General features: G+C 32.9%; 16 protein-coding genes and 4 long non-coding RNA genes across 45 annotated transcripts; 10 read left to right on the top strand and 10 right to left on the bottom strand.

Moving 5' to 3' along the window:
* Positions 1-10618: 10618 nt before the first annotated feature.
* LOC136275244 (uncharacterized) lies at positions 10619-21402 on the bottom strand. The gene is made up of 3 exons (XR_010713768.1): positions 21288-21402; positions 11983-12043; positions 10619-11080 (listed from the first exon to the last, which is right to left on the bottom strand). It is a non-coding gene; the product is annotated as an uncharacterized lncRNA (long non-coding RNA).
* On the bottom strand, positions 14259-17747 carry LOC117688081 (uncharacterized). 2 transcript variants are annotated; one of them, XR_010714239.1, is made up of 3 exons: positions 17083-17747; positions 15804-16085; positions 14259-15092 (listed from the first exon to the last, which is right to left on the bottom strand). It is a non-coding gene; the product is annotated as an uncharacterized lncRNA (long non-coding RNA). The 2 variants fall into 2 exon arrangements; XR_004600854.2 differs by having other exon boundaries at positions 15804-17747.
* Positions 21403-35440: 14038 nt separating the features above from the next.
* Positions 35441-40647, top strand: LOC105330214 (tribbles homolog 2). The gene is made up of 3 exons (XM_066083897.1): positions 35441-36350; positions 37164-37456; positions 39262-40647. Exons 1-3 carry the CDS (start codon positions 36093-36095, stop codon positions 39734-39736), a joined length of 1026 nt encoding a protein of 341 aa, XP_065939969.1. The 5' UTR covers positions 35441-36092; the 3' UTR covers positions 39737-40647.
* Positions 40648-50515: 9868 nt separating this feature from the next.
* Positions 50516-62128, top strand: LOC105330585 (peroxisomal acyl-coenzyme A oxidase 1). Its single transcript, XM_034444974.2, has 14 exons — positions 50516-50708; positions 52583-52745; positions 53228-53388; positions 53751-53858; positions 54051-54170; positions 54365-54480; positions 54693-54862; positions 55141-55303; positions 55594-55784; positions 56043-56195; positions 56582-56687; positions 59053-59199; positions 59573-59779; positions 59894-62128. The coding sequence occupies exons 1-14, from the start codon at positions 50582-50584 to the stop codon at positions 59963-59965; spliced, it is 2004 nt and encodes a 667-aa protein (XP_034300865.2). The 5' UTR covers positions 50516-50581; the 3' UTR covers positions 59966-62128.
* Positions 61740-65453, bottom strand: LOC105330574 (protein LKAAEAR1). The gene is made up of 7 exons (XM_011432333.4): positions 65302-65453; positions 64709-64828; positions 64205-64287; positions 63674-63745; positions 63392-63449; positions 63075-63197; positions 61740-62983 (listed from the first exon to the last, which is right to left on the bottom strand). Exons 1-7 carry the CDS (start codon positions 65305-65307, stop codon positions 62921-62923), a joined length of 525 nt encoding a protein of 174 aa, XP_011430635.2. The 5' UTR covers positions 65308-65453; the 3' UTR covers positions 61740-62920.
* On the top strand, positions 65453-69743 carry LOC105330575 (receptor-binding cancer antigen expressed on SiSo cells). Its single transcript, XM_020068222.3, has 5 exons — positions 65453-65553; positions 66510-66694; positions 67102-67260; positions 67557-67637; positions 67886-69743. The coding sequence occupies exons 2-5, from the start codon at positions 66518-66520 to the stop codon at positions 68096-68098; spliced, it is 630 nt and encodes a 209-aa protein (XP_019923781.3). The 5' UTR covers positions 65453-65553; positions 66510-66517; the 3' UTR covers positions 68099-69743.
* Positions 69255-74576, bottom strand: LOC105330577 (exosome complex component MTR3). The gene is made up of 9 exons (XM_011432335.4): positions 74407-74576; positions 73936-73996; positions 73147-73225; positions 72591-72765; positions 72419-72479; positions 72128-72213; positions 71456-71515; positions 70829-70939; positions 69255-70463 (listed from the first exon to the last, which is right to left on the bottom strand). The coding sequence occupies exons 1-9, from the start codon at positions 74488-74490 to the stop codon at positions 70359-70361; spliced, it is 822 nt and encodes a 273-aa protein (XP_011430637.2). The 5' UTR covers positions 74491-74576; the 3' UTR covers positions 69255-70358.
* A 2725-nt stretch (positions 74577-77301) lies between these two features.
* On the bottom strand, positions 77302-83545 carry LOC105330578 (uncharacterized). Its single transcript, XM_011432336.4, has 3 exons — positions 82984-83545; positions 80433-80582; positions 77302-77771 (listed from the first exon to the last, which is right to left on the bottom strand). Exons 1-3 carry the CDS (start codon positions 83168-83170, stop codon positions 77443-77445), a joined length of 666 nt encoding a protein of 221 aa, XP_011430638.1. The 5' UTR covers positions 83171-83545; the 3' UTR covers positions 77302-77442.
* A 2227-nt stretch (positions 83546-85772) lies between these two features.
* LOC105330579 (epidermal retinol dehydrogenase 2) lies at positions 85773-94255 on the bottom strand. Of its 4 annotated transcripts, XM_020068224.3 has the most exons (8): positions 94051-94255; positions 93101-93285; positions 91672-91803; positions 91126-91370; positions 90874-90897; positions 89814-89939; positions 88271-88392; positions 85882-86252 (listed from the first exon to the last, which is right to left on the bottom strand). In XM_020068224.3, the coding sequence occupies exons 1-7, from the start codon at positions 94187-94189 to the stop codon at positions 88302-88304; spliced, it is 942 nt and encodes a 313-aa protein (XP_019923783.3). In that variant the 5' UTR covers positions 94190-94255; the 3' UTR covers positions 85882-86252; positions 88271-88301. The 4 variants fall into 4 exon arrangements, with proteins under 4 accessions (XP_019923782.3, XP_011430639.3, XP_019923783.3 ...); XM_020068223.3 differs by lacking the exon at positions 88271-88392 and having other exon boundaries at positions 85773-86252; positions 94051-94254; XM_011432338.4 differs by lacking the exon at positions 90874-90897 and having other exon boundaries at positions 85893-86252; positions 94051-94254.
* Positions 94256-94379: 124 nt separating this feature from the next.
* LOC105319588 (uncharacterized) lies at positions 94380-106540 on the top strand. 4 transcript variants are annotated; one of them, XM_034444926.2, is made up of 13 exons: positions 94380-94503; positions 98635-98749; positions 99669-99761; positions 100087-100173; positions 100500-100554; positions 101395-101545; positions 101657-101794; positions 102477-102612; positions 102979-103134; positions 103351-103568; positions 104330-104453; positions 104712-104785; positions 104906-106540. In XM_034444926.2, the coding sequence occupies exons 2-13, from the start codon at positions 98665-98667 to the stop codon at positions 105026-105028; spliced, it is 1440 nt and encodes a 479-aa protein (XP_034300817.2). In that variant the 5' UTR covers positions 94380-94503; positions 98635-98664; the 3' UTR covers positions 105029-106540. The 4 variants fall into 4 exon arrangements, with proteins under 4 accessions (XP_034300817.2, XP_034300823.2, XP_065941386.1 ...); XM_034444932.2 differs by having other exon boundaries at positions 94490-94508; XM_066085314.1 differs by lacking the exon at positions 94380-94503 and adding an exon at positions 96585-96603.
* A 1630-nt stretch (positions 106541-108170) lies between these two features.
* On the bottom strand, positions 108171-126340 carry LOC105319589 (calmodulin). Of its 4 annotated transcripts, none has more exons than XM_011417185.4 (5): positions 125835-126340; positions 112808-112862; positions 112513-112653; positions 110595-110834; positions 108171-109834 (listed from the first exon to the last, which is right to left on the bottom strand). In XM_011417185.4, exons 1-5 carry the CDS (start codon positions 125931-125933, stop codon positions 109800-109802), a joined length of 570 nt encoding a protein of 189 aa, XP_011415487.1. In that variant the 5' UTR covers positions 125934-126340; the 3' UTR covers positions 108171-109799. The 4 variants fall into 4 exon arrangements, with proteins under 4 accessions (XP_011415487.1, XP_011415486.3, XP_034300811.2 ...); XM_011417184.4 differs by lacking the exon at positions 125835-126340 and adding an exon at positions 119828-120284; XM_034444920.2 differs by lacking the exon at positions 125835-126340 and adding an exon at positions 117671-117736.
* Positions 126341-129282: 2942 nt separating this feature from the next.
* On the top strand, positions 129283-132527 carry LOC105319590 (spermine oxidase). The gene is made up of 4 exons (XM_034444892.2): positions 129283-129636; positions 129888-130032; positions 130364-130522; positions 131391-132527. Exons 2-4 carry the CDS (start codon positions 129914-129916, stop codon positions 132523-132525), a joined length of 1413 nt encoding a protein of 470 aa, XP_034300783.2. The 5' UTR covers positions 129283-129636; positions 129888-129913; the 3' UTR covers positions 132526-132527.
* Positions 132341-138643, bottom strand: LOC136275240 (uncharacterized). Its single transcript, XR_010713762.1, has 2 exons — positions 138513-138643; positions 132341-132500 (listed from the first exon to the last, which is right to left on the bottom strand). It is a non-coding gene; the product is annotated as an uncharacterized lncRNA (long non-coding RNA).
* Positions 134011-143926, top strand: LOC117681267 (spermine oxidase). 4 transcript variants are annotated; one of them, XM_034444880.2, is made up of 5 exons: positions 134075-134115; positions 140154-140210; positions 140325-140469; positions 140804-140962; positions 141853-143926. In XM_034444880.2, the coding sequence occupies exons 3-5, from the start codon at positions 140351-140353 to the stop codon at positions 142985-142987; spliced, it is 1413 nt and encodes a 470-aa protein (XP_034300771.2). In that variant the 5' UTR covers positions 134075-134115; positions 140154-140210; positions 140325-140350; the 3' UTR covers positions 142988-143926. The 4 variants fall into 4 exon arrangements, with proteins under 4 accessions (XP_034300775.2, XP_034300771.2, XP_034300767.2 ...); XM_034444876.2 differs by lacking the exon at positions 134075-134115 and adding an exon at positions 139537-139769; XM_034444884.2 differs by lacking the exon at positions 140154-140210 and having other exon boundaries at positions 134011-134115; positions 141853-143925.
* Positions 143927-145630: 1704 nt separating this feature from the next.
* On the top strand, positions 145631-163050 carry LOC105337617 (splicing factor 3A subunit 2). Its single transcript, XM_034444869.2, has 9 exons — positions 145631-145745; positions 147971-148152; positions 148391-148462; positions 148608-148654; positions 149117-149226; positions 151717-151766; positions 152573-152713; positions 156342-156410; positions 162529-163050. The coding sequence occupies exons 2-9, from the start codon at positions 148027-148029 to the stop codon at positions 162931-162933; spliced, it is 1020 nt and encodes a 339-aa protein (XP_034300760.1). The 5' UTR covers positions 145631-145745; positions 147971-148026; the 3' UTR covers positions 162934-163050.
* Positions 163051-177783: 14733 nt separating this feature from the next.
* Positions 177784-206600, bottom strand: LOC105325515 (transcription factor ETV7). 10 transcript variants are annotated; one of them, XM_011425121.4, is made up of 11 exons: positions 206583-206600; positions 205282-205343; positions 195138-195225; positions 187214-187321; positions 185418-185522; positions 185098-185193; positions 183097-183252; positions 182259-182333; positions 181118-181240; positions 180155-180398; positions 177784-179415 (listed from the first exon to the last, which is right to left on the bottom strand). In XM_011425121.4, the coding sequence occupies exons 2-11, from the start codon at positions 205291-205293 to the stop codon at positions 178971-178973; spliced, it is 1452 nt and encodes a 483-aa protein (XP_011423423.3). In that variant the 5' UTR covers positions 205294-205343; positions 206583-206600; the 3' UTR covers positions 177784-178970. The 10 variants fall into 10 exon arrangements, with proteins under 10 accessions (XP_011423423.3, XP_011423425.3, XP_011423424.3 ...); XM_011425123.4 differs by lacking the exon at positions 206583-206600 and adding an exon at positions 205646-205846; XM_011425122.4 differs by lacking the exon at positions 206583-206600 and adding an exon at positions 205458-205607.
* Positions 198274-220497, top strand: LOC105325514 (uncharacterized). The gene is made up of 3 exons (XR_899723.4): positions 198274-198562; positions 215198-215417; positions 219843-220497. It is a non-coding gene; the product is annotated as an uncharacterized lncRNA (long non-coding RNA).
* Positions 220498-243749: 23252 nt separating this feature from the next.
* LOC105325518 (proton channel OtopLc) lies at positions 243750-252837 on the top strand. The gene is made up of 9 exons (XM_011425134.4): positions 243750-244050; positions 246798-247405; positions 247890-248010; positions 248505-248619; positions 249007-249271; positions 249615-249778; positions 250467-250677; positions 250928-251086; positions 251469-252837. The coding sequence occupies exons 2-9, from the start codon at positions 246856-246858 to the stop codon at positions 252257-252259; spliced, it is 2376 nt and encodes a 791-aa protein (XP_011423436.3). The 5' UTR covers positions 243750-244050; positions 246798-246855; the 3' UTR covers positions 252260-252837.
* Positions 252838-254458: 1621 nt separating this feature from the next.
* LOC105325519 (uncharacterized) lies at positions 254459-258099 on the bottom strand. The gene is made up of 3 exons (XM_011425135.4): positions 257603-258099; positions 256586-256735; positions 254459-254858 (listed from the first exon to the last, which is right to left on the bottom strand). The coding sequence occupies exons 1-3, from the start codon at positions 257826-257828 to the stop codon at positions 254659-254661; spliced, it is 576 nt and encodes a 191-aa protein (XP_011423437.1). The 5' UTR covers positions 257829-258099; the 3' UTR covers positions 254459-254658.
* A 5240-nt stretch (positions 258100-263339) lies between these two features.
* LOC105325527 (uncharacterized) lies at positions 263340-276024 on the top strand. 4 transcript variants are annotated; one of them, XM_066086078.1, is made up of 8 exons: positions 263340-263486; positions 263996-264249; positions 265719-265888; positions 266937-267042; positions 271958-272123; positions 273777-273842; positions 274544-274692; positions 274856-276024. In XM_066086078.1, the coding sequence occupies exons 3-8, from the start codon at positions 265782-265784 to the stop codon at positions 274859-274861; spliced, it is 600 nt and encodes a 199-aa protein (XP_065942150.1). In that variant the 5' UTR covers positions 263340-263486; positions 263996-264249; positions 265719-265781; the 3' UTR covers positions 274862-276024. The 4 variants fall into 4 exon arrangements, with proteins under 4 accessions (XP_065942150.1, XP_034300639.2, XP_019921615.3 ...); XM_034444748.2 differs by having other exon boundaries at positions 265714-265888; XM_020066056.3 differs by having other exon boundaries at positions 263996-264368; positions 265714-265888.
* The last annotated feature ends 1796 nt before the right edge of the window (positions 276025-277820 follow it).

Genomic DNA, 277820 nt, shown 5'->3' with positions numbered 1-277820 from the left:
TATAATAAACAGGTAGTGTTTGTCTTCCCTTTACCGAGAAAAAGTAATTGAACTGGAAAATCGGGATTTTCATAAATCAATTGATTGTATCATTCAATGAGCTAAAACATGTTAGGAATACAGAATAGGGTTTCCGATCCGCCCCGCTACTCACAAAGTAGTGAGTAGCAGGGAGAATTGCCGAACATATCTATATTGAGAAAAAGTTGAAATCTATTGCAAATTTTGCTTCATATGCTAGATCACATTTAACCAGATAATAGTATATGGCTCAAGAAAGCATATACTAAGAATTATAAAAATAATTTAAAGATAAATCTGATGGGTAGTTGTCCGGAATATATGCGTAGTTCAGGCGTCCTTAACCTTCTTGTTAACATTAGCGCATCTGATTATCCTTGAAACTATTTGTCAATCAAAGGTTTCTTTTTCCGCATTCAAGTTCCCAAGAAAAAGAGCGTTAATTAAACAAGGATTTATTTTAGTACAAGTATTTTCACAACAACATGACAATGAACCAAAAGACATCTGAATTCCCTCATTAGCTTTACATCGGAGTCACGATCCGGGATATTGCAATGAGAAACAATCTCACGTATTTTGCAAGACAATTATCTTACTCAAGGGACATTTTACCATGCATGTTATGTTGCAACTTGCTGTATACAGAGTTATTTTCGCCCCATGTTATTTTCGCCCTTCTTCTCTAGTGAACGGTTTCGGCCCGTCTTAAATTCGCTCAGACACTGTTTTTGCAAATGAGATAACTCTGTCTTGTTACAAATCTTCCAGTCTTAAATTCACCCGCTAGGGAAAAACAAGGACAAAAAGAGGCGAAAATAAAACGGCGCGAAAATATGCCTGTATACAGTACCCTCCCTCAAAACATAAAAGAGAAAATACAAAATTACAAATAAGACTTCATATTTGGACAAGTTGCAACAATATTGTTTCTGACTAACACAAACTTGGGTCGGGGGGGGGGGGGGGGGGTATGGCAATTATTGCATTCTATCGTCCAACCCCCAACCACATCTTGTGTATGTCGATTTTATCAGTTATCAGATACTTGTAATTCGTTTTGTACAACGAACTCATTACAACTCACACATATCAAAACGATATCTTTATTTGTCAAATAAAGATTTAGCTATTTATATAAAAGCAACTTAGACATGTTTCAAATTTCTCCACTACTAGTTTATACAGACTGAATGCCAGTCTAAACATTCATGTTATTACGCACGTTTGTAAGATTAAGATTAAAACACATTCAAAACCATCGTATTTGTGAAGTTCTGTGTGCGATGATTGCGAGTTTTTTTGCATCTTGATTTTGTTACAGTAATTTTAACATGATTGTAAATAATCAAATCACTTGAATGGATAAAAATATCGATAACCCCTCTTACGCCATTAAAAAGAGGCTTTTACTGCAATTAGAGGCAACTTTAAAGTAACTTCTAAAGTAAAATTAGTCTTGTAAATTCCTACAGACGAGTTGATTAATTCATGACAACACCGCAAAGTGATTGAAAAAACGGTTCTGGAAACATCGCACAGCCCTACCCTTTTATTGTTCTAACTACATGTATTGATTTCTGTTGCAACGTTAACTTCCAATTCCAAAATCAAGAAAATCTTTAGTTTCGACAAAAATTCATAACTGGATATTTCATTATGCTTCATTAAATCATAATTGGATTTCATGATTTTCTCACGCCCCCCCCACCCCCCCCCCCACACCCCACCCCCCAAAAAATTATTTCACATTCGATTACATTCCGATTCTATGCATGAACACAGATTAATCATATGTTTTAAATATAGATCATTATTTAAAATACTACCTACGAACATGTTTGTTTATGATATAAAAAACTCTTGAGTGTCATATTTGAAAATAAAATAAATAATCAATAGCCGTAATGAGCACACATCTTTAAGAATTCTCCGTTTTAACAAGTTTCATGTGAGTAATAAAGATTTTGGTTTTGCCTTAGAAACCTACTGCTATGATATTTGAAAATAAAATCAAAAATCAGTCTTTAAGAATTCCCCGTTATTAACAAGTTTCCATGTAAGTAATAAAGATTTTCGTTTTGTTTTAGAGACCTACTGTTATGATAAGGAGTTTTGAAAACTTCTGTTTATTTTTACTCTTTGTTCGATATTTAAATCTCTGTTCAAATAGATTAATTCTTTAATAAGTCGTATTTAATTACTGGAACTCCAACGCATGATTTCTCTTTTGAATTTAATGACTTAATATAAAGGTCAGATAGCTGACATACCCCGCATGAATGTCCTAGATAATACTAACATGTATTTAGTTTAAGGACAATATCTGGTTTAATTTTAAGCTAGATTGGATTTCATTTTTAGGACAAAGAATAGAAATTTCTTGTAATTGTGTCAAACAGCCAACTTGTGTTGTTAGGGTTGCTAGCCAATACTTATCCCACGCATGAACTAGTGATTCAATTTCTATATATAGCAGTGACTTAGCGCAAGCGGACCAGTTAAGCTATTTTTAAAATATTTCAGCTCCATATATTTTTTAAAAAAGCTTGACTTCTACATAACAGTCAGGTTTATATTACATTGAAAGTTTGGGCCATTCCGTATTTTTCTATTTATTTTGGAAGACGTTCCATTAAAACTTCGTAACAAGAGACAAGATTTGGTGAAAAATGTAGATATTCTATGATTTGACAGAAATAAATGTTTGGTATATATTTCCAATTTTAAATTGGCCATGCAACTGCAGGATATTATTTGGACATCCTTATATAAATTCCTACTTCGGTGATGTTCTGGGTTACATGAACACAAAACATAATAAAACGCAATTCGACCTTTGAATATGTATCTCTATATCTACTAAGTATCTTTATCCACTAACATCTGTAACATTTCATGTGTTCAAAATAATATATAAAATACACTTGTTCAATCACTAAAATGTAGCTATACTGAATGCTAAAAAAACCCATCTCACTATGCGGTCTTTTGAGTTTAGTATTTATTGTGCGTTCCTGGGGCTGGCCTTGTGCTCATCAGTTTCTTATGCTGCAACATACAAGGAAGATAATGCATTGATAAAAAACATCTCGGACCTTCATTTCCAACTGTTTTCGTCCATTCAGAAGAAAACAAAAATGATAAAGGTAAGTCAAATCTTTTTTTTTTTTTTATAAATGATGATATTTTATTCAGAGTCTTTATTCGAATTTTACATTACATTGAACTGCAATTTTGTTTATTACATTTATTGAATCATTACATTACATTAAAATATTTCGACAGACAGCTGTCTTTGAGACCCAGTGCAGTGGGACATGCTGTACGTTCAATGGTCGCGAGTCTAGCGGATCCGAAACCTGTGACGGACAGATGTTGACAAATTTGAATAGGATTCAATCAAGTATCAACGATGTCTAGAGAAGAAAACCAAAAACCATTGGTTGGTACATGAGCATATTTTACCCTTAACTAAAAATTGACCATCCACTAAGTGTTTTCCCCTCTTATTATTTAGATGTTACTGATACCTACAAATCTGAGCAGTGTAAGGTGGTATGGGGAATCTGTCGATAATAATGTTAATTAAAATACATTATAATTAAAATACTTTAACCGGTTTCAAATTTTTAAATCTTACAATATTTGGCCAAAAGACTTTTTTGGAAATGTTGTTTTAAAAAGTCCACCGGATTTCAAACTCATAACCTACAGATTCCAAGCGAAACCGCTAACCCACTGCGATACACTGTTATTGTTCTATTTCGGAGAAGAATCTGTTTATAAAATTACACTCGATTTTATTGCACGTCACTATTTGGAAGTGTCACATACCACCTTAATTAATTGAAGCAATCACGAACCGCGAAAATTATTATTGAAGTGCACTTGAAATTACTATCCAATTTATCATTTAGCAGAATTTAGTGCATCTAAAAGTATACCGTATATATCGAATTCTCAGTACTTCATTAACGATATTTACATCGTTTATTGGTGGTAATAAAAGGACGAAACGCACAGTATGCAGACAAACTTTTTTTTTTATAGAAATAAATCATTTTAATGGAATAATTTGCTTTCATTTTATGTAATATACTGATCAATTATAGTACATGTACATTATTTAAATGCTGTAACTCTTTTTCTGAATGATTTAAGAGCATATGAGGTTTATATTTCCCTGATTCATATATATTCATGGTTGTATTTCATTTTTTTTTTCAAAACAGATTTTCTGCAGAGATCAGGGAACAACCCTGCTTCAGATCAACGATGATGATGAAAACAAATGGTTTACAAAGAATTTTCCAAATGGTAGGTGAACACGATTTGCAAATGATATTCTTACACTGTATGAATCTGAAAACTATACAAAACTATCAACAACGATCTTTGGTCAGTATTAGAGTGATGTTCATAATCAACTAACTCTTGGACTGATCCAGATCTGTAATATTAATAATATTCACTTTGACTTGAGTTCGTAACACATAGCTTTAATCTTTAACAAGTTAATGCTTTTCTATGTCATCATTGAAATGATAAACGTGTTCAAACAGTTCCATATTGGATTGACTTTACTGACAATGGCACAGAGGGGAAATGGATAACACTTTCAACAGGGAAAACCGCATACTCAAGGGCAATCGGTTTTTAGAACGCAGTTCGCAATTGAATAGTGAACTGCGTTCTATCTAGAACGCAGTTCGCAATTCAAAATTTAGAATTCATATTCACAGTTCGCAATTGAATAGTGAACTGCGTTCTATCTAGAACGCAGTTCGCAATTCAAAATTAAGAATTCATATTTGGGGCCCGATTGCCTTATATGCAATTGAATAGTGAACTGCGTTCTATCTAGAACGCAGTTCGCAATTCAAAATTTAGAATTCATATTTGGGGCCCGATTGCCTTATATGCAATTGAATAGTGAACTGCGTTCTATCTAGAACGCAGTTCGCAATTCAAATTGAATAGTGAACTGCGTTCTATCTAGAACGCAGTTCGCAATTCAAAATTTAGAATTCATATTCGCAGTTTGCAATTGAATAGTGAACTGCGTTCTATCTAGAACGCAGTTCGCAATTCAAAATTTAGAATTCATATTTGGGGCCCGATTGCCTTATATGCAATTGAATAGTGAACTGCGTTCTATCTAGAACGCAGTTCGCAATTCAAAATTTAGAATTCATATTTAGGGCCCGATTGCCTTATATGCATTTGAAAAGTGAACTGCGTTCTATCTAGAACGCAGTTCGCAATTCAAAATTTAGAATTCATATTCGCAGTTTGCAATTGAATAGTAAACTGCGTTCTATCTAGAACGCAGTTCACAATTCAAATTGTTGAATAGTGAACTGCGTTCTATCTAGAACGCAGTTCGCAATTCAAAATTTAGAATTCATATTTGGGGCCCGATTGCCCTATATGCAATTGAATAGTGAACTGCGTTCTATCTAGAACGCAGTTCGCAATTCAAATTGTTGAATAGTGAACTGCGTTCTATCTAGAACGCAGTTCGCAATTCAAAATTTAGAATTCAAATTTGCGGTTTGATTGCCTTATATGCAATTGAATAGTGAACTGCGTTCTATTTAGAACGCAGTTCGCAATTCAAATTTTGGAATTCATATTTGGGCCCGATTGCCTTATATGCAATTGAATAGTGAACTGCGTTCTATCTAGAACGCAGTTCGCAATTCAAAATTTAGAATTCATATTTGGGGCCCGATTGCCTTATATGCATTTGAATAGTGAATTGCGTTCTATCTAGAACGCAGTTTGCAATTCAAAATTTGGAATTCATATTTGGGCCTGATTGCCTTATATGAAATTGAATAGTGAACTGCGTTCTATCTAGAACGCAGTTCGCAATTCAAAATTTAGAATTCATATTTGGGGCCCGATTGCCCTATATGCAATTGAATAGTGAACTGCGTTCTATCTAGAATGCAGTTCGCAATTCAAAATCTAGAATTCATATATGGGGCCTGATTGCCTTATATGCATTTGAATAGTGAACTGCGTTCTATCTAGAAGGCAGTTCGCAATTCAAAATCTAGAATTTATATTAGGGTAGTTTTTAAGAATCGGGCTTATATGCAATTGAATAGTGAACTGCGTTCTATCTAGAACGCAGTTCGCAATTCAAAATCTAGAATTTATATTTGGGTAGTTTTTAAGAATCGGGCTTATATGCAATTGAATAGTGAACTGCGTTCTATCTAGAATGCAGTTCGCAATTCAAATTTAGAATTCATATTTAGGTAGTTTTTAGCTCACCGAGTTTTTGTTGCAGGTCCTGTATCTAATTATTACTTGTCCTATCTTCACCAAACTTGCATGGGTGATGCATCTTGACCTACTCATGGACTTGAAAGACTTGAATGCTGAATCAGGGCCATGAGTTTCAGCTGCTGGAGGAGGTTAAGGTTTTTGGAGCAAGTTAAAGTTTTTTTGTGCAGGTGCCCTTTGATAGCCATTTCTAGGTTACTACGGGTCTTAACTTTACCAAGCTTGCATGGATGGTGCATCTTATGATACTGATGCATCAGACATGCTTGAATGCTGAATCGGAGCCATAGGTTTCAGATGCTGGATGAGGTTTAGGTTTTTAGAGCTGGTTAAAGTTTTTGGAGCAGGTGCCCTTTGATGATTATATCTTAGTTATTACTGGTCCTAACTTCACCAAACTTGCATAGATGGTGTGTCTTATGATACTGATGCCTCTGACAGGCAGGAATGCTGAATCTGAGCAATAGGTTTCGGATGCTGGATGAGGTTAAGGTTTATAGAGCTGGTTAAAGTTTTTGGAGCAGGTGCCCTTTGATGATTATAACTTAGTTATCACTGGTCCTAACTTCACCAAACTTATATGGATGGTGCGTCTTATAATACTGATGCACCTGACAGGCATGAATGCTGAATCTGAGCCATAGGTTTCGGATGCTGAAGGAGGTTAAGGTTTTAAGAGCTTGTTAAAGTTTTTGGAGCAGGTGCCCTCTGATGATTATATCTTAGTTATTACTGGTCCTAACTTCATAAAACTTGCATGGATGATACGTCTTATTATACTGAGGCTTGAATGCTGAATCTGAGCCAAAGGTTTCGGATGCTGGATTAGGTTAATTTTTTGGAACAGGTCACATGTTTAATAAATATTAGTACTATTTCAAACTTGCATAGTTAATTGAACTATAATATATATGAATCGCAGAGGTAGCTTCAGATGCAGAGCCTGATCTTCATTATCAAGGATGCTAAAAAATATATCTTAGTTATCATTGGTCCTAACTTTACTAAACTTGCATGGATGGTGCGTCTTATAATACTGATGCACTTGACAGGCATGAATGCTGAATTTGACCCATAGGTTTCGGATGCTGGAGAGAGGCTTAGGTTTTAAGAGCTGGTGTTTTTGGAGCAGGTGCTCTCTTATGATTATATCATAGTTATTACTGGTCCGTACTTCACCAAACTTGCATGGATGATGCATCATATGATACTGATGCACCTGGCAGGCTTGAATGCTGAATCTGAGGCGTAGGTTTCGGATGCTGGATGAGATTTGTTTTTCTGGAACAGGTCACATATTATATAGATAATAGCTTGCATAGTTGATTTAACTATAATATCAATGAACTGCAGAGGTAGCTTCAGATGCAGATCTCCATTATCAAGGATGCTAAAAAAATATCCTATCTAAAACCTGCTTGATAGATGTGTTCGTTTTTAAATGATATAATATGATTCCTATGATAAAGTATTGTATGATATGATTCACTATTGTTTTATATGATACAATATTATATCATATATTATATTGTGAAAAGTTATATGATACGATATGATATTGTATCATTTTTTTGTACATTATGATATGATATTGTATTATGATATTGTTATGTATAGTATTGTTTATTATGATACAATATTGTATAATATGATATTGTATAATATCACATATATTATATTTTATCACATGCTATTTCATATGATATTGCAACATATAATATTGTATCATATGATATGATATTGTATAATATATATCATATCATATGATGCGATATTGAATAATATGATATTGGTTTATAAAATATATTATTATATCATATGAAAATGTATTAATGATATTGTATAATGTGATATTGTATCATATAATACAATAAAGTATACTATGATATTGTATGATATAATATAGTACTATATCACATGATATTGTATCAATTGATATGATATATCACATGATATTGTATCAATTGATATGATACAATCTTGTATCTAATTTTATTGTATCATATGATACAATATCCTATCATGTATCAAATATGATACAATATCATACAATACAATATCATGTTATAATATTATACAGTATAATATCATATGTTACAATATTGTGATGCATTATGTGATATGATATTGTATCATATATTATTATATTGTATCATATAATATCAATATCATAATATTTTATTATATTGAATTATGTGATCAAATACAATAATGTATAACAATATACAATGTCATATCATATGTTACAATATCATATTTCATCATTATTTATTACAGTATTTTATTGTAATATATGATATATATTGTACTGGTATCATAGGATGCAATATCGTATTTTATATTATTGTATTGATTAACATTGTATCATATAATACCCTATGAAATGAACATATGATTATTATACACTTTTTATTATATGATATTGTTATACGATATTGTGTCAAAACAGTATCCATGTATATCCAAGATCATTATTAACTATGATTTTCAAATAATATGATAAAGGTGGTCTCATAAAGGTGATTCCTCATAAAGGTGATACCTCGTCTCGGTGAGCATTGTAATCTGTGATTACCTATGTTTAAGAATCGGGCTTATATGTAAATGAATAGTGAACTGCGTTCTATCTAGAACGCAGTTCGCAATTCAAAATTTAGAATTCATTCTTGGGACCTGAATTCTTCAGGGGCATCTACTAGTGGTATTTCGGGAATTTTGGGATTTAGGTTTTTTCTCTCAATATTTCTGGTGATCAGTCTAGCCCCCCCCCCCCCCCCCCCCCCCCCACTTTCAATTTGCTTCCGACGCCAGTGTGACATGTTATATACCTGTAATTTTACATTTTAAAATTTCTTTGCTTTGGTAATATACAGAGCACCTAATATGAATGTGTGACATGTACATGTTATAAATATATCATTGCTGAATTAATTAATTATATCAAATATTTGAGGTAAATTTATCAATTTGTAGATTTATTAAAAATTTATATGCACTCTAGCATATCCTTATACAATGACATACTAGTAACTATATTTTTATTCATATGTATTGATAATAATTGAAAATAATATATGTATTTCAAAGTACATTTTATTTATTTTTCATCCATGCTTCCAGGCCTACAAATTTCAGCATGCGCAGTCTTATATTTCCGGACACGACTTCCTACTAGACCGTGAAACTTGCAAAGTTGCGTTAGCGCGACGGCGTGTTGTGCAAAGTTGTGTTAGCGCGACGGCGTGTTGTGCAAAGTTGTGTTAGCGCAACGGCGTGTTGTGCAAAGTTGTGTTAGCGCAACGGCGTGTTTTGTGTTAGCGCGATAGTGTGTTGTGTGTTAGCGCGATGGCATGTTGTGCAAAGTTGTGTTTGCGCGATGGCGTGTTGTGTGTTCGCGCGACGGCGTGTTGTGTGTTAGCGCGACGGCGTGTTGTGCGTTAGCGCGACGGTGTGTTGTGTACATGTGTTAGCGCGATGTCTCGTTTATCTGAACGCGATGTCGCGCTAACGCAAATGGCCCTATCCGGACACCATACAAATCTCAAAAACTATAGATAACTGCATCAACATATTTTCACAGTGGTAGTGAAATACCACTAGTAGATGCCCCTGAAAATTTCGGGCCCCAAATATGAATTGCGAACTGCGTTCTAGAACGCAGTTCACTGTTCAATTGCAGATAAGGCAATCGGGCCCCAAATATGAATTCTAGATTTTGAATTGCGAACTGCGTTCTAGATAGAACGCAGTTCACTATTCAATTGCAAACTGCGAATATGAATTGTAAATTTTGAATTGCGAACTGCGTTCTAGATAGAACGCAGGTCACTATTCAGTTGCATATAAGGCAATCAAGCCGCAAATATGAATTCTAAATTTTGAATTGCGAACTGCGTTCTAGATAGAACGCAATTCACTATTCAACAATTTGAATTGCGAACTGCGTTCTAGATAGAACGCAGTTCACTATTCAATTGCATATAAGGCAATCGGGCCCCAAATATGAATTCTTAATTTTGAATTGCGAACTGCGTTCTAGATAGAACGCAGTTCACTATTCAATTGCGAACTGCGAATATGAATTCTAAATTTTGAATTGCGAACTGCGTTCTAGATAGAACGCAGTTCACTATTCAATTGCGAACTGCGAACTGCGTTCTAAAAACCGATTGCCATACTCAAGTTGGGATAAGGGACAACCAGACAATTGGGGGGAAAAAGCAGCACTGTGCCTTCACCAATTTTCAAAGTCGACTTGGACGGTGGGACGATGTACAATGTGACGCTTCAATCCAAGTCATGTGTGAAGAATCAGGTAAAGGAATTGTCATACCGGTACCTTTTCGATATTCATTATGGGACGTCTTTGATTTATATGAGGCGGGTGGATGGTCATCAAATTTACCAATAAGATCTCCCTTAAATCTAAACATACGAGTTTTATAGCTGTAGTCTATTTAGCAAAAAAGTTAAAATATGTTGGTTTAATTTTTTTTAAAATTCATTTTTATGTTTATACCGAGCCCCTTAAAGGGGTTAAAATGTTAAAAGATCTACACAATTACAACGCCCTTGTTTCTTTAGATGGGTCTTTTCGTGTCAGCATCTGCCTCTACTAAAAGAGAGAATTTTGTTTGAAAGGGCCTCTTCATATTGCGTCTTTATGCGTTTTTCTTGATGTTGAACGCAATAAAAGTTAAAGCCACAGCTACTGATCAGGACGTCATAGGTTGGAAACCCGCTGGCCTTTTGTCGAGCTCTGTATCAAAATATAGAAAAAAACCCAAGTTATAAAAGTAAAATATATGGATTGTTTCTTTACTAAATTATAGTTTATAGCTAAACAAATCATATCTTTAAGTTTTACGACATCTAATGGTAAATATTTTGACCATCCAGCCTCCTTAATTGAAAATAGTGATGAATATGTGAAAAAGATCTGAAAAATGTCTGCTTTTTTTAATCAAGGTTCTGAATTCTGACCATGGAGAGATGGAACTCATTGATGATGTTTGAGCACTATGAAAAGATGAATAAATTACATGCAAATTGAAATCAAACAATTACTTCATCATATTTCGTGAAGAATTATGTTGAGTTTGATACAATTACATTTCTTATCAAAAAGGATCATTTGAAAAATTGTTTAATACATGATTTATTGGAGGGGGCAAACATAATATACATGCATGTACATATAACTTTAATAAAAAATATTTATATCGAAAGCTTGAAAATATACATGTACTTGAGTTGTAAACATTTTTATAATGTAAGTATTTGTTATTTTCAGCTTTTGTATGAATTAGAATCAATGTAACTATAAAAAAACAAGGACAATCAAATATGTAAGTTGTGGGTGTTTAATTAATAAGTTAAAAGACAGACACAGAAGGAAACAATAAAAACAGAACTTAACAACAAAATACCTGAACTTTCTTTCGAAAGTGCGAGTATAAAATCAAACTAATATTCCAAAAGGTATAACTGACAATGAGCAATAAATAAACAACGTTGTTAATCAACAAAGTCTGGCTTTGTTATTGTCTGAAACACAGCAGCATCTACCGGCGAAGCATATCTATCTATCATTTCAGTCATCTATTTTATTCCCTCTGAACACAATGTTAACTACAATTGCGCATCACAAATAAATCTAACCTTGCACTTTGTTGTAATCATTAGTATTTGTCTGATTTAATTTCCTCAGGATCTGGGATATCTGTAATATAAGACAAAGGTCCATGGAAATTAAACCTCAACCTTGCCCTATATTTTTCATGGTTCATGGTCGGTAGTGTTTTCGTCTGATTAAAAGTACCTAAGGATATAGAATTTGCGTGTTTGGTAGATTATCTAAACTAAGAAACGTTAATTTTCTTATTTTATTTGAACTGTATCCACATGTAGCAAAAAATAAAAATAATTCATGAATTTTTGTAAACAATATATTTAATACGTTTCTGTATATATTAATTTTCTATACATGTTGTTATTATTCATTTTAAAGATTAACCATAGCTGAGCTATGAGTTTTATACAAGAGTTGTGGCAATATTGGTGAAGTCTGCATATTATAAATCAAATTACATGCACCTTCTAGAGTTCATATTATCTTTTCTTTTTAAAACAAACGTAAACGTTATATGCACCAGGAAAGCTTTTTAAAGATAAAATCATATATTGATCTGGTAATAAAACAGAATGAAATAACAAACCAACATTCATCGGCAATCTTCATGTACAGGGGAAACAGTTTTCTTTATAAGTAGCAAACTATTTAGTACTTAGTTTAGATTTTTTTTACCTGTTTTTATTTTATTTGTAATAATAGTAATACGAGATACGCTTTTTGTTGAATATGTGTACTTTCATAGAGGTGGTTTTGAAGATGACGTAACTTTTAATAGAAAGGGGTCCGTTTTTAAAAGGACTGTTATCATCGATATTTATAGAGGACCCTTATCATTGATATTTATAGTATCAGGGTCCTTACTGAGGTGCTGACTCTACAAAATAGCGAGCTTGCACAGAACGAGATCCTTATAGAGGTTTGCTCCCCAAACTAGCAAACATGCGTAGAAACAGAATTTGAATTTAGAGGTCTCATATATCATCGTTATTTATAGAAACGGGATTCTTGTCGAGTAGGATAAACATATTAGCTTAATTTATAGAAAAGGATCATTTAATGAATATAGTACAAAGTGAAAATTATAGCATGAAATGCATTGAAAAAGGCCCATGGATACTGAATGAGAGTCTTTGTATGGTTTAACAATAAGAAAGCCTGTAAAAAGATTCTAAAGAAGTGACTCGAAACGGCTACGATTTCGCTGGGGACCTTTAAAATTTTCATTAAAACGTAGATGTCCCAGTGAGCGCCAAATATGAAACAAGTTGAATAAAAAAAGACAAAGTTATCAACGAAGAAAGTTAAGTTTGACAATATAATGTTCAAACTCTGTTAGTTACATACGAAGATAGTTAACTTATTAATTAAAGAGCAAATGAACGTAGATGGTGAAAAAATGTCAAACTAGAGAATTTTAAAAAATAACTAAAAGTACGATACTGACAGGGTTACAAAACAAAATATTGTTTACACGATGAAAGTAAATATTGCGCATAGATAGTGAAAGTATGAATTAAATCAAAGTACTAAAGTAGCGACGTTAGGGAGTTGATTTTATTGATTATTATTTAATTCAAAATCAGCGATATGTAATTTCGCATACAAGTTGTTTCTTAGCTGTGTTTGAATAATTCCGCATATTTTTTCTATTATGAATTCTTGGACTTATATAGGAAGGATTCCGAGCTATAGACGGAAAAACCCATATAAATTATCTTGTGTAATATTTAAAGATATAGAAATAACGCCATGAAACTCTGCCATGCATTATGCATCAGTAATCAAATACTTCTGGAAAATATCTATGCAATTTTTTATGGTCAAGATCTAGTAAATGAAAGGTGCCAACAGGTTTATAAAATTCAAGATATAAATTCTTTTAATGATGCTTTATAACAATAACTTTGTTTGAAAGGGGTACCGGGGCTAAATTTTTTTGGAAACAGAATAAATCAAAGTACTGAAAGTACTGATAGGCGGAAGCATGATTGCAAGTTGTCAATGTCATAGTGTTATAACTATTTTCTTTTTAAGAATTAGTTTGATAATACAAAACACTATTCTAATATGTCTATTAAGGTATATACATGTAGTAAACGTGGAAATACTCAGTTACTGCACCAGATTAGTCTGGACCGTGCCTTAAATAAAGATTATATGAGAAAAGCAATTTAAACATCAAAAAATTTATTTTGTGAAGTACATTTGTATAACAGTTGATACTTAAATGCAAGCTGAAATTACAGGAATACATTTTCATTTATCATGATTTTTTAAAAATAGTCATTTTGATATCAAAATGATGAAAGAATATTATAGTATTAAAATTTAGTAAACTGAACTTCTGAATCTGCAGTATTTTATTCCTTACAATAATGTTTCACCAAAATACAGAAGTTACATTTGTACATAACTTGATTACGGTATTTTACACAATCAAGTAATCTGTGTGTCACTTTGCTTTCCTGAGAAGCAATAGCCATTGAGAAATCAGCTTTATAGAATAATACACAAAATATCTGGACAATGTGTAGTAAAAAAGGTAATCAATAAAGAGATTTTGAAGTTTTCTTAATTTATTCTCAAGTTTAACAGTAACAGGGTGAATTCAAAGTCATTTTATATGTGGAGAATTGCAGACCTCTAAATGACCCTCAGACTGCAGTTCATACATTTTGTTGACAAATGTTTAAAACTTTGAAAGAATGTATTTACTTACTGTACTGTACACCAAACATATTTTACAAAGATCAGACATATATGCAAATGTTGAGAATTACAATACAATGTAAAAGCCAAGTAATTTGTAGATAACTATAGATTGATATTCAATAATGTACAAATTATGTTTCCTTTACATTTGCTCCATGTTGTACTGTCAAATCACAGGTCTCTAGTACTGAAGACTTTTGAACTTTTAAGTTTTTATTTTAATACTAATGGAATCTTCAAGAGAACTTCCCCCATTACAGAACATAGACTTCCAAAGAATCCCTTTATAGCTGCATGCCGTAATTGTGTTTTTGGAAAGCATGTAATCCTGGAGTGTGCCATTTGTGGTAACAACAATTTAAATTCACTAGTGTTGTCTTGCATCCATTATACCAATGGCAGCTATCTTTTTCAGCAGGATATTCTAAAATGTTTTAATGAAAATGAATAAATAAATAATAATAATAGATATCTTATCAAGCAATATTTCCTTACAATAAACTTGACCCCCAATAATGAAAAAATGGATTTAACAATAAAATTAATCTATGAAATAGTTTGAATTTATGTGTGTTTTACCTTATATAATTTTTTTTTCAAAAGTATACATGTATGAGATATAAGATCACACGATATGAATTATCAATATTTGTAAGGTTATTTTGGTATATCACATACAAGTAATGGAAAATATAGTGTTTGAAGTGTGAATGAAAGTTTAATTTTTTTCTCCAAAATACTTCAGTTTATAATTGCATTTAGAACAAGAATATTTACTGTATTATTAAAGATATGACAACAAGATATCTGTGAGTCAATGCACACTAGTGATACCCCTGCACTGATGTGTATACAAAAAAGCATAGTTAACATTACATGTAACAGGAAGTTGGCATCAAATATTTTGAAAAATGAATCCTACTGTATGGCATGCCTTAACAAAGACTGAGTTTAAATTTCAAGCATCTGCGATTGTTGCTGAGATATCTTTGACAAAATTTGTGTTATAGACAAACAGACACACAAGGGTAAAACAATATACCCCCTCTCCTTCCGAGCATAGGTATAATTTGTTCATACTTAAACAAGAAAACCACGGAGAATATCGTAATTAAATTTAGTTGTATTTACTAACCTTGAAAATGGTGTTAAGGCCATTAAGATGAGGATTCCAGCATATTTTAGATGCCCTGCTTCCACTTAGATGTTGCAAACGTGCAATGTTTGTCCCTCTTTAACAGTTCTGAACTGGGAAGCCAACACCGCATTTATCGCATCCGTCTTTTTCTTTGTTTTGCTTGAATTTTGCTGTGCGCCCAAATTTAGCAACTCTCCCCTTCACCAGAGATGAAGAATGATGTTGGGCTCTCATTGTCTCCTCTTGTCAGTTAATGTTAATCAGTTTCTTGACATTCATCTGAAAGAACATATTCATATAGAGCAAATAAATATATGTTAGGTTATTATCTATAATCATTGTCAGGTATATAATTAAGTCTTTTTGGAATTGCAATTAATCATGAACATGGTAGATCAAAGATATACCGGTATATAGTCCAAGTTTTCATGAATTGAAAATTTTAAAATTAAGAAAAAAAAGATGCAGTCATCAAAATTATCATATAAATTATGATGTAGAGAAATGTCCATAGGAAATTTTAGTCACTTTCATTATATAGTAATGACAACATAATTCTGAGATACAAGTAAATACAGTAGGTAAAAGGATAAAACATGTTTTGTTTTTTTCAAATGTTCAATTAAATATCTTTGTAATAGCCTATCTGGAATATCTATTTTATCAACCAATCAATTGCATCTTCTATGATTCTTAAAAGCTATATTTGAGATATTTTTAGAGAAAATCCATTTGCATTATTCATATTCATGAGTCATTTTAAAGCCAAGCTGAATATTGTAATTTTTTGTAAGCAAAATGAATGAACCCTATATCGTACAGTGCAGTTCGTAACGTATTATAAAATCACCATATAAACACAAAGATCAGCAATAGTGTCACAAAATATTAAAGGTTTAAAAAAAGGAAACGTTATATTCCGTTATATGCGATTCCATTGTACTAAATTTTAATCTTTAAAGAAATCCTATAGGTTCGCCTTGTACAGTATTCATAATTATAGACCGACATTTCAGAATTATCGATAAATTCTTTCATAAAATTTATGTACTTATCCGAGATTTCTCTGATTCTAACCCCCGCTTTTATATTGTGACATGTCTCCCCCGCACGTAACAATATACAAGCGGAGATTAGAGTCAGAGGAATTTCGGATTAAGAATGTACCAGCTCCTCGATCAAGAAAACGTTATCACCATTATTGTAACACGAATATCTAAAATGATGAGGCAAACGTTTATACAATGAGAAATAACACAGTAGTTACCTACGATACCTTACTATGTCGAAGATGGACAGCCACCAGTTGTTCTCAACGTGGGTTTGTTGACAAAAATTTTACACTGCATCTGAGATTACTACGCGAAACGTTGGTATGTTTACAAATAATTTACAGGCATGGTATCATTCTAATAATCTTTTTTAAATCGATTTATACACACCGTTGTTTTTTTAAAAAGCATTCATTACCTGTTTCCCTCTCAATTTTTTCTTCTGTATTCATAAACATGCAATTTCAAATTGAACTATTTTTTCCCTCGCAATTTTATCTACAGGCATCAGACTCCGTGCTTATCCTTTGTTTATGTAGCATACCATCGCAAGAGATATCGTTCGTTCCTGTACTATCAAAAACGTAAACTCATAGATCTACCACTTGCTATCTTTGCTGTAGGCATTTTCAATGGATAATTAAAAACGATATCGATGAAGTAAAAATTTAGAGACATACCACAGTTCTATTATTAAAAAACGATGTTTGAACGGGGGTCGAACAGTTGGGGTGAGGGGGGGGGGGGGGGGGAGGTTAGAGAGTTGTGTGCCCTTAGTTTAAAAAACATCCGATAGATTTACCACGAAATTGGGCAGGAATTTGACCTTTGACGTAGAAGGTCATAAAAGCAATTGCAATAGGCGCTTCCGCCTAAAAATCATGTTTTAAACTGTCATTTTCAATGAAATATGAAGGAAAAGAGAAAGAAATTTCGGAGTTTTGTCCATTTTGGACAAATAAAATATATCTAGGAATACCTACAGTCTCCCCAAAAATGGAATAAAAGAAGCTCTTGACCTCCTCTTTAAAACGATGTAAAATTGAATATAGGTATCGGGATTACTTTTCCCATGATTTAACATAGAATGTCAAGAAATGTTTTAATTTTTTAAAGCCGTACAGTATGGGGAAAAGATTCTTCAAATCAATTATGACGTCATAATGGTACTAGCACCAAAAAAGACACTCTGGAATCATTTACTAAATCTAGGTCGACCCCGGCCTTTAAACAAATAAAGATGAAGTGTGGTGTGCGCCAGTACTGGTTAATTCTTTAGATAGATTGATTCTATCTGAGCCATTGATTCCAAACGCTACCGATGTGAAAAAGGCGCTTTGGCAATCGAACTCTGACGTAGGAATACATATGACTACAAATAATATCTAAATTGTTCGTACCAGTAATAACTGATGTTGAAAAGATTCGAGATCTACTTAAAGAGGTTCAGTTCTATAAGGATTGCAAAAATCGCCAGAATCAGTAGGGCTTTTTGCAATGTCTGTGCGGCTATACGGGCTATATTAGAATGAAAACACTTCATTCATTTTTTCAGTAACTTACTTATTTAACTTTATAAAATTAAATATGGTTTTTGTATGCGGGCCAATGTTATTGTGTGAAATTAACTTTTCAAAATTTCATTAAGTTATAAGAAAGAAGTATTTATTTTATTAAAAAAACCCATTTTTTAACTTTTTTATTTCTTAATCTCATTGATCAAAATGGTACTGACTGGAACACAACGACGGTACTTGGAAAATACAAAGACCTACGTCAAACATGTTGCGTCCTTCACAGGTCCTTACAAATTATATCCAATTGTGAATTACCGAATATCATAATTAGTTCCTTTAAAGTTAAGATATTTTGAGAAACGACAAGGTCACTTGTATACCCTTTGGATATCTAGTTGTGGACATAAGTCCCAGTACTGAGGACGAGTATAAATTTTGCACGTGCATATTAAATAACATATCCAAATAAATTCCTTATCTTTTTTATTTTTCACTATTATTTAAAGTTGAATATATTTATCAATTGTTTTATTTGTCTGTTCATTAAAAAAAATATATTCAATGTATAGACTACTTTGGTCCTATTTGATTTCTATTATGTATACTTCAAATCTTACCAAAACTATTTTTTCATAAATCAATTTTTAGGAAAACTTATATCCGTGACATTATTTTTCGTTATGTATTTTTCTTAAAATTGTTTTTCTTATAAATCTATTAAAGTACAAAGTTGTACTTTCATATTGGTGTAACAGAGAAATATCTTTTCCAAAAATGTGATGAATGTTTTAACAACTGGTAATATTTTTTAAAAATAGTCGAAACTTAGTTCTTATTTTCTTCCTTCTTCTCTTTAAATATATGGATCAAAGTACACTCCATATTCCATTAAATAATACGCATTAGATTTAACAATCAAAACGTTTCACTGATAAAAGAGAAAGAAATGAAAGTTCACCGTCTAAGATATGTTGCCTTTTATGAACTTTTTATCTCTTTTAATATAGGTAACAAAATACTTTCTGTCTGTTGAATTCTTCTCCTAAAATGAGCTCTATCGATGGCATAAAAGTTATTGTCATACTGAACTGTTTTTATTTATTCTTGTTTCATATCAGGCGCTCACAAAGGCCTAACTCTACGATTTAATTCTTCAGTTCCCCAGCTGTCGGCGAAATCCTAGCCGTTTCAGGTTACTTCTACAAGTAATTTTATTGTCAAACCAACGGCTCTTATTCAACGCCCACGTCTTTCGGTTTTTCTCATATTTTTTTTAATGCACCCCAAGCCATAATTTTCGAATTTTACAGTATACTAGTTCATTTTATTTTAAATGTTCTGTAATGATTCCGTTTCTATATATAACGCTGATATGAGATCTCTATACTCTAATTTTTTTTTACGCATGTTTGCCATTTTGTAGAACCAGCGTCTCTATGAAAACCTTGATACTATAAATATCGATGATATGAGACCTCTTTATTTTTAACTTTGGTCTACGAAAGTTCGATATTTTGGATTAGAGTCAGCACCTCTGACCCTGATACTATAAATATCAATGATGAGAGTCCTCCTTGTAATAAAAATCGATGATAAAAGTCCTCTCTACGGGTCCCTATCTCTTTGGAGCCCCCGTACACCTTTATGAGTGGTTACGCCGTCATCCCAACCACTATATTTGAAGCTATATATGAATGCTGATTTGTTTCTAATTGTTTATTTATTTGACCAGAAAAACTACAAACCCATAATTTTGTTATTTACTCAAACACAGCAACCTCAACCGGCAATACATATATAACTATCATTTCAGTCATCAATATATTTTTTTTTCTCTGAACACAAAGTAAAATACTAATGCGCATCGCAAAACAAATTAACCTTGCACTATGTTTTAATCATCAACGATTTGATTTGTCTGATTTTTAATTTCCTGAGGATATGGGATACGTGCAATATAAAAGTCCATGAAAATTAAACCTTAACCTTGCTCTACATGTTTTATGAGTTTTTCCGTCTGGTTTAAAGTTCCTTAGGATATACCATTTGTGTTTGATAGATTATCTAAACTAAGGATTGTTAAGTTTTTTATCTTTTTTCTATTGTTTTCAAACGTAGAAAAAAAACTATGATGATTTAATACGTTTCTGACAATATTCTATACATTTTTTTATTATTCATTTTAAAGCTACTATAATACAAAGTTTAATTATGAGTTTTAAACAAATGTTGTGTTAACTTTGTTGAGTACTAGTAAATGCGTAAACCGAATAACACGCACATTCCAAAGTGCATGCTATCAATTTTTATGCAACAAAGGAAATAAGCTAAAGCAAAGCTTTTTCAAGATACAATCCTAAATTGATCTAAATATTGAATACTCGTAACATTGAAACAGAATGAAAAAACGGCACACATATCTTGATCATCCTCATTAGCAGTGAAAATTATTGGCATTACGAGTAACAAAACATTTACCATAGCTTAGAATAGTTTACCTGTTTAAGCAACTGTTAATAATAGTAACATGGGCTACAATTTTCATTCTAGATGTCGTTTTATTGTTTTATTTGGTTGACCGAAAAAAAAAAGTTTGAAGGTGTGATCATTACTTTATAATAGGTATTTCAGTTTGTGTATGAAAAGACAAATACACGGTCAAGTTAGAAATTTTTTTTACATAGATATCCTTTTGTACGAAGATAAAATACTTAAATTCATACGACACTGTTCAGAAAACTTTCTTTATCTCGAACTAGTTTAATGTTGATTTTAAAAAAAAATTATGAAGTTTGGCAAAATACCAACATTTGTTCAATAAAAGCCCTTAATTCATTGAAAAGATTTCAGTCACCTAAAATAATGACATAAAAAGAGTTTTTGCAATGAATAATAGTTTTAGACATGCTTACACGATATGATCCAGCTGGAGCATTACGCCGTTTACTTGTCATCGCATTATGTAATCTGGCTGGTCCGTGGGTGGATTAACTCAGGTGTTGCCTATTTTTCTCTCGCAAGATATACAACGGAGCATGGATTTTAAAGACAGGACATTGTTTTTGTCTCTAAAATTGATTCCAATAGCTTATACCTATCGGGGTTTTTAGGCATTAATTTGCAAAATGGATGGATGTGTTTAGTATTTCAATGCATTTCTTATAAAGTAATTGACAATCCATTGATTTCAAATAAGGATACCTAAGATGCACAAAAACGGTACACTTTTTGTTTTAAAAAATGGACCAAAATCCTGAATGTGTTTTACATGATAGAATATTATACTTATGGATATGAGTAGATAGTTATATTTATTGTATATCTAAAGAATTGTAATACATTATTAATTGAGCACCCATTTAAAAATGCTAGTATTACATCCTATTACATCCTTGTATCAGTTTTAATAGAAAACGCCTAAATTCGACGAGTTGTATTCCTGATAAACTTTTATAGACGGTCTCACCCAACTTTTCCCACAGTATCTGTTGAAGTATATTGTGTAAAACAAATTGAACTTTCAGACACTTAAAGGTTTTTTCCTGGGTTTTTTGTTTTCCTTGTCATTTTTTTTTCTTCGATGCCAAGTGGCAATAGGGTAATATAGTTTTTCTTTTCTTGTTTGTGTGTGTGTGTGTGTGTGTGTGTAATGATGTTTGTATATTGTTCTTTGTAAAATTTCATGCCACAATCTCCTAAGGGAGGAAATAAAGAAAGAATGAATGAATGAATGAATGTAACTCAACCAAACCCAACGAAGGTTGTTTGGTGCTGTTGCATCATACTCGAAATGTAGTTTCATCACCTCTGTATATAACAAAGATACCATTGCGTCATCTTTTTTCTTTTAGAATCTTGTCACATTTTATATATTGTTTTCTAGTATTGATGACAAATATTTCATATGACCACAAACACAAAATCAAGTAGCTGTAGACTTATCTATTCTGGTCCTGTCATAATATTTTGATAACTATTGGCAAAATATGACACAATACGAAATTTATTGATGTAAGAACATTCGGGATACCTCATATATGAGATGTTCAACTTATAAATTCACTAAAATAAACCAAATTTTGCTTAATATCAAGGACATATGATGTAACTGTAAGCCTAAAACCAAATTAATTTCGCGCTCATTTTTAAGAATACCGTTACTGGAAACGTTAATACTTTATCGGCACATCAACACACAAGACAAAACAATCTCTCATCTATGCAAAATTCAAGAAAGACAACTTTGACATTCATATTTATATGTTATCTGAACACGGTGCATTTAGGAGCCATGGTAAATTAAATATAAATTATGTATTAAAGATTAAAAAAAATAACAATTTTTGTTGTTTTTTTATTATTAGATTGACATTATTGACAACACAATAGAAACATATAAACAATGAAAATGCTCTTTTGTATAGTATTAAAATCAGCATACATAAGAAATCAGCCTTTTTGTTTCTTTTTCATATTCTATCTAATAAAGAATACAGTTTCAAGATAAAAAAAAAAATCTTCTATCAAATATAGATGCTTTACATCTGTGTAGTTGATGTATATATAATTGAGAGTCTTAACTTTTATATACTAAATTCCAATCTTCAATAACTTTGCCATGAATCTAAATCAAGTCATTTTCTTAATTTGTGAAAGATGATTATAACAGCATAATTCAAATCCACTGTCATTTTGTGAGTTGTATAAGAAACTTTCATCCTATTGCTTCTATAACTTGTCAAATTTGCTATGAATTTTGCAAATGTTTGGTCTGTATTAAAGGGAAAGTTATTCTGAAACAAAATAAAACGGAATCCACAGGACTTTAAATAACAATAAACTCGATTGTTGCTACCAATCAAACAAGAACCGTGAAACGTAATATAATTTATCTATAAATGAACCACAATCAAAATTATATGGATAGCATTTTCCAATTTTATTTGTTTGATTTGAATTAATTTAAGTCCTTAACTTTTTGTGGACGGAAAGACCATAAATGTTTCTTAGTTTGTTTTTGATTTGTTTTTTTTAATTGCATACAATTTCAAGTAGCCAGTGAAAAAAGTGGTTGAATTATAATCAGTTTTAGGAATTTTATCATTATCAGAAGAGATGCCTATCGATTCTACGGTATAGAACTTCCTCAATTATCCTAAAATTGTTCATTACTGTCACACAATTTTTCAAGGAAGAATATATAATGTACAATATATTTAACGATACATATTCTTATACTTCTATACAAAGTGCATTGTATTTCCAAGTGTGGATGTCCCTTAGTATGGACGTGCATGCAGAATTGTTGAAATCCTTATTTTAAATATTTAGATGCTAAAAAAATATAACATTTTTTTATCAGAATCCTTTAGCATATTGACTCTCAGTTTTACGTTTTAAAAAAGTGTAACAGTATTCAATTTGATTTTTTTTAACTTCAGACGATTCTGTTATGTTTATTTTTATCTTATCTGACAATTATATTACATCAAATTACTGAATTAAGTTAAGTGTGATTTTTATACGAGAGGATCGAGCATAAGTGCTCTGATTGAGTTCAAAAAACAAAGGATCGTTAATTAAAAGAGCACTTTTATCGCATATAGGGTGTCTAAAAACGTAAAACGATAATTGCGTTCTGCAATTTTACTTCCTAGAAATGTGTTAACAAGGTGACTTCCTCATTAAATTGTAGTCACGATCAGGGAAACTGCACGCAGGTACATAACAGGTGTTTTATACATAAACTATATTTTATGAATTTGCAATACATGTACGGTTACCTTTTTGCTGAATTTAGGATGGGGGTAGCACGTACATGGTTGTCGTTTTTTTCTTGCACTACACTACACTACAAACAAAAATGTTCTCCCCCGGTTTGAGTTAACAATGAAATTAGATTTGCTCTAATGATAATCAAAATTTTGGGCTTTAAAAATTCATACTTGTGTATAAATTTTATCAAACGAAGCATGCTTTTAAAAAAGTCAATATTTTATAAATGTGGGATTTCAGCTAAACCCGTGATGGAAAATCATTAGAATCGCCTAGACTATTTAAATGAAATATGATCGGTGTAACATCACTACTAAACATCATCAAATTACACGATTGGATAAACCTTTTAATAGTCTTAACATATGTTTCAAGTAACAATTTACTGTTATTGGAGGCAAATAAAAAAAAACCAAAAAACTTAATGAGAACAAAACAAACATTTTACAGAAATTAGGTAGCATATAAGATCAAACAACATAACCCTTATATGCTCTGATCATCAATTTCTGTTCACTTTTGGGTTGTTGTTTTGTGGGGTTTTTTTGTACATTCTGACATCATATAAATGAATTATTTTATCAAAAAGTTTTTTTTAAAAATATAACACTTTACTTTATTTAATTTTAAATCTCATTCCAGATTTCTTTGAATAAAAAAAATTATTTCTTTCCTTTACCTCCTTACATACAGGGACTCAAATTTACAAATTTAATTGTTTATTGAACTGCATTTGAAATACAACTCATCCTTATTGACATTTACTTACTTCCCACATTGTCATTAAATAGCTACTGTTTACTTTCATCTTAAAATCAAAAAATATTATAACAAACCGATGAAATTTCAAAACCTTTATAAATATTTACAAACCGATAAAAATTCTAAACGTTAATAATTTTTCGCATTAAGACTGTTTCTATAGCCAATTGGTTTTTTGGGGTTTTTTTAAAGATGAAACGAAAACAGCTCACAAACTTCCATATGTGTTAATGTATTCATTTCAAATAATTTCAAATGTCTTATATGTGTATACTACATGTAAACAGAGCAAGCTAATGAATAAATATGTTTGTTTTTAATGTCCTTCTGGTTGCTGAGACCAATAAGCACTGACCCGATTACAATGATTTTCAAGTCAAATGCGACGAGCACACATACTAAGCAATGTTATTTATCAAGAGTAATAAGACTTTTTTCTAAATATGATGCCCTTTATGATAAAGATATTTCGAAATCAATTGTTAATGATAATGTTGACCCCAAACAATTAAAGATCTTAACAGAATAAACAAGCGCGTTAAATAATTCCACAGCATGATTCGGCTAAATAATGATAATAATATGTAGGTCAGACAGTCTCCACAGATGTCCTAAAACAACACCTAAGTACATTTATTATATTCGTCAAAGTTCAGTTACGTTCTAGTTTCATTTCTGTTTCCTTTTCTAGGACATGGAGCATCTTGAAATTATTTATACCATGTGTTAATGCAATAATTTTTCCCATGACATTTTTTGCTGCAATAATACATTGTCGAGTCAGTCACTGCAACTTTTACACAATATTGTAATTTTATAACAAGTATTTAAGTAGATTTTAAAAAGTAGTTTAAGTAGTTTAAAGTGGTTTAAAACTGGTGTATACAGCCGTGTTTATTAAAATGATACAAAATGATGTTATTTATTCCTCGAATGCAGTTTAACACTGAATAAATGTATGAAGCTTCAACTGTTATCAAAGTAGTAACATAGTCATGTACCATACGCAAAGTGTATGGGATGATGCAGACTTAATGGTTGACATTGTCGTAAATCAGGTACCATTAATTACAGGTGAAGATGATACCGGATGAACCCTCCACTGAGCATCAATCATTCCTTTCGCTGGTGATTTAGACAGTAACTATTGTGGATTCATTAGATTTCGTGGTGGCTCAATTTTCGTGGAATTTGTGGGTACCACTCAATCTTGAATTAACATCCTCCACGAATTAATGAATTAGAGTTATAAAATCGTATTTCCTTTTGTAGGTATAAAAATATACAAAAAAGTCCCCCACGAACCTATAAAGTTGTAACAATCCACGAAAATTTGCCCCCACGAAAATTATTGATCCCGCAGTATATTGCATTGTTAACAAGCTTTTGATCTTTCAGTGCTTTGATTTACCTGTATCCATATCCGTACAGATGTAGATTCAAATGCGATTTATTGATCTTTCATTGAAAGTTTTTAAAACCAATTTGTTTGAATTTATTTTTCAAATTGTTAGGGTTTGCGGATGTTATGAATTGATTTCAGCTTATTGATATTACTTACATTACCAAAAGATGTTTTGTTGAATTTTTCTTTGTTTATTTTGATTTTATGAATTTAATATACCATTCAATCAATAAATAATATGCATATTGATATTAAGATAACTTTAATAGAAGATTTACCATGCAAGAGGTATAAAACTAAATAATCAGACCTTATATTCTGTTTAGAAGTGTTAGTAAATGCGCTATTTGTACAATAAACAAGGTCCCTTAAACTAGGGCGTCACATTTAAGACGTATATGATCTAATCTGGCTGGAACTAACCCAATTTTCTTTATACGCATATTATGTAATAATTTACCTGACTAAGGTTTTACCTTGAGAAAAATGTTGTTATGTCGGATATTGTCTTGCAAAAACAATTCTCAGAAAGGACGTTCGGAAATGTTCTTTTTTTTTTTAAATATTTATCTAATATTTTAAAGAGCGACTCCTCGATTTTCTCATATAACAAATTTTGGATACTGCACAAAGATTTTAGTGTCGCTGATTAACGGTAATTAAATACCTGTCAAGATGATCTGTTCTTTGTATTTTGATTCAATATTCAAATTTTAAAAAAATCATCGGCTCATATAAAAGGTTGGGAGGTGAAAGATGACAAAGGGGTGAGTGCAGAGTCTCTCGACAGGTAAACAGTACCTAGTTTCAAAATGAAATGAAATGAAAATGAATTTTGAAGATAATTTTTTTGTTTGCAATATACAAATTATTTCAAATACAAATGAAATATATTGTAAAGGTCTCTTTATTCGATGTCTGCAGTTTATGAATCGGGATGTATATTGCCTACTGGTTACACCTAGTTATGAAAAAAAATTGTTCTTGTATGACAAAATTATCATAAAAGAAAGGTCACCCATTTCATAACAAGGCGCAATATAGTTCAGTACTTAAAAACTGGGTATTGTAAATGCTTATCAATGTAGGAAAAATATAAATATAAACTCATTATGTGTGTCCTCACGTCAAATGGACAATGTATGAATATATATATAAGGTACCGGTATATAGTTAAGCTCAGTGCCTCCACAGTACCTGCACAGCTGTATGAACAAGATATACATACACACGAAATACAAATCTAAGACAATTTGTTTTTTAAAAGTTTATTCACAATGACAAAATAGAATAAAATATTTCATATATATCTGTCTTAGAAATAATTGAATTGGGCTTATTTTATTGAATATCATTGACATTACATGACATTTTAATCAGAAGGTGCTTTTATTTTGTAATATCTTAAACAATAAAAACAGATTTAGAATATTGTCACTGTTAATGATGTGGTAAAAAGTATGCCGTAAGCTACTCTGGATTATTGGAGATTAATCAGTTGATTAGTCTTGTAAATCATTTTAATTAGACCTGAGTAAGCTGATAAAAGAAAGAATCTGGAAAACACCGCCTTTTATTGTTTAATTCATCGATTTTTGTCGAAAGGTTTTTTGTTTTATTTTTGGACATTTTGACAACGAACAATAACATTAAATTAGATGTAGCACTTCAGTTGATTTAATCATTATCTGATTTCGTACTGCCATATCATATTTACTTTTAAACCAAGAAGTTGATTACTTTCCCTCTCCCACACAAATACAGGGACTCAAATTAATGGAATTAATAGCTGTTTATTGACCAGCCTTACTGAAACACTACACATCGTCATTCATTTGACATTTGCTTAAAATCTGATACATTGTCATTTTTTGATGAAATAAATAGTAACTGATTCGTATCAAAATTTATCTATCGAGAAATAGAATAATAAACCAACGAACTTATTAAGTTTTAACATTTTTATACAGATGTTTCCAGAGAATTTTTTTTTTTGTAGTTGTTGTTGCGAAAAGGTGCAACAAATTTGATAAGCATCACACAAGCTTCCATATGTGTTTTAAATGTATCTCAATACCATTAAAAAAAACAAAGAAGTAAATGATAATATTGTACATTTTAGTGATTCAGGTTAATTATGGCAATAATGTAATATAGGACTACTAACCTTGAGAAAACTGCATCGTAATTTCTAAAACTACAGCAGTTTCCAATATATGATTAAATCCGAGAAGAATTTGAACAATATTCTTTAATATTTATCGTGAAGACAACTTATTACATTTTTTTCTTTATTTTGACGACCGTTGTAATAATGGAACCTCGAAATCAATTGTTTATGTTGACAAAAACATACACGTTTAAAGAACTTTACAGGATAAATTCTTTATTCAATAGCATGATTTCTCCATTTAATACTCTATAGTTCAGAGCATTTCCATAGCCTGCATGTATGTCCTAAAAAATGACATTTTAATACTCATTATATTGGTCAAACTAGTATAGTTCTATAGTTCCTTTTGGTTTCAGTTTTTAGGACATGGGACATTTTAAATTCACTTAATATTGTGTGTCAAATTGACAATCTTTTACATGACTTTTGCCATATAATAATAAATATCAATGTTTAGTCACTTCTACGGCAAACTCTTAACTTAAATCGAAAGCGACATATCTTAAAATAGCTCTATTTTTTAATGACAGTTAAAACAGCTGTGCCCTTTGTTACGCAATTGTAGTTGAAAATGATTCCATTACATAAGAATGCATATAAAGTTTTATTTTTCATTACTAGTACCATAACATGTATGATAGGATGTGGGTACGGGGTGATACCTACATAAATGTAGACACTGTCATTAAATCATGCTTCTTGGAGACGAAGTCGAGTCCGGGATTAGAGTCCAACTGATCATTATTCCTTACGCAGTAACTATTTCGCAATCTAAACAGAATTTTCGTCTTTATTTGGTTTGATTTACCTGTATCCGTGTATCCAAAAAGATTGATAAGTAAATACCAAATGTCGATGGTTTATCTTACAATAAAAGATTATGAAAATAGAATTTGTTTAAAATTTCTTTTTTCGGAGTTCGGCAGGGTGTTGGTATTATTAATTTCAGGTTTAATTTGTTGATCTCTTTTCAGTGTTGCGTTTGCTTCAAATAAAGAGTTTTACATCATTTTGTTTAACAAACAATTTACAAGCACCCTGTATATTCAATTCTTCAACTAATTTCTAAGTAGAAAATTTAACTCATCAATTAAACATTCTAGCACTATTTATATTCAACCAAAATCGGGTAACGAAAATACCTTTTCATCAAATGGAATGAAACTTCGTATATCAATAAAATAAATATTGATGCATAAAATAATCTGTTAGTTATGACTTTACTGAAAAATATATGATAGCCAGTCACATTGTCATCTTATTTTTTGATTGACCCTCATATATGCCCGTAAGAAGATTTGAAGACTTTCGATGTATATCAACGGAAGAGCATAATTGCTTGCCAAAAAAAAAAAGACCAATAATTTCCCACCAAAATACCTTCCCCACTACCCACACATAATGTAAAAAATGACAAATGTGACTTCTGGCTGAGAACAATCACACACTATTTTTATATTTATAATCTAACGTGATATTTTGTGTACATTTGTATCAGGTATATGACGCTTCTGATAAGACTACTTCTATAGATAGAACAACGTTTACTTTAGAGTTCATTTGCGATCTGAAACAAAATCTGAATGGATTGCATGAATTGAAATCGTGAAATGGTCAGTCACGTGATTTGCCAACAGTTGTTGAAAAAAAAAGAACTACATCATGCACAAAACTAGTCATACAAATGGTTAAGGCATTTTATCAACAACAACAAAATTAATCGAAGCTTTTTCAATTTGTTGCAAATGAGCTTCGGAAACTGCGCTAATGTTATACTAAGAAAGGTCCCCCAAAACTAGGGCATTTAATAGTTTGCTCTAATCTGGCTGGAACTAACTCAAACCTCTTTATACAGATATTACGTCATTCTTTACCTGGCTGAAGTTTTACCTTGAGAAATATGTTGTTGTGTCTATTGATGTTCCATCCAAGAACTGAAGGCCGTTAGTAAAAACTATTCATTCGTAATGAAACATACCTTTAAGAATTTTTTTTAAATATTCAATGCCTTTGGTTTGGTTTATGAATTGAGTCGAGGTATTTTGGTGGGTATACTTAGGTAATACAAGAAGGCAGACCTATGTCATAATACGATAAAATACTTTTAATAAATAAGTATAAAAACTGGGTATTTTAAATTCTTACCTAAATAGGAAAAACGTAGGTCGCTGCATGCGCCAGATGGGAATAACATAAATGCAGAATATAATAGGGCTTTGTGTCTATATCTATGAAGTTGAAGTATAGCGATAAAAATTCATCAATATATTCAACACAATTGGACTCTTTCACGATCAAAACTTCAACACGGTCCACGAAAACTTGTTTGTAAAAAGCATATCATGTTGAATACCATTTACAATATACAATGTAGAGTGCAATTATTATCACACGATGCATAATAATTTTTTGACATATATACAAGGGCGGAGAAATTTGAACGACGCTTGAACTGCATACATATGTGTTCCATAAATCATAATCATCTAAACTAATTACCATGCAATGAAGAAATTTTGTGTACTCTGAAATTTCAAAGGTTCAAACAGACTTGGTCATTTAGATGCACAGTTCGCCAAATGACGGATATTATATAATTTGGCTGGAACTTATTGGATCAACCTGCGTTTATTATACCATGCCCACCTGAACTTATTGATCGTTTAATAAATGTGTTTCGGGGTTCATCTCTACCCATTTGTCAATGTTTTGAAATTCCGTCGTGAATAACTTATTTAATTGAAAAATTGCCATACGCTTATGAATGCACTTACACTACCGATGTACACGCATCTCTTCATACACTCACGATGGCTATTGTTCCCATTGTGCGTATAACTTATATGTTATGTCATATTAAACGTTATGTATTGAATTTAAAATTTTAAACTTTTGTTCAAGTAGGGAAAGGGTGGAGAATTAAAAAGGTTTAAAAATTAATTGGGAATTTTTAAAAACTTTTTCAAATATAATCTTATGTCGGAAGAATTTGTGCAAAGTTCACACGATACTTTGTCCCGAGGTCATGAATTGTGGTCTCTGGGCGTATCTATTAGTAATACCCACTTCCTCTTTTCGTGTAATATTGTTCAATACAGAAAAACTGGGTATTTTAAATGCTTATCTAAGAAGTAAAATCAACGACGAATAGAGAAAGGAGCTTTTTCCGAGAAAACCTGATATATAGGTCGTAAAATCTGTACAATATGCGTGTGTGTGTCATACGAGCTTAACTTGTATATATATGTTGTCGGATATATATTGTTGATATTTACGTATGTGTGTATACATAAGCAAATCGATCGTCACGCTTTGTGAACACAACATAAACAACGCGGCTTGCAGTGGCGTGGAGTTGCGTCATACATTTCTTGAAGTTTCATCATCCCTGTTTATTTCAAAGAGATCGTTGCATCATCTAGAGAAAAATCTTGCTAGATCTCGTGTTTCTGTAATTTATCGCTTTTTTCTATGATTTACCCAATGATCCTTTTTTTTTTTTTTACATTTATATCAATGATGACAATTATAAAGGAAATAATTAGAAGTGGTTACTTTTAAACATATCAAATATCCCAACAATAAAAAGATAGAAGAAATGATCATTTATTGAAGACAACCCCCACCACCCAAAAAAAAAAACAAAAACAGAACAAAAAGTTAATAATAAATAAAGAATTGTAGAAGCATGTCTTTAAGAAATACATTTATTTACATGTTAAAATGGAAACACGAATCTTTTATTACATATAGAATACTTGCAGGGATTTCTTTTGAAATCAAGAAAGATATAATCTGCCATATTCAAATTACTAGTATTCAGCGGTTGAAGATTTCGCAAGTTTGGTTCAAATTATCATTGTAATTGATTTTTAAAAATCATTATTATATTCTTATTTATTGTCGTTTTTTTGTAAAGTTGTTACATCTGTTTCCGGTGTATAATTTAAATTACATAGTTTAAAACATATTTTAAGATGATAAAACTTAAAATAACAATTTCAATAAACACAAACCCCACCAAAAAAAAAACATGTACAATTTTTAACAATTCTTTTTCATTTTCAAAAAGGCTCTGTTTGTTGTGAATAGCATGTTGCAGTACATGTACTTCTATAGTATATGACCATCGGCATTAAAAAGTTCTTCCAGCATTCTCCATTCAAGATAAAGCTGAATTAAAACACGTAATATGCTCTACATCATTACACATATGTAGGACAATTCAGTGGTCCGTAGTCTCGAGAATTGTCTGGACTGGATCCTTTCCCACATTTCCTGGCATGTACCTCTAATTTACACTTTCAATTTCCTTTTAATAATGAATGTATATAATGTAATTAATTAAGATGTATCCGTCTGTTTCCTCATCTTTTTCGATTATAGTTATCAACTTATAGATTTTAAAACATGTAGACGTGCATATGTACACTGCTATACATGTAAATTTAATTAACAGTTCGGCCTCAGCACTTTAACGCCGGAATGGGTAGGTGTGTGTGTATAATACAGGTGCATGAAAATTCCTTCATCAATCATATATAAGATCTTTATTCCATCAATATTCAACAGCCTTTGACTAGGTCCAGGTGCAAACGTCATATTTCGATCAATCGGTAAGCATAGCATATATACAAGGTAGACATTAACAGTTACAGGTATATTGAAATTAACAACATCAGGTGTATGTGTGGGTGGGTGGGTGGTTGGGGATGGGGAGGGTGTTGAAGGATATTGGGGTTGTGGAAGGCGGCTCACGAAATGTATCAACTTTGAAGGAAATGTGTTTATTAATATTCTTCATTCGATCACTTGTCGTAATATTTTCTCATATTTTTTTTTTGGCGTGGAGTAATTCAAATTAAATGAGGAAACACTTCGAATAAGTCATGTACTATAGTTTCCACAAAAACGTATGAAATACGTACTCTGAAATATAATCATTTTTATCAGTAAAATATATACATGTACATTGATATTATATATGTAGTAGATTGTTTATTCATATATATTTACGTGTATCCATATCTAACGTTATTACTGGCAATATTTATAAAATTTCATTATTAGGAGAAGATTATCTAAGTTATTTAGAACTTGTGTCTAATCCATTTGATTTAATCGATAAAATACGTTCAATTCATACATGTACATATTAATATTCTTCCCTTGTCTAGAAATATGACGACTGTCGATGTTTTTTTATGCTGTCCTTACAGAAATACATCGCGGTCAGTCAATATATTATCATCAAGTGAGGGCGTAAGGGGCATAAGAGTTTATTTATAGCAGTATAATTTGCTGATTGGGTGGAGAATTGTTTTTTTTTTCTTCATTTGATTACTTATTTTTTGTCTTTTAATTAATTTTTGCAACATTATAAAGGTGGTGCCTTGCTTGTCTGTCAAATTCAAAGAAATAGCAAAATATAACTTTTAAAATATGACAATTCATCTATATGATGTATATATATGATAAATGTGCATGTATAGTGTCATTCGTACGCGATGTCAGTTTATATATATATATATATATATATATATATATATATATATATATATATATATATATATATATATATATATAAAGGCACATGTACATATATACTGATGTGTTCTGTGTTAATGTAAGATGGACATATATATGTTTTGTAGATTTAGTTTTTTCTACAACATCAAATCCATCATTTTTTTTATTTATCAGTTTGCAATCTAGGTGTGCCCTTAAGTAGGTCAATATAAGTAATACGTACCTATCCAGTAACATGTAATACACACCCGTGTTTACCTGTGTACTCATAACTGACCAATGGATAGTCACGGGTCATGACCTCGATGACGAATACGAACTACGAAGCGGAACATACCAGAATTGTATCTACGCTGCAAATTTAGCCAAAGTTTTGGTGCGCACATTCTGTCCAAAAGGAAAACGCGCATTTCGTTAAATTATTTCTGAAGTTAACAAATACAATTCATGCATATATTTTTCTTCAATCGGCAATGTCCTGGTCAAAAGCAAAAGGTAAAAAGAATTTATATTATATATTAAACATGTTAATTCTGACCAAAAAAAAAATCATTTATCACATTACATATAATAAAATGAGAATACTTTAAGATATCTAGATATCTATAAGAATTTCTTTTAAAGTGTTAATTTACTTATACTAAAGTTCCTGGATCAAACAAGCATATTACGAATCACACAAATGTGCATAATTATGATAATCTCGCAAAAGATTAGAAACATCAGGAAAATTTCGTTTGAATATGGTATATGTAAGTGTTGAAACAAGAAGAATTAGAACTAATCGTCGCTGTTATCAGTGTATAAAAAAATATTGCATTTTATAATTCGAACACATACTTAATTACTATTACTATCATAGTTTAAAAAATGTGACGGAAGCGCATACATCAGCTATTTAATTACTTACGATGAATTTTAAAAATCGAACAAATTACAAACAAATTATATTTTATAATAATTCCTTAGAATGTATATTTTGTTTGGTAAACACATATTTAAATAGTCCTTTGTAACCTCTCATTATGTAAATCCTTTGTTCTTTTGATTGCTGACGTGTTTCAACGTCACGGATTTCGAACTACGACACCGTCCATATATGGAGTTCTTATAGGGATTCCCTCTAACTTATAAAAAGAAAAGCAATCTTCTAGCCAATCACATTTATACAACTTTCCGTTCAAGATTTATTTTTAGAAAGCTCAGAAGTACCGTTCTATAATTAGATCGGAAAGAATTTCATTAATAACACGTACCTTGCCGTAAAGAAAATAGTTCCAATATCATATTCGAAGCAAATCCTTATTAATCAAATTTTATGTAAAAAATGAAACAAAAGATAGTGAAAATATATATTTTTGAATAGCATAAAATTATCAAAGCTGAAATACAACAAATGCGCTAACTTTAAATCATACGCGTATGAATATCTGAACTAGCCCCGCTGTCTTTCTATTCTTGATACACGTTGCCAACAGCACAATGGAGAAAGCTAGACGCAGTATGTCCAGAATCCTCTAAACAGGAGGGGGAAAGTGTGCCCTTCCCAAGAGAAAGAAAATTAGTGGTAGGTTTCTCTAAAGAACAAGAAAGAACGGTGTGAAGAAGTTTTCAACTTTTTACTGACGGATTTAAAACGAGAATCGCAGTTTTCCGCTATATCGACCGACTCTAGTGTTTATTCCTTGTACGCAATTTCATCATAAAGTGAAACTTCTGTGATTGCAACGTTATTGCACACCTAAGATAGACTTTGGGTAAGGGCACAAAATAGATTTCCTCTCTAAGGACCAGACATTACAAAAGATTCCAGTTTTTGGACCATTTTGTTATTCTGTGATTAACGGAACACTTGCACGAGATTTCATTGTTCGTTAAACGTTACGTAACTGTGATACTGAAATTAACGATTTTTAATGTGATTCAACTATATTTTATTTAGCTTGTATAAAAGAACGTCGATCGTCAACATAGGTGATCTAACTTATTTGAAGGAAACTCAACCGAAGAAATCGGTAAGGAAGTTGGGGATTCCTGAACTCTTAACAACAAAGGAAGGAATCAACCTTCTTTATGAATATTACGCGGGTAAGGCCCAGGCTGCATATCTCAAAGCATGGGCGTCAAAAGAAAGAAGATTTATTTGACATTCAACAATCAAACCTAAACTCGACACTTAGTCCTGATGTGCAACTCTCAGTACCAGAATTTCCAAAGAAGTCTAGTGCACAAAATGCTTCGAAAATTGGAAGATACATTTTACTTGACCAGCAAGAGGGGGAGACGTTTAGGGCTGTTAACTGGCAAACCTATGAAGAATACATCTGCAAGGTGCGAATCTTTTTCATATCTTAGTTCGATATTTATTTATTTTTTTGTAAAAAAAATTACAATATCATTCCTAAAGATTTCACAGTAGGGATATAGATAAGATATTATGCTGTAATGTTTTGTAATTGGATGAAATGCAACAATACATCATTAGAAAAAAGAAATATTTTTAAAAATATTCAAATTTTGTGCGTAGGCCTTTTGGTGAGTCATAGCTTGCAGTTTGTCAAGCAAAGGGTTACCTGATAGCAGATCACAGTATCTGCTTTTCTTGTGCATGAACGTATGAACTTCACAAAACACAGTGCATTTAAAATAAACAGTTTTTGTAGTGATATTTGAAGAGTGTTACATAATGAAAGAAAATTGGCAAGAAGCCCACTAGTAGCGAAGTTGTTACTCATGTAGTTTGACACATTTTTATCTATCCTGTATAAGTGTATTGTATACTATAATTCTGAAACTATGAAGTCAGCTGCATCAACAGGAAATTACTCAGTCATGTTCATAGAATGTTTTATCATATGCTATCATGCTGTATCAATTGAAGTGGGTTTATTTATAGCATCTCTAATTCTTTCTCCCTGTGATCTACTTACATTAGGACTTCATTTGATCAAGCAAACATATAATTGCGCATAATTGTATAATACAGTTGTAGTATATGTAGATCTACCAGTATGAACATAAGAATATTTTAGGAATCTAGAAAGAATTGGTTAGTAAAATATAAGGAAATGGGTTAGATTAAAGATGAATATGTATATGTATATGAAAATGTCTTTTTTATCCATTTTTCTTCTGCGTTTGTAGGTTTTTCCTGTAAATACATACAGAGATAATCTTGCACCGTACTGGCAGGTTGATGATCATGATAACATCAGCTCCATTTCGGAGATCATTCTCGGAGAAACGAAAGCTTATGTCATTTTTGATCGTCATTACGGAGACCTGCATTCATATGTGAGACAGAAGAAAAAGTTACGAGAAGAGGAGTCTTCGCGGCTGATGGAGCAAATTGTGGCCGCTGTTTTACATTGTCATGAAAATGGAGTGGTTCTGCGAGATCTCAAGCTTCGAAAATTTGTCTTCAAAAATCAAGAAAGGTAAAAACACCTATTCTAATTAAAGTAAAGTCTGTGTTTGTTGCTTTGGAACTGAAGTATAAAATATGACAGGATTTCTTATTTTGTGAGATATGTATGGAAATTCCAATTATATTATTTGATGTATTACATATTTCTTCCCCTCTCTCCAATTCCAAAAACAAAATCCCAATTTGATTTGCGAATCCTTTATTGTTAAAATGTCGTCAAAACTTATTTGAATATTCATATCTCAAAGATCTTAATTTAGTAATTGTCTATGAATTTGATGGTTAATAGAATGTACATGAATATTCAATCTTTTCTAATTTTGAGTGATCGTGCACAACTTTTGGCATATCACTGTTTGTCTTCAAAAGTTAACACATCGGTACACACTACACAGTATAGGTGAATGTAGGTCATCTAATTGTAAATGTACAGCTCCACCTAGCATAGTCGTTAAATCAGCTCCGCCCAACAATTTAAGCAACGTCATAAAACGCAGACGCCCTTGTTAAATACCTATCTGGTGTATAGCCAAAGGCATCAAGAATTGAAGCATTAAGTTTTTATTTTACATTTGTATTATTCATGGAAATGAAAATAAACATCTTTCAAGAATGGTTAATTTGTTTAACACTGAGATCTCGTGCTGAGATTCATGGAATTCAAAATAGAGGAATTGATTTGCAAACTATGCTGCTAGCTTCATGCATCTTGCAGCTATTTTTTTAACTGGTTGCACTTGAAAAATAGCAGGGAAATCTATCTATTCGATAAGGCGTTCCTGAATATAGCAGCCAGGTTGAAGTGTTATCGACAGTGAGTTTGTTAATGTCTTATCTCATTATCGAAGGGTGTGGCGACTTTTTACCAAGGCTTGAGTTGTTTAAAGCGTAGTTTCTTGCGAGGGCCGTGATATTGAATTTCTATAACAGGGTTCTAGTCATCAGGAAATGGAGAAGGTGACAGGGTTCTGCTGTCATTGTAAAGACAAAGTAGAACTCTGTGTTGGTTAATTACCATATAGTGAATACACCTTTTTTTTCTGGCTAATAGTAAATTTATGCTGTCGAAGAGATTTTGTATGGAGAGAATAGTGTATATGCGCCGGCGTGATTTTTTATGATATACGTTGGCCGCAAAGGTGAAAAAGGAAATGGAAAAGGCCTGTCAATGGGTCGATCCTTGCACTTCGGGAGCCCCAGGCTGGTCTAAATATAGAACACAGTGTGCTGAATCTGTGCTCTACAGTCATGTAAAAGATAAAACATAAAATTCACTTTATAACAAAAGGGGGCAAGGAGTGGGCTAATTGTGAAGAAGTATTGAATAGGAATGTGTCGACAGCACGATATGCATTTGGCCTACTTTAGGAAAATCATTGATAAAGCAGTATAACGGCCTTGTATAACAGAAACTGACGTCAGTCATTTGGCTTCATGTCTCTTTGATAAATAGTTTTCTCCTGTCTGCGTTACCAGAATGACGCATGTGCTAGGTTTTCAGCAAGTAGGTTGATTCCTTGTAAGTTTAAATGCCCGCCAGTGCATTGACCCAGTAAAGAACATGAATTATTAAAAATGCTTGAAATTCTCAATGATGTAGGACTCCTTAAATAGAACATTTGAAGTGCACAACTAATGAATTGCCGGAATGTTTGTAATTTGCTGATGAATTCTTCCTTACAGGATATCAGCCTTCTATATTTAGTAACTTTCCTATCCCACGTATATATGATTGTCACTTATCAAAATAGTTGAATTAATCTGATTTGGATTGCATTCAATTTAGTCAATATTTGTTCTACTTTATCTTTGTAGGACAGAGCTTCGATTGGATGGCTTGGAGGATGCTTACATTCTGAACGACGACAGCGACGACCAACTTACAGACAAGCATGGCTGTCCTGCATATGTCAGCCCAGAAATTCTCAACCCAAATGAGACGTACTCGGGCCGATCCGCAGACGTCTGGAGTCTGGGTGTCATGTTATATACCATGTTGGTAGGAAGATACCCTTTCCATGATTGCGACCCAAGTGCGCTGTTTGGAAAAATCCGTCGAGGGCAATTCTCTGTCCCGCCTGGTCTGTCTCCAAAAGCTCGATGCTTGATCAAAAATCTGTTGAGGAGGGAACCCCAAGATCGCCTCTCTGCTGACCAAATTCTGAAACATCCCTGGTTTACCAATTGCTCTTCAACTTCCAGCTTTGTGACCATCATTGACCACAAAAACATGGACCAAATGGTCCCAAACATGGTTGTTCACGAAGCAGAAGACAATTTCTTTGTATAACTTGTTCCTGAGAAACTTTCCATAGAAAAGAACTGAGAAATCGGGCGTATGAAGCGGGTAGAGCACATTAATGCAACATTTTAGCATATTGTTATAAGGAACTTTGTGCAGTTATTTCTGTCACTGTTTATTGCTGCTGAAAAATGTGCTGGATTGTGAAACATTCAGGAGCAAAGCTGCTTTAGACTTAACAAATAATTTTTTGCAATGGACAACTTGTTGAAATTTTGATGAGATATGTGCCAAGTTCATGTCATGAGCAAATGCATTCTGTTGTAAATTGTACATGTGAATGGTATCACCTATCATAATCATATTAATATAAAACTAATGTGTGTTGAGTCGCAAGAGTAAGATCTCCATAAAGAACACCTAGGCCAGTTTCTGTGTTGGTTGAATGTCTGAAATTGTGTGCTGCTGTGTAAATGAGGTGATGCAAAATGTGGGTGTCATGTTGTTTTGCTTATATGTGTACATAAGTGGCCTTGTGTGTGTGTTAGAAATGAAACATTCCACAGGCAGCAAGTGTGACACAGTCATGTACAGTAAGGTGATGAGTGACAATTTATGAGTGGTCTAATTTATTTTGTCATGTAATGAAGGGAGGGGGGAGGGGAGGGGGTGCAATTGTAGAGGACTGCTAAATGTCGTTCATTTCTTTTAGAATTGGCAATTTTGTACCCTGCATTCATTGCTGTAAAAAAAAAAAAATTTGTTTTTTTGTTTGTTAACTATATCCCATACAGTAGTGTATTTTTGGGGACAAATTTCAATATCTCTATAGAACAGACGACGGTAGTCATTTGTGTGTGAACAAACTGTGAACGTGTGATGTTTTCTTGTGTAAGAAACAAAGGCTTTGTCCTCTGTATCTGTTGGTCACATAATAAAAATGTTAAGAATAAAAAAAATCGTTAATTATTTTTGTACATGGATAAATGAATGTTCCATTTGGACTGAAGGATATATGAGTTGGTTGTATGCGATCTAGGAATGCGTGAGATAACGAACCCACACAATTTCCAGGTAATACATGTACATGTATTTACTTAGGGCCCAGCATGTACAAGCACGAACTGTATTACGTTGGTCATTTTCTCCATATGTATGACGTTTCCGATCGGAAAACTTCGCATATGAACTGTAAACATGTTTATCCTTTTCCACGACTTGTTTACTACAGAGTCTGTTTTGATAATATATTGAAATCCGATTGTATTTAGAAACGGCTACGGATATTTCCAGTGGGGTGATGAACGTTTTAGTGATTTAGCCGTCACACCTCATGGATATTGCAAATAAATAAACTACGCCGTGGCTGTGATAGGTCACCGAGGTCAAATTTCTCTCTGTTGCGAAATATAAGGGAAGGTTCCTCTCGGACATGTACTATGCAGCTAATGGATTCTATACTCGAATGATTAAGGCTGAACAGGTCATGTTCTAGTACAACGATTGACCAAGCACGATTCGTCAGTAATTGTTATACATAAACATTACCGTAGAGCCGCGGGGTTTGATAAGTGATGAAAAGTGGGTAAAATTTGCTATATAACAGTGAAGTTTGCATAATCTGATCTGAATTACAAGGTTGTCTGTATTGTATTATTTTGTTTCTGTAGCAAAAATGATAAAAACTGGTCTAATGCTACATGCTCCTGGTATATGTTTTATTAGCAAAACAACCCAATACACAGCTAAACATTTGTGTGAAGTTGGGGGGGGGGGGGGGGGGGGAGACATACCCCAAATCTTGACAACCCCCTCCCCCTAAAAAAAATCCATTTTTCCATTTTTTCAAAGTACCGGTATGTACGTTTAAAAATTCTCATTTATTTATAAATTTAACACCGAAATAGTGTATGTGGGGGGGGGGGGGGGGCTATTCGTATCAAAAAGGGGGATATAGAAAACAAATATATTGCACAACTGAAAGATTTTCGCTATACAATAAACATAAGAATTTTTTCTTTAAAAAATCAATTTCCTAAATGGCATGGGGGAGGACGTATAATGTTATACAGAGAAAGGAAGTGTTGCTTAGTCGAAAAAAATTATATTTCTTACAATTTCTTGCATGTTATATGCATGGACACAAGAAAATAGTCCTTTCACATATTGAGGATGATGATGCTGTTGAGATAGTCAGCATATTTAATTGTCAGACAGCTGATGAGGAGAGATGCTAAAAATAATCGCGCCAGGTCAAAGTTACCTTGACCTCAAATTGTCCATGAGAGAGAGAGAGAGAGAGAGAGAGAGAGAGAGAGAGAGCACAAATTCATGTAATATGATATACTGATGTACTACTAAAGCAATATTAGCTTGGTTATCTGCATGACGTTTGCAAGAGAAGAAACGGTTGCGCAATTCTTCTTTGATTATAGTCCAAACTATAATGATCAAAAGATGACGTAAAATTGTTCGAGAAAGGAAGTAAGAAGTAGGTATAGGACACGCACACACCGTGCATTGTCGCTGTTTTACGGCCACTTGGTACAACACGAGCCGCCGTTTGGTCATTATGCACGCATGGATAGATACACAATCTACTTCGTGCTCCGAAATGCGCAGTGGATTTCTGAATGACGTGAAACCTTCAGCCTTCACATTATAGGTTGATGACTTCCATGGCATTGTGTTAAACTTCTTCAGGTTACTGACCTTACAAAGATAGAGGGGGGGGGGAATTCTATGAGCTACTACGCATTTTGGGTTTATTGAAGAATTAACTATATCAAGGCCATGAGAGACACGGAAATATATATTTCCCCTGGCGACTATCTTAAGCGATCAGTTTTTTAATATAAAATTTTTGACGAGGAAGTACCTCCAGTTTTTGACTGAGTATTTTCCCAGTCCACCGTATGTATTCTTTGGTGAATAACAAAGTTCGCCAAAAAATATTCTATTTCTCCAGGAAAACAATTGCACTAGAGAGAATTTCATGTTTCAAAAACCAATCTGCGTATAATTATGAACTTCGGTATGGATGAAATACGAGTAATACGTAGTAATAATTAAGGTTTTACCAGACACGTAACTAGCATCGATTTTTAAAGTGCGAGGGGAGGGGAAGGCTCATCCAAAAATCTTGCCAAGCATTTAGAAAAAAGGGGGGGGGGGTAGCAAATCGTTCAAAGCCTATTCCGGGGGGGGGGGGGGGGCTATACCTATAATTTCCTTATTTTTACTTCCGATTTTTTTTACGTGTTCTCAAATAGTGGGTGGCCAATTCCACAATAATTAAATTTTCTATCATGCAAATTTCAGAAAAAATGTTGCAAGAAAAAGGGAAGGGGGCAGCCCCTCCCCCCCCCCCTCCCCCGATGCTACGTGCCTGATTACTATCACGTGCATAACATCCTTATATACTATAAGATTATAGCATATAGGAAGGTTATGTGTTTACACGACATCGATTAACACATTCAACAAAAACAATACGCAGTACCTAATCGGCATTTGATATAACTTTTTAAGTTTTTGACATGTCGGGGCATTTTCTGAGAAGGTTGAGACCCTTAATATTGCCCCTATAAATTCCCCAGTTTTGGTTGTTGTTGTTTTTTTTTACTCATAATTTAAGTGTAAACCATATAAAGTTTAATGTTAACAACAGCTGGTCTCGGGATCATGAACTCATTTCAAAATAAAGTCAAATTTCAGTCGGTCACAAAATGATTTTTTTTATCATGCATAAAATAACAATTGAAATTTGTATTTAACAAGTGAACGTTATATATCTAGATACACCTTCAATAGCATTCCTTTTTTTTCCAGTGTTTTCAATCAAGAGACATTAAGGCAGTGTACAATTTTTGACTTACATGTATGTCTAAATTTGCTTTCTTATACTGGGGCCTAGTGCAACAGCTGATTTTTTTTTCAACAAAAAAACAACAACAAAAAACAAAGTTGTGGCTTGCTTCAGATGAAAATGAAAAAGAAGTTGCACAATACACAAAAACCCCAAAGAGCAAAGAAAGGTAACTCTTGCTACAACAATTTCAATGAGAATTTAAAAAAAAAGGGGGGGGGGGGGTTAAAGACACGAAAATAATAAAACGACCAGGTCGTCAAAATTCGAATGGAATTTTTTCAGACCGGGAGCTACTATTAAAACAATAATGACACGGTTCATTTGTACAACACAGTTAACCCTTTCCTTCATAAGAGTGTGCTTATTTGACATAGGTTTGCATAGGATTTTATGCAATTTTGAAAATTTTCATCATTTTTTAATGATCTGTACACCATTTTTCTAAAACAAACACTAGGGATGTAAATTTTGGAGGGGATATTAACTAGTATGAGACCTTTTATTCACTGGTAATGTTTTGAAACAAAACCCCAAATTTATGATTTCCATGGCAACAGACTTTGGTGTTTTTTTTTTTTTAAAGCATTTTCATCAAAAGATTTCTTAATATTTTTCGAGTTATCTTTGATTTATTTTCATTAAATACATAATGAAATTAAATTCTATTGCTTAATTGCTTTTTCATTTAAGAAACAGTGAGACACAGATATTTATTCATGCATCAATTTCTTAATCAATTTGATTTCATGCAATCGTTATTTTGCTCAAGTTTACTTATCGTCGGTTAATCAATTTACTTATGAAAATAAAAACACAGGTCATTCAAAGTGTGAAATGATTTAATTCAGAATAATTCAGAATATTTTTTACTTAAAATGTTATTTACTGATAATGATACATTAAAAATGCTGGTTTACAGTGCATCAACATTAAAATAAAATGCACATATATGCCCATTTAAAGATACAGTATATTCATGGAAGTTAAAAACATTTCTCATGCTAACATATCAAAGATTTATCCAATGTATTACGCTTGCAGCTCACTTTACTTAAATATATTTTCTCACATCAGCAGAAAATGACATATTTATGAGAGATATCATGGTGAATATGAAATATATAAGTAGTAAAAATATATGCAATTTGGAGAAAAGATTGTATCAAAAAAAGTTGCTTGGTAAATATAACAAAAACCTAAGACAGATTCTGACTTGTACGAAAGACGTTATTACGAGATCTTTTCTCGTAATAATGAGATAATTTACTCGTAATAACGAGATCTTTTCTCGTAATTACGAGATAATTGTCTCGTAATAACGAGATCTTTTCTCGTTATTACGAGATGTTTTCTTGTAATCACGAGATAATTAACACGTAATAACGAGATCTTTTTTCGCAATTACGAGATCTTTTCTCGCAATTACGACATAAAAGTATTTTTTTATGTGGCCCTATTCGTCTTTCGTAGACTTGTGACCTACAGTTCACAAAACCCAATACTACAACCACTGAGTAATGGTGATATTCAACAGAAACAACTGATACAAACAATTTAACAAACCATTTTCATTACCACCTTGTGAATGGTGTTTTCAGGTATAAATTTTGATGAAGTGAGCTACTTTTATATACATAAGAAATTGCATGAGACATGCCCAATGATAATACATATACATGTTTTAATTCTCAAATGGCAACGAATGATGACTGTGATAATTAACAAAACAATCATTTTTACATAAATGAATGGTACAACTATTGCATCCATATGCATACACTGTTTCTCTTCGAATCTGCTGTTTGGAGCATCACCTACACCTTCGTTTGGCTCCAACAGTTCGTACAAGTCGATGGCTCTGGTCAGGCTGCGGAACACAACTGTGCCTTTTCCTCCGGGAAAATTGACCAATTAACTCCTTCGTAACATCCACTCTAAAATCGAGGAGTGTATACCTTTTTAGCTCACCGAGACGAAGTCAGGGGGAGCTTATGCTATACCCTCGGCGTCGGTGTCGGCGTCGGCGTCGGCGTCCGGACCTGGTTAAAGTTTTTGTTGCAGGTCCTGTATCTAAGCTATTACTTGTCCTATCTTCACCAAACTTGCATGGATGATGCATCTGGACCTACTTATGGACTTCAAAGACTTGGATGCTGAATCTGAGTCCTAAATTTCAGATGCTGGAGGATGTTAAGGTTGTTGGACCAGGTTAAAGTTTTTGTTGCAGGTGCCCTTTGATAGCAATATCTAAGTTACTGCAGGTCCGTACTTCAACAAACTTGCATGGATGGTGTGTCTTATGATACTGATGCACGAGACAGGCTTGAGTGCTGAATCTGAGCTTAAGGTTTCGGATGCTGGAGGAGGTTAAGGTTTTTGGAGCAGGTTAAAGTTTTTGTTGCAGGTGCCCTTTGATAGCAATATCTAAGTTACTGCTGGTCCGTACTTCACCAAACTTGCATGGATGGTGCGTCTTATGATACTGATGCACCTGACAAGCTTGAGTGCTGAATCTGAGCTAAAGGTTTCGGATGCTGGAGGAGTTTAAGGTTTTTAGAGTTGGTTAAAGTTTTTGAAACAGGTGCCCTCTGATGATTATATTTTAGTTATTACTTGTCCTAACTTCACCAGACTTCCATGGATGGTGCGTCTTATGATACTGATGCACGTGACAGGCTTGAATGCTGAATCTGAGCCATAGGTTTCAGATGCTGGATATGGTTAAGTTTTTTGGAACAGGTCACATGTTTAATAGATAATAGTACTATTTCAAACTTGCATAGTTGATTAAACTGTAATATGAATGAATCACAGAGGAAGCTTCAGATGCAGAGCTTGATCTCCATTTATATCAAGGATGCTAAAAAATATATCTTTGTTATTACAGGTCCTAACTTCACCAAACTTGAATGGATGGTGTGTCTTATGATACAGATGCACCTGACAGGCATGGATGTTGAATCTGAGCCAAAGGTTGCGGATGCTGGAGCAGGTTAAGGTTTTAATTGCTAGTGCCCTCTGATGATGATATCTTAGTTATTACTGGTCTGAACTTCACCAAACTTGCATGGCGATGCGTCTTATGTATACTGATGCACCTGACAGGCTTGAATGCTGAATCTGAGCCATAGGTTTCGGATGCCGGATGAGGTTTAGGTTTTTTTTAACATGTCAAATGTTTTATAGATGATAGCTTGCATAGTTGATTTAACTATATTATAGATGAAACGCAGAGGTTGCTTCAGATGCAGAGCCTGATCTCCATTATCAAGGATGCTAAAGAAATCTCCTAAAGAAATCTCACTCAAACCTGCTCGATAGATAGATGTGTTTGTTGATAAATGATATAACATGATTCCTTTGATATAGTATTGTATGGTATGAAACAATATTGTTTAATATGATACAATATAATATCATATGTAATATTATAAAAAGTTATATGATACGATATGATATTGTATCAATTTTTTTGATATTTTATGTTATGATATTGTATCATGATATCGTAATGTATAGTTTTGTATACTATGATACAGTATTGTATAATATTATATTGTATTATTAATTTATTAATTTATCACATGATACTATTACATAAAATATTTCAAAATATAATATTGTATCCTATGATACAATATTGTATATTCTTTATTATTGTATCATACGATATTGTATGATATGATATTAGTTTCTGTAATATAGAATCATATCACATGAATTTGTATAATATGATACTGTAATATTATTTAATATCGTATCATACGATATTGTATAATATGATATTGGTTTATAATATGATATATTATCACATCACATGAAATTGTATTGTATGATATTGTAAAATATAATATTGTATTATATGATAAAATATGTATAATGTTTTATATAATATTTTACTTTATCACATAATATTGTATAATTTGATATGATACAATGTTGTATCAAATTTTATTGTATCATATGATACAATATCATATTATGTATAAAAAATTCTACAGTATCATACAATATCATACTATATTATACACTATAATATCATATGTTTCAATGTTATGATGTATTATGTAATAGGATATTGTAATATAATATTATATTGTTTTATATATTATGATATTGTATTATGTGATCAAATACAATAACGTATAACACAATACAATGTCATATCATATGTTACAATATCATATTTCATCATTGTTTATTGTGGTATTTTATTGTATTATATGATATATGTTGTAAATATGATAGGAAACAATATTTGATTTTATATTATTGTATTGATTAACGTATGAACATATGATTATCATACAATTTTTTAACAGATGATATACGATATTGTGTCAAAACAGAATCCATGAATATCCAAGATCATAAAGTATGATTTTCATTTAATATGATAAAGGTGGTCTCATAAAGGTGAAGTCTCATAAGGGTGATGTCTCGTCTCGGTGAGCTTTGTAATCTGTGATTACCTATGTTTCTTTCTTGGCCCCACAGACGTGCATGTTAACATAGTTATGTTGCATGTCGACATAACTATTTTGTATGCCATCATATTTATCTTGCATGTCGACATATTTGATAGAAAAATAACTTGTACACAAGGGGCATAGATATGTCACCATAATAAGCCATTTTACCAATATAAAAATCAAATTCTCTAATAGGATTTGTAATTTGCATGTCAACGTAATTATCGTGCATGTTGACATAATTTTCTCGCATGTTTACATAATTTATTTTGCATGGGGGGGGGGGGGGGCAGAAATATGCCACCATATAAGAGAGAGAGAGAGAGAGAGAGAGAGAGAGAGAGAGAGAGAGAGAGAGAGAGAGAGAGAGAGAGAGAGAGATGGGATTATGTTTAAGTTAAGGTAATATACGGGCATAATAGCTCTCTATAATGCAAAGTTATTTTTGTCAAAATACGTCGTCCAAATTCATGCTATACATATATATTGAAACATTTCTCATGTTAGAAACTGGTAACCATCCAGTATGCTCTAAATCACACTGTTTTCGATCGTTTCATTTTACAATATTTCATATCGATAGAAAAAAAATTGTGGTTGTAATGTCTCCATCATCATCATCTTCTTCTTCTTCTTCGTCGTCGTCGTCGTCATCGTCATCATCTCCCTGTAATGACATCAAAGATATTAGAATCTACATCATTTTTTTTACATTATTGCAAATACCGGGTAAGCGGTTGAGGAATTTGTTATGTCAACATGCAAGAAAATTATGTCAGCATGCAAGATGATTATTTCTACATGCAAGATAATTATGTTGACATGCAAGTTACAAATCAAATTAGGGAATCTGAGTTTTAAATGGGTAAAATCCCTTACTAACGCCCGTATCTGACATCACAGATTATTATGTTTTGCAATTTACAGGTACCCGATAAGAACTGTAAAAAATAATTAAATATTTTCCTCATGTGACTTTCAACATGCTATATGCTACTTATTTATAAAAGTTGCATGTCAACATAACTAAGTTACATGTTGACATAAATAAGTTGCATGTCAACATATAAATATTAGCTGCATGTCAATAAAAATATCAGTTGCATGTCAACATAAATAATTACATGTCAATCTACATGTATTTATCTCGCACTTCAACATAAAAAAAATTAGCATATATCTAGCATGTTGGAAGTCACAAGTGGGCGCGATTTGATTATTTTTTGATATTTTAAATAAAAAGCTGAACAAAGCAATATCCAGCTGCAGGTCTGTAGCTCCCGTCTGAAAAAAATGTGTACAGTGCCACCCATTGAAAAAATTGTGTATTTATTGCGCACTAAAACGTGCGTTAGCCTAGTTTTATATCAGTAGTAAATTTGATTATTTTTTTATATTTTAAATAATTTTAATCTAATTGCATGTCAGCAATTTAAGTTACGTTGCATGTTGACCAGGGACGTAGATACTTTATTATACTTTCATGTTAAATACTGAAATCTGATTGGTTTAGACGCAGTTGATAATCCGTTCTATTACCCTCAGCGTTAGCAACACACTTGGCAACGGGTAAATTATGCGCGTACGGTTCGCCGTAGAATTCACGTCATTTTTATATAAAAGCAATGTAAAAATTCTCTAAAATCAAGACATTCAGTATAATAAAATAAATAGTGCCTGTTTGGGAGGATAACAGTTGAAATTGACACCCCTCGAAAACCATTGTCAACCTCCGCTTCGCGTCGGTTGACAATGGTTTCATCGGGGTGTCAATTTGAAGTTACCCTCCCAAACAGGCACTATTTATATAATGTTATATATACATGTATGTCTCTGATGTTAACATAATTATATTGCATGTCAACATATTTATCTCGCACGTCGACATCAGGCACGTAGCAGGGGGGGGGGGGGGCTGGCATACAAAAAATTGAATTAACATGGAGTTGCCCCCCCCCCCCACTTTTCTGTGACAATGTAAAAATTGAATAGAAAATAAGGAAATAAACAGTGGAATTGAATTGAAAAGTATACGTGCTCCTCAACCCCCCCCCCCCCCTCCTCCCCCACGGATTAGGATTTTCAGGATTTTGGAAAGTAACCTTTTTCCTTTTTTTTTTTTTTTTTTTTTTTTTTTTTTTTATTGCTTGTCAAGATTTTTTTGGATGAGTCTGGCCCCCCACTTTCAAAAACGATGCTACGTGCCTGGACATTCATATTTGATGGAAAAATAACTTGCACTCAAGAGCAGAATTTCGCCACCATAGTAAAAGATGTTTTAGGCTAGAGGCACAATTGTCATGATTGAAAACTTTTCGGTTGATTTTTCCACCCAGTGATGTAAACTTTTTTAATATCCTAGAATTATTTTAAATATAAATGTACTTAATTTATATATCTTTTAACGTGAATAACAGTGATATTGAGATAATGTAAGATAAGGTAATAAAAACGGTCAAGTTTTTGAACCCGGGTAAGAGCTCGTGACTAGAAAGTCCCAGTAAAAGACCTCATCATTGTACAGTCTACTGAACACCGACCTCTCCAAAAATGGCGACCACAACGGGAGTAAATTCGGATCTTGCAAAAGAAAGGAATAAATCTACTTTTGACGTGGAAGAACTATCAAATTTTATTTACAGAGGACCAGAGAAGGTGAAAAGAAGAAGATATTTACGTGAGTTACCAATTTGCATTTTCTTTTATGAAAAAATTAATTGTTGGACTTTGAACTTTTCCTTTGCATGGTCTAATGTTGATGATGATACCGGTAAAAGCTGATCAAAGCAAGATCTAGCTGCAGGTCTGTAGCTCCCGGTCTGAAAAAAATTCGGATAGATGACCTGGGAGCTACAGTGCCACCCATTGAAAAAAAAATGTGTATTTATTATTATTTTTTTTTTTTATAAAACGTGCGTTTGCCTAGTTTTATATCAGTAGTAAATTGCAACAACTTGATCAGATGTTAATAGAATCAATAGACAGAAATTTCTAAGCTTGATGCCTATATGTTCACTACTTTTGAGCATGACACTGAATTACTGAAGTGACGAAATTTATTTAAATGACATTTGAAATTAATGAACTGATGCTAGAAGCTACAGAAATGACCTAGCTTTCAACTATATTATTAATGTATTTTGATTTTAATTCAAAATGGTTATATGTATTAATTTGACTATATTTTAATGTCTTTCAGCAGTATACTTTCTTTTAAACAAAAAACTTTAACAATCTGACCTTAATAATTGATTGATTGTTTTCATATTTATTAGCCAACGACCATATGGTTGACAAGGATTAGGTGCTGCCTCCATCAAATCAAAGTTTGATACAAGCTAACAGAAGACTAAAAAAACATTTTTAGCAAGTGTTTAGAGTTTCCATAGTTGTATCTGTATCTGTTATCAGTATCTGGACCACCACACAATTAAAGTCTCTCACGTTTAGTCTGGTCAGTAAGATATTAAGCTGTCATTTGTTACAGGAATAAAACAATAAGAATTGTTTTCCCTCGGACTGAAATGTCACATTTTCATTGGTTTAAACATAGCAGGTGATTGCCTCATATATCTCTATATTTGTTCTGTGAGAAATAATATTAGGGAATATGGCCGTCATTGGTTGACGCTTCGCATAATCATTTCGACATGCTGTAAGTTCTTAAGGTATTTGGAGTAGTTGCCCTTTGAAATACTTTAAAATTAGAGTAGTTGCCCTTAGAATATTGACTGTCTGGAGCAGAACAAAATGGCAGCGTCGAAATTTGCTGGAATCTCTGCAGAGTAAAGGGAGAACACATTTAAAATTGAATAGCAACAAAACATTGTAAGTAAACATGGGTGAAGCAAAGATTTTTAAAGAGTATTTGAAAGGTGAGATTGAAAATTTGGAAGAGTTTAAATGAGTTAAATTGGAAGAGATGTTAGGCATCTTGTACATGGCTTTGCGTAGATCATCGCTATTTGTGAATAAATAGCCTGAAATATGTTTCTTGATAGTCCTCTGGAAAACAAAACACTTATCAGGTTAGTTACTGACTCACTAAGGAAATATATCGGGTTGATCAATCTCATAGACAGCTCGGCTTCGCCTCGCCATCTATGAGATTGATCAACCCAATATATTTCCGTAGTGACTCACTTACTACTAGTGAGTCAGTAACTAACCTAATAAGTAATAGTAAGGAGCACATGTACCAGTAATTATACTTTTCCTTGCCTGAAATAAGTTGATCGTCATACACAGTAAATATTTTTATCACGAAAGAATTAAGATACACAATAGTTTTTAAAAATACAACTTATAACTCTGTAGATAAGTTTATCATCTTTGCTAGCTAAGGGTTTTCGGTCCACTCCGCTTCCGTAGGGTTTATAGGGAGCGGAGTGGACTGAAAACTCTTGGCTAGCGAAGATGTACTGTAAGTTTATATGTGAAATGTCTTTTTGCTTTGAAAGTCAGTTAGTAAGTCATCGTACCAAATGAATATATGTGTAAAGAAAAACAATGATTTTAACAAATATTACCAATATTCTATAAATATTACAGACAATTTGGCCACTAAAGACCCATTCTTCAGGAAATTCAAGCCTTGGGCTTTCCAGACAAGAGAAGAACAATATGAGATTTGTCTGCAGAAACATCTGTACATCAACAAGAAATGTAAGGAGCTGAACCTCACAGAACCTGTGGACAAGTTCTTCTATACAGAGTATGCAACTTTAAATAGTTATTTTCTATAAAGTTTTGGATGAATGTAAATTGCACTTTATTTGTAATTTTTAAGTCAAAAACAAGTTCTTCTAAACAGAGTAAGCAACTTTAAATAGTTATTTACAATAAAGTTAAAGTTTTAAGTGAATGTAGATTGCACTTTACTTTTAATATTTAAATTAAATTCTGCCAAAAAGTTATTGATAAAAACTAGGGAAAATATTAGGTTTACACTTTAAATAAAAAACCTCACTTTTCCAATGACTTATTTTTCACTACTAAAATTTACCACATTTAATAATTAAGTACATTTTGTCAGTGCTGTTTAAATAAACTATTCCTAATTTATATTTCCTTTCTGACAATGAAAATGAATTGGGCAATAATCATTTAGGAAACGAAATGACTGCGTATGCAGTTTTACCACACAGATCAAGAGTTCTTCTTCTGTTTGATTTTTGTGAGATTAATCTTATTCAGAGCTGCAGCCCCTCATGAGAACAGCCCTATTGGTTTACACACTGTGATGTTTATACCCACAATAGAGAAACAAGGAACGGAGGAGCAGAAGAAAAGATGGCTCCCACTGGCCGAGAGTCTGAAAATGATCGGAACGTATGCTCAAACAGAAATGGGGCATGGTAAGATAGCTAATGACTACAAAGGAACCCTTTTATCAGTATATGTGCAGGACTGCAGAATTCCATTCATTTGTTTTATTGTAAGAGAAATATTTAGGGAGAAAGAGACACCAGCATTGCAAGATAGCCTACAGAAAAGCTTGCACAGAGAGAGAGAGAGAGAGAGAGAGAGAGAGAGAGAGAGAGAGAGAGAGAGCGAGCGAGAGAGAGAGAGAGAGAGAGAGAGAGAGAGAGAGAGAGAGAGAGAGAGTATCTAATGTAGAAATAATAGAATTATCAAAGTATGTACAATTATAATTTACTTCATAATCTGTTTACATGTAAAATCGTGTTTTATCAATTGCTTGTTTGCATTTTTAAAGGAACATTCATAAGAGGACTGGAAACCACCGCTACATACGATCCAAGGACAAGAGAATTCATACTCAACTCCCCCACAATAACCTCCATGAAATACTGGCCGGGAAATCGTTAGTATAAATTCCTCTGTTGTCTTAGGCCTAAAGTATAATACAATAAAGTGTATACATGAACAATTTAAAGCCTTGATATTCCATTACAGTAGCTTATATGTCATTAAAATACAGAATGTTTCTAATATACTTGATGATCATTATATAAGATGGGATTGGTGATATATAGTAACACTCTTTTGATTGCAGTGGGAAAGACAACCAACCATTGTCTTGTCATGGCCCAGCTATACACACAAGGGAAAAACTGTGGCATCCATATGTTCATGGTTCAGATTCGTGACCTTGAGACACATATGCCCTTGGCTGGTTGGTGAAATTTTCTTTCACAATTCTAGAATTTAACTTAGAGCAGTGACATGATGACTTTCATTCTGCTTTTAGAATGCAGTCATTTTTTTGATTTCCTTGTCATATTCTATATTACTGTATCGGAATGATTTGATATCTTCGATTTCTAGCATCTGTCATTCAAAGTATATAAACTTCTTAATTGATTTTAGGCATTGAAGTTGGTGATATTGGACCCAAGTTTGGATATGGTACAAATGATAATGGTTTCTTAAGATTAAGCAATGTCAGAATTCCAAGAGAAAACATGCTCATGAGATACTCCAAGGTAGGCTTCATCCATAAAAAATCGTGTATTCTTATAAAACCTGGACATTCCTATTTGTACCATATACATGTACATTTCTTTCACATCTTACTGGAAGTTTACCATATACACACATGTACATGTATATGGTAAACTACAGGTAAAAAGTAGAAAAAAGTTTGTTTGTTTTTATAGATGATTACTTTACTTATGATTGTGTTTTGTTAACACAGGTCCTAGAGGACGGAACATATGTTAAACCACCCAATGCAAAGATAGCCTACGGTTCCATGGTGCTGGTACGGGCAGCCATTGTGACTGATGCAGCTCGGGCCCTTTCACAGGCCTGTGTCATTTCTATACGATACAGCGCAGTCCGGCGACAGACGGAGGTCTCTCCTGGGTATGTACAATTTTGTCTGTATTATGCCTCATTGATTTTTTGTTTTTCCTGTTTTTGTTTTTCCTTACCTGACCTCCAAGTTCAGTAAAATCTTGTTAGAAACATATAAAGTTTTAAAATTGAAAGATTGCACAGATAATGTTCCAGAAGATAATGTGCCATCATTCAGCTATAAGAAATCAGAATTTAAATGAGACATTCAGTATATTTGTGTATAGCAGATCAATTCTTGTTTTACCTGTAGATACTCTATACAAGTAACATTGTAATTTTTATAGGGGAGAGGAAGCACAAATCATCGACTATCAAACCCAGCAGTACAGGTTATTCCCCTTGCTTGCCACTTCTTATGCCATGTATTTTGCTGGGAGATTCATGTACGACTTTTACCTGAAAACCACAGCGGAAATAGAAGGAGGAAACTTAGACTCAATGCCCCAGGTACATGTATTTTCACATTAAAATTGCAGTTGTGGAATTTTGCGAAAAATGAAATGGCAAGAAGCAGTTAAAAAATAACTTCATTCTAAAATTTCGGAACTGTTTTGTTTCAAAAAGACAAGAAATTAACACATTTTTTTTATACATTTATCCCATCTAGAATTGCACATGAATTCAATTCGTCCTTTTGTTAATAGATCACTATAATACATGTATAGTGTACCTTGTAGATGATTTATATAGATAAATTGTATTTCAGCATACTTAAGAAGAATGTCATTTTTTTTTAGCTTCATGCCATATCAGCAGGCTTAAAAGCTTTTAGTTCCTGGATGTGCTCTGCAGGGGTGGAGACATGCCGTCTGTGTTGTGGGGGTCATGGCTACTCCCATGCCAGCGGTCTGCCAAAAATATACATTGATGTCGTGCCGGGTTGTACTTACGAAGGAGAGAACAATGTCATGATGCTGCAAGTTGCTAGGTAAATTGTTTCCATTTCTGTTAATGTTGAGTTTGTTTACCTTGATTATTTGTAAAATACGTGCACTAATACAGAGTGTATTTGTAGTTGAGTAAATATCACAAGTGTCATCATCTCAAACCATGGATAGAAAGAAATCTGTGATTGGCTTTCTTAATGAGAAAGAAAATATCTCATATTTTGGATCATGGTTTTATGATGGTGATTAAGTTTTTTTCTAACTATGTTTACCTAATTTTTTAAAATTTTTTATCATAGGTTTTTGATGAAAATGTATGGGAAATTGCAAAACGGAGAAGCTCTCCCAACCTTTATGCAATACATGTCGACTGATCTTAATAAGAAGTCTTGTATGACAGAGGATGTGGCTCTCAACTGTCTTGTCATGGCTTACGAACACAGAGCAGCAAGGTACATGTACATGCACTTCTTAATGATTTCTACCTAATCATGAGAAGATATGATTCTAAAGAAATAATTTGTAAAAAAAATCCAGTAATGTACTGGTACATGTATTTCTAATCACTGAACAATCAAATGATGAGTCAAGACAATTTTGGAATTTCGCATTCATGTGAATTTCTGTGGGTTTTTAATAGAGTGAAATTCTGTTCATTCTGAAACTCTAAGGATTGGTAAAAGACTTAAAGTGAATATCTGGAAATATTAAGAAGCGAATTTCTAATACAGAGTATTTTTTAAGTCAGTGAAAACTACATTAAATATTCTTTTCGGAAAATGTTCTTCAGTGATATTTGTTCCTAAACATTCTGTAAATGTCTATCTCTGACTTGTAGAATGATACGCGATGCTGCAGCCAGCATGGAGAAACTGGTGCAGTCTGGGAAATCTCCCATGGAAGCTTGGAATGGCTCCACTGTTATGTTGACCTGGGCAGCGATTGTAAGTCACTATTTTGATTACCGTTCTGTGCTCAAGAATACAATCATGAAATACTTGCACTATCTTTCACTGAGATAAGCAGTAGAAAGGAATTGCAGTTTAAAATTAGCCATTCTGATATACATTGTACTTGATGGTACATGTTCGGGTACTATTGCTGGAATATCAAAACAGCTGATTTGGTTCCTTGGAAATTGTGAGAACTAGAATATCACTCACAATTAAAAGATGTACTGTAAATACCAACTTATTGCACATAGTGCTCAAGGTAGGCTTCAATATTTTTGCCATTGGCAAATATTTTTGATAATTGGTCAAAAATAAAACAATCGTGGAGAAAAGTCTGTTTTCTGGAATACATTTTTTTTAGCTCACCTGAGCCAAAGGCTCAAGTGAGCTTTTCTGATCACAATTTGTCCGTTGTCTGTCGTTGTCGTCGTTGTCGTTGTCGTCGTTGTCGTTGTTAACTTTTCACATTTTCATCTTCTTCTCAAGAACCACTGGACAGATTTCAACCAAATTTGGCACAAAGCACCACTAGGTGAAGGGGATTCAAGTTTGTTCAAATGAAGTGCCACGCCCTTTTTAAAGGGGAGATAATTGAGAATTATTAAAAATTTTGTTGGTATTTTTCAAAAATCTTCTTCTCAAAAACTATTCAGCCGGAAAAGCTTAAACTTGTGTGGAGGCATCCTCAGGGAGTGTAGATTCACGTTTGTTCAAATCATGGTCCCCGGGGGTAGGGAGGGGCCACAAGAGGGGGATCAAGTTTTACATAGGAATATATAGAGAAAATCTTTAAAAATCTTCTTCTCAAAAACTATCAGGCCAGAAAAGCTCAAATTAAAATGGAAGCATGCTCAGGAAATGCAGATTTAAGTTTGTTCAAATCATGGTCCCCGGGGGTAGGATGGGGCCACAATTGGGGGATCAAGTTTTACATAGGAATATAAAGAGAAAATCTTTAAAAATCTTCTTCAAAAACTATTAGGCCAGAAAAGCTCAAATTTAAATGGAAGCATCCTCAGGAAGTGTAGATTCAAAATTGTTCAAATCATGGTCCCCGGGGATAGGGTGGGGCCACAATTGGGGGATCAAGTTTTACATAGGAATATAAAGAGAAAATCTTTAAAAATCCTCTTCTCAAAAACCATTTGGCCAGAAAAGCTCAAATTAAAATGGAAGCATCCTCAGGTAGTGTAGATTTAAGTCTGTTCAAATCATGATCCCCAGGGGTAGGGTGGGGCCACAATTGGGGGATCAGGTTTTACATAGGAATATATATAGAGAAAATCTTTAAAAATCTTATTCTCAAAATCTATTAAGCCAGATAAGCTCAAATTAAAATGGAAGCATCCTCAGGTAGTGTAGATTCACGTTTCTTCAAATCATAGTCCCCGGGGGTAGGGTGGGGCCACAATTGGGGGATCAATTTTTACATAAGAGTATACAGAGAAAATCTTTTAAAAAATTTCTTTTAATAACTATTTGGCCAAGAAATCTCAAATTTGCGTGTAACCATCCTCAGATAATGTAGATTCAACTTTGTTCAAATCATGGTCCCTGGGGGTAGGGCGGGCCACAATGGGGGATACATTTTTATATATAGAGAAAATCTTTAAAAGTCTTCTTCTCAAAATTATTAGGCCAGGAAAGCCCAAATTTGAGTGGAGGCATCCCCAGATCATATAGATTCAAGTTTGTTTAAATAATAGTCCAGGGGTAGGATGAGGCCACAATGGGGATGAAATTTTACTTAGGAATATATAGAGAAAATCTTTCAAAATCTTCTTTTTAAAGACTATTTGGCCAGAAAAGCTTAAACTTGTGTAGAGGCATCCTCGGGTAGTGTAAATTCAAGTTTGCAAAATCACTAGTGGTAGGGTGGGACCGTGATGGCGGTTTGAATTTTTACATAGGAATATATAGAGAAAATCTTTAAAAATATTCTGGGAAAGTTTTTGGTCCAAAACTCAGTACTTAGTGTGAAAGCACAGGTTATGAGATTAAAGGTAGATTTAAGTTTAATGAAACCATGATTCCCTAGAGAATAGTGGGGCCACGGAATGGGGGGGGGGGGGGGTATATAGGAATAGAGAAAAATCTTAGAGGTACAACAACAAAAGGGGCTTGGTATTTACCAAAAAATAAGAGGTAGATAAAAATTGGCAGATTTTCAATTTTTTTTAGCAAGATCTACTGTACTCAGTTGTCAAGATATTTTGATACTGTAATGCTAATTTGATCAGAATTAAGGCAATTGTTGCTCAGGTGAGCGATGTGGCCCCTGGGCCTCTTGTTGTAAAATACAATTGCATAGAAAATGATTTTTAGATTTTACATAACAATCCATTCTCTTTTGAAGGCCCATTGCCATGCATTTGTAACAAAACTCTTTGTGGAGACAGTTGTTAAATCCCGCATGGATTACAAAGTCCAGTCGGCACTCACTAGTCTGTGTAAACTGTATGCTGTCCACGGCATTGTGGAGAATCTGGGTGGATTCATTCAGGTTTGTTATCTCTGTGAGAAGTTTAACGTAAAGAACCGGTGTTTTTTTTCTCTCATGAAAACAATCTGCAATGATATGAACCTGTAATTTTTGTTGTGGCACATTGATATTATGACTATTGACCAAAGAAAATAAAGAAAAATAAAGTCTGCACAAAATAATGTATATAATGTACATGTACTTTTACATTCAAAAAGTGTTTTTAGGATCTTGATACATGTATTGTAAAACATGAAAAATGTACTAATATGTTTTGAAGGAAAAAACTGTGATATCAAACTTTAAATGTACATAAATGTTCATTTAAAAAAAAAATGTACATCTGTACAATACAGCTTGCAATCTGTGATACATTTGTAATTCTGTTTTTCAGGACCAGTTTTTTGACTCCAAACAAGTGAAGATTCTACAGAAGAAGCTGATGCAGCTGCTAGCAGAGGTCAGACCCAATGCCGTGGCGTTTGTGGATGCCTTCGATTATCCAGATGAAGTACTACAGAGTTGTTTAGGGCGATACGACGGACAAGTGTATCAGGCTTTGTACGATTACGCCAAGAGTTCACCAATGAATGAAAAAGAGGTATATGATATACCGGTACATGAAGTACATCATAATTGGGCTAATGGCTAATTTATCTTTAATTTTTATACCATTTTAACTTCATAATTTTTTTTTTTTTTTTTGACCTTTTAGGTGCTGGATTCATATTACAAATACATAAAACCTGCCCAGAATGGAAAATATCAGCAGTATTCCAAATTGTAGAGTAAAAATCGTCTATAAATAAAATGGAATCATACGGCCGTGACCAGAACTACAAACTGTAGAAATATTTACATGCAGATCATGGTAGAGTTTTAGCTGTGGTGTCTTAGTTAGCAGAGCTTAAGTTGATGTTCACAACCAATGTATTTGATTTCATCATCAATCAAAATGGAACTTTATTTGAATTACCCATTCCATTCAAGAGACATCTTATGTATACATATATCTGTACACATGATTGATTTTAAATTATTTAATGTTGTTTTTTGAAGAATTAAAGTCAATGGAAATAGAATTTTAAGATTTATCTGTGATATTTAAATTTAATAATCATATTGTTATATTAAGTATTGGACACAAGTATGTATTGTTTGAAGACTTGCATATGTTTCAGTTAAATGAGCAAGTTTCTGGTGTTGTTTGTTAGCTTTTGATGTATGTATTATACATTTACATTGTATAGTACCTTATTATAATTTATCAATACATGTATTGTGCAATAATGATGATAAAAATATCCTTTTCAAATAGGCTTGATTGATCAGAGTTTATTTATATAGAGCAATTGCTTCCATTATACACTATATGAAATATACAAGATCTTTGTACTCTGGTTTCGCATTATAAATGAAACTCATGAAAGCCTGAACGCGATTCTGTTGATATACCGATACAAACGTGGTTTGAATACCATTGATGAATACTGTATACACTGATGCAGAGGAGAGCTGTTCCGCCTTTTACCAGTACTGACCAGTTTTGTTATTTACCTCTCAGTTTTGAATGTAATTACATGTATGTTCATGTAATGGCTTTTCCCATTCCATAATGTTACACATGATTCTTTAAATCCAAATTATTGTTTAAACCAGTAATTTTTATCATCTGTGTCAATCATTAGTATCATTATATTGTTTACAGAGTCAATTAAAAAAAATCCTGATTTTAAGTAGGGAGTTTTTTTTTTTTTTAACTGCTTGAAATAATTTTATAGCTTTGGATAAGAAATGAGGTGCAGACATTTGCAGAGCTTTTACTGTAGATTCCTAATTTAACATGAGGAATTAATATCTGTGTAAAATTGCGAGAAGCACATCTCGCAGATTTTTAGATATCGCTTTTGTTGCCATATTTGGACTCTTGTAAATTAATAAAACTTTGCTAATGATTAATTTTGGTGTTTGCAATTTTATATTCTCACGATCTGATGCAAACCGGTTGAATTGCGGAATTGAATACTTGCGTAAACTAAGGAATCTACAGTACACAATTTAATCTCAATGTATACATTTTAGCCAAGGCTGTAATTGGTAATACAAATGTATAAACAAAATTTATTAATTTTGAAATTCCCATTTTGATTAATTTTTTTTTCAGAGCTAAACTATCGTTTGTCAATTTTTTACAATATTTTATTACAGTATTTAATACTTAAATCAGGCTATTTAACTTTACAAAACATGAAGATAAGTAATGATAAACACTTTTAACGGTTGTATACCCACCCAAATAAAACAAAAGTACATGATTGAATATGCTTTCAATACTTGTAAAGTTTTTGACGAGTCTTTATGGTGAAATGGGATGTTTCAAAATCATATATTATTAACCAAAGGCGAGTTCAACAGAGCGATCGTGAGCCAAGATTTGTGTTGCTGGTACAGGCTTCCGGTATCAGTACTGGGTAGGTTTGCAAGGGAAATAACTCAGTGTAAGAGAGAGCATTTCTGATTAATATCATACAGTTTAAATTCAAAAAGATTTTTTAGAGGCAGAAAATGTTAAAATTTATTTAACACATTTATAATGCATGAATAATTACAAAATACAAACAAAACATATGAACATTGAGAAGATGGTTTTAAAAAACCTTCCAATGTACAACTTACCATCAACAAAGGCAATCTACATGATGATCACAGATAATATAGGGACACACCCTCATAATCACAAACTATAGATTAATACCAGTCTTAATCTAGTGATGAAATAATATTCTAATGAAATTTCATTTCGCATCACTAAGCACTTAATATATCATAAGTTTGATAAAATACAAAACTTTAATGGTGAAATATCTTTATAGTTAATACGAGCTCTTGATACTTGAAGAAAAAAAAAAACAACAACAAACAAATAAAATATTAAGTGAGATGTTGGTATTTACTAAACATTAGATTCTTTGATGTAATTAAGAGACTTCTATCAATATCTATTCTGTCAGCCTACATGTCAATAAAAGCTAAATACATGTAGGACATCCATTGCCCACTTGCATATATTATATATATTCATACTGCATGTAAGCATGTTGTATATAGTTTACAAACACTTCTATATATACAAGCTTTGTCTATCTGCACATCTGGCCTGCAGTTGCACAAGCCCTAAAAATAGATAAAATATTGCAACCTTTCTTTCTATTTTTCACCTCATCACGCCCATAACCCCCCCCCCCCCCCCCCTTCTATAATTTAATTAATTCATTATTATTGATTGAAAGAAATATAAAGATATTTAATACAAATAATACAGGCAAGCTCTTCTTTTCAATTTACAAAATATCATGCACTTGTAAAAAAAAAAAAACCAAAAAACAAATTCACAAGATAAACAAAAATATAAAAATGCAAATTAGAATTCAGTGATGTTAACTTAAACATTATTACAAAATGGGTAAAACCTGCCAACAGATTTTCATTACATCAGCTTGAAATCTAATTGATTTTTTTAAAGATATTATTCTTTTGGAACAATCTTTAGGCACAATAAATCCACAACCTATATCCCTCTTTAACAGACTAGATTCACATGTGATTTTTTTTTTTATAAAAATCCTTTCATATATCTCTCTTATATAATATAATTGAAAGTTTTTGTTTTAATTTGGATCTTGTTACAAACATCGAGTGATATAAAATCAATGAAATATTCATGAAACAGAAACTCCTCAGTTCAGTGAACTCTGTTGGTCAGCAGACCTTGTGCATCCTCCAGTAGCCGCTCCACTCGTACTCTCTGTGGAATACCATAAATAAATCAGTATCTTCACACAGTTGAGAGAGAGAGGAGAGAGAGAGAGAGAGATTTTTGTAAGTGTACCAATTACCTCCAATTTATCCAATTTATCTTTCCTGTCTTCCCTCTCTGGGTACGATGGGACTAATGCCTGTAGGCGTACAGCTTTCAGTGCTGTGGGCTGACACGCAATAAGATGACTGATTTCCTGAGCCTGAAACAGACAAGTAAAATCACAATCAAGCATTTTGATCTAATAAAAGCAGTAGTCTAAACACATATACAGGTTTTAATCAAATCAGGGAAGAACGAGAAGTTGCTAAAATAAAATGAAGAAATTATTTTCATTGTGTATTAATTTCCCTACACAGGTATTTATTTATCATAAGGCAACTGGACAGTACTTACCCGATTAGCTTGATATCTCAATCTCATTATTCTCAACCTATTTCTTGCCTCTGCAGCTCTGAAAATTGAAATTATCCCAATATATTTCCCCAAAGCCATTCAAAATTAGTCACATGCACAGTTATTTTCAACTATACAGTAATTTTAACACCTCCAAATACTTAATGGGATTCAGAGCATACATGAACCTCTACCAGTACTTTAGATTTTGTGGGAACTTTATATGAAACAGGTTTTCATAGTATAATGATCAATGTACATTTACATTATAGCTACACTTACTTGAGCTGACCAATAAGTTTCGCATGTTTATCTCTCTCATCAATTTCTTCTTCTGGCAGATCCTGATTAATTCTATTGTGAAATGGAGCAATATTTTTAATTTTGGTATGTTTGCATTATTATTTCATATATCAAGTAAAATATACATTTATATACACGTAATAGCATGTCCACAACAACTATATAAAATATCCGGTGTCTCTCTCATTTGATCTTAAAAATGATTTTCAATAAACAACATGGTTTGAATTACTGTCCACACAATTTTCAAGATCTACAGCTACATGAATAAAATTTCAAGTTGTCTGTAAATTTAACATCTGGGTTTTTCATACTTCAATATCAGCTATAGTGCATTCATCATTATATAAAAAAAAGCTTCTATGTATAGGCTGTTTTGAAAATTAAGGTCCCCAGTATGCTGTTAAATTATGAATGTTGGCATGCATTTAACACCTGTTGGTTAATTTTGTTGATAGCAAAGTGTATTGGTCCTGTTATTAATTACCTGGTATATTGTATTAATGTTACCTCGTCATGACTCTTCTCTTCTCCAGGAGTCTCTTTTTTGTGGCTCCCATGGCATCTGATATTTCTTTTGGAGGATCTTCATACTAGTAATTAATCATAATATCTAGTGTAATTAAACAGTGCTTTTGATTTTGCAACAATTATACTGGTACATGTATATAACTATATTTGTCTAAAAAATTCCTCATTTTTTAAAAAACTATAATCTTACAGCAGAATCTAATTACTAATAAGCAAACCCTACCAATTATGTATATTAACATTAACTGAGACTAAGATAAAACAATGTTTCATTTAAATGATGGTTATTTGGGGGAAATACTTTAATAAACTGTTTTAAAAAATATTGTATTTATCATTTCTACCCTAGAACCATGCATTTTCCTGGGAGAAGAAATCCATCTTCATGTTCAGCTTAAGCCCCTCAATGTGAGGGGCAGGGATCATACTTTATAAAACCAGGCTGAGTATTTGTAACATAATTAAGAATGAGAATTTAATTACTGCAAGGTATCTGCTTCGTTGTACAGGTGCCATTTTCTTTAGGTCATGTTGGTCCACTTTTTTTCTGTTCTGTGGCTTAAACTTGCCTCCAGCCCCATTATCATCCAAGGGAGGTAAACTCTAAGTTATAGTATAGAGAGACTTATTTATAGGATGTATATCTATTGCAAAATGAACTTAATGAAAAATACATAAAAATTAAAATTTAAATTAATTGACTCTTGTAAATAAATTGAGAAGTCCTTTTCATTTTGCAATTTTGAATGTCACATATTAATAATTTTTGATAAACTGAAACTTATTAAAGATGTTTTAATTATCAATACATGAACAGTTGGACTGCACTGATGATGATGCATGTTGTCAGTTGTGCTATAACTAAAGAATGCATGTTTTCAGGTCCAATACAATCATTCAGCTTAGATACGTAGCTTAAATTATCTTTATACTTTAAAACACTTAAATTTAGTGACTGCACTGAAACTTGTTGTTTATGGGGAAAATGGAACTATTTTTTTTTATAATAATAAAGTTTATTTTTGCGGTAGGCCTATATAAATAAGAGGCGTGCTATATCTAAAAAGCTGAAATACCGGCATAATGGAATGGCTTGCTTTCGCTTCCTCCGAAAGTTATTTTCTACTTAAATTATCCACCAAATGCAGTGTTTTTGGGATATATCATTCCTTTTTACGCCATATTGTGTACAGTTGTCTAGCAACTTTAGCGACACCTAGCGGGAAAAGGAGATCATCAACATCAAACTCTCTCAAACGTTTAACTCAAAGAAAAAATAAGCGAATACGTTTTGAGGCAATCTGACTCGGAGTGAGGCTTTTTCACAGGTGTCTATATTCTTTTTATTTACATTTTGCTGTTGTTTTGTTGATATCTGTTGGCTTCCATTACAATGCTATTGATTATGTGCAATGAAAATCGTATTTATACAGTGTAGATATCGCTTGAATCGTTACCCAGCATGCTAAACAGATAAAGCTGTTAATATCTCATGGGCTAATTCTCCTTATTAAGAAAAATGCTGACGATGGACCCTCAACTTTGGAGGGTCCATAGTGGAGGGGGTGGAGCTTGGTGTGTCAGTCTTAATTCAGAGTCCGTTTGATCTGTCATTCCAATTATGTTATCAGAAACAGAATGGGGCACATTGTTTTATCTATATGATTTTTAAACACAAGCACATAAAACTTCTCTCCCCTAATTGACGATGACGAATGGTAATGTAATATTGTGGACAATTTGCCAAGAAAATACCTTATGCAGCTAGTTGCAAACCAGTACGCATGTATTTAGAATTAAAAGAACGTTTTAATCATCTTTATTGCATGACATTCTTAAAGACATATTTTTACCAGTTCTCACGAGAACATGACATTGGTAGCCATTTGCAAATTACAAGGAATTGTGGGTATGAATCTGACAACAGAGTTTTTAGTAAGTCTTTGGTAGCAATTGTTTGAACTTTCTCTTTCGAGTCTTCACTCAGGCATTGTCGTTAGAGCTCGCAGTGATTGCTGGCGCTATGCCGGTGAGCTGCGCTTGCTTTCCAAATTTCACTAAGATGAAGTCAGTCTGTATTAGCATTATTTTTTAATCGCATTTCATTGTACAATTCTGTAATAAATGTATCACTTTAATGGTATATACACTAACTGACATCATAACCGTAAAAATTGATTATGTAAAAAAAAAGAAAATTTCTAAAATGACATTTGCATGCATGCTTTCAAGTTTGCAATATGCGATGTCAAAATTCTAATATAATCAAAAATTCACATTCTAGAACTCAGAATGATTAAAGTGATTTGGAATGTCATAAAGAAGATTTTTGGAATTTTACTGACAATACTCTCCCCACTGAAAAGACTAATATGCAGAAGAAAGAGACGCACCTCAGACACGATTTTACCAATGTCAAACCATTACTCAATTCCGCAAGATTTCAACCAAATGCCTGCAAATACTGAAGTGAGTCATTTTTTTTTTCATGCAACATATTAAGTAAATTTTGAATGATCTCTTTATATTTTGATAGAAACTTACTGTTAATTACAGACATTTTGTGTATGTGTACATAATAATGTAAAATCACATATTATTACCCGTACGTATAATATGAATACACTCTGGAAGAATGAATGAATGAAAGTAAATAAGAGTTAACCTGCAGATTCGACAGACCCCCGTAGTACTTTCACAAATCTTATCTTTTTGGCATTGACATATTGTGATTATACAATATATTCTACTTTAATACATTTTATTATATTTAAGAGCAGAATTCATAATATTGAATTTCCATCTACTCATTCAGCCATAGTCATGTTGTATGGTCATTACATCCCATTTCTTAACCAAATTTTTACTTTCTGTAGGAAGAGTTTCAAGCCTGGGATGACTGGGACTCGGAATCAAAGAGAATAGCGTCCAATGGACTGGCGGGAAATTCCTGGACAAAGAAGGACTCCCTGGAAGAAGAGGATGATATTGATTTCTTTTCAGACATGACGCCAAGAATAAAAAAGCAAAAAAAGGTGTTTTCTTATGTATCAAACATACTCAGTATCTATCTGTCAGATCAAAATGCAATAAAATCTTTTCAAAAACATTTTGGACCACGAATCTGCAAAATCTTATTTCCATGAAAATTTCTCCTTCTTCAGTATTACTGATATCTGTGTTTATTATCTTTATTAGAAGTCATGATACTGGTAGTTTATTTTACTGTTGAACAAAATTAAAATGAATGAAAATTATCTCTATTAAAATTTTTTGAAGCAAATGAACTTACTTGTAATAACATGTAATTCTTTTTTCTTTTGTTCATTAGGTTTATATTGGAGGAAATACATCATCTTCTCAGTCCAATGCCAATAAATTTGCGCTTTCTGCAGATGTACCCATAAATCATGTATGTCTTGTACAACATCATGAAGAAATATAATATTTCAAGTATTACTATAATTCTAGAGCAAGCTCCAACTGCTTGCACAACAAAGTTAATGTAGAAATGTTATAATGAAAAGCTCAATTGCAGAAAACACAATTGATAGATAATTTATAAATTGTATACACAAATTAATGAAATTTTTACATATGCTGTTCATGTACAAGCACAAACAGGTCTTTCTATTGATGATGCATATTTTTGGTATTTAGGGTTCAGAGCTAGGGTCTTGGGAGGACACAGAGAATGCGTGGGGGGAGGAGTCTTTGGAGGATCTGTCATGGCAGGCTGACGAAGCCATCAAACAGAGCAGGAAGTCGGAGCAGCAGAGACGACTACAGGAACACGCGCGACGGAAAATGGAAAAAGAGCAGGGCCGCAGCAAAAAAGACAGTTCATTTGCTGCCGTCAGGCTAAGCTCTTGATGCTTTTTGATTGCAGTGAGTTCATCGTCAACCCATGTGTCAAACATTCTTGTGTGCAATGGTCATAATACCCCAAAAGAGAGGCAACGTTACAAATGATACATAGCATTTATTGTGTACATACATGTAACTTGAGGCTTTGAATTGGTTTGCTATTTGATATCCTGTTTAAATATTTTTTTTCAATTGTTTACAGGGCATATAGAATGAATTGTAAAACACAAACTACTGGTAAATTACTGATACAAAATTATTGATTTACATGTATGTTTTGATAATTTTAGCTGTACCGTCTTGCAAGGAATATCAACTTAATGTTACATATAATTATGTATACAATTATAAGTTAAGTTTTGCTCTGTTCATCTACACTTTAACCTATTAGTGAATAAGAATTAATATATGAAATGCAGAACACATCTGTGCAGCAATGTTAAATTACTTGTTAATGCAATAGAAAGAAGAAACTCTTGATAATATTCTGTAAATAGTTTTGAACAGGGTATATTTATTTACTGAATTCAAGAATAAGATTTTCGCTGGAAGGCAAAATTTTGTTCTGAAGTTTTATTTATCAAAAGTCAATGCTTATCTAACAGTTAACGTTAACCTAACAACATTGATAAACATTGGATAAAATGAAATCAGTGTATATTTAAGGTTTACAGAATGTCATTTACTGTATAAACTACATGTAAATAAAAATCATTGACTAGGGAATGAGTTTTTATTGCATATTTGATTTTAGACAATCCTGCTATAAGCATGGAATTCATGGATGGTGATTTAAATGTATGAAAAAAAGATTTAGGACTTTAAAATTTTTAGAATATTTTTAAAAATTTTTTAGGATACTTTCTAAAGTTACGTGTTCATGTAATTTATTAACATTGATCTGTATTGTGTGAAAGGATTTATTACTTAATATAAACACATACTACCATGGTTTCAACACTTCATATGAATCTGATCTCTTCCACAAGATGTACATGAATATTTCTTCACGATATTTATCTGATAGAAAACAAGTGACAAATATAATGGACAAATTGTATGATAAGGCCATGTTTAATGTGTTTATTGTGTTATTTCAAACATAAATTATAACCTATTCTTGTTCAGTAGAGGTTATCACTCTTTAAATCTCTAGTCAACCTTATATATATAGTAGAAATATTCTTACTTTGTATATTTATTTACCTTCCTCTACATGATCAATTGAAAAGACTGTCATTTAGAACTAGTACTTGCTGAAGAATTTCCTGGTAACCTTGAAGAAATTGAGTAAAAGCCATGAATCCCCCCCCCCTCCCCATTTTCCTCCATTTAATGTCAATTATTTGCTCTAAAATTCAATAGTTCATTTCTTCAAATAAATTCCCTCCCATTATATATTTATGAATCTCTGAATGAAAAGAAACTGTCATATATAAGTAAACATGTACTTGAATGATTTGTGTAAGTATGATGCAATGTATATTGGAATGAAGATTATATTATATTCTGGGTTTATACTGGTAATGTGGTTGCAATTTTATTTTCTTTAAATGGAAATTCCCAGTCTTGCTGATTTATAAATTGTGTACTGGTATATGTACATGTATCACTGGAATTTGTCATTAAAAATATTTTATTCATTGTTAAATACTGGTTTTTGTGCTTTTCTCTGTATATGCATTTGATAAAGTCCTTTAGCCATAGCTTGGTGAAAAGTGCCAATGATGAAGATTTTTATGTTTCCTGGTCTGTACAAGTTGTTATATTTATATTACAAATCTGTATACAAATTTGGATTCTAACATGACAAGCTTCATATAGATACTAAATGTACAACATATATGAACAAGATCAGAAATTTTGCTGAACAGATGATAATTTGCCACTGCATGTTAACAAGTGACACAACAATTAGTTTGTCAAAGAGCATATTTGGGTATTAAAATTTGAATGTTAATAGATACTTCTCATGGAATGTGATACACAATTTTTATTTTCAAAATATTAAATCAAAACTTTTCATTAACATGTTTATTTCAATCACAAAATGACACAACATAAATTTCAATACAGCAATGTCAAATGTCACAAATTGCATTAACCAGATATAAAGACTGTTCTGTATTGTTTAACAGTATATACAAGGGTATACAACTGCATCAGATCCTATCAGAGTTATGTGAATAATGGATATCACTGAACAAAGACTGTTACAGTAAATGAATGATCATAAAGTTGAATATAATGACTATGGAATTATGGGTCACGTCACATGATCACTTGACAACCTATCCTCCACTGCTTTAGCCACTGCCTGCTGGAGAACTGGGTACAGTTTCTGACAAACATCAACACATTGTTTGGTGCCCTGCAGAGAATGAAAGCCATTGTTAAGTTTTCATTTTTCTCTCAAAAATTTGAACTTATAGGTAAAATACAGGTACAGATATCAGGGTACTTAAGAACCATATGATAGCTGAAAATAAACATGCTGGATAAACCAAAATACTGTGTATTAGTATAAAGTTTTTTTCCCAAATGAATCAAGGCACAAGGCAAAATCAAGTATCATATGTTACTGGTTCCATGATTTTGACTTAATGGTAAATCTTTCACTTGATATGAAGAACTAGACTAAGTGGTATTTATCTGAGGAATCAATGTGTGAATTCCAGTGGAAGAAGGGTACCATCGATATTACCGGGGTAAAATTAGACACAATTACAAGTATACCTTATTCAGTAATTCAAATTCCACTTCGCCCTTGGAGGTGATGGCCGACACCTGATTGAGGGACGGCATCAGCCCCAGGGTCACGCTGCCATTCCCCGCCTCATTGTCATTCTGAATAAGAATCTCATACTATTAACAAGTGGATATGTGATGTATATTTACATGTATATGATCTCACATCATATCTTAGGAAATATGGTTATTTTCCTAATTTTTTTTTTCAATGTTCATACACAATGTCATTTAAATTACCCAATTTTTTATACAATGTTCATACACAATGTCATTTACCCAATTTTTTATACAATGTTCATACAAAATGTCAATACACTTTTTGTGACATAGTATATGTACCAAAATTATTAAAAAATGTATATATTTTTCCTACCACCTCATTAGACTGAATCAGATTTATTTCCCTTAGAAACACAAACCACTACAATGTGTATCAGTTGCTCACAGTACTGTTTTCTTTAAAGCTGCTTGGTCCAATTTTTTTTAGGTTTTTACAGTATCAAATAATTTTCCATACAAACCAATTATCTTAGAAAGTTATGGACTGATATTTGATATAAAATCGAACAAAGCAGCTTTTAGAATTTTCTCCAAACAAATTCCCACACTGACCTCTGCTTTGTAATCTTCTGATTCTGTGGGGTCTATGAACACTTCAGAGGGAGTAATTCTCTACAGAGGAAAAAGTATTATTTTCAAAGTTTGCTTAATGTTATGAAAATTATTTATCATTGCAGACACATGCAAATATATTTGATGGGCATAAAAGCATGTGTCATTTCAGTATTTTAGTGCCTGGTAAATTAAGAATATTTTAATTCATTTGTCTGTGTGTGTATGTGTCAGATACAGTTATATCCTAGCTTCAGGATTGTGTTTTTATCATTTTATCAAAAGTTATTATTTCCAAATACATGTACCGACAAATGGTATTTGTTCATCATACAAGAATGGTTGGAATAGTGCATTGTTTCACTTGTGTAGAAATATTATGGACATAGTTTAACCTTTATAAAATCATTGTTATTTACAGTGGAACTACTACATTTGTATTAATACCAGTGTACAAATGTGCAAAACTGTGGAGCAATGTTATGCCAAAAGCATATGTCTGAATGGGAGGCTAACCAGACCATTGCACTTTTAAGCTCTATACTGTATCATTTATATATTGTAAAAAAATAGTGATATTTTGACTGTAAATATCCGTACATACATGTAACTTTCTTTGTGCCGGAAGATAGATGTGTTTAAATATACACTGTTCGATGTATTTTGACTTACAGCTGAGCATCCCACCACCAGGTCATACATCTCTATCCCTGCATTAGCCAGAGCCACTGAGGCACAGGTCAAAGAGGCTGCTAAAGCTAAAAATAATGAAAAGACACGATTAATTCCTTATGCTGATATCAAGGCAAGCCATATGTCAAAAACATCTGACATGTATGTTTGCTACAAAACAGTCCAGTAAAGGGATAAAATAAGTTGGCATCAAGAATGTTTATATGCAAGAGTCATGTGTTCACTTTTTTAATAATTTTTTTTCCATCAACAACACAAACTTATACTTACGGGAGCCGTCATTTTGTAACACAGTCACATATACATTCACTTGAGCTTTGGGGAATTTATCCTGAAATAAGCAAATCAACAAAATCAAAGACAATGACAAATGTACCATTATACCTACAGTATTCAGCAAAATTATCAATAGAGTGTAAGCATGGTACTGACTGAGACTTACCATACGGACAGCGGGTTCCAGGGCATCCTGTAACTGACAGCTGTAATCTCTCTCCTCATTGTCCTGTTGATACTGGCGACGAACTCGACATGAGAAGGTCGCGAACTTAAACTCACAGGTCAGCTGACCCTTCATGCTGAATTCCTCCTTCTTTGTTACTTCTCTTGGTCCATATCTAATGTTGATAGAAAATCATCATATCATATTTTTTAAAATTTATATGCATAGAATGTACAATACAAGTACATCCTTACAACATACATAGTATATATGTTTACACAGCAAATACCTGTAAGTATTATACTATAGTTTTACTTAATCTATTTTTGTTTTGTGTGTCACAAAATGGGGGTAAATGGGGCTGATATGTAACCCTTTTTTCATATCTATCTGTCTTTTTCTTTTGCAGTTCAAAAAGTTGCTAAGTTAACAGTAAATTATATTTACTATGATGTAAAAGTAATCAGAAAAAATTAGACCAATTGAAAAAAACTGGATAGACAGTAAATGTACAAAAAATATGAATATTGTATGTTAATAGATTTAAAGGACTTACACAGCGCACATAACTTTTGTCTCATTCTGTTCAATGTAGGCTGATCCTCGGGCCTGACTTATGATCCCAGCCTTTAGAACTGTATAATGAAAACAAAGCAATTAACACCTGAAAACTGTTTTATTGTAGTCTGTCCCAAAATATTCATGCAGCACATTTGGATGATCTATTTATTCATTAAAAGTTATTTATTTATTTATTAAAAATACATACCTGTGAAAGAAGTGCAATTGAAATAATTTTATAAATGAAAGGGAATATATCCAAATTAACATTGTTCACACATCAATGATCATACATCGTTATCATAACATCATTGGAACCCATATTTCATTTGGAAAAATTCATAGGAATGAAAACAGATTACGGAGATTAATAATGGGAAATGTTGATGTCTTTTCTCAATTTTAAGTAAATCGTACAATTTTTCGATGTTATCATTTGGGTCTGCGCAAAACAAAATCCCAGTGGACGTACATAACATTTTTTTGCCATGTATTGAAACCTGATAAGTTATAGGATACGTTCCAAAGAAGAAATCTTAGAAATTTTCCATACTTTTAAATGAACATTGTTTTAATTCTGAAGTATTAATAAATATTGAGTAATGAAGCAAAACGTGAATCAATTTTAAGGATATCTTGGAACAGAGTATAAAACATGTCATATTATATATAGGTAGTAGTAGTAAGAGTATCATGAGTTACACTATGGTTTAACAAATTTCTTATACTTATCTTCATGAACATGAAATTCATTCTTATATTTTTTTAGTTTTGATGTACGTACATATAGGTCTGACTTGTTCTGGTTTTCTTCCGTCTTTTCTTTTTCCATCTCGAAGAATTTTCTATAATACAGAGAGTCAGTAATTGTAGAGCCACTTTTAATACTTGGTTAAACATATGTCAGACAATGAAATAATTTCCTACCTTTGCGAGCCATGTTTATCAACTTTGATCAGAAATTATAGCAAAGTGTTTTCATTCATACTCTACAACCCATAAGTTGAGTAGAGTCTGGATCAGGGACCTTTGGTTTTTGTAAAATACTGTAAAATGTGATAAACTGCTAGGTTATGTGCATCATATATTGTTTCTGTTTTTAAATGCGTTCATATGATAATGTTTTTGTTTGTTAGTGCAATATTCCTGTGTACAATTTCCCTGGGTTGACGTAAGCCACGGGTTTTGACACATACCTGTATCGTGCGACGAATAACATGAATAAGCAGATAAGTAGAATGAATAAGATATTTACCTCTCTCGTCTTTTTATCTACAAGTAAAACTGATGGATCAAATGAATCCTCTGGACCATTAATTCGCCTTGAGTCTGTTGGCATCTTTGTTTCAGAGTGTAGTTCTGTTTATGACGTTAAATCACACTATTTACAAAAGCTCACGATTTTATCATGGGCGCAGCCATGTTGGAATACTTCCAACAAAGGAAATACGAAATCCGAAAAGGTGTGGGAGCTATAAAAATTACCGCAAGAATATAATGTCTTAAAGGGACTTGGACACGATTTGTGATCAAAAATTTTATTTTGATTTTTTATGTATAAAATGGTTTATTGGTGCATTTTAAATGATTGACCAAAATATTAAATGTTAAAGTCAAGTTACAAGCGAGATACAGAGGTAAGAATTGATTGTTATGTAAACAAAGCTCGAGTCTTATAGTTGTTTACAAAAAAGTAATGTAGAGAATTACCATTTCTTAGACAAAATGGCATGTCAATAACAATTTAAACTAATTCAATATCCTCTTAAATAATATTTTCAACAAAAGAAAGTTACATTGGATTGAAATTTACACCAATACAAGGAATATGTAAAAAATGACAATATTCGAGTTTTGTATACAAACAAAGAATTATAAACTCTGTATCTTGCTTATAAATTGATATTTGAGTTTCAAATTTTGACATGGCATTATAAACTTCTATATTTATCAGTATAAACATTGAAAATGGAAAAATAAAATTTGAAAATTTTAAGTCAAATCGTGTCCAAGTCCCTTTAAATCTTAAACAAAAAAAAGTAGATTAAGAATACTAGATCCATAGATAAGTAGTTCCAGAAAATTTTAAAAGGTTAGTGGGAAAGATCCGATCCGAGTTCTATAAAGTTTCCCCGGGGGGGGGGGGGTCTAGTAAAATAATGGTTTTTTACCAAGATACTCGAAGATGTTAGAAATGAAAAATTATAATAAATTTGGAAGTGGTTCGACTGCTCGAATTATTGGTTAAACAACAACTAAAAAAAAAAAAGAATATTGATTAAGGAATCATTCTTTGAATATTACGACTGAGGTAATCAAATACGATCGAAATTCAATAAACATGATAAAGCTCGAAGAGCTTTATGATAGATTTGATCACACAAATAATATTTGATCACCTTATAATATTCAAAGAATGATTCCTAATCATTACTTATATCTATATAAGTTTCAACAATGACTGAACTATTTCTATCGTTATATAGTTTGAGAAACATTAAAAATAACGCCGGGAAAGCAAGGCTCGAGACATTTACATAGGTATTCCCATTTTGGCTCCTCCGTCTATATACAAATGTAACTTTTTCAACGCCACTGCATCTTTTTAAAGTATTTACCAATGAATTTGCAGAAAAGAAATATTAACCACTAAAAAGCATTTCATTGTTTAAAAGATTCATACTTTTACAAGCAAGGGAGTTGTAGAACTTGACTGTTTTATGCTAACATACTTTAAAACTTTCTCAGAAAAAAAAAAGAAATGATTTGACTTGAAATTCTATATACCACTTCATCTAAGAAGAATGTTTTCTATCCGAAAACAAACTTTTAAACTACTTAAAAAACCTCATTTATGAATTTATAAATGAATGTAATTTCTGGAAAGAAGCTCTGTAAAATATGTTTGGTTATACCCCCAAAAAATAATATTATATAAATATGTTTATTACAAAACAAAATAAGTAAAGGAAAACAGTTGACGTTTATTTTCAATTTTATTCTTGTCGTGCAAAAACCCCTGCATCCGTCTAGTGTTGACTAGATCGGAGATACATATCCTGACAATCGTGTACACCAGTGACAAACGATGTATAGACTTCCAAACAAAACAAATCAACATTCCGGAAAACGACGAATTCCATACCAAAAAGTGGCGTCAATTTCCCTTGTTATCAATTGCTAATTATGAAATAATTCTGTGTACCTGGTTTTCATGAGTTAAAGAATGATTTTTTTTTCATTTAGACGTAACGTTAACATTCCAAGGACTACTTCATACGGTCAAAACTGGATCTATCGAAGACATCTATTATATGCTTAGGAACAATTTAATATAGAAACTCGAAATCACATTGGCATTATATAAACTTGTAGATAGTTACAAAGCCGAAAGAGGATAGTCCTTGAAACTGCAATACTTATTTGTCCTTTTTTAACGCTTTTTTAAACGCTTTTTTAAACGCTCTACTGTCCATTAGCACCGTGTACATTATTTACATTTTTGTTCGAATCATGCACCATCATTGCCTGTGAGTACAAATTCGGATACACAACGAAAACAATTAACGAAAAAAGGACATGTCTTACTGACCGATAGCGGACAATAAATAAATCGCTTTGTTGACAATGATAAACATTCATCTTTTTTCACAATTTTTTAAAATAGCGACATCTCTTGTTACGCATTTATTATTATTTTTCAAAATTTAGGCAATTCAGAATTCAATTTATTTTTATTTAAAAATAAGCGAAAATATCCTAAGTACGAATAGTCCTGATTTCTTTCCTCATCAACAGATTGAGAACACAATTATACTTCTTGAGCTAAGCTTAAAACAATAGATTTGAAAAGTTCCATATCATTTCTATTTGATTTTTGACCTGGCGTCGAGTGTTTGAATAAGGGCGTGTTAAATTAAAAGCATTTATAAAAGTAAATTTGTCTGTAATATCACAGACACATTCCGAAATTTTACGATGACTTAAAACGGAATGTGTTGCCCTATGCAAGAACGTATAGATAATTTTTTGGTCATTGATCTGTGGTTTAACTATTGAATAAATTACACTGTACATGTATACGGAAACTACACATACTAACAGCATTGACAATAATGACTGTTTCAGAACAGTCCATAAATAACAATTAAAACATTACATCAGTCATTATATACATCAACAACACAGTCTTGTAACAAATATGTAACCAAAATAAATAAGCACCATTTGAAGTCTTGGAAAAGCTTGTTTCCGACCCGAATATTTTTGTCTCTCCTATATTCAGAAGAATCTAAAACCGGAACTTCCGTCCCAGTTGTGGACTGGCCTTTGGATTAAAGAGTTTGCCGGAACTTTTATTAGATCCTTTTTGATTGGCGGCTTGTATTCTCTGCTCCAGCCGCGGGTCAAGACGCGAGGATTTGATTGGTGGAAATAGTTCTCTCTTCCGTTGAACTTTCTGCGCTTCCTCCCACTGCTGGCCGCCGATGTAGATGCAAATTCCGGCAGCAATGTCCACAATGAGGCCGATTATCACAAAAGCACACGACCAGTTTAGGCTGTACTGTAGTGACGTCATGGCTGAACCAAACATGATGACACTGATAAATCCGAACAAAGCTGAAATACAGAAAAAATATATCAAATAGATGTGTAATGCATATAAAATATGTCTAGCGTCATTTTTGTTATTCTATAGTAAGCGCAGGCACTAGTACTCTATTGAGAAAGCAATTTTTCAAAACAGACATAGAATTCATGACAATAATTTGCATACTAACACGTATTGTTTTTTGAACATGGGAAACATGCACATGTTGTAACAGTCTGATTGAATGCCCTCACCCTCCGAATTCATTTGTCAGTGCATGAAAGGAGAAGGTGGTGGTGGTTTTTATCAGACTGATGTTGGAAAAGCATTGGATATAAGAATTTAACGTTCATGATTTCCAAATAATGGGGGGGGGGGGGTGTGATAATTTCATTGAATACATATTATAATTATATATTTCCTCGCCTGATAACGTTTTGAGTAATTTACCCGCCCCTTTTAGATTGTGAAGTAAATAGGATTAGACTACTGTTTTTTTTATGACTAAGAAGTTGAAATATACATTTAAATTTCATTGTAATTCTTAATGAAGCTTAGTAAACCTGGTAAATTTTATCCGGGTCCTTTCAACAAGTAACAATCGCTAGCCATTGTTATAAAAAGTAATCATCTTTGGGTATTTCTTAGGATAATAACTTTCTTTACATTAAAATAAAAACTGGGAGAATATCCAGTCCCTTTCCTTTACCCCCTAGACGGTTAATAGCATTGGACTCGAGCGAGTAATTGGGTCTACATTTCTATATCTTTATCAACATGAGTAGGCCTAGTTGAGTGTAATATATAGGCGAAGATCTAGCGGTGTTTTAAAACGCCGTGAATGTGGATTGTTTCGCATACACAATTCCGGTTTTATTTGTCGAACCTTAGTCCGCAATATCAGAACATAGAAGAAAATCACTCCCAAATATCTTCAAAACAACGTTTTATGCAGTAAACGGCGGTGCCATGTATAGGTCGAACAAAAAACTGGCAGATTATTCATTTGTAGATTATCGTCGTTTACGGTAATCCTTTGACACCCGGGCGTAGCGTCATTATCGGAGGGCGCCCATCTTCATACATATTTCTACACCATTCATATGTCTGAATGACCCGTTGTTTAAAGGCATCTGTCAACTAGCCATCTAATTTAAGATCTAAATTAAGCAAGTTCATTTAGTTCACAGCTCTGTGATCGAAGTTCAGTTCTAGACCAATCACTATCTCGCGACTGTTACATAATAAAGGGGGAAAAAACTTTAATTAAATCAAAGCAATAAACATATACCGCAAAAACCATAATATGTCAACGTAATAAGCCATGCATGAACTTTGATCAGTTGGCAAATTATTGGTTTGATTTTTTTTTCAAGGACACTTAAGGTATTCAAACTTAATTATACCTGTACCTAACCAAACACTGATGCATTGATTAAGGAATTTTCCTTAACTGTTCGGGTTTTTTTCCGCACTAGATATTTTATAAATATTTAATTGTATAGACACATGGTGTTTTGAATAAGTTAAGATTAAATTATTCAATTTAATCAAAGGTCAGGAATATTTGTGAAATAAATTATTTTTTTATGAAACAAAATTTATGTATATTATACATTATTAAACACTCCTTCGCATTTCATTTAAATCTATAAATTAACTTTATTAGCTAAAGAATTGTGTCCAAGTTAAAAAATAAAGAATAAAAGGAACAATTAAATTTAAGGATTTCCCGTTTAAAAAAATCCCTCATTATTGCTTTACTTTTCTCTTGATATTATTCTCTATTTCAAAACTCCATTCTCAGTAATTGTTTAAAATTTACTTTAAAAAAATGAGAGCAGATTATCAGATTTATATATTAAAATAAAAAGATTATGGAATGATTGCAACTTATATATATATGCTTATTTCGTTACCAGTATTGGTGGGCGCATATTGCAGATAACAAATTTTTGGGTAATTTGGGGGAAAATAAACTAAAAATCAACGTTTTTGTTAAAATAAATTATCAGAATGAAAACAAATATGCTCATATCGTGCTGTTTCAACGTGTTATCATATTTATAAATGATTATGCTGTTATATACAGTACATAATGGGCATCGATGGATCTGCCAAACAATGAATTTTATTTAGTGAATATGATTTGAGATATTAAATATGCATCGCATTCATCAAACACATTATAAAATTGATGAAATGAACACGACCGGGTCGTAAAGATACTTGTTAATTAGGTTGATGATGTTAAAGAGATGAGAATATGTACCTCTGTTCTCAAAGTTATCAGAAATTTATCTGTGAAAAACTGTTGCAATCGGATTTTGGGGTATTGATCGTATTTTATACTGCCACCCGATAATTTTTTTAATTCATTGTAACTGTTTTTAGTTTGCGGGGCAGGAAAGGGGGAGTGGATTGTCTGTAAATTCAAAAATCATACAACCGGAAATCATTTTCTTGTAATTTTTGTATTTACTGTTAAATCATTTTTTTCGACGATGTGCATGTATGTAGTAAACCCACATCCCACGATTTCACCTAAAATTTTATAAATAATTGTTTTACCCGTAAAATAACGTAAAGGTATAATAGGAGTATATGACTTTAAATACAATCTATCATCCACCCCTACCACGCCCCATCCTCAAGACACATGCTTCTATCGTTTATCATAAAGTACCTACCTGTCGCAAAAGCGGTAAATGCCGCACCCCTGGACACTGATCGCTCGTTGAACAGACCACACATGTAAAGCAGCATCAGTAGAAGTACGAGGTAGAGACCACATAACGTGAAGATCTGGAGCACCGCCGCCCCCATAATGGCCCCCTTCTCTGCAACAGAAATTTCATTCATATTTATATATCGAAAACAACAGTTTTAAGACAACTGTAGTATCAGGTAACTTTTCAGCTGTAGCTGCAGTGGTATACATGTACACTAAAATTTGAAATGTATAATTTTCAATACAAGTTTCCAAACCCACCCAAACGGATTTAGGTTTGGCAAAGTTAATGTTATAAATTTTTTCGTTTTTTTTCATTTTTATTTTTTAATTTTTTTTCCTGTCAATGTGTTCCAGTCGCCCTTTTGTAAACAGTGGTAAATATGTATGTGTACGATATCATCTACAGAAAAGACCATTATGGCAAAACGTGTGGTCATTATTTCAGAATATCATAGTGATATTTTATGAGCATACTCTCATGGTATCCAACAGACAAAGGGTGTGGTCATTTTTTCATCGTGTCCAATTGTTTGAGTTAATTATCTTTTTTTTTCTTTTTTTTGGGGGGGGGGGGGTGGGGGCTTAAGAGGACCAACCTGAGATAAATCTATATGAATATGAGGACGAACATATATAGACCCATTATCCTATATCAAAAAAATGTTCAGAAGTGGTTTTTTTTTTTGCTTTTTTATAAAGGGGGGAAGGGTCGTTTTTTTCCCATCGAGTTCCTAAAGAAAAACAAACAAGCATAATGTCCCCCAAATCATTGTGATATATGTATGTCAATATTTTATCGTAAATTGGATATTTTAATTAGTGAGCAAACTGTAAGTGTTGGTGCTCCGTTGGTGTCTATTTTACTTCTTTTGAAATTGAAATCAGTGTTACGCTACAGAGTTTGTAGATCCAGTTACTTCAAATATAAGGTTCGCTTTCATTTAATTTATGTAGAATAAAATGTTTATTCTAGGCACAGCGCTTTGACCAAATTCAATTTGCGGCATTGCTTGATACACTGTATTTACTTAGTACAGAGAGCTCAATAACAAGGGTGTATTAGTATTTATAATCCAATCGCAATCACGATTTTTTTTTACATCTCAATATATATTTTTCAGTTTATAAAAGATTCGCAAAAAGATGGACAAATATGATAACATATGTGCATTGAAAACGTTCAGTAAATTGTACATGAAGATTTTTTTTTACAGTGAAATTTTAAATACATCACATTTTCCTACTGTAATACTTAAGCATTGAACACTTATTTTTTGAAAGATGTGGTCTCATAACTGCAACGGTGTGTGCATACAAATTGAATAACGCGCGCTAGCGCGTTATGAAAATTTGTTTGCACACACCGTTGCAGTTATGAGACCACATCTTTCAAAAAATAAGAATTCAATGCTTATATTTACGTTTTTTAACATTTGTTCTCTTTCCGCAAATATGATTTATTTTAAAAAATCTCGGCCTTATTCAACGAGTAATGCACAATTAACGGAAGAGCCATTGGAGCAGCCGAATTATGCTGACAAATATAGTGCACAGCGTTTTAAATTCTAATAACACAATTTTATTTTTCATTCTGTAATTTGATGAATTTTTTGGGGGGTATACTAAGAAATTAATCAATTGAATTCATTCAAATTTTTAAAACATATATACATCCATGAAATATTAATCAGCCCACGTATAATATCAGGTCGTGATCCGGTTCGAAGTCGGGAGGAGAGTCAGTCATGTTCTGAAGGAAGACTAAATGTATACATACGCACCAGATTTAGTGATTGGGTCTTCTGTGTTATGCGTAAATATCACTCAAATCTATCAATGCAATTTAATAGGGGAAAGAAAGTAAATGTAAATATAACAGTATGTACCTACGTATATTTTGCACTTAAAAGAATGTATATGTTATATGTAAATTTTAATAACTTGTCTCATTGACAATTATTTGAATTTATGAAACATAATCCATTTTATTATGTGGTTTGCTTGGAAAAATACATGGACAGTTTGCTTCAAAAAAATAAAACATGGACAGAAAAAACGTTCAAGCAAATAAGTAATATGTTGAACTATCCTATACCATTTCAAATGTATATTGCATAAATATATTTTGTTTAAATGATTGAAATATTTTTAATTTATCGAATATCACCAATAAAGAATATAAGGTACTTCAAACTAAATACATGTATCTTGATATTATGAAAGCAATAAAGAAGAACACACTATATCAAAGAGTAAGTACTATCTACAGTTAGTGATTATATTTTTCAATCAATCGCTAAAATCGTTCTTATAAAAAAATTACGAGACTTGTTGCACTAACTAGATAATAATTTCTTTTTCCTGAGAAAAATGAGGGAGTATGATTTAATAATGCATAGTGTATTCAACAATTATTTGTTGCACTATCAAGATATTAAATTTCCCTTTTCTTAGAAAATATGTGAGAATGATTAAACAATGCATACGGTATCTCCAACAGTTATTACCTGACTTTCCGTGGTAGAAGACATGGGTGTCGTAACAGTAGGACCCGTCACACGTGGTGAAAAGTCCAGCGTTCACGGAACTGTCGCTGGTGGCCCAGTATCGGGTGCCGAACCCAATCGTGAAAAAGAGGGCCCCCACCACCTGCACCACACAGCCGATCCAGTCTAACCCCACCCGGCAATTCATCCCGTGTCCTTGTCACCACACAAATTCCCGAACCATGAAACAATCAGACTCAACTGGTTACGGGATACTTAATTCCAGACTCAAGTCATTTGGTTTACATGAGAGTAAAATCGCGTTCGATTATACACTTTCCGAAACGCTTTGCTCTTTCAACCCTCTTCCTATTCACAAGTTCCTCCAAATTTCGGTTCAGTTGTTTATGTTGATATAACTATACGAGGATAGAATCTTTATTACTTTTCCTGTTATTTTCGATATCTCTTGAATAAAAAATCCTCCTAACAGAGAAATGACTTTTCCTTTGAATGGTCCTATCTATCCCGCTAGCAATTGCTTTCTATGGCCATGCTAATGTCTTGAATCCAAACCCACTTTATCTAAGTCAAACATTGTCGCACCGAGTTGAAATCACAACCGTCGATATTTGGCCCGATATATTAAACATACACCTTCCCCAAATCTTTCAATACATACTTTGTAGATCTTTTAAACACAAGACCTCGCGGGGCACCCGAGGGGAGTACCAATTAGTCTCAAAATGCAGGTTTTTAAATTTTTTATGCACAAGCTTTAGAAAATATTAAATCCTCACTGCGATGAAAGATTAATTTTCCATTTAAGCATCTAGTGCAGTTCGCCATAACCCGGATTTATGGAATGACGCACAGAAGAACTTTGGGACTTACATTATATGGACAAACAAAGAAGTCATTATTTTTAAGAATTGTGATTTCTAAAAGATTACTTCATTTATCGAGAGTGTTTGTTTAAAAAGACAAAACAGGTGTTTACGTGCGTGTAGAACGTTAAAACTAATGTTATGAGACCAAACAAAGATTTAATATTTTAGAATTGTGATTCATATGTATTATCTAATTCATTCAAACTTATTATAGTGAAAAGCAAATGGATTTAACTCATTTATATCGCCATTACGCGCAGCCATGGCGTTAGATATGGAAATTAGATTACAGTCATCCCCTTCCAGAAAAAACCCCGACAAAACACACAACTTGTTTATTCAATTGTCTTAATAGAAATTTAGACTATCTGATATACAAATACAATTTACTTTTATCAGATCCGATAAAGATATAAAATTGAACGCGTGCAAATTTTTCAGGCACGTATAAAAAGTCAAAAAGTCAGTTTTTTTAATGTCAGCGTGGGTAGAAGGTGGAGGAGGCAAGAGAAAGAGAGAGAGAGAGAGAGAGAGAGAGAGAGAGAGAGAGAGAGAGAGAGAGAGAGAGAGAGAGAGAGAGAGAGAGAGAGAACTTTTTGGCAAGAAAAAAGAATAATAACTAAAAAAAAACTTCTAAAGTAAGCATTTGGAAAATGACGTGGGGGGGGGGGGGGGCTGATATATATACGACGTGCCTGACTGCCTGACTTGTGATACTTCATGTTGCGAATACCGAATAATTGTCCGGTCATGAAAATGTAAAAAGCATATAAATCTTTGAATTCTGATATATTTGAAATAGACATGTACAATTCATCAAACTAAAAACACATTATTTGCTCTTGTGATACGGGCGTGTGCCCCCCCCCCCCCCCCCCACAAAATGTAGTTTAAAGCTGAATATAGTTTAATATTTTAAATAACAGTGCTTTAATTGGCACAATCTGTGCAAACTAATTCGTATATGTATATGCAATATACCTATTATAGTCTACATGAATACGATTTAGAAAAAAAAAATTGCACAGATTGTGTCAAACCCCGGTGGTTGAAATAAGCTTTTAGTATTGTTTTACCATTATTTTATTATTCTAAAAATCATATATATGTAAATTTTCCCTAACTAAAGGTAAATTTAGATGAAAAATAATAACCCTGATATAGAAATTTGCATCGAAATCTAAACCCATACATGGTTTGATGCCCGCCTACGACAAACTAGACGTTTGCATTGCAAGGGTGCTTACTGCTTAAACAAATGCAAAATACGGGTTCTGTATTCATAATCTGTTTCAGTAATGCACATTCTTAAAAACTAAAAAGAAAACCATTCAAAGACCATTAATCTTGCTAATTTTATTTCCGTCGTTGGGTCCTAATCCCCCATTGGGGCCCCACCTAACTTTGTCCCGTACCATGATCTCGCTCAACATGTAAATACTCAGATAGGTATAGTAGGTCTACCTTTTCGCAAGTGTCTTTAATTTCTAAAGATTTCGTGTCACCTTAATCGATTTTGTTCTGTTTGAACAGAATTTTAATCACGGACTTGTGTTGCATGGAATCATCAAATCTGTAAAGCAAAGGGTGACTTGAACAACATTGGGAATAATAAAAGGCTCTCCTCTACGTTAATGGCTGAGGGAACCTTGTCCTTTTTAAAATCAATCTCTCAAAAGCTGTCATTGACGATTTAATGCCCCAGCAATGTTAATATCAAACTTTGGTACAAAAAGGGTCTAAGTATGTTCCACTGGGAAAAAAGGAAAATTTATAACATTGACATAAGTTTAATGCCATTGAATACAAGAATTTGTTCTTTGGATAAAACAAATACACCCATACCAAAGTTCTCTCTCCGTGTGAGTTAAAATGATGCATCAAATAAAGAGAAAGAGAAAAATAAACAAATTTTTCAGACCATTTTATTACATTTTCATTCAATATTTTTTTTTTTTTTTTTTACAAAAAAACAAAAACTAAATAGATATAATCAACAACATATAATTTGATTGTATTATTTAATGACAATTCATTTTTTTTTTCAATAAACATTTTATAAATATACTTCTATTAACTGTCAACTAATGTGGCAAATGATTCGTATGAGCAAACGTTATTTATGAATTTAAATTAATCAATATTCACAAATACAAAGTAAACAAAATTTGACAACCTCAATTGAAACAAACAATTTCACACACGATAAAATACACTGTAGTTCTAACTTTGGATCTAATACTATTTTTCTTTTAATCACATAGTCAGAGGTTCATACTAATTAATTAGCATTTTTCAACTTAGTCTAATTTAGCTGCAGCTCGTCCTTTGAATTCATCCATTGAATTAGAAGCACCAAAGACTCTTGAAAGAAGTTCTGATACTTTAACTGGGAAAATCCTGAAAATAATTCAGAGGGAAATGAACAAGTGTGATATTTGATTATTTTTGTAACTACATGTACGTTCGATTGTAGAACTAACTTGATTGCCCCAATCTTTCATTTCTACATGTACTTGGTGCACACAGAAATATCACAACTCATATTGCTCACCAGAATTTTTTTATTCATGAAACAAGTATCAATTTAATATGACGTTTTATATACTGGTTTCTGTTTTTTTCCATCCTTTTGCCTGTCCCTACTCTCTTTCTCTGTGTCTCTCATGTATGTCTCTCTGTTTGCCCATCCATCCATCCACCCATCCATATCTCTCTCTCTTTCTCTTTCTCTCTCCAACCTCCACCTTCTACCCACACTGACATTTTACATATAATTTTTTTTCTTGCTAGAAATCTCTCTCTCTCTCTCTCTCTCTCTCTCTCTCTCTCTCTCTCTCTCCCACACCCTGGAAATGCGTGTTCTTGTGTATTCTTCAATCATACTTACTTAACACGTGCTATCTTGTTGGTGAAGTCTACGAGATAAGCCTACCATTCACCAAATGGGGCAAATGTCCAACAACACTTTTGTGCACATGTTGGAATGCTATCCCAATGCCAACAAAAATAAACTACTTAGCAGGTCTGTCCCAGTAAAGTGATCTTAAGACTGTTCAGTCACTGATTGGAAATTTAATGTAAACAGACATGGCCCAGAAATTAAAATTTTTTCCCTCCAAAGTTGCTGCGCTGGCCTTTAACATTTATTCACAAGAAAGAAATTAAAGTTTCATTAAACTCAATTTTTTTTTTAAATTCCTGCATAAAAAATGTATTTCATGTCACCCCTTTCCCCACAAAAGCAAATCCAAACAATTCAATAATAATGAAAACAAGAGAAATATTAGTTCCTTAGAAATACAATGTACTAAAGTACTTTTCTTTCGGACTTGAAAAATACCCCTAATTTTTTATATATTGTTGATGTATAATTATACATTGTAGGTCATCTTAATTGTCTCACAGTAAATATGAAATGTTTATTAACATAACATATCTCTCTCATAAGTTAAGCAAAAATGTAAAGGTATTATGGTAAAAAGCCATTTTAACATGTATTTACAGTTACAGCTGCATTATCACTATAGAACCTTGGACTTTGGGTAGTTGTGTCAAACAGCAATGTGACGTAGGCCTGTCTATTTCATTGTTAGCCACTCAACCATGGCTCTTTGAAATCAACAAGATTTGTCCGGCTTTTGAGCTAAGACTATGCAATCGATGCATATGTTGCTTGAAACCTCGTCATTTTTTTTTTTTAGATTTGATGCAAGGAATAGCAACGCCCTTCTGAAAGTCCAAGGTCTTGTTAAAATTGTTCTAAAAGTAAAGGCATATGTGTGCACTGAACTCAAAAAGCAGATTAATGATTAACTGGATATGTGTACACCTTTCACAGTCTAATTAAAATAAACCTTTCACTAGCTTTGTTTTTTATTTAATAGAAAAAAGAGCTAATGAAGGTTTGGTTTTAATCTGACCTTTTTATTACACATACAGTTATCCCACCTATGAATTCAAGGAGAATATTGATTTCCCTATGCCAGAGTTTCAAAGCTAATTAAGTTTTAGAGGTTATTGTCAAGTGTTAGTCTTACTTGCAGATACAAGTATCAGAGTAAAGAATAAATATGATTCAAAAGCTAATAAAACCTATAATTTACTAAACTCTCAATCACATCCTCTACCATTTAGCTACTTAGCTACCAGTATATATAGGTACATGTTCTGGGTGCTATATTACCTTTGATAGTCCATGGTTTTGTTTAGAGCCATTGAAAAAAAATTCACACAAAATATAAAGAGGCATAACTCTGGCAAAATGGTTGAAAATTCTGACATGAAATCACTTCTACCTCAGATAATTGTGTGTGATACACTGATGCTACATGATTAATAGAGTATACAAGTTTATAAATTAGATAATTTCATTTTAGACTGCTGGGAATAGGGGTCTACACCAAGAATAAACCAACCTCGTACATGTAGGCTCTACACAAAGATGTACTAATTTGGGTTTCTTCCTTTAAAAGTGTCCATGAAGTTAGATGCACCAAAATATTTTGACAAAATCTCCCCACATTTTCCAGGTAAAAACCTACAAACCATTAATGCTGAGTTTAGTTTGGACCATTGTATCTAAATTATTTGCCACTGCCTGTCTTTATTGATAGGATATATGCACATACACATATGAATATATACAGTACTGACCAGACCCAAACTAACACCAAAGCAGACCCCAACTAAACCCCGCATTTACTTTCGGAGTTTACTGGGGGTTTACATTCAATAGGTATGCTTTTGTAAAAGGACTATAAATGTTATGGGCCTAAAATGGCCCCCTAAAATGAACATCATCATTTCACTATCATTCTTTGTTTTCTTAGTACAGATATGTATGTGATGTGTTTACATAATATTCATTTTGGTTCAAGTGCCCACAATTTAGAAATATGACATTGTAAAGACAACCTTTTCCCGTCATTTTTGCATTTTTAGCGTAAAACAGCTTGTTTTCAAGCAGTTTTTCCTTCCAAAAACATAGAGCGCATTCTTGAACAAATAAAATATTTTAATCAGAGATGTATCTAGCCAAGACTAATAAGTGATAAAAAAATTTTCCTTGTTCAAGCATGCGCTCTATATTTCCCATTCGTAAGTAGATAAAAAAAATGTCAATTTTTGGCTGATTTTGATTGAATTATAGAAATGGCGTCACTTCTGACGTCATATACTGCCAGTGAGTGCATATAAACCAATAAATAGATGAAAAATATATTTTATATCAACTCTTCTAAAAAATTAGTTAACATTTTATTGTACCTGAAACACTTAAAAAATGGCGAATTATGGGGGCCAAATTTAACTCTTATCATATATAGTTCTTTACGTCCACTTGGGTTTTACTTTAGGTCCACTTGTGGTTTACTTTGGGCTTACTCAGAGCTTGCTTTTGGGGTCCACTTTATGCACTGAGGTGTGAAGAAGACCCGTCTTTTATCATACCATCTTACCGCCTGCAATTCCCGCCCCTTGTATATTCCAAATACACATGTAGCGTCTGCTTTCAGGGGTCTACTTCTGACCGTGTTTACTCTCTGTGTCCTCTCTAGGTTTACTTTGGATTTACTGGATCTGCTCTTGTAAACCTGGAGTGAACCCCTGGAGCAGACCTCGAAAGTAAACCCAGGGTTTAGTTGGGGGTCTACAGGTACTTTCTGTTAGGTTGGGTCTGATCGGTACTATGAAGTAACTTATAGTCGGAAACCCATGCATTTTCTTACGGACAGTGGGCCCACTGATTGAAATTTTCTTTTGAAAGTGAATAATTTACGAAAATTGGGAAAATGTTCAACCTTTTTTATTTACTATTATATACTAAGAGTTTCTCTTGGAAAACAATTCCAGTAATAATTACTGCATTTCGTGTATTTTGCGATGTAAAAATAATCAAGAAAAAAGGCAACATTAGATCATTGTGAAAATTACAGGATATGCAGTATATGGTATATTTACCCCTTTAGCAGCACGAATACATAGATAATCCTAGGAATCATGATGATGTGCTGGTTGCACAGAACTGCATCTACGATCCTGTGGGATACTTCCTCTGGTTTCAGAATGGGCAAAATGGCAGGAAACCTTTATACAGTAAAAACACAAAATCAAGTTAAGATACACCCAAGGTTCATGATCATTGCTGTAAATACCAATCTGACATGACAAATGAGGGATGTACGTCTATAGATTTTTAAGAAGTGTAGTTATGATAGATTACATATGAAGAAAAAAAATCACTTAATGATTGATACTAAATGATTCTCTCTCTCTCTCTCTCTCTCTCTCTCTCTCTCTCTCTCTCTCTCTCTCTCTCTCTCATTATTATCAAGTTAATATGCAATTTATTATGATTTATGTTATATGAATATAACATTTAGTAACAAATTACTGGTAGTTGAATTCTGTGAACTCAGATTCACAAAAAAAAATACCAAAACATACCACCTTGTATAATTATTGTATATGCAACATAAAATAATATTTTAAAGCTCATTAAATGGTTATTTTAGTGATAAATGAATAAAAAATAAGTGTGAAAAAAAAATGAGCATGTTATAGCTAAATTATAATAAAATTAAATTTGTTGGTCATATCATATGATGAACACAAAGTGCCACCTTGTCAAAGTAATTTTGACCTCTGACCTATATCAATGACCTTGTCCTTATACTGCCATTAACCTTTAATTGACCTAGAATTGAGTTTGAAAAAACGAAATCTATTTTGCCATTCCCCCAACAATACTGTAATGAAAAATTACAACCGGTGGCAGATAAATAGGCCAGTCAAAAGCAAAAATTACTTGAACTGGAGACCAAAACTGAAATATACTCCACTTGGTTTTACGAAAGTCAATGATGTTTTGCTAGCTAGGTTTTTCATAATTGACCCTGTAAATCTGGCCAACTTTTTATGTCGTCACAAATAAAAGTTGGTTCACACTTGTGTAGAAAATTAAGTTATTTAAATGTTCCTCAAATGGTGAGAATCATGCTTCATGAAAACATATACTTACTTGAAAAATGGAACCTTCATTTCTCTACAGGAATGACATTTACATATAGAAATCTTACCATATTAAATACATGTAATACTGATGAAATTTGGGTCTCTACTCAGTTCAGCAAATATTTTTTATTCATTGAATCAATTTTCTTAGCTACTCATGGCCATGCATGGGATAGTAGACAAATCTCTGTCAGATCTGAACAAAACCAAAGCTGCATATTAAAAATAAAAGAGATTTTAAGCAGTTTTGACATGTTACCTGGTTTTTGCTCCCTCAAACATTCCCGTTGAGATAAAGTAAGGGCAGACCACTGTTGTATGGACTCCATTTTTGCCCTGCATGCTAAGTTCCATTCGAAGTGATTCATCGAATCCGACGGCACCAAACTTACTGGCACAATAGTCTGCCAGTCCGTTAACCCCGATCAGCCCAGCAGAGCTAGCAATGTTGACAACATGTCCATGATTTCGTTCAATCATTCCTGGGAGGAATGCTTTACAAGTCTGTGTGGTGAAAGAAAAAAAATGAATGTTTTTTTCAACATAATCAAATGACCAATCTTACAAGAATATAACCTTTATATATATAGTTAGTAAATGTTTGCATAAACCTCCTACAATTTATATCATATAAACAATCATAGGTAATGCCATATATTTAAAGGTTCTTTATTTTTGAAATATTATTACTGGCATATTTCAATTTTTAATGAAAAATTCTTTTTTGACGAGAAATATCTTTGTGCATGGATTTTGTTTTTGAGTGCATGCAAACACTTTGTTTTTTGAATGCATGTTTCCTTACCCAGAAATGAGCTATGGTGTTGACTTCAAAGGTTTTCTGAATCATGTGATCTGGACAGTCAAGGAACTTCTTACCAGTGACAATACCTGCATTGTTAACAAGAATATCCACTTCCCCGACATCTCTTTTCACCTACAAGTTGACAGATATATCATTAACAGGAGCTCTTGTAAATAACTTAGTAGTGTAAATAGATTTATACACATCATACAATTCTGTCAATATATACATGTATTTTATAATTTTAGTGCCAGTAACAAAATGTAATTTAAAAAAAAATTCAAGGTTTGAGACCAATTATGAAAAGGAAAAAGCAATCTTATAATGATGTAGTACCTCCTGCTGTTTTATCTAGTTCATGGTCAATTCCATGCACCAATACATAATAATACATGTATAAGAGAATATGATATTAAGGTAGTTGAATTGTAAAGTAAGCTAAAAACTCCCTCTATCTTTTCAACACTGTCAACAGTTGTGAATAAATACAGCAGAACAATGGTCTAAGCTGCCTATATAAGCTTCATTCAGCTCATGATACTAAATGATTCTCTCTCTCTCTCTCTCTCTCTCTCTCTCTCTCTCTCTCTCCCTCCCTCCCTCCCTTCAATTGTATGAAAAGTATATGAACACGAAAATATTAGCAATTAATCAAAGGATAACACCATATATGTAAACTGTGAAAAATGATTTACTGTAAATAAGATTTAAATAAAAAGGCCTTCTGACACATCATCTCGTTATCTGTTACATAAGTAACTGACCTTCCCCTCTTATCTAATCATGATGTCGTATAAAACAAATCTGTCTGAATTTAAATATAAAGAGATAAAACATCTAAGACAAGAAGTGTAGCCAATGTGGATATACTGTGAAATCATTAAAATTCGTGGGGGCTAATTTTCGTGGATTGCTTGAATTTCACAGGTTCGAGGGGACGTAATTTCGTGTATTTTCGTATACATACAAAAGGATTATGGCTTTATAGCACTAGTTTATTAGTTCGTGGGGATGTGTATTCGTGGATGAGAGGTAGCCACAAATTCCACGAAAATTAAGCCACCACGAAATCTAATGATTCCACAGTACTAATATTTGAGTTGAATGACAACTTGACAAATGCAGATCATATAGAATTGCACAAGATACTTGATGATATTCTTTTTTAAAGAAACAGTTTTAAGCAGTAGTTAGCTCACAAACCAATGACTAATGACTATGGAAATCATACGCAATTTTTATGTTTTAAATTACTTGATCATGGAAAAACAGTATTCAGACAGTTCAGTGTTATTTTCAGAGATTTATATATTTAAGTGACACGTTGAATCAAAAAAGATGTTTTAGTTTTTGATTATGACCACAGAAATAAGAAGAAATATACAAAATTATTATCAAATTATTATATAATTAATTAACAAGCAAGCACCTGCTGAGCTGTCTTGTAGATTGCTTCCCGGCTGCTGAGGTCTACAGTGTATGTCCTGACGGTGGCTCCAATAGCCTTGACCTGTTCGGCAGTCTCTTCATTACCAGACTGATTTATGTCCCACAAAACAAGTCTGACCCCTAGCTCTGCAAATCTTTTGGACAACAACCTGCCTATTCCACTGCCTTCAAGAGAAATATAAAAGTACACTTACAGAGAAATATAAAGTCTATCTAATTACAGGTATGTAGCAACAAGTATGGTGATGCAGCTGCACATTCCCCCAATTTTGGGAAATAGACATTTTTCTTATTTTTACTTCATATAAAAAGTATATTTTTAATCAACTTGTTGCTCAACTTTTACTGGACAGTTTAAATATTTGAGGAATAGATCACCTATAGATCAAATTTTAAGATACGAGCCGACATTGAATAACCCCACAAATTGCATTCCACCTCCTCAATTAGGATTTAGAAGTGACTACATTGTTTTTTATTTTTTTATGAGCAACAGAATTAAATCAAAGAGAAAAATATACTTTAAATTACTGTAGCGAATATATTATACAGTAAAACACGATTATAAAATAACGAAGTGACAGGGACGGCCAGGTGATTTTGCTTCGTTATAAATGTAATTCACTATATCCGTAATATGTTTTAATCTCACAAGGAATGAAAACTACTTCACTATGAGCGTCATTTCAATAAAAACGTGTTCGCTATAAGCGTGTTTTACTGTATATTTCATAAATCTGTTCGATCACTATTTAAAGTAAATTTCAATAAAAAAAATTGATTGTTTGATGAATTTGTCAGAATATTTTGCTTTTATCAAGTAAAACTTCACGATAGCATTCAGATGAAATTGTTAACAACTTCCTCAAAGCAAGTTTAAAGTTTTTATTACTTTCCTCGACCTCAGTGAAAAATAAAACTCCGGCTTACCTGCTCCGGTGACAAGCACTGTCTCTCCAGCAACACTTTTCCCTCTTAAACTGGCTGGTATGAAAGTTAAAACTATTGCCTCTAACCAGTAATATATTACCAACAACAGGGTAGAAAAGAACTCCAAAATCGGATTCATATTTGCTGTCGACAGATCTCGTGCACTCTGCTTTCGTTTTCGGTTTGACCTTTGGTCGAGGGGAGTAATCATTAGTTTCTCTATCAAAGCTATTAAACTAAATAATTTGATACTTCCAGTTAATGTTATTGTTGTCATAATCAGCGTTTTTGTTTAATTAAATAATAGTAGAGACTTCTACTGAAAATATGTGTTAAATTTAATTTTTTTTTATTTATCATGTTTGACATAGATGTTTGTAAACTAAGTATTCCCCGTAAAAAATCACGTGACTAAAAATGGCTCTACTGATGAAATCAGCAGCACAGTCACAGGTATGGCAAGTATTTTAAAAGCTTTTTTAAAAGGTGATTACTTACTCTTTACTATTAACACATATGTGTGTCCTTCTCTTTACATTTTAGGTTAATTTATACCCCTTTAAGCATGTTGAGATGAAATATATATCCATCATTCTATGCAGTTCAGCACAGACATGTATAAATTTAAGCTCTGTGTTCGCCTTCAGTTTTAGGTTTGCCATCTCTCTTTCAGGTTTGAGAATCTCCTCGGCAATATAACTGTATGCACAGATAAATGTAACAGAACATGACCACTTGCAAACGCTAATGTTTCTGAGATAAAGTTACCCCATAGCATAAATTTTTAATGACACAAGGTGTGCAACTCAAAAGTCAGTGGAGTATTCCCCCTTGCGAATTGTAATGGTTAAAATTTCACTTTCAATGGAAAAGCAGCGGACAAGTGTTTCTTTGATACTTGCATGTATGCAAAGTCAGATATGTATGGCATGCTCACCCAAATTTTTTCTCCTATCTGTGTAAACAGCATCCAAAGTGCCTAGTGGTATATAGAAAGTAGCCCAGCTCCCCTTCTGTGGATGCAATGGTGTGAAAGAATTTTTTTGGTTGGCAAGCAATGTTTGGAATCCAATGTCTGTGACTGACAGTGGCACAATATAGATCTATAGCCACATAATATCAGAAACTCTTGACCAGTCTGCATGAGATTCAAAAGGCTAATATTAAGCTTTTGAATTACATGTATATACTTATACCGGGTTATGTACCAGTACATAGACAATTAAAGCATAATTTTTGCATGCTATACGTTACAGATTAAGTGCCTGTGATGGTGTTATAATGAGAGTTTAATTAATTACTTTGGCCTTTTAAGAATTGATAACTCTGCCTTTTCAAAAATCCTTAAGAATAAATGATGATGGGAGGAACATTTCAAACCCCTGAAATGCGACAGTTTTGTATGATTTTTGAAAAACAATTTTTAGTAGCTTCTAGAGTCAGAGAGATCATGAATTTGAAAAGTAAGCCTAATGAAAAACAGTATCCAAATTATCAGGAATTGTACGTGAGTCAATTTAAGTTTGCTGACAGCAAAAAATATTCAGTGTAGGCAGATCACCGTGAAGTTTGAATTTTGACTGTTTACTCAATGTCAAGGTTTTGCGATAACAGCTAGAACTCCACAGTTCCGTTATCACTAAACCTTACCATTGTAAAGGTACTGTTTATAACATGTATAATCAGTTGTTTTCATTTTAATAAAGAGCTTGCAGAGCTTTTAAGCACTTTGTCCTGGCAAGATGAGCTCAGTTATTATGAATCTACATGTTAATTATTGATAACTTAATTAATTGAATGGTAAATTGCATTTTAAAGAATTTTAATGGAAGTTTAGTTAAAGGTCAAGGTCAGAGATTAAAGTCAGTAAAGGGCAAGGTCATTAATGGACATTGAAGATAGTATTTGCTCCTATTATATGACTCTTTTATCAAAGAGACACATCGTTTCAAAAACATGTCTTGTTTCTTAGTCTAGTTGGTATCCAAATTTTCATTTTAAAGAAAAGTACATATATTAGTAAAAGTATTTATATTTTCATGGTTTACTCTAAAAATTGTTCCAACTGGAATGGAATCAAGTATTTATTCAAAAGACAAATTGCAAACATTTATCTGAAAAAAAAAGTGCATATAGCTGAGAAGGCTAATCAGGGCAATTTAAGAACCAGGTGCATTAATTATAGAGAATATAGTATGACCAATATAATTGTGGGCTTCTAAATAAATAAAATTTCAAGAATCCTACCTTTATATTATTATTTATTTTTACAGTTTTCAAAAGTGATACATGTAATGAAAGCTACTAATAATTATAAGTGCTCATGTAAATGAACAGGGCAGTAAGAGCTGAGGCTTAATGTACTATATGTATACTAACAGTGTCTGGTCAATGACCACTGTGTTGGGGGGAGCAAAAGAACACTGACCCTCATGCAGTGAGGCAGTGAGAGAAAACATGCATGTGCCAGTACAAACACAGTGCATTTGTGAATAATTTAACATTCCTCCATGGTATCTATTCTACTTTGAAGAAACGCTGTAGAGATTTAAGGTAAACAATGTCTGGAAAATTTGTTTAGATCAATTATATTCATGCAATGTATTTAAAGTATATTGTAAGCTAATGCATATTCAGATTTTGATGATATCTATGTAGATACAATTGCTTTATTATATTTATAATTTTCAATTAGGTTTTATATATCAATCTTAACTATACTACCTTTCAATAAGATCATTGTTCATGTACATGTATTTGAAAATAAGTAAATAATATATTATGTTGAACAGTTTATTTGAGTTGGGATTTAAAAGGGGTGGGGCCGATGGAGTGAGGAGTGAACTTCGATTTAAAAATAGCTTTGCTTGTAATTATTTTCTGACCTGCTTCTAAATTATTTTAGTTCATTAATGAAATGATTGCTTATAGCTGGCATTGAAGTACACATGCATTTTAAATTTTCTAAAGTTAACTTATTGCAGCAGTAAATATTGCATTCTAACTGGCTTTTTGCACACACTATACAAAAATAAGAAACCATTAGCAAACGGTTAATATGGAATCCTTGATACAGTTTGTAAGTGGTCATCCAAGGTTCTTAGCAAAGTTCAAGTGGGTCTTAGTTCCTGAATGAATCAGCTCAAGGCCATTAAATTCTTTCTTCTTTGTATACTACCTCAGTACTCCTGAATTTTTAGATATATGTAAGGCCTAAAAAAAAAAGTTGTATGTTTCGGGTAACCGGACCTAACCTACAAAAATGGCCCGATCCTACCATTTTTAGTCATAAATAGATGTCTGATTTTATCCGATTGTGAATTTTATCTTATTTCCAATAAAAAATACGTTTTTAAATATGAAACAAACAAACATTCTTCGGATTCATAAAAAAAAATATGATCCCCTACTTACCTAACCTAATTTTTTCATCAGTGTTGCCCTAAACACACAATTTTTTTTTTAGGCCTAATGTTAAATGCAAGAGAGTGGAGCGCAGTTTTATGGAATCTCTCCTAAATTCACAATGAGAATGGGATGATTAAAACAAAATAAAGGCTTGTCTGTCATCTCAAGTTCACGTTTCTTATATGTTATCATTAAACCTTAAATTTACATAAACATATACATGTAATTATGTATACAATATAGATTTTGGTGAAAAAAAAATCAGCATTTTTTAAGAATAGTTTAATATAGATCAGGACCCAGCTTTAACCAGAATGTAAAAGTTTAAGTAAATAAGATACCATTGTGCACCAGATATCAAAGGGATTTTGGAAGACCCTGGCCATATACCTGTACTGGTATATACATGTATAAGGTTATGCTGCGTACATTATCCACCATCAAATTGATAAAAATACTTGGATCTGAATCTTGGAATTTATACTGCCATTTTCCATTTACGGTAGATTGAACTGTGTTATTAGTTTGTAATAACACCGGTTTTTTTTTATTTGTTCATTCTCCAATCTGGGTATTAAAGTAGTTGCATTTAATGAAGATCTATTTTCAAAAGGATTCTGAAATATGATTATAATTTGATTCAGAAATATTTAAAACATCACAATTGAACACCATTGTGTTCATTTTTACATCCATTATTTGATCAGCCTATCACTGTATCAGGTTCACAAAATAAAATATTTGTACACATGTGTCTGCACGGCTAAAAAAAACACAACAAAATATGACAAATTTTTGTACCACTTATAAGCTTTCTAAAGAAAATGAAGACAGTTTCTGATTCATATTGTGTATAAAGTGTAAGGAAATACTTGTGACTAACGAGGAGGGATTTAAGTAAATTAAGCTGTTGTGGATTATTGCTCATATTGCTTCTGATAAGGAAGTGTCTGGAAGTATGCCCAAATTTATTTAACATTAAAATACGTGTACTTTCTATTTACAAATACAAAAGGTTATACATGCATTATTTAAAAAAAATATGAACTTGCCTTTATCTAATAAACAGGATATATTTGAAGGTGGCATATGGGATGAATTAATAACGCTGAGCAGAATTTAAAAAAAATTCATGAAGATTTTTCAGTTTCTATTAACTGTGATTTTCTGTTGCAGACTGAATTGTGAACAAAGAACTTTCAGATAATGTCACAATGTACAGAATGTAGCAACACCGGTGAAAATGGATCAGGGGGGATAAATAATGTCTCCAAAGGAGACAGATATACAAGTAAGTTTTAATTACATGTTTTACAAAATGTACTTGGTATTAGATATAAATGAAATTCTTTGGTTTAATTTCCTCTTCTCTGGTGATGTCTTTCCCTCACAAATTCATATCCCTTGAGTAACATTTCAAATGCCATATCAAACCATGATGGTTTTAGATGGTAATTTATTTTCATATAATGCATGTAAGTGAAAATGAATGTAAACCAATGAATTTCTTTTATTTTCTTAAAGTACAAAATTTTACCCAGACAAAGATAAACCTGTATACTTATAAAAATGTGCAGATTTTGTTGCAATTCTTTTTTTTTTTTTTTTTTTTTTTTTTTTTTTTTTACAGATTTTGATGTCATATTTTTTAATTTAATATACCTTAAATTACATTTGATTACTAAAAAAATAGATCCATGAAAAAGCGTTGCTCCAGATTTTAACATTAAGAGGTTATCTATATAGATACAGTGTTATTTTTTAATTTTGTGGTTCAATGACAGTTTGTTGATATATGTACTATAACATGCGCGGATCCAGAAATTTTTTCCAGGGGGGGTCCAAAGGATAATTGTGTTTGCCAGGGGGGGTCCGAGGCATATTTTCGCGATAATTTTACTATGTAAATTTAATAAATTTTCATTTTCCAGGGGGGGTCGGGACCCCCCCGACCCCCCCTCTAGATCCGCGCATGTATAAGGAAACTTTATTGATTTCTGTATTACATGGCTGAAAAGGAAATATCTATAATCTTATGGTCTAATTTAATCAAAAATACTGATTGTCAACAGACCAGATATATATATAATATATTTATATATATATATATATATATATATTCCTTTTATTGTACTTCAAGCATGATACTGAAATATTTCACACCATTTTTTCCTGTCCTGAATGTACCACTATAGTCTCTATTTTACCAGGTAGTGGACCCATTCCCTCTGGGACTGGGGACCATGGCCAGCCCGTCCAGAACAGACAGATAAAATCCTTACAGTTCTCTGAACCCAGTAAAGGTATGTGCTTATGCTATCATTGCTCACACCAATGCCAATGATTCTAGTTCTCTGATATTGGGCATTAGTAATCAGTATTATCAGTTTTACCTTCAGCTTCAATATAAAATGCTGCCTGTACAACAATTGTTTTCCAGTATTCGTTATTTAATTTTTATACTGCAGTTTTCAAAACATTCAGATTATATCTATTTTATTATCGATAGAAAAAGTGTTTTAAAAAATCATATTACATGTACCAAGTACCTGTGTTTTAATTTTATGTTATTACTACAATTGTATAAAGATTCGTCGGAGTTAAAGAGACACTTTTATTTCAAAACAGACCCCCTCACCAGTCAGATTGACAATTTGTCTCCAACTACGAAAGGGAAAATTCAGGTCATTATAGAAAGCCTCAGTAACCATTCAGGTGAAATCATTATAAACTGTCTTACCACACTGCATCAGATGTTTTAATATTAATGAAAAAAGATTTACACCAATATTAGATAACACATCTGTTAAAATTCTAAATAAAATTTCTTTGGTGTGAATTAAAGAATCAAATTTTTTGAAATTCTTTGTGTTTGTTATATGGAATCGCATAATATTGAAATGATTTTGAATTTTGTACCATGATATATTCCTTTGCTGTAAAGTTAGATTTTGTGGATTATTTAAGTGTAGACCAGTGCGATTCAGTGTAGTATACATATATTTTGGTTGTAAGATCTTATTATGTATTTTGATTTTCAGCTGTTTTTGTGGAGGATGAGAAAGGGCGGCCATCTCTACAATATAACCAAAAACAGTAGGTGTATAAATAAATTGAAATCTGTGTGTGAAAAATTTATCTGTCTTTGGAAGAATTTGCATACATTCCATTTTTTATCCTACTGAATTTCTTACATCTACATGCATTACAAACCAAAACGGATTCGAAAATTGAAAGTTTCCTCTCAAGAATTTTGCATAGATCCTGTGAAATTTGGACACAAATTTATTTGCGGTAATTGATTCTTTTAAAATTTTGATCTGTCTGGCTGTTTGACTGACATCATTGTGTGGAATTATGGAATATATATTCTCACCCGATGGTCCAACTTTGTTCGGTATTCAACCATAGAGTGATCATGGGTAGAACCAGAATGTGCAGTTGCTTTTAATCAATTTTCTAGATCAAAGGTCAAGGTCTAAAATATCTCTGTTCAAAATCATAGCCTTCAGCATATTTTTGCTCCCACTTGGTTCAAAATATCATGCTAAAAGTCAATTTGGGTGCAGGTCCTAGTCAAAGGTCAAGACCAAAGCAGACCTCTTTGTAAGATCCTTGTTGTAAGCATCATTTTCTCCCCTTTGTTTCATCTGACTCATAGCTGAAAACAAAGAGTGTGTGCAAAGACCTTTGACCTTTGCTTAAACTTAGTTTCTAAGTCAAAGGTTAGGTCAAACCACAGACCGTTACATTAGTCCTATATATCATAGTGTCCTTAACAAAAAACAGGTCCATTGTGATGAGGTATCTAGTATCGATAGCTTTTGTTCACATCCAGGGTCTAATGATAATATTTTTTTAAAAGATAAAAAAATATATCCTTCATTACTGTTCTACAGAAGAATTTTAGTTTAGAGTACCTAAATTTTGTTGTAGGAAACTCTACTGGGATGCTTCAAATGCAAACAAAATTGCAGTTCCAAAGTCAGAGCAAGACATCAAAGCCAAAACTGAAGTGTGTCTAGAAATGTTGGAATATTTAAAGCTAGAAAAAGCCCCATCAGGAGTTGTTCTCAACAAATTAGAGGTATTCTTCAATAAAGTAGTGGCTTTAAATTGGTTAAAGACAGGATCATGTAGTAGCAAATTACATGTAATTGGTATTGATGATTTTTTTTCTCTTGATCTGAAATATTAGATACACACAGAAAGAGGACAGTACAGAGAAAATATAGAATTTGAGAAGACAAAGGAAGTGCTTGGCAGAGGCAATTCAGCTGGAGATATTGTTGTCATTAAAGACAAAGTCACAGGGAATGAGCATGCTCAGAAAACGGTAAGGAAATAAAGCCCCAATCCTCCTAATTCTTTTGTTGTAAAAAGTCTCTTTTGCTTTAACTTTTCATAAGTTCATATGAAGAATTAAAGCATCCATATTGTTTCTTTGTATACTATTCCTAATATTAAATGAGTCTGAATGAAAAAAAAGTGTGGTCGTAAAATGTGTTGGATTCTTCTGCTTTGGAAAATCTATTACTGTGGAATCATCAATTTTCGTGGGGGCCAATTTTCGTCGATTCCTGAAATTTTATAGGTTCGTGGGGACGTAAATTCGTGTATTTTCATATACCTACTAAACAAAATATGACTTTATAACCCTAATATATTATTCGTGGAGGATGTTAATTCGTGGATAAGAAGTACCCACGAAATCCACGAAAATTGAGCCACCACGAAATCTAATGATTCCACAGTATCATATATCTGTTTTTATTCACTTGTCACAAAATTTGCGAAAATGGGGAAAATATGTAGCATTTTTAATTTGCCTCAGTTATTTTTTTGCGATTTTAAAAGTGTCTTATAGAAAATGATACAGGATATAATTTCTGCTTATTCATTATTTTGCGATTTGAAATTGGTCACAAAAATACCGAAAATTATTTCATCCTGAAAATTACCAGATATACAGTATTACTTTTTTTATAAACACTTGTATTATTTGTGTAATATTCTAGATAATGATCTCAGTTTTCCGTCCAGAGGAAATCAGAGCATGGGTGGATCTGAGCATGGAGGGAGTAAGTCCGGAGCTGTACATGTTCCGACTGGACGGAAACAAAGTGGTTGTGCACATGGAAAAATTAGACAATGGTATTGGCTCATAAACTGATAGTTTGATAAAAGTATTTAGTAGAAAAACAGTTCTTTTCAGATACTGTCATGGTTTTATCAATATTTGTTTTTCTGTGTGTCCAATAATTAATCAAATGTTCATTGAAATATAATATATATCTGATAAAAGATTGAATTGTTAAACCATTTCCTAGGGAATTACATATCCTTGAATCTGTTAAAATTGAATTTCACTACTGGTAAATCCTGCAAAATTTAATTATGTCCATGAATATTAATGAAAACACATTTTTTTTTAGAAAATTTTCAACAAAATGTTGTACATGTATTGCAGAAGCGAAAATAGTATAAATAAAGTTAAATTAAATTATATATTTTTTGCAGCGGTCACTCTTAATGATGTGATAAACAACCATGTAGACACTCTCAGACAGACCAATGCTGCTCTACTGAAGCCATTCTCTCTGAGTGTATTCCATAACCTACTCGAAGTGGTACATACAATGCATGAGAAAGGATGGACACATAGAGATCTTCACTGTAATCAAGTTTTTTTTGTAACTTAATGTAATGTAGATGTAATATATGTTCCAATACATTTACATTTTCCCAAAGTTTCTTTGTTTGTATTGAGATTTAATCTATGGCTATATGATCTATATGATCTTTGAAAAGTCTATTCATATTCAGAATAAATATGTGTGCATACCTCTATGTAGATGTGCTATAAATTGAAATTTATATTCTCATCTCCAGCTGGAAATGTTATGATTCAAAAAAAGTCCGACTGTGAAGTGACAGTGAAAGTCCTGGACTTTGGAAATGCTGGTAGGATAGATAGTAAGGGCGGACTCAGTGGAATTAAATCAGATGTCCTCAATGCTCTGAGAACATTCAGTGCTTTATATCTTGGAGAAGAGTTTCAAAGCCAGCTGGATCTAGAACAGAACTGGAAACAGAGGGTGTTAGAAATAGTATGTACATGTCATTCACATGCTGTTTATCATTTATTTTCACCTATAGGCACTAGGAAATAATTAAGTATCAAGTAATTGAAGATGTCATGAACTATATTGATATTTTAACATCCAATAAGTGTTTTTTGTTCAATTTCCTAAAAAAAACCCACTAACAAACAGTTTTAAATAGTCTGTGAACAAACAAATTACAAAGCAAGATCTAACCGATTTGATCAATGAACACCAAACTATTAATTAAATCAACAATGGAAAGATGTGGGTTTTGTATTTTATTTGCACTGCCCACAGCTTTCACATTCAGTATAAACCACCTAAGTAAGTATTTAATTAACTACTTTTTTATGCTACCCACGATTTAGGTGGACATGTGAAAGAATGATGACAGACACCGCAAAGCAAAGGGAATTATTCTTAAGATTAGTCATGCTTTCACAGATCTTGGTATTTGATAAAAACAGACCATCATTATTTTGTACTTTACTAAAGTAATATATGTTAAAGGTGGGGGATGGGATGGATTGGTGCTTGCTTTTAAAAGCCATGTCTGTCTTTTTTATACACAGTACATATACCGGTACATACATGTATGAATTATCAATTTGTTCACTGTTTTAGATCAGAATAGTTGAATTTCTTTTTCATTCATGCTTGTAAATCATTTTCTTCATTAATGTTTTCAAAATTTTCTATTAATATACTGAATGTTGTATTAAGAATAAGTGAAATAAATGATTAAAATTGGGTTTTTTTTTCAGATGCAAGGTTTAGATGATAAAGAAAAAGGGGAAATGTTTTGTCTATTTGAAAGTGCCTTAAGAGTGCTGTCAGCAGATGATATCGTGAATTTGAAGCAGACAGTGGAAGACATTGCTGAACTAGGTTGGTATTTTACATTTTACTTTAAATTTTTACATTTCATGATGACTTCATGCAGTAACCTGATCTGCAATGATATTGATCAAAAGTAAACTTTATTTGACGTGTTCATTCAAAGGCACCATCTACAAAAGAGAAAAAAAAAAACAATCTGAAAAAACTCAAATTTACAAATTATAAAGCATTGTTATAGATTATATTTTCATTCTTTATTGCAATCAATTACTAAATTTTGAATCAATTATTGAATTTATATTGAAGACTCAGTCACAGAAGTGATGAAGGAAGTAGTGCCAATTCTTTTCCCTGAAGAATTCGCCCAGAATGAAGAATCGGTAATTTCATTTCATTCATTTGTCTCTCGTGATTTTTCCATATAGTGCATGGACTTGATATAAATGACTTAATAGAAATCTATTATCAGGCTTGACACATTATCATATTGTTATTCACAGGGCAGTGATGAAGATTCTGTTGATTTTGCCCCTCCAAGCATTGAAAGTATTATACACAGGCTTAGAAGATCCATTATGGTTGGACAGCTATTTAAAAAGGATCCAGTGATTATGATTGGATGATGAAAAAGAGGCAGAATTTTTAACCTATTAGATTTGTAAATTTTTCTCATTGGCTACTTACCCAATACCGGTAATAAGCAATTGTTTAGCATCACTCATTGCATGACAATTTTACATAATTTGCCTGATTTGGTCAGAAAACTGGCAGCAAATGAATTTGAATTGACCCACTTATTATTAATCAAAATTTTGTTATTGAGTCTTATTCATCAATCCCCTCAGTATTGTCTGTTTTTGGAATGTCTCTTTATCTTTATTTATATAAGTTGCATTCATCAATAAGTCATTGTTAACTAGTCTTAATTTGTTTTAAATACGTGTATTCAAAACTGCAGTTAGCAAAGTAAATATGGATGTTGTCGAATCACCTCCATACATGTAATGTATGATTGTTCAAGACTTTATTTTTACAGAGATCTGAAAGTGTTCTTCAGATAGACAGCTACTGATATTTTTATAGGTAAAAATATGAGTTCAGTATCTCTTTACAAGATACAAAATCAAAGTCCATACTAGGTGCTCATTTTTAAGATAGTAAATATTCAAGTAAAGTAGGGTTTAATTTATTTGTATTTCTTTGAAGATTTTAAAGTAAACATGTATTTTGACTTTTGACTAATGTTTTTTTTTAAGGAAAATCTTCAAAGTGTCAGTGGTTTATAGTGAAGCTTTGTACAGTAACAAGTATGTGATTATATGGATTGTCTCCACTGAAGCTCAACACTTTTGTAATGTCATGTCTCTACAATCTGAAATCCATTTAATATCTAGTTCATAGTGTTTTTTAAACAAAAAACAATGTTTTTAAGAAAACCACTTGCATTTGACAATCTAGATTCATTTACTTGTACCATTAATTGTATCACACAGTAAATAGATAAAAACAATAAAAATGAAGATGAAACAGGGTACAGGTAGGTGTAATGTGATATTTGTATTTCTCTTTTTAATTCGTATAATTAAGACTAAAATTGGCATGATTACCTTTATATGCAAATAAAACAAAAGAATTATTTACTTAAATATGAAATAAATTTATTCATTTTACATTTCTTATTATAATCTCTGATATGCCTCTTTTTTCTCAAGTTTGGAAAAAATGATTGTGATAATGCATCATAAAAATATATCTCCACTTCGCACCTCAAAATTTTTTTATAAATTTTGAAAGACATGGTTTATTGAAAATCTATTTTTTGTAAAGCTGCTAAATGATGATGTTCAAAATTAGCAAAATGAAGCAGAATGTTTATGGAATTTAAATCTACAAAAACTTCAATTGAATACTGTTGTAAACTACATTTGATATATAGATAAACATCAATGACATCTTTTGGCAGATGGAAAATTAGATTTTACTGCTTCATTTTATTGTCCATGACGAAGTTTTATTTATTTCCATAGTGCTCCTTGTAATTTTGTTAACATATGTTTAAAATGATAGGGTACTTTATCACTGAAAATTTGAATTTTTACTTTATGTTTGGACTAAATAAAATAATTGATAAATTACATATTCGTGGGTTTTTTTTTTATATGAAGTATTTTTTGTTGTTGTTGATTGACTCCATGTGTGGAGAGAGAGAGAGATAGAGAGAGGGAGAGAGAGAGAGATTGCATCAAGAATCTGATAATGAAAAATGTGTAGACACTATTGACAGGAACTGACGTTTTTATTGAACAAAAGATTTTTTAAGGGCCAGAGTTTTTCGTAAAATCCATTTACTGAGGGACTTACCAGCCGCACATCCTGTAGGATTCGACAAAATTAAAGATATATAAACAAAAGCAAGATTGCCCATCACTCAGCCCTCATTACCAGGTGTCAGAGTAACTGACTAGGAATAGCAGACAGGTGAAAGGAAATCATTTGACCAATACCTCCTTGTTTTATGGAGATGGGCGGATAAGAAGATTATCGGTTGCCGTGTTTAGGGTTTTTTTTCTGGAAAACAAGATTCCAAACTGAGCTAGCGGTAAAATGAGGAATTATAGTAAGGTCAAGGGCATAGAGGGGTCAAGTTCAGAGAATTAGAGTCACACACCAGTTTACTAGATATTGAAAACTAACATACTATATATATATGCATGAAGTTTAATGAAAATTATCCCGTATGAGTTTCTTTGAAATTAAGATTATTTAGTGCAAAATGATAGATAGTAAAGTAAAGGTCAAGGGAATAATTCAAGGTCAGAAAGGTAGCATGTGTAGATAATTACTATGACGCACATGTATGTTATGTAAAGTTGAATAAAAATATTGGGATAATTTTTTTAGCTGCGTACCAAATGCATTTGAAATCAAAGTTATGAAAGATCTAGCTCTTGACATTTTTCAATAAAAGTCATGCGTCAATGAAACATTTGCATTAAAAAGGCGGCAAAATCAAAACGTTGGATTTCGATCCACAGACACTAGGAGTATCACCGCTCTGGACATGCCCAACTAACCGCTAAATTCCGTAGTATAGGGATTCTATATATGCTGCTGGTAATGTTTTAAAGCTAAAGCTAAGGATGTCGATAAGCCGTTTTTTTTTCTTTTTTAATTATTGACGATCAAATCAGTAACATTTGATGATTTAACGCGGTAGGGAACACCTGTCGATTTTAATGAGGAAAAAAGTACATTATAATAACCACATACCTTCACCGTTTTAAAAATTTCGAATTTTACAATATTTGAAAATAAAATATGTTTTAAAAATATCTGGAGAGGTAAAAAAAATTATAGAAGCCAAAGCGGAATTGGAACTCATGACATATAGATTCTTAGTTAATGCTATATAATTTTTTTTAGCACATTGCGCTACGCTGTTTCGTAACAATTTTGGAAAAGAAAACTACAATATTAAAATTATACTTGATTGATTTTTTTCTCTCGATAGAAATTAAGTTCGTCACAATATGGAGGTGTCCCATACCACCTTAAACCATTTCTTCAGTTAAATCCAGGTTCTTCACAAAGCGCCATGGGTATCGGTGCTATTACATATTATTTGGCAAAATACTTTAACAGTCGCAACTCCAATATTATAATATATATTGGAGTGTTGGTGTGCGCGTAATGTTTGTACTTTTTGATTTAACAATTAACAGGGCTTTTTGAAACGTTAAATACACAAAACAACAATTACAAATCTGATTGTTTGTATGGTAAGGAGCAAAATATTTTATTTCAAAACGTGTTGTGTAAGAAACAAAACTCTGAAAAACTATAACGTGATTTAACTAACAATTGGATTGTGTTTTTACTAGTATATAAATAACGAATAATATAGCTTAACTTATGCAACAGTTATTAAACATATTACAAACAAGATTTATGTGCTAATACATTAATTAATAATTAACCTTTGATGGTATTTTTCGTTTCTCTTATCTTAATCTTTTTCAATACCGCCGCTATACATGTATATATATTATTGCTATAAAATGTAAAATTGAAGATGATTGACATGTCGCCAAAAAAAAAAAAAGAGAGAGATTAATAAACATATTTTGTTTGTATTTATTTTATGTTTAGCTAGCTTGTCTGATTAATTTAAATAATTTAATAGCATCATTTTTGTCATTACATAAGAAATCAATAACGCTTAAATAGTTAATTTACTGATTCTGCAAATAATACCATCATCAATGTAGCAGTCTTATTTGATTGGATAAGCCTTTATTTTTTTTTTATATACAAAAGACTTCAAAAGGATTTCATGCAAATGAAATAAGCATGCAATTTTTACAAAGTGCAACATGTGAATGAATCATATAACGTCCACTAAATAATAGTTTTTGAATGAATTAGTTTTTATATGGAAATTTCCAGGGAGAGAGACTTTGTAAATACCACCATAAGTAAGCTTATGCAAAGTAGGCATATTATGGTTATTAACCATTTTTGCAATGAAAAACTGGGTACATGTACAAATGCCGATCATAAACTGTATTGTGACACATATTCATAAGAAAATTCATTTTCATATAAGAAAAAAGCCCCCAAAATGACCAAAAAATAACAGCCCTTTTAACAAAAATGACATAGAACAGAAAATTGTACATAGCACTAATTGTAATAATACATGTACATGTAATTGCATTGATATAGTGCGTCAATCAAAGTACGAAAAATCTGTAACAATATTTGATTAGTAAAAAGACTTATGAAAAGGAATGTTTTCTTTAAAAAAAATTATGATATTTCAATATAACAGAACAGCTGAATATTAAACCTAACATAATAATAAAATAATTATCTTTAACACTGAGCATAGGAAATCAACAATTATTACATAGTTGTGATGCACACTAAATGACACTTAGTATAGTGATGCATGTCTTTGAACTGTTTGTGCGTAATATTTACCAATCAAAAGTTGTATCCACAGTTTCTGATCTCATTGGCTATAACGAGAGAAAAAAATCCCAACAGCAACAAATGTATGATGAATACCAAAAATATATACATGGAATTTTGTTGTCAACTGTTTATATCCAAACAACAATGGAATGCTGTCAACAAGGGGCACCACGTGACGTCTCACGTGACATAAGTGTAAAGGTTTTAGGTTTTCAGCGCCAGGGTGTTTCAACACTAAATTGCAGCAAAGATGCAGCCGCATTGGTGTCCAATTTCAAACGTCCAGTTACTGAAAAAAGGGACGAGATATGCCAACAGTCCGTATTATGTTGACTTCAACTAATGGCCGCTTCCGGAAACTTTGCAAGATTTCCAAATCTGCAGGAGAATGGGGTCAAAGGTTGGTACCAAACTCCCCTATTTCGTTGATTCACTTAATTCACGAAGCAGATCTGAAATATTAGATAAATCAAATACTTTTAGAAGCAGTCTAACTAAATGTACTATAGTATCAATTATCAACATTTAACAACAATTATTTAGAAACAATGTATCGTTGAAAGCAAGCCCTGCACTCTGGTAGAGTGAAAACGCATAAAAACAATACATTGAGATCGCATATGGGGATATAGTGATAGAGTATGTTCTGCAATGATTCAATAGTGTGGTGTTATATGATGCAAAGAAGAATATGTAAGGATATGTATCATTTGATCTTTGATAAATCAAATATTACATGCAGTTTAATATGCATTGACAGAAAAGTGGAAAAATCGTCAGTAGTTGAGATCGGACGAATTAAAAATTCTCTTAATATTTTTTTAACTGATGCACGGGTATGACCCCTTAACATTAAAGAAAAATTTAACAGTCTTGTTTAAATCATATTACACACACAATATTTTATCTATCATTTAACAACTAAATATATTTTTTAAGTGTTTCAATAAAAAACAAAAAATAGACAATCACATTTTAATAATCACACTAATGGACGTGGTAAAACAATGTAAAGAAAAAGCGGGAATACGATAATTTTCTATCTCCCTCTGATTTATCACTCCATTTTTATTGCTTCCGAATTTTCCTTTCTTTGCAATTTCCCTACCAACACCTTAAACAATAAAAATGGCTATAAAGTCGGATTATAACTTTGGGTAATCGTGTTCTACCAGACCTACAAAACATAAATCCGATTTTTTGGTTGCCTACCTTCGTACTCGATGAAGCCATCAGATTTTGCATATTTAATGATTTCCTCCACTTCATCGAGAGTCATCCTGTCCCCCATTGTGGTCATGCAGCGCTTGAAGTCGTTGACAGATATTTTTCCGCTCCCATATTTGTCTAGCACTCGGAACGCCTCTAGAATGTCCTCTGTTTCCTCGGCGTACACGTCGCCGTGCGTCATGACGTAACGCTCTACGTCAGCGTATGTTATACGGCCTTTGGCTGAAAAGATATAATTGAACTGTTATCATAATTGTCTATAATCAGAAAAATAAATCATTTTTAAAGTTTTCATAAGAATTTTCTACCAGTTTAAAAATGCATAGGTAAGGGTGTCCTACATTTGATTTTTCCTGTGTTTTATTTGTTTCATTTAATATATTCTGTCCCAAGTTATTGCTTCTATCACTTTTTGATGATTTTTTCATAAAAATACACATACATGTATCTGTGAAAGAAATACAGTTGAAATCGATGAAAGGGAATACATCCCAGATAACTTTATTGAACAATTATCATTTTTCACTCATAAAAGTTCACAGGAATGAAAACAAATTTCTTACGGAGATTTATAATGGGAAATGTTTACATCTTTTCTCCATTCAGAAGTACTCGGGATACCTCGCGCAATTTTTCAACGTTATCATCCGGGCTTATTAATGGCTGATACAATGCAAAATCCCCGTAGACTTTCTATTTTGGGATGTGTATTGAAACCTGAAGCGGTTGACGGGGCGTTTCAAAACAGATAATCTGGACATTTTTTATATTGGTGGATGAAAGTAGTTTGAGCACAAAGGTATTTATGATTATCGAAATATTAAGCAAAAAGTGGTGGAAGCAAAAACTCGGGACAGAGTATAGTACTACTATTTGTACAAGTAAAATCCAGTTTGTACCGTTGACCTCACTATCCTAATATTATTTTAAAATACACGAAGTACATAAGATTTATAATGAACCGTGATATCTATTTTACAAAGCTAGCTTATTGTTAGTCTTGTTATAATGGTTTTAATGAAATCGACTTAAACGATTTGTTTTACCATTTTCGAAAAAAAAATTTAAAATCAGAACTGATCATCGATATTGAAACATTTTAATGTTAATATCATAATAGGTGTCAGTGAAAAATACCACTTCCACAAAACTAAATAAAAATACATGTATTTAAGGAATGAATTCAATATTTATTAGTTTTATACGATATAAAATGGTTTGGGGCAGTTTACGCTTTATAAACCGCGAAGCGGTTTATAAAAAAGCGTAAACTGTTCCAAACCATTTTATATCGTATAAAACTAATAAATATTGAATTCATTCCTTATAATTTAATTTTTTTGCTATCGATTGTTGATAAAAACAGTCATTTTATCTATAAAATGACAACAAATTGTACAAAATTCAAACGTAACGTCAGGCGGATTGATACGTTTTTGACGTTAGTCTTACTATGACGTAAGCAACATTCTTTATACGATATAAAATAAATTTTTCAACCAATCAGAAAGCGTGTTACAACCAGAATTAAATTATAAATAAATATACTAAGCATGATACAATTGTTTTAAAGCAAAGAGTACGAACCAAAAATGTGTAAAGTTTACAATGAGCACAGTGAGTGTAAAAAATAAGATCAATGAAATGCAATACAAAAATATTGAATTTTATCCTCGATTTATTTGAAATATTTTATAAAAATGTAAAATTAAAATACATGTAGTAAAATTAAATCCTCTATTTATCAAAATATTAATCCACAGAAGAGCAATTAAATGATCTCTTTTTGAACAGTCGTTTTAGTACTGCAATAATCTTTAATACGAGCATTACAAATTTGACTTTACAATGTAAATTTACCAGTTAACAAGGCGAGTTTACAAGTTTACCAATTACTCACCACAGACATCCAGTTCGTGACGTGCTTCCTCCAAGTCCCTCTCGGACGGGTTCAGTCCCAGACAACGCAGCAAAGGACCGAGATCTTTGGCCGACATTTTCCCCCTCCTAGTCTCAAACATACCGAAAGCTTCTTTGAGTTCTGCAAACAAATAATATGTCATTGTGTAAATGCGTCCCTACATCCATGGAATTTTTCTTCCTCTCTTTTTGACGTAACATATTCGATTCGTGCACATGCAATTCTAATAGTACTAGTAGCGTAAAAGGAGGTTGGCATAAAGTTAATTCCTTACCTCTTTTTTGGTCCTCTGGAACTGCAATATCATTCAGACTTCGAGATCGCTGTGCCTATAAAAGACGAAACTTTTGTTTTTAAGAAACGAAGCAAGAAGCATGAAGGAGCAAACGTTGTTCAGAAAAAATCACCAATAACCTTTTTCTCGGTAGCCGAGCTCATACCATCAAAGAAAAAAAAAGCTCACTATAGCCAATATCTGAATAAATTTTCGTCCTAACTGAAAATGAATCTTGAAGATCGTAATGTCCAAATCAACAGATTATGTGGCCATTGGCCAAAACAAAGCCTCTACTGGTATCATAAAAGCCAGACAAAAACAAACATCATAGGACACATGCATGAATGAAAAAGACAATCGCCATTCATGTCTCTCCGCTTCAGCATTCTTGCCGAAATTAACAAAGTCAAACAGGATTTTGTTAATGAATCTTGACATTCAAATTACCTAAACACTGTAATTCTTGAAATTATTGGTGGAAATATGATCACGTGATTGAGGATTGTTTCGACCACCATCTTTGCTTCTCGGTTGGAAGTCGTAAATCGTGTCAGGTGGCCCTGTTAAATTAGGTTTTCACGCCGATCTGACATTCGGAAGAAAGGCAATATACATCTCGGCGACAATTAAGCCAATTTTAGAAGACGTAAGAATGGGAAAGACTCTACAATCTAATTGATATATTAGGATCATGGTGTGATATAGATCGAGACGAGTTTCGGTTGCAGACACAAGTGGAAAAATGTGCTGAAGACACTGAATGCAAAGTTGTGTTTAAACAATTATAAGCATTTACTGCATTAAAGACTATTCTGGTTTGGGTGAATGAACTTAGTGATGGTTTCTAATATTCTCTGGGGTTTTATTATCGATACAAGTGGGACCTATATATAGTAATTCACTTCACATAGTCATGAATATGCAGATAAGCTAGTCTATTTTTAAATATGGGAACCCAAACGGTCAAGAAGGACAGCAAACGTCCTTGGACCATATTCATTTGATAAACCGCCAGTCTCAAAGGGAAATAGGTTTTCTATACCCAGATAATAGTGCGTGTAAGATACATGAACGAAATGAATTCTATTTAGTACGTTTAGTTTATAAACTATCCAATATAGGAGATATTAAAGCATCTTTATTTTTGTTTTATGAATATTTTATTGTATGCATATGTTGTATATAATTTATAGATTTTAGTTGTGCACAGGGGAGGTCAAAATTCGCAGTTCATTTGATCTTACATTCAATGTTGGATGAGCTCATAAGACCTCCCTTTTAGTCTGTATTATTCACGCGAACACGTGTTATGTTTTGGTAGTCCTAGCCAGATCACAAATGGTACATAAACTAGTATTCCGCTTTGTTTTCTGTTCTGGGGACACCTTATCTTAAAAATATACCGAACATTTTCAAGCAGTACACGCATATTGTGTTCGAAGTATAGTAAATTATCATTTTATATTTTCAACTAATAATTTCATAAATAAAATCTAACAGAAACACAAATATATATTAAGCTTTTACATTTTTATGTTTTAGACGCGCGATCGGTCAGCCTGAACTCTAAAGCCAAGTGTACAGCTGATCACAGAAGCTCTTCAAGATAATCAAAATCTTCATCCTTCCTTTTTTTTCCAATATTCCTTCCCGAGTGTTGCACACGAGTCTTAAAGTACGATTGTTAAACTATTCCAATTATCAAGTTATGTTCCTTGAAACGCAAATAAAGCTTCGCTCGCTCAATATAACCATTAATATTTAAACGCTACCGTTTGAGGAAAATGGACATTTTTTTTAGCACACTGATCAAATTTTATGGACTACTTTATCGCAAAGAAATAATTCATGATTTTCTAGAAGAGCGCAAGCAGCACCATTGGTTGTCTGAACGCAACACTGTGCATTTTACAAACAGAAAAAAAACCCTCAAGATACAATAGATCGTTCTTGTAGTACTCGCTAATCCTTTAATGAAATACATACATGTACCATGAAAAATGACAGTATGACAGAAAGGTCACATTGTGATTTTTGTCCACTGATTTGAAGTGAAGTAAAATAGTAAAAAAAAAAAAAAAAATACATGTAGCGCGTGAGGTTTAGTGTCTCAAATCCTTTCCCTTATTTGATATTTCTCGTTTAATTAATATTCAAGATGAAAAGCAAAATTAATATGTAAACAATTAAAGGATAAGAACAGAACAGATAATTCTACACAGAATAACTTAATCGTATAACATTTCATCTATGTTTACGGTCACCGTGTTAGTGGGAGTTATCTCTCGTTGTAGAGGGTCTTACCACCTTAAAAACAAAGTCCAAAATGATTGTAATCTGCAGTGTTTTGCAGAACTTTCTTCTTGCATGAAAAAAGGTCCGAATTTAGGTCAATTTTATCACAAGGTTACGACATAATTCCTGCAGTAAATGCGAATATTACGCACTGATCATCGAGGTCTCATCATGATAAACGTTCCCTCGGCTTGTAAGGTCTCGGCAATACTATAAAAATATTTCTATATAATCTTTTCTCGTGGAAACAAGTCACGATAGAGATTCCTTAAGAGGACTCGCTGGTCATGACCATTTTCAGATTCAATAAACATCCGTGAGAAGAAAAAAATCTGTGTAAAAAGATATAGTAAGTATACTAGTATTCGAATCAAAAGCTAAAATACATGTATATGGAATTTTTCTTTATTAAACAATACTACACGTAGTAATAAAATCAGAGCTAAAAGTGAATTATATATTTAAAAGTTTAAGGTAGATCTAGTAGGTATTTGACCACCCAGCGCCCTTAACATTGTTTGCTGGCCTTGAGTGATGGACTTTATTGGTAGTGTTAAGTAATTCATCAATATTGCTGACCCTGGATTACAACTAGAATATTCTGAAGGGGGCATACAACACAAGCAAATTTCGATCTATTATCCGCTCATGTGAAGGTTTTAAAAAAGGATAATGACCATTATTTTTAGATCTCTGATATATAAAAACATAATACTGAAATATAATTCCTGTTCTTTATTTACACACCTGTGACTTTTATTGGTAATTTCTATGACAGTACGGTTTCATCGATTTCACAGCATGAAAAATTAAATTTTCTAAACAGCAGCAATATGGTTGGTCTAACCTCGTAGCTCGGTAAAAAAAACGCCTTTGCATAGAATTAAAAAAAAACCATGGAGAGTTTGTTTTTAATGAATTACAATAGATGTGAGGAAAATATTTCTGTATTTAAAAAAATTTCAGAGTCTTACTAAAAAAGATACAGTGACAAGATGACAGATTTAGTGTAAAAAGGTCTCAATACAAGGGGAAATAGAGCTCGTTAGCAACCTTCCCTATTTTCTCTTATACTCTGCCAATTTCCTTATCAAAACAAGTGAGAAAGATCTTAATTTTCAATCAGGATAAAGCCTATAGCATCGTTCCGTGATACCAAATTGCCAAATCGAGGCGGTCATGTATGGAAAATTAGATATCGGTCAAAAGGAGTTCAGAGTTATTTTTAAGAGATGGTTTTATTTGTGTCGAGAGGGGTGCAATATCCATCCGCGCTTGATGGACAATCAATGATAGCCTAACTAAATTCCACCATGCTTGGCTAAATTGGATTTCTCTGATAAATTGCAATTCTACGAGTCGGCTTCCACTTCCGCTTTTTCTGTGTCCTTGTCCGCTTACGAAAATGAAAACAGCTAACCAAATGAAACGGTTGATTTGGGATGCCAGATCAGAAAAAAAGGTTATAACCCTCACTATCAAATCACCAGATTCTTCTGTTTAGTCTTTTGAATTTTGAAACCCCTCCAAATATTCTGCGAACGCCAAGAAATTGCTCTTTTAGGACACTTTTCCAATATTGTGGTTCAAAAATAGAAACATTATTGATTAGAATTTTCCCTTGGTGCTATTATTGGAAATGCTCGGAAATTAATCTAAAAGTGTCCCGCTTTTAAAACATGTTTTCTCCCTTAAATCATTGACACATGCGTTTATCAATTCGAATGCGATAGCACAATAAGATATCCTCGATTAAAGGGGCATGGTCACGATTTTGGTCAAAAATTCTTTTTCCGATTTTAATATTTACAGTGCTGCAGAAAGGCATTTTTATTAGGCAACAGAAATTTGAGTTATAAGCGATCGAGTTACAGGGCTTGAAATTCTTCGCTGTGTAAACAAAGCGTTTGTTTACGTTTTGAATGTTGAAGTAAAAATTTCAGTTCTAAACCTAAAATGAATGTTATAAATGTTAGGAACTGTTAATCTATGCCTAAAATAAATAAAAAGATAGACAAATAAGCTGGAAAAAGATTTTTTACTGGTATATTGAACCTATGTAAACAAAAACAGGGCACGAGCCTTGTTTACATGACAAAGATTTGTGAGCCCTGTATCTTGCTTATAACTCTACGAATGACTCAAATTTTATTTGATCATTAGAATTACATTTCTAAAGCATTGTTAATAAAAAAAACATAAAAATAGAATTTGACCAAAATCGTGACCATGCCCCTTTAAATGCGATTTTCAAAAAAAAAAAATTAATTTTTTTTTTTTTTAAATCTGCAATTTCATACCGGGTGATTCTGTCATATTATATATTTAAGTTTAATCTTTTGACTAGTTTTATCACGAGCAATTTAAACTAAAATTTAACTGCAATTCGAATCACTGTATTGTAAATTTCTAGTCAAAAGATGTGTTTGTTCGTAGTCTCGGTTTTCTCAAGATATTCAGTGGATGTACTAAAACGATTTAAACTGGGGTGTATTATTTAGATTCTATGTTTACAAACCTTCACAGATGAACAAATAAATGCTACACAACATAGATTATATTCACCAGGTTAAGCTGTCCCAAATTGCTGATTTCGAACCATCCGCGACTATCCATGAATAGATTTTACGACGAAACGGCCTTGTATTAATATTGATTTCGACGTAACAACCTTGTCCGACTTTAGTGAACAAAATAAGTATTAAATGTAGATGCAGATATTACATAGTGAATTCTAAACGTTGAGTCGACAGAGTACCTTTGCTTACAATCATTTTGCATTTTTAAAACTGTTGTACGTGAATTTATCTCTTTTCACACACGTTTATTTCTATCTGATATTTATTCGATTTTTCGATATTTTTGATGAAAATGTGGATGGGTATAAAAATATTCTCCGTCAATTTTTGTCGTCATTATATTTTTTCTATATATTTTAGCATTAAATCCTCTGCAATAAGCTATCAGAGTATAAATAATTCAACACTCAGTATTAATGGAGCTACATATTTTCAAGGTGATTAATATTTCCTAGACCAGATAGGAACGAAAAATTTTAAACGTCCATTGATTTTTGGGGGAAATTGAAATTCATTTATTAAAACTACGATTACAATATATCTTTCTACGAAAAAGATGATGCTATCTATAAGTTTTTCATCTACAGATCAATAAAATCTGTACCATAGACATTTGAAACAACCAATTCACACTGCGAACGAAAAGGTGGTTTTAAATGTTAGTCCCCATTGGTTCATTTAAAGTGTTCAACTTTTTTTCATAATCTATAAAATTGTCTCAAAAAACCTTTTAAAAAATATAATTAAATGTTTAAATCCTTAAAAAAAACCATGCAATTTATGATAGAATCAAACTTTTTGTTCATCGGGAGTATATTTACTTAACTGAAATTATAGACAATTTTCAAAAGTCAAAAAAAAAAACTTGTCTGTAATGGTCCGTTTCTAATATAAACGAATCGAAATTGTAATACAAGTCTTCAACCTTTTGCAGGTGTATTTGGTCTACATGTAGTGTCCGAATGGATAGCAGCAATGCGTTCAAAATGCGCATGCTAAGACGAATGCTACTGCCAACCATGCCATTGAAATTTTAACTTGGTGTATTGTTTGTTCAATATCGTCAATTAGGAATTTTGCGAAAGACCACCGTTGCACTTTTGTACAAAGTCAAATGATAACCACAGTCGGGATGTAATAAAAAAATATTCCACAGTCTTTACAAAATTCTATTTAATAAGAACCCTAATGCAATGCTGTCACAAATGTTTGTTCAGAAATAACGTCAAAAGGACAGGGCTTGGTAGAAGGTGAGTTCAATCAAGATTTAGAAAGATACACGAAGTTTACAATTACTGAACGGAAATCTTACAATTACTGAATGGGAATCTTACACGTAAGAAACTGTACGGGAATCTTACAGTTACAGTACATGAAGCTTACAGTTACAGTAAACGGGAATCTTACAGTCACAGTACGGGGATTTTACAGTAAGAGTATACGGGAATCTTACAGTTACAGTACATGAAGCTTACAGTTACAGTAAACGGGAATCTTACAGTCACAGTACGGGGATTTTACAGTAAGAGTATACGGGAATCTTACAGTTACAGTACAGGAACCTTACAGTTACAGAACAGGAACCTTGTAGTTACAGTACGGGAATCTTACAGTTACAGTACAGGAACCTTACAGTCACAGTACGGGAATCTTACAGTTACAGTACGGGAATCTTACAGTTACAGTACGGGAATCTTACAGTTACAGTACAGGAACCTTACAGTCACAGTACGGGAATCTTACAGTTACAAAACAGGAACCTTGTAGTTACAGTACGGGAATCTTACAGTTACAGTACGGGAACCTTACAGTCACAGTACGGGAATCTTACAGTTACAGTACGGGAATCTTACAGTTACAGTACGGGAATCTTACAGTTACAGTACAGGAACCTTACAGTCACAGTACGGGAATCTTACAGTTACAAAACAGGAACCTTGTAGTTACAGTACGGGAATCTTACAGTTACAGTACGGGAATCTTACAGTTACAGTACGGGAATCTTACAGGTACAGTACAGGAATCTAACAGTTACATTGCAGGAACCTTACAGTTACAGTACAGGACTCTTACAGTTACAGAACAGGACTCTTACAGTTACAGTACAGGAACCTTACATGCAGTTACAGTACAAGAAGCTTACAGTTACAGAACAGTTGTTGTTGGTTTCATCCAGGGTCTGATCACTCCTCCTGCTCAGGTCTTGGGTCTTGTACTTCCGGTAGTTCCTTTGCCACGTCAACATCACTGACATCTCTTGTATTATTTAGGTGTCTGTTCATGCAGATGTCTACGGTCTATGGAGGACTTTGTTATGAAGACGTCGTCACGAAGAGTGCACACAGAAAACTAAAGAGTAGTTTGCGTTTTCACAAAGTACACAGGATAGCTGAGTAGATGTTCACCAAAGTGATTGTTGGGCAAGAAGCGCCCCGGGGTCTGTCCTTGATACAAAGTTCTTGTTATGTAACTGAGCACAAATTCAATTTTATCTTTAATAAAGATTTCATCATCACGTGCGCGGTCTGCAGACAGAAATTTTGACAATGAGAGAAAGGTTTTGACACCTACGATAACGTCACAACAACTGATGTCACGAAAGGACCTGTCGGAATCTGGTAGACAGGGGAGGCCGCTTACGTCGCCGGTTGTCGGGGGACGCGGCCAGTGGCTGGCTTTCAATCAAATTAACGACTCCCGCACCTTCCGTCCCTTCCTGTTCAGCAACTTGTGAAGTGTACTGGACTATATGAATGAAAGTTGTCACCCTGCGTCTAAGACGGAATTGACTTGGGATTCAAGATTCGGGACTGTTGTTGATTACGTTGGTAAACACGACCAATTGTAGGCTATTTTGACTTTTGTTTTTGAATGTCAGCCAGTAGTATTATAAGCATAACAAAAAAAAAAAAACCCCGATCAAAATGACATTTCTTAAGCACTGCCTTGTCTATGGCGGGGGTATATGAAGGGCTTGTCATGTATGTCCTTCATCAGTCCTTCTGTTTCCTGTCTGTCTATCACATTTTACCTTTAGTTGCAGTTTCAAACAAACAATGCAAGTTATTTCTTAAATTGAACTCTTGCATTTACTGATTTAGCTTAGTTCCTAATACAAATACAAGCAAAGATACAGATGGGAAAAACACTTTTTATGGTGTTATGAAATTAATCCCTACCTTGATAATCCCTAAGATAATTGACTTCATTATTATACAATATACCTTTTTTGTGGTACTCAGATTATGTAAAACCTTGTTTAATTCCATGAAAAGGGATTAGTCGGGTTGCCTTTGCTCTATGAACATACTTATTTATTGTTTTTACTCATGATGCAAATATCAGACATGATATAGACTACAGTGTTTATATATGCATGTTTATTTATGTATAATATCAAAAGTTTACAATTAACGGTACCTATTTAAAAAGAGCAATTCAAAACTCATAGTTAAATATTTTAATAAAATATTTTGAAAAGTTATATATAATTAGAAAACTATATAATTTATCATGGTTAGTATTTGTTACCAAGTATTGCAAAAAAACATAATTATGCTTCTCTTTTTCTGTGTGTATGGTAAAGTATATATTTCTCTATTTCTAAATACTTTGAGTTCAAAGGAAATAGATATACCCGGATGTGAAATTGACAAGCCACATGGTCATTTCTACGGAATACATATATATGCACTAGTACTAGTCTAGTATCTACAAACACAGAAATGGGGTATCTTCTTTTATCTTTAGAGTTACAGCAGAAGCTAAATTGATGAAAATTATAATACTGGGGGAATAAACGGTCAAACGAATTAAATTCATCTAGATATGGGACAGAAACTTAGAGAGAAATCTTCCACTTTTTAAAAAAAAAAAATTTTTCAACAAAAAGTAAACGCGTCTTTAAAAGTACTTGAAATAGAGACAAAAGAGGAGGCCATATCCTAAAGGTCTTTGAACGATTTTGCTAGTTAATTTTGTCAATTTTGTTAATTGACCTATATGTGTTTCCCGTGGTGTTATAAATAGTTCAATTTCTCATTTCAAATAGATAACGGACAGAAAGCGGATAATGTTGAGAGAGCATAATTTGTCAGCTTAGGAAACTCGCTCAAACGTCTACGCGCGAAGAAATGACAAATCGATGCAAATGGCTTCATTTGAAAAAGAACTCAACAAATTGTCGTTCTCCTCAAAACGATTGTATTTAACATCGCTCGTTTGCAATGAATAAATCATAACATCATCTGGCAAAAATTCATTGAAATATATGAAAATCTCGTAAACAGCGTCAATATCATTGAAAAGTGTCATTATCTTTCAGTGTCGGGGGTATTAAAAGGAAAGAAAAAAGTTATTTTGGCAATGTAGTACCAAATGTTTGAACAGTATCTTCAATGACTTTGACCAGCAGTTAGTAATGGAAACATCCAACTCAAGGACGGGTTCAGACAACAGGTGTTAATACAAGTAATGCACGAGGGTTTGCGCATGCAATAGTTAGGAACTTAAATTTGTTATCATCGATATATGCATTGCAATAGCTAATCGATTTACATCGGCCAGGGTTAAGAATAAGAACATGGTTAACCGAAAAATGATTAAAGACGGTCCTAATCCCTTGCTTCTGAGGAGAACGGGAATAGATTAAGACCAACTGGTAATTAAGATGGCTAAAATACCTTGGTGTTTAAGAATGCTATGATGTTAAATAAGGAGATTTTATCATTTCTATAGAAGAATGTTAAGAAGATTAGACTAGCAGTAGAGTTTGTCCTCAAACTCTTTTGCTGTTAATTTCGAAAGATACAGCACGTGATCAGAATACACGTGAGCTGCGTGTTCGTTCTAAACTAGCTTGTTCTTAGAATGAATTAAAAAAAAAAGATTTGATAATAAAATCCGTTGTAAATTTGCAACAAAATATTTATGAATAGTGACAAATTTTGGGTAATATTATTTTTCTGAAACCCTACAATTTTGCAGATTCACCCCTCTGTAGACATGTATAGAAGAAAAACCTTTCAATATATCAATCATTTAACGTCAGACTTAAAGAGAAAAAAGATTCTAACCAATAATTTTTTTGCATTTTGAATGCAGATTTATGATAAAAAGTATTGGCTGTGTGTGTGGTTTTTGTTGTTGTTGTTTTTTTTTTTTGGGGGGGGGGGGGGAGGGGTTAGTGGACAGCAGCTTTCGCTAAATCTAATTCATTGCTAACTGTCGTGAAGTTAAACCTAAACGAGCTGTTAAACCAAATCTAATTGAAGAAAAAAAAGTTTTGCAAAATATGTTTGTTAAATAGAGTACGTTTACAGTATTTTATCCCAAACGTGCAGTTACATGCAAGTCCACACAAGTAAAGTGAAATTTTTAGCACAAACTTTATAAATTAAAGTTACCATGCTAAAGGTCACAGTCGAACTGCACTTGAATTTGTCTCTCTCAATTTGGGAGGTTATTTAAAAGAGTATAAAGCATTTGACTTCTAGTGTGTAATAAAATGCATGTATCATTCTCTAAAATCTCGTATGATACATACTAATGACATCATTTATCATTAAATAGCATGGCCACGAACTATTGTTCATATCATAATTTGGCCTTTTAAACTCAACGACATGTATGTGAATATTGATATTTCTGCATAATCAATTTTTATAACTGCAGTTTTGCAATAGGTACATGAATCTATTTCCGTGTTTTAAAAAATAAATCAGTAATGGATAATTATGCACATAAATTCAACGGTAATAAAAAAGCATGTGTGCATATTTAATTCAAAATGCTCCACGTTGGTTTCGCAGCTACTCTAGAGCTTACAAAAAATGTGGCCTTTATTTTGTGTTCAGTGCACGATATATTGATTGAGAAAAGTTATCTAATGATCTCTATTGTGAAGTTCATATACTGTGAAAACTAGGCCTCAACACTGCAGGTTTTTGTAATAAAAGCAGTTTTACTCTCATGAATTATTGACAGAGGATAGTAAAAAGCAGAAATATATCTATAGGTATACTCTGTGATGCTTGCTGGTAGCTTAATTAAAACGTGCAACCAGTCGCACCATGAAATGTCCCGCAGTTTATTTGTTTTTGTCTGCACTAGCCATTCTTTTGGGTTATCAGTTATATTGATAACATGGATATACATGGACATGAGAATATATTAGGTAATTTGTAAAAGATATAATATATTTTATGTTACACTTGATATGTACGCGTCGCAACTTTAGAGTGCATTTGAGTGTAGCGCACGATTTAGCCTCGGAATGCTGTGTTATACATGATGGGATTTGTACGCCAGTCATAGATCGCATCGTGCAAAGAGCACGATATAATTAAACCATCATGGATCACGTCTTGCAAATGTGCACGATCACGTAAGGTGCAAACTACAATGATTTGCGTTAAATAACTACTAACTGTCTTCTTTACTGACTAATTAATGTTATCATACATTCATGTTAAATATGTTAAATACGGAAATCTGTGTGTCTCGAAAACCATTGTCAACTTCCGCTTCGCGATTTTCTCGAGGTGTCAATTTCAACTGTTGCCCTCCCAAACAGGCACTATTTATGAAATATCATTCAAGGAAAAAAATATAAATAATTGTGCCATGGTTACAGATGATCTCATTATTTATTATTACACCAATTAGTTAATGAGGGAGACAATAGTTTATTTTAAGTGCACTTATTCACGTACATTTAAGATAAATAAAAAAAATACAGTAAAAAACCATAAGGATAAAATTCCAAGACAAAAAAAAAAATGATATTTCAAAACAAAAAATATGATATAGAACTGGTGGCAAGCACCAATCCCCTTTCACTCTCATTCTTTTGTTTATGTTTTACACCAGGAACGTTCGATTTGAAATCCTTGCTGTGATGAAACATACTCACGTTTTATCACATCCATACGTCTCTTTCGTCTGTCTGTCCCATTTTTATTGTATTAAACAGAGTCTTTTATTCGACGAAGACATTTATTCACTGACACCTTTGGCTCAATCTTTTTTATTGGATCTACACTTCTATTTTGGGCAACTAAACCCAGGGAAATCGAGTAAATTATTATTTTTGTACGCATTAGTTGTGGTTTTTTTAAATTGCATTTTCAAATTAAAATGCTTTCGTCTATTGTAAACGTTTTTCCTTGTTCTATAAATAGTGGTTCTTAATTGAATATCTGTTATTGGCGAGCAGATCAGTAATATCATTCCAAATCAGTTTCCCCTCTGCTATTTTTTTTTTTATTTCATTAGATAATGGAATTCGAATATTTTAATTTTTTTTTGTATTGATTTGTTTTACGGATGTGTTAATTGTGTTTCCGGTGCAATTCTTTTTTGATGTCGATGTAATTTTGTAAAATGAAGAACTTGGTCTATAATCATAGTTTTGATGTTTATTTGTTGGTGCAGATTTCTCTGCAATAATTTTCATTTTCTGAACAATATTTTTTATTCCTTCTTAATGATTGATAAGTGATATTTTTATCTACCTCCACACCTCCCCCTTACCAAACCTTACATAACTGCAATGTAATCACATTTTAACGTTAATATTGTATATTAGGCTTAATTCAAACAATGACTGAAATGAAGCTATGATTAGACTGATTTAAAACTAACCCAGTTGAAGAAATTCTCTCTTCCTTATTAATCTGGCAAATAATGAATGAACTGGGTCAAAAAAAAGCAGAGAAACACCAAACAAAAACTAAAATAAGACAACTGGAAAACAAATGAAAATAACAAAGTTACATGTATATGTGATGCACTTTGTGCCACAGGGGCTCGATTGTCGGATAGTGGAGCTCTTTATTATCTGTTCCCGAAGACCTTTTGATTAAAATTGGTAATCTTGTGTGTATTTCCGTGTTTTACAATAAAAATAATTCACTGAAAACCATCGTTTCAATGCATGTCAAAAAAGTGTATTCAATGTATTACTAAGTTAAAAAATGTACATTGAATACGCTTTTGCAACAGGATTAAAGCAGGGGTTTTCACTGAATGTTTTTTTAATTGCAATACAAAGAAATACACATAAGATAACCAATTTAAATCAATTTTGTCTTTGGGAACAAATAGTTAAGAACTCCATTATCAGACAACCGAGCCCCTCTGCTTCCTACCTTGACCACCGTATGATGGGCTGTCACAGGCGCGGACGCTCGCCGTCTGTTGTACTTCTGTTTGATGGTATTAGCAGCCGATATCCTTACATATGCCATCTTTACAGAACACAGCAGCACCTTGCAAAAACTCTTTAACCGAACTTTGTAAACTATTGCACAGTTGCTCTGTCAGTGATTCGAGTGGAGGCACAGCAACACCCCACAAAACTTTGTCAACTGTTGCTCAGTTGCTCTGTCGATGATTTGTGGAAGGAAGTTTCAAGGCTTGCAGCTGGTACATCTATCTCCGACATCCAAGTCTTCCGAGAGTTGTTGACGTTGATGTAAGCGGTCCAGTGAGGCCTGGAAGTGTCCACTGACCAGCGCTTTCCTGTGGGCCGTATTAACAGTGCACAGAGAATTCACGCGACCAAAATCAATGTGTCAGTGATCACTGGGCGAAAATCACTGGGGATTACATACATGTCGTCGCTTTGAGCAAGTTCTGTGAGTATTTTGTGATGCTACAGGAACGTACATCGGCTATGTTCTTGGAATGGGGCATTTAAATAAAAGAGAGAGAGAGATATTACAATTGGTTGAAAGACAATATAGTATGATAAAAGCGTAACTCTTCAGAAACAATGATTAAACATTCAACAGCATTAAATCGATTTCTCAATATCAGTCTTTGTGTGCTATTTTCCAGAGAAGATCGCTCACAATACAATCTGCAATGGCACTTTAAGAGCCAGTCCGACAGATTTGCTAACTTAACTTTTTCAAGCTCCATCACATTTATATACCATCAACATGTCGTAAATTGATGTGCTATTGGTACGGTCTTGTGTGTGTTTATACATAGTAGAACAAACAAATGCAATGAAATCAATGTATCCCATTTAAAATACTTTACATTTGGAAACTTGAAAAATGATTAGCCAACAAAACTATCGATAAAGTGCAAATGGACTTATGAAAATGGTAAATTGGTTTTTTTTTTAAAGAATATATTTTTACGATTGATTATTCAATTGAAAATTTAAGGCAGAATTATTGTGATTAATGGGAGCGGATTTACATGATAATGAGAAGATAAAGTACCCTGGATTATTTATTCATGAGGCAAGAAAAAAAGAGTACTGTCTACCTTGATGATTGGATAAAGAAAACTACTCTGTGTCATTCCAATACTATACTTAATCTGAAGTTTATATACAGAAGGAAAAACACCCCCACACACTTACATCACTATATCTGGTGCATGTAGTAATTTTGACGCCTTTGTAGCGTTAATTAAGGTTCAATCTGTAGAACCATTTCAACATGACCTTGGACTTTCGGTAGAACGTAACTATATATCTTTTTCTTGCGTCAAAACAAGTTAAATATGATGCTGGTTGCAAATGAAATGTACACAGACTGGGTAGTCTAAGCTCAAAAACCAGACAAATCTTGTTGATTTCAAAGAGCCATGACTAAATGGCCAGCAATAAAATAGATAGGCATACATGTACGTCACATTGCTGGTTAACACAACTACCCCAAGTCCAAGCTCTTGTTAAAATGGTTCTAAGCGTGTGGCAGTATTACAACTGTGAGGGGTTGGCAAGTGCATAGCTTGCAGTTGACAGTTTGATAACCTCGTTATGGGAATTGATTTGTGATGAATGACTTTTTTCTTTGATAACAAAAGACGCTCTATCTTCTGAACATACAAGTCCAGAGCAGCTGCTGAATAAATACAACAGTTACTGTGTTCACAGATCTTACCTTATTTACAAAAACATTGTTCACTGAAGTCGCACTAACGCGATTTTATTCAAGTTAAGTTAAGGTGGAATAACACACCTGGAAAAAGTCACTCAAATTAACAGGAAACTTTTAATAATACGAAATGTCGTTTCGAACAGCAATCGCAACTTCTCGGGCCTTTCCGGCAGGCTCGAAAAAACACCTCGAATGTATTACCTGGGCGTCCATTACAACCCCCCTTTTTATAAAAAATGATATAAATACAACACATTTTACGATCTGTTGAGATGTAAGCTAGACTTCATTAAAGTAAATGATATACCCTAAAATATAACATCGAAGCGACTTAGAAGGTTGTCTAGCCGATACTTATTTTAATGGGAGGCGACTCCATTTGTATAAAATTTCAACATTCGGTAATGTTAATACATTCGAGGTGTTTTTCCGAGCCTGCCGGAAAGGCTCGAGAAGTTGCGATTGTTCAAACATCGGTCAGCCATTTTGTGATGGTGTGTTATTCAACCTTAAAGCTTAAATTATTCATGAAATTTAAAAAAAAAAATAAATAAAAAAACCCCCACAAACCAACGATGACTGCTGCAAACGTGCACTCTTTATTGTTCATCCAAACATCAAAGAGAAGCCTTTATAAGGACACTATTGACAGGCTTTGTGCCAATGCACATAATGGATACACAGGTACACATGTACTAGATACATGTAGTAACTTATTGCTAATGCATGCATGGGCAGATTTTAAAGCATTTCAACTTTCTCAGAGCATACATGTAACGTCTATTTATAAGCTTATGACAGCTTGTATACAAAACAGCTTTCACAAGTATCTCCAGATAGGACGTAAGACACAACACAGATATAAAGAGGACGTTATTCGGCCATAAGTCGATATCTTTAAAAAATCTGTTCTTCAAGTTAGTGCTGATGACAAAGCCTCATTAAATCCTCCAATTTCACCATATTATTTATTGGTGGATGTCGGAAAAAATCGACTTCGTACATAATTCTAAATATTATTCAAAAGGGGTATACGTAAGTACATAAAACTGTACATACAGTAGAAAGTAGTGAATTTTCAATGTACAAAGGAAATTATCAGGCTCTTGAAGGAAGGGAAAAGAATCGCCTTTTGTTCACATTTAAACTAAAAAAAGAACAACATCTCGATCTCTCCGTGTGTTTATTTTTAATCTACAACGTGAAATGTCGCGTGAGTACAATGCAGGCAAAATTTTGAGGAAATAAAAAGGGCGATAGAGCAAACCATTTTTACACTTTTGCTTATTCACATTTCACTTCCGCTTATTCGCATTTTCACTTTCGCAAATTTACACACTAGCATCTCGAATGAAAAAAAGCGATAACTCATTTCGCTCTTATGATCGCCTTAAGTTTGCATTTTTGCACACTGACAACTTTTTAATTAGCAATGAAGTTGCAAGTGTCTCCGTAAAATTGTCTCTACCTATAGTCTGTCCCAAGTTATTGCTTCCATCAATTTTTGATGATTTTTATTAAAAATACACATACCTGTGAAAGAAATACAATTAAAATCGGTGAAAGGGAATATATCCAAGATATCTTCATTGAACAATTATCCCATTTCACTCATAAAATTTCACAGGAACGAAAACAATTTTCTTACGGAGATTTGTAATGGGATAATTATATGTTTACATCATTTCTCCATTCGGAATACACTCGGAATACATCGCGCAATTTTTTAACATTATCATCCGGGCTTATTAATGGCTGATGCAATGCAAAATCTCCGTAGACTTTCAATTTTTGGATGTGTATTGAAACCTGAAGCGGTAGAGGGGGCGTTTCAAAACAGATAATCTGGACAGTTTTCATATTAGTGGATGAACGTAGTTTGAGCACAAAGGTATTTACTGTTATTGAAATATCAAGCAAAAAGTGGTGGAAGCAAAAACTCGGGACAGAGTATAAGAAAAAAGGTCCTGTTGGAGCACCATATGTTTGCCGTATTTATTAAGTAACAACAAAACAGTGTTGTAGCCTGCGTAGTTGGACCGTTTTACATGTAAGTATATGGTACATATATAAAGGTGTATATATATTTATGCATATGGGTGCATGCCTCATCAATAAGTCTCTATTACCAGGGGTGCGTTCAATAACAAGGTCGAAACGATTCAGCACTAGCAAGATAAGCGTCATAGGTAGTATCTTGCGGTCACATGCTAGGTCACTGTACAGTCTTGAACGTACCTTTGCATTTGATTTGTATCGACAACATATCTTGTATATTTCTCTCTTGATGATTTTGTTTAGGATATAGGAGAGCCACTATAAATACTATGTCCTCCCTCAGAGCCAGTGTAATTGTTGTTGGGGCGGGGATGGCCGGTCTCTCAGCGGCACAGCATCTCTTCAACGCCGGGTTCACCGACGTTCAGATTCTGGAAGCCAGTGATAGGTCTCTCTCTCTCTCTCTCTCTCTCTCTCTCTCTCTCTCTCTCTCTCTCTCTCTCTGAGTATCAACTCTATGCAATCGATTTATGTTTTAAATTGTTTTGATAGTCATGATGCAATATAAGTAGAATATTATTTCTCTTCTAGTATTACTTTGAATCAGTCTATTCATGTTTTAGATTGTTTTGCTTGTAATGATGCAACGAGTAGAGCTTGATCGAGTTTATAACGTTATTGCATAAAAACTGAAATATTTTTAAAAAGTTCTATAATGTGAATACTGATTTGATTGATGAAATTGTTATCTAATATTACCAAGTCTGTGTTTTTGTTAGACTTGGTGGACGGGTACACACGTATGATATTGGTGACCACTATGGCAGGTCCGCTCTGATCGAACTCGGCGCTAATTTTATTCACGGAACCCATGGAAACGCAGTGTATAGCTTAGCAACAGAGCACAACTTACTCAATCCTTTCGTCTTACTAGACAGGTGTGGTATATAAAAGGAGTATACAGAATAAAATTTAAATCTGTTAGTAAATGATATAAACGGCTTAGTGATACAGGTAACAACATGCGCTCAGTGCAGACGATATGTGAGGCTAAACAATCGTGTAAATGTACGTTAATATCTATTATCTAAACTAACAACAGATTGCGCCTCCCTGCATTTTCTTTGTCATATTTGTACATTTATCTCTCCACTTCAATTGTTATCGGGCACATCGAGCAGAAAATGCTTAAGAGTGCATTATTTCTACCACTTTTCACTAAGTGCATCGATGATGCATTAAATGTACATGTATTTGGGATTTGTACACAGAATGCTGCTTTCCGATTAGATCAATTTTTAAATTTTAAAGACACATGTTACATGTAACTGATAGGATTATTTTACCTTCCCTCGCCCATGCATGTTAACAATTTTTTGCTGCTTTGATTTCACTTCGTTTATTTGCTCAAACCATTTATATACGACGGTACATGAGGTACAAAATTTGGTAATTTGCGTTAAATCGCAATATCAAGGGTCTAATTATACATGATATTATAATACAACATAGTAATATACAAGTTTCAATAAGCATAAGTTATAGAAAGGCGATATAAAAACGGATGACCGGGTTGTATAATGAATTTGGTATTTAATTAATAATTGAATAAAGAATAGTAATAAATACTTAAACAAGTTAGGTTGGACAGCAGACTTGCTCCTGGACGTCAAAATAAAAGTTCTTACTAGTTGTTTTTTTTTTATTAAACATGTTTTTATAATGACACGGTTTTTTATTATGAATACAAAGTTATACATGTATCAGTATAATTAACAAATCATTCGAATAACTTTTCACTGGCAGAATGGGAGGATGTGTATACACCGAAGATGGCAGGAGGATAGACCAATCTCTGACTGACAGGGTCTGGAAGATCTTCCGTGAAGTGGAGAAAGAGCTGGAAGACATTGTGTCAGAGAACACGGATCCCTCCGCTGACGTAGGGAGGTATATGGAAGATCGTTTACAAGAGAGGCTTGGAGAATTTGCCCCTGACCATCAGAGTGACATCCGAGCTCTGTTGAACTGTATGCTGAATTATCTATCATTTCATACCGGAGAAGATCTCGAAAAGGTGTCCCTGAAATATATAGGTTGTTACCGGGAGCTAGATGGCAAGAATGTCATATTACCGAACGGTTTCCGTAGTATCATAGATGTTATAGCACAAGACTTGCCACCAAATACGCTTCGTTTCAATACGAAGGTTAATAAAATAAGTTACCATAACACTAAAACTGTTACAATCACTTGCCAAACTCCCTCCGGAAAAAGAACTTTTGAAGCAAACCACGCAATAGTCACGTGCTCTTTAGGAGTTCTAAAATCTTGTCACTCTGAGATGTTCGAACCCCCGCTACCAACAAAAAAAGTCAAATCTATTGACGCCATTGGTTATGGTACTGTCAATAAGATATTTCTAAAATGGAAAGAGCCATTTTGGCAACGCGGAGAGGGACGTATGAAATTTGCCTGGAAAACAAGAAACACTGCCAGCAGAACCTCGCAATGGTATAAAAGTTTATTTGGATTTGATGAAATTCTTAATAATGACTGCACTTTGTGTGGCTGGATTCACGGAAAAGCGGCCGAACATTTAGAGACTCTGACCGACCAAGAGGTTATGACCCAATGCGTGACACTAATCCGTCAGTTTCGAGGTGACCCGAAGATCCCAGCGCCCACGGAAATTCTTAGATCCGCGTGGAAAACCAATGAGTTTACACGTGGTTCCTATAGTTTTTTGTCCCAGATGTCCTCCCCCGAAGACATTGCTTGTCTAGGGGAGCCCCTGTACGTGGAAGAGGCACCCGTTGTTCTGTTTGCCGGGGAGGCGACCCATCCTCATTTCTTTTCGACCACACATGGGGCTCGTGAGTCAGGGATCAGGGAAGCTGAACGTCTTGAAAACTTCTACCAAAAACAACTTCGTCATTGATATTTTATTTAAGAAAAAATGAGGAAACATGAATCAACCTTTTGGTAATATGAGGTAATCTTATACGGTCGGGATGATCAAATCCAGTAAAGCCCGAAAGGCTTTATGATAGATTTGGTCACGTCCAATAAAGCCCGAAGGGCTTTATGATAGATTTTTTATACACCCAACCGTATTTGATCCCCTCATAATGTTCAAAGAATGATTCCTTATTCCTTATATTTATATACAAATGTATTATAATTTTCAGCAATTGTACGATTAAGCATTAAACTAGTTATTTACGAAATGTTACAAAATTGATTTGTGGTGTTATAACAGACAAAGACACTAAATAATGTAAATATTTGATGGTAAAATACAAAAGGGAAATTTCTAAAGTCTGTCAAACTGAGTTTTACCGTAGAGCTGTAGACCTGCAGCTTGTATTCTCTATTGAGAAGTGGACAGGCATAGCCTATAGCTATAGCCTAGGGTGTAGGCTATGCCTGTCCACTTCTCAAAAGAGAATACTGCAGCTTGGCTTTCTTATACATACATATGGCTTCAAAAACTATTTTTGCCTATAATATAGGTTTTTAAAAAAAGAGGGAAAGTACAATTGACATACATGTGTATATATTGATTGATCTGATACTTGGTACAAGTGCATGTAAATTATTCATCTTCTTATATGTACATATATTTCTATATTTATATCAGCATATAGCCTATATTTTTGGCGTCACAGTAAAGGTTTTGAAATCATCAATCAGGACTTTTCCTTATATTAGATATTAAAAATCTAATCAGCAAATTTTTATGTCAAAATGCACAGACCAGCAATTTTTATGTCAACATGCACAAATCAGCCATTTTTATATAAATATTTTAAAACAAGTATAACGTGTTAATTATTTATAACTGTTTTAAATGAAGAACCATCAAAACTCTTCAAAAGAAGAACAAGTAAAACTTTTTTCTGTCTCGAAAACTATAAAATGAATCAAATATCGGAGCAACATGCAACGTTAGCTAGATGCAGATTTTTTTTTTTACTTGAAAAAAATTTCAACGCCAGATGATGTCAATTAAGTAGGCCTACGTGCTATGTCAGATTTTGAATATACCGTCCAAAATCAACAGTTTTTAAGGACGACTCTATAGTTCATGTATAATTTCTTTGGTTGTTGATAAATTTTCAAAAAATATATCTAAGCAATTTGATATTTAATTATAAATTATCACAGGAAAAAAAATCAATTAATTCAGGAAGATTGACTATATCTTTACATTTAGGTATCTATACCTGTTTGACCTTGAATCGAAGAAATCCTCGTGAAAATTAAAACAGTACCAAAATTAATCCCCTCTGATGATATACATTTAATTTCAAGTGTCAGCTTGATAAAAAAAATAATGATCGAATCGTTCAACACAGTATTAGGGAATATTAGATAAACCAAGAAATTGGATTGCGGTTGAAACAACATCGGAGCGAAATTTACCAAGGCCGAAACGAGAAACACATTTTCTGTTATTAATAATTACAGAGGTATTCCAATTCGGCTTGGATTGTCGCGTTATTCGTACGTTTTTCTCTAATTTGTTGTAAGTATTGTTTATATATTCAATGTTTGATTTGAACATTGCTAGTGTTGTATATACCTATTTGTTTCATCACAATATGTATAAATAAATATAGCGATTAGAATATGTAGATTTGTCATTCCCATGATTTAAATCGAATTACCTCTGCGATTTCCTTTTCATATTGAAGAAGGTAACTTACTATAAATTCAGCTCCACATTGTCAATTGCCAGTATATTTTTTAAATAAGCCCCTCATACTCTAGATTTTTTTTTAAGCTAGGGTTCCTTCTATGGTAGTTTAATATTCTGGTTTTTGAACACAGGCATACATATCACAGGAGTCGGCGATTTTATCAATTTCTGGAAAATAAATGAGAAACAGGCAAAAATCATACCAGTGAGCTTCGTGAGCGTAGCGAGCGAATCCACCGTGTTTCACTTCTTTGAAACTATGGTGCATTGTGAAAGATTTTCTAAACTCTGACGTGTTTGACATGAGTACTTGGTATTCTTTCATAGCCTTTGGGCCTTTGGTAGGATTGGGAGTATGTTGATAAAATTCAATCCAGGTGTTGAAAGTAAGCAATTTGGACAATTTTAATTGTATCATCAATGCATTTGACTTACATTCAACTTGAATATATTAATTTGATTGACAAATTCCATAAAAATTGAATTTTGTATCATCAATGAAACCAGAGTTAATGCAATGCAAGATATACATGACGTCAAATTGATTACTGCACTTATCGTTTGGTGGTTGCATTATTGTAAACATAAAAAACCAGTTATGTTAAAAATTCTTAACAATTTGCTGTTCTCCAATGTAAATATAAGTAATAAACAGCATGCAATGTTAAAAAGTTTACTGGGATATGAACTTGGTTGGTCATGTTATTCAATCCTGTAAAGCCTAAACTTAGTTGATCACAATTAATACCAACCAAGTTCTTATCCTGGTGAACTTTTTAACTTGCTGTTTATTTCTGAAATGATTTTCTCCAACCAGCACTTTAAGTGAATCAGCAGTGTCAAAGGACTCTGAAACAAGAGCAAAACAAAGTTCATTTACTTAAATTCCAATAAATAGAGTTCAAGCATGTGCAGGAGCTTAACTTGAAAAAAACATGATTTTAAAAGAAACAAGAGGCCGAGGGGCCACATTGCTAATATTTAAGATATTTTGAATTTGATACTATTATGATCAATCATTCAATCAGAGTTCTGGCTATTGTTGCTCAAGTGAGAGATGTGGACCCTGGGCCTCTTGTTCTGACTCGTAATCTGTTATCAATCATTAAACGTCAGACTTAAAGAGAAAAAAGATTCTAACTAATAAATTTTTTGCATTGTGAATGCATATTTATGATAAAAAATATTGGCTGTTCGTGTTGTTGTTTTGTTTTGTTTTGTTTTGTTTTTTTTTTGGGGGGGGGGGGGGGCGTTTTAGTGGACAGCAGCTTTCGCTATATCTAATTCATTGCTAAATGTCGTGTAGTTAAACCTAAACGAGCTGTTAAACTAAATCTAATTGACGAAAAAAAAAGTTTTGCTAAATATTTTGTTTGTTAAATAGAGTACGTTTACAGTATTTTATCCCAAACGTGCAGTTACATGCAAGTCCACACAAGTAAAGTGAAATTTTTAACACAAACTTAATACTTTATAAAGTTACCATGCTAAAGGTCACTGTCGAACTGCACTTGAATTTGTCTCTCTCAATTTGGAAGGTTATTTAAAAGAGTAAAGCATTTGGCTACTATTATGTAATAAAATGCATGTATCATTCTCTAAAATCTCGTATAATACGTACTAATGACATCATTTATCATTAAATAGCATGGCCACGAACTATTGTTCACATCATAATTTGGCCTTTTAAACTCAACTACATGTATATGAATATTGATATATCTGCATAATCAATTTTTATAACTGCAGTTTTGCAATAGGTACATGAATCTACTTCCGTGTTTTAAAAAAGAAATCAGTGATGGATATGCACATAAATTCAACGGTAATAAAAAAGCATGTGTGCATATTTAATTCAAAATACTCCACGTTGTTTTCGCAGCTACTCTAGTGCTTACAAAAAATGTGGCCTTTATTTTGTGTTCAGTGCACGATATATTGATTGAAAAAAATTATCTGATGATCTCTATTGTGAAGTTCATATACTGTGAAAACTAGGCCTACACACTGCAGGTTTTTGTAATAAAAGGAGTTTTACTCTCATGAATTATTGACAGAGGATAGTAAACAGCAGAAATATATCTATATGTATACTCTGTGATGCTTGCTGGTAGCTTAATTAAAACGTGCAACCAGTCGCACCATGAAATGTCCCGCAGTTTATTTGTTTTTGTCTGCACTAGCCATTCCATTGGGTTATTGGTTATTATGATAACATGGACATTAGAATATATAAGTTAATTTGCAAAAGATGTAATATATTTTATATTACACTTGATATGTGCGCATCGCAGCTTTAGAGTGCATTTGAGTTTAGCGTACAATTTAGATGCGGAGTGCTGTGTTACATACTAGTAATGGGATTTGTACGCCAGTCATACATGTAGATCGCATCGTGCAAAGAGCACGATATAGTTAAAATTAAACATTCATGGATCACATCGTGCAAAAGTGCACGATCACGTAAGGTGCAAACTACAATGAATTACGTTAAATAACTAACTGTTTTCCTTACTGACTAGTTAATGTTATTATACATTCATGTTAAATATGTTAAATACGGAAATCTGTGTGTCTCGAAAACCATTGTCAACTTCCGCTTCGCGATTTTCTCGGGGTGTCAATTTCAACTGTTGCCCTCCCAAACAGGCACTATTTATAAAATATCATTCATGAAAAAAAAAATATAAATAATTGTGCCATGGTTACAGATGATCTCATTATTTATTATTGCACCAATTAGTTAATGAGGGAGACAACACCTTATTTTAAGTGCACTTATTCACGTACATTTAAGATAAATAAAAACCATAAGGATAAAATTTCAAGCCAAAAAAAAAAAGAAGATATTTCAAGACAAAAAATATGATATAGAACTGGTGGCAAGCACCAATCCTCTTTCACTCTCATTCTTTTGTATGTTTTACACCAGGAATGTTCGATTTGAAATCCTTGCTGTGATGAAACATACTCACGTTTTATCACATTCATACGTCTCTTTCGTCTGTCTGTCCCATTTATATTGTATTAAACGGAGTCTATTATTCGACGAAGACGTTTATTCACTGACACCTTTGGCTCAATCTATTTTTTTTATCTATACTTCTAATTTGGGCAACAAAACCTAGGGAAATCGAGTAAATTATTAATTTTTCCGCATTAGTTGTGTTTTTTTCAATTGCATTTTCAAATTAAAATGCTTTTGTCTATTGTAAACGTTTTTCCTTGTTCTATAAATAGTGGTTCTTAATTGAATATCTGTTATTGGCGAGCAGATCAGTAATATCATTCCAAATCAGTTTCCCCGTTTGCTTTTTTTTTTTTTTTATTTCATTAGATAATGGAATTCGAATATTTTAAATTTTTTTTGTATTGATTTGTTTTACGGATGTGTTAATTGTGTTTCCGGTGCAATTCTTTTTTGATGTCGATGTAATTTTGTAAAATGAAGAACTTGGTCTATAATCATAGTTTTGATGTTTAATTGTTGGTGCAGATTTCTCTGCAATAATTTTCATTTACTGAACAATATTTTTTATTCCTTTTTAATGATTGATAAGTGATATTTTTTATCCACCTCCAACCCCCCCTTACCAAACCTTCACATAACTGCAATGTAATCACATTTTTAACGTAAATATTGTATAATAGGCTTAATTCAAACAATGAATGAAATGAAGCTATTATTAGACTGATGCAAAACTAAGCCAGTTGAAGAAATTCTCTCTTCCTTATTAATCTGGCAAATAATGAAGGAATTGGGTAATAAAAAGCGAAGAAACACCAAACAAAAACTAAAATAAGACAACTGGAAAACGAATTGAAATAACAGTTACATGTATATGTGATGCACTTTGTGCCACATGCATGGGCTCGATAGTCGGGTAGTGGAGCTCTTTATTATATGTTCCCGAAGACCTTTTGATTAAAATTGGTAATCTTGTGTGTATTTCCGTGTATTACAATAAAAATAATTCACTGAAAACCATCGTTTCAATGCATGTCCAAAAAGTGTATTCAATATTTTACTAAATTAAAAAATGTACATTGAATACGCTTTGAAACAGGATTGAAGCAGGGGTTTTCACTGAATGTTTTTTTGCAATACAAAGAAATACACATAAGATTACTAATTTTAATCAATTTTGTCTTTGGGAACAAATAGTTAAGAACTCCATTATCAGACTACCGAGCCCCTCTGCTTTGTGCATCTGATGACGTACCTTGACCACCGTATGATGGGCTGTCACATGCGCGGACGCTCGCCGTCTGTTGTACTTCTGTTTGATGGTATTAGCAGCCGATATCCTTACATAGGCCATCTTTACAGAACACAGCAGCACTTTGCAAAAACTCTTTAACCGAACTTTGTAAACTGTTGCACAGTTGCTCTGTCAGTGATTCAAGTGGAGGCACAGCAACACCCCACAAAACTTTGTCAACTGTTGCTCAGTTGCTCTGTCGATGATATGTGGAAGGTAGTTTCAAGGCTTGCAGCTGGTACATCTATCTCCGATATTCAAGTCTTCCGAGAGTTGTTGACGTTGATGTAAGCGGTCCAGTGAGGTCTGGAAGTGTCCACAGGCCATTTCAACAAGACCTTGGACTTTCGGTAGAACGTAACTATATACCTTTTTCTTGCGTCAAAACAAGTTAAATATGATGCTGGTTGCAAATGAAATATACACAGACTGGGTAGTCTAAGCTCAAAACCAGACAAATCTTGTTGATTTCAAAGAGCCATGACTGAATGGCCAGCAATAAAATAGATAGGCATACATGTACGTCACATTGCTGGTTAACACAACTACCCAAAGTCCAAGCTCTTGTTAAAATGGTTCTAAGCGTGTGGCAGTATTACAACTGTGAGGTGTTGGCAAGTGCATAGCTTGCAGTTGACAGTTTGATAACCTCGTTATGGGAATTGATTTGTGATGAATGACTTTTTTCTTTGATAACAAAAGACGCTCTGTCTTCTGAACATACAAGTCCAGAGCAGCTGCTGAATAAATACAACAAGTACTGTGTTCACAACTTAAACTTAAAAAAGAACACCATCTCAATCCCTCCGTGTGTTTATTTTTAATCTACAACGTCAAATGTCGCATGAGTACAATGCAGGCAAAATGTTGAGGAAATAAAAAGAGCGATAGAGCAAACAATTCTTACACTTTTGCTTATTCACACTTCACTTCCGCTTATTCGCATTTTCAACTCCGCACTTTCACTTTCGCAAATTTACACACTAGCATCTCGAATGAAAAAGCGATAACTCATTTCGCTCTTATGATCGCCTTTGCATTTTTTGCACTCTAACAACCTTATATTAGCAATGAAGTTGCAAGTGTCTCCGTAAAAGCAACCGTGCATTATTGTCTTTACCTAAGAAAAAAGGCCCTGTTGGAGCACCATATGTTTGCCGTATTTATTATGTAACAACAAAACAGTGTTGTAGCCTGCGTTGTTGGACCGTTTTACATGTAAGTATATGTACATATATAAGGAATAAGGAATCATTCTTTGAGTATTATGAGGTGATAATTTCGGTCGGGGCGTGATCAAATCCAATATAACCCGAAGGGCTTTATGATAGATTTGATCACGCCCCGACCGAAATTATCACCTCATAATATTCAAAGAATGATTCCTTATTACTTATTTTTATATAATTTTAAGCCATCGTACGATTAAATATAAAAATGTAAATAAACAAACCAAGCTGGCGCCTCAATTTGGCGTCATTTGTATTATGGGTTTTATAGTACAAAATCGATACGTAGTGTTATCACAGGCAAAGACACTGGAAAATGTAAATATATAAAGGTGTGTATATATTTGGGTGCATGTTTCATATATATTTCCAGGGGCGCGTTCAATATCGAGACCGATACGATTCAGCACTAACAAGATAAGCGTCATAGGTAGTATCTTGCGGTCACATGCTTGGTCACTGTACAGTCTTGAACGTACCTTTGCATTAGACTTGTATCGACAACATATCTTGTATATTTCTCTCTTGATAATTCTGTTTCTAGGATATAGGAGAGCCACTATAAATACTATGTCCTCCCTCAGAGCCAGTGTAATTGTTGTTGGGGCGGGGATGGCCGGTCTCTCAGCGGCACAGCATCTCTTCAACGCCGGGTTCACCGACGTTCAGATTCTGGAAGCCAGTGATAGGTCTCTCTCTCTCTCTCTCTCTCTCTCTCTCTCTCTCTCTCTCTCTCTCTCTCTCTCTCTGATTGTCAATTCTATGCAATCGATTTATGTTTTATATTTCTTTGATGGTCATAATGCAACATAAGTAGAGTATTATTTCTCTCCTATTATTATTTTGATACAATCTATTCATGCTTTAGATTGTTTTGCTTGTAATGATACAACGAGTAGAGTTTGATCGAGTTAATAACGTTATTGCATAAATACTGTAATATTTAAAAAAAAAGTACTATAATGTTAATATTGATTTGATTGATGAAATTGCTGCCTATTACCAAAGTTGTGTTTTTGTCAGACTTGGTGGACGGGTACACACGTATGATATTGGTGACCACAATGGCAGGTCCGCTTTGATCGAACTCGGCGCTAATTTTATTCATGGAACCCATGGAAACGCAGTGTATAGCTTAGCAACAGAGCACAACTTACTCAGTCCTTTCGTCTTACTAGACAGGTGTGGTATATAGAAGTATACAGAATAATATTTAAATCTGTTAGTAAATGATATATAAACGGCTTAAGTACAGATAACAACATGCGTTCAGTGCAGACGATATGCGAGTCTAAAAATCGTGTAAATGAACGTTAATTAATATATATTATCTAAACCAACAACAATTGCGCTTCCCTGCATTTTCTTTGTCTGCTTTGTACATTTATCTCTCCACTTCAATTGTTATCGGACAAATCGAGCAGAAAATGTATGAAAGTGCATTATTTCTACCACTTTTCACTAAGTGCATCGATGGTGCATTAAATGTACATGTATTTGAGATTTGTACACAGAATGCTGCTTTCCGATCAATTACTGATATAATCATGTTTTTAAATTTTCAAGACACATGTTACATGTAACTGATAGGATTATTTTACCTTCCCTCGCCCATGCATGTTAACAATTTTTTGCTGCTTTGATTTCACTTCGTTTATTTGCTCAAACCATTTATATACAAGTACAATGGTACATGAGGTACAAAATTGTGTAATTTGCGTTAAATCGCAATATCAAGGGTCTAATTATACATGATATTATAATACAGCATAGTAATATACAAGTTTCAATAAGCATAAGTTAAAAAAAGCGATAGAAAAGTGGATGATCGGGTTGTATAATGAATTTGGTATTTAATTAATAATTAAGTAAAGAATAATAATAAATACTAAAAACAAGTTATGTTAGACAGCAGACTTGCTCCTGGACGTTCAAAATAAAAGTGCTTACTAGTTGTTGTTTTTTATTAAACATGTTTTAAAATGACACGGTTTTTGATTATGAATACAAAGTTCTTTTTACATGTATCGGTATAATTAACAAATAATTCTAATAACTTTTTTCACTGCCAGAATGGGAGGATGTGTATACACCGAAGATGGCAGGAGGATAGACCAATCTCTGACTGACAGGGTCTGGAAGATCTTCCATGAAGTGGAAAAAGAGCTGGAAGACATTGTGTCAGAGAACACGGATCCCTCCGCTGACGTAGGGAGGTATATGGAAGATCGTTTACAAGAGAGGCTTGGACAATTTGCCCCTGACCAACAGAGTGACATCCGAGCTCTGTTGAACTGTATGCTGAATTATCTATCATTGTATTCCGCAGAAGATCTCGAAAAGGTGTCCCTGAAATATATAGGTTGTTACCGGGAGATAGATGGCAAGAATGTCATATTACCAAACGGTTTCCGTAGTATCATAGATGTTATAGCACAAGACTTGCCACCAAATACGCTTCGTTTCAATACCAAAGTTGAAAAGATAAGTTACCTTAACACTAAAACTGTTACCGTCTCTTGCCAAACTCCCTCTGGAAAAAGAACTTTTGAAGCAAACCACGCAATAGTCACGTGCTCTTTAGGAGTTCTAAAATCTTGTCACTCTGATATGTTCGAGCCCCCGCTACCAACAAAAAAAGTCAAATCTATTGACGCCATTGGTTATGGAACTCTCAATAAAATATTTCTAAAATGGAAAGAGCCATTTTGGCAACGCGGAGAGGGACGTATGCAATTTGCCTGGAAAACAAGAAACACTGCCAGCAGAACCTCGCAATGGTATAAAAGTTTATTTGGATTTATTGAAATTCTTAATAATGACTCTACTTTGTGTGGCTGGATTCATGGAAAAGCGGCCGAACATTTAGAGACTCTGACCGACCAAGAGGTTATGACCCAATGCGTGACACTAATCCGTCAGTTTCGAGGTGACCCGAAGATCCCAGCGCCCACGGAAATTCTTAGATCCGCGTGGCAAACCAATGAGTTTACCCGTGGTTCCTATAGTTTTTTGTCCCAGATGTCCTCCCCCGAAGACATTGCTTGTCTAGGGGAGCCCCTGTACGTGGAAGAGGCACCCGTTGTTCTGTTTGCCGGGGAGGCGACCCATCCTCATTTCTTTTCGACCACACATGGGGCTCGCGAGTCAGGGATCAGGGAAGCTGAACGTCTTGAAAACTTCTACCAAAAACAACTTTGTCATTGATATTTTATTTAAGAAAAAAATGAGGAAAAATGAATCATTCTTTTGGTATTATGAGGTGATCTTATACGGTCAGGATGATCAAATCCAATAAAGCCCGAAGGGCTTTATGATAGATTTGATCACGTCCATTAAAGCCCGAAGGGCTTTATGATAGATATTTGACCACGCCCAACCGTATTTGATCCCCTTATAATATTCAAAGAATGATGCCTTATTACTTATATTCATATATCATAATTTTCAGTAATTGTACGATTAAATATTAAACTAGTTATTAACGAAATGTTATAAAATCGATTCGTGGTGTTATAACAGACAAAGACACTAGATAATTTAAATATTTGATGGTAAAACGCAAAAGGGATAATTCTAAAGTCTGTCAACCTGAGTTTTACCGTAGAGCTGCAGACATGCAGCTTGTATTGTGAACAGAAGTGGACAGGCAAGTTGACAGGCATAGCTTATAGCCTAGGGTGTAGGCTATGCCTGTCCACTTTTCAAAAGAGAATACTGCAGCATGGCTTTCTTGTACATACATATGGCTTCAAAAACTATTTTTGCTTCTAATATAGGTTTTGAAAAAAGAGGGAAAGAGCAATTGACATATATATTGAATTGATCTGATACTTGGATCAAGTTTATGTTAATTATTCATCTTCTTATATGTTTATATATTTCTATATTTATCAGCATATATCCCACAGGGGCCAAGCCCGTTTTAACAATAATATCAATGTAACCATAATATATTTTTGGCGTCACAGTAAAGGTTTTGAAATCATCAATCAGGACTTTTCCTTATAGATATTAAAATGCATGCGCACAGGTCAGCAAATTTTTATGTCAAAATGCACAGACCAGCAATTTTTATGTCAAAATGCACAGACCAGCAATTTTTATGTCAACATGCACAAATCAGCCATTTTTATATAAATATTTTAAAACAAGTATCACGTGTTAATTATTTATAACTGTTTTTAAATGAAGAACCATCAAATCTCTTCAAAAGAAGAACAAGTAATATTTTTTTCTGTCTCAAAAACTATAAAAATGCATCAAATATCGGAACAACATGCAACGTTAGCTGGATGCAGATTTGTTTTTTAATAGAAAAATATTTCAACGCCAGATGATGTTAAATGCTATGTCAGATTTTGAGTATAACACTGTGCCGGATAATTATGCCAGTGCCAAGGTGGCATTTTTGCACCCGCTTAAGCTGTATATATCGAAAAATTCAAATATGCCATATGATAGACCATTGCTTAAAGGGGCATGGTCACGATTTTAGTCAAATTCTTTTTTACTGTTTTTATTATTTACAACACTTTAGGAATACAGACTTAATGATTAAATGAAATTTAAGGGGCAGTTGTTCGGTTATAAGGAAGATACAGTGCTCGCAATTCTTTGTCATGAAAACAAGGTTCGTGCCCTGTTTTTGTTTACATAGGTTCAAAATACCAATAACAATCTTTTTTTCAAGCTGATTTGTCTATCATCTTATTCATTTTAAGCATTAATAAACAGATCCTAACGTTTACGACATTTACTTTAGGTCTAAAATTGGAATTTTCACTTCAACATTTAAAATGTAAACAAATGCCTTGTTTACATAGCAAAGAATTGTAAGCTTTGTAACTCGCTTATAAGTCAACAAATTGCACTTAAATTTTGGTTGCCTATTAAAGATGCCTTACTGATGCACTGTAAACATTAAAATCAGGGAAAAAAATTGACCAAAATTGTGACCATGCCCCTTTAAAGAGTTAACAACCCCCTTTGTTATCAGTGTATCACACCTGTCAGGTAAGATATTTACCTTTCAAAAATAAATTCCTACAGGAAAATAATTTTTCCCATAGGAAAATCAATATTCCTCCAGGTAATTTGAAATTTCCTATCGGAATACAAGAAATTCCTATAGGAACTTCAATTCCGATAGGATTTGATAAAATCCGATAGGAAAACTTAATATCCTATAAGAAAACTACATGTCTGAATCAAATTCCTACAGGAAATTCCATTCTCCTATAGGAAATATAATTCCTACAGGACTTTTAAAAAATCCTATAGGATTGTCAGTATTTCCTGTAGGAGAGTCAATTCTCCTATGGGAATTATCATTTTCCGATGGGATATTAATTTTTAAAGGTAAATATCTCACCTGTCAGGTGAAACACACTAAAAACAAAAGTGGTTATATACTCTCTAGACAATGGTCTATCATTTGGTATACATGGGTTTTTCCGAAACTGCATCTAAGCGGGTGCAAAAATGCAACTTGGCACTGGCATAATTATCCGGAACAGTTTTATATATCGTCCAAAATCAACAGTTTTTGAGGAAGACTCAATAGTTCACCTATAATTTCTTTGGTTGTTGTGCCTTTCAGATTTATTTTGAGAAAACATAGATCTATCGATAAATCAAAAAATATATCTAAGCAATTTGATATTTAATTATAAATCAACGAAATCCTCGTGAAAATTAAAACAGTACCAAAATTAATCCCCTCTGATGTTATACATTTATTTTCAAGTGTCAGCTTGATAAAAAAAAAATAATAATCGAATCATTCAACACAGTATTAGGGAATAAAAGATAAACCAAGAAATTGGATTGCGGTTGAAACAACATCGGAGCGAAATTTACCAAGGCCGAAACGAGAAACACATTTGCTGTTATGAATAATTGCAGAGGCATTCCGATTCGGCTTGGATTGTCGCGTTGTTCGTACGTTTTTCTCCAATTTGTTGTAAGTATTGTTATTTGTTTATATATTCAATGTTTTATTTGTACATTGCTAGTGTTGTATATATCTATATGTTTCATCACAATATGTAACGTTATATAAGTATCGTAATTAGATTATGTAGATTTGTCACTCAGATGATTTAAACCTATGCTTCGTTCGAATTACCTCAGCGATTTCCTTTTTGTATTGAAGAAGGAAACTTACTATAAATTCAGCTCCATATTGCCAGTATTTATTTTTAAATAAGCCCCTCATACTCTAGATTTTCTTTCAGCTTCATGGTAGTTATTCTGGTTTTTGAACACAAGCAAAGATACATATATTTTCGTTTTAATTTTCAATTGTTTGTAAAAACAAAACAAAACATGAATGCACTCTTAGTATTACCGCAATATATGCTGGAATAAATGAATAATCCACCATGTTTCACTTCTTTGAAACTATGGTGCATTGTGAAAGATTTTCTAAACTCTGACATGTTTGACATGAGTACTTGGTATTCTTTCATAGCCTTGGGTAGGATTGGATGTCTGTTGATAAATTCAATCCAGGTATTGAGAGTAAGCAATTTGAACAATTTTAATTGTAGCATCAATGTATTTGAGTTACATTCTACTACAATTATTGCTGAGATCAAAGAGATGCCGCGGACATTATTCTCCAATATACCACGAACGTCATCAGTAAATTATCAGATCAGAAATACCTATTTGTCTCGCACTGATCATTAAAGTACAACTTCAAACTGTAAAAAGTTTTTAAAACCATGTCAATTTGACTTGTTAGTTCCAATCAAAATGATGTGTATTGCCAAATGTTACTTTAAAGAGATCAATGCGGCTGTTCTTAGGACCTCCCTAGCACATTTTCACTGCATGTTTTTACATAAAATATATAACGGGTAGTAGTAATAATCGTATTAAATTGCCCTTAAAATATTAGGAATATAACTCAAAGATATTTTATAAATAAGTGAAGAGTATTAAACATCCCAAGAAAAAATTCTGTTGTCTGCATGTGATTCCTTTGATCGATACACATGTAAATATTACTAACATAACTGCTGGTGTTACATGGAACAGCCGTCAAAATGACCTAGATCGTCTCTCTATAGGAGAAACGATCTGTAGAAATACTGGGCTGTTAGTAGAATAGAAATAAAGTTCTTGTTTTCGTGAATGTTGCAGGATATTCTCCTCGGTCTCAAAATGTTGTTTAAAATATAAAAGCCTCTGCTTTTATATTTCAAAACAACATTTCTCAACCTCGGAGGTTATTCTGCAACATTCACGAAAACAAGAACTTTATTTCTTAATTAAATTTGAATATATTAATTTGATTGACAAAATCCATAAAAATTGAATTTATATCATCAATGAAGCAATGCAAGATATACATGACGTCAAACTGATTACTGCACTTATAGTTTGGTGCTTGCATCGTTGTAAACATAAAAAACCAGTTAAGTTAAAAATTTTGAACAATTTGCTGTTCTCCAATGTAAATATAAGTAATAAACAGCAATGTTTAAAAGTTTACTGGGATATGAACTTGGTTGGTCATGTTATTCAATCCTGTAAAGCCTAAACTTAGTTTTAACTTGCTGTTTATTTCTGAAATGATTTTCTCCAACCAGCACTTTTAGTGAATCAGCAGTGTCAAAGGATTCTGAATGAAACAAGAGCAAAAGGAAGTTTATTTACTTAAATTCCTAAAAATAGAGTTCAAGCAAGTGCAGGAGCTTAACTTGAAAAAAACATGATTTTAAAAGAAACAAAAGGCCGATGGACCACATTGCTAATATCTAAGATATTTTGAATTTGATACTATTATGCTCATTCAATCAGAGTTCTGGCTATTGTTGCACAGGTGAGTGATGTGGACCCTGGGCCTCTTGTTCTGACTCGTAATCTGTTATCACTTTTGTATCACACACTAAAAAAGTTTTAAACAGATAAAAGAGCCAGAACATTGGCGTGATATGAATGAAATGTTGACTGTTTTTGAAAACTTCTCGTTTTGCAGTCACTGCATGAAATTGTGGACAGTCCTTTGACTACATGAAACACATACCTTTTGGCTTTGTATTTACATGATAACGTGATGTCACTGTTACCTTACCTGTTTATAAGACTTAGAAGTGTAGCTGAGCCGATGTCATGCTGATGATTATATATATTCATATGAACTTTGATTTCTAACCTTTTAATGTTGTCATCTTGTAGGTATATTGTTGTTGATGGAAATTTGATAGTTGTGTAAAAAAAGAAAAGAAGCGAACATGGATTTCCAGCACCGTGCTGGCGGTAAGACGGGAGTGGGGGGTGTAGCCTCGGCCTCGGAGTCGAACAGAGACCGGAGGGAGAGGCTGAGACAGCTGGCCTTGGAGACCATCGACCTCAACAAGGTCAGTGTAATTTGTGTCCTTGACACTGATTAAATTTTGAGTTTAACCTTGATGTTAAATTTAGCAGTTTATTATAAAAATTTTCTTGCATTTTAATTAAAATAGTTGTGTTTTTGATTTATTACTGAATTGTCTCTCTTTGAATAGTGTAAATATTGAAACTGCTAATTTTTTTTTTGAAATTTGATATTATTAATCTCTTAGTTGATACTTACATGTACTTTGAATTATCTTTCAGGATCCTTATTTTATGAAAAATCATTTGGGGTCTTATGAATGTAAGCTGTGCCTGACTCTCCACAATAATGAGGTAAAATAATTAGATGTCAATTAGATAATAAACACTGCCTGTTTTAGTATTTATATAAATTACTACATACTATGACAATGCGATAAAAAATATTTGATATCTAAATTTTTTTCTAGTATAACCGATGAATTTTTCCATTCTGTAGGGTAGCTACCTGGCTCACACCCAAGGAAAAAAACATCAGGCTAACTTGTGAGTAACCAAACTATAGTCAATTTTCTCTCAATCAGAATTTTCTTTGAAATTTTCTTTTCATTGAAATGAAAATGTAAATGTAATGAAATGATGAAAACTAATTTTATATCCACACAATGAAATAAAACCTTTTGTGATGTTACATGTAGAGACAAAAGACACATAAGATATAATAGTATTACTATACATTATAAGATAGTGCATTACAATTTCTGTGTAAGGCAAGCCAAAAAAAAAAAAGATTGTTTTTTCAGGCACCAACATACTGTGTCAGATGCTATAGCATTTATTGGTTTTGTTGCTGTATTGTAAATTGAAATAACTCAAATCTTACAATATAACTAATATGCCTGCCTGCACTCTATATTTTGAATTTTTGGGCAAGAAAAACTAGATATTAATTTTTTTGGTGTAAGATACATATGCATGTTTTTGCAACACATAACTTCATTTTCCAAGGGCCCGTCGAGCAGCCAAAGAAGCCAAAGAAGCACCAGCCCAGCCTGCCCCCGAGAAAGCAAGGGTCGATATCAAGAAATTCGTCAAAATAGGAAGGCCCGGTTACAAGGGTCAGTCAGAATATGTCATGTACATGTATTTGTGAAAAAAAAATTATGGTATCTCACTTCTCATGTTTTGATTTCATTGTGCAGATGTTCATTATATTTTAAATAAATATGATTTTATTAATTTAATCCTCCCAGAAAGATCATTATTTCATAATTACACAACATTTATAAAGGAAATCCATTTGAATTCAAGAAACAAACAAGTTTTTGGGGGAACTATTTTCTCGTGCGGAAGGTTTTTTGACGAAAATGACAGAAACAAGCAATTTTACGAATTTTCAATATACTCTTCTTTTTATTATACGTTATTCATTATTCACATTTTTAACATTTAATAGGATTTTGACATGTTCTATAGGTCCCGTGTGACTTGTACAAAACTAAATTTTGAGAGAATGATAGATGTTATTAATAAGCATAATATCATGCAAATATATAGAAAGTGTCTAAATCTTTTGAAGCCAAATTTTGCGAGAATTTTACCTTTGAAGCCATATATCTAAATAAATATATCTAAAATACTGACCCCCATGTTTTATTATGTCAAAATGATACTGAATACATATCTGGGCAAACTGGATTAATTGTATAAAATTCTTGATATTCAAAATGTTTTTTATTTCAAATCAAATTGTAACTATTATAGAAATTGTCTATTTTAAGTGCAAAAAGGTCACACAAAAATTATGCAGCTTCATACAATTTTTTTTTCATAATCCCTCTATTTAGTGTGACCATTGTGCATAGTTAAAAACAATATTTCAAGGAAAAAGTTTGCTTAATCAAAAATACTGCTGTACTGACAACAAATCCTAATCAGGCAGAAATTGCTTTTTAGGTGCAAAAAAGTCAAATTAAATTGGCCATAACTCAGAGGGATGAACACTGACCTCCCATTAACTTTGTTTTTTTCAAGTATGTTTTGTCTACAGATTTTAATGATATGCCGTACTTCTCAAGGAATTCTTATACAAGAACATTGAGGAGTGGGATACATTAATCATTTTATAAATCCTTTATAGCGAGCGCAGCTCGCCGGCGCGCAGCGCCGGCGCGAAGCGAGCTCTACCGGCAAGGCGTGTGTGAATAGAAAATTCGGACTAGTTGCACATTCATTCAACGGATTTTTTTGGCGTCAGTAAATCGGACCAGTAATGCATCGTTTTAATCGTCCCAGTAGTTCCCTGTAATCATGGCAATTTTTATCACTTCACACTCTCACGAGAATCAGCAAGACAAAATTTAGACAGTAAAAACAATAACGATGTAAGCGACATACAGTCAATGTTACCTCTAAAGTTCACCTCAGTACACTTTCAATAAAAAATAATCGTGTGACGTCACAAACGTTTACACATTGATCCGATATATTTTTTCGGAGTCAGTAAATTTTGACCCACAATTCATAGTACCAATGGTTTCCAACCTCACGTTCCAACATCACGTTCTCCCGAGAATCAAAGTAAAACCTTTGAAAAGCTTATAAGATGTGTAATTTTAAGAACATCATGCTTTTTAAGTAAATAAAACAGTATACTTCGCATACTTTTATTTCTCAAGGGAATTTTAAAGAGTAAGACGACACTTAACCAACGTCAGCTTTGACGTCACAATAAGCACTGATAAGGGGAAATTACTCTAATTGAAGTTATTGTAAATCTGCTGAAATGACCAAAATCCTCTCAAAATCTTGCAAAGGCTAAGATAAAGAACAGCTGACGAATAAGGACATTTCTTCAGATACAGGAAACAGTTGTAAATTGCACTTATTTGGATGAATGCTCACAAATATTTTATTCACTATAATTACGGTAATTTCCTGAAACGTAACGTTATACGTAGCAGCGCCTTTTTTTAAAGGGGGTGGGTGGGTGGATGGCAGCCTCATCCAAAAAATCTTTGCAAGCAAAAAGAAAAATAAATCATGAAAATTATAATCCTTCAGCTCTTTAGCAGTTCAATGGTTTCTTTATTTTCACTTCCATTTATTACATGCGGGGGGGGGGGGTTGTCTACTGCAAAAAAAAGGGGGGAAATCAATCAATCAATCATAATCACATTCACTTTAAAAGAGGAGATGCAGTGCAATGAATATTTATATATTAAAATCTTTATTTTTTAACAACATTGTATCTGAGATTAAACTATTGTTCTACATATAAATAAATAAATTATAACAAATCTTATAAACTATGAATAATGAAAATTTACTGAAAAATAGGTATGTTTTATTTTTTGGCATTCAAATTTCACGTTGTTAATTTTATTTTATTAATTTATTATAATTCATTGTTTGATCACATGCTGTGCTCGCCCCAACGGTCGCACCGTAAAACATATTACTGATGTTTAAAAATTCCTCATGATGTGTGCCACATGCAGACCATTGGAAATCTCACTAGAAAGATATATTAATTGTGGTGGTTTAACTGAACTCATGCTGATTAATAATTTCCTTGTGTCTTCATTGAGATCATTTTTTTTTTTCAGTGACCAAACAGAGGGACCCTGACAATGGTCAGCAGAGCTTACTGTTTCAGGTAAATCTAAGACCATGCATTTACTTTCTATAGGTGCATGGTACGTGCATTCAACTTCCTTTTACATATGCCTTATATTTATCTTTCCTTCATGTATCAGTGAAAAACAGGAGGATTAAAAATCCTTTGTAAACTGTTACACTTATTTGATTTACGTGTCAGTTCAGGATTAAATTAATTTAAAGATTTACTGGAAAGCAGGATATGAGGCCATGCTTTAAAAAAATGTTTGTTTTTAATTGCAGCCTGTGGGTCTCTAGACCCAGGGAGGGAAAGAATTTTTTTATTTTTTAAAAATCGAAGTTAAAGTAATTTAAAACTCTGGTAAAAACTGGTTAAAAATAAAAATCTCCATATAAAAAAAAGTTCTTTATTTTTTGCTAATAAATTTTTTTCAGTGGCTGGTATTTCAATGAGGCAGAAGGCAATTCCAAACATACAAATATTTTATTTTGGCCTGATTAATTTACATTTAGGTCATGAATACATCAGTATTACCATATTTGTTCTTTTGAGCACCTTTGGTCCCTAGAAAATTGATAAAAAAAGGTGTGGCTATGAGAGGATGCTGATTGTGGTAGAGTTTGTGTACCATGAAAATGATTATTGAATGCTTTACAAGTTTGTTAACAAATTTAAAATTTTGTTGCTGAAAGTCTTAATGAATTTTTGGGGTGAGAGCTAGGTTGTTATTCTCATTGGATTAGAAAATGTCCACGGAGGCTCTTAAAGGGGGAGGGAGGCTCAAGAGAGTGTTGTAAAATAAATGAGTTGCATGAATTAGAGTTGTCTTTCTTTGTGGATAGATTGATTACCCAGAGATTGTGGAAGGAATAGCTCCACGACACAGATTTATGGCAGCTTATGAGCAGAAGGTGGAGCCACCTGACAGGAAATGGCAATATCTGTTGTTTGCGGCTGAGCCATATGAGACTATTGCCTTTAAGGTATGCCAAATAAATTTTAACACATTATTTCATACACATACCATTTATTATTTTAAAGTTTCTAGTGTCATCCTATAACAATGGTATCCTTTTCTCTTATCCAAAATATTATCTCTCTTTTCATTCCAAATAATTACAATTATTTTTTCTTTCTCTTTAATCTTAATACAGGTGACACTCGATGGCTCGAACTTCGATCTCTTGAAGTTCTTGATCTCTCGAAGTGAACTCACTGTCCCAATTTTTTTCTCTATAACCTAGCAAATTTACTCTTGATCTCTCAAACTCCGATCTCTCGAAGTTCTTGATCTCTCGAAGTAAAACCTGGGTCCCGTCATACATATTTCTTTGTTTTTCACTCTCGATAACTCAAAGTGGTTACTGTGTACACACGCGGTCGATCAAGCGTATAATTATAGCTCTGTGTGGACCTTACCTGGGTGGTTGTGTGAACTCCTGGGGGGCTAGCGTGGTAGTGTTAATTGGTTGATTATGTAAGTGACACTACCCCTTGCTTCATTAGGTAATTTGTAAACATTTCTGTGTGGACCTTACCTGGGTGGTTGTGTGAACTCCTGGGGGGCTAGCGTGGTAGTGTTAATTGGTTGATTATGTAAGTGACACTACCCCTTGCTTCGATAGGTAATTTGTAAGTGATCTATTAATTTCAACAACCTATGAAAGTTAAGGTAAATGCTCTTTATTTAGAATATTCTAACGTAATAATTAAGAAAACATAATATGCTTAAAAGTTTTTTTTAACGTGAAAAAATACACTTAATAACCACACAAGTAAGTTTTGTATTGTTTACATTGAAGTAATGTAGAAGAAGAAAATACGATTGAAATCATGTCAGACTATCCTCCCATGTTATAAATATAGATTTCAGGCTTCTTTAATTTTAGAACCAAAATGATCGGAACAAAAATTTCTGGATTTTTTTAAACTTTCGATCTCTCGAACTCTTGATCTCTCGAAGTTTAGTCATGGACCCCTGAAGTTCGAGTTATCGAGATTCACCTGTAGTTACAATTTATATTTTTGGTATCCTTTGTTGAAAACAAATGTGATATGTGAAAGGTGAAAGATCAATTTATTTTCCTGATAAGGTGTTTGCATCCTTATCTAGAACTTTCACAAATGAATCCTACACTTCTGCCATTCAACCATGAGGAAACATTTTTGTAAAAATCTACATGTACAACTTTATTTAAACAATAAAATGCCTTCTTTGTTGATTCATGCTGGATATGTAGGTGGCGACATTGCAGAAAAAATAGGTAACTCGCATTAGCGGGTTATATGAATTTTTTCTGGAATGATCACTCCCTTAATAACCCGCATGAATCATCAAAGATATTTACATCTTTCTTTTTTTTAACAAATTAATAAATTGATAGTAAAAAGTAAGTAAAATTTACTGAATTACTGTTATTGTACATCAGTACGTTATCAAAAAGAAACAGCCAAATCGTTTCTAATGGGAATTTGAGTTTGACATCAGCATGATTATTTCGTGCAGTCTGTGATCTTTCTTAGATTGCTGTAGCTTTCGACCTATTGATATATGGGGTGTGTAGATTTTAGTCCTGTCTAGGTTTCAGTCTCTGTAGGTTTCGACCAATCGGCATGTACCTTTCAGTCTGACCAAAAAAAAATGATTCAATGCTTATATTTATGTTTTTTGACATTCCCTTTCCGCAATAATGATTTATTTTTAAAAATGATCTGCCTTATTCCACAAGTAATCTGCAATTAACAGAAGAGCCATTGAGACAGCCAATTGTGCTGACAAAAACAGTGCACAGGGGTTTCACTTTAATCTCATCAGCCATTGATCTTTTAAACCGTTAACTCCAAAGTATAGGTTTGCTTGAAAGTATTTTAATTATACCCCCGCAAACGAAGTTTAGGGGGGTATATTGGTTTCACCCTGTCCGTCTGTCCGTCTGTCCGTCTGTCTGTCTGTCCATCTGTCTGTAGACACAACTTTGTCCCCCCTATAGAATTTTTTATTACTGCATGGAACAGTTTGAAAATTTGTACATATGTTGAACACCATCTGAAGATGTGCACCTGCAATTTTTTTTAAGATCAGACAAGATTTAATGATTTTATGACAGTTTTCATTTTCCTAATTCTATATATTGTACGCTAATGTTGAAAAGTAAGGGAGGTAATCCTTACAGATTTTATTAATTAATTAATAGAAAACCCTCTAAAATATATTTATATAAATACATCCAGATGGAGTTTTTTGTCTTTATGTCTTAATTAATAAAAAAAAAATTATTTTTTATAAGTATTCTATCAACTGACAATGCAAAGTTTTTGTTTGTCAATGATAAATTCTTAGGAGCTAATGAGAACATCAAAGACAAGTGTGACTGAATTCATTTGTCCCAAGGGAGCCATTATCTGAGCCATGGTTCAGATGGAGCATGTGTTTAGGGGAAATTGATAATCTGTAAAATGGGTGATGGTTTTGGGGCTATTTTAAAACTGTTTCATGTAAACCAAAAGGTCTATCATTATAAGGAAATAAATAATTTAATTATTAATAAAGAAGTTAAACTATTTTTAGAGGTTGTTTAAATTTATTTGTCAAGTAATTTGATGAAGTGACCCTATTGGGCATTAATTTAAATGAAATTCAAAATTACTGATATGATTGTAGTGTTTTGGCAATTTTAAAATTGTTTGTAATATTAAATTTTCTTTTTTACATATTTTTACATAGTATGGTAATTATGGTAATGTTTTGGGAGTTTATTAAATTTAATAAGCTCATCAAAGAAAATCATAGTCCTATGGGATCAATTTTCTGATATGGAGTTCAATTGTGCCATAGGAGAAAGTGAGGAAAATTTGAAACAACTAATTGCATCTGTCAAGACTCTTATTAGAAAGATATTGAAAGTTTTATCAACAGAAGAGCATTGCTTGGCTACCGGTATTTCTATTCACTGCAAAGGGAGGGGTTATTGTCATTTTGTTGGTTTTTCTTTAAATCAATTAAATTAAAAAAATATATCATCAAATACATACATTTGTAAATGTATTACTGTTATAGATATGTATTTACAGTGAAATTCTGACAATTTTGATTTTAATTTTTCTTTGTTAACTATTTTTTTTTTTTTTTTTGTATGTGTTCCAAACCTTAATTATTATTCAATTCAATTATTTGTCCCATTTGAAATTAGCCTAGCGGGGGTATTAGTCCCATTAGGACAGTTCTAGTTGCGATTAGCAAGGGGAAACTTAGGCCCCAATAATGCACAATCTATTATTAACATCTATAAAGGAGGCCCACACAGAGATGTTGAATGCACAGCTCAATATTTATAGTGGCTTAATGATCATGGAAAATATATCTGACCGTGAACATGGTTAAATTAAAAACAACATAATGTTTTCCATGTCTACAGTATCGCATTCTATCTTTTACTTTCAATAAGTGTCGGCGTGTTGTCGTATTTATGAGTTGACTATTCCAGACTTGTCCTTTCAATGAGCAGTTGTCCATTCTAGAAGTTGTTGCATTGATAAATTTTTTGCAACAAGTTGTCTTTTGGTGAAATGTCATAGACGCATGTAATATAATTTGATAATTTTGTTGACTAGGTACCAAGCCGCGAAGTGGACAAGGATCCAAAAAAGCTTTGGTCGCACTGGAATAGAGAAACCAAACAGGTAGGTAATGGGAGGCCAGTAGCATTTCAATCCTCGTAAGAGAAGACTCGATCATAATTGAATTCAGTTCACCTATTTTTAAGACAATTTTCCAAAATGATAACTGTATGCAGAGTTATTTCCGCCCATGTAATTTTTTCCCTTCTACACTTGCATATTTAATACACCGTGGCGCCAAATGAAGCATATAGACCCCAAAAATTTGTTTTGATTTTTGGTTAAGCTATGTTTGTATATTTTTGCAAAATACTTTAGAAACTTCAAGACTTTTGATCGCAGGATCCAACGTCCTAAAAAACAAGGTCGAAAGGGGCAAAAATAATACAGGGGCAAATGTATACAGTACTATTATATGATAACAAAAAAATTTAGTGTGTTTTTTAGTGGAAAATTTTCTCACTTGAGACAACCCCTGAATATGAAATGTGTACAAAAGTTAATCCTAGGATTTAATGGAGAACATGTACCACAATCTATACAATACCAATGATATCAGACCTTGAACTCACCTTGTCATACAAAGATGTCATGCAGAAAGTGTTTGTAACATGTCTATTGATTGTTGATAAGCAGTGAATCATGACTGATAATGAAGTAAATAAGAGCTGTATGTAGAGCTTTTCAAGAAGCATCAGACAGTTGGGATTGTTAGGTCACTTGAGTCATCCAAATATCCGCTTGCTACCCAGATCTGTCTGGGTCCATTGTCTGTAGACGAATATTAGTCATATTTAACTTGTGAAACCCTCTTCTTTTTTTTTTTATATCAAAAGAGGCCTTGAAGTTCTTAATCAAACTTAACAATTTTTACTCACCTGGGCTGCGTTTTACAAAAGAACTTACGACTTACGACCAAATTAATGAATGATGTTTAATCACGAACTAACCAATGTTTTATTCTAATGGCTGTGAAATATGATTACTTTTGTATAGCAGTCAAAATAGTTGTAAATAAATGAGTTTATATTTTTTTTTCCGTTTAAGATCAATCCATGATGCGGATAATATTTACGACTTTGTCGTAAGTTCTTTTGTAAAATTCAGTCCTGAACTGAAAGCTCAAGTGAGCTTTTCTGATCACTTTTTGTCCTGCGTCTGGCTGTCTGTCCATCCATCTGCCCGTCTGTCCTTCCGTCTGTAAACTTTTTACATTTTCGACACTTCTGCTCCAGAACCACTGGGCCAATTTCAACAAAACTTGGCACAAAGCATCCTTAGGTGAAGGGTATTCAAGTTTGTTTAAATGAAGGGCCATGCCCTCTTTCAAAGGGAGATAATTAAAAATTATCAAAAATTAGTTGGTTTCTTTAAAAAATCTTCCTCTAAAAACCAACAGGCCAGAAAAGCTGTTTTTGCATGGAATCATCCTCAGGTAGTGTAGATTCAAGTTTGTTCAAATCATGTTCCTGGAGGAATGGTTGGGCCACAATTGGGGGTTGAATTTTTACATAGGAATATATAGAGAAAAATATTTAAAAATCTTCTTCTCAAGAACCAATTGGCCAGAAAAGCTGTAACTTGTGTAGAAGCATCCTCAGGTTTAGATTCCAGTTTGTAGAAATCATGATCCCCGGGGGTACGGTGGGGCCACGACTGGGGGTTGAATTTTTACATAGGAATATATAGAGAAAATTCTTTAAATGAAATTTTTAAAAAATCTTCTTGCTGCTTTTTACCCTTCAGGTGCTGTGTTTCCTTAGCATTGCGCAAACTTTCTGCACTTGAGTGAAGAATGTCAAAATACTTCCCACAAAAGAGTTTAGGATTCAGAGTTGTTTGTACAAGTAGTTTGTTTTCAGTTGCTTTGTATTTAAAAGCCAAATCCTTAGTGTGAATGGCTCAACGGGCTGCAACTGCAACCACTAATATGCGGGAAGTAACATCAGCCATTGACTTGAACACCTGCACCAGCGCTTGTAGGGCGCCTGTTTTGTCCTCATTAGATACGTATCATCAAGGATCTTGACTTCTTCTTAAAGAGTTGACATATGCCCGGTCTGAACGAATGTCAGAAGTTAAAGCACTAGTCGATTGATTACTTGAATCCTTGACAAACTCTTTAATTCAAGTGTCAGTCAACCTTTTCATGCAATTCTCTTGATAATGTTGGCATTGGGCTTCGAAATTTCCCAACATGAAAGGCAGAAAATTACCTGATTGAGGAGGGACTAAACCCTGCGTCAAGTCGCGGCGATTCTGACTCGTTTCTGTCAGAGAGAGATTTTCTGATGCAGCTACATTTTCCGCAGAGAAAACTTGACTATCAGAACGATTGCCATTATTCCCCACAGAGGGAACTTCTGGATTTGGCAATGTAGCTGACTTTCTCCCCACTTCTGCTTTCTTTCGCTCAATCATCTTTCCGATTAATGTCCGTTTTACCTCTGACCACTTACTGCACACTTTGCATGGAAACGCTTCATTGAAAACTCTGTGTCTATAGCACACCGAAAGGTCTCCAAAATGGTCATTTCTCTATTACATTTTAAGCAAATTTTAAATAAATCTGATTTTTTAAAACCTGGGCTTCAAAAAATTTAATCGAAGAAACAGCAAGCGGCTTTTCTTCTCGAATGCCCGAACAAAACTGAAAGGGAAGTATGCTTGTGCATTATGGGTAAACATTAGGTAATGCCACAGGGGTGGTATCAAAAGTTCAGGCATGATCGTAGGCAGCTCGGGGAAAATGCAAAAAGTTGATGCATGTAAGTATAGATATCTCGTAAACGGGTTTTACCTTTAAAAACCTCCAATTGGGCAGAATGCTGTAACTTGTGTGGAAGCATCCTCAGGTAGTGTAGATTACAGTTTGTAGAAATCGTGATCCCCGGGAGAATGGTGGGGCCACAATTGGGGGTTGAATTTTACATAGGAATATATAGAGAAAAATATTTAAAAATCTTCTTCTCAAGAACCAATTGGCCAGAAAAGCTGTAACTTGTGTAGAAGCATCCTCAGGTAGTGTAGATTCCAGTTTGTAGAAATTATGATCCCCGGGGGTACGGTAGGGCCACACAAGGAGTTTAAAATTTGATGTAGGTTGGTTTTTAACCGGGTTTTCCAACGGAAAAATCCGGTTATTAAAATGGTGAAAATGGCGGGCGGGTGGGCAGGCGGGCGTGCGGCTGCCAAAAGGGTACCCTCATTGTACGGATAACTCCTCCTACAATTTTCAACTTTTGCAGATTAATTGTACATATATCAGAGATGTGCATATTGCTAGGATTTTGATTTCTGATTATCTATAAAATACCAGCTTTTGAACTTAGTCATTTTTTGGCAAAATATTACAGATAGCTGGGTTCTCCATTTCACTGGATACGGGTTGACATGGATTATGGATACAGTTCATGTAAAAGAAAATCTGGGTTGCTGTCACATTGACAGCTTTTCATTTGTTATTTATATGAACAGTTGTTTAAGATCATTTTGAGAATGGCAATGGTCAATATTTGATATAACAGATACAAAAGGTGCCTTACATAAAAACATCTGTAGAAAATTTTGAAATTTTTTAAAAACAGGATCAATTCTACTCATTCTTTGTCCCTATATTTTAGATATGACTTCAGAAACTTGAATTTATTATGTCTAGTGTTGCTCAGGTGAGCAATGTGGCCCATGGGCCTTTGGTTTTTACTGTTTTAAAAAACGTGTACAAGCTGCTTGGTCTGATTTTATATCAAAGTTGGTGAACTCTTTTAAATGATGTTTATGCTAAGTATGTGTATAATAAAAGACATTGCAGTAGTTTTCTGGTCAATTAAGCCATATTTCAATTTAAAAAAAAATATAATGTACAAAATTTGTTTTTAAAAAAAAGGACACAAAAGGACAAAGCGTTATTCGCTTCATATTAAAATGTGCCCCTGACATCGAGGCAGCTTTAATTGTGTTATGACTTTGACATCGCTATAAATAAATGTCATAATGATTTCGCAAATCAAAAATAAACCTGTGTACGTTATGTTCACTAATATTTCTTAAGTTTGCTTTGTTTACAATAGTTGCATATTAACATGCAGGTTGAATTAACCTAATCCTTTGGGGGACAAAACCAAATGGTTCCCTTTTCCAAACATTCTCATGATGCAGTTTGGTTTGTTGTATTTTTTTTGCCCATAAGAAATTATTTTATTTACTTTGAATATCTTTAACATAATTACATTGAAAAGAGACTAATTCTGCTGGTGTAAATAGGTAAAAGTCTACAACTTTCTGAGATAATTGGTTAATTCACCAGGAAATACTAATAAAAAATTCATGGTATGAGAATTTGAATGCTAATCACTTAGGATATAATTATATGAAATGTAGGAAAAAATCTTTCATGTGAAGTAAAATGACTTAAATTTCACATGTACTCTCTTTTCATGTGAGTTAATCTTTTATCCATCTATTTTGGACCTTTTTTTCAAAACTTCCTGTTCCTATAGATGATGCTTTTGTTCAAACCAGAAAAATTCTGCTGGTATTCAGTATCTTTTTAAGGGCGGGGGTTGATTTTAAAAAAAAAAAATTAAGGGCTTTAATATTGTGTTTTTTTTTTTAAAAGAAGAAAATAAGTAACATTTTACTTTGGAATCTTTAGAATTAGCGGTAGCACAATTTACAAGGATTTCTCTGTCTTTCTCACCCAGGAAATCCTCAGGTTTTAGCTCACCTGAGCTGAAAGCTCAAGTGAGCTTTTCTGATCACATTTTTTTCTGTCGTCTGCTGAGGCTGTCTGTCCATCCGTCTGTCCGTAAACTTTTCACATTTTCAGCATCTTCTCAAGAACTACAGCGCCAATTTCAACAAAACTTGGCACAAATCATCCTTAGGCAAAGGGGATTCAAAGTTGTGAAAATTAAGGGTCACACCCTTTTCTAAGGGGAGATAATTGGAAATTAATGAAAAATTTTGAGAAATTTTCAAAAATCTTCTTCTCAAGAACCATTAAGCCAGGAAAGCTAAAACTTGTGTGGAAGCATCCCCAGGTAGTGTAGATTTGAAGTTGTGAAAATAATGACCCCCAGGGGTAGGGTGGGGCCACAATGGAGGGTCAAAGTTTAACATAGGAATATATTGTAATATCTTAAAAGTAACTTATTTGCAGAGCAAATGACTAGCAATGACTTTTCCATTTTATACTCAATTGAAAGGAGGTTGAAACGGTGGGTTTGAGGCAGTGTGGGCGAAGTTTTTTTTTTTCAAATTTTAATCTTTACAGGTTTCGTTTCAAAAAACAAAATAATGAATTATCTAAAAAATACTTGTAGGAAAATTTTTCACTAATCTGTTGTTTCCTACCTTAAATCCACCAAAGTATGGCACCTTGAACCTTTGAAAAACTGGCAATTCATGAGTATTGGCCACTACTTTAAGTGATTCTACAATAGCAGCATGATAGGCATTTATAATACATGTAATAAGAAAAAATATAAATATATAGGAAAAGACTAATCAAAACACCAACAGAATAAAATAGTTCTTTAACATTCAGAAACTTTAAGAATACATTATACAAAATAATCTGTATTTCCATAATCAGATGAAAAAAGTAATTTTTGAAAAATTATTTGATATGTTTTGAAGTTCCAAATTAAATATTGGGTAATTCCTTCTTTAAATACAGGTATTGATTTGATTCAATATTTTGTTGTTGCTCAAAAGGCAGTAAACATATGAGGAAAATGAAATGTTTAAAGGGGCATGGTGACGATTTTGGTCAAAATTTTTTATTTTTTTTTATTTTAATGTTTACAATGCTTTAGTAAGGCATTCTTAATAGGCAACCAAAATTTGAGTGTCATTTGATGAGTTATAAGCGAGTTACAGAGCTTACAATTCTTCGCTATGTAAACAATATGTTTGTTTACATTTCGAATGTTGAAGTGAAAATTCCGGTTTTTTACCCAAGATAAAAATAGGGCCTTATTTACATGACGAAGAATTGTGAGCCTTGTATCTTGCTTAAAACTCAACGACTGGCACCCAAATATCATTTGATCATTAGAAATGCATTGCAAATAATAAAAACAGAAAAATAAAATTCGACCAAAATCGTGACCATGCCCCTTCAGTAATGATTATAGATTGGTTTATTAGAATGTTCTTCTCTTTTTCTCTTCTTCAGTTTTTCCTGCAGTTTGCTTTCAAGATAGAATCCAAGACCCCGATGTCACTTCCGCCTCCTCCAACAGAGGGAAAGAAAGAAGTGCCAATTCCAGCAAGCTCTGCCTCTGTCCCCCAACAGCTTCCTCCGCCACCCCGCATGCCCCCTCCCCCAAGGATGCCCCCACCACCCCCAATGGGACAAGCAGGAGGGGGACCTCCTCCCATGCCACCTCAACATGGAATGCCCACTATGGGTCAGGGCATGCCTCCACCTCCCATGCCCCCTGGTGGAGTCCCTCCCCCAGGACCTCCCCCAAACATGCCAGCTCCTCCCCCTCCACCTGTTCCTCCCCCTGGGTTACCCCCAGGGATGCCACCGGGAGCTTCAAATATTGCCCCTCCTCCTCCTCCACCCCCAAAGTAAAACTTATCACCGGATCTGGAGTAGATGAACTTAACTTCAAAGTGAATAGTCTCTTGATGTTTGTAGATCAATTTTATATCATTGTCATATATAAGAGAATAAAAAAGATAGATGTCATTCTGTCAAGTTGACTTATTGATTTTCTGGTATTTATTGATTTGATAATCTGCTACATAGGCGTCGGAAGCAAATTGAATGTGGGGGGGGGGGGGCTAGACTAATCCTCAGAAGTATTGAGAAAAAAGTAATTCCCAAAATCCTGGAAATCCTAATCCGGGGGGGGGGGGGGGGGGGGGGGGGGTAGCCTATACTTCCAAAAAAAAAAAAATTACTTACCCAAATTTTTTTTTTCAAAATCATGAAATTCCTAATCCGTGGGGGGGGGGGGGGGGGGAATAGTATGCTTCTGAATCTAACTTCTCAATCTTTCAAGGTAAATTAGGAACGATAATCTTTCCTGCGAAAAAAAGTGGGGGGGGGGGGGGCTGGACCCTCTATCATGCTATGTTTCTAATGGTTAGGTATAACTTTGCAAAAAAAGTGGGGGGGCTTAGCCCCCCCCCCCCCCCCCGGTTCCGACGCCTATGTGCTAAGTTACCAAATAATGTAACATTCACTTTATGACTTATAAACCAATCCACACTTAACAAATGTTATGTCCCTTGGTCGCCATCTTTGGGGAAAAACCCATATATTTCTCACAGTAGCCTTTGTAGTTTACAGGGTTGTAACTTCGTCATTTTACATTAGAAATCGGTTTTCTCTGTGAATTTTGATTGCCCCAAGTTGGGGCAACCCACACATCGAAGGAATAAATTAAATTCTAAGAGATTTCATCACAGGACGCGCACATATTTGGTTGCATAAAGAAGGGAAAAGTTGTTTTTTTCCCTTTTGACCTTAGGGTTGACCCCGCAAAGGGGACACACCTTTTGCAAAGTGTGGATTGGACTATTGTATATACAGCTTACTCCACTTATATTGAAATCGCTTATTTTGAAATTCCGCTTATTTTGAAATTCCGCTTATTTTGAAAATCCGCTTATTTTGAAAATCCGCTTATTTTGAAATAGAAATAAATCCCCAGTTTTTGCCTCTCATTTTCTTTACATTGATTTAACGGATATAATGAAATCGGCTATTTTGAAATATCGCTTATATTGAAGCCACTAATCGGTCCCCATAGGTGATAATTAGTTGTTTTTATAACGGTTATATTGAAGTGATCCCTGGCGGCTGTCGTCACGGTTGATGACAGTAATTATGCCAGACTGACCGGTTGATATACAAAGGTGTGAATTGATAAGTTCTCATCATGAGTGTTTTTAAAATTCTTTTAAATAGTAAAATTTATTCGCCGTTGATTTTTTTTTACGTATACGGAGGTATTGAGGCTAGACGTAATATGGAAACCCCACGGTAAAGAAAAAAACTTATCTTCGGGCACTAAATATGAGCTGGTTATGGCTATTGATAAAAGGACAAAGCCTAATATATTAAATTCAAAATAGCTAAGGATTTTGAGATTATCGCGAGTACAATTACGATGATATACAAGCAGCGATCAGCAGTATTTGAAGCGTTTGAGTCTGCATGGTGATTTTTCTCTAAAACGTTAAAGAATGCGACTGGAGATTGTGATGAGGTTAAAGATAGTAACAAAATGAAACTTACAAAACTTACGGATATAATTTTAATCAAACTTTCAACGACTAATATTCCATGTAATCTGTTCACTGTAATACATAAATGATGACCAAATAATTTGTTCGGGTTTGGTTTTTTATGCTTACATCGGGATTGAACTTACAAAATTGGCGGCTTCACGTCAGTCAATTTCGCTTATATTGAAATACGGATATATTGAAATAATTTGCATGGTCCCCTGAATTTCAATATATCCGGAGTAGGCTGTATATGCAGATAATTACACCATGAAATGGTTTTCTCTGTAAAGAAATTCTAACAGCACGCATACATCGTGTATTCAAATTCGTAAATACAGGAGCTCCAAACAAAATATCGCCGACATCAAAAGCACTGGTGATATTCCACCGTCCGTAGGTAGTAAGCTAAAGATGTTTTACCTGATTTTATTTCACAATAATTTGCAAATTCTATATCCCCGTTATGATAGCGAACCGTCGCATTGCGCGTCCGTTGTTTACTTGCCGAGACTTATTGCCGATTATGACGTCACCTTGTTTTGGAGTCGCGAAGATTTATTTACGTCACCGTTTACAAATCAACAAATCAGAGGCATTTATTTGAAATAGAGGGAATTTTCTCTAGATATTATTCATAGCCGGTCAATATTATATAAATAGTGCCTGTTTGGGAGGGTAACATGAGTTGAAATTGACACCCCGAGAAAACCATTGTCAACCGACGCGAAGCGGAGGTTGACAATGGTTTTCGAGGGGTGTCAATTTCAACTGTTATCCTCCCAAACAGGCACTATTTATTTTATAATACTGAATATCAATTTTGAAGGAAATATAAATGTTTTTTTTATAGGACTGACTTGAATTCTACTGCGAACCGTACGCGCATCATTTACGCGCATGTAACAATTCGTTATGTTACCCATTGCTAAATGTGTTGCTAACGCTGAGGGTAATAGAACGGATTATCAACTGCGTCTAAACCAATCAGATTTTAGTATTTAACATGAAAGTATAATAATAAAAAGATATTGACCGGTCAATATTTTTCGGACGAGCTAATATTACAATTATTGACTATTTGTCTATATAGAGTTTTATTACATACTTAGTAATAAATACACTGTCAGGTTTTTTGCACATGTGATACAGATGACATCACAAAATCCGTATCGGCCTCCGGGGCTGATACAGGTTATCAGCCCTGCAGGGCTGATACGGATCCGTATCACACCCCTTGCGGAACTCCTCTGCCTTTTTTCGCTTCGGCATTTTTGCATGTTTACAGACGAAAAATAAAACATTTTCAGTTACAGTCAATATTTTAAGTGCAGTTGAAAACTTCAAATGCTAGCAAATGTTTTAAAGCAGTCAACTTCTAAAGCCTGATGAAATTCCGTTCTGTAGCTTCATGTTTGTTTAAACAAGAAGAATTCATATTTTTATTAAATACATGTACATGTCCAGACTTTTTTCAAATGATATGAATAATTAATTTGTTCAAGTTGATGGGTTTTCTTTTAAAATTTAATACTAAGTATGTAATAAATATAATAATAGATACCCTTTTCCATATGACAGCTTGTATCAGCCCTCGACCAATCTCAACCCTCGGGCCTTCGGCCCTCGGGCTGATATTGGAGTCTCGGGCTGATACAAGCTGTCATATGGAAAAGGGTATGTATTATTCTCTATATATAGTGAGAATATACTATACTGAATATAACAATTATAGATAATACATGGCATTGTAAATATAATGCTAATAAATGAAAGGAACTTTTGCTAGATACGATATGAGATCAAAATTTTATTTTTTAATTTTATGTATGTATAAAATGTTTTACCCCTGGATTTTGAATGATTGACCAAATTTGAATGTAAAAAGCCAAATTATAAGAGAGATACAGAGGTAAGAATCCATTATTATGTTATATAAACATTATTATGTTATATAAACAGAGCTCGAGTCTTATATTTGTTTACAAATAATGAAAAGTAAGGCAACATGATTTGTGGTAAAGAAGAGAAGCCGATTAAATGTATTTATGAATAATATCAACAGAAAAAGCAAAATTTGATTGAAAAATACATGAATAACAATGAAACAGATATGTTAATATTAGAAATTAAAACTCTGTATCTTGATTGTAAATAAATAATTGACTTTCAGATTTTGACAAAGCATTTAAAATACTTACATCAACAAATCTTAACTTTAATAAAAGTACTGAAGTACTGACTGGAGTTAATTTTATCGATTATTATTTATTTTAGAATCAACGATAATGTTATTTTGCATGGCAAGTGGTTTCTTATATGTATTTGATTTGCGCACATTTTTTATAATATGAATACTCGGACTCTTCCGAAAAGAATTTCGAGAAAACCCCATATGAATCATGTCGTGTAATATTTAAAGATACTATATTAATTCCATCAACCTACGTATCAGTAATCGAAATATTTCTGAAAAATTGTATGGATCCAAGCAATATTGAACTCTAGCTTCGTTCAACCACAAGCTCGGCTGTCTCCGTTACTCTCCGACAAGCAAGAGAAATTCTCTGCTTGTCGAAGATTTACGGATACCACCGATCGTCTGGTTGAACGATACTATAGTAAACTCTAGCGTAGGAATATAAACCACTACAAAAAATGTCTAAATTGTTTTCTACCATTTAAAATCTGACTATTTTCAAGGTATCACAAATAAGTTTCCTTGAAAAACAATGCTTCTGAATTCATTACAGCGAATTTATCGATTATTTCCGCGAACTAAGTCTTGTCAGCGGTGATGATTTGTGCTTAGGTCCAAACACTGTTTCACTTTCGGTTTGCCAGAGTAACTGCATAGGAGAGTTGATTAAAATCAACTCCCAAAAATGGAAAAATAGAACTTACAGTTTAGACCTCAAATCGTGTCTAGGTCCCTCTAACATTACATTGTGTGTAAACTACTAAGCCAAGGTCGGTTTGAAGCTTAATGCCAAGAAAGGTCAACTATAAGAGTTATTCAATAAAGCCAATCTGAATGGCACAAAAGCAATAAATATGAGGTCCTACGTGCCATTTTGTTTGAAAAGTATAGTTACATACAAGAACAGGACACTGTCTTTTTAATCACTTAAAACAGCTGTCGAACTGTGCAGCTACAGACTTATTTTGAAGATTTAAAAATCTGAAAAAATATGAAGGGGGTTCATTGGTGTCCTCTCTACAACCATTTGTTGAGAAAAAGTATAGCATATAAGCTCCCCCGACTTCGTCTCGGTGAGCTAAACAGGTGTCACACAAAAAGCAAGAATAAATACCAAATATTTCCTACCATAATCTTCCTGCGCATTTAAAATCCAGTTTTCTATACAGCAGGCATGCCATCGAAAGTTTCCAAAGAACTGTCTTCAGATATGACTTAAAAGATCTATAGCTAACTGTTTTAATGTAAAGTTTCACTGAAATAAACTATTGAAATAAATTGTTAGCTCTAAATAATTTTTCTTAATCACCTGATTATCATAAATAGAAATACTGATCAGAAGACTTGAATAATCAAGTTTGTTGACATACACAAAGTTGCGAATGCACGTTGATTTGAATTGACTCGATCTCGAACGAGGAACAGTTGTTGATGTTTTATAAAACAAACACCAGCCTAATGATTCGAAATTGAAAATATTGAATAAAGATGCTTACAAGGGGTGAAATAAAAGTCTTATGAAACATTATTTTGGTAAGTTCTTGTATATAAACATAACTAACTAAACATAACTGTTTTCATCGCTTCTTCAGAATAAACTCCTCGATAGCTAGCGTGATTTGCAGTTATATAAACTACATAACGTTAGTGGCATCGAAAGCAAATTGAAAGTGTGTGGGGGGGGGGGGGGTGCTAAACTTATCATAAATCTTGACCAAAAAAAAAAAAAAAAGGTCTTTGGTATATAACTTCCAGTCTTCCAGATTTCCTAAATACTACTAGTTTAGTTTTACTAACATATAATTTTCAATCAAGTATTTCAAGACGTAGTATCATTTTTTTTGTAAACCATCAGGAAAATCTGAACTAAAATCACGTCATCTGCATATAACATTAAAATAATGATATTTGTTGAAGACAAATATTTTGGCAATTAGATCTGCTGAAAGAAGTTTTCAAGTTCATTAAAAGGGCTCGATTGTCGTGGCCAGTTTTAGACTAAATGAATCTTCTAAAGAAGAAAAGCTCTAAATAAAGATATAGGAAAGCATTCAAATTTAAAGCTAAAATATTTGGGGTTTTTTTTTTTACCAAAAATAGTTTATAGCTTAAAACATATTTTCTGAAATTTAAGGTAGATCTGATGGTAAATTTGTTGACCACATAGCCTCCTTAAGATATAACGAAAAAAGTAAGGGCGACAACGTCTCGCCCTGTTGTACTCCTTGTCGTACATTGAAAAAGGTCACTAAAATTGTTTTTGTATTAACTATTTAACACAATTAACTCCTGACAGTCCTGTGTAAGGATGGTACTAGTATACTTTTAATAAACATCCCCCCTTATCCATATTTTTATAAGCTTTTAACAAAGAAATAATTTCTTTGAATATTGTAAAATGCCTTACGAGAGTTTACAAAACAACAATATACATGTACAAATTTAGTTCATAATTATTTGAAAGATGTTTATCAATCCAATACTTTGAAGTGCAAGAACTGTACAGTACAATATAGAACATACAGTAACAATCACTGGTCTGAACCCAGATTGTGCATCAGTTTTAATAACATAATTTTGTCAGGTCATTTCACCAGTCTGTTAATAAGTATAGACTTAAATATTTTCAGCATGGAACTCAGAAGGGTAATTCCTCAAAAATTATCTAGTAGCTAGATCTCCTTTTTTAGAAATGGACACAATAACACCTTCAGACCAAATTGAAGGAATAATACCTGAATCAAAGCCTTGCCAAGAGTTGGCTTAAACCATGCATCACACATACTGTATATTTAAAGTATATTTATTAATCAAACAATCGTTGCCTGGCTATGTCTACTTTTCAGACAGTTGATAACATCTATAACCTCTTCATTAGTTACAATACTAAATAGTAGCATCCAGTTAATCAAATAGCCTACAGTGTTTAAATCTTAATCTGTGATAAAATCGTCTGTACATGTATGATCTTTAGGGATTCGATCGTAGATTTGGTACGTATTAATTTCATAATTATCATAAATAATAATACTTTTTATAATTGTTTGACCATGCCAATCGTCAGAGCTGTTTCTAATTACAAGAAGAACACAAATTGGAAGATATTAATTTTAAATCATATAATTATGTTTACAATTTCCGAGATTAATTACCTTCAATGGATATCATCCACGCAATGTTTAAGTATGCTTTAAAGGGGCATGGTCACGATTTTGGTCAAATTCCATATTTCTGTTTCTATTATTTACAATGCTTTAGAAATGCATTTCTAATGATCAACTGAAATTTGAGATTTATTCGTGGAGTTATAAGCAAGATACAGGGCTGACAATTCTTTGTCATGTAAACAAGGCTCGTGCCCTGTTTTTGTTTACATAAGTTCAATATACCAGTAAAAAATCTGTTTCAACCTGATTTGTCCATCTTTTTCTTCATTTTAAGCATAATTAAAGAGTTTTTAACGTTCATTTTAGGTCTTAAAACTGGAATTTTCACCTTAACATTTAAAATGTAATCAAACGCTTTATTTACATAGCGAAGAATTTCAAGCTCTGTAACTCGCTTATAACTCAACAAATAACACTCAAATTTCGGTTGCCTTTTGAAAATGCCTTACTGGAGCATTGCACATATTAAAATCGGAAGAAAAGAAATTGACCAAAATTGTGACCATGCCCCTTTAACTTTGAATGTTTTAATAATTGTTTTTCTTGTTTTGTGGGGGGAAAAATCATAACCAAAACTGAAAAAAAACCACAATTGTAAGAAACAAAAAGTACTAGTTGCTTTTGAAAAACAAAATAATGTTTACAACTTTGTCGTTGTGTAAAATTTTTTTACATGTACTATGCCACCCGAAATTGCAATTTATGTTCGCAAATTTTCATGGATGCAAAATTTAGTTACTATCGTGAACCTAAACTTATGAGTGTTATAACGAGAAATGTTTTCATAGCAAGTTAAAATTACAGACATCTCGATTTTACCAATTGTATTGCATTCGTTATCTGCAATTCACTAAAACCCAGGTTTAATGATATTCCAGCATGGTACTAAATGTCATGTTTCTCTATAGTATGATCTAGAAAACTATCGATATTTGAATATATTTTTACTTCCCGATTGGAATCCATAATTTTTTTTAAAATAAAAATGGTTTCCTTATAATTCATTTTTATTTTTTAGCCGTCTCACGTGGGTGTTTGAGCGTCTGACATTTTGAGATGAAGAAGAAAAAAACCGACTTAACTCAAAAAAGAATATGCTCCCCCAATAACGATGATTAAATAGGAAAGAATTTGATCTTTAACGGTTTTTATGTTTCATTGAAATCTGTTGGTGACAGTTTAATATTTTGTTCTGAAAACTCGGTTAATCATCCATTCGGGAAGAAAAAGAAGTTTAAGACTATTTAAATTTAATCTATATTTAGAGCGTTTGATCAGTTGGTTTGTCAAAATGGCAGTTGCTGTCATGCTATAAAACTCAATATGAAGAAGGAAATATGCAGGAAACTTGTCGTTCATAGATTATGAGATAAAAGTGTCAAGAACACTCACGCCCCCCCCCCCCCCCCCCCCATCAAAAAATTCAGATCATTATATTATGCTGAAAGTGTAAAAGAAAGCTAAACTTAGAGACGCTTTAGAGCCATTTCTCTCTCTCTCTCTCTCTCTCTCTCTCTCTCTCTCTCTCTCTCTCTGAGAAAGACGATTGTAGAAGCTACAATCAATATTTAATTTGACACATTTTATAGTGCTCAAGAAAAAAAAATGTTGCTTTATGCAGATATGATGGAGCTAGCATTGCAAAAAAAAAAAATAATAATAATTTGAACATATTTTATTTTAATAAATTTTTACAAAGTTATTAATACTTAATGTGTCTCTCTCCAAACATGTATTTAAAAATAATTTTTGAGTGTGTGTATATATGTATATATATATACATATATACACACACTCAAAAAAAAAAAAAAAAAAAAAAAAAAAAAAAAAAAAAAATATATATATATATATATATATATATATATATATATATATATATATATATATATATATATTCATCAACGCTGGGGGTGTGCTACCCTTTAGAGTAAAATGTGAGTATCAAGGGTAGGGACTAACAAATCTGAAAAAATAACAAAAAAGTCCTTCCCGATCTTGGTATACTATGGACCTAAAAAAAGAAATGATTAATGTCTTCTACCTTTCCACAAAAACAGAGAGATCTAGATATTAAATTACACCATCAAAGATCAATATTAAGCACAGAATTATGACGGAAGACGGTATAAAGAGTTGAAATAATTTACAGTCTCCGGACTGTGCACTTCCTCTCCTTTGTGATTGGTAGAAAATACATGATGTGAAAATTTACATTTATTTCATTGGTTGATATACTGTTCGGCACAAGGGAGATAATTTTCTGATGATCGTTTTTACGTACAACTTAACAATTTTTGTAGATTTCAAATCTTAAAAAGTAAGAAAACGAAATAACAATAAAAATGGCTCTTAGTGAAATTCTGGCTTTCATTTTTCTGTTAACTAGTTAAAAGCAATATTCTGTAACATCTATTGAAATAATTTGTACTTTTCTTTTTGTTCTGATTATACAAATACCAATGAAATTTCATACGGTATGACTAATATCAGAAAACAAGTTTGTATATTAGATACGGTGAAACTAATATCAGTAAAACTGAATGATACTGAATGGAGTTGTATTTTTACTACAGTGATTCAACCCTTCCTAAGATCTCTTTTTTCTACTACAGTCGATTTCAAATAAATAACACGCTGTAAATGATTTTTAATTTTAAGCACGCACGCTTAATAGGCACATATATTTTTAAAAAAGTTTGGCACGCTATTGCATGGAGAAGAATGCCACATGTATATAAACAATAATTAAATTGTCTTTGATATCTTATTGCTGTTAAGAGTTTGCTCTAAAGACGGTAAGCTTTTTTAAAAAGCTAAACTTGTGTGTGTAATATAGTTGTACGGCGTTTTCAAAAATTGAAATAGGGCGGTGCTTCTGTTATTTTTTGAGCAATTTTACTTTTCAATATAGAAAGTGAACTTGAATATCTGGTTTTCAATGAAAGAGAGAGAGAGAGAGAGAGAGAGAGAGAGAGAGAGAGAGAGAGAGAATATATTATCCAGACCGCAGACGCATGCGCATGCGTAGGATTTCTGACCGGACCGGTCTTTGCATAAAAATTACAACACAGAACGTTTATCGTGACATCAGTTATCTTTAAATAACATGAATTAAACAAAAAATCAAAATTTTATCTACGAGAGAAGAACATTCGTACACAATTTTATTTCAGACGATATCTACAATTTAATTAGTGTTGTCTTACAGAGAACTCTAATATTTGTGTCTACACTCTGGGTTGACAAAATACATTTTCCCCATTTAACTTAATATCGAAGTTTAAATAATCAAGACTCAAAAACAACTTTAAATGAAAACTTAAAATAAGAGATAAAATACAGGAACCTAAAAACGTTTATACTTTCAGAATTCTGTGATTAAAGAATATCAAGGTGAAAGTTAATAGTAATTGCTGGTAGTTCTTAAAAAGAACAGAAAAAATGCCCCTACCAAACCAATGCATCAAATATAGGAACAACATAAAAATAAAACCAAACCAAATAACAACCCCCATGTAGAAAAGTGTACACTATGTGTACATTAAAATGCTACAGCACTTCGCTTGGTTTACAAAAGTGAACATAGTGCACACCTTTTTGGTAAGCCAAGCCAGCCCTAATGAACACATTCAAAATATTTAAATAAAACAAAGCCAAATTTAAAATTAATACATGTATCCATTTAAACAATTAACAATAACTACCCATCCATTCATATCTCCGTTAGAAGATGGAAGCGACTATAAGGCTTTGCTCTCCGTGGCTTTTCTGAATTGACAGGCGGTTTAATGAACATAAATTTTAAGTATAAAATATTTAAGAAATGACTTGTATGGGCGGCGGGAAAGGTAAAAAAGACGAACAACTTATTTTCAAAACATGCTTGAATACGAAACTCAACAGCCTCTTTTGCAAAATCAACAATAATCGATACAAAACAAACGATTACCGATGCAGAACCTGCAGTCTTGCACTGAATTAATGCTAGGTGGCGTGCATAGAGATATAGGAGAAATCGTACCCCGAAGAAAACGTAACTCGGAGAAAACGTACCCTTGACTTAATTAAAGGAACATTTTTATGCGCGGAGCCAGATTTTTTTCTACGCAGATTTGGGGAGGGGGGGGGGGGGGGGGGAGGTCCGAGGGATATTCAGATTTGCTAGGGGTGGATTGGTAGTAGTGGTGAAGGGGGTGAAAGTTTACTAAGCAAATTTACGAAATTTGATTTTTGTAGGGGGCATGGACTTGCAACATAGTTCTGTGTGTGTGTGAGAGAGAGAGAGAGAGAGAGAGAGAGAGAGAGAGAGAGAGAGAGAGAGAGAGGGAGAGAGAGAGAGAGAGAGAGAGAAAGAGTCGATTGAAAAGTTGCGATCATGTATCCTTTATTTTGTTATTTTTGTATCCCACCTGGCAGGTGAGACATTAATAGGGAAATATAAGAAAATGATTATTCGATAAATTTTTAATGTATTTCCCAAAGAAATCAAGGTTTGCCTAATTTGTTTTTTTCTTTTCGGAAAGATTTTGAAAAGAAAACATGCTTGACTGTCAGAAGTATTATGAAATTTTGAAAATAGTTTCTATATCTATTACCTCTGATCACCTCCCTATCTGTGTAAGGTTATGTCTTGATATACATAGTATATGTACAGTTTTTACGTATATCACAAAACAAGCTCCCAGCATGGCACAAGGCGACACCCGAGGCGCTCGCAACTTACGACAGTTGTACTGAAATTAAACTATACGAAATACTCGATACCCAAATCCAATCATCTCAGGATATTATAGAATATAATACAAAGTTGGTTGAAATTTTGATCTGCTAAGAGAGAAGATTGCGTCAAATGTGGTGCAGGAAGGAAGGCAAAGAGGTTATTGTACGATTAAATTTTTAAATATGAATAAGTAAAACCCGCTGGCGCCCCAATTATACGTCTTTTGAAGTTATTGGCTATATAGTACAAAATCGATACGTAGTGTTATCTGACAGGCAAAGACACTAGAAAATGAAAATATTACCGCATCTTCCAATCTGCACGAGACTTTATTCCATAACCTTGAGTTGGGTAGCAATACCTTTATAAGTTTTCTTGACACAAGCAAAGCATTCGACACTCTCTGGAGACAAAGTCTAATGTATAAGTAACATATTCTTAGAATACAGGGCAAATCATTGATGACTGTTATACGAATACATCTAGTGCTGTCATTGTCAACCTATTAACAAAATCCCGATGGTGAAGTTTTGTCAACATTTCTATACCTTGTCTTCATTAATGACTTACTGATTGACTTGGAAAACTGTAACGTTACCACTTCAGGTTGCATTTAAGATTCTAAATACCACAGTCCTGCGTTAGCAGATGACATTTCACGCATTGCAACATCCCCGAAAGCTATGCAAGCAATGATGAACACCGCCTGCACGTAGTCTTGTAAATGGCGTTTCAAATTCAACGCCGATAAATCATGTATCCTTACAATTGTAGCAAAAAGAAACAAACAACCAACTGAAAAAACCCCCATACATCTTGGGAACTCTCTGATTCCATTTGGCAAAGCATATTATAACCATCAAGGCATTGCGCTAAACAACAAAGCAAAACTCGGGGGCCGAATTGCTACTGCCTGTAAAAAAGGAAGGACATTTTTACGGCCTATCTGACAATAATCAGCATTACTCGTTCGTCCGTACGTCCGTGTTATATGGTTGTGAACTATGGAATGCCATCACACAAGCTAGAGGACGTTCGACGTCTGAATACATTACAACATGGCATATGTAAAAGTTATCTTGAACCTACCAAAACAAACAATATCCGATATGTGCTAACAGCTCCTAAATCTCACTCCAATTATGGCAGAAATTGATGCGAGGAAGCTCCTTTTCTTTGGAAGACTGTGTCGTATGGACCCACGATGTCTCACAAAGGAAATCTTCATACCAAGACTGTTCTCTTTTTTATCGGATCTCACCCCAACTCAACAAGGCTTTATTCAAGACATTTTAAGTATCCTTCAAAAGTATAATTTAACACTTTTTGTGCATTTTTGTGACTGGCTCCAAAGTGGTTCGTCCCCTTCCAAGCACTCTTGGAAATCTATCGTAAAATCAACTGTCAACAGCTTCTTTTATTATCAGCGTTATGCCCGTACGTCGACTGATCCTGATATTCGAATTTTTAACCTCGTTTTCCAGTGTTCAAATCCGCACACAATATGGTCATATGCTGACGACACTATACGTCTTAAGTTCACGTGTAAACTACTTGTTTCTACAGCCGATTCCTGTGTTCTTTAAATGTGTTCGCTTTGCGGTTCATATTTCACAAATCTGTTTTCACATGCAGCATGTTCCTGCAATGATCCCTCCGACTTTCACAATGACTGGTGAAACGACGGATCAAACAACTTTGATATGAACCTCGGGGCAGAACCATGCAGCCTTACCGAAAACGAACTCTTTATTGTCCTCTTAGGCCGCCATACTCAAACTGTTTTGTACGTTTCCTCGGAGAAGAATTTTCGCAAACGCAACAGCAGACTTTTTGTACAATCTTGTGGCAGATATAAGCGTCTCTGTGATAAGTGACAAGTATCAATTTATATCATTATGTATGTGTTTCGACACTCTCTCTCTCTCTCTCGTTCGTTACATATTTATGATTTCTTAATTGCTGAAAATTTTATTTAATTATCCTTTACACTAATTATATTCTGTTTCGAATATACTTATTTTGTGCAATAATTTGAGAATGACTAAAGGAAATTTTAAGTATCATACAAGAATCACAATTTTCCCGCCAGATAATCATTTTCAAAGTTTGATACGTCAAGTTCTCATTTAAAAGGTTAAAGAGCCCACGCACACATGTGCGTAAATAATACAATGGCAATGCCTTCAATGCCCGGCATAACCCAGCACTTTTTTGAAGTAATAATGATTTAAATGAAGGTCATTTTGTGAAAGTTTTAATTAAATCAAAGAAATTCTGTTAATGGGCATCAAATGTTATGTAGGTCATACCATGTAGGTCATGGGCACTGGGGGTGGTCCTGACCCCCCCTTAAAGAGGAAATGCCCGAATATCAAAACTGCCACTTTGACACTATCATAAATACCCGACACAGTTTTATTAATATTTTTTTTAAAAAATCGGTTCAAAACGCAAACTTTTACGTCGATGCAGTTTGTGTATTCTTTTATTTTTTGGGTTATCGTTTCTTTGTAGGAAAGCAGGCAAAAAGTTGTCGAGATCATTATCTTTAAACTGCGTATTTATATGTATGATATACATGCACATGGTTGTGTCACGTGCGCCACAAACAAGGTTATAAAGGTTATATGAGGGTTCAATTGAAAGTAATTTTAGAAAACAAAAAATGGCTTAACATTTTATTCCGTTCTATGTAATAGAAAAATACTTCTTTAACGATCTGAACTCAAATTGTGTCCAAGTTCTGTCATGTTGTAAATTTTGAATTTACCGGGTGGAAGTAAATACAAAATTTACAACATGACATTTGTCATGTGGTGGCAGTAAATACAAAATTTACAAATTTACAGTCCCTTCAAGGAGTTGGCTATATTACCTCCTTTAAACTTACAAATGTGAAGAACCGACTTAATTCATATACCAGATACTTAGTCTAGTGAATGCTTAATACAATGGCGTTTAGAATATACAGCCAAAAGGATAGGCAGTAAAAAGCTCCGATTTATCCAGAAGAGTAGTCTTTAGGGCTGCAGTAACGCATGCGCAGGATTTCTGAACAGAGCGGTGTTCGCATAAAAAACAAAACACACAAAGAACATCATGGCATAATTTCTCTTTAACATCAATCCATCATACAATAGTCAACATCTATTTACTAGATAAGAATATTCTTGCATACTTTGCATACGTTTATTTAAAACAATATCTATAATTATAACAATATAGCCTTACAGACAATTGCGTTTTTGAAATTAAAATGTACGTCCATGAGTGCAGTTTTAAAGATTGCGTCTAGGATGTAAGTAGATACAATATCAGTATTTCCATTGTTTAACTAAATATCCAAGTTTTATCAAATCAAAACTCATACACAACATATGAAAAAAAAACCCAACGAAAAATAAACACACAGAAACCAATATTACGTAAACTTTAAATAAACTTTCAGAATTCTGTGATTCAAAAATACTGTGGAAGTTAACTGTAATTGCTGATACGTCTTTAAAGGAACAGGGGAAACATTCATTCCCCCACCCAACCATCGCAAAATTAACATTAATAAAAAAAAAACAACAAATAAAATAACACCGAAACAAACAATATTTCAAGAAAAAAATTAACGCATTCCATTATATAAACAGATATAAACAAAAACAAAATTTATAGTTATTAACTAAACAACAAATAACAATAGCTTCTTAATCATTCTTATCCTTTAATTAATTTATCTTTTAATCAGAGTTTCCTCTGAACCATCAGAAACACGACAAACAAAACTTAACTATTTTTACTGAATCATTTATATTTTGGATAAGCAGGAGGAACCTACGTAAGAAATCTTGTAGATTGTCTAAGATATTACTGTCTTTATATTGCTACATGCACATTAAAAAAAATTAAATTATCAATTTATAATAAAACACCCTCCCCTCCAAATATGGGAAATATTTGTATTTAACCACATAGAATTTGATTTTTACAATGCATTTTCACATGATGTTCTGTAGAGGAGTCTCGACCCAGCCATCGAATTGGAATCCGCGGCCTTTGACCCTGTAACGGACGGACAAACGGACATGCAAAAACAGTTCATTCCCTTGAGGACAAAGGGGTGCATTTATTCCCTTATCACGGGCACTGGGATGTTCAAACGCAGTCCACCGGGGGTAAATTCACACCTTGCCAAACAACGCAGTGCGTTGTAGGTCTACGATAGTAGACCAGTGAACGCCTTAAACATTACTTACATGCACTTTCTCAGTTTTTGGCATATCAAACATTGGTCAACTGTTTGTTGACTCCGGGGAATTAAGGCCCACTGGCAATGGAAAAGTGAGTTGTGCGCATGCCCGAGCGGAAGAAACACTATCGTCAACTGATTTTTCTTTGCGCTTGAGCGTTGTCATAGTGAAATCAAAAGGCTGGTCGTTGATGTCCGTAGAGTGACAAACAGACGATAAATGTACCATTCCTGGGTACGACATGCTCCTGGTCAGTTTGTCTCGAGTATCTCTCCGTAACGGATCGTGACTCTCGGGAATTTCCAGTTTAATGGGCTTAGTTTCTATCGATGTTTGAGACAGTTCCGACGAGAGCGTGTCATCGGAGCGCATTTCGCTGTCAAAATTGTCTGCTTCCTCATCCTTGCAGGTCGTTAGAAGATGGGAGCGACTATGAGGCTTCGCTCCCCGTTGGCCTTTCTGAATGTTCGCAGGCGGTTGCATGAACCTATATTGTTAAGTAAAAATAATTAATAGAGAGAGAGAGAGAGAGAGAGAGAGAGAGAGAGAGAGAGAGAGAGAGAGAATGAGAATTAGGTGTATTTTTTTGTACCCGTTAAATTATTCACAAAATCCATACATGTATGTCACAAGGGAGTTGATCTTTCTTTTGTTATTTGTGTATCTCAACTGGCAGCTGAGGTGTTTATAGAAAATATCCCAGGAAGACACATGTAAGGCATTGTATATTAATAATTTTTGAAAATCTTATGTTACAGAGGCCATGCTGACAAAAACGAGTGCTAAAATGATATATTAATGTCAACTGCTTTTTATATCAGGCATTACTTAGCACTTGTTCGAAGAAATAATATTAGACATTTAATATAAAAAGTTGATAATTAAATAATCTTATATATTATCACACATATATCAAATTCTTATAAACAGTGAAACAGCACTATCTTATATTTAAATAAGAAAACGCTTCAACAGTTTTTTTTTTCAGAGTTATATCAATTTATTTTAGAACACGAACGCCAAAGTAAATCAAGAAGACATGATGACATTGTTTTATTTTACTTAATAGCCTTGCATTTTCTAAAAACGCCACACCCATTAGTAAATTATTGATGCAATCGCTTCTAAATCCATATATGAAGGGTCTCCAGTGGGAAAAATAAACAGCCTTGATGCTTAAAATAAAAAAAAATGTAGTATATCAACTTTTAGCTATTAATACTTACTTGTAGGTTAGTCTTTTACCGGAGACCTTTTTAATGATATTCATTCTATAGTAGTAGCGGAGTGCTCGAGATAGTTTCTCATACGTCATATTCGTGCGGTTTTTCTGGTGACCCCAGAGTTGCGCAAGCCCAGTCGGGTTGTTGATCCTGAACACGTAATCATCAAGTTTTTCCCAACATACGTATTCTTTGTAGCAGGGATTCTGCAGAAGTTGATAGATGAATTCCCACAGTAACCGGCAATCTATGAATGAACAAAGATAATGACGTCATCCCCAAATAAAAAAATTCTTTTTTTAAAAAAAATTTGGGTGGGCTAAATGCAAAATCAAGAGCTGCAATCTTTGTACTAAATGAAACATTATACATTTGATTGAAAAACATATATTATATTGATTAAAGCTTACAGAGTTAAGGTATTGGACTTTTCTTATTCTTGACAACCATATTTGAATAGTTTAAGAGAATAATTAAGTACATGTAATAAGGAATCATTTTTTGAGTATTATTAGGTGATAATTTTGGTCGGGGCGTGATCAAATCCAATAAAGCCCCAAGGGCTTACCTCATGATATTAAAAGAATGATTCCTTATTACTTATATTTATACAATATTAAGCCATTTTAAGAATAAATATTTCAATTTAAATAAGCAAACCCCACTGGCGCCCCAATATGCGTCATTTGAAGTTATGGTTTGTATAGTACAAAACGATACTTGGTGTCATCACAGGCAAAGACACTTGAGAATGTAAATATGTTGAAATAAAACCAACTATTACTGATAGAAAGACACAAATACTTGACCACCACCTTTCCAAATAATCTTAACAAGGCGAGCTTTACTCAAAAGTGTAATCATTAAATCCCTCCCTTAATTTAACAACAAAAAATACCTACATTTGTACTTATTTCAAACAATTAGTAGTTATACAGGGAAAGATAAAGTTAAGGTTTAACTTACTCATACCTGACTCCTTGCTCCGTAGGAATGGGACGAGTTCTGATCCTGTAGGCATTGTCGGCCGAAGCTGATTCATGTAGTTTAGCTGCGACGGTTGCATCGGATTTCTACATACCAATCGATCTGTGACCATAAAGAAAAAATTATGAATTCTGACATTTTTATTTAAAGTTTCAAGACACGAAATTTAAATGCATGTCATGAGAATGAATTAGCTGTAGATGTATATCTGAAACGCTACCGGAAAATCTGTGTTAATTGTATTCAGCGACAGTTATTCCGATACCCCCCACCCCAAAAATAAAAATAAAAAAGCAATAGTTTTGGACTGATTATCTTAATTTTTCTCGCATTCTGTGGAAATGTTTAAACCCCCAAAAAATCATCGGACAGTATAATACTAATACAATCACTTTACTTGACTCAGACTGTTTCTAAAATTTATTCTCATAGCTCTCCGACCTGAAAAATTCACTTGCGGATCGAGATTCTGCACACAAACTACACTTGTCTACCTCACTTTACGGGGATGATGATAGTATATAAATAGTGCCTGTTTGGGAGGGTAACAGTTGTTCGCGTCGGTTGACAATGGTTTTCTCGGGGTGTCAATTTCAACTGTTACCCTCCCAAACAGGCACTAATTATTTTGTTATACTGAATGTCTTAATTTTTAAGAAAATTTCACTTCTTTTATATAGGAATAACGTGAATTCTACAGCGAACCGTACGCGCATAATTTTCGCGCATGTAACAATTTTTAATGTTACCCGTTGCTGAGTGCGTTGCTATTACAGAAAGGGTTATGAACTGCGTTTTAACCAATCAGATTTCAGTATTTAACATGAAAGTATAACAATGTTTATTATTATAAGAGAAGTTCAGAGCTTAGTTATGGAACGGCGTCTATAGCAGAATGTTTGAAAAAAAAATTGAAATGGAATACTTGTACAAAATGTTTAGTAAATTCGGTTAATAAGTCCAAAACTATCGCAATTTATTGTGCGTCCTAAATTGCATTTCTGTTGTATTTGGGGGGGGGGGGTGGGGGGGGGGTGTAGCTCTTCAGCATATCAATTCAAGTTTTTATGTAATATTACAGATATGCAACTAAGATTAAGTGCACGTGAATGTATTTTACCGTCGTATTCTGGACAGGAATCTACGTCAGATCCGCTTCCGGTATCGGAGGGACTCGGCGCAGGACTCAGTATTCCTACAACAAGAAACCAATGATTTTATGTCACTCTAACATAATCCAAGAAAACATATACTTGTTTCGTAAAACGAATAAATCAAACGAAAGAGAATTTTTGAAAACCACTAGAATTAATATCAATAAAAGAGTTACACGAAAGTAGAGTGAAGCGAAATTTGTGCAGAAAATAGTGAAGTGTGCCGATGCCTCTTACGGACACAACTGTGATCGGCCGAGGCCAAATATACAAATTATTTCAAAATGTTAAAAATATAAAAACAAATAAAAAGTAAAAAGTATTAATGTTTATATCTCATTTTTATCCTTTAATTCTTATTTTCAATAAATCTTTATTTTTTATAAAAATTAAGATTTCTTAACATGTAAATGTATAATATACGAGATAAACACAATTATGTCTATAATTATATATAGGCTAACATAAACAACTAAGTCAAAATGGCTGTGATTTCATTTTCCATGTAATTAAAAAATCCAACCCTTTTCATTTTAAACAGTTCTTGCTACGTAAAAGAAATTTTTTACCGTCATTCTTTTGACGCCTGCGCCAATTTGATATTTTTTTTTGGGGGGGGGGGGAGGGGGTGTTTGTTTTTGAATTTTTAGATGAAACGGCTTTATAATTGACATAGCACAACAAATAAAAAAAGAAGATAACACCCCCCCCCCCCCCAAGTTGCTATTTGCAATTCTTTCGAAAATGGTTTTCTTTAGAAAACCATACATTTTTCGTCTTACAATGTATCTTAATTCTTACAACTACCTGGTACTGTGGTAACCGGCAGTATTTCTTGCTTTGTGATATGATTGGCGGGGTGTGGGAGGATGGGCACAAATGGCTTGACCTTAGTCGTGTAGACAGGCGTCGTCTGTGCATTGGACCGCGACAGGAGGACTAGGCCACCATTGGTCTGATCTGAAAGATTATCAAGATCATAAATATTTTTATATTTTTTACGATCATGAGAGAAAAAACAGAATTCGTCGTTCTAGTTTACAATGCTTTGCATGAAATCCACGCATTGTTGAGCGAATAAAAAAAACAAATTATATTCCGGGTTGAGATTTAAAGAGGTCATAAGTGTTTGAAGTATTCTCAGAGTACATTGTATCCAAATCCAGATATGTAAAATTGCTTCCAGCTATGTACATTTTTTTTTGTACTACATACATTTATATAAGTTAAGCATCACTTGAAGATTATTCTACCAGAAAGAGACGGTGCCAATTGCATACAGTAGAACCCGATAAAGACTTTGATCTATTTCTAATGCGTTTGATAAGAAATGAATTTTATTCTTGCAGAATCCTGAGGTTATATATACATTGTACTGGTACGCTTCTCACCACGGCATATATGAAACGCGTTAGTATTACTGACGAGTGTGTGTACACAATATATGCAATTGCCGTTTGTATTTCCGACACAACTGCGTAATCTTATCTTAAACTTCCCTTACAGCATTCACTAATGTAAGGCAATATTTGATAAATATACCCTTGTGTACCGGTTTTCATATTAAGACTTACTTCCGTTTACCTACACTTATCAATAACATTTTTACAGAGGGTTCTATTCTTATCTTTTCCTAATTTTAAATTTTCCCCGTAACGTCTAACTACCAATCTCATAAGGATATCCGTTTAAATTGACATTTATTATTTGTATGCATTTGTTGTTTGCATTCTTCAAACGTTTGTCATTTTTATGAATTTTTAATACCCGACTATAAAGATGCGCTTAAACATGACAAACAAAAGCGTTCTTTTGCAAGTCTAAAGGCAACATTGCAGTGAAAAATCGCAGAACTGTTCCTTGTTCTGATCGACAAAAGGTGCCATGTTACCTGCTCCCTGGATAAAAAGAAACGAATAACACGGAAACACATCTCGATTCTAAGCCTAACAGATCTACGGATCAATAACATAATTCACTGGCAGCAGGTTGGTGTCATATTAGAGACATTTGACTGGTCCTATTTCCGGCCTCTCTCAAAGACCAACGCGGAAACGCAGAGATGTTTGACATTTTCTCGATCATTATCACTCCCTAGCGTTTTCCTGAAGTATCCGGATGATTAAGTTTTAACATGACCATAAAGATCGTCAACGGAACTTTTTCCTGTGATCCGTTTCCTGGTGCAGGGGAAGTGTCGTACACTACCTGGATCATGATTCAAGATGCGATCACAGAATCGATTTTGTTGAAAAAAAAGCATCAATTTTGTCGTCCATTGGTCGGGATGTAAAAATGTCTTGTTTTGTCCCCCCCCCCCTTTTTTTTTTATTTAGAAAACAAATTCTGAATTAAGAGATCATGAAACTTTTTTTGTTGTCTTTATAAGGGACCTTTAAGTTAATGATTTTTAAATATCTTGAATATCAACACCATCAATATCTGATTATAGTGAAATATATAGCATTATATGTAAATTTTAAACATTAGGACATCATATGAATGCTGTACAAGTACTAAATACTTACTACTTAAATAATATCTCTCAACTCAGAGAGAGAGAGAGAGAGAGAGAGAGAGAGAGAGAGAGAGAAATAACAATATCAAGATAATATTAGCAAAGAAAATAAATATTATGAAATTATTTGATTAACACATTATAAATGTATTGAATTTCAGATTTCTGTATTAAAGACAGAGATTTTACCCCCAGCGTGGTTTGAATATGACTAGAGGAGATAACGATCTTTTAAAGTCAATTTTAACATTTTAAATAATTATTATTTTGAAAACATTTTTAATTACCTGGCGACGAGAACTGTTGAGGAATCTGAAAGGACGACGGTGCAGTTGGAATGTTTTGGTAAGAAGTCCCAGATTGCGACTGGTTGTCGTATACCCCTGCAATCAACAAAGTGCGTAGGAATACATCAAAACAGAATTTCGCACATCCAACTAGCGATAAACATACAGAGAAGTATGTAATTTACCATTTGTATCAAATCTGTCCATAGACGATGCAAAAATGCTGAATTCTTGACTATAAAGACAGAAGTTATTTTATATGTTGTGTGGTTTTTTTTTAAAAAAAAGTTAAATTTGTATCAGTTTCAAATAAAACCTACCTGAATTTTTGTGGACGAGTTTGTTCAATGCGTTGTACAGAAGGTCTCCGTTCTTCGGCACTCTTTCCATAAAATCGCTTCTTTTTAAAAGGCAAAGGGCTTTTCCTGAAAAGTGTAATTCTACCGTGAACACATGCGGAACTGCCTGAGTATAAAACCTTGAAAGGTTTATATGTTCTTGTACTTAGAGGCATCACTATTAAGGCGCAGTCTTCATTCCTTACAGCATAGTCGTTTACAACGTTCGCTACATGTAGTGTTCTGTTTTAAGTGTCGACAATTTATTTTTAAGAATGTACTTGTAAAGCGTCTAAAAGCGCGTTTAAGTAAGCGGGGTTCCTTATTATTGCCCCTACACTTCCTTAATGCCTCTTAGTCCCCTATCTTCAAAACAATTAAAAACGTACGTGCATTACATGTAGAAAATGAATTAGATAAATATTTTCCAAAGATATTTTATAAAAGTTGGTAAAAATACAGTCATATTCTTGACATCCCAGGTGTTGAAGTTGATATTACAAATTGTGTTTAACCTTTATTTCTATTATCTCATCATTAACCCGTCTTTCCTGATACATTAAGAGGCTGTCTAGATATGACGTCATACGACCACTTTATTCGGTCCATAAAAAATATCTCTAGACATTCAATTGTTTTGACAATGAATAGAAGTGATAAATGATGAATAATGATTTTAAAAATCTATTATGATTATCATTGTTGTTCTAAAATGAAATTTCAACCAGTACAGACGTACCTTAATACAATATGGAATTCCGATTTACTCATCAATGCATGGGCCTCATTTTTTAAGTGGCAGGGAATAATATATATATATATATATATATATATATATATATATATATATATATATATATATATATATATATATATATATATATATATAATGCAATACCAATGGTTTTGGACATATGAATATCCATAAATATTGACCTTACATTGAATTAAAGCTTTTGCAAATTAAAAATTCAGAAATACAATTAGGTTGTCTGAATTTAATTCTGCATTCTTGGTCACGTAAAATTTTAAATAAAACCAACTAGGGAGAGAAAGCAAAATGTGTTTTAAGAGGGCATATTTTAATTTTTCTATTTATTTCTTGATTAAAAATATTGCGAATGTTTCAGCAAAATTAAACCAAGTTGTTTTAATGAACTGTTCTATACGACAACTATAAAAACAGTTACTTTAGGGGAACCTAAATTATATATTCTATTAAGGACAAATAATATTTTCATTCTTTAATTATTTTTACCGACTGTCTATGGTTCTAATTTACTAAAAGTGAAACTAAATCAAAACGCCTGGGTTTTTCCCTCTCAAAGGAACACATTTCTCAGTAAGTTATATACTTGTGGCCCACTGGTGACGTTAATAATAACTTTTTCACATCCTTATCAGAATGCAACTACATTGTAGTACTTCCTCTGAATATGTGGACTGGGTCACCTTCTAACGTACAAAATAATATCCGGTCAATACTAAAAATGTCTTATCATAATCATTTCTATAGTTAACTCAATCAATCATTTTTAGTTACACGTAGCTGAATGTTGAAATATTGTCCCGCAAAAAATCGCATTCACACAATTCATAATTTTCTGATTCACAGAACCCCCCCCCCCCCCCAACAAACTGACATTTTTCTGATTAAACTGTACGTCCAAATATTGCTTTTATTTCAAAGTGATGATTTGTTTTGAAATTTGAATCATTTTTTTTAAAGTTTCAGTTTTTCTGATAACAGAAAAGTGAAGAAACAGTATTATCCTTACCGTTCATATCGAACTTGTCGGCGGGCACTGTTTCGATCGAGTACTCTTCCCCGCACCACCGTAACCAAGCCGCCACCTCCTCCTTCGTCCATTGCTGGGGATGCTTGGCTACAACCAGAATCACCATATGACAAAACGACAATGTAAAAACAAACAGCTTAATATATATCCACTTCAGTGCCCTAAATATACAACGGTTTGAGAAAAAAAAAAGATACTGGGTTAAAACTAAAAGGGATGTTTTAAAAAACATGCACCGACTATCTTTAAAACTAAAAAAACAAGCCCAGCGAGGCTGTTTTAAATGTCGTCATTTACCTTGAATAAAATGAAAAACAGCTTCATTGAAGAGCATGGTTTACCTGCCGTGCTGACTGAAACCAATAGAATGAGACCTCAGAGATACAGCTATCTATAACCGATCGGAAACCATAGATTAGGAAGGAGGAAAAGCTAGGCGATAAATTTTTCGGAAGCACTATTGTGTGTATACACATAACATCCCAATAGGTTCGGGCTTGTGGTGACCTCTGACCTCTGGAGTAGTCAGTTGTGAAAGAGATCGTCACACTTGTGAATAGGAAAGAACTTATATATATATGTATATATAGGCACACGTAATTTTTTCCCCTATTTTTCGATACAATGTAACGGCAAAAGAAGCATGCACAGCTTTTTTCTGATTAAAACTTTTACAGTTGTACTTAAAAATGTAATAAGTACATGAGTGTACTTTTTAAACAACCCATTTGCATGATGTCATAGCCACTTAAAATTTGGATATCTTTAAATGAACAAGTATATATCTAACAGCGATTTTCAAGAGCCAGATGACATCTCATGCTAGATGTTGGTGACATATTTTCATAGACCTTTATTTGTCATCGATATCTATATTTTTTTAATATAAATTCATGGCACTTAATCTTGTGGATAATCACTCATTGAATTTTTGGTAAAGTAAATTGTGCAGCAAAATATAATTTCGAGAAAAAATAGTCTAACGTTTCACGCATAATGATGAGGGCACCACGATAAGAGCTTTTGCTTCCATTTAGCCACAACCTTTCCTTGACTATTTTTATAGGCATTGTCATATTAAAGAAACTCATCTTAAGCCTTAGCTGACCAATGAAAACATCCTTTTCTTGTTCATCTTGAAAATAGCAAATAATTAAAAAAAAAAACACCAAAAAAACCCCCCAAAAACAAAAACAAAAAACCAATGTGGACGCAGTCTTGTACATAATTTTTTTCGTGTTTATATTAATAAGCAGTCTAAAATTGTGCGATTCTGAAATTTTGGTGTATGTACTCGAATGCGGCCTTAATGAAATATCAGATCAAACATTAAAAATACAGATATATTTAACAAAATCCGTATAGAAGGTCCGGATTCGGAGTTTACAATTACCAAACGAAAACTAAAGTTTTTTTTTCATACATGGGGTGTCCTACATGAATTATTCCGGCGAACATATTAAAGATATCATGTTTTTGATTTTTATTCATTTCGACAGGACCGATATGTAATATTAAGCTACCCAGTTCTTTAAATATCCTTCATTAAAATAAGTATTTCTATGGTGGCATATCTCTGCCCCTTATGTGCAAGTTATTTTTCCATCAAATATGTCGACATGCAAGATAAATATGTTGACATGCAGGATAATTATGTCAACATGCAACATAACTATGTTGACATGCAAGAAAACTGCAATCAAATAAGAGTTATAAAAAATATCAAATATCGCCAACATGTGACATTCAAGATGCTAGATACGCTACCTATTGATGTCAACATGCATTTTATTTATGTTAACATGCAACTTCTTTATGTCGACATGCAACTTAGTTATGTTAACATGCAACTTCTTTATGTCGGTATGCAACTTATCAATGTCGACATGCAACTTAGTTATGTTAACATGCAATATAAATATGTTGACATGCAACATATTTATGTTGACATGCGACTAAGTTATGTTGACATACCACTTATAAGTTGCATGTCAACATATTTATCTCGCATGTTAACATAACTAAGTTGCATGTCAACATATTATCTCGCATGTTAACATAACTAAGTTGCATGTCAACATATTCATCTCGCATGTCAACATAAGTTAGTTGCATATTGACATAAATAAGTTGCATGTTGACATAAATAAGTTGCATGTTGACATAAATAAGTTGCATGTCAGCATATTTATCTTACATGTTAACATAAATAAGTTGCATGTTGACATAAAAAGGTAGCATCTAGAATCTTGGATGTCACAAGTGGGCGATATTTGAGAATTTTTGAGATTTTGTATAATTCTTATTTGATTGCAATTTTCTTGCATGTCAACATAGTTATGTTGCATGTTGACATAATTATCTTGCATGTCAACATATTTATCTTGCATGTCGACATATTTGATGGAAAAATAACTTGCACACAAGGGGCAGAGATATGCCACCATATATTTCTGTACATATGTACTTTTATATTAAAACAAAATGTTTTGATATTTTTTCAAAAATTCCTATGGGTAAAATGAGTTAATGTTAGTGTATGGATGAAAAATGTTTTCCTTTCCATAAGGAATATTTATGTTAAATTACGTTGAATTTGACTCAGTAGATCTTAAGAAGATTTTTAAAAATTGCACCCCTTGCTCTACATTTTCGAGGTTTTCTCCGCTTTTAATAAAGATCGGTCTTTCATTTCTGCAATTTTTATTTGCTTTACTATAAGGGTGCTTTGTGAAATTGAACAAGCGGTTTAAGAGAAGAAGTCCAAACTGTAAAAAGTTCAGCTCAGGTGAGCTAAAAAGGAGACACGGGTTCGTACAATCGCAACTTCTGAATCTCGGACACAATGTTTTTCCGAGCCTACCGGAAAGACTCGAGAAGTTGCGATTGGGGTTCGTATCGTATGTAAGGTTCATTCGTGTTCGGTGTTTGAGTGGGAGCTGACTCATATAAATCGTTTATGTTATATCCGTTTCTTTTTAATATTTTCTATATATGTTAAAAAGAACAATCCCTTCTGACATAAATTAAAGTAAATTAAAACAGCATTAATTACAACTTTCAATTAGGTTATAGTTTAAGTAAATTGAACATCCTTCTTATTATCTATATATTACAAATTAAAACTAGCTTTAGAAATAATATTAATAATCAGTGAAGTTTAACTAAAATGTTGCATAAGAATGACTAGTTTTATGTCAACATGCAATATCATCTGTTATGCCAACGCAATCATGTGTTCCCTCCTACAAACAAAGGTGCGCACGAAGAAATTTGCGTTACTTATCTCTTCCCTGTATGATTTGCTACACTTTGTACCCAACTTAGGCAGTCAATTGTTATCTTGATAATTAAAGCCCCGGAACATCTCTGTAAACTTACACCAAGAGGGAAGTAATTGAAGTTGACTTGAATGAGAGCCCGGCGAATAAGAATAGCAGGGACTGTTGCCGTTAGAGACTAACAGATTGATTGGATCACTCATGCTTAGAGCTATGACAATAATCCGGTAAAGGTTTTTGATTCACATGTTTGTCATATACTGAATCTGGTCAATGCTCTACCCCAGCCCGCTCACTGTAGATTGGTTCAAAACCACAAAAGAAAGTTGTTTTTTTTTCATCCCGACATTTTTTGGCGAAAGACGCGTTAAGTGATATTTATATCATATTGCTTTAATTACTATCTGACAGAAAGACTTGTTATCTTAAATGAAGTTTCTCTGAAAAAAAAATCAAATTATCAAAAATAATACTTTTTCTAAATCAAAATTTTAAACAATTTTCATGGAAATAGAATTTTCTTTTCTGAGGCGCAAATTTTGAAAGATTTCTTTGTTTTAAATTTGTGTCATTAGTCTTAGATTCTAATTAAGTGCCAGGCCAAAAAAAAAATGCATTTCCACTAATGTTATAAAAAGCAAAGTGTTTTAAGAAAAAAAATTATAAAATTTTTTTTTCACACATTTTAAAACCAATCTTTTCTAAAATTATTATTCTTGTGAGATAAATTTGACTGCAGATTTAAACAGCGATCTTGAACAGATTAACAGTTTGGTAACAGTTAACATAGTATAGTGATGTTCAGAATTCACCAAAAAGTATAAATTACAGACTGTTTAAAAAATCATTGGCTTTTGAGGAATATTTTTTTTAATTTTCCGACAAAACTATGGAAGAAATACTGTTTTTTAGAACTGTTAACTCAAAACTACCCATTGAGACAGGAAGATGGTTCAATATTTCAAGAGAGAATAGGACTTGTAAATTATGTATTTGTAATGAAATTGGAGATGAATTCCACTATTTGTTTAACTGTTCTGATCTTTGTATAACTGATGCTAGAAACATGTTTTTACCAAAATATTACATATCAAACCCAAATGTTTTAAAATTTGAAACATTGTTTAATGTATCAAACAAAAAAAAAAACACTTATCAAGATTTGTAAATTTATAAATACAATTATTGAGAGAGTTAGCTCTCTTGGTTAATGTACAATGTACATTTACTAATCCTTCTTCACAATGTAATTTTTGTATATATTTTCTCTACACTGTAAACACAGTTTATTAAGAATAAAGTTCATTGTCATTGTTGATCAAAACAAACTAATTAAAGAATTGGTTGATATTTGTTGTGTTTTACTTTCAATTTAAACGTGATGTTTGCTTAATTTATGCAACTATCTTCGTTCAAAATCAACAAAAGGTTTAAACCCATTTATGTAATCCGAAATTATAAAATATTATGATTGAACCTTCTTCTCATTTGGCAATTTTTTCCCTGACATTCTATTTATCATTTTGACATCACGAAAGGGCGGTAAAAAGATGTTTTAAAGGAAAAGTTAATTTGTTGTAAAAGAATGTATCTTACAAAGAACAAGGTATTCGTACCAGTGACTGTCGCAGAATTTTCAAATGAATTGTTGAAATAAACTATATTTTGATATTAGACAAAATCCCAAGAGAAATGTACATGTAGGTTACATAGATTTTGTATAATAATCTGATTTTGATAAAAGTTCTCAATCTGTTTTTGTCATAACACAGAATATTATTTTTATTTAGTTCTGAAACATGTCTCCCCCCCCCCCCACCCCCCACACACCCTTCCCCGCATTGTCTTGTCTTACATTTACAGCACTTATCAATTTTTTACAACTTTGTTTATAGTCTTAATTATAATTCAATTTCACTTGTGCATGTACAATCACTTTGGTTTAAAGTCAAGATCTGGTAAATAAAAGGTACCGACAGGTTTATGAAATTCAAGATATTAATTCTTTCATTGATGCTTCATAATAATATCGTTCTTTGATAGGATGTGTAGCAACCTTTAATATTGGGGCTTAAATATTTGGTAAACAAAATGTAAAAAATCATGTTTTAAATACAGGCACTCGGGGCATTGATTACACCCCCTCCTCATATTTATCTATTGAAAATAAAACAAATCCGATGCCAACTCCCACTGCTTATGTTTTTATATGGATAACACTGAATTGATAAAATAACTTATGTCTTTTTAAACTTGTTTTTAAAAAAGCGATTTTCGACCGACCCTTAAAAAGCGAACACTTGGGGTATGGTATGGATTAACCCCCCCCCCCCCCCTCCCCCAATATTAGTTTTATCTGTTGAAATTTTTTTTTTAAATCTAAGACTTACTCCTACTTTTTTTTCTTGAATTCTTTTATATGCATAATACATAATAGTTAATGTATCCTAGTTTTAAAATTAGCGTTTTCGACGGAGAACACATGCAACTTGTTTGCATCAGCCGGACCATTTAATGTTCCGAATGACATTACGAACCCAATGACGCCCGAAACTTCCGAGAACGTTTTCGCCGCTGATTTTCAAACAAGGACACCTTACGTAGCAAAAAATCACCAGAAAAAAATTATCATGCTACCCAAACATAGTTTCAAGGTATTATTTCATCATGATTTTAGAGATCTCGACTAAAAAAACATCTATAAAGCCATACACACAGAGCAAAGATCATTAACAGGAGTTTTCGTTCTTTTACTATCGGACCAGTTGAGGCACTTGAAAAAGATTTACCAAAATTTGGGTGATTTTATAGATATATTTCCAAATCGATGTCTCTTAAGGTCAAGATCTAGTAAATGATTCCAGACTGTCTTTTTGGTGCTAGAACCATTATGACGTCATAATTGACTTGATGAATCTTTTCCCGTATTTTACAGCTTTCAAGGAATTATGTAGAAAATAAAACAATATTTGGATATTCTATATATTATCACGGGAAAAGTAATCCCGGTACCTATATTCAATTTGACATCGTTTTAAAGAGGAGGTAAAGAGCTTGTTTAATGCCGTTTTTGGAGAGATTGTAGGCATTCTAGATATATTTCATTTGTCAAAATTGGACAAAACTCTGAGATTTGTTACTTTTATCCATCATATTTCACAGAAAATGGTTGTTTAAAACATGATTTTTCATTGTGTTTACCCAAAATTTAAGCCCCGGTACACCCTATAAAACAAAGATATTATTATGAAGCATCATAAAAAGAATTTATATCTTGAATTTCATGAACCTGTAGGCATTTTTCATTTACTAGATCTTGACCTTAAGCCCCTTTCACAATTGGCGCACGCGCAGAAGCGACAAAATATTCGTGCGACCGAAAAAAAAAATTGATATGATTTGTAAACTCTTGCCAAAACAATCGCATATGAAAAAGTACTCGTGCGAAACTCTTATGATTTAAAGCGACCGTTGTGCGATGTAAACGCATTGAAACCTGCGGTATATCTTGCGTCTATATGCGACTGTTGTGCAATGAACGCGAGTGTTGTAAAATATGGCGATAAGATCGCACGAAAGACGATTGAACGTGCGCCAATACGATAGGATGAGCTGCGCTCGTCCGAACATGCGTTTCATCGTACTAATGATAGTAGGAGTCAGAGGGGGTATGCCAGTAGAAATACCACCCAAGAAGATGGCAAAGCAACAGCTAAAATCAAGGTCAATTGTTGCCTGAAACAGATTTGCTTATACAGTGCATATACCTTATACCGGTTATTCGCCCCTGATTTATTTTCGTTCATTTCGCTCTTTTTGTCAGTAAGCAGATTACTATTTGAGGAATTCCAATGTCTCATTTTATATCTCTTTTACCATGTAATATTATTGGGGCGAATTCAAGACGAGGCAAAAACCGTCAGTAGAAGCGAAAATAACATGGGGCAAAAGTATAAGCAATGATAGTTACGGATAACGTTTTCATTTTTAACTTAAAAACTAAAAAAAATTCAGTTAAAGACACAAGTATACGGACACATATTATCAAAAACCTGTTTGGCAAATTATATTGACGATTTTTATCATGATGTGATTTGAACATATTTTTATTGTACAATGTTTTTCAATATAATTTTTTTTAATTGAATTGATAGCACAAGTTCCAAAACTTCTCCCCTCTCATAAGACCGCCATATCCCTTTACCATGATGCAAGACTTAGTCCAAAGTCAAATATCTAAATGTTTTGAAAAGGAATCTGAAACTACTTAATATTGAACTGGCAAAAACATTTTCTTATGAAGATAAAATAATAAAAAAAGAAAAAAAGAACAATAAACCATTTCCTCTATATGTCAGAAAAAACCTCCTGTATGAGTTCTTATCTGATAATAGTTTTACTTTAAATACTAATGCTAGATTAACTACATTGATTGAAGTTGTTAAAAGTAATTAGACAGGTACATCTTGTACCATTATTCAAAGGCCAGAATAAAAGATGAAGATATTAGAATAGTCCCGTGATCGACGGAAATGAATTTGGCAAATCGTGGAAAACTGTGAAATGATTCCTTTGTTTAAAGGTTCTTTCCCTTTTTTAACAGATCTGAACTTTGAACTCACCTAAACTGGCGGGAACCACAGGCTGTGGTAGGGCAGTGGTCGTCTGCTGTCTCAGTGGGTAGCTGGACCACGAGGTAAACATTGGGATCTACACAAAAAAAATCCTCAGTTTAACAAAACAGATTTCTGCAGCCAACAAAGGCAACTGTTCCTAAGGTTATGCTAAACAAAGGAGGATGCGACAATTTAAATTGATGCAACTGTTTACTTTAATTAGTATAATAGGGCGTATCACATTAGGATAAACAAGACTATTTTGCGCAACAATTGTTAATAATTGATGAGGAAAGGGCAATAACACTTAAAAGCCGGTAAAATTTTAAACTGTCTAGATGGTCCCCATTTATCAATTTCAGAACATTCTAGAACATCATGTTAATTGGTGAGCATGTGCTATTAACTCTTCCTTTTTTTCTTCACCAACCGCTGCAAGAAACATCGCAAATCCCCCACCGTATACTGTATACAGGAAAATGTTGGTCCCTGTTTTATTTTCGCCTCTTTCGTCCTCGTTGTCAGCGGGCGAATTTAAGACTGGGCGAATTCTAATGTATTAATATATGTTATCTCTCTTTAAAGGGGCATGGTCACGATTTTGGTCAAATTTTATTTTTCTGTTTTTATTATTTACAATGCTTTATGAATGCATTCTTAATGATCAAATGAAATTTGGGTGCCCGTCGATGAGTTTTAAGCAAGATACAGGACTCACAATTCTTCGTCATGTAAACAAGGCTCGTGCCCTGTTTTTGTTTACATAGGTTCAATATACCAGTAAAAAATCTTTTTCAAGATGATTTGTCTATATTGTTATTCATTTTAAGCATAAATAAACAGTTCCTAACGATTAACACATTCATTTTAGGTCTAAAACTGGAATTTTCACTTCAACATTCAAAATGTAAACAAAAGCTTTGGTTACATAGCGAGGTATTGTAAGCTCTGTAAGTTGCTTATAACTTAACAAATGACACTCAAATTTTGGTTGCCTATTAAAAATGTCTTACTGAAGCATAATAAACATTAAAATCGAAAAAATAATTTTTGACCAAAATCGTGACCATGCCCCTTTAAACTGCACAACTATGTCTGAGCGAATCTAAGACGGGACCAAACCGTTTGCAAGCAAAGAATTGCGGAAATAATTAAGAGCTAAAATAACCCTGTATACAGTAGTTATATTTTGGGTTGTTTCTGCTTTCTCATTTTATAATTTCAGCGTCATGACCAGGAGTTACTCCAAAGAGACATGGGTAGCAGCGCCGATCAGTCCATGTGAATGTATTTAGTGATAAGGACATTGCATAATTTTGCATAGAATGCCGTCTCCGGCGAGGGGGGGGGGGGGGTACGGGGGGGGGGGGGTACTGTTGTTTCGAGGCTCACTGGATCACGATGGTATTTCCAATGCTGTCTATCATATTTTTTATGCTGCCAAATAATTGTCATCTGCGCATACATTTATCTGTTGCATACTGCACTATAAATTAAATAAAGGGTCATGACAAGTACGCCAAACGTCATTTAATTGTTGTTGTTTTTTGTCATTTTCAGGAGTTCAGGTATATATCATAAGGTGCATTTAATATCAATTTTGGTAATTGTTAAGAAACGGTAGGCTAAATGGTCGCTGAATAACATATCAGTAATATTGATTTGACATTTACTAGCATGTTACATCTTTCCATAAATGATGTTTCAAGATTTTAACTGTAATATCTCGTTTCACATGTCCAGCAAACATCACACCAGAACCTGGCAGATGTGACTACTGTAAACCAACTTTTATTCGCGTGCGAGAAATATTCGCGAGGTTAATTAGCGAGAGCTTTGTCGTCGCGAATATTTCTCGCCGCGAATCAATCCTTTGTCCGTAGTTTTTGTAACAATAAAGGTGTGGATAAGGCTTGGTCGCAAACATTAGTTGTCCCGAACCAGCTTATTGTCATTTAATCGCGAAATAAAGTCGCCGCGAATAAAAGTTGGTTTACAGTATATCTCATTCTAATCTTTTCTGATCTGGCTGCTGGACGCAAGTTTTTCATGAATTTTGTTTTACCTTCTCACCTACACCCCATTATGCATGCATGTAGTTTATATCATATACATTGTACATACCAGGATATTGACATGTGTCTTTTTGAAGATGTTATTAGCATTGTTTTTGTATTGGGAGTAGGCGGTATTTAATCCCAGCTTTGCAAAATTATTTCTTATTTATTCAGTGATTTTTTTTAAATTTACCTTTTTTTGTTTAACTTTTCATTAAAAACAAAATAAAAATTGGGTTCATTTAACAACCCTTAACGCAATTTCTTGCTGTACTTTTCTTTGCAAATAAACTTGTACTTATTGGAATATATCAATTACAGATATTGGGTAATATTACATTGAACAAAATTAATCATCAAAGCGATGCAAATTAAATAACTTTGTGTGCTGGTATTTCCACTTACGTGGAAAAATGATTTTTTTTGTTAAATCTGTATAATTGAATAGCCACATTGGTTCAATTACATCTTTCCATAAATAATAGGAGTCCTATATAAGAGCTGCATTTAAAACCTTCCTTTAGACTTTCACACTAAAGTATCTTCCGGCTTTAAAATTATATTTAGGAAAGGTTTCATAGATTCAAGCAAATATTGGTCTGTACTCAGTATTTGAAGGAAGTCTTACAAAGACAGAAACCTAGCTACATAATCAATTTTAATTTAATACATGCTGACAGTTGATCCAAAGAATTATCTGACAAATCGATAGATGATCGACAGAAGCAATTATCGACACCTAGTCGATAGATATATCTTACTTGTCGACATTTGAGTGACATAAAATTAATACCTGACAAGTCGACAGTAAATCACACAAATATCTGACAAGTCGACGGTTGATCGACAAAAATGTATTGGGAACGACACAAATATCTGACAAGTCAACAGCTGATTGACACAAACATCTCACTTGTCGACAGTTGAGCGACACAAATATGTGACAAGTAAACACCCTGATAATTCGACAAAAACCCCTGACATTTTGTCCAATTATAGATAGACATAAAGACCTTACTAACCAAAAATATACTAGTCATATAGAAAGATATCTAACAAAATGAGAGAAAACAACATAAATATTCAAAGGACTAACAAACCATTTTTTACGCGGTGATATAAATAGCAAACGATTAACTATGTTTCTAAGTAAAAACCGATGACCAAGCAACACCCGGCTTTAACGAAATACTTCCTTAAGGAAACAAAAGACAAAAAAACCAAAGTGTGTCAGGAAATACTTCCTGCAATTTCTGGAGTCCCGGCACCCACACTTGTCATTTTCTCACTGCCTGTGGCAGAATATGACACTCTGTTTAAATTGTTATGGAATTAACCTGGCGATGTCTATAATATACTGTACCACAGCGGCAGGTTTGTAGCTTATTAGGTAAAGCTTGTGTGATTTGCATTGATTGGTGCATTCTTTTTTTTTTAAAAATCTTTTACAATTTGCTTACAAATCGTAATACCTTTAGCTTATAGATATGTGTGAGGAATGGTTTCAGAATAATGAATTTATTATAAGTGAAATCCATCGATATAAGGCATATTGCACTCTTTCTTTATCAAATGGCAGATGTCAAATTTATTTTTGGCAATTTTTTTTTTTAATTTTCATTTTGACAAAGATTATTGAAATACACCTTCATAAATATTAACCGTGTCGCACTAAATATGTTAAACCATGACAGAGAGAGCATGCTGATAATAGTTTCAGACTCATTTCCCCCTCCCTTCTCTCTTTGATATATTTAATATATATATATATATATCAACCAGAATTATTTGTAATACCTATATTTAACCAAGCTGATAGATTTAGGTCACCTCTCGTATCAGCTTACGGAAGTTATTTCCGAGTTAAGCACGATCGTTTTTCAGGTTGTAAAAAAATTATATTCCAGCACCAACTTATATAATGTCATCATGTACAGCATTAAAGGGACATGGTCACGATTTTGGTCAAATTCTTTTTTTCTGTTTTATTATTTACAATGCTTTAAAAATGCATTTCTAATGATCAAATGAAATTTGAGAGTCGTTCGTAGAGTTGCAAGCAGGATACAGGGCTCACAACTCTTTGTCATGTAAACAAGGCTCGTGCCCTGTTTTTGTTTACATAGGTTCAATTTACCAGTAAAAAATCTTTTTCCAGCCTATTTGACTCTCTTTTTATCTATTTTAGGTATAGATAAACAATTCCTAACGTTTAACACTTTCGTTTTAGGTTTAAACCTGAAGTTTTTACTTCGGCGTTCAAAATGTAAACAAACACTTTGTTTACATAGCTCTGTAACTCGTTTATAACTCAACTAATGACACTCAAATTCCGGTTGCCTATTAAAATTGTCTCTATGAAGCATTGTAAATATTAACTTCGGAAAATTAATTTTTGACCAAAATCGTGACCAACTGCTCAAGACACGAGTCCTCTTATTTCAATAAATCATATACATGTATTGTACCATTGTATTGAATAATCCAACCGTTATACAGTTAAGTGCTTTGTGTCTTGCAGACATAGCATATCATTCTGACTGAGCCTTAAGACGGCTGAATGGTCGGGTCCATGAATTTCCTTAAGAAGGAGAGCTTTACATTAAGATACAGAAAAACATAAAAACTTTAAAAGTGGAAATTAATGAAATTTTTCTTTGCTAAATAATAGTACAATTCATTTAAAATAAACTTAAGGTAAATCAGATGGTTACTTTTGTTGATCAACCAGTCCCCTTAAAAAGGGAACAATTCTTCTGGATGAAGGTTTTCATATCTTCATGTCTCAATATTGGTATCTTTGACCTGTGTTCTTTTGCATGTTTACTTCAATTATTTTCTGCAACACTACACGGTGTACATTAAAACCCATTTAACTGTGTTTGTTGAAATTAATGAAGTTTTACAGCTATTATTTTGAAGATTGGTTAGAAATGCTTTAGATTTGCTCTAGATTGGCTAGGTGGGGCTAAGCCACCCCCCTCCCCCACTTTTTTTTGCAAAGTTAACCATTAAGCACATAGCATCATAGAGGGTTCAGTCCCCCACTTTTTTCTCGCAGCAAACATAATTGTTCCTAAATCAACCTTTAAAAGATTGAAATATTGAGAAGTTGGAATATTGAGAAGTTGGAGTCATAGGTATACCCCCCCCCCCTCCCCCCCCCCCCCCCCCCCCCCCACGGATTAGGATTTTAGGATTTTAAAGATTTCTAGGTTTAGCCACTGTTATTTCAAATAAGTACTATAGTTCTCTAGTACACATTGTCACTATGGTGAAGGTTGGGATAAAGTAGCTAACTGCATGACGTAAAGAATTACATAAACAAATTCTTTCTTTTGCTATTTTACATCCTCTCAAGAACATTTCTCATATAACGATATACAAACATACAATGTCATTTTGTTTCCTTCATTTTTTAAGCGTTCAAGGCAATCACCTGCCTTAAGGCCTTTACAATGCAATACTTATTTGAACCTTATGTCAGTCAATTTATATATGGGCCTTCATAAGGCGAACATATAAACCGGTAGGAACTCAAGATCTTGGATTAAGGTCTTAATCGTGCTGTTTCGGATAGGGACCTTTATCGTGCCATCACCTACCGTTACACCAAAACGACAAAGTGGTATTCGCGAACAAAGTGCGCTAACCGCCGACTCTGCTAAAAATATATTTACTATATACGATTTACTATCTAATTCTGAACTTCTGTACACATGGCAAAAAGTTATAATTTAGTTTCCGCGGCGTAGAAATGAACATATGGATACCGGTAATGGGAAAGTTACTTTATCACTGAAAACAGCGACCCTAGATTTGTTATAATTATCTAATTTTCAATTAAAAGGTAAAGAAAATATTTATTTTCGTATAGGATTGAACTCCAGAGGGAAGATACTTTATCTAAGGGCAGTGAATGAACCTTCAAATCAGTCAATCAATCAATCAAACAATCGATGTTGAATAATCAGTTAATTAATTCACAACCTACAATTAATAATAATGACATTTCCCCAGATTTACCTTGAATTTGCTAATATATTCGATCTCAATACTTAAATAAGTAAAAACTATGAATTATCTGCATTGCTTATGTCGAAATAACATACAAAACATTTTAACATGGCGCATGGTTCATGGTATTCTTTGGGGAGTAAATTCTATGAAAATTTAAATCAATCGATTATTACACTGAGTCTAGACATTCTTTTCTTATAATTTACATCGATTTTGAAGTTATCTTCCATGAAAAGGGTGTATTATCTGCACCAGTTAACATCAATTTACAAATACTTCTGACATGGACTGACAGACATATCTCACCACAATTATGAACAAATTCACTAGATTGATTTATAAAACCTCATCTCTAACCTGCGTTATTTCCAGTTCAGGAGAATGCATAAATTACAACCTGTTCATGAATCCGCTTATAGGATGGTAACAGTTAGAGACTGTACTCTACTTAATGATTTATCCCCTTATTAAGTCTTATTTCCATAAATATATTTATATGCATTACTTGTACCAAAACCATCTACAATAATTTATTTATAAAACAGTGACAAAAATATTGGATTTTCCATCAAGGATTCATATTTTTTTTCAATCTTCAAGTTGGCGGGAAAAAAATACCTCACACAGAACAGGCAATCCATGCATATGTTTTATTTCATTTAGAAACAGGATGTGTTTCAATCAAGTTTAAAAATTTTGATATAGACCATTACTAGTATATCCTGTTTTAGTCTTTTGATAACTAACAAAAAGTTGTCATTCATATTTTTGATGCTTTTTTTTTTTTTACATGCACCCACTTGATACATACTTTGTATATTTTGAATAATACTCAAAGAGTATATTCATATTAGATGTTGTAAATGTATTTCAATATCGTCTTATCTTTCTTAGAGTCAATACAAAAGCTACACAGCACTTAGAAACTGCTATAGGAATATAACATTTACATCTATAAATTGTTAAACAGTTAAAGTAAGATTTCGCCAATAAACAATTAATATTTCTGATGTTAATTTTTGCATAAGAAACTTTGGCAAATAATGAATGGTTCACCTAGAAAGTATTTAATGGAAAATATTCTTGTTTCATACAATAAAATGAGAATGATCAATATTTTGGGCATTATTTTTTATTTGCATAACTATAATTTCAGCGTCTTTTTGTGTATTAGGTGTAAAAAAAAAATTAAGTAGAAACATAAAATTGTCCCAATTGTGAAAACAATTTAAAATTAGAAAGAAAAAAAAACAACAAGATATTGACGTTCTAAGGTTAAAGATCAGTGATTGTCATAGTCAACAAATTAGTGACTTCACGTGCACGGAACAAAACAAAAGAAGCAAATTAGTAAATAACCCCCCACCCCCACCCCCAATAACAACAACATCATAACAAAAACAAAACTAAAAAACAAAATAGTAACTAAAAAAAATATCAAATGAAAAAAAAAGAAGTATTCTTCTGTTTTTGGTGTAAAAAAGTGAAATGCTGCGAAAAATCAAAAGCATGCGAATTATTTAGAATATTTACAAATAAAAACAAAAACAATTCACATTCATAAAAGTTTCAAAGGAAGAGACCCCCACTTACCTAGTCCGTAATAACTTCCTCTATATTCAGATAGACATTTAATACACCACTTCTTCCGGATAGCGATAAAAAAAAGTCGCTGAAGCATGTACAACGATTTGAAAAATTTTAAAACCGCAATGATAAATAACCCGTTTGGAGCTTGTGATATATGATTATGAGGCGTGCGTTTGGACATTAAACATTTTCAGATCTTTAAAGTAACAGGAGTCGAATATTTTTCAGTGAAATAATTAGAAAAAAGTTTTTGTTGAGTTTATCGTTGCAAACACTAGAAGAAGTAACGGATGTGTAATACTGTTTAACATCCATATATCAATTGTTTCATAAAAGCTACCATTTTATCTCCCTATGGACTTTCTTAAAGAGTGATTATTACCTGAAATAGGTTTTAATGATAAGATTTAAAAAAAAACCCTTCTTTCTTGTAGTTGTTCAGAGACCATGAGTGACCTCGATAAAAGTGTTGTCAAGAATCGTCCTCCATGCGATTAGAATACCTTATCTCAAGACAACAACACCAATGTTTTGCTACATTTAGAAGAAAACTTTATACTAATTTTTATGAGTAAAAGGGATCCTCTTTGTGCTTGCGCTGAACGTAGCTAGAAACCTCCACTAAGGAGTGAATGCAGTGCTGTGTTACTGATTGTTCGAAAGGGCCGTGGTTCGAACACGCGACATTCTGCATATTGGGCAAACGTTTCAAAATTTTTAAAAGAGATGAGCATAAAAGAATGTAAACATTTCAACCTCTTTCCAACATCCTACTAAACATATTCTAATCAGTAAAGAAGTAAAATGTCGTCCACATATTAAGGTTTATAGGGTTTTATATAATATCTATGAACATATATTAATTATTTAAATCTCCCAAGACGGATAGAATCACCCGAGAAAGACGTCATTAGCAGCAAGTGTCTAGTCTTTTCTTTACATATTGTTTGGGAATTGTGACATTATATACTAAGAATGAAATATCGTGTCGTCTAGAATTGATGACTGGAGGTGACTCATGTATTTTAAAACTTAAACCACGCATTTGTCAAATAATAGCTAAATTGCGAAGAATCGACACCGTATTATGATTGAAATAACGTTCAGTGTTTGTTTTTGTTTTTGCAGACTGTTTAGAAATTTTCAGAAAATATGTTAAGTTCATCCTGTTTTAGTCCAGCTGAAATCCTTTGTCATTTTTCAAAACTACAATATTTCTATTGTTTACCCAATGAATTATTTATGAACAATAGGATATTGTGACCGAGGAAAATTTACACAAATCAAAAATAGGTCTCTGATGGAAAATCCTTTAATTTACACGCGTGAGGCTGACAACAGCGACTCAAAAGGGATGGGTGGTCTTGGCCATTTTAAAGCTATATTTACCTCCTCATAGCGAAGAGCTCTCTACAAAGATATTGGAACCAGTCCTGCCCAAAATTTAAATCTAACATATTTGGAATTCTTCTTTACTAAATTATAGTCTATGGCCAAAAATAGTATATTTTAAAGTTAAATGCAGATCTAATCATGGTTAGTTTGTGCACCATCAAGCCTTCTTAACAGTTATATATATGCATGCATAAGTTAATTGCATGGAATTTTATATAATTTCATAATAACCTCAACATGATTTATCATCCATTTTTTTTTTTTATAAAATAACCGAGTATGCCGTTTCAAACATACATGTACATGTTGTGATAAGCAACATGTTCTTTAATCAAAGTACTGAAATACTGACAGATTAAAAATCAATAGAGGTATGATGTTTTTTGACTTATATGTGAGTAGACCTTAATTAGAGCATATATTTGTGTAATTTTGATAAGTATTGGATAAAAAATTGCGGCGAAGTTCTTCGCAACTTTCTAACTTTAACTGCATCGTATGAGAGAGAGAGAGAGAGAGAGAGAGAGAGAGAGAGAGAGAGAGAGAGAGAGAGAGAGAGAGAGAGAGAGAGAGAGAGAGAGGCTTCGTAGAGATTTAAGTAAAAATAAATCTTTTTCTATGTAACTTGCGCAATTCTCATGATATTTGTTAAGGTGTTTAATTATTTTTTCAATTCTCATGTCCAGTAATCATTTTAAAAAAATGGTCCAATTAACAACAAACAAAAATGAAAAATACTTTCATTTTCAAAAAATCAATTTTTCAATTGAGTCACATGTAAGCATGTCAAAAACTTTCAAACCGAATCAAAGTTTTAGTATTCCACATACAAAGTACGCATTCTTTTGCCTGTTTTAATAAATGCAATTTTCTTTTCTACAAGCAACATTGTTTTGTTACATTCATTGGAAAACATACAATAAAGTCTAAAAAAAAAACTGCAATTCGAAGTAGGCAAAGTTTGTAAATGATTAATATCTATGAAGGGCCGACAATTTTTTCTTCAAATTTATATCTTCCCACCTGGCGTAAATATGACAAGTTACATTTGACAAGTTATCTGTTTGTAAAGTTATATAGAGACTGACCTTAATGGACATGGATATTTCCTGAAGACACTTCCTTCCTCACTCCGGTCTCTCCGTCATATCTACAATAAATTGTCCCACTCTTGACGTAATAAGATGGAGAACAAACGCACTTAAAAGTTTTAATGAAAGAAGACAATTTTTTTTTTTTTTTTATCTAGCACTTAATTGTTTACGTTGTCTTTTGTCTTCCATTCACCACCAGTTAATTTGTTTTTTCTATGTTACACGTGCTTTGTGTGGCATTGTCGTTTTCCGATTGAAGAAAATTGCCGTATTATATTAAATCTGTTGTGTGCAGTGAGCATTGCTAGTAATGGATATATATATGTGAGGATTATTTTTAAAACAGAAAAAAACAAACTTAAAGCCTCTTGTTTCTGTTCAGTAAGTGGTGCATTTATCGAGCGCCTAAGCTTTCTGATGTCGGTCACTCGCACTAAAGTTGATTTAACTTCCCCTTGCTTCCGCCCGAACTATCAGTTAAACTTTTCTAGTCTACATGCAAATCGATAAATCCTCTCCTCGTCGTCATTGCGAAAATTTCATTGATAATATTTCAAGTAGACCGCGCGACGGAGTCAAAGTTTAACAATGAATTAAATGCCACTATAAGAACCCGGAAAAAGGTAACGAATTGGGTAATTCTCAGCCAATCAGCGCGCAGCTCTCACTTCCTGATCGCCGACATCATGTAAACATGCAGTGTTTAACACGCTTCTAACTCAGGTAGACAACATGCTAGTATATAACTAATTCATGTCGGTCGGCCCATAAGCTATATATGAAAACGAAAATGACATTTGTGGTACAATTAATTTGTAAATATGCATTATTAAATTCATTTTGACGATGGATTTCCATAAGTGTGAAATAAAAACAAATAAGTAAGTGGTTGATAGGTTTCAAAGTATAAAAACCCTCACAGTGAAGTATTTTATAATAGACTCTAATTAATGCATTATGGTTAAAATGAATATTAAAAATACAGATTTCCCACTAAATATAAGAAATTAAACAAATATATTCGAATGAAAATTGAGGCAAACCGACACATGGCTTGGATTATTGCACGCTGAGAAGAAACTTGACAGGAAAGATAACTCAATCGATGAACTTGGAACAAGCAATATTTCTAAACATTATATGCATAAAAAATCATGTCCACATGGGCGTTTTTTTTTAAATCCACGTTTTACATGTACAAAAAGTCATAGAATAATAACAAGTGTACAATGAATAGATGCCTAAAAAGGCTTTGCCGAAAAGTTTGATGTACCTAATACTCAATAAAGCTTTACCTTGACGAAAGCACAGGTATACGAAAATTGTCAAATTAGAGGAAGTAGGACCTGTAAAGAGATACCACTTAAAGCTTGACTTATTCTGTTCACCTTGGTTTTTTAATTGATATTGTCGTTCAGTGTGTTGGCCCATGAATCGCGCGGAGATAAAATTATTTAAAAAGAAGATAAAAATAAACATGACTATGCCATGCAAATATTGCAATAAAGAAATTGTCGATAATTTATCTTTTCCATCAAGTTTCATATTTTTAAAATAAATATTTTGTATGTTTTCAGCAAGTTCAATTAAGGAGGCCTTTATTGGCGTGTTGAATATATATATTTAAAAAATTAAAATAAATTCACGTGTAGTGCTTTTTAAGCTCTTATATATCAAACATGATAATAAATATTGAACATTGAAACCAAATGGAAATTTTATATTTTTTTTCTTTAAATATATTTTTAAAACTTTTTTTTTTTAAATATTTAGGCTGAAAACGTTTTTTTTTATCAGAATAAATACAAAAATGAATATATATTTTTTCGCAAGTAAGATTGCTCTTAAAACGTTGTACATAATGCTCAGAATAAAACCAATGTTTTCTTTAAAATGTTTAAAAGTTTGTAATATAAGAATAATCTCGAGCATGAATTGATTATTGTTGCACATAGTTACCATTGGATAAAAAGTAATCATTAATTCACTAGCATGTCATTGGTCAATTTCACTTTTGGTACAAATCAATCAATTGATTGATTTATTCTGAACACAGTATATAAACTGTGCAACTCCTGATTTGGTGTGTTACCCTAGTATTGCAGAAGCACACATCTCTCTCAAATAACATTTTTTTGAAAAAGAAGTTTTTGATAACAGCTGAAGTTCAGAAAGAACTCAGTGAATGAACAGGGTTACCAATCGAGTATGACCCTAGCTATTTAAAACCTTAAATTCCAATGTCCCAGCTGAGTTCTGAAGATTTCCTATATCCTTAAGCTTGATACAAAACCATAAAGCTGTGCTATGCCAGGGCAGGCTATACAGAGACGTGTTTGTTTTCGTCAGGGTCTTCACAAATCACGTATGTCTGCAGTCTGTGCAGTTATATACGACACTTTAAATCAAGGAAACGCCTAGATACGAAGAGAAATGTTTCGCATTTCCAGACTTTTGAATTTATTTCATTAAGCATGCACGAATATTTACAGTTCCTATCTCACTTTTTATTCCCTATGGGGAAGATGGGTCATACATTTTGCAAGGTTTGAGTTTCTTCCTCTCTTCCTACTGATGCTATAAACCAAATAAGGTCACGGTTGTCGGTTAGGTTTTGAAGAGACGCCTTAAAGTCCAAATGTCAACGCACGACGGACGATTAAGAATCACGTCACCTAAAGTGTTTCTTTATCATATCTGGACCAATTTAATTGATAAGAGGAAAACCCCATTTTTCATTTTTGGTTTACCTTTAAAAAATCTTCTTTGATAAACGAATGGACTTAGTAGAATGTAGGAATGTATCCGGTATTGATAATAATACATATCTACATTTATGTTACGTACATGGAATTTTATAACTGAAATACACCATAATTATGTGTCTAAGGTTGAAGAATTTTTTTTTCATATTTTTTAAACATAAAAAACTTTTTTGGATGTTAAAATCACTGGAAATGGGGATCGTTGATAATAATTTATTTAAAACCATTCTCACCTTTTTCGTAAGGCAAACTGAAACTATATCTGATACAAATTTTACAGTGCTAATAAAGTGTATGAAAAATAGTTTGTTTTAACTAATTCTGTTGTATCTGTTTTAATACCTTCGTGACACAAGTTAGGTAAATAAATTCAGGCATAAAAATGCCAGAACCCACACAACACCAAGGTTAACATGAAATCAGAACTTTTGCATGCGCGATTCGGACGTGCTGTGCGGAATAGACATGCATTAATAAACAACGAGTTCACCATTAAATATTCTGAATGTTTTGATGCATAATTAGAACAAACTAAAACGTTTCAAGTGTTTTCTTTTAAAATCGCAAAATATGTTATCTTGTTTAAGAAGGCTGAATGGAAGTCGCCATTTTTTTTTAGACTATAGTTATCTCCTAAGAAGGAGAGCTTTCTATAAAGATAGCAACATTTTCAAATTTCAAAGCTAAAACTTAATGAGTTTTTGTAAAATTACTAACTGATGGTTTATATCTAAACAAATTTAATCTGAAAAATTAAGAAATATCTGATGGTGAATTTGTTTGACCAGCCAGCCTCATCAATCCAGTTTTTGATTTGTGCGCCACAACTCAAGTTGACTACATTTAATTTAAAATTTTTTTTTTTTTCTAATTAATCGGGGCTTCAAGAAAGTTATTTAAGTTGTTTAGTTTTGTTTAATTTTTTTTATGAATTTGAAGTTGGTTTGACAAAAAGGCTTCAATTGAAGTGGTGTTGCAAGGCTCTTATCCGAACAGAGATTTTTTTTGTCAAACAAACGATATTAATTAATTTATGAAAAAGTTTACAATTTTCTTGATATTGCAAGACTTAAATACACTAGATCACAATGATTTAGAATAATATTTGTAAGCAATGACCAATGTTACTTTTGTGTTTTAGCTTGGAGATTAATTGATTTTTTAATTTTTTTTTCTAATTTGTTGACTAAGTTCGTAGACAACACTTTAGTGTAATATAAATGTTTTTCCCTCCTACAATCTATCAATGATTTCAAACTGAGAGTGTAATTCTAATTTTTTAAATATAAAATTAAATTTAATCACCAACGCATTACACTTGTCTACTGACTTAAACTACATGTAGTTTAATAAAATCAAATTACATGTATCAACATTTAGTCGATTCTCTTTAAGGCTTCTTATTAACTGCAAATAAAATTACAACTGCTCATTTTAGACTCCTATTAGCTCACCTGTTCTGAAAGGCTGAAGTGACAATAAAAAGCCGTCTTCCAGTCTGCTGTTTTTTGACATTTCACGACAATTTCTGCATTTTCTAGTCATAAATACTGAGACAAAAATGACTCTCTGAACATGTATAAGAGATTCTTAAGCTGGTATTTCATTGGCTAAGAGAAATAATTTGTAACTGTCGCTTTAGTCATTATTGAATAACTTTTATGGATCTGAACAGTTCGTGTTCTTAATAGTAGAATCAAGTTGCAACACTTTGAAATTACATGTAGTTATTAATAAGCATCAAATATATGTAAATGAATGTGGATTTGGTCTTATAGTTAAACTGTACATTTAAAACGTCTTACAAGGACTCGTCCATTGATTTCAATTGTAAAATCTTAAAATTATTTAGAGGTTGTACATACCAATTCAACATGATGACAAATCAACACAAGTTTGATATTTACCTAACAAATGTAAGCATAATGTATTCATCTGTGAAGGCTAGATCTACTTACAAACATGTTATTCTATTCTATTTTAATCTTCTCCTTTTTAAACTTTTTTTTAATTCTTTACAATGCATTTTTTACATTATCAGATTACACACCTTGACAATGAACAAAGAGATATGTTATCCTCTACTACACATAATATAATATCTATGTTGATTACGTATGGTTAAAAAAAAAAAACAAAGCAAAACTTGCACACATACTCTTATATATTCATAACTATGAAATAAGATTTATAGATATGGATTGGGTCTGTTCTTAAAACTAGATTGATTCTATACAGATTTCCCAGACAAAATGCTCTTTGAAAATTTTGAGGAAGAAATACTAACCTATTTATAAGCGATAACACTTGAAACCAAATATTCGTGCTCGACAGCTTTTTTTTTAATAATATCATTAGAAATATCTTATCAAGTTTTATATGTATCATATCCTCACCTGCTTGTGGCCCAAATAGAAGTGTGAAGAGGCAACCGACTTCTGCTGGCTCTTTATCGAGGGAATATTATTGGGCGGAAATGTGCTGAAGTTAAGGAAATATTTCTTTTAAAATCGCGGAATTTCCCATCGCCCACCTTTATTTTGCTGAACTTTTTTGACCTTGTGAGATTCAAACTTTTTTGGATATTTCAAATAGAGCTGGGATAATATTGCCTAATTTTGTTTGCACATTTTTCATCGCTGAGGTGTTTGCATGTAAATTGGGTTTTGTTAGTAACGGTTAATTTGTGTTAAGCACGTTTTTTAGCATCTGAATTGATTTCATGAATTAAAATATTTGCATCGCAAATAAAAGTCTCAATTATCAATTTGTGTAAACGCACACAACAGATAACAAAACAGATGACCTCCATTCATCTTCTCCTCTAAAACAAATTTTGCTTTGCACAAAAACAATACATAATAACATGATATCTAAGCATTTAACAGATTGGATGAAGCTGGAATTTTTCAGTGATAGCATATGAAGAAATCCTTTTTTTTGTTGCATATCTTATTTTAAGAATATTACTTTTAATAGTATTAAAATTTTGTCTTTTAGATCATATGGAATTTCAGAGAAAAAAAAGTAATTTAAAGTGCAAGGGATTAGTTTTTGTGATCTTAAGCTTTATCCTCGTAAAATTCGCGGAAAATTTTGTTTTTGCTATAAGTTTTGTTTCATTTGTTTTAACATGAAATCCAAGTAAAATTTCATTGACTATGTATAAAAAATTTGTCTCTAAAACATTGAATTTACCACAAACCACAAGATTTGGCCAAAGTTTGATAAAGGACAACAAATGATAGATAAAAAACGCAAAAAGTATTGAAAAATACAATATTATAACTGGATATACATTTAATTTTAAATAGTTTTTTAAAGTATTATAGCACTAGTATCTTATGAATTTTCATATGATACATTGTTTGCAAATTGCAAACAGAAATTGGAATAAGACGTTAAATTTCCATTACAAATCAGGCATTACTATACGTATAAATTGTTAATTACCTCAAGAATTTACAGCGTTAATTAGAACATCTATTTCAAACTGATTTGTCCTTGGCTCGATTATAACTAATTTGCATATATTATTTACTTATAACGAATTTCAAGGTTGTGGAATTCTTTCATCCAGAATGTTTAAACGAAATCATTGAAGAAGACAAGAAGTGGCAGAAGTTTTGCCAAATTCAGCTGTCTAACATGCTAAACAAAAATAAATGATGTACATGAACATATAATCTAAGATGTATATTAAGTTTAACCTCGCTCGTTAAGTTTTTTCTCTAATGTTTGACAATTTTTGTTCTAATTAATGAAAGCAAAATCTTACATTGAGTATACTGATGATTAATCAAAATTACACGAACTTGTAGAATAAAGTGTTAATGAATCTCTAAGATTAGAATTGTTTTAGGTCAACATGATGTCAAAACAGGCTTTGTTTTGCGTCAGGTATTACATGTATGATAATGAAATTCTGATTACAGATATGCGAGATCTGTTGTTAGGGAGAGAAGGATAAGAGATGATTGATACTCTAAGACAACTTCCAAAAGAGATTAATTGTCTATTTAAACAAATGGTGTGTTTCTTTGTCTTATTCTAATGAATATATATTTATCACCGTTTTCAAAAATATGGTGCTTTATCACATGTAAACAAATCATACATATGAAGTTTGTATTTAACAGAGGGCTACACTTAATTTATTCTCATATTTGTGAAAACGGTCAAGATATTTATTAGTACCCAATTTATGTTTATTTCTCTTTTCATCATACTTCTTGAATGCTGGCTTTGAAAACAATGTATATTATTCATTATTATGATGACCCCCCCCCCCCCCCCCCCACAGGAACCCAAATAATAGGACTGTTTAATTAAATCTGAAAAAAGTTTTTCACTATCATTTTCATAAAAATAATATTCATTTTTTGTGTATAATATGTTTGCTGTTATAAAATAAATGTTCATGTAGATTACTTAACCCTGGATAGTTATTGATTAATGTAGCTAGTGAAACAAATGGTTAATTCCAACCTACTGAGTATATACTCTTATGCCATTACTATTAAACTGATAAACTCAAATAATGCTCAGCAACAAGTAAAAAAAGTTTCAGTTAACATGTCATTTTGAATTAGTACAATCAAAGAAGAAATAAATTATTTAAAATATATGAAAAAATATTTTTAAATATATCGGTAAAAAATACATTTAACTGTGGTAAATTAAAGTATTTTGTTCGTAAAAGTTTACATAAACAACTAAAAGTGTCAGAAAACAATCCCATTTTCTTGATTATTAAATTATGTGAGTCAGACATGTTTATCAAAAGTATCAAATTGAAAACACATAAATAAGCATAAAATGTATTGCCTTCATCAAATGTTAAACAAGTTTTTTTAAGTGAACGAAGTTTTAATAAATTTATAATTTAAACATCTTTAACATATATTTACAAATTTATTTGTAAATTGAAGAGTAAATAAATATAATAAATAATTGATAAAACATTAAATGTTTTATCAATTCTTAAGTTAATCAAATTATCATCATAATTATGTTAATCATTAACAACCGATTTTAAATAAAAGAAAAACTTACCATAAAAACTACATTATTTGCCTTGAAATTGCAAGTTTTTAATTTCATAAACATGAGGATATTCGATAAAAAATGCGAGAAACAATGTAAAATACAGACATACCTTATCGAAGCTTTGTTGAAGCTGTATTTAATCTCTTTTACCAACAGAAACTGTTTGTTTATAGTCCAAAAATTATAGATGTTTTGGAAATCAAAAGTCGTCTTTGATTTCTACTAGAATACTGCCCCTAGCGTTTCAGACTTTGCATATAAATTAGAAAGCTGGACGTAAAATGTAGTCGTGTTTAAATTTCTGACACAGTATATATCCGAGTAGGTTTTCTAAAAATCGAAAAGAATATCAAAGACTGACTTGACATACAAAGTGTGTTAAACTAATGAGTGTATAAATCTTGAAAGTTTCCGCATATCGTGGAAAAATTATTTCGTGTTCAGGCGAGAAATGCTAGTGTCCATATTATTCAATGGAGGTTATTCAAGTAAACAATTCTAAATTCTTTACACCATAAAATTAGGGCAAATACACGGTTGTTTACTTGAATATTACCGTAGGTTAAAGAAGATACAACAGATGGCATGCTTTTGTAAGAAACTTAAGGAGTTTAACAAGAGTATGTATATCAAATCAAATTAGACAAGAGATTTAATTACATGTAAAATCAAATAAGTGAAATTAACAAAATATAACAGATATGTATAATGATAATATGTTAAAACAAAAAAAAGTTAATTAAATGTTCATTTACATTTAATCTAGCAAATACACCCACAGGATGAAGCTCTGCCATTCAATCAACTGAATGATAACTGAATAGTCTGGAAAGGTGACTGAATGGCATAGCTATGCCATTCAGTTACTTTTCAGTTACCTTTCAGTCACCTTTCAATTGACTGAATGGGAGAGATTCATCCTGTAACCTGTAAAATGATGTAATCAAATAGCAAATATTTAGTGTTTAAAAATATTGTTTAACATTCCAAATAATGTAACATATATATGAATCGTGTTTAAAAAAGATATAAAAAAAGTTGTAACTTTTTCATAACTTACCTTAAAAAGTGTTTCATACTAGCATTGCAGGAAAAAAATTACAAAACCCTTGTTATTTGTTTATCATCGCTGCTTTAATTAGGGTTGACATTAAGTTCGATTAACATTGGTAGGAAAAAGATTAAAGGTTATCTTTGTACAATAGTTTTGTGCCTGTGAAGGGTCACGTTCTTAATGTAGATAATAATTGTTAAGGGCTATGAAAAAGATTTTAAGATGGTACATACTGTCGACCTGATTTGTCGTCAGCGTTTTACCAACTCAGCTTTTCAACGTTAGGTTCTAATTTCAGTGCAACAAATAAGACGTTAAAGCGAGTTCGTACTTTATCATTTTTGTTATCACGTTCTTTTTTCTTAATTCAATGACATGCTTTTGTATATTTAGGGCTTTACTTTTAATTACTTGAATAAGAATCTTAATGTTTTGTGCATTTTTATATGCAAAGTGGTATGGCTTGCTTTTGTGTGTATGACCTACTCTAGTCAGTGGCATAGATGACTCTGTAAAAATCTAGTGATTATAGGAACATGGATTCTGTTGATTACCATACATGAATGTTCTTAGCAGCACAAGTAGTAGTAATAAGTACATCAAAATAGAAAAAAAAATATTACATTAAATTTCTTTACTTTTTTTGGAAATCCAATCACAACAAATGAGTTAATATACAATGACATTTGTTAATCTATAGCTTTACATGTAAATTGTTACTCAAAATCACAAAGATTAGAATCTGATTTGGTTTTGAAAATTGTCGAATTTACATTTTTTTTTTTGGACAAAAAGTATGCACAATACTTCAAAACAAAATTATATTGCAAAAATAAATCTAGTATGTAAAATTTTATAATATTTCATTTAATTAAAAAATATCTCTGTAAATATCTCAATTGCACACTTTGTGTTTCATGATATTTAAGATTAGAAACTCCACATATGAGGAAAATTAACTTACTCATTTATATGGATAATTAACAATTGATCAACAAATAGATGTAAATATTAACAATCAAATTCTTACTTTCTTTGGCAGTTTAAACGGGCTATGAAGGTAAATACCATAGAAGACAAAAATGCAGAAGCCGCCGACACAGTTCTTTGTTTATAACCTTCACACCAGCACGGAGAAATTATTTTATTGCTGAAATCATCGACCATTCAGATATGTTATAAGTGTCGATCAATTGTATTTTAACACCCACATGGTTTCAAGAAATTCAGCTACACTTCCAACGAAAGTATGCATAAATAGGGTATGGCTTGTTTTACATTTTGTTTTAACTTTTTATGAAAAGAAATATTGTTTTTCCTATATCTTATACTGACATTTGAAAGGGAAACCCCTTTCAAGCCAGCTGCAAAAGGCCACTTACATTATGATCACCCAATGGCTTACAACAGCCACTTTCGGGGAAATACTGCATATAATTTGTTTTTGGAAAACATTTGAAAAATAGTTTGTAGTTATAGTGATGCCAATTTGTGTCTGATGCAGATTTGTTACCTTTAATTACATTATGACAAACAATAACCTTATACTCGTAAGACCACTTACTTGCATGAAGCTTTTGTCATATTTATTGTCATTTATCAAAATACCAAGATCTTCTTAAGAATTCTAAATACCTGTAGAAGATACACAACCAAATCTACCTGCTTTCTTTGTTTGTTAATAAAAATAGATTAAAACGAACGATAGCTTTAACCATATACTACGGTATCATTATTTTTTTAAAAGGCAGAAGGCTAGGAATAGAATGCGAAATGATACTCTTGGAGAATCCAACGTTACTATGGCACATTTCCAGAGAACGGATTTAAAACAATGCAATGATGGCAAATTAGGTTTTATTTTAAAATAAGCACATTACTAAATAATATTAAGGAAACATATTACACAACTCACTGAAGGACTACATACATCTTGGGACACATTTGCTAAAAACAATTTTAAAAAACCCATTAAAAATAATATAGAAATAAAAAACTGATAGAAAATGAGAATTAGACTAATAGGCATCTCAAAAAGGAAAATAACAAACTTAGGTCATCACTTTGGAATATCTATTTAAATTCCCCAAGAAGCTTCCAGAAAATTTGGAATTGCATTTTACAAGAATAAGAATGGCCACTTATACAAAAATAGGTTTCACATTATATTACCCTAACTAGTATTCACTTTGCGTTACCCTTACTGATATCACAAAAGACCTGTTGGCCACATCGGTGATTTTAGCAACAATTAATGTGCGTTGACCTTTGTAATAAATACAAATTGTTTGTTTGACCATTCCAAATACAAAACAACGGCATCTTAATTTTATTAATTAATTATCAATGACCATCTCAACAAGTAAATGTTTTAAGCCTTTCTCACATTAGATTTGTTGTTTAAGTTTTATAATACGCCATTTTATGGGGTCAAAATTCCACCTTCTCAATATTCACATATATAGATGTGTATTATTAAGTTTCTTTCCTCTACTGATTCTTACTGATCTTTGGTTAGTATTTCTACAGCTTTTCTAAATTTGCTTAAGGTATACGTTTACTCAGAATGAAAAAAAAAATCCACTGATGATAATGAAAAACCATCCATTGTGTGTTAAAGACCTATCATGGTAGTGCTATTTTTTCACTTTCAAAAAAGTATGTCAATGACCTACTTTTTGAGATAATGACCATTGAATATTTTTTGAAAACTTAAGAAAAGTCCCTAAAAATTTTACGCTATGATTGAAATTTTCTTAATTGTGAAAATAATACAAATATCTAAACTCTTTTAAAAATGAAATACAGTTTATAAATGGCAGTGACACTAAACAGACACAAAGCATTAAGTTTTCATCAGAAATTTAATGAATATTCCAGTCCGAATTTCCTCTATCATTTTCAAATTCATATCCTTTTTTGATTCAAATTTACAAAAAACTGAATGATGATAATACTAAAACATTTTTAGCATTAAACTAGGTATATTGAACTTACTCTGTATGCATAAAAGTTATATGAGGTCAATGATCAAAATTTTGAGATATGGTGTGTTTTGTCGTTTTTAAGCATTTTTCAATATTTTTGTAGTTGGTGCCATTCGAATATCTGAACAAAAAAGTGAGATAAAAACAACATAAAATATGCAAAATTATGTTGACTAACAAATAAAATCTTAACTTTGAATATCACAGTACTACCAAAAATATATCAGTGAAAAACAAAATCTGAAAATTTTAGTCCGAATTGCCTCTGTTTTGCTAAAAGTCCAATTTTGTTTGAGCCTAATTCCATAATGTAGTAAAAATATCGAATAGTTTGTCAATAATTATTCATTTCATAAATAATTTTAGTGTTTAGAACAAATTTTACTCATGACATTTAACTTTATAACAATCCGAATTTGAGAACTCATACCCTGAGTAAACAACGTCCTTAACATGCCTTTAAATCGAATTAAAATGTTAATGTCGAACTCAGCTCTAGAAAATTTTATCCTTTAAAAAAGAATTAAAAACATCCTCTCCATTGAAGTTTGTTTGTGACTTACGGAAAATATAGTCGGACGAAATATAATAATTCTTTGTAATGCCTGTTTCTTCAACTAATATTAATATCTCACGTTGGCACGGATGTTAGAGCAAGGAAGTCATGTTGTGGGAGGAAGCCGGAGTTCCCGGAGAAAACCCCATGTCTAAGCGGGTGACTGCCATGCCTTATCATATACAACCTCTGTTGATCGCTATGATCGAACTCAGGTCGCTCCGGTGAGAAGCGAATGCAATGTGCAAAACATTTTTCTCGATACCTTTCAAGCATATAAAACACCTTCCTTTTTAAATTTGGAACGACGCTAGGGGAATATACTGATCAACTATGTGTAGTCTAGTATACTCTTGAAAACCCCCCTTCCCCAATTGTGTTTTCTGTCGCGGAATTTCATGGTATAATGACTTACTTTTCTTATTAATGCTTCATTTATTTAGGTTTTTGATAAGAGGAGATATAGAAGGCGACATGACAAATCCTGCAGATTTAGCTGATGAGAGAGAGAGAGAGAGAGAGAGAGAGAGAGAATCATCAAAAGTTAATCAAAGACAGATATAGTTTGAGACAGGAAGAAGCCACATCTTATCTAGAGCGGCAACACGGACATCAGTGTTGGATAGAGCGTATGACTAGGAACTTAAAAGATGACCTTGATGGTTAGCTTTCCCTAACATCGTTAACATCCCTTGTTTGCGAAATCGAATCTACGACGAGTGTTATGTCCCAGTAGTCGAAAAATCTTTTGGAAATAAAGTTTGCCGTGCTATAGAAAGAGGAGAAGTCGGGATTCATCGAGTTACGGCTCGATTACCCCTGCTGATCCACTTAATTTAGGATGCCAAGGTCCAGCTGGGTCAAATACTCCGAAAAAGGTTTTAAACCATCTGATGACGATCGAAAATGACGGAACATACATAACAACAGGCAATATATAATAGTACCAAAACTGACAGATAGCAGAATTCAGTCTTCTGTAAGTGCATACGACCACTTAGCCTTATCTTCGGTTCGTGGTAACCCATTTGCTTATCTACAAATAAATCTGAAATATTTTAAACTAACCTCTATTATTATAGTTTTCATAAAATACAAAACGTTATTTCAAAAGAAAAGTTGAATATACAACAATATTCAGATAAGCTGGAATTGGAACACAAACGATATCCACAGGAATTAAGTCGTGATAAATTCCGTACATCTCACTTTCTTTCAACAATATTTTTGTTAATCAAATCAATTCACATTTTCACAAAAATAATTTATCCTATAATTTGTTGTAATATTGGACCCTACCCCACTTTTTACAAATAACTATTAAGTTCTTAAGAAAATGATTTTAAAACAGTCACCATTCAAGTTTCATGTATATCATGATATATAACTATCTCCTCCTTTCTAGGAGAAGGCCTTGTCAAAACAAATTTTTGCAAAGCAAAGCCAAAAAGTTTGAACTTGTGAAAACAAAAACAACAACAGCCTACTGACATGCTTTGGCTCAAATAAGCTAAATGCGTCTTGCCAAACTATGAAATAATAAATAATTTTTATCATGGACAATTAAAGCTTTACAAAATTGAAAATAACAATTTTGTGAAACGCACAAATATAGTAATATTATGTAAGAGTTTTCAGAAAGACTTAGTTTCTTCTAGAAAACTACTGAACAATAAATTAAAATGCCAATTGGACTTTTAGAATAACAGTTACTATAATGTGCTTTTTGCAAATATGATTTTTAAAACCGTTTTGGGTCCAACATACTGCACTTTATGAGTACAGAATGATCCACTGGTTCTTTACCTTTTGTGTGGCAATAAAATTGAGGAAAATATCTTAATATCACTGTTATCAGATAAAAAATCGATTTTTATAATCCATAAACCAGAATTTTTTTTTTCAATCTGATGCACTTTCCTGGTGTTGTTAAGATTAAGTCTCTTTGAAATGGATTAAAAAAACGAAAGGAAAATGATTGACAGGTCGATTATTGAATCTCTGTTGAAAAGGTTATTATTTAGAATAAAAATATTTTTCATAATATGACACTGCAGTATTGATATATTTTAATCTTTTTGAATTGCACATTGTACCGAATAAATCTTGCAGTCTTAAAGATGCATTTTTTTCCTTTATTTTAGAATTGGTGCGGAAAGAGTGTACATGTAAGCCACTGTGGAAATCTAACGAAGAAATCAACCGACCTTCTACCAAAAATACCTAGGGGCATCAAGAAAGGAATGACTTTGCCAATGGAATTATTATGGGATATTAAACAACAGTGAACAATTTTGACTATTACAGATGTTATTAAATGAAATTAGATTCAGATATATTTGGTAATCTTATAATTGATAGTGATTTTGCAGGGTGCTAGTTTTGGCGGTTATTATCTTTTAGCCGAAAGTAAAGTTTAAAAAAAAAAGGAATTAGGTTGTCATTTGTGTCAATGGAATAATTGTGGGATATTAAACAAGAGTCAACAATTTTGACTATTACATATGCTATTAAATGAAATTAGATCCAGATGGATTTGGTAATCTTATTATTGATGGTGATTTTGCAGGATTCTATTCTTAACGGTTATTATCTTTTAGCCGGATGTAAAGGTGCTAAAAATAATTGAATTTTTGAAAGTTTTATACAGGCAAACTTAGCTGTTAAACGGTTTTACTTTCATGGATATAAACGTATTTACCATTTTTAGAAAGAACGTACAAATGATTATAACTTAATACTTTTGCGTACAGCACGCTTAAAATAGAGATGATCAAATAAACGTAAATACTTTGAATACTTTTTCATCTCCATCTAAGAAAGTTGCTTACCAATGTTTATATTTCATTAAAAGAAATGATTATTTTTATAAAACAAGAACATACTATAAATTCTACAAAGAAATAACAGCTAGTTTCTTTTTTCAATAAGACAGCAAATTTAATATTGAAATGCTTAATTAGATGAACTAAAAACCCAAACAACAAAATTCTTTTCACAAAATATTTACAATTTATGCTTTTTTAAATCAAAATTGTTGAATTTCTAATAAGTCATGTCCCCTGGAGAAAGTCTACGTGAAGTGTTCAATTCTAACTAAAACTAACTTTAACCTCTGTAAATATATTACTAGCATATTTATATAAGTCTACTTAAATAAAAAAGATATGTCTGATCATATTGGTATCCTAACATAAAAAAACTTCTTTTTTTAATGAATTTATATGTTTCATACAAGAACAACATTTATCATGACAAAACATTAAAGTTTTAGATAAATAACATAAATCAAAAAACTTATAAAACTTCTTATCGAATAATCCATTTGAATATGAAGTACATCCGTTTTGGAAAAAATATATTTAATATGTTAATTACAGTATTTAATGGGATTACACCCACTCAAATATACTTAAATGGAATTAATGGTATGGTAATTATCAACACGAAGACATGTTAAGTTATTTTTCATGAATAATCCAAAACAGTTGTTTTTGTTAAGTTGCAGTTAAAGTACTTAATATATTCATATAAGTATGCTATAAATATGAGAACTCATTGATTAACCTTTACATTTCAATTGATATTCCAAATTCAACTAAGCAAATGAATTATTATTTTTTTGTTTGCTTTACACATAAAAGGTAGATTTATATACATACATAGGAATGTACTACCCGTTAACATAAATCCATGAATATTAGCATTTTAAGGGAATTATATAATTGACTTTGGATCCCTAATGACTTCTATTCATAAAATGAACGGGTTTCCCAGTCACATACCGTTATTTCAACGGTGATTCAACGCTTTACACTATGACGGTTAAATATGCAAGTGTCGGGGGGGGGGGGGGGGTAGGGCGTTATTGTACCTCCCTAAGATGAAGTTTCCAACAAAATTATATATGTATATGTTTTATCATAGACTGTTTTATCATAGGCTGTACGAATATATTGGTTAACCACTTTTGTTGTTTTTTTTTAATGAAAATCATAATTTGTCTGGAAGAAAATTTGTCGATAATTTTCATACGTTTTATTATTAAAAAATATGTGTCCCGACTAAATATTTGATGCCGATAGTAAAACAACCTTAAAACGATGTAAAAAACAATCTACTTTTAACTTCCTTGGATTCAAATCAAAACCAAAGCAAGACCTTGAATTTCTGTCAGAATATTGGACGTCGGATCAATCAACAAAAACATAGAAGTTTTGATTACTTTTATAAAAATCATTTAACGATGTCTGTATGTAATAGTTGGCATATACACAATTATGCCCTTGAGAAATTAATTATTTTTGCAAAAAATTACCATGTCCCGTTTTGGTGCACCTGAGAGAGACGGGTGATTAGACAAGACAGATAAATTAGTTTCTTCTCATTAAAATAATTACATGTTAATTAACTTGCTCATAGTTGTGTAACAATATTTTTTTGAAATAGTGGAAAACTATTTAAAAAAAGAAGAAGAAGACGATGGCATTCATAGCACCACTAATCAGGTTCAGAATTAATGGACGTACAGATTGTCTAACAAAGTTAGTCCTATCTTTTGAACACAGTCAAATAACTTGATTTTTTAAAAGCAAATTTCGACTAATTTTTCTTTCGAAAATTTTTATACAACCGTCGATAATAAATAAGTAGCTTTTCAGTCTGTAAACAATGAAACAAAATTAGAAGTTTAAAACTACACCAGAGATCCGTAAGACTTTTCTTTCAAAATACCTTTAACAATCTTTTCTCGTTTGATTTTGTTTTTACTTTTTAATGATTAAGAAATATTAAATAAACTCGTGATGTTGTCAATGATTTTGACAGAAATTAATGTGTTTGAGATTGAAATTTAGTTTATAATGACACAAATAGTGTCACGAAGTAACAAAATTAACTAAAATTAGATAAACTCGACTTTATTAACCGCAATCAGTTAATTTTTACGTAGATGCATGGTTTTATAAAATTTTCTTATCAGAAATATCAGATAAATGATATGGTCATTGAATGTGATGACATTTTGAAAAAATAGTTCGGTACCAAAAAATGAATACATTTATTATTCATCGAATATGTTTTTAAAATATAATGCAATGTCGACATGCTTCATTAATTAAGAAATCATTATTTCGGTGATCGTAACATGAAAAAAGTATAAAATTGAAATAAATTCTTAGGCTTAAAGATCTTTTCTTATCTTTTATTGCAGAAATAACAAAAACCTGTCAAATACTAAACTTAAAAAAAATAAATTAAAAAAAATTAAAATTAACAACCACTTCTATATATAAATGATGTTTTAGTATGTATTTTATACGTAATATACATTTGTTACAATATCAGTGATCAATGTTTTGAAAATTCTTGACCATTTATAAGCGCCGTTTTCACCAGTGTATTCACATTAAAAGAATTACTCATGATTTACTTAAATTTTATGTTTTTCTATGCTTTTTCCAACACAAAATCTTAAACATTATTATAAATAAATTCGATTTTTATTTATTGTTAGAGCATGTACATCAAGATGATACGTTATCTAACGTTTTCAATCTCTGTTTGATTGAACAATACTTTAAGATACATGTAGTAGTATTCTTCATTTATTGAAGCTAATGCCACTTACAGTTAAAATAGTCTGCGTTTTTTCCTCATATATTACGGAATGTTGTTGATCAAATATTTTAGAAAATATCTGACATGCAAATAATACATTTAAATAAAATGAATTATGAATATACCAATATAAAGTCTCAAAAAGTTCTCTAATAGACAAATTTGTAACTTAATTTAATTAGATATTGCTATAAAAGCTATTGGTTTGGCCACCGACTTAAAAAAAGGGCGAAACAATGTGAGAATGTCAAAATTAAGTCAAATTGAAACGATCATTAAAAAATGGGTCATGAGCGAAAAGTGCAAAGGACAAAGCTTGCCTGGCACGAAAAAATTCACTTGATGAACTTGTACGACAAATGATTCACTGAGACGTGTTAAATAGTGTGGTTTGCTTGTTGATATAGATAATGATTCGTGCAATTAATTACATAGCAGTTATAAGAATAAAAAGAAAAGTTTGTTTTGAAAAAAATAAAATGATTAAATTTAAAATCAGTTACAATTGTGAACATATTAGTTTTTATACCTTTAAGATGCCGAATAAAAAATAAATGAGATTACAGATTTGCCTTAATGATATATACACAATGTACGACTATATAATACACAGAAATAATTACACATTTTTACCAGAAATAATACTTTTTTCACTGCACCTTTTCAATTTTTGTTTTGAATGTTTAACCATTACCAATTTAAAACTAAGATTAAATCATGCTGTTAAAATATTTTTAAAACACTGTCAAAATATGTGTTTTTATATAGTGTCATGCTTGTCTATATCACAATGTTCACCAGCTGTCCTTTTCATATCCATTTGTATGAAGTTAGAGGTAAAAAAGGAGTTGTAAACGATAATGTCAATGCTACCGCATGGTACAATAAATAAGAAAACCTGTGGAAGCCGTTTTATCATTGTCGGAAAGTTGACAGACAATTAACTATAAATAACATACATTTGAATACAATTTCCGCATATATGGAACCATTTTATTTGCATCCCATTACCACATAGAAACACTTATAGTTTCACGCCAAAATATCTCGTTTATAATTTATTATCAATGCAACACAGTCAAAACATTCGTCTTACTCGTATCAAATTAAAATAGGTAATACATTCATATTTAATCCTGTTTTGAAATAAAGAATTAACCATGCGGGTGCAATTAACTTAAAATATATATAAAACTGCTATTTTCTTTTCAATTTAATTGAATTAATGCATACTGATAAAGTTGAATAAAATACATACGAAATTATCTTTTACGGCACACCTTCGGTTTATTAAGTAGTAAAATATCATTAGCAATATATTATTAAAAAGCAGATTTGACCGTGAAATGATCTTCAACCTCATCTTTGTCAAGAAAATATTATGTTAGTTCCACGTAAATACTTGCATGATTATATCATAATTTTTACCTCGATAACTCTGCATGTTTAGTTGTTTTTTCCTGGACCGTTGAATACAGTAGTACTATTCATCATAATGAAAATAAGAAAGTAAGCATTTTTCTCATAAATATCACTTATTGGTATACTTTAATTTTTTATCTAATTGATTTGTGTATTAACATTCATTTAAGCTCATCGAGTCATCCATCAAAATTCCATAATAATTTCGTAGTGTAATTTTTTTCCATGTTGTCAATTTTGTATTTAATATCACTATCATGTTGTCATTTTTATATTCAAAATAACTGTCCTGTTGTCAATTTTGTATTTATTATCACTGTCAAGGTGTATATTTTGTATTTACAGTCAACAGTTAACTGAAAAAAATCTCTACAAAATGACAATTCTATCAAATATAAAACTAATCTTTTCAAAAAAAGAAAGAAAAAAACTACAATGTAACTAATTTTACTTATCACAATTGACAATTCGTCATAAATGATAAATAGCATTTTGTTGAAATGTTAATTCGACGTACTATGCCACCAAACTCTTTTTTGTCCGAAGACATGAATAGCATAGTGATATATTTGTATTGATACCGGGAAACTTTCTAAAAAGGAATTGCAGAGGATCAAGATACATCAAATGGAATCTTGACAATAAATATTCATAATTATGTTGTGTTCGATGAAAATGAAAAAAATCATTAAAAATGAATTGATGAGTTTATGTAATTATTATCAATAATTTTTTCACAGATTTTTTGCCATCATTAATATGAATTTACAAAACATATTTATGTGCATATGTGTACCTATAAATTATTTTCTCTCCATGTCTCTTTAACAGTACAATATCTGTGAACAGAAATACGAGTTGAGCACTGTTTAGATAACTAATTGCAAGCTCTGTATATTGCTTGTAGCTTGATTTCTAGCACTCAAATTTTGGTCAGGCATTTAAATTGCCAAAGTAAAACATTCCGTAAAAAATTCATATTAGATGTCGAAAAAGTGTTAATATTTTCTTTCTAAATTATCTGAAAGCTTTAAAGTATGTAAAAACAAAAGTTATTGAATCAACTATGACCTAAAATTCGATTGAGCATCAAAACGGCTCTCTAAAATCATTTACAAGATCTTGAATTAGGATGGCTCGATGGTCCTGACCATTTTAGTTTGTGTAAATTTGCTCTGTAGAAAGATATAGGAAAGTATTCAAATTTTAAAAGCTAAAACTGTAATTTTTCTTTACCAAATAAAAGTTTATAGCTTATAACATACTTTCTAAAAATTTACGGTAGATCTAATGGTCAATTTCTGAATCCACGCAGCCTCTTTAAGGAAGAAGTCTTCTAATACTTCTAATGAAATTTCCAAACAGTCAAACAGATAATAATAAAAAGTGTTAGTATCAGTTAAATAAAATATGATCATCTTGTTTACGCAGCAAGGTCAGGTCAATGTCATTATCTTTTCCTTCAACATAAACGATAATAAAAATAGATTTTGTTACCGTATGGCAATGACTTCTATTACAGGATATGAAGTTTATATTCTATAATAGAATAATAATTGCATACCATATCTACTAGATTTAGTTTGTCTATTCAATGGATATAAAGGTTTAAACTAAAATTGGTATTGCTTTGCCCGCATTTCCTATAATTTTATTAAATTTTGAAGATATCTTAATTTTTTTCTATTTTTAATATCACATATAATGAAGACTTTACATATAAATATAAATTGAAAAAAAAGCTGAAACATTGACCATGAATAAAGGAGAAAGTCAGGTTTAGGTTATTTTTTAAACAATTTTATTTATATTTATAGACTGATTGCCTTAAAACTAGGTAAAACTATGATTTGTTTGGAAAATCATATTTTATTCACATAATTTGAAACCCGAGTTCCTCATTGTTATGAAAAGATGAAAGTCCTTCCTTGTTGTGATTGTTTGAAAAATGTTGATCAGTACATAAATCTACAGTATTTTTAATGTTAAAGAAAACTTGTGTTATTCCGACAAAAATAGTCCTTCTTAGAATGTTGACTTTGATCAATATTTCTATGCAAATTTGTTCAATTGTAAAAAAAGAAAAAAAAAGAAAATATGATCTTTTAATTTCCTTACTTCTTGATTAAGTGGGCATTAAGTCATGTATACTTTTGATATTTTGAAAAGTCGAAAACTATACAAAATAACTTCCTAAAGCTATCTGCCGTCATCAAATTTCATCAATGAGTTTAGGGGTTTAATAATTTTGGGGACAGTGGGACCAGACTTCACAGGAAGCAAGTGAAATGGTTGCAAATTGACAAACAAATACAATCAGTATGCCAACTTTGCATTTTATCAGTCATTTATAATAAGATTGCAAAGATAGTAGATCAAATCTTACATTTTCAAGTCTGTGACACTTTAAGAATACAAACTACAGGCACGTAGCATCGATTTTGAAAGGGGGCCAGACTCATCCAACAATCTTGACAAGCAAAAAAAAACCAAGGCAATTTCCCAAAATCTTCAAATCCTAAACCAGGGGGGGGGGGGGGGGGGGCTTGGGCTGGCGTGTATCTATAACTTTTACTTCGATTTCTCTCATCTCTATTCCAATTTTTTACATACTCCAAAAAAAGTGGGGGGGGGGGGGGGGCAACTCCATGGTACTTCAATTTTTACTATGTAAATTTAAGAAAATTTTTCGGTGCGAGAAAAAGTTGGGGGGGGGGGGCAGGCCCCCCTGACCCCCCCCCCCCCCTGATGCTACGTGCCTGAACTAAAAAATTCAAGAATTACATTTTCATATTTTGTCTCGAGTTTTTAAACTGGAGAATCAACATTGAGCGTAATGATATTAAATTTTCACATTATCGTGTGTATTTTCGTCCCGACATGCAACGTTATTTTTACGTAGGAGGGTTGAACAAAAACATTGTATTGATTAGGGCGAACATCACCTGTCAATTATAACTAATATGTTTCTTTCAATATTTGAAAGTTTCGAAAATGATTAAGAACATGTTATGTCAAAGGGCTTGGAGGAAATAAATGATGCGTGTCATTTCAGTGCAATTTTAGTTCGTAGACGTAAGTGGGGTTGTTTACAGATAAGCATATAAAAGAACTGTTCTATTATAGAGTTGGACATGCTTTACCTCTAAAACCATTTGAATAGAAGACTGAAATTGTATCAAAGTAGCCTCAGGTAGTGTAGATTCAGGTTATTTAAATCATGATCCCCGGGGGTAGGTTGAGGTCAAAAATTGGGGACGGTGTTCAATTTTTTAACAAAGGAATAAATGAAGAATTTTTTCTTCTTAAAAACCATTAAGCCAGGAAAGGTGGAACTTGTGTGGAAGTAACGTTGATTCAAATTTTTTAAACGAAATTCCCTGGGGGTAGAGTGAGGCCAAAATGGGGATTGAATTTTATTTTAGAAATAAATTCATAAAACTATTCCAAAATTTTCTCCTCCAAAACCATTTGTCAAACGAAACTTAAACTTTTGGATTGACGAATGTTTACATTGGTGTCAATATTGAAAAATGCTTGAATTTTTTCTTCTCTGGATTTAAACAAAAATTGCTTGGTGTTTTTATGTGTGGAAATTTGATATTTTTTAAGATCTACTCTTCTTTATTTTCCATATGATTTGTATATGAGAACATAAGACGGATATGATCCTTTATGGCTATTGCTGCACAGGTAAGCGGTTTGGACCCTCGGCCTCTTGTTAGTATATTAGCCATGTTAGAGAGAGAGAGAGAGAGAGAGAGAGAGAGAGAGAGAGAGAGAGAGAGAGAGAGTTTGCAAAAATATTTTTGGAAAAACTAGGAACTAGGTTTTATAATATGTTAATCACTTACATGTATGTATCAATTGCTGTCGGTGATGGTAATATTATTAACGATTCAAAACGACTCCTGCGCAACTGAAATGTATTTTTATCAAATATGTGAACATAACAGGACCCTTTCACTTTCAATGTCAAAGAGAAGCATAAAAATTCATATTAATTCCCTTAAATGTCATATCAATTATTTCCTCATTAAGTAAATGACAAATTAGGAAGTGGAGAACTAGATTGCATGCAGCTTTTTTTTATATACATTATTTGACGATTTCATTGTAAAAATAGTTTAGCTGTTTAGTAACCTAATTGCTTTTTCCTCTTAATGCTAGCATGGAATAATTATTGACTTCTTTTCCACTGTTATGGAACAGAAGCACGGATAACTTTTTTACCCAGTTTTATTGTTGCCCAATCAACTGAAATGAAATATTTCCTATTTCGTTTCTATTATATGTTTGATCTTATACAGTTGTGTTTATGTAGCTCAGTTCCACATTTGTCCACTGAAAATGATCGTGAATAGGATGAAATAAATCAGCGGTAAAAAAAAATTGTACCACGTGACTAGACTCTGTTATAAAGTATAAAAATCGAAGTATTTTACTTAAAATTGCATGGAGTTCTGTTCAGAATTATTAGAGTCATTTCTTTTTTTGGCTTTCATTTAATAAGTTTAAAGAGTTACAAATTGTTTACTGTTTCGCTCTTCTATAACAATTTTATATTTACAAACACATAAATCGCAAGCTCCTCTCTGCATGCCCGTAGACCAGAAAGTTATTTACATGTAATTTACAAAACACCAATTGGATCATATGTGTAAATCCTACTTCCTATGGAAAAATTATTCCCTCTTAATTTTTTTTTCAAAGGTAGATTTCTCACCTAACAGGTGAGATACATTAATAACTTAGGTGGTCATAAACTCTTTGAGTAATGGTCTTTTATTACAAATTTTAATTTTTTGAAACATTCATCTTAAACGGGTGCAATAGGCTACCTTGGCATTGGTATAATTATCCGGTATAATGTTACAGAGTTAAAAAAAAAACAATTTGTGGGGGCTGATAGTTAGGAAATATTAATTGGAAATACTTTAAAATAGACTAACTGTATGATGATATGATCATAAATCGGTAATTTTATATGCTTCAAAAACTGTAAAGATTTTTTTCTCACAAAACCTATCAAATTTACACATAATTCATGCATTTTCAACCTTCTTCAGTTTGACGTTTATCGAATCAATATCAATTTTTTTTTTCGGTTTTTTTGTGCTTCATATATTTAGCTACTGATTTGAAAAACCAGAAAGTGACCCGCAATATACTAAAGCGGTGATGTCATAAGAACTACTGCCAAGGTTGCCACTTCAAAGATTGAAAAAATTTGTGATAAAGATCTGTTTCCTTTCATAATATTCTTTCTTTTGATACAAGAAAAATTATAAACATGCATATTACATAATTTGCAACTCAGTTGTAACTGAAACACGGAGTACTTCATTTGACTGTCCATGTAGTTTTCCCTTCATCATATAATTATCCATTGAATCAGCTTCCAAATGCCTTAGGACCAGCAATATGATAAATGGACAGAAATGTAGAGGTCAAATCATCTAATCATTATTTTTAGCCGGGCTCTGCTGAAAGCAGAGTCCTGGCTGTATGCAGGCAAATCGCCAATGTTACTATAAATAGCACAACTTCAAAAGTAAACAAAAAACCAAACAGCGTCAAAGTAAAAGCGTCCGCTATACCAAATAGTTACACAAAGAGCCTTGTCTTGTCAAAAGTGTTGCCATTTTGTTTTTTTGTTTTTGTTTAATTTCGAGAGAATTGTCTATCTTTTTGAGTTTTCTTATTAATAACTGTTTTAAAAACAAGACTATGCATTTTGGACACATACTAAGCGCATGAATTTCCATGAACTACTTTGCTGCGCGTTGAAGAAATGGGGATTGAATATATAACGCGTGTTGCAAAATATATTTTCAGTCTTTTTTTCAGTCTACACAATATGCAGTAAGACACACCAAAAGAGTCCGACTTTCAGTCCTTCAATACTTTGATTTAGAAAAGGACTTTTGAAGACTTTTCTAGAATTATATCAGTGTAAAAATTCAACTCCTCCGTTTTGGCCTTACCATACCCCCAAGGATTATGGGATTCTGATTTTTAAAAAACCCCTTGAATCTACACCACCAAAGGATGCTTCCACATAAGTTTCAATTTTCTGGCTAAATGGCCTCAACATATGATCATGATTTGAACAAACGTTAATCTACACCACTTAAGAATCTTCCAAAAAAGTTTCATCCTTTTTGGTTAAATAGTTTTTAAGATTTTAAGATTTTTAAAGATATGTTTTTTGGCATTTTGTTTTTTATATAATTCAACCCCCTTCACCTTTTGTGGTCCCACTCTATCCACATGGATCATGATTTGAAGAGATTTTATTTAAACAACCTGAGGATGCTCCCACACAAGTTTTGATTTTTAGACTAAATGATTTTAATAAGATTAAAAATATCTATTTATTCTAATGTACAAATTATAGTAACCCATTCTGGCCCCAAGTATATCTTAAATGTCGAGAGAACATGAAATAAATTACTTAATACATGTAATATGTAAAAATTATAGTAACCCATTCTGGCCCCAAGTATACCTTAAATGTCGAGGGAACATGAAATAAATTACTTAATACATTAGAGAAGGTACTAGAGATATAAACTGCAAGACTAAAGATATTCAATGTGTGTTTGTGAAACACTGATTGTTTAACATGGCAACATGACAAATACTTGAGCTTAACAAATATAGCGGTACCAGCCTTTATGACAGTGTAATAATTATTATGTAACATTCATTTTAATATTTCAATATATTACAATTGACAACCGCTTCATGGAGCAGTTTGTTGCTCAAATAATCACAATGTTATGTTAATATTTCAGTTGGCAATATTTTTCACATTCAAGATCATTAACGTTTCTAAAAACAAATGTATCTATCTTATAAACATTTACTTATTTAGGCCAAGGAAAAAAAAACAATGATTGCTTGCATATAACAGTTTGCCTAGTTTGAAAAGCTTGATATGTAAAAGGTGATATAGCTGCTTGATATTGATCCATTCAGTATACCTTAAGTTGTTTCGTATTAATGCTTAATTAATTTTTTATGAATAAAATTATAATCAATACTTAATTTTATAAAATACACTATTACTACAGACTAAAACAGCAAAGAAAGTTTATTTTCCGGAAATTTTTCGTACTTCTAAATTCTTCATAGAACCTGTTTCACACAAATGGATTTGTGGCATTTTGAAATGTCAATAATGCTGAATTTTTAAGAAAAATGAGTAAAATTCAGTAGAAATCATTAAATTGAGGATATTAAATAATCTTCCTTCTTTTTTAAAGTGACAGAAATATAAATTAATTGGAGTTCAAAATGATGAGAATACAATTTTGAGCCTTTAAAACTCAGCATTTTTCAAAATGTTCATTGTTGATAAGATCAATTGAAATACACGTACATGTATATAAAGTCTACAGAAACCAAAGAGCCAAAGAAATATAACTCTTAATAGAACGAGATTTGTTTTTCATCTAATTTCCCTCTAAAGTCCTGGTGAAATGCGATCAACATTTCTTTAACAAACGTATGCAGACACTAGATTTATCTGTCTGCATTGCGTAAATTGCATACCGTTTGGCAAATATAAAATATGGTACAAAATGGCGTCGCATAAAGGCATCCTAGATAATTATGTTCCAGTGTGTGTATAATTAAACTGAAATTTCAATGTACTTTCCTTGAGTATTTTCTTGCCTTTGAGAAAAATTTACATTATATATCAAAGTACTTTCACTGAACCTAAATGAAAAATATGAATTTCTTTTAAATTACAGAGTTTGCACGTTATTTTAACAATGAATGATTTATCAAAATGAAAGACAAAATGAAAGACAAAATAATGCTAAATGAATAAATTTTGATAACAAAGATTCTCAAAGTTGGAGCATAAAGAATAAAGTAAACGTTTTTTACAAAGCGTTCATGCCCAACAATTGCGTTTAAAACAGTGTGTAGGGTGGCAAATAACATACCTCACATTTTTGTGATTTTGTTTTGCATCAAGTTAAAACAGTCCTCTCTACCTTTTACAATGATTTAAAATAAAACAAATGAAAGATTCATTTACATCTACCCCCAGACTTAATTCGTTTCCCCATTTGATTAAATTAACGCACACTACTGCTATTTAATGTATAAGGAATGAGATCTTAAACGTCAGATGCACGCTTTTCTGTGTCGTTAAATAGTATAATCTATAGTTATAGAAACAAATTAAACTTATCAGTCATGCACTATTTTAAATGCAGTAATTGTGTACAAAATTTGATATGAATCCTTTCTATGATTGCAAAGATAGTCATAGTGATCAGCTTTTTACAAATTCAAATAATTATAATTTTTGTTTAATGGCCTTTAAGTGTTGCAAATGTTCGTCCCAGAAAGTTATAATACTCACATGTGATGTTCTTACATTACGTTACATTAGAAATTAATGTAAGTTACAAGTTATATATAAGAATGTATTACATTTTATTGGAGTACTCACAGTTTGCCTGTTTAATAAATAGCAGCACAAACATATGTAATAATTTAAAAAGTAAATACTTGGTAACGCTAAACTCTAGCAATGAAAAATTCATTTTACACTCCACTGAAAGAAGATTAAAATGGTACTAGGTTTGAAGAGAAGTGGACAAAAGGTGTGAGGCCAGATTTCTTTCACATTCCAATTATAATGTATTTACCAGTTTCATTCCACTGAACAAAATAAAGATTTTTTTTTACAGGAACGTCTTTAACTTATCTGTTGTGCACAATTTTGGGGGGCTATATTAATGAAATAAAAGTGAACAAAATTTGAGATGAATCGTTTCCGTAATTGCAGTTTTTGAAAATCCTCAGACGTCCACCCATATAAGAATATCCATTGGACAATTTTGTCAAATATATCAAGTTGACGCCGTGTTGATATATTATGTAATTTTTCTTTTTTGAACACATCATATCATGCTTTTGTGGCTTTTTCAGCTTATTTCTGTATTGCAACTCCAAAGATCCTGTTCTACTTAAAGTCACACCTAAATTGTTAAAGGGACTTGGACACGATTTTAGCTCAAAATTTTCAAATTTTATTTTCCGTTTTTAAATATATAGAGTGGTTTATATGGGTATTTTTAATGTTTCATAAAATTTTGAAAGTCAAATATTAAGTTACAACCAAGTTACAGCGTTTGAAACTCTTTGTTTTGTAAAAACAGCTCTACTTTTGTTATTGTTTACATACGTGTTGTATTTGTATAAGTCTCCAAATGAATGTTGTTGTTTTGGTTTGGTGTTTTTTTCGATAATATTATTAAATTTTATGAACACATGAATTAAGTTTATCTTATTTGCAACGAGTCATTTTGTCAAAAATGGTAATTTCCTTACATTGTTTGTAAACAAATATAAAACTAGAGCTTTGCTTACATAACAATGATTTCTTACCTCTGTAAATCGCTTGCAACTTGACTATTAACATCAAAGTTTGGTCAATCATTCAAAATGCACAAGAAAAATATTTTTGACATTAAAAAAATCTTCTGATCTCAAATCGTGGCTTGGTCCTTGTTTAACAACTTTAAAAGGTATAAAACAATCTACTTGTCTTTGCAATTCTTCAGAAGAATATGCTTCTGAATGTGGCAGCACAGTGTCATGTGCATATAAAATATTATATATAAAATAAGTATTCAACAGATAAACATTTATTTTCAGCTAAAACAATTTTGTTCTATTAAGAAATTAGTTAATGAAAAACATTACCAACAATCCTGTTCAAGGAAAATTGGATTCATAACAGTACGTAAATATGAATGATGTTCCACTTTTCAAACTTAATTTAACAAAAAAAAAGTTAGTACAGTGTTCGACTTTTTTAAAGTGCATACTCACTGTCAAAACTAATTTTAGAAAATTCAATCTGTATAAATGTCAAAAATCGCCCCAAGTTGTTTCTCACATGTACGTGCTAAAGGATCTCTGTCTAATTAAAACTGTAATCTCATCTACATCACTCTATTATGATACCATTTCAATACTGATGACACATTGTAAAGGGATATCGAGTTGATTCTCTACTGCTAATTCAAATCCCACCATACCACATGCTGGCAATGCAGTCTTTTGTATCTCTAGGGCAGTAGGACTAATGCAACTGCTTTTTAGGCGGTAAATTTCGTAATATATTTGCAACTTATTTACCATATGTATTTTTTTTAAAAGTTTTTATTCGATATATAAACAATGACACCCGTGTATTTCTTCACAAACATGCGTATTTAATATGTTGTATTAATTATAAAGGTTCTATAAAACACCTGTAAATTATATTTGATTTTAAAAATAATTTATCAAAATACATACAGTAATAAAATCAAATAAAGGGGCCTACATGTATTTATTCAAGACAAAAAAGGATCGAAGTATCACGTAATATATACATTTCAAAACCTACATTTGAATGGTGTTAACTCCATTTATGTGCAATTTATTCTTATAAAAATTAACAAGAGGCCCATGGGCCACATCGCTCACCTGAGCAACACTAGACATAATAAAATCAGCTAAATATAAACCTACATCAAACTTTGAACCTTATATGTGGCACAAGAATTATCCAGGTCCATAGTCTAAACAGCTGAGAATCAACAAATGTCAATATGATTGCATATTAGTAATACTATACACTAAATATTTTTTGAGAATGATCAAATTTATTTCCAAGTAAAAATTTGACCCCCCCCCCCCCCCTTTAAAGTTTCATCCCTTTTTATTTGAATTTTAAAGATTTTTCTCTATATAAATAACACTACCTGAGAACACTTTCACTCAAGTAACAGCTTTCCAGCTCAATTGATTTTCAAAACTAAGATATTTCTCTTTACATTCCTATGTAAAAACTTGACCCCCCAATTGTGGCCCCACCGTACCCCTGGGGATCATGATTTGAACAAACTTGAATCTACACTACCTGAGGATGCTTCCATGCAAGTTAAAGCTTTTCTGGCCAGATGGTTCTTGTGAAGAAAATTTTTAAAGATATTTTTCTATATATTCCAATGTAAAAATTCGACCCCCCATTGTGCCCCCATTGTACCCCCGGGGATCATGATTTGAACAAACTTGAATCTACACTACCTGAGGATGCTCAAGTTACAGCTTTTCTGGCCAATTGGTTCTAGAGAAGGAGATTTTTAAAGATGTTTCTCAATATATTCCTATGCAAAAAATTTGACCCCCAATTGTGGCCCCACCGTACCCCTGGGGATCATGATTTGAACAAACTTAAATCTACACAATCTGAGGATACTTCCACGCAAGTTACAGCTTTTCTGGCCATTTGGTTCTTGAGAAGAAGATTTTTAAAGATATTTTTCTATATATTCCTATGAAAAAATTCGACCCCCCATTGTGGCCCCATCGCTACCTGAGGATTCTACCACGCAAGGAACAGCTTTTCTGGCCAATGGTTCTAGAGAAGAAGATATTTTTCTATATATTCCTTTGTAAAAATATTCGACCCCCCATTGTGGCCCTACCGTACCCCTGGGGATCATGATTTGAACAAACTTGAATCTACACTACCTGAGGATGCTTCCACACAAATTACAGCTTTTCTGGCCAATTGGTTCTAGAGAAGAAGAATTTTAAAGATATTTTTCTATATTATTCCTATGTAAAAATTCTACTCCCCATTGTGGCCCCATTGTACCCCCGGGGATCATGATTTGAACCAACTTAAATCTACACTACCTGAGGATGCTTCCACGCAAGTTACAGCTTTTCTGGCCAATTGGTTCTAGAGAAGAAGATTTTTAAAGATGTTTCTCAATATATTCCTATGCAAAAAATTTGACCCCCAATTGTGGCCCCATGGTACCCCTGGGGATCATGATTTAAACAAACTTGAATCTACACAATCTGAGGATACTTCCACGCAAGTTACAGCTTTTCTGGCCATTTGGTTCTTGAGAAGAAGATTTTTAAAGATATTTTTCTATATATTCCTATGAAAAAATTCGACCCCCATTGTGGCCCCATCGCTACCTGAGGATTCTACCACGCAAGGAACAGCTTTTCTGGCCAATGGTTCTAGAAAAGAAGATATTTTTCTATATATTCCTTTGTAAAAATATTCGACCCCCCATTGTGGCCCTACCGTACCCCTGGGGATCATGATTTGAACAAACTTGAATCTACACTACCTGAGGATGCTTCCACACAAGTTACAGCTTTTCTGGCCAATTGGTTCTAGAGAAGAAGATTTTTACAGATATTTTTCTATATATTCCTATGTAAAAATTCGAACCCCCCCCCCCCCCCATTGTGGCCCCACTGTACCCCCGGGGATCATGATTTGAACAAACTTGAATCTACACCACCTGAGGAATCTACCACGCAAGTTACAGCTTTTCTGGCCAATTGATTCTAGAGAAGAAGATTTTTAAAATACACCATTACTTTTTCACTAATTCCTAATTATCTCCCCTTGAAAGAGGGCTTGGCTCTTCATTTGAACAAACCTGAATCGCCTTCACCTAAGGATACTTTATGGCAAGTTTGGTTGAAATTGGCCTAGTTGTTCTTGAGAAGAAGATGAAAATGTGAAAAGTTTACAACAACGACGACGACAACGACGACAGACAACGGACAAATTGTGATCAGAAAAGATCACTTGAGCCTTTGGCTCAGGTGATCTAAAAAGAATGTAAATCTTGTTTTTCTTTAGACGGTAAAGACCTGGAATTTGGACATCACTTTTGATCATAATTTATAAATGCACATCGAATTCACGGTCAAATTAAAAGGTTAAATATGATGACGTCCTCAACAATATTTACATGTATCAGTTTCAGAGGTCAAAAACATTTTTTAACCTTCAATAATCTTTAATGTTTAATATGATTTTGATAACGGAGTCATGACAATCATGATCTTGATTTCATCTCAATCAAAATAAAATTTTCTATTTTTTTTAAAGGCATTTGAATGTTGCAATTTTTTTGTCCTCAAAAGTAATTCACGCGAAATTTTACGTCAGAATTCACTTTGCATTGCCAGTTAAAATATATTTTACTGCAAAAAGGACTATTTTTTTAATATAAGTAACTTTTAATCAATGCAAATTCTAATAATGACATTAATGCATCAATAATGTTTATATTTACATCAAAGTTTTTTCCGCTTGGTGAAGTTTTATAAGCTATTGTTTATACTGTAATCCCCTGACCAATATAGGTTCAATGATCATCATAACAAAATTAGGGAACTTTTTTTCAAAAATCTTCTTAAGGAGGTTGGCTCCTGAAATAATAGTTATGTCAATCATTCGAAAACCACTTGGATATAAAGATGTGGACCTAAAAAGTTCATTTATTTTATTTGTGACCCATGTCACATGTCATTTTTTGGAAATATAGGGCCCTAAACAGTAATGATAATTTTTCTTAAATTTTTGCTAAAATTTGACATGGAAATTGATAATCTGAAGAAATCTAACAAAATTTAATATTCATAGTTTGAACTATTTTTTAGCTATGATTTTAATACAGTATGAAGTTGAACACATGTAGTGACTTTAAAAATAAAATTTAAGTGTAAGTTTAAAAATTCTTGTTTTACTGGTGGCTTCAAAGGCCAGTACATAATAAACACAACAACAGATGTTACAAAAATTTTTGAGAAATCGAATTTATTTCATAACGCAAATTCAACAAATTATAGTAATGTCATCTTTCAAAAACTTTGCATACAAATAGACATACATTTAATGTCACATTTAAATGTAAAACAAGTAGGGGTGACATCTCAAAAAATTGAGATATAGCATGAAATAAGCTTATTTTAGACCAAAATTGGAATTAGTTTTTGGTTAATTTTGAAATATAAGCTAAATATTCCCAAAATATATCAATAGAAATATCAACATATTGTTAAAATATGTTTTTAGAACATCATGAATATATCGTAATACACAAACTGTCCAGAAGTTTGGTCTGCACTGAAAATTAGGAAGCTACAGTAACAGTACTCTAAAACTAGTGAGTTATGAAAATTGTTCATTTCCTTCTTGGAAACCTTCCGCAACAAAATATAGACCCTTACTAAACTATGTAAAAATGTAATTTTTTTTAAAACAATTTTATTCAATAAAGTTTATTTGGCATTGTAAAATATAAATACACTACTAGAATTTTCAGACTAGAGGTGACCTAAAATGGCTACCCAAAACCTAAGGAGCGAACCTGTTTAATGTTTCAATGTATGACAGTTTGTTGAAAGCATCCTTATATAGTGTATATTATAAATTGTTCAAACCATGACCCCTTGACCAATGAGAGTGCTACAAGGGGGTTTAAAAGTTCAACCTTAAATATTTTGCACCAGAAATGCTAACATTTATATCAAAGTTCTTATTCATAACAAATATTCAAATTGTTCAAATAGTTGGCGCAGGACCAATTCTCAGGCCAAAGTCGGATTTCAACATGGAAATAAATAAGGAATACCTTCCTACATAAAAGTGACATTCAACAAATTATAATTTCATATTATGTGATGAATTAATAGTTGTTTTTTTTTAATATTTAACAGAGACAGTTCGTGAAACAGGCTATTTAGTAATCAACGAAGTCAGATCTGAATTGGAACTGATAATGAAATGGATATAGTGACCAAATTCATAAATTATTCATCTGTTTGGAAAAGAGAAATGTAATTAGGAGAAAACAATAAAAAAAAACCCGGATGTACATACACTTACATCGACATTCAAACTCATCTGACTTCTTGAAAAGAATTATATCCCATAACATATGTCAGCAGCCCCCTTTTTACAATACAGTGTAGAAAATTTACCGTAATTTTGATGAAAGAGAATGAAGAAAAATTACACAGCTTATTTAGGGTTACATAATTTTGATTCCTGATATTTACAACAGTTGGTTTTAGGTTTGCCAGTAATTACATTTCAAAAAACTGTTTCGACACCGGCATTAGATTTTCATCACATTAATCTTTTTGTTGATTTTTTTTTTGGTACAATTAATAACATTTTATCTTAAAAGTGATTGCTTTTATTAAAAGATCAATCAAATTGATGTACAAAATACTAAAAAAAAAACCCAAAACAAACCCCCCCCCCCAAAAAACCCCTGATGTTTTAACAAAATATCACGCTGATGCTCTTCTGATAGACTTTGGGACAACAATAGTGGGCCTAGGACGTTCCACATATGAATATATTTGGAAATATTTCTATGAAAACCTCTTTGCAAAAACAGCAATGCCTTAATTTGTAATATTACTAAGCAAACAGCCTATTATAATGTAGATACTACTGTAAACAAGGAAATATTTGCCTCCGTTCTAATTTTGCCCCTTTCGCCCTCGTTGTAAGCGGGTGAATATAAGTGAATTTAAAGCAATTGTTAAGTAACTATGTTAAATAGAAAAAAATGTATCTTTTTCTAAATGTGTTTGGGCGAATTCAAGTTGGGGAAAACCCCTTTTTAAGTGTAGAAGGACGAAAAAACAAAGAGGCAAAAATACCTTGATATAGTAAATAAATTCTTTTCAAACCTTGACCTATAGAGGGGCATTATAAGGTTAATTTATAAAGAATTTTTAAAAGACATTTAGTGTAGAGAAAAACTATGCAAGTGTAATATCCTTGAAATGTGAAAGCCATTGTGATAGATTTTGTAACAAATCGTAAAATTTGAACAACGTGGAATAAATTTAAATTTTTTAGATTTTTACAAAAATTAAATCAACCTAATAGATTGTAGCTTAAAATCCCTTTAAAGAATAATGGGATCGGGGAAGGCAGAATCCAATTTTGCAAAAAAGAATTTAAGAAATGGCGGTATCAATTTTTATTTAATTATATAGAAGCAAGCTATAATTTTCAAGTTTTATCATTTGATACCCCTTAAAGGACCGGAAACAAAGGCCACTGTTAGGGACAAGTGTAAAATGTGGGGAAAGGGGTTCTTAGGTGGCAGGGGACAGTTTTTTTGGATACAATTCATTGTAGAGAAGGGATGCATGTCTTCGGAACTCTGTAACTAGAATTTCCTCAGTTCCCATTCAGCACAAATACCTTTAATTCACTCTTTATAAGGCCAATCACCATTTTCTGAAGAAAATTATTAGTCAAAACCTGTAAAATTCTCTACATACTGGTTTTTATGAGATTTTGACCCTTTCATATTTTGCTAATTTTTCATGATTTTTCAGCTTTTTAGACCTCCCCCAGCTAATTCCCTGCAGAGGGTTGACCTTCCGTACCGCGTGCATGTTGCACTATCACATGTCAGAAACTTACCGGTGTATAGTTTACAATGTCCCATCCACCTACTTTTCGTGTTATTTTACCTCCCGTCTGTAACTTGCAATTTCACCGTGTAAAGTCAGCACAACAGTCATAGCCGCAGGTTTCGCATTTTACTTCTGATTCTCATGTACCTAACATAAGGGGCCTACATATTGCATATCAATTTCAACAACAGACACCCCTCTAACTAATGATAATCATTAAAAATCATTTCATGAATTTTAGCAACACTCATAAGCCTTCAAGTACAGCAACTCTCAATTTTTCAAAAATATTGACGGGTACTTTATTCGAAACTGTCCCTTGCTACCTTATTTTAAATAGGGATTTTAAATAAGTTTGTTTAATAACCAAATGGGATATGTTCTACTCTTCTTAATGATGCAACACATACATGTAGGCGTCGGAACCGTGGGGGGGGGGGGGGGGGGGGGGAGGGGGGGGCTTAGCCACTTTTTTTGCAAAGTTAGACCTAACCATTAGGCACATAGCATCAGAGAGGGACCAGCCCCCCCCCCCCCGACTTTTTCTCGCAAACATAAAAAGATTGAAATATTAAAAAATTGGAGTCATAGGTATACTACCCCCCCCCCCCCCCGGATTAGGAATTTCAGGACTTGAGGACAAAAATTTGTGGTAGGAAAGAATTTTTTTTGGACCTACATATTTAAAGTAGAGGTATACTAACCCCCCCCCCCCCCACCCCACCCCCCCCCCCCCCACCCCCACGGATTATGATTTCATGATTTTGGGAATTTTTTATTTTTTTTGCTTGTCAAGATTTCTGAGGATTAGTCTAGCCCTGCCCCCCCCCCCCCCCCCCCCACTTTCAATTTGCTTCCGACGCCACTGCAAGATATGGATATACTTTAGTTTCGGGAGGGGGGGGGGGCGGGCTGCAGGAAGGGGTTCTACCTCGATGTTTAACGTTGTTTGTTATGTAAAGTCCACATCTTTTACATTTATTGTTACCGATCTGGTACTGTTTGCAAGTGTAGCCTCTATTCCAGAATACAAATCACGTGACAAAACCTGAACATTACAGATACGTTTACAGATTAAATAAATATATGATTTATCACGATACAATTACATGTAGTTTATATATGTACTTGTAGTCCTATTTTTGTAATAAACCGTCAAATATACGTCGTATATAAACAACTTTTCAATTGTTCATGGCGAAAAAGAACAGCGGCAGAAGATCAAGTAAGCTATGGTGTTCCCATTTTTTACTTGCACTCAAATTCCATACCATGAGATTAACTTTGATAAAACATTTAAAAGAAGCGACATTTTTACGCATCCGACATACACCTCGGATAAACGGGCTGTCTCCATTCAATGTCATTGTGTATTCTTTTCAAGTCCTTCAAATAACCTTGGGAGTAAATTGTGAAACGTAAGGACGGCTTGCTCTGGATTAAATTGCAACACCGTGGCAAATAATAGCATTTCACCATATCTCGAATGATATGCTAATTCTTTATTGACACGGGGCTACAGACAAAAAATAGAACATGAATAGGAAATTAAGTACGAAGATAATTAGGTATCAGAATGCATTAAATTGACATGCACTGCTAATGAATTTAAATTGACCACTGTGTTCTATTCATAAGTTTTTCTTTCTCGTTTAGTGTTATCGATCTCAGAATCTAAATATGGCGAAGAATAAACAAGACCGAGATTAATAAATAATCCTCATTTCCAAAGCTTAATTAGCTAGTAAATTAAAATCGACTGAAGATTTGGAAGTTTTGATACACATTACTGTACATGTATCTTCATCAAAACACATTGACATTTTTTTCCTGCAAAAAAATATCATCGATGATAACGCATTCAAAGCAGGAAATAAAATCCAAGAAAATTCATAATTAATAATCAGCAAATACAATTGCCCTCTGTTTTAAAATGTAAATGGCATCATCATAATCAAATCAGCGATGAAATGAAGGCAAATAAGCTCGCGGTCTTCAAGGTCCTTGGTTTCTCTTGGCCCTGTACTTTTAACAATAAAAGATATCTGTTGTCACAAAAGTACTTTTTATCACGTGCATAATAAATAATACAATATCGCATGCTTGACGATTAATAGATGGAACGACATGTTTAGAAATATACATGATTTAAGAATTATTTATGTGTAAATACACATTCATGTTTTTTTAAAATTTAAAATCATGACATGAAATCACAACTTTGCTAATATCGTATGGTACCAAATGCGTATATATAATATGGGACCACTACAATTCTACTTTAGCAACCAATATTTCAATGCCATGTTCATACATTATAATTTATATACAGACATTAGACCCCATTAGACTACATTGACTCGGTCCAGCAATTTTTTAATTCACACACTGACCCATTTACGCGATCTCTACAGGTCACACAAGTCGAAAACTTTTTCTAACCCCGGGCCAAAATTTAACCAACCGTTAAAGATACTATCAATTCTTCTGATTGAGACGATTTAAGTACGTAGCAAGGTTTCGTTACATTGAATTTTCTTTTTCGGTACAAAATATTAATAAAAAACGGGCAAGTAAACTCAACAAATCGTTTTTAATAATGACCAAAAAAAAAAAAAAGAGTGGAAAATATTATATTCATCACACCGCGCCGCGAGATTCCTTCTTGCTTATAAATATCTGGTGGGGTAATTGGATACCCCTTAGGGGTTTAAAACTGTCTGTAAGTCATCGGAGTTGTTAGTATACCCAGGGTGGAAGTCTAATGACCAAGACGGTCTCCCGAAACTTAACATACATATATATTGAAAAGATGAAATGGATTTAATCTAATTTTCATTTTATTGTGAAAATTCCGTCACGGTTCGTTGTTTAGGATTTCTCGTTTTATCAGATGTAGCCTCGGTTTACGTGCGTGTGCGACTAGACAATAATACAATAATATATACTCTGTTGTGAAGGGAATCTTCGATATCAGAAAAGGAACGAAACATGGATTGACATCTCCCACGATAAAAAGTAAGTCTCTCTCTCTCTCTCTCTCTCTCTCTCTCTCTCTCTCTCTCTCTCTCTCTCTCTCTCTCTCTCTCATCATATGGCCTCCTCAAGTTTTTCATGTATTTTCATTATCTCCTGTCAAAATATTCACTTGATGTTTTGTAAAGTAAATCAGCAAACAAAAACGTGCACTGTTTCCATTACGCCATTATGTCAAATATTATATGGACAGTCCAGAATCATCAATAGGAGTTGCGTCATTCTTCTCAATTAAAGAGTTTTGTTTTAAATAGTACTTATACTTACACTAGATTAGATAAGGTACACATGAAAAGAAAAGATTCCCATTCCTCTAACTGGTATAAATCTGGTTTAAAAAAAATATAATTTGATGATTGATTGCAGTCTTTGGTGATCACTTGTAAATATAATTGGAATGACACGTTTTCTCTCAGAAATTTACGATAAAAGATGAATTTTAATGAGCATCTATAGCTGAATACCAACATGCATATAAATGTCTCAAGAAAGAGAATTTGATGGATGTTTTTATTAAATACATGTAAAAGTGGAAAGTTGCTATAAAGAAATATTTAAATCAGAATCGATTTATCTCAGGCCCTGGCACACCAGTTGCGTTCCCACAGCGTGTTCACGGCGTTGTTAAAGTCATGGAATCGCCGAAAATTTCAGAAAAAATGTACAATTTTATATGAAATTTTTAAAATGGCAGATGTAACGGCGTCCTGAAAGCGTCCAAGGCGTTTTCACGGAGCTCCCGCAGTTAACAGCTGCATTTCCACAAAGTTCTACATAGCCATTGACTGCGTTCTCGCTGAGCATCCGCCGAGCGCTCATGACGTGCTAAGAGTTTATACTTTGCGTCCTCGACGTGCTTTGCACTCTGACGTTCTTTACTTATTGGTAAGTTAATGTTAATTTGTACAATTGTATAGGCAACAAGCATTTGTAGTACTAGTAAATAAATTTTAAAAAAAAATTGCTTTTGTTATGATGAAATAAGGTACATTGTAATTGAAACGTACATGTAACTAATTTTTAAATAAATAGTGAAAGACAAAAAATCTTAGAAGAGGTGTCTACAAAAAAGAACCGTTATTAGAAACATGTGAAAACATCAGAACAAAACTGCATGAATTCCATCTGTGTCCTTAATAGGTCCTAGAGTATTCGTAAATGCTCGTTTTACAGTCATCCATATCATTTGAGAGTACTGTATCGCTTGCTATTGTAGAACAGCCATTGTTCGAGTTGTTCATTTTCTGACCGACAACACACTAGAAACGCTAATAAACGCAGAAGAAACGTCATGAGACCGCGATGAACTCAGCAAAAGCTCTTTGCGGTCGCTGTGTGAACGCAGCCAAATGAAAAACATCTCGTTCAAAGGTTGTGGATGCGCAGTGAGAGTGCGATAGAGGCTTATGACATCACTGAGAACTCTGAGAGGTCTCTCAATTGCAACTTCTCGGGCCTTTCCGGCAAGCTCGGAAAAACACCTCGAATGTGTTACCTAGGCGTCCATGATAACCCCTTTTATTGTAAAACTTGAAATAAATAGAACACATTTTACGATCTGTTGAGATGTGAGCTATACTTCATTAATGTAAACGATATACACTAAAATATAACAGAAGCGACATACAAGACTCTCTAGCCGATACTTATTTTAATGGGAAGCGACTCCATTTTGTATAAAATTCTAACATCCGGTGATGTTAATACATTCGAGGTGTTTTTCGGAGCTTGCCGGAAAGGCCCGAGAAGTTGCGATTGAGAGGTCTCTGTGCAAGCGCAGTCGACTTATTACTGCGTCTACACTGCGATTAGCTGCGTTCCTTGAGCGCTCCAACGTAGCCCTCGTGGCGCTGTTGAGGACCTTACGGCGCTGTCACAGCCACCTAACTCCGTTTCTGCTGCTTGTTAATCAGAATGCGGAACCACGGCGCATACTTTGTGGATTTTCAAAGTGCGCACCATCGCTTGGCGATCTATGGTGTTCTAGGCGATCTCACCGCGACAAATGAAGATGCCATTTCGTTGCGCTGTAGGAGACTCTACTGCGTGTACCTTGGCGTTTTACATTTTTTCAGGACGCAGCGGGATCGCCATGAAGACGCAGCTCTGGTGTGACAGGGGTTTTACTGTGTGGAATAAAATTGTACTTTTATGAAGGTCACCACTAATCACGATTCAAATTAGCCATGTTCATTCGTGATAATCGTCCAATTGAATCCCGGATTTCGTAAAGATCATAAATTGACACACTGAAAGGGAGTGAACTAAAATTATAAGCTACATGTAAATGTATATGGCTTTGTAGACGAGTGTATTTATACATTTTTACGTCGTTGAAAACTCTTGGTTTTGCATTATCAGTATTACCCCCCTCCCCTCGGGCAAAGAAAAATTAAAATCAAATGAGTTCTGTTAATGGTACAACGTTTCCAATTCATTCATTTGCTGAATATTGATCTGAGTTACATGTACATATTTCACACATTCTCATTATTTTATCACAAATGAGAAGAGCTTGAGAAAAAATAAAAGATTAAGAAGCTTAAAAAAATGCCGGGCATCGTTTATTTTTTCTAAATTAAGATTTGAATAATTGTATAGTTCTATTTTGATCTAATTCAGAAGACTTTATCTTCGTTTGAAGACTTCGTTCTATTTTGTCAAGAGCATTGTTTCGCAGGAGTGTTTCATTTAAATTACATGATATAATGAAATGTTCCTGATTTCAGACAAATTGTATTTTCCAAAATAGAGGAATGTTCCAGTGATGTCAGCTTTCGATTAGAAATGTCAATGTTAGATACACAAGAAACGGAGCCGAGAATTCAACCCAAGCACGTTGAAAATTCGTCGGAAAACGGCGTTTCTGGGTCTGATCCGAACTCTAGTGATGCTGAATCTGATCCTAAAACTCAAACCAGTCAGAATGCACTTCAATCCGGAATAAAACCAATTCCCAAGGCTAGATCATCATCCGAGATTCAGCCCTCAGATACATGTAGAAAACAAGAGTTTGGTAGAAGACACAGTGCTTTCGGAAATGAAAAACAAATCCCGTCGGAACTCTCCAGACAAGGGGAAGAAAAGATTACGAATATTTCGCATGACAGTGAGAATCTTTTGTCGAAACAGACTGATAAAAAATACGCCACCTCGTCTAAAATGAGAAGGAAGAGTGGATCAGACAAACAAGAGAATATATCAGAAAGTGGGGATACTGAGAATGGGTTTCGAATATCATCAGATCGACGCCATTTTTACACAGTGAATGACTCCAGTGAAGAAATTTTAGCACTAGTTGATCTTGGTGCAAATCGAGTTCATCGCGATTCCACAGGTAATTGCATCTCTGAAGAATTTTACCATCGCAAAATGAGCGTTTAGAAAAAACCATGGCTAATGTAACCATAAGTACTAGGTTGGGCAAACATTATTAAGGTCACAGATAAATTTTAAAAAATGCAATAACGTGGTTTTTGGGGGCTGAAATTGTTCCTTTTATATACCGGTATTTATGTATATGTATCTTTTAAAAATTTCTATTTATCAATTTTTAAGGTTGGAAATTCCTAACAATGATATTAGTTTTTAGATGTAGATTTTCTGAACTCTCTATTTTAGTGTGCTGTCCATAATATTTGATTTTCTCATAGCTAAGAATTCATTGGTATACTGTATGATTCAAGCATAATTACACGATCTTGATAAATTTAATTGAGAGATAAGTACCAACTGCTTTTAGCACTTAACCTTTGGCTCTGAAGCGTTAACCTGCGGTACATTCACCGGTATACTAGACAATGACGTCATTTTGCTTTCAGGTAGATACCATGACTATATAACTAACGTTTCCGAGAGAACTTACGATGAAAATGAAGACGATATCATGTTGTGTGAAGAAGAAACGGAGGCAGAAAGAAAGGCCATTGCCGAAAAACTAAGGTATAAAGATACCATTGCTATCATCCTTTTGGAAAAAAAAGTCCATAAATATGAGGTTTTGTTTCAATCGTTTTTTGACTCCCTTCAGCCAAACCCTCTTTTAGTGTACAAGTTCGATTAACACTGTACTACATGTAGTCAAGCAATGCAAAAATAAATCGAGGGAGAGCAGTACAGTTAAATTTTTATCTACCCAATCTCAGTAGTGGTAGTACTTTAATGATAAATCTGTCAATTGTTATACTTACATTAGCATGTATTTCATATCAAATTTTAGTGGTTCAGGAATGCACGTGTATTTTCCTTTTTTTTTCTTTTTTTATTAAAAAAACAACAAGAACAAGTACAACATCATAATTGTTCTTGAAGAAATTACTAGTACATTTACATAACTTGTAATATGTCTTTTTTTGCACTTCTAATGATACGTATCTCAAGCTGATAAACTACTAATAAATAAAACAAATTTTAATGATCCCCGCCCCCTCTCTCAGGGACAACGTATCGGTGGTGGCTAGTATGATGTACGGGATCCTAATGTCCGTCCTGGCGGCAGTCGTCCCCATCACAGAAACCTTCGCCTCCCAGAGTCCCTCCCAAATGTTTGAGGTTAGACAAATCAAAGACGTCCATGCAACAGAACCAATTTAACAAGACCTTTGACTTTCAGTTGGACGTAATTATATATCTCTTGCGTCAAAACAAGTTAAAAATGACGCTGATTCAAGCGAAATTTACACCAATTGCGTAGTCTTAGCTCAAAAGCCAGACAAATCTTGCTGATTTTCAAGAGCTTACATATCTGACCTGCGATGAAATTGACAGGCCCACGCCACATTGCTGCTTAACATAACTACGCAAAGTCCAAGCTCTTGTTAAAATGGTTCTACCACAAATTACAGTGTAAACTTTTTAAGTTTATTGCAGTGTATTAGTTTTTGAAACTAAATCACGCGTGTCTACATATACTACATTTCTCTCGTATGTGATTTTTAGATCTTCTACATCTTCATGTACCTGGTGAGCTTCATATTCGTCATGTACACCAACTTGTTCATCTTGAAACGCAAATCCCGGTTGATGAAGTTTCTCCTGGCAATAATAGGCCGAGTCAGGGGCCTTTTGAGGAACAAATCAGACAAAGGCGTGGTCAATGGGAGGGCCGGGGAGGAACCTTCTGCAATATCCCGGTGTAGTTTCAACACGGATACAACTCATTTGATGTACTCAGGCAGTTTTCCGCTTAGAATTGGTGCTGTAGGTAAGACTTACATGTAGTATAGACAATGTGGATTCATTTATATATTCATGGGCATCAATTTTCGTGGATGTAGTAGAAATCACAGCTTTATTTATGATACACATGTTTGTAACTAAAATTGTGGCTTCTCAATTTATCAATTCATCATATTAATAGAAAACAATTTGATTGAAATTCAATCAACATTACATACAAATTCACCGTGTCATTCACTCAGACACACAATGAAATCCACGCCCTCTCCCCTCCTGGATCCGTGCGTGTGTGTTATATTAAACCTTTCTTAAAACCCTAACGGGATTTTGTTGAGTGTAATACAGTAAATTGTGCCTTGTCTTTTCAGTGTTTGGAGTGGCCAGCATGGTTCACAGTGGGTTGAACTTTGCCTACTTCTTCCAAGTGCGTGACGGTAACGCCCAGTGCCACCACCCCGTGCAGGCGATCAAACCTTTCATGCATCTGACCTTCACCTTCACACAGCTATATTTCATTTTCCTGCACTCAAAGGTAGAATGAGAAACACTATAATGATTCAGGAAAAATTAGATGTTGAAATCAAAAACCACAAAGCCTTTTGAGTTAACAATAGTGCGAATACATTTTAAGGGGGTAAGCCGATATCTTATAGAATTGACACGATACCTCTCTCTCTTGTATACATTGATAATCCGAATATCAGTTATCATAATGGTTAATAATAGTACTGTAATTTAGTTATGCATACAAGTAGAGGGAGAAATATGATATAAATGGCGTCATTGAAAAACTACATATACCGGAATTTTAACCAGGACTAGATAAAAGACTATATTAAGGAATTCTCTGGAAACACGAAGTGCTTCAGTCTCAGAAATCATAGTAGAAGATCCGCGGATCTAGAGGGGGTTGGGGAGCTTTCCATATTTTCTCCCTAGGATTTTCAAATACAAAATATTTATAAATCAATATATAAACATGGGCCCATCCCCCTTTCCCCTTGAGAAAATCACCAGTCGGTTAGCTGAGTTACTAGTATATTATAGAAGATATAATTGTTTAAAATCAGATATCAGATTTTTTAATCTCGAGATTATTGCGTGTATATACAGTGACAGACATGACGATACGCAGGTTTTATGTGGGCCATGTATTTTTTTTTCTTAAATTACAGTTCCACACAAACAATTTACTTAATTGAGCATTTGATAATTTGCAGCTTGTGTTCACACATCAGAAGTGTATAGCTCGTCTTGGATTAATGCATCTGTGCTGTACCAACCTGGCTGTGTGGTTTAGATGCATAATCCTTGAAACGCTTGATGTTCTGAGCGGGTACCATCATAGAGGAAGTGGGAAAACTGGACCGGAAAACGTCACAGAGATTCCTCTAATCAAGTCGTCTGCTGCCTCTCGGAAGCTTCTAGGCAGTAAATATTATTACCAGATGCTTAAGCAATGTTTGATGACTAAAAAAATTTTGCTCTTCTATTCAAATTACGTATATTGTTACAATGTGTATTAAGCAAAAAAATCATTCAGTAAATAACACTACTGTATTGAACGAAACGCTTATAGGTGAGAAAGATGTTATAAGATGTCTGATGTGGTATACTATTATTCTACACAATGCATCACCTATGTACCTACATATAGACAACTTTTGTCCTCTCTTTTCAGTCCCCGAATCCCATTTGATACTCATCAGCCTCCCGATGAACAACAGCAATGTATTCCCCGAGCTCTCCTGCTTTTGGTCGGATATATTTGGAAAGTTTGTTCAAACAGCAGGACCATACCTGTACCCTTGCAAGATACAGTACAGCTTGATTTGTGCAGGTACATGTATAACGTCATTAAAATTGTTAAACGTATTCGTAACGTTTGGCATCTTGACAATGATCAACATATTTGAAAATTCTTGTTATTAAATTACTGTGGAATCATTAAATTTCGTGGTGGCTCATCCACAAATTAACATCCTCCACGAATTAATAAATTAAGGTTATAAAGTCTATTTGCTTTTGTGGGTTTAAGATCATCCACAAAATAACGTCCCCACGAAACTGTAAAACATGAGCAATCCACGAAAATTGACCCCCACGAACTTTAATGATTTCACAGTACATAGCTCGTTCAGGATAGAGATACATGTACTTTCATTATCAGAATGATTTTAATTGTATGCTGTACTCTCAACTTTTTCTCTTGACTTTTGAAGCCATTGTGTACGCCATGTGGAGAAATGTCGGACGTAAACCTTCCTCACGTGACCAAAATGATTCCGATAACAGCAGAAGACTGGATTGTTCTAGCTCCTTTCGGGGACTTTTTGCCGGCATTTTAGTTGCCGTAGGAACAGTTATAACCATGGTGGCATTTTATGTGCTGGTAACACTACACCCTATGTCAAGTACTGCCATTATCTTAATTCATGTGTCCGAAACGACCATGTTTCTATTGATGACTGCTTCCATAATATTAGTGGCAGACAGAATGAAGAACATGAAGTTCAAACACGTCTCCTGGAAGTTTTCTGTGGAGCTTCATCTGTTGTTTCTATCTTTTGCGGGTGTATTCGCTTTTGCTGTGTTTGGAGTTATTGCCGCAGCCTTTGAAACCCACAAGCCAAAGGGAGTTTTGAATATTCTGACCAATTTGTTTATGATTTTGCAGTCCACGATGCAAGTTCTGTTCATCGTGGCAGGGACGAAACTGATATCTGCGAATGAGTTACAAGAACAGAGGAAACGCGGACGAGAATACGTCATGTTTCTAATACTCTGTAACTTTGCATTGTGGTTAATGAACACATTTGAAACACAACAACCCGAGCATAATCCGGTACAGATGGACTTTTATGGGCCCCTAGCTTGGTCTGTTCTCACTCATATCACAGTACCTTTGTCAATCTACTTCCGCTTTCATTCTTCTGTGTGTCTTATCAATATTTGGCGATTTGCTTGGAGATACCGATCTCCCCGGGAAACAGAACGAGAGAGTTCTTGTTAATCAATTCCTGTTGGCACAGTAGACTGGTCCTGTGTGCAAGAATTCCTTTTTTATATTACACATTTTTTAGCGTTTGATTTTATATACCTGATTGAATTTTAATGTGATATACCTCGTCTGCGAAATTAACAATAATATTTCATTGTGTGAAAATTGTAAAATGGATAAGTATATGCTTCGTTGGGAACGCAAGACAGGTTTCGCATGCGTTTACCTACCATTGTAGGCAAACTTGCTGATATTTCCTCTGTTTTTCGTTTTGAAAAATATCATTGCACATGTACTCAACATATCAATGTGAAAGCGACCTATTATGTTTTTGACAGTTTAATTAAAAAACAAAACAATGATCGTATATTAATATGAAAAAAATACAACAGAAACTGTTTTTTTTCATTTTATTTTTAACGATTTGTGATATTTTCGTCACATGAACATGATTTTTTTTTTTAAATCGAGGAAATTCCAGCTAGTGTATCAATGGTCAAAGTAAGCGTACGCAAAAGTAGCCTGCCATTGGGCTTTTCCAACAATAATTAGTATGTTGAATAAACATAAATAATCAGAGTTTAAAAAAATCTTTGTTGGGTTATTTTTAAAGTATACAGTCTAAAAATTGATGGGTCATTTAGCTTGCATCTGGTCACCGACTTTGATACTTAAAAAGTTGATAGTAACATGCAGGCACGTAGCATTAGGGGGGGGGGGGGGGGGGGCGGGGGGCCTGCCCCCCCCCCCCCCCACTTTTTCTCGCAGCAACAAATTTTTTAAAATTCACACATAAAAAATTGAATTATCATGGAGTTGCCCCCCCCCCCCCCCCCCACTTTTTTGGGTGCAAGTAAAAAAAAGGAAAGGAGGAGTGAAAATGAAGTTATATACTACGCCAGCCCCCCCCCCCCCCCCCAAGATATCCAAGATATTACTATGAAACGCCCCTTCAGTTTATTAGGTTTCAATACACGGCTAAAATATATGACAACGGAGATTTGGCACATTCATCGGACATTGAAAGTACCGGAAGATAACGTTGTAAAATTGTGCGATACATTCCGAGTGACTTCCGAATGGAACATTTCCCATTTCTAGTATGAATCTTTAAGTTATCACGAGACATTTTGTTTGCTTGTCGGGGGTCCTTCTTCAGAATGTTAGATATGGCCAGTAGTGTATACAACTTAGGTTAATCATTTAAACAATAAAATGTTTTCTTTGCTGATTCATTCGGGATATGAAGGTAGCGACATTGCAGAAAAAATACATAACCCGCGTTAGCAGTATCATAGTGTCATTTTGACCCTCAAATATATTTTTCTATTTTTGCTCATTTCAAAATGTATTTTATATTTTTAATTATATTGACCAAATAATATATCTTATCTGGTCAATATAATTAAAAATATAAAATACATTTTGAAATGAGCAAAAATAGAAAAATATATTTGAGGGTCAAAATGAGGTTGAATATTATTAGTTATCACCAGAGCCCCAATCACACGGTGATAGCAGTATATAAAACGGGTCGTTTCAATTTTAATCATGTCAGGTTCAGCCGCTGTAGATTTCGACCAATCGATAAACGGGGCATGTAGATTATATTTCAGTCTGGCTGTTTCCATACAGCTATGAATTAACTATATGTTTCCGTAAGAGATAGAGGGAATCATACATGGTAGATGTAAATATAAAACTATGACTTTTCCAAGATTTCATGTACTTATAAACTTGAAGACATATGAGACGGTCGTGGGCATATGTTTCGGGTTTATCCCCCCCTCCCTCGAAATTTCTTGTCATTTCAATGTGCAACGGGTACATTTATCATAAGAAATAACGAATCGTGATTCTTTTAGTTTAATAAGGTGATTAAATACGATTGGGGTGATCGAATCCAAAAGAGCCCGAAGGGCTTTATGATAGATTTGATCACGTCAAAGAATGATTCCTAAATTATTATAATTATTACTTTTTAATTATTTTCCGCGACTGTTAGATTAGATATCAAAATAGTAATTAATGAAATGTAGATTATATATTCATTAAAAAATCGATTCGCTACGTTATTACAGACAGAGACATGAAAATGTAAATTTTTAATAAAAAAAAAATAAAGTGCTTTCTTTGTAAGTTCAATCATGTACATGTATGGAAACCGTATTGATTCAATTTTTTAAAAATTTCATAGAAATAAAGCGAGTCACGTGTTATTCAATACGAATTTATTAAAAATATATAAAACATAAATGTTAACAGTAACATGATATTAAGAAACATAGAGAATATTGAGTAAAAAATATTTACAAATTAATCTCCAATATGCAACAAACGTTTTTCTTTCACAAAAAATGGTGTAAAGAGTATTCTAATTGCTGGGAATTAATATCTAACATCCTTTGGCATTATAGTTTAGGTTTCGTTGCAAATCCTGTGAGAATGCCACTAACGAAACACAGAATGGCCCCCGTTATGGACAAACCGAAGGACCAGGACAGAGTGTAAACCATTCGACTGCTGCTCCCTGTATTAAATCCTCCGGGAGAATATTTTCCGTCCCTGGCACTAGCTCCATATATAATGGCGCCTATCAGGATCAACACACCTGGAAAAAAAAGTCGAAAAAAATTCAAGTTTTAAAAGTTTAATTTCGGCGTTATTTTGAACAAATGTTTCCGTCACTTTCTTTATAACGACAGAATCGAACTAACTTAAGGAGGCTGGGGGGGGGGGGGGTGTCAAATTATAATATAATATAAAACCATCAGATTTATTTGAAAATTTTAAATGTGATTTCTGAAGCTATCAACTACTATTTGATAAAGGAAAACTTCATGTATTTTAATATGAAATTTTATACACAAACATGCCGCTTTCTAAATAAATGTAACTGCGAATAAAGTGAAAATTATAGAATTAATATGTAATCCCCTCCCACTCTGTATATACTTCAATTTTTTATGCAGGTTGGGCAGTTTTACGTAAAAAAAATGATTTTTTACATCAAAAAAATTCTATCAAAAGGAGGTCGAGTCAACTTGATTTGGGGGGGGGGGGGGGTTATCACGGATCTGCTGGTAAAAAAGGTTCCAGGCTTTCTGTTGTTTGAATATGCCAAAATATTTACGCGTGTTGAAAGATAATTACCGCTGTGTTTCATCCTCAAAGATGTTATATTTCAGACATGTATAATTCAAATAACAGAATAAAATATAGATATATATACAAATAATTCATAATTATGATGAATTTTACATTCATATTTTAAACCAACAAAAAATAGTCTAATTTATAAAAAAAATATTCGTAATGGATTTTAAACATGTCGGTACATTTCAGTGTTTGGTACGGAGTTCACAACATTATTCATTTGATTATCGTGGTTTAGACAGCCTTTCTAAAAAACCACTCATTTAATAGTTCCATTTTCTGTATATCTTCCATTTCAACCTGTTTTAACCTTGTTATACATGTTATAGTAATATTTTGGTTATGTAAATAATACCAAAAATTCTGTATTAATACACCTAGACCAAAAATAAACTTTCTGTTCATTTTAAGTTTTAAATCTGCAGCTGGTATAAAAAAAATGCGATATCTTTCTGGATACATGAATATACGAGTACTTTGACATTCTTGATAAAATGTTGTCTTTATGGATTATACATGTATGTACCTTGAAAAAGATTCGCATTTTGTAAGCAAGCCTTAATATAAGTTTTTTTTTTTTAACGTCAAGGATTAATATTTATTTGATGATAAGTAGATTTACAGATTTACAACAGCCAAACCCTTCCTAGACGGCGTATTGTAAACCATGCAAACAGATCTTCCTTTTTTCTTTCTTAAAATATCGATTTTTTTTTTACTTTTTCACTCTCTGATAAAGGTATGGGGCTACTGGATTCATTTATTCTTCCACAATGTAAAGCTATAATAAATTTCGAAGATGTTTTCATCTTCGTCCCAATACTTCTGATAAACTTCTACAATTTTCTGCACTTCATTTATTCATTGAAATTAAAATTACTAGTTTGGCGGAATTTTGAACATGGCAATTAATTACATTGGTCTGTTTCATCGTATTTCATTTTACATGTACTACACGTACAAAATGTATGTCAAAACGCCCTTCAAAAGCAACATTGTACGCAAATTTCGTGAAAGGGTCAATACATATAAATGAAAAAATCTAAGACTAGTTACCGGTGTTTTGATACACCAAGAAATATAATATTCATGAATAGAACACTGCATGCATAGTACACTCCCCATTCAAAAGGGTTACAACGCTAAAGTAGTTGCACAATCAACATGTGACGTGTATATTACCTGCACCAATACAGGCCCCTATCGCGGACAATTTGAGAATTCGGCTCCACGTCTCCAGTCTGAGGAATGTGTATAGGCCCAGTGTTACCAGGGCTCCACTTCCGGTCAGCATCCCCAGGATCGCCATAGCCCTCACGGCCCCCATCCAAGCTGTCAATCAAATTAGACACAGGATGTTAGAAAGACACAGAGATTATGCAATAGTAAATCTTATCTTTACTTAAAATACATGTACATACGAATTGCACCTAAATGATCATGTACATGGAAAGAACTCGGTCCACAATATGCCCCATTTGTCCTATAGTAAATTTGAAAAAAAAATTACACAGAGATTTAGAACATTTCTTAGGGATTATTTTAGAACTATCAGAGTCCAAACCACTGTACATCATAATCATGCATTTTAATGCAAATATGCCGACTTGACAATTTATAATATCATATTTTACGACGTCATACAAGAATACGATGAGAGATATTTAAAAAAAGAAAAACTATTCCAGGTAGCACATATACTAGAAAGCACATATATATGTATATAATGGTGAAATTTTCAATATTTGAAACTAGGCCATTTTTCATGGTTTGTGGGGCGAGTTCTTTGCTTGAATATGCAAAAGAAGTATATGTGTTCAAGCGATAAGATACGTAATATAAAATTTCTAGAGCAAGACAGAATCGTATCGAATACCCGGATATACATATTGCCATAATAATCAGCTGATAGAAGCTAATACTCTAATAAAGAGTGTATGACTAGTACTCTGGTCTTTTGAACTGTTGAAATTTGTGTTTTGTGTTATTTACAGCCTTCAGGCTGATCGAATATCGATCCTATCAAGCTTCATGTATAACAGTTATACATGTACATTACTAACATTATTTACATTCCAGATCAGAGACATTTAAACATACCAGGTCAGCTACATATTTTCAGGTAATATTCAGATATTCGTAAGTAGATTATTTCCCTGGTATTTACAAAAGTCGTAGGTTTCCCCCATGTTGTCTTACCTTCGTCAGCGATGACCGGCGAGCCACAGGTCGTTACCCCTGTAGTAGCAATACATTCCACCCATAGTCCAGAATTCCCCACACGTAACATTTTACCGTTAAACAACAAAGCACTAGTAGTATGCCAGTACGGCGATGCCAGAGCTACTATGTGAAGAATTCCGCCTAAAATCAACACCACAATTGCCGCCAAACCGATGAGAGAGATTTTTCTGTCGATCGCCATCTTGTTTGATTCTAAACGTTCTGTAATAATGAAACGACCATGTGTCGACACACCTTTCTGCCCTGAGTCATTGGTTGTGTTGACACATACATATACGCATTTATCCGAAGACGGACAGACGGTCTATAAATAGCGGCAATAAACAAATAAAGTTTCCGATTACAAAAAAATCCAATAATACAAACAATCGATCGTGGAAACTGTAAGGGTCTAATAATATACCCGTTGAAGCTTCGTTGTACTCGCGCCAGATTTTCTACAGGACGTGGACGCCGAAATTCACTGACCCGGAACGAGATGCATATAAGGCCCTCTCGGCAGACTTTCGCAGTACACCTTAGCTTACGGCTAACCAGTTGTCAGTTAATCTTGTATAACATCAAAAATGAAAAGATCACAATGTGCCGCAGGGTCTAAGACCTACAGTGGAAATTAAAGATAGCTTAATATGAAAAATGATATGCTATTTTCATTTATTAGATCTAGAGTTATCCTTCTTTGCGTTGAGTTTACATGTAATTGTAAAATTTATTGTAAGGGATTCTAAATGTTTTACATGAGTTTACATGCAATTATAAAATTTATTGTAAGGGATTTTCCAAAAAAAAAAAATGTTCCTTTAACTTTAAATTTATATCATGACATTCAATGATTCTTAAAATACAAATACATGTACTTGTATGTCGGATAAAATTCAATTTAGCGATACTTTCGCATATAAAGGTGCCATCCATACGTTTGCCTATCTGTTTATTCTCATCAATGATTTCAAAATAATATAAATCAAACCATTTGCACATTTTTTTCACCATGTGTATAGAAAACAAAAGTCTGTATGTTTCATCACGGCACCGGTTGCACAATTGATGGCTCTGCATCCATTAGAACTTGTGAATTGACTTGAATCTCAAAATAAAATATAAAAATCGAGAATAGTTACGTTTTAATTCCAGGGCATTTGTTGAAATACATTTATTTCAAAAGAGTATTAAAGGGGCATAGTCTCGATTTTGGTCATTTTTCCCCCCGATTTTAATGTTTACAATGCTTCATTTAGGCATTTCTAATAGGCAACAAAAATTTGTGAGTCATTCGGAGAGTTATTAGCTACATGTAGTTACATGTACAATACTTGCAATTCTTCGCTATGTAAACAAAGCTTTTATTTACATTTTGAATTTTGAAGTTAAAAATTCCAGTTTTAAACCTAACATAAATATGTTGTTCGTTAGGGATTGTTTATTTAGCTTAAAACGAATAAGAAGATAGACAAATCAGCTAAAAAAAAATTTTTTACAGGTATATCAAACCTGTGTAAACAAAAACAGGGCATCAGCCTTGTTTACATGACAAAGAATTGTGAGCCCTGCATCTTGCTTATAACTTTGGGACTGACTCTCAAATATCAATTTATCATTAGAAATGCATTCCTAAAGCATTATAAATAATAAAAACAGAAAATAAAATTTGACCAAAATCGTGACCATGCCCCTTTAAAGCCTCTCGTAATCCTACATTGTTTCATTTCGTACACGTCTATAAAAGTCACATATAAGAATTAAAGATCTACGCCAATAGGTTTTACAATACAGTGTCAAACCAAAGCTACAAAATTCTCAACAAATTCTTGACGAATAATATGAGGGACATTTAGAATATTATATTTAGTCCGTAATTACTGCATTACTTACGTCTGTCTGTCTATTGCTATTACTTAAACAGCTGTAATAATCCCATTTTGATACTATTGCGCTTTTTATTTAACATAAGTGTTACCAATAATTAAGTGTGTACATGTATACCCAAATTTTCATGCCCAGCATACAAAGAAATTATATATACATGTACGTCTGTATTGAGATAGCCCCTCTGAGTTTTCTAATTAAAAAAATGAAATATTCCCTCTTACTTCGTGTTAGTTTTATCTAAAGAAATTTGTTTTAAAAAAAATTTCCAGATTGAAAACTTCTTTGTATATACATGTATCATATCTAAAACACGATACGCTACACTACTGGAGGAAGGAAGGACATCTGCTGCGGCTTTTCCACAAATTTTTTTTTGTAACTTTTGGGGTTCTGAACAAGGCGTAACCTCTATGACCTCTACGCAAACCTGAGAAATGGTTCATGCAAGTATGAATGCAGCAAGCATTGTATAACCCGCGCCAGCTTTTTGTAAAAAAAAAAAAAAAAAAAAAAAAAAACAAAACCCTGTAGTATTCGCTCTTTGCATTGTCTGCATGAAGCATGAAATGAATGATAAATGAAAAAGTTTTTTTTTATACTGATTAGATTTGTAGACCCTTCTCTGAATCTCCCTTTATTTATCAGTGAAAATGGGATACAAATACGATTGGTTATCAGTGCGTTACATGAACATAGAAGGAATAGCCAATTACAATGAAAGTTACAACAACTACTAGAATTGGAGTGAGTAAGTTAGTAAATATCTTATTATAGTGACACGTGTATTTCAAAAGTATAGTGAATTACAATTTTATACATCATTAAATTACACCTGGCCCATTGGACCTATATGTCACTTTGAAATCATTGAATATACAAATATAGTAAATACAGTAGATTGAGCGCATGAATTTACTTTGAATTGTACAGATAATTTTGTCTTCACGAGTATATTAAAGCTGCTTGGTCCGATTTTATATCAAATTTTATGCACGCTTTTAAACAATGGCTATGCTTAGTATATGTATAATAATAGACATTGAAGTAGTTTTACCCATCAATTATGCCAAATTTCAATGAAGAAAAATACGTACAAAATTTGCTAACAAAACAAACGACATTAAAAGGTACCTTGTTATTTCGCCTAATATTAAATTTCACCCCTGACGACGAGACGGGTATAGTTGTATTACGAATTTGACATCGCTTTAAATAAAGGTCGAAATGATCAGACAAATTACAAATAAACATGTGTACGTTTTGTTCGCTAATATTTCTAAAGTCTGCTTTATTTACAATCGATGCATAGCATGCGGGTTGAATAACCCCAATCATTCGGGGGACGAAACCAAGCGGTTTCCTTTTCTAAACATTCCCGTGATGCATTTTGGTAAATGTTTTTTCGTTTGCCCAAAGAGAAATTATTTTTATTTACTTTGAATATTTCTAACTTTGAAAGGAGACTGATTCTGCTGGTGTAAATAGGAAAAAGTCCTTTAAGTTAACTTTCTAAGATAAATGATTTGTATGAAAAAAAAATTGATACTGTAATTACAAAAAAATCGGACCAAGCAGCTTTAAATTGAGTAATTTTGGCAGTTTTACTGTGATATTTTTCCCATTATAATATCTAATTTGACAGTCTCATATGATTTTTTATCTACATTTACTCAATGAAAGAAAGAGTTTCTATTGTTTTCGTAAATTTTGCAATTAAAAAGAAAACTTAGAAGTCTGACGTTCTTGCTTTCTCTCAATGTAAAGTAGTTAAAGTTTCGATCGATCACAAAATTAGACATGCACTATGCACCAGTAAAAGTCTAAAAATAATGTACATTTGTAAAAAAAGAAATAGCAATCATTACAAATATTGAGAATTTAGTGATTTTCTACTCGGGTGGCGATATAGAGATAAACTGAATAAGGGAAAAGAAGTTATTACATTTACATGAAACAGTATTAAAAAAGCCTACCCGGTACTCGAGCTCGCGCCTTCGTATGCTGCGAAGAATCAAGTATAACCTTAAAAGAAAATCTTTGCAAAAACTATATTTTTCAATTGTAAGACCAGTCTTAGAATACGAAGACATTATATGGGACAACATACCAGAATGCCTGGTCAATAAGCTTCACAAAATATCTCACAATATGACTCCCAATTACTTATCTACGATCACACAGTCTCAAAAAAAACTCAAGGACATATTAACTACAACACAAGAGCGACGCACCCGCTGCGGGAAATCAATTCAAGAACCCAGCGTTACGTACTCTATTTTATTCTTCTACTAAGCTACTAAGACGATGGAATGCATTACCCCAAAATGTGCAATCAAATCCTTCATTACATTGCTTTAAGACATACTTACATACCAGTAAAATTCCAAATTATTTTTATTTGGGAACCAGAATACGCCAAATACGCCTTCACTCCAAATTCAGACTGGAATGTACACAGGGTTTTGACACAATCTGTACAAAAAAAATGGTATACATATATAGCCTATTATACTATATATACGATTTTTTTGCACAGATTGTGTCAAAACCCTGTGAGAATGAAGCGGTCTTAATCTTCATTTTTTTTTTTCAAAGAAAATTAAACAACTCGCCTCTTTGTATTTGCGGTGAAGTTGAAAGTAATTACCATTCTTTTATTACACTGTAATAATTTTACATATTCCAGAAATAGAATCAATACAATCCTGACACTTCCATATTTTCTTATTGTTGAATTATTGTAATATGGTAACTATGATTTATTTAAGTGAAAACAACAATATTTTTTACCTTGTCTCAATACTCAATTCCAGCTATTCTTTTCTCGCCTTTTTATCCCCCCCCTACATTTTTCTTTATCAATGTCTATGTGTAAATAATGTTATTGTACTTGAAAATTTCTTTCACCTTTAATTTGTAAACTGACGACAGCGAAATTAGCATAAGCCTATCAGCTTGTTTCTAAATCTGTTATGCACTGTTGCTGCAATATGTTAAATATGTTCCAGTTACTAAATAAATATTGTTTTAACCGAAAGAGGTTTGAACTCTGTATCTTTAGCACTATTGATGAAAGGATCAATTCTTCTAAACAAGCTCAAGGGCTGGGCTTGAGGGGGGGGGGGGGGGGGGGGGGGTAGGCAGGGGTTCAGATCTTTCCCTTGAAAATTTAAACCCATTCTTAAATTTACTTAGTAAAATTATCGAGGCCTCAACCCCCCCCCCCCCTCCCCCGGTAAAATCTCTTATTCCTCCCCCCCCCCCCCCCATTCCGCCTTGGAAAAAAAAAATTATGGATCCGCGGATGGTGTTACGATGACATTTTACCAGAACTTACGATTGATCGAGATAATTATGTTTGTTACCACAAAATTATGACCTAGGACCTTCAATCTGTTACATGTAAAAATACAGACATTTTTAATAATAGGTACATTATTAAAAAAAACAATGTTTGTCATTAGATACTCTGTACACTGAACAAACGAAAAAAACGATAGTTACTGTAAAGTTTTGAAAGGTTGTATGGCAACTGTAAAGCTTACATTTAATTTTAGTAAAATAATGAAAATATATTCAAAGATGAAGCATTGCAAACATTAAAAATTTAAAAAAGAATAATTTAACAACTTAAATTTTTTTTTAATCGTGACCAAGCCGCGTTTTGAGTTAGATGCTTTTCTCTTTTATAGGTATAAGGTCTTTACAACGATAAATAAATTGCCTGTCTTCATGAACATTTATTAAGAGTATCCTCTGAATTATTCCTTTTCTTCGTGCGCTTGACACATTAACTCAAACAATTGTAGTTGTGTCATATCGCTGTCAAGTTCACAACAGCTGAGCTGCTGCTGTGTTGTGTCAAGTGGAGGCTTAAATTGAATAAGGACTAATTTAATTTACCTGCTTGGGCTGTTAAAGTACAAATCACTGCAAATCATTGCCGTGTGCGCTTACGTGTACCCCACTGGTAAGTAGAAAAGAATTATTCGTTGAGGGCGTGCATGGCTGGGGGGGGGGGGTTCTTACAGGTAAATGTAAACTTGTTTTATTAAAATAGTAGCATGTTTCTAAATGAAAATGGGGCAGACTAACTGTCAAATGTTTTAACTGCTAATTGTTTTAAAATTTTTGATATTTTTTTTCTCAATTCAATGATGGGGAAGAGTACATGTATGTACTATCAATGATTATGTAAGTTTCATTCTACTGATAAAATACTAGCATGCCACCGCCCGTCTCGGGAAAAAAACCCAGCACACACTTATCTAACAGTTATAGTTTAAATAATTCATTTTTCATACGGACAATTTATAAAATAAATGAAAACAAAATCAAGTAAATTCAAAACTACACCCTACCAAAATAACCCATTGCAGTAAATGTAAATTACACGGTCCCTTTTATTGCCTCTCCGACTACAGATAAACCTTCACTTTTAGGATACATTGAAGTGCTATATAAATGTCATTTTGACAGCTCCGTTTTCCTTTAAGACTGGAGAATATATGGAACACCATTTCTCTGTTAGTGAATTACATCGACTCATAAATTTCCCCCACGCACACCTGTCCACTCCGGGGATTAGTCCGCTGCTGGGCAGCTCGACACGAAGTACCACGGGGGTTACCAAAAAAAAAGTATCAATAGAAAACAACAACATTAGGACTCGCATTTGACCTGATTTCTGAATGAAATTGCTGTGGTGTTTATGTACAGTCCACCTGAGAGAGGTTAGTAGAGTGTCAATATTGGACTGTCCCCCAAGGCAATATCTCCCCGCATTTGTGACCTACATACCAGTTCACTAGAATTAAAGGCGCAAATGGACAAGTGAAAAAAAATCCAAGAGGTACGTTCTGATACTTAGAATAATTTATGTCATCTGTAATGCAATATACAATGTACTTAGAGTCATGATGTCTGATTTCTGCATTGAATTAGTTCATCGGTATTTGATAGCAGCCTGGAGCATATCAAAATGTCTACATCGTCGAATAAACCCTTAGTGAATAGAATGAATAGTCGTCAATCATTGAGAAATATTTATGCAATTTGAATAATGAATTCTTACATGACATGGTGTACATGTACTTCGTAAGAAAGGGTCAAATAATTATTTCTACAGGATATGAAGATTAGAAGCATAAGATTATTTTCTTTGGATACTTTCAGTCCTTTGATAAATTGTGTAAGCCGCAGTATATTTTAGCTTGATAGTTGGTGATGAGTGGCTGCCTGTCTTTTTTTATGAATTACATGGTAATTCATTAGTGATAATCTTGGCCTTGCTATTATATGAATGTAGGTTACCCTACATAAACATAACCCGAGGGAAATCACAGCTAGGTGCATTGAGGTGAGGACCGAACCCCCCCCCCCCCCCGCTGTCACCCCCACCCCAAATATAGATCCTCTCTCTATATATAATAATTATTCTGATTTCTATTAAAAAATGTTTGTTTTAGGTAATTTTGTGCAATACCTTCAGTCCTTTGAAAAATTTAAAACAATAAAAGTGAAGTCTCGGGGTTCTATACTTGGGTAGGGGGAGGGGGAGGGGGTGGAGGTGGGGGTCGGTCCTGTCCTGTGAGAGAAATGTGTGGATCATAGTTTCTTTCTGAATATCACTTAGAATTAAATGATGTGACAGTCTTCATTTTGCGAACGTCAAAGTTTTTCTTGTTATTTCGAGGACATTTTTTAAGCTTAGCAGTCAAAGACAAAAAACAAATAAAATGAAAACAAAACAAGAAAGAAAGATGTATTAATAACTGTAACTAATTTACATGAATAATATGCCAATAATAAAAAAAACATTATTTTAAATAAGAATTCAGTAATACTCTTTCTTTTGGAAAATAAAACTTTTGCATGATCCCTCAATTAAGATTATGAAAATAATGAAATATTATAATTATGCAATGCCACATCAAGCAACAAAAAAAACAACACCCAAACCAAAACGCTGTATTAATTAACATAAGCACATGCATTAATAAAACACGCATTGTCATACAGATATGCTTTGTCAAACTTGACCTGAAACTTGCACCATTGGAGCACCGATGAATATTTTTAGGCACATCTTGTCAAATAGACAAACGGCAATGGTTTGAGAAAGCTTTGACATATTCTTGATGGCTTTTTTTCACCTGTGCTACCAAACTGTCACTTTCCTTTTCGTCTTTTACCAGTGCAGTGTGTAAATATGAACCAGTTCTATCCCTGGTGCCTGGATTAAAGTCATCGTATCGATATTGGAATGGCGGATAGATTTCGATACAATGTGGTTGCGTGCGCATTTTGGATCATTGCTGTTGCAACTGTGGTGTGCTCTGCGTCTTTTGCATCTGTGTGCCTGATTGGAGTGTAAGTATATGACCTTAAAGTAACGTACTCTACCTGAGTAAGATTCATATTGCGAGCAATCTTGTATTGCTTGAAGCTTTTGAAAGACGATTCTGAAACAATTTTGAATTCGAATTCATCGATTTTGGTACCCCTTCGCCCCCTCCTCTTGGTCTGTGACTTTTTGATTGACAGATGTAAAAAAAAAACCGCTTAATTGAAATCAGATAAGAATTTATTTAATGTGTAACGGTTTGATTATCAAATGGATGGCATTTTATTTTAAATACCTTTAATAGAAATAAAAATATTTACAGTTTCGGTAATGTTGGAAGGCTGCGATAACACTATGTAATCCTTACAAAGGATGATGACCGGTAATTACGAGTATGTCCATAAAATGGCCTTAAAGGAATTTAAAACACTAGAAAAATCAAGTTATCTTTAAATGTCTTGTGTGTGTGTAAATATTTAATGCCGGGAGAAAAACAAAATGCCAAGCTTTCACAGTAGCTGGGGTCAGGAATGGGTGAGTGACTGCCATGCCAAGTCATCGCAAAGGCCACGACATTTAATAAATAACATGTGTCGTTGTAGATATGCGCAAAGACGTTATTAAAAGTGCCTTTAAGCAGAAGCCAGATCCATCTTTTGCCGAGTAATGTGTTGTTTTAATGTTTCCGGGTTTTGTGAGGTTTTTGTTGACAACGACTATAAATATATCGTAACAAATCTCTCTTGAGGAAAATGAAAGTAGACACGCATTGCAGATTGAATCCTTTACAATGTAGAAATGATTTAAACGAGAATCAAGACAGAGACGATCTGGGTAAAAGTTTTTGAAAATTAATTTAATTAACATAAATTCCCATATGTACAACGTATTCATTATTAATTTTTTTTTATTCTGCAACTTTTGATATTAGCAGAGAAGGAAATAACAAATTTGAAATTATGATTTTGAAAAACTAACATTGTCTTTGGAAAAATTAATCAAATTTATGAAAGGCATTCATTAATTGAATTCATTTTGATATTTTAGGAAACATTTTATGTTTGGTTTTTTTAGAGGAGGGTGTTGCTATGGATACACGTGTGTTTTGCTGGAAACAGCTACGATTTGTCTGGTCATTGCTTCTCTGCTGATGACGTTCTGTCACTGCTACAGACAAAAGGTATTTTATATTTACACTTTTTTTTTTAGCTTCAACAGTTTGACAGATTTTCGTAGGCAGCCAATCATAGGGGTTTTGATTTATCGAGGACCAAAATCTTACATATAAGTATACGAATACATAAAAGGACTTTGCGGCGTGTTTAACTTTTTAGTTGTTAATTTTTTCTAACCGCCATTTTTATAACTATTTTCGATTTTTTGGGCTTTCATACCGAGAAATCGGAAGAGTATTGTCTTTTGGTTTATATATTTTATATGTAAATATTATTGGTACTTGAAGATTACCAATTTGTTTATTTTTTCTTAATCAAGCTTCGCTAATAAATAATCAACGAAAATTCCTTTGAAAAATCCGGAGATCATATGCATTTTTTGGATTGTACATTCTTGCGCATGCGCATTACATTCACGCTAAATCACGGAAGGCCCTTTACTTATTGTTTACACAATATCACATTTGCATTGATAAACTCAGAAACGATATTACAAATACGAGTAAAGTTTCATTGAAAATTTGTCATATATTCTGTTCATCAAAGGAAATACGGGAGATAACTCTAACTCTGTGCATTAAATATAAAAAATCCCGAGAGTTCCGAATGTCAACATGGTTTGTAAATTCGAAGCGAGTTAAAAACGTCGGTGAAAAAGTGTTAAATTCTTTATTTATATGAATTAAAATTTTAGATCAAAGGTACACTGTATATACAGCTTCAAAATGGTTTATTATGAATAATTTGACTGTTATTTTCAATGCAGCTGCATTAATTTCCTCCAAAATCGTTTCGGAGCGATTCTGCAATTTTTTTGCAACTTTACGGGTTTATGGGATGCATTTTAAATGTGATGAAGGCCTGTCCCGAGACACAGTTATATTATTCTAACTAAGCAGAGTGTATTGAAATAAATAGCATTATTGTAGGCTTAAAGCTTGGTTATATAAATGTCAACGATACGCTGTGTCGAGGTATTTTGTAAATGTCCGATATCATAATTATGCAATATGAACCCGTGCACGCACGGGTCAAAGTCTAGTATCAAATAATAAAGACTGTGGTCACCCTTTTTACACTCAAGTAATAGACTGTTCGGTTAATACAGCTTGAAACGTAACAATTTATATTCTCATATTTATTGTATGCTACCGGTTGCTGCAAATGTATCTAAATAGCAAACGTAATAGTAGCCCTTAAGTCGTAATATATTGTTTTTATTCTTTCTAGCTCTGTTCCCAAAATCTTTTATTATCATTTCACTTTTTTGTCAAGAAAGAATGCATGATGAAAAGGTATTTTAGAAATGTATTTATTATATGCACATTGCCAAGCATTTCTAGCGGGTACACTTGCACTGACCACCGCAATCATTTGAATACATAGACGTTGACTTTTGCGGATTGTTTTTAAAGATTCCCGGGGATATATTTTGATGGATTTCGTAGAACACGTACATGAATATACTTTGAAAAATGATTGGGTCTTATAATTTGTTGGGGATTTTTATTCCGAAATCCACAAAAACTGAGTCACGACGAAATCTCATGGTACCTATTTTGAATGGCCTTGGACCGGAAGTCAATAATGTAAATAAATTATACTTGTAGATAAATGCATATACATGATACACTTGCAAATGTTTTCCGTTATACATGTATAACGGTTTGCGCAATCCGCTGTTATTCCTGCATAACATCATTACGGGTCAAGAGGTCAAAGTAGCGCATGAATAATCTAGGTCATTACTTTTTCTATGTGCTCAAACTAACCGACTTGTGCTGACACACCTTTTAGACATTTAGGCATAAAAAATGAACGTATCTGTATTTTGTTATACGAAGTTTTATTCATTCATTTTCTTAAAAAATATAACATTAATAGATACAGGGAGGATAAATGATTCATGTTAGATAACACGTTAGGCCTGTAAACAGAATAATGTTTATGGATCGATATAGTAACGAGGCGTTCTTGAAAATTACAATCGCAATTTGTCAAGGAGTTAATTCAGTTAAAATTCATTTCTGACTTTATTACAAGCCTCGATCAAAATTGCAAACGCAGTATCACAGACCTTTCGTGTTTAGTCCATTCACTGATCACGGTCAAATTTAACTCCTTGTGCTTTTCTGTCCGTTTTGTTCCGTAAAAAAAACTTCGAACTTAAAGTTGCTTTCCTCTATAATGTCGGAGGAAATCATTACGCTCATTACGCTCATTACGCTCTTGAATCTGATTCTGCGATAGAGTTTCCCTAGAAAATGCCTAAGTAGACTCTAACTCAACATTCAATCGCTTTGTTTTCAAATTACTAACCGCTCTGCGACTTCAACGAAGTGGTAGGCCCTACTATTCCGCCAAGCTTCAATCGGTTTTTTTCAATTGTACAAGTGCATTTTCTTTTCTGTTTCCCTTTGTTATAATAAAAAAGTGTTGTCTTGTCAAAAGTAGTGTCATATTTTTTTCATCATGATAATTAAATGCTTGCAAAATTGTTGTACTATCTTTTGTTACGTCACATTAATCGAAGCGGCTTTTCTAGGTCATCACAGTAGAGAAAGTATGGAGCATTGTTATTTTCATAATTTGCAACAAATGTGAATATAAGAACTTAGGTATCATTTTTGGATGTATATATCGGGATATAACTACGGGTTGGTCACGTGATCATAGAGAGAGAGAGAGAGAGAGAGAGAGAGAGAGAGAGAGAACTTCATGTAAACAAAAGTTACATTACTTGAATTATAAGATAGTTTTTATACGTCATTTCTGACTGAACAGTTGGTTATATAGATCTAAGGGTCAAATCGTTTTATAATTTTTGAAAATAAATTGTACATGCACGCTTAAAGAGACAGTACGGCGCATCTTATCAAAAAACCGACTTGAAAAAATTTTCCGATCGGGTTCGGTATTTTTGTACTACTCATGAATGTATAAACTTTCGGAAAATTACAAAGTTCTCCGTGCAATAAATCTAATTATTTTATTAAAATTAATAATTACGTATAATCTATCACATAAATATGTCGCAACGTGTTCGGGGTTCAGCCTTCTATACTATTACGCATGCGTATTTACTGTAAACAAAACACATGCAGGGCTCGCGAAGAATCTCCTGGACAGGTTTGTTGATAAAAATATGTCTTTCCTACTTCTCATAGGTAATAACTGTTCAAAGTTTTTAAAATAACCACAATTATTATTTTATAAGCATGCATTTTTCGTGTTTATCATAGGAGTTCTAAAACCTAAATTTATTTTTATAAATGAGGCCCCTTGAGGGGTTATTTGACATATTAAGTCTAATGATTCATTTTAAAATGAACCTAAATTGGTAAATCATATAAATTAGCGAGTAAGTAAGGATGTGTTTCATTTAGAGAATCGCTTTAACCTCGTTTTCCATGATGACCGTAGTGGGGCGAAGATCTTGTAGTTTTCAGCATGTGTCGATTACTGTCAATCAAAGTCCACGTGGTACAAATAAACGATATAAGATTATTCCGGTTTGTACGACCCTTGAATTTCCGGAAGCTCATAATTACGTTAATTAAGTATGTGAAAGGGATTTTCATGTATTTCAACTATTACAATAAACGTTATTTCTTATTTCCTAACTATACAATAGGTAAATCTGAAGTTATTGACACATGTGTTTTCAGCTGTACTGTCTCTTTAAGTTTAAGTCACAGGACCTTGTTTCTGTAGTAAAATTAGCCCTATCGGATAATAATAACTCAAGGTATCTTATTCTTAATTACGTGAAATACCCCTTTCGTGAATTGCAATCATTTTTCGCTTTGAAATAAAGTGCAATGGAAAAATGCTTACAGTAACTACCATTCCTTTTTACGATAATTTAAGCATTTTCCAGTCGGTGAGCAATGTTTAGAAGTAAAAGACAGGCATGCTACAAATGCTTTGTAGTTAAATTATCGAAGAAGAGTTTCCACTAAAGCAGCATTAAGGCGAAAGAGATTTTAATTCACGGAAGAGAGGCTCTTCCACGTAATTCGAAAACATTGTGTTAACATAATTATACAATGAGGTGAATTTTATCTCAAAAGCAAGTACCTGTGGATGAAGTGTCGGATTGCGGAATAATCAATTATTATCTTTAACATGTCAATTTGTTATTACAATGCTTGCAATGGACAGATGGTAAGTATTAGAAGTAGTATTTACAATTTCAAATACATTATAATTATATGTTGTGTTTCTGTGTGTCCTGTTTAAAGTTTAATTGGTAATAACTTAAATAATTAAATTTACATGTAGTACAGAATTAATTTTCTAACTGAGTAAGGTCAATACTGTTCAAACAACGTACATATGTGATTATGTAATGAACTCCTCACCATAAAAATTTAGTTCATGTTGTTTTAGTCAAATCATGCATTTAGCTGGGTTATGTCGTATTGTCCAATAAAAGGAAAGGGACATGAATTAGATTACTTTATGCGTGGATATTGTATTTTAATAAGTAATTCATTTATAATGAATACATGTTGTACGGACAGAGTTTATACGTTTTTAATAACAATTCAACTGACTCATGTGGTATTGAAATCATAGCACTAATTTTAAGCTAGCTACATGTATAACATTCCTAATACGGTTTTTCTTGGTTGACTAATGAATGTACACTGTAACATTAATTAAGAGAAGAAAAAATAAGAACCAAAACCAATCAAAAAACAAAGACAAATAAACAAACAAAACTTAAACAAATGAAATGAAGCTCTCCCTCCAAAACAATATCTTTGTACAATATGCACCTAAATGAATTCCCACAATGATACTTAATTCAGAGATCCAACGAACGATCAAAAAGATCTATTCAAATTATATTTTATATATAGTGATATTTCATAGAAATGTAATCTCACATTACATTTGATTTCTTATCTTCAGATAAAAAATGAAGCGAGTCCGAGTTTTTACGTAGAGTCGATGAATCTGTCCTCTGAGACGAACATCAACACTCGGTATAGTCCTGTCCCACTCAACATTCTGACAAAGATGGAGGAATACAGAGAGGACTTGTTACAAGCTGTACCGGAAGCGGATATACCGGCAGGTACAGTGTAATCTTTGTTTAATTAGAATAACCTCTTTTTTTTATTGGGTTTACAAGACCTTAGACGTTCGGTGGAATGGTACTATCTAGTATGCTCAAACTTTCAAATATCGACTTCCTTTCTTTTAATTTGCTAAGAGAAGCTCATTAATATTCATAGATTTTCAGAACAGGAACGTTGTCAGAAGCAAAAATCTGCTCTGTTGAAATTGACGCTGTTTCAATGAAATATAGACGCTGTTTTAATGAAATATACATCTCTAGATGAAGTCAGACGATTGTCATTGCGTTCTATGTATTTATATCTATTAATCAATTATTGAACTGTTACAGTTAACTATTCACTAGACTCCGCCTTCATCAAGTTTATCACGTACTGCTACAAAGTCCTTGTTAAACTGGTTCTAATGTTTCAGGACGACATTAAAAGGAAATATCTATATAGTTATAAAAGTATGTTTTAACGAAGATATGAATGAATTATTATTGATATCAATTTTCAATCTTAAAGTTCTTATTATTTAATCATATTATGTGTAATATCAAATCAAGAATGGGAATCATTCTAAAATTTATAAATGGGAATTTGGAAAAAAAATTCATATCGTTTTTTATTTTATAGATGGTTTTACTAGTATAATATCGCACTTGAAGTATTTTCATTGTGAAGAAAACTTTGTCATATGTATTAATTTTAGGCAAGTTTTGAGAAATATTCCATGGCCACAATCATCTGTATTAAAATTTATATTAAGGACATTGACCTTGATATTTGAAAGTACATGATAGCAACAGAGAATGGGTATGCAATGTACAATGTACAGTCGGTGATTTTTCAAAATTCACAGAAGTGGAACTTTTATACATTCTGAGTAACTTTATCCTTCACATGTTGGCGTGCTGCCAAAAAAAAAAAAATTAATTTGACTCGCAGGGGAAAATTATAATTTCTGATAACCCTTCATATTTAGACATTTTATAATGATAAATAAGAACTACAGAGTTATATACTATTTTTCCATGAAAAGTGTGTCATAAAGGTTGTAAGAAGTTACTTTCCTTAGAACACAACTCAGTAGGAATGCAAAATGACGAAGTCGTATTATGAGAAAGAAAAGGATGCAGTCCAATTGTATAATGTTATATACGAGTGTAAAATTAATTTATAGTCACCGCTTATTTTTCCATATGCTAGCGATATTTTCAAGGAATTCTTGAAAAAATTTCAATTGATTTCTTTAAAAAAAATTATAATTATATTTATGTTCCTATGTTATTAAAAGCCAAGACAACTGCACTTAGTTTTTTTTATGTTAAGTATATTAGAGAAAACAAAACAGATATAGAAATTAAGACATGTCATTTATTGAAGTCAATGACGAAAAATAAATATATATACACCATCAAGGGGGTCAGCATAAACTAGAAAACAACTGACTACTGTGTAAAATCTTTGAGTTATGATATCAATCTATTCAATGCATGTATTCTCTCAAAAAGCATATAATGTTACAAGGAGTACAATGTCAAGCTATATGAACATATCAACATAAATGTATAATTGTATATTCAGATAGTATGAAAGAGCAAAGCTAGATCATTATCTTTGTATAGAAGAGACAACTGTTATACTAGGTAGTATTATCATTACAGAGTTTGAATGTGCAATTTGCAACGACGGTAAAACCGAACAAGTATCCCAGCTTTCCTGTGACCATTGTAAGTACATTGATTTAAGGAACAAGGAATCATTCTCTGAGTATTATGAGGTGATCAAATACGATCGTGATGATCAAATCCAATAAAGCCTGAAGGGCTATATGATAGATTTGATCATCCCACCGTATTTGATCACTTCATGGTATTCAGAGAATGGTTCCTTATTACTTTTATTTATGTAATTTGCAGCAATTGTACGATTAAATTATTAAAAAAGTCATTCTAAAATGTATTGGACTATACATTTCAAAATCGATTTGTAGTGTTATCATAGACAAAGACACTGGAACATCCGGTACCAATGGGCAAAGTAATAGATAAACTTATATTCTTTCTTAAAATAGAATATCAAAGTTAGTTTTATTACTCTTGACAATTAACTTTGTGCACTAAATCAAATGACAAAAATGGCTACATACATTATTATTATATACAAAATATCCAACGAACGTTGATTGTCGCTTGCCATAAATTTATGAAATAGTATTTAATTCAATCGACCAGACTCTGACTAAGTTTTACAATCAAACTAATTGCTCAATCATTCACATCTGCATTAATAATAAAGGAACTTTAATAAATGAAAAGAAAAAAAAAACCAAGCTTATATATCATTTTTTTTTGATTTTATAAAAATTTGACAAATTATTGAAAATAAATCTTAAAGTATCATACCACAGTAAAAATGTATATTTCTTCAGATTTCCACAAGGCGTGCGTTCTGAAATGGTTTATATCAAACTCCAAGCACACGTGTCCGATATGTCGGAGCTGCCAGATCCCTGCCAATCATCTTCTCATCATCACCGTGCTCCCTGGCATCAGTTCTCGACCAATCAGAACATCACAGGTCAGTAAATGCTGTCCACAGCTGAGAACTGAAAATATGAATCTGTGGCCACAGCCTGAAGTATAATTATGATTGATTGGTTTATAGGATAATTTCATTTCTTTAAATCTTACTTAATTCTATTTTTTGATAAAAACTTTAAGATGTCTTTTTCTTTTTCAAGCTATGAGATATTTGGGCGACTGAAACAAAATGATGGCACCAAAAAAGATGTGATATGGTAATGGATGTTTCTAAGGAAAGAAGGGACATCTTCTACTTTGCATAGAGGCTGCAATATATAATATCATATCTGTTCTGTTAACCCGAAGATACATGTTCAATGTACCCCGGATCCCAGGGTGGAATGCTGGTTCAGCGAAGCGAAACTTGTATATCACTCGTACAAAATGAAGCAGCATTATGGTATTAAAAAAAGAGCAAAGAAGCAGCGAAAAAGTCAGAGAAGACCAAATAGTTTAAAGATTCGACCTTGAAACGTGTGTGGTAAAACACAGGATGTCTTACGTGACATAACCACAGTTATCAAAAATGCTGAAACACCAATTTAGGGCAAATAACAGATGTAAAATAGATGCATCGATCCGTAAAGACATATCAGGCCATTATGTAAATAATACACAAATACATTGTGATTTGTGAAACAAAATATTTATAAATTTTATGATTTATCATATTTTCCTTTCAAACATTATTTGTACAATGTACAAGAATACATGTAAACAATATTGAAGTTATTGTTGAAACTTTGTTAAATTGTGTGCTTGTGTGGGATGGTGAATGAGAGTGTGTGTGTGTGTGTGAAATGTTCGGTCCTAATGTATGAGATAATTACATTGTTAAAAATGATTTGCAATAAATGTGTGCAATATTACAGTCAATGGACTACATGATTGTCTTATACTATTTTGTGAAATTACTTCATCGTCCAGGATTTTTATGAATCGTCGTGTAATGTACGAATTGATAATTCTGCACATGTCAGCTATTCATGACGTTATCTTTTTACCCCATATTCACATTAATTGACTTCAAGAAACATATTCGACAAAATCAAGAAAACCAACAACAGAAATTGTATTGCCCTTCCATACCATTTAACGATGCAGAAGCTTTCAGATTGCTTTGAATTGAAGAAGTCTTCAGAAGAAAACGATTAATAAACAGTGCAAACAACAAGAAGCTAATGGTTGGTAAAAAATCACTTCAGTATTGAAATCCAATAAATGCAATAATTACAATATTGTCATGTGTATTATGTTATTGGTTATGTTGCATGCAAAACATATACAATGTAGAATAATTAAAACGTTGGCAAATTCAATTAAAAAACCCAGACCCCCCCCCCCCCCTACAAAAAACAAAAAAACCAAAATCGAAACAAAACAAAACATCGACAAGTTTGAATAGCTTTCCGGAGTTTGTGCAGTTTCCTGCAGTTTAGGCGGGTCTTTCCGTTGGCGGTCATGTTACGTAATAACAAATGATCCTTGGAGGCACTGACTGGCACGTTATCAAAATGAGAAAAGTGTGGATTAACTTGGAGGAGGGGGGTTAGAATATTTGACAATTTATGGATAAAGATATAGGGACTGGGATCAGGAGGGAGATGAAATACCTCATGTGAGTTTAAAGTTGTCCCATACACCAATCCATTTCAAAATTTAGCTCACCTGAACAAAAGGTTTAAATGAGCTTTTCTGATAATATGGTGTCCGTCCGTCTGTCTGTCTGTCTGTTAACTTTTCACTTTTTCACTTCTCTAGAACCACTAGGCCAAATTTAACCAGACTTGGTACAAAGCATATTTATGGGAAGAGGAAATTCCTAAAATAAAGTACCAAACCTTCATAAAAAGGGAGGACGTCATCATATAATTATTATAATTGTGAAACAGTAGAAATGGTATACATGTACCTGTCTTAACAATCTTCTTCTCAAGAACCGCTGCACCAGAAATGCCAATATTTACAACAAAGCTTGTATAAAAAGTGAAGAATGCTAGGGCCCAAAGAGGGATTCAAAGTTTAACATAGAAACATAATGGGGAAATGTTTCAAATTCTTCTTCTCAAGAACCACAATACCACAGTGTGTAAATGTGTAGATTCTCTCTCGTTATAACCGTGACATGCGGACCAATACTGGGGCCCCAAGAGGGTTTCAAACTTTAACATAGAAATATATTTGGGAAATGTTTAAAAATCTTCATTTTCAAGAACCACGATGCTGCAATTTGTGATTTTACTATGCTATCATTCTCAAATAGCGTTAAAAGAAATATATTGAGAAAATGTTTAAAAATCTTATTCTGAAACACTACCGTGCTGCAAGTAGCGATTTTACCATTCAAGCATCCTCAGATAGTGTAGATTTTAAATTGTTCAAACCATGACCCCCGGACCAATACTGGGGCCTCAAGAGGGAGTTTTTGCTTTGTAAGCATCTTCATATCTTCATATCCTCATTATTTACCTCTACACCGCTTTCCATTTTCTTAAGAAATGAAGAAATAATGAAAATTAGATTGAATTTAAATATTTTTTACACTATGATCAAAACTTGTACAAGTAGAATAAAGTAGTATCTTTAATGGTATCGGGCACACTTTGTCATTCTAAATGTGTGGAAGTATACGCTCCACTTCCGAGTATCAGTCATACACACACCGTCAAAGTTATTAATATATAAAAGGTTCTGGGTTTTCATTTGTTTGGGACTTACGCTCTGTACATTGAATGCTATTCTGAAATGCTTGTTTAATTTTGTATGATTACATTAGATGAATGTTTACCGAGTTGAATGTGTTTGGATATAAAACCAAAATTAAAAAATCAACACCTAATTTTTAAAACAAGTGGAGAAAGTGAAACTGTAGTTTTACGTTCATAATTCTTCTTATGTTAAAAATATAATTTCTATAAGGGATATACATGTATATTATATAAACAATACGTTTTTCGACTTATACTATCTACATAAGTTACATCGTTCACAAAGATCACTTGCATAAGGCAAAATGTTACTATATGTACGTAAAGAACATGTAATATTTTTTTATGTCAGGATATACATAAAGCTAAGGGAAAGGTGGCTGTGAGTAAAACACTCGCGTGAGCTGAATGTCCT

This window comes from Magallana gigas, chromosome 5, assembly GCF_963853765.1.
Source record: "Magallana gigas chromosome 5, xbMagGiga1.1, whole genome shotgun sequence".
Classification (NCBI taxonomy): domain Eukaryota; kingdom Metazoa; phylum Mollusca; class Bivalvia; order Ostreida; family Ostreidae; genus Magallana; species Magallana gigas.
The sequence above is the reverse complement of the archived record's forward strand: the minus strand, read 5'-3'. Positions and strand labels throughout refer to the sequence as shown.

What these genes read in the sequence shown, in the direction of transcription:
- LOC105330214 (XM_066083897.1), top strand. Translation starts at nt 36,093, where the DNA reads ATGAATATTACGCGGGTAAGGCCCAGGCTGCATATCTCAAAGCATGGG. An exon ending in ATGAAGAATACATCTGCAAG is followed by an intron (nt 36,351 to 37,163) that starts GTGCGAATCTTT and finishes CTGCGTTTGTAG; the next exon opens with GTTTTTCCTGTAAATACATA. An exon ending in GTCTTCAAAAATCAAGAAAG is followed by an intron (nt 37,457 to 39,261) that starts GTAAAAACACCT and finishes TTATCTTTGTAG; the next exon opens with GACAGAGCTTCGATTGGATG.
- LOC105330585 (XM_034444974.2), top strand. Translation starts at nt 50,582, where the DNA reads ATGGCGACCACAACGGGAGTAAATTCGGATCTTGCAAAAGAAAGGAAT. An exon ending in CAGACGGAGGTCTCTCCTGG is followed by an intron (nt 54,863 to 55,140) that starts GTATGTACAATT and finishes TAATTTTTATAG; the next exon opens with GGGAGAGGAAGCACAAATCA. An exon ending in TGTTGACCTGGGCAGCGATT is followed by an intron (nt 56,688 to 59,052) that starts GTAAGTCACTAT and finishes TCTCTTTTGAAG; the next exon opens with GCCCATTGCCATGCATTTGT.
- LOC105330574 (XM_011432333.4), bottom strand. An exon ending in AAACTTATTGGTCAGCTCAA is followed by an intron (nt 63,450 to 63,673) that starts GTAAGTGTAGCT and finishes TTCAATTTTCAG; the next exon opens with AGCTGCAGAGGCAAGAAATA. An exon ending in TGAGATATCAAGCTAATCGG is followed by an intron (nt 63,198 to 63,391) that starts GTAAGTACTGTC and finishes TGTCTGTTTCAG; the next exon opens with GCTCAGGAAATCAGTCATCT.
- LOC105330575 (XM_020068222.3), top strand. Translation starts at nt 66,518, where the DNA reads ATGATTAAAGTGATTTGGAATGTCATAAAGAAGATTTTTGGAATTTTA. An exon ending in AAATGCCTGCAAATACTGAA is followed by an intron (nt 66,695 to 67,101) that starts GTGAGTCATTTT and finishes TACTTTCTGTAG; the next exon opens with GAAGAGTTTCAAGCCTGGGA. An exon ending in CAGATGTACCCATAAATCAT is followed by an intron (nt 67,638 to 67,885) that starts GTATGTCTTGTA and finishes TTTGGTATTTAG; the next exon opens with GGTTCAGAGCTAGGGTCTTG.
- LOC105330577 (XM_011432335.4), bottom strand. Translation starts at nt 74,490, where the DNA reads ATGCCAACAGACTCAAGGCGAATTAATGGTCCAGAGGATTCATTTGAT. An exon ending in ACAAAAGTTATGTGCGCTGT is followed by an intron (nt 72,766 to 73,146) that starts GTAAGTCCTTTA and finishes TATCAACATTAG; the next exon opens with ATATGGACCAAGAGAAGTAA. An exon ending in TGGAACCCGCTGTCCGTATG is followed by an intron (nt 72,480 to 72,590) that starts GTAAGTCTCAGT and finishes TGCTTATTTCAG; the next exon opens with GATAAATTCCCCAAAGCTCA.
- LOC105330578 (XM_011432336.4), bottom strand. Translation starts at nt 83,170, where the DNA reads ATGAATTGCCGGGTGGGGTTAGACTGGATCGGCTGTGTGGTGCAGGTG. An exon ending in CTTCTACCACGGAAAGTCAG is followed by an intron (nt 80,583 to 82,983) that starts GTAATAACTGTT and finishes TTTCTGTTGCAG; the next exon opens with AGAAGGGGGCCATTATGGGG. An exon ending in ATTTACCGCTTTTGCGACAG is followed by an intron (nt 77,772 to 80,432) that starts GTAGGTACTTTA and finishes TCTGTATTTCAG; the next exon opens with CTTTGTTCGGATTTATCAGT.
- LOC105330579 (XM_020068223.3), bottom strand. Translation starts at nt 94,189, where the DNA reads ATGAATCCGATTTTGGAGTTCTTTTCTACCCTGTTGTTGGTAATATAT. An exon ending in ATGAAGGTTCCATTTTTCAA is followed by an intron (nt 89,940 to 90,873) that starts GTAAGTATATGT and finishes TACTGTATAAAG; the next exon opens with GTTTCCTGCCATTTTGCCCA. An exon ending in GTATTCGTGCTGCTAAAGGG is followed by an intron (nt 86,253 to 89,813) that starts GTAAATATACCA and finishes AATTATTTTCAG; the next exon opens with GATTTTCCCAGTTAAAGTAT.
- LOC105319588 (XM_034444926.2), top strand. Translation starts at nt 98,665, where the DNA reads ATGTCACAATGTACAGAATGTAGCAACACCGGTGAAAATGGATCAGGG. An exon ending in AAGCCTCAGTAACCATTCAG is followed by an intron (nt 100,174 to 100,499) that starts GTGAAATCATTA and finishes TTTGATTTTCAG; the next exon opens with CTGTTTTTGTGGAGGATGAG. An exon ending in GGAAGACATTGCTGAACTAG is followed by an intron (nt 104,454 to 104,711) that starts GTTGGTATTTTA and finishes TTTATATTGAAG; the next exon opens with ACTCAGTCACAGAAGTGATG.
- LOC105319589 (XM_011417184.4), bottom strand. Translation starts at nt 119,938, where the DNA reads ATGTCAGTGATGTTGACGTGGCAAAGGAACTACCGGAAGTACAAGACC. An exon ending in TCCAGAGGACCAAAAAAGAG is followed by an intron (nt 112,654 to 112,807) that starts GTAAGGAATTAA and finishes ATTTGTTTGCAG; the next exon opens with AACTCAAAGAAGCTTTCGGT. An exon ending in TCACGAACTGGATGTCTGTG is followed by an intron (nt 110,835 to 112,512) that starts GTGAGTAATTGG and finishes ATATCTTTTCAG; the next exon opens with CCAAAGGCCGTATAACATAC.
- LOC105319590 (XM_034444892.2), top strand. Translation starts at nt 129,914, where the DNA reads ATGTCCTCCCTCAGAGCCAGTGTAATTGTTGTTGGGGCGGGGATGGCC. An exon ending in ATTCTGGAAGCCAGTGATAG is followed by an intron (nt 130,033 to 130,363) that starts GTCTCTCTCTCT and finishes TGTTTTTGTTAG; the next exon opens with ACTTGGTGGACGGGTACACA. An exon ending in CCTTTCGTCTTACTAGACAG is followed by an intron (nt 130,523 to 131,390) that starts GTGTGGTATATA and finishes TTTCACTGGCAG; the next exon opens with AATGGGAGGATGTGTATACA.
- LOC117681267 (XM_034444880.2), top strand. Translation starts at nt 140,351, where the DNA reads ATGTCCTCCCTCAGAGCCAGTGTAATTGTTGTTGGGGCGGGGATGGCC. An exon ending in ATTCTGGAAGCCAGTGATAG is followed by an intron (nt 140,470 to 140,803) that starts GTCTCTCTCTCT and finishes TGTTTTTGTCAG; the next exon opens with ACTTGGTGGACGGGTACACA. An exon ending in CCTTTCGTCTTACTAGACAG is followed by an intron (nt 140,963 to 141,852) that starts GTGTGGTATATA and finishes TTTCACTGCCAG; the next exon opens with AATGGGAGGATGTGTATACA.
- LOC105337617 (XM_034444869.2), top strand. Translation starts at nt 148,027, where the DNA reads ATGGATTTCCAGCACCGTGCTGGCGGTAAGACGGGAGTGGGGGGTGTA. An exon ending in TGACTCTCCACAATAATGAG is followed by an intron (nt 148,463 to 148,607) that starts GTAAAATAATTA and finishes TCCATTCTGTAG; the next exon opens with GGTAGCTACCTGGCTCACAC. An exon ending in AGCAGAGCTTACTGTTTCAG is followed by an intron (nt 151,767 to 152,572) that starts GTAAATCTAAGA and finishes CTTTGTGGATAG; the next exon opens with ATTGATTACCCAGAGATTGT.
- LOC105325515 (XM_011425121.4), bottom strand. An exon ending in CGACAAGTTCGATATGAACG is followed by an intron (nt 185,523 to 187,213) that starts GTAAGGATAATA and finishes TACACTTTTCAG; the next exon opens with GAAAAGCCCTTTGCCTTTTA. An exon ending in TTCCTGTCCAGAATACGACG is followed by an intron (nt 181,241 to 182,258) that starts GTAAAATACATT and finishes TTATGGTCACAG; the next exon opens with ATCGATTGGTATGTAGAAAT.
- LOC105325518 (XM_011425134.4), top strand. Translation starts at nt 246,856, where the DNA reads ATGTCAATGTTAGATACACAAGAAACGGAGCCGAGAATTCAACCCAAG. An exon ending in GTCCCTCCCAAATGTTTGAG is followed by an intron (nt 248,620 to 249,006) that starts GTTAGACAAATC and finishes TGTGATTTTTAG; the next exon opens with ATCTTCTACATCTTCATGTA. An exon ending in GCTTAGAATTGGTGCTGTAG is followed by an intron (nt 249,272 to 249,614) that starts GTAAGACTTACA and finishes TTGTCTTTTCAG; the next exon opens with TGTTTGGAGTGGCCAGCATG.
- LOC105325519 (XM_011425135.4), bottom strand. Translation starts at nt 257,828, where the DNA reads ATGGCGATCGACAGAAAAATCTCTCTCATCGGTTTGGCGGCAATTGTG. An exon ending in GCCGGTCATCGCTGACGAAG is followed by an intron (nt 256,736 to 257,602) that starts GTAAGACAACAT and finishes TTTGATTGACAG; the next exon opens with CTTGGATGGGGGCCGTGAGG. An exon ending in AGGGGCCTGTATTGGTGCAG is followed by an intron (nt 254,859 to 256,585) that starts GTAATATACACG and finishes TTTTTTTTCCAG; the next exon opens with GTGTGTTGATCCTGATAGGC.
- LOC105325527 (XM_066086078.1), top strand. Translation starts at nt 265,782, where the DNA reads ATGGCGGATAGATTTCGATACAATGTGGTTGCGTGCGCATTTTGGATC. An exon ending in GGAAGCGGATATACCGGCAG is followed by an intron (nt 272,124 to 273,776) that starts GTACAGTGTAAT and finishes TTATCATTACAG; the next exon opens with AGTTTGAATGTGCAATTTGC. An exon ending in CCAGCTTTCCTGTGACCATT is followed by an intron (nt 273,843 to 274,543) that starts GTAAGTACATTG and finishes ATATTTCTTCAG; the next exon opens with ATTTCCACAAGGCGTGCGTT.